This window comes from Cyprinus carpio, chromosome A18 (assembly GCF_018340385.1).
Source record: "Cyprinus carpio isolate SPL01 chromosome A18, ASM1834038v1, whole genome shotgun sequence".
NCBI classification, from domain to species: Eukaryota; Metazoa; Chordata; class Actinopteri; order Cypriniformes; family Cyprinidae; genus Cyprinus; species Cyprinus carpio.
Window position 1 is genome coordinate 8,905,644 of NC_056589.1, and position 288,358 is coordinate 9,194,001.

The 288,358-nt window shown below is 36.6% G+C and overlaps 7 protein-coding genes across 11 annotated transcripts; 1 reads left to right on the top strand and 6 right to left on the bottom strand.

Moving 5' to 3' along the window:
- Window positions 1-31,034: 31,034 nt before the first annotated feature.
- LOC109102359 (mitogen-activated protein kinase 6) lies at window positions 31,035-51,207 on the top strand. 3 transcript variants are annotated; one of them, XM_042774969.1, is made up of 6 exons: window positions 31,035-31,189; window positions 37,522-38,712; window positions 47,343-47,487; window positions 47,897-48,061; window positions 48,283-48,484; window positions 48,647-51,207. In XM_042774969.1, the coding sequence occupies exons 2-6, from the start codon at window positions 38,158-38,160 to the stop codon at window positions 49,764-49,766; spliced, it is 2,187 nt and encodes a 728-aa protein (XP_042630903.1). In that variant the 5' UTR covers window positions 31,035-31,189; window positions 37,522-38,157; the 3' UTR covers window positions 49,767-51,207. The 3 variants fall into 3 exon arrangements, with proteins under 3 accessions (XP_042630903.1, XP_042630902.1, XP_042630901.1); XM_042774968.1 differs by lacking the exon at window positions 31,035-31,189 and adding an exon at window positions 34,574-34,933; XM_042774967.1 differs by lacking the exon at window positions 31,035-31,189 and adding an exon at window positions 35,879-36,041.
- A 21,075-nt stretch (window positions 51,208-72,282) lies between these two features.
- On the bottom strand, window positions 72,283-77,710 carry LOC109102357 (anti-apoptotic protein NR13-like). The gene is made up of 3 exons (XM_042774970.1): window positions 77,599-77,710; window positions 76,086-76,496; window positions 72,283-73,126 (listed from the first exon to the last, which is right to left on the bottom strand). The coding sequence occupies exons 1-3, from the start codon at window positions 77,659-77,661 to the stop codon at window positions 73,004-73,006; spliced, it is 597 nt and encodes a 198-aa protein (XP_042630904.1). The 5' UTR covers window positions 77,662-77,710; the 3' UTR covers window positions 72,283-73,003.
- Window positions 77,711-78,123: 413 nt separating this feature from the next.
- LOC109106329 (guanine nucleotide-binding protein subunit beta-5b) lies at window positions 78,124-93,947 on the bottom strand. 2 transcript variants are annotated; one of them, XM_042774971.1, is made up of 13 exons: window positions 93,834-93,947; window positions 93,179-93,328; window positions 91,752-91,863; window positions 90,673-90,809; window positions 90,177-90,218; window positions 89,424-89,500; window positions 89,038-89,170; window positions 86,864-87,007; window positions 86,423-86,514; window positions 83,111-83,159; window positions 82,518-82,614; window positions 79,065-79,231; window positions 78,124-78,698 (listed from the first exon to the last, which is right to left on the bottom strand). In XM_042774971.1, the coding sequence occupies exons 2-13, from the start codon at window positions 93,302-93,304 to the stop codon at window positions 78,687-78,689; spliced, it is 1,188 nt and encodes a 395-aa protein (XP_042630905.1). In that variant the 5' UTR covers window positions 93,305-93,328; window positions 93,834-93,947; the 3' UTR covers window positions 78,124-78,686. The 2 variants fall into 2 exon arrangements, with proteins under 2 accessions (XP_042630905.1, XP_042630906.1); XM_042774972.1 differs by lacking the exons at window positions 93,179-93,328; window positions 93,834-93,947 and adding an exon at window positions 93,145-93,163.
- A 3,396-nt stretch (window positions 93,948-97,343) lies between these two features.
- On the bottom strand, window positions 97,344-158,133 carry LOC109109539 (unconventional myosin-Va-like). Its single transcript, XM_042774975.1, is given in 42 exon segments — window positions 97,344-98,603; window positions 98,711-98,791; window positions 99,570-99,744; window positions 102,932-103,214; window positions 103,290-103,440; window positions 103,589-103,678; window positions 103,782-103,936; window positions 104,105-104,248; window positions 104,339-104,432; window positions 104,974-105,054; window positions 105,534-105,732; window positions 106,769-106,849; window positions 110,084-110,184; window positions 110,583-110,591; window positions 110,733-110,960; window positions 111,217-111,273; window positions 111,944-112,036; window positions 112,192-112,350; window positions 112,520-112,668; window positions 113,207-113,300; window positions 114,025-114,273; window positions 116,153-116,392; window positions 117,624-117,780; window positions 118,192-118,403; window positions 118,628-118,736; window positions 118,834-118,920; window positions 120,565-120,662; window positions 121,879-122,037; window positions 129,740-129,823; window positions 133,489-133,614; window positions 134,570-134,710; window positions 134,832-134,913; window positions 135,026-135,291; window positions 135,425-135,531; window positions 136,457-136,564; window positions 138,182-138,263; window positions 142,126-142,269; window positions 144,033-144,189; window positions 145,705-145,849; window positions 145,949-146,120; window positions 148,281-148,391; window positions 157,898-158,133. Coding segments are annotated over 42 exon segments (5,646 nt in total). The 5' UTR covers window positions 157,931-158,133; the 3' UTR covers window positions 97,344-98,450.
- LOC109110285 (protein FAM214A-like) lies at window positions 157,529-214,409 on the bottom strand. The gene is made up of 14 exons (XM_042774973.1): window positions 213,573-214,409; window positions 188,819-189,003; window positions 186,193-186,395; window positions 185,983-186,108; window positions 182,440-184,018; window positions 182,193-182,315; window positions 180,756-180,844; window positions 180,458-180,554; window positions 180,021-180,179; window positions 179,732-179,800; window positions 178,934-179,133; window positions 177,564-177,821; window positions 175,484-175,487; window positions 157,529-157,548 (listed from the first exon to the last, which is right to left on the bottom strand). Exons 1-12 carry the CDS (start codon window positions 213,682-213,684, stop codon window positions 177,668-177,670), a joined length of 3,096 nt encoding a protein of 1,031 aa, XP_042630907.1. The 5' UTR covers window positions 213,685-214,409; the 3' UTR covers window positions 157,529-157,548; window positions 175,484-175,487; window positions 177,564-177,667.
- Window positions 166,268-173,122, bottom strand: LOC109110291 (cAMP-regulated phosphoprotein 19-like). Its single transcript, XM_042774974.1, has 3 exons — window positions 172,961-173,122; window positions 171,838-171,957; window positions 166,268-168,157 (listed from the first exon to the last, which is right to left on the bottom strand). The coding sequence occupies exons 1-3, from the start codon at window positions 173,003-173,005 to the stop codon at window positions 167,987-167,989; spliced, it is 336 nt and encodes a 111-aa protein (XP_042630908.1). The 5' UTR covers window positions 173,006-173,122; the 3' UTR covers window positions 166,268-167,986.
- Window positions 214,410-219,802: 5,393 nt separating the features above from the next.
- On the bottom strand, window positions 219,803-230,597 carry LOC109078549 (hepatocyte nuclear factor 6-like). Of its 2 annotated transcripts, none has more exons than XM_042774977.1 (2): window positions 229,200-230,597; window positions 219,803-225,184 (listed from the first exon to the last, which is right to left on the bottom strand). In XM_042774977.1, the coding sequence occupies exons 1-2, from the start codon at window positions 230,266-230,268 to the stop codon at window positions 224,892-224,894; spliced, it is 1,362 nt and encodes a 453-aa protein (XP_042630911.1). In that variant the 5' UTR covers window positions 230,269-230,597; the 3' UTR covers window positions 219,803-224,891. The 2 variants fall into 2 exon arrangements, with proteins under 2 accessions (XP_042630911.1, XP_042630910.1); XM_042774976.1 differs by having other exon boundaries at window positions 229,185-230,597.
- Window positions 230,598-288,358: the final 57,761 nt, after the last annotated feature.

Consider the following 288,358-nt stretch of genomic DNA (forward strand, 5'->3'; position numbering starts at 1 on the left):
CATCTTGTGCAGCTATGCAGGACAAACAGTTTAGTGATCTTTATAAAAAACATTTGACCACAGAAATGACACCATTGACCAATCAGAATTAAGTATTCCAGAGGATGATATTTATTTTCTACATCATCATACAAAGAATTAAATTCTTCTTAAATTAAATTGACTATTATTAAACTGACTATTATTAGTTTCTCAAAGGCCTCAGTAAACTTCACACATAAAGATGAAAAAGAAACGACAGTCTGTATGGGATGACACCCTTTCCAAATATTCAAAACATCTGATGTAAACAGAACATTACGGAAATATTTTCACATTGAAAATATATATTTGAAAATATGTAACCTGAAAATGTATTTTGTTTAAAACTTCAAATGCCAAAATGTATTTTTTAATATATCTTAGACAATAAAAATATATTTAGATAGAAAATATATTTTAAAATGGCCAAACAATAAAATAAAAAAAAAATTATTATATAAATTATATAATTAAATATAATTATCTAAAATGAATTAAAAGTATATGTATGTAAATATTTGTACACTCTATAATAATACAAGGCCAAAATAAACAGTTCCACTTTCTGATTATTTTGAGTTCTCCACTCCTCAAGGCTTGCTGGTATTGTTCAAATTATTATATATATTTTTTTCCTTCCATGCACCTTTGTGATTTTGTGAAGTTGCACCAGAACAACCATATTTATAATGGAAAGATATTTTTGACCATTTGTTTTTAACTGTATAATTTTTAACTGTATCAGTGGCATTGTGCTTTAAACTAACATGTTTAATTAAACAAGCATATTTACTATGTTTTAAACAGCATACTTGTTAAACACTATCTAGTAAATTATTTATTATTGTACTTTGCAGGATGTGTTGAATGCACAGTAAATAACTGGAACATTTATGAGGACAGGGCACCAAAAATGGAGACTGGCCCAGAAGAACAGGGACATCTGGTCACCCTAGAAAAGGATGTTAAAAAACAAAGAGCTCTATAAAAACTGGAGACAGCTAACCATTAGTGTTCTCATTTATATAAACATTTGATACAAAACAAAACAAACAAAAAAAATGAATAATTTGAAATGACCATTTTTGCCTATGGGTCCTCAATAAACCAACCATCTGAACTGAATACCTTGTGACTAAAAACTGAAGAGCTGCAGGAAAACAAGTGGCTGATGGCATACAAGAACAAATGCAAACCTTCACTTGTGGCTATCCTGAGCTGTGGCATCAAAGACAACAGACAAGGGAAATATAAATCCATGTCACACTTAAGAGCACAAAAACAAACGAAGGCTGGCCCGTGTGGTCCAATCCAATAGACAAGCTACTGTAGGTCAAATTGCTCTTTAAGTTAATGCTGGTTCTGATGGAAAGGTGTCAGAATACACAGTGCATCACAGTTTGTTACATATGGGGCTGCAGATCAGTCAGGTTGTGATGGAAAGGTGTCAGAATACACAGTGCATCACAGTTTGTTACATATGGGGCTGCAGATCAGTCATGTTCTGAATGGAAGATGGTAGCCTGGTCTGATGGTCACATTTTCTTTTACAGCATGTGGATGGCCGGGTACATGGGAAGAAGGCAGGCTTTGGGCAATGATCTGCCAATGTACATGTACATGTACCACCCACCTAAGCATTGTTGCAGACCACGTACACCCTTTCATGGAAACGGTATTCCCTGGTGGCTGTGGCCTCTTTCAGCAGGATAATGCGCCCTGCCACAAAGCAAAAAAAGGTCAGGAATGGTTTGAGAAGCACAACAACGAGTTTGAGGTGTTGACATGGCCTCCAAATTCTCCAGATCTCAATCCAATCGAGCATCTGTGGGATGTGCTGATCCATGGAGGCCCCACCTCACAACTTACAGGATTTAAAGGATCTGCTGCTAACATCTTGGTGCCAGATACCACAGCACACCTTCGGGGGTCTAGTGGAGTCCATGCCTCGACGGGTCAGAACTGTTTTGGCAGAAAAGGGGGGACCAACACAATATTAGGTAGGTGGTCATAATGTTATGCCTGATAGAATATATATATATATATATATATATATATATATATATATATATATATATTCTATCAGAATATATGGCTGCTTTTGGAGTCTCCAAAATCTTATGCACCATGGCATCATTAGAGGCTCTATGTCCCGAAATGAATGGCTTGATTCAGAATAGCATTCCGGATAGCATTAGCATACTACACTAGCCATTACTGCCATATAAAGATGACATACTGGAGTAGTAAGCTAGTATGCTATTCTGAATTCAGCGAATGACTGCAAAGACTGGGAGACTTCTGGATCACTCATTTGCTAAATTTGACTCAAGGCTAATGCACGATATACACGTGACCTCAATCCATTGTGAATTTTTGAAAGATTAACAGGATTATTTCAGGGTTATTATTTTAACTAAAACCACAAAAATATTTTAATATTTCACCTAACTTTTCAACTAAAAACTTTTTAATTTTAACTTTTGAAAATGAGTTTCAAAATGCACGTTTTTGAAAACAGTACCATTACCATCTCCGTGTAAACTGCAAATAAGTGAATATGTGAAAATGACATCATGTGCATGCGTATTACGTGTTCAACCTATAAGTAAGTGTGTAGACAGGCAATGTTTCCTTACAAAGTGGCATCACCAACTACTGGCCTGGCATGCATAATACTGTGTTTTAGTAATTTTAGTGGATCAGTGTGAATGGGGATCATTTTGACAACATTGTTTTAGTATGTTGTTTTCATGTAAACATACCCTTAATCTTGTTTTATTTCAGCTAGTTGTCAAGGCAGCATTTCTCATTTTCGTTTAGTTTAAGTTGAAATACTCAAATTACTAAAACTTAATAAAACATCTCAGGTTACGCATTTAACCATGGTTCCCTGCGAGGGAACGAGATGCTACGTCCTCCAGCGTACACTATGGGGAATGCTGCCAGCATGACTGAAGCATGTATGAAAAAAACAGCAATCCCATTGGTCCACATGGCCTGTGATGTCATTATTTGTATTAATCAAATTTCTGTCTGTACCTGTGTCACTAGAAATGTTTACTTTAACTAAATCAAATTAATCAACAATCCACTTGGAATGGAACTGGGAGCAATTTAAGGTACTTTAATCAACTCTTTAAAATGTGGGCTTGCTTATGTGTCTGGATATATGCCTTGATTAAGATTTAATGAATTACTGCTGCCACAGTCACTAGTAAATGTACACAAACATCACTTAATTAAAATTATATTTACTGCCTGCTTTCTGTGGGTGGTAATAAAAGTTATTTGAGGCAGGCCAATTGTATTGACTTTCCTGAATAAGGTACAATCTATATTAAGTCTATAATTTGAATCCTATAAAAAGGATGACTTAATATGCCCAGTGTAGTGCTATGACTTGGTTAAGTTGTGCTGTGGGTGGTTTGTGAATTAGACAGAGGTTTCTAGTTAAAATACAGAGTAAAGTGTCTCAATTCTGTAATGATTTCAGCCCTGAATGTATTCTCAGGCCTATAATTTGGCCCACACACTAATTAGTGCTTGAACTTAATGAACTCAGACTGTACTGTACGTATATTAATTTTATAGTTCCCCAGCTGATTCTCTAAGCCACAGATCTTGCCATTTTTGATTGTAAATTTATTGGACAAACTCATTTCAAGAGATAAAAGGCCATTACATTGCTTTTCAGTATACAGTTTGATGTATTTATGTACAGTTATGTATTTTTTTTTTTTTTTCAAATGAAAATAAATGGACCCGGTCTCTTGTATAATGGTGGCTATTAGAGCTACCCATACCAGTAATTTGCAGTAGTTCTCTGCTGCCAGGATTTCTTGGAAAGTCATATGAGCTCTTTATAGACGCACAAGTGTTCCTCATCTGTCTTGTTTTCCCTGTTCACCCTGAAGCTTCTGTAGAAAGTATAATCATGCAGAACCCGACAGATGCTGGAAACATCTCACTGTCATGGGTTTTCTGCTGCATTCTATTCAAAGTTGGATATGGAATATTCTTACTTCATATCTCCTTCTGACCATAAAAGCGTTCCATTAACTGAGACGATGAAACAAAATCACTATTCTGCTGTTAGCTTTGTAGCCATCAAACTACAGTAATATACTGATATATTATTCTAATGAATTAAATCATTATGTTAAATAACATTTTGTTGAGCCTTGTCGTGCTTTATTTGGAAGTGTTGACAAAGTATTTGATTTAAATTTTAACTGTATTGTTTTTTTATTACAGTACATTTGAAGTTTTAAATGTAGCAAATTGTAACTATGACAAATGTGTAATTAAAAATATATTTAAATACATGACAAAGCAAGTTTCAGTAGAAGTGACATTAAAGTATATTTTAGCTTACAATACCCTCTACCCATTTAGGACAAAAGTTATGAAACTACATATAAAGATGCACTTAAGTTCTACTTAAGTCATTAAAAAAACACTCTTAAGTAACTACTAATTACATTTAATATAAATTGAAACTATAATTCATTTTCATGTAATTGTAAATAATATGCAATAAAGTGTCTGAAGACATTACATTCATAATAAGTACCCTTTTAAAATTATGCCTAATTCAAAAGGGAAACTATTGCCTGTTGATGTATTTTGGATACAAAATTTGATATCGGGATCTTTAATTACTGTTGATAAGTGTGTATTCCAGACAAGTGCAAGATAAGAGACTGTGATGCTTTTGTTTGATTGCACTTTCTCCGCTCTTAAAACTCTGTGCAGCATCTAACCTTATTAAAATAACTATTATCTTATCAATTTCAACCCCTCTTTATGCATTTCGGGTCTGGCTGTAAAAGGTCTACTAATCCCAGCAATAAAGCCATTATCATAAGGTCCCACACCATATGGCTTAAGCTTGCTGCCTCTAAAGTCGCTGGTTGATAACAAGGTAATTTGGCAGAGTTCAGAGGCTTACTATCCAAGGACAGAATCATCTAATGTGCGTCAGAGCCTGCACAGAGCCAAATAAGACTGACTTATCAGACGATAGCTTTACCTGGTGGTTACATGTGTACTGCGTCCCAATTCGCCTTCTTATACTATGCCCTAAAAGTATGTACTCTTTTTGTGAAGAAAAAGTACTTAATTTTGAGAATGTAGCTGAATAGTATGCAAGCTTTGGGACATACTACAACGACATAACTGTGTCTTTAAAGAACACTCTGTTGCTTAGTTACGTGCATCCTCTCACAATTTAAACTGCACTGTCAATCATCTTGTCAAAGTTGACATTATCCATATTTCATTTAATTACATTTTCTACCCTATTGGTCTTTCATATCCGCCATGTTTGTAGTATTTTTTACACTTTTCATGCGTGTTTGTAGTTCTAATCAAATCCTCATCCACCTCGCAATGTATTGTGGGCAATATTAAGACATAAGACAGACATAAGAAGATACACAAGTTGCAACAGATTGTAACAAAAGTCCACTGAAGGCGAGCTAATGTGAGGCCAAGTGCCATTTATTAAATCAAAAAGTGAGCAGAAAAACAATAAACAAAGGCTTGAGTGAGATTTTTTAAATAGTAAAGTGAGGGGGAGATAATTTGACAAAGGCTCTTGTTATTAAATCAAAAAGTGAGCAGAAAAACAATAAACAAAGGCTCTTGCACAGTGTGATATATTTCATGCAGTTGTGCACTTAAATTATCCCAAATAATGGCTCATCCTAAATTGTCGCCTATCAATGATGTAATATCCACACTATCAGTATCCGCTTGTAGAAACTATGGCAACACACATGGGCCCTGTCCCAAAAGGCACACTTCATGTACACTTGCGCTCTTGTGGACTTACAATGGCCGCTGCATGTGCATGTCCGTTAAATCCACGAGATTGCAGGGTGTCACATTCATCATTTTAGCTTTCAGATGGGTGCTCGCGAGAATGATGTCATTTTTGCAAGATGACAGTGCCCATACTGAGAATATTTTGGCTTCACTTTTCTAAAGTGAAAGGAAGTGGAGACGTGTTGTCCATCTTTTTTACAGTCTATGGTTTTTACAGTGATTGCACATTATAACCAGTCATACACAAATCTGTTGAGCTTATAAATGCAATGGCCGAAAACTCCGCTGAAACACCGGAGTTTTGATAAGTGTGCGCGCTCGCTGACAAAATTCTGCTCTCTCACAAATTCTTTCATCATAAATAAAGTGCAGATGTATGTATGATGTAAGAAGGAGCAGGGCCGTAGCCAGGGTTTTAAAATTACAGAGGTCAGTACCAGCTCTCTGCTTTGATTGATAGTTATTTCATTTTCATCTTTGTCAGTGAACAAAGCAAACAAATGGTCGACTGATATTAATATGATTTATGACTCATTTTATTAAACAAGTTACTTTACTGAAGGCTACCAGGAAAGCTAAATAATTAAGTTTCATAAATTCACAGTATGTGCCCATTCATTATTAATCATATGCCTAATATGAAAACGGCTTTGTTTCTTTCAAAAATCATGTCAATTCAAAGTTGTGAAATTAGACAAGTTGCATTCCTGATTATTTTTGTGAGTCGTTAAACATTTCTATCGTAAAACAGCTGTCAGATATTAAATATTTGGCTACTTACATTCCGCACTTTATAGCCGCTAACTGAAGCATCGCATTGACAAAGCCACTAGAAGGCAAGCCTGCAACCATTAGCCGAAAAAGAGTAACGGGGCCAGGGAAGTGAGTGGGTTTTTTTTTTTAGTGGATGTTTTTTGTTGAATGGATGTCAATGGAGGAGAGGCTTCACAACGCTGAATAAACAGCTTTTCAGAGGAAACGGCTTATCATGTCTGTTAGTGTTAAAGATGTTTTAAACTAAACAATACTTTTGGATTAAACTATTTTTAGAGTTTACCACAAAAAAAAAAATAATAATTGCAATTTTATAAGAGAAGCCACTGACTTTTTGCGACAGGTGGAATTCAGCTTATGGCATTTCTCATTCATTCCTATGGTATCCATAAACAACAACTGAGTGTTGCACAACTTCAAATGAAATTGAAATTCAATGACATCAAGGCTGTAATGTGATTGGTTATTAAGGCACACGTGATCCAAGTTAGTCGTTATGCTTTCTTCAATAGTAAGCAATACAGACCCTCTCATCTCCTTATAGTAAGACAATCTCTGGCATTGAAATTCATGCTATGCAGCTTCTGTGAACATAAAGCCTGCCAACTTTGATTTGATTGGTCATCTCAAATATTTTTTGACATTGACAAGTGGTGACACCGTGGCAGAAGGCTGAGGCAGCTCAGATGAGGAGGCTTAAGTTTAATCTTGGTGCTGTGCAATATCTTTGCAGCACGAAGCAAGAGTTGATAGCTTACTATAGGCAATTATTTCACAAAGTACAACGGAAAAATACAGAGATCCGGACCTCGGTGACCTCATAGCTGGAAACGGGCATGAGTAGGAGATTCATTCATCAAACATTGTATAGACAGCTTTACTGATTATAAGGGGAGGTTTTTTGAAAGTGCTTAAACTCGCTCTAGATTTAAGTCAGTTAAACATTTACATTCCTTGACATGTAAATGTTCTTTGCTAGCTTTCTCTGTATAATCCATTCGCTGTTTGAATAACTTTGGAAGGTACAGGTAATAAAATGAATTCATTACATCTTTGAACGTGATTCTGACATCTCTGCATGGTGAAAACCACATCTCCCATCCTTCCATTCTCCTTCATAGCATCATCACGCTTCGCCTTTGTTATCATTTTGAAAATGCAACCTCTTGTGGCGAAAACTTATATTATATCTTAAATCATATTGTGCCTTTAACATAAACTAGCACAACCAATCAAAACACACAGACTGACAAGGGAAGCACATGCCAAAGAACATGAAACACTGGATAAATATCAAAATAAAAGACATGAAAACAAACGCATGAGATTAAACCAAAAACAGACGATGTTTTGATTCACACACATCACTTACATTAGGATCAGACTGTCAGTCTTACAATTGCATTTAAGCCATTTTATATTGATCTACTTGAAATTAACTCATCCCTTTAAGCCACCTCTCAAAATATCTTCTTTTGTATTTCAAGGCAAAAGGTCAAGCCAGGGGTGAATCATGAAAATTATTTATGGGGTGCCACAAGGGCAATGAGAAGTGGCAACACCAAAGCAACTGTCCATGCATAGAACTTGTGAAATCATGGCCTGACTTACTCATTCATGTTCATAAACCTGTGATACAGCTGCATTTACACAGATGAACCAGTGTAATCATCTTAAAGTTAACATTAAAAATAAATTTTGGAAATTTGGGCTTTTTGGCTTTTCATAACATGTTGTTTAAGACTAGTAGAAACAAAACATTCAAAATATACTCAATAGTTCACTCAAAAATGAAAATTATCCCATGATTTACTCACCCTCAAGTAAATTACTCTCTTCTTTCAGACAAATGCAATCAGAGTTATATTAAAAAAAAGGTCCTGGCTCTTCCAAGCTTCATGGCAGTGTACAAAATAAGGATTTCAACATAAGCCAAGAGGAGACTGGTTTTCCTTCGCTGTAAACAAAACTTGGTTCTCGCGTGTACGACAGTTAGCGGAAGCTAGAGATTGCAGTTTATAAAGTTTTAAATATGGAAATATATTTTTTAAATATATGGATATCTTACACAAATGCATCTCTTCGCTTCAGAGAGACCTTCATTACCCCCCAGGAGCTGTGTGGACTACTTTTTATGATGGATGGATGCACTTTTTTGGGCTTTAAAATCTCAACCAAAATCTCACCATTATAAAGCTTGAAAGAGCCAGGACATTTTTAAATATAACTCCAATTGTATTCGTCTAAAATAAGAAAGTCGTATTGCTTGATTGTGACTAAATCATGGGGTAATTTTCATTTTTGGGTGAACTATCCCTTTAAGTAGCAAATACACAAAACTACATACATTTTCTTTAACTAAAAATATATTTGAGGTAAGACTTGCTTTAATAGATCTTATTTATGTTTTTGCTCTCTTAAGTGAAATTTTTTTTTCAGAATATGCTGACAAACATTTGCAGGGTAGTTCATGACCAGATCTGAGGAATCTGGGACTTATCTGCGATCAGCACCCTGACAGAATCATTCATTTGAATCAAACAGCAAGAGACAAATATCAGCACTCTTTCCCTGTATCCCTTGCTCTTTTTCTCTCAAATTCATGTCCGACTGGGAGATTAAGTAACAGTAGAAACATAGAGAGAAAATTACACAAGAATCAGGTTGTGAAGCATCTCTGTTTGTGTTCACAGGGAAAAAAATGTACTATTTTCCCATGCAGTGAGATCAGCACAACATCCATCCGTTCAGTCAGATATCAGAATCAAACCATCTCCAAAGAAGAACATAACAATGGTATAGATGTGTGTGATGAGCCTTCATAATGTGTTTTTATACCCACATCTCAATCAATCTGCATCATAATCATGCATGATAATTAAAATGAAACAGGGTCATTTATGACGCATTTAGTAGCTGTGTGTGTCCTTGTAGAAGCTGCAGTTTCTGATTTTCTCAGATGTGGTAGCAGCTCTCTTTTGTATAAAGAGCACGAGTCAGGCGTATCTCTGCTAATGCCAACCAAGGACTAGAGAATTTGACAGCTGTAAATGACTGATGCACAAAGCTCTGGCCTTTTCTGTTTCCCCTTCATTTTACTTAATTCATGTTTTTATCATTTTAGTTGCTTTTCTCTTCTGCTTTCTTTGACTGTTTGTGTTAATAGCTGGTTAGTGTTAAAATTATAATCTCAGAGTTGTTTTCTGTCTCCTTGGAATATATGTCCCAACCAGCTTTCAAATAAAACCTACTCCTTCGGGACAGCATACCTCAGATAATTAAATCTTGGGAAAATATGATGAGAAATATATGAAATATATGAGATATATTGAAATGACTGCAGACTTTGGAACCTTGGTAAATTTGAACACAGTTTAAGACGTTGATATTGTTTAAAAATTTTCATAGGATTGTGTACAACGAATCTAGTCACACAGTTAAAGTGTTTTGCCAGAGTAAACAAAAGTTATGCATTATGCTTTAGTTACTCATTTAGAGTTATATAATACAAGACTGAGATTCACAAACACCTGAAATTTTAATCAATTCTTACAAAACCCTTCCAAAACTATTGCTTTGGTTGTTACTCACTTAAAATTTTGTTTTGAAAGGTACATAAACTTGAAAAGTTGTTTTCCATGCCCCAAAAATTTCAGTGAACCATTCTGCAGAACACTTTAGAGACCTGGATGGGGTCTGTCATTTATCAGGACCGTCAAGGAAAAATACATTTTGTAGTCTTCATCAGGCAAAAGCATAAATTGTAGCCACTGAGAAGGAGATACCAGCAATGAAGCAGGTGGTCCTGGATCGATCCACAGCAGTATCAGTTGGGTTGCAGTTTCATGCTGGTGAGAGACCATGTGCTCCTACAATAGAAAACCAAAGCCAAAGTTAGCTCATACATTGTTGTTTCAAGGACTACTTGTTTTCTGTTTGGAGGTGATGAGAGAATGTGGATGAGTTTATGTATTTTATTTAATTTTTAGCGTTGTGGTTTGCATAAGACCTCTGCTAAAACAAACTATTGTAGAATCAACTGTGAGTGAACCATTTATTTGCCTGTGGTCCCCCTTAACTGTCACCTACTGGGACGCTTGGCGCTCTTTTTTTTGTTGTCCTTTTTCTCTTAAAATCTTTAAGTAATTATCATAAATGATATATCATTTGAAAGCTTAGAAGCCCAAGATTCATCATGTGAAAACCATTTTGAAATCGGACATTGGTTACCATGGAAATGGTTTAAAATCTTATGGCGGTCTCCTCCCCAAGTGTTTAGCGGTGAGGACAGCCTAAGACAAAGTGGATGAATTTAACTCAGGTCTTATAATCTTGGCAACAAACATATCATTGGAAAGGTCTGAGTCTCAGGATTCCATATTTGGTGGTTATTTTGAGTATTGAAGTAAAATTGACAGAGAAATCTAGGGAAAATTTTTGAGTTTTGATGGCTCCCAGTGGCTTTTTGTGGTATGACGCCCTAAATAAAATCTCACAGGACGCTGATTTTTTTTCATATCAACTTCAAATTTGGAACATAACTTATTTAGACACAAGGCTTTAATTTTATACCAATTTTAGAGTAAAACCTGTTATGTAAAATATTTATAATAAATAAAATAAAATAAAATTAATATAGCGCATTTTATTTACAGTACATTTAAACTTTTTGATACTTTAATTTTTTTTAAAAATTCCACTTTTGCCAAGAGACCAACCTTAGGTCTATATTCCAAAGTGTTCATAAAATACAACAATTTAAGTTTGGATAGTGCACTTTAATGCCTATTTTAAAAAATGGGGGGTGACAGTTAAGGGTTAAAAGTAAGTTAGGTTTGCATTTAAATGCAGCTCTTGAAGAAAAGACATTCTACAACAGGCAAATGTTTGACTTATATCAGATACAAGTTTAACTGTGTGTTCATTAAAAATATTATGAAGTTAGATTTAATCTGAAATGTTGGATGTGCTAACATGCCAAATGCTGTTACCTGAATTAACCCTTTATCCTCAATGCTCTTTAACTCTTGTCATTTCAGTTTTACACCATCTGCCATTTAGCCACCCCCTCATTATCTCTCTCTCTCTCTCTCTGTCTGTCTGTCTGTCCTTATGGAGTACCCTTCCAAGCAAACACCAGAGCAGCTATAAATAGAAGCAGGCTTTTAAAGGCCTCATTTTCTATCTATGTCTCTCTGCTTTCCTTTCTCTCTTTAATGTTGCTTCATAGATATCAGGTGGAATAAATAGCTTTCCACCCCAAATGGATCACACTGCTCCTAAATGATACAATATCAGTCTGTGACCTCATAACTCATGCATTTCAGAGGAAGTATTAACATCTATGCCTGTTTCAGAGTGAGGCACAGCCAGTGTAGAATATTTTCAATAGAAACTCTTATGATTGATTAAGTGATACCACTTTTTGTATGTGTATTCTGCATTGTATCCAGTAAGCTAATATTCCATTCTGAATATCCATAACATCTACTTGGATTCAGTAGATTTTTCAACACCAATATTGTGTAATTTTGAAGACAGGTCTCAGTGGGTGTGTTGCGTGACTGGGTGTCCAAGCGATTGTGTTCTACTGGTGTTATTTTTGATTTCTATCAAACTCCTTTAAATATCAGTTCCTTCTTTTATGATTTATGTAATACTTACATTTGCTTGATTAATCATCATGTTAAAATGCAAGTATCAAATATGATACAACAGACTTTTGAAGAATGATTATTTGTACATTTCATTTTGCAATGCTTCCACTTAAAATACTGTATGTAACGTTACTGAAGTAGAATGGGTTGTGCATGCCATTTCATGTTGGCTTTGAAGAACCACTCCAAACATCATGCAACAACATCCTGCATGCAGCTGAAGTGTGCATGGGTTTCATTTGTTGTGTAAAAAATTGGAGTGTTTCTCAAGTTGATGAGAAAAATCTTGCATTGCTGCCCATAGATATATCAGAGACAGAGACAGACAAAGACAGAAGCAGACAGATAAACATAGAGTGTGGGAAGATTGTCTCAGGGTACGGAGGCGGCCCCTGTGTACAGAACACCTGATCACACACACACACATGCGCGCACACACACACACACACACACACACACACACACACACACACACACACACACACACACACACACACATACATATACATACAAACTTCATCCCAGCAGACTCCACACAGAAAATTCAACAGAAACACACAACAAAACAGGCCTTACGAAGAACATATGTATAAAAACACATGGGACACACACACACCCAAAAGCCCAATCCGGCTGACCTCGAGAGTAAGTAAAGTGGCGTCTTATGCTCAGGGGGGTAAAGTGAGAGAAAAAGTAAGGTCTGTTTGTTTGTTCTTATGAGTTAACAGGGGATGGTTGTTAAGCCCTATTCGGATGGGACTAGTTTTACCTGACGAGGGCAGATACATTTGTGTTTCACAGATGTACTTTGTTATTTTAATCCCATCTGTATTTTTATGACCATGGATGCTCAATGATTGCAATCACATCCAGATTCTATACATGAAGTTCTCTGTTAATTAAATAATTGTTTACAAAGTTAAACCAAATGATTTAGTGTTTTTTTTTTGTTGTTTGTTTGTTTTTTATCTCTATAACCTCAAATAAACTCCCAACCTGTGATTTCTATGATTACTATGTCTTAAAGTTACTTCTGTACACCCTCAGCAACTCATTGAGCCATATAAACAACTTTTCGTAACCACACAAGAAAAGGAGGATCCCGATGTTGGAAACAAAAGACTGAAGGATTGTTTATAAGTTTGTCCCAATTTAATTCAGGCTTTACAAAGACAAGAGACTGAATGATGGAAAACTTAAAAACTGTATTTGAAACAACAGCAAACCCACAGCTCACAAACAGATGCAGCAAAGCAGCAAAGTTACTCATTTCACGTGAGCAGTATGTTTACATAGCTTTACAGGCACAGTTAAATTGCAAGGGTCATAGAGAGGGCAGAAAATGATCATGAATAAGTCAATTATTACTGTTTTGGGCACAATAATCTTTAATAGCAATAAATCTAAATCTCTATTAGCAATAAATGTATTTATTTATAATTTTGCTGGCATGTAGTGACACTTCCTATGGCTAAAATCAGCAAAGAAAACGTCTTTCAAAGTCACTGACATACACAACACTTGTCCTTATGTCTGACTGTCACAGTCTTTCGTTTGAGCTCATGCTTTTCTGCCTCTGATGTTTAAGCTCCATTACTGAGGTTATGTTAGTAACCAGAGCATTCCCTTTTGAACGGTCTCTTCCATTGCGTTGCAAGCCCAGCCCCGGAAGGCCTGAGGTATCCTGTAAGTGTGAACTATTAATGAGACCCAAACCGCTTAGGCTCAGGACTACAACACATAACCTTCTCCACTTATAGAGGGGATTAGGTAAACTTAAGCAGACAAAATCTGTGCCTGCAAGGCAGGGACGTACAAATGATAAAACCTGGTGAAGGTAGACAATGATGACCCAGCTGGTGGCTGTACAGATATCAATAGATAGAAATCCCTCTGGACCAAGCCCAGGAGAGGGCTATTCCTCTGGTGGAGTGGGCCCTCACTCCTATAGGACACTGTATGCCTACTGAGGCATTTGCCAGGGCTATAGCATCCACTTTCCAGAGAGATAGTCTCTGCTTCGTAACCAGCAGCTCTTTACAGCAGCCTCTGTAGCACACAAAGTGTGCCAAAACGGGCCAGAGTGCTAAGGGGCTAAGAACCCAAACCTGTTAGAATGGATTTGGACCCTGCTCTTTTTCTGAATTAGGAAGAGCTAGAAGGATGATGACTTCTGCTCTGAATGGTGTGGAGAGCACTTTAGGCACATTGCCATGTCTTGATTTGAGGATGACTCTACAGTCGTTAGTCCCAAACTCAAGGCATGAAGCACTGACTGAAAGTGCTTGCAGGTCACCCACTAACACGACTGATGCTAAAGCCAAAAGTAGGCTGGTCTTAAGCAATGGGGCCATAAATTGCCTGACTGGAGCTGCTCAAAGGGAGGGCCCCCGTAGAGCCCTGAGGACTATAGATAAGTCCCAGGTTGGCACAGTCCGAGCTCCCCTCAGAAACTTAACGACAAGGTTCTTTCTGCCAACTGACAGGCCAGCCATGTGAGCATGATTTGGCGCGATGGCTGGCACATACTTTAAGCATGGAAGGGGTGCGCCCTTTGTCCAGCAGCTCTTGTAGAAAGGTTAGCACGTAGGACATGTCACAAGAGGATGGGTCCTCGTTTTGTGCTGCACACAAGTCAGAAAAGACTCACCATTTAAGAGCATAGAGGCATCACGTAGATGGGGCTCTAGACTCCAAAATGGAATTACGCATTTTTCCATTTCCAGAACTGAGTATCCATTCTTTGAATTTTACATTGTGACTATCACTAACCCCGTTAGACTGGATCTTGTTATCTATGGCCTACTTGGCCTTCTATTTGGATGAAATGGACACTCTTCCAAGCCTCTTCTGAGAAGCCAGACACATTCCGTCACTGCAACAATTTTACTTGGCTATTTTAATAATCAGTGTGGTGGTACCAAATAAAACATCCAAACCATCTTGTGATATTTTCCAGACCTCATAGCTTACAACACTTTTCCAGTGTTCCTTATTTGTCATCTTGAGAATAAACTTCAAATGCTTAAAAAGCAACCTGCAAACACCAAGTGATATCCTTTGATTTTCTGCCTCTCTTTTCCTCTAGTATCATACATCCAAATCTACAAGAGTGATCCCATGAGATTTTAATATAGGCCACATAACCAAACAGTCTCCTTTGATGAAAAAAAAAAAAAACAGTCTTGCTGCACTCTTTTGTGACCAGAGCTTTGCAATATTCTTGTCAACAAATGTCAGCCTTTCTTACGGGTAACAATATGTGTGTATTGCAAAATCAGAAGGTTATTATGCCCATAATACCATTTTAGACGTCATGCTGTACAACAATATAAAACCATCAGTCAAACAATAGAGCAACAGCCTTCAAAGATTCCTAGAAGTGTGCTTCAGATGACGCCATCACACCCAGATGTCTAAAGTTTAGTGATGATTAACAAGAGTTATGCAACTTTTTCAAAGGGTGTTGTTGCTGAAAGCAACCTCTGATAGAGGTCACCTAACAACCCAGTCCTGGTTGTTTCTTGTGTGTGATTACAATCTGTTTGAATCGAGAAATTTCATTCCAGGTTATTACATAAACACTTATGAGAGAACAATCTGACATACACTGTTACATCACATATAAAACAATCGACCTCAGATCATCCGGAATGACACAACCAGCTTATATCTGCATTTTCATGTTAAACACACAGGAAAACAATTTCATTTGTCTTCAGTTCCATTCAAACATTATATTATATACAACTGTTTGGGTGTAGTAAGATTAAAAAAAAAAAAAAAAAAGAAATTAACACTTTTATTTAGCAAGGATGAATAAGATTAATCAAATGTGACAATATAGACTTTTACACTAGTACAATAAATTACATTTTGAAATATTTTAAAATAGAAAACAGTTCTTTTAAATTGTAATAATATTTCATTATATTGAAAAGTAAAGTATGAAAGCATGAAAATACAATTTTATGGCCAATAAGATATATTTATGAACATTTCAACCCATTATTGCAAGGTTAGTATCTTGGTTACATGGGTTCAGGTTTCTGTAGATCAGTTGATGGACGTGACAGGACCAGGATGAAGTCTAATTCATGAACAGAAATAGATTACCTTCCATGTCCTGTTTACCCATTATTGGTCAGTTCATTTATGACAGTAATGGCACAGGCCCCATAGCCGAGAGGAAGAGAGAGAGGCAGTTTATGTCAGGAGTGGATGTTATTGTGTAATCTAGCACAGTAGTCAGGATTATTGTAACTTTGAGCTAGTCATGAATATATATTGCGAATGATTGAGGGGCACAAGGAAAGACTTTCTCGCTTCTCAAGAAGGCCACCGTCAATCACATAATCGTAGTTTAATAATAAGCACATAATCTTTAATTGTGCTCTAGCCTCTGGTCAAAAATGTTCAAACCACTGTAGCCTAATGTAATCTATTAACTACACACATCATAATGTTTTAGGCAAGTAGGCAACCATATTATGAGATAAAATTTTTAATAAGACTGAATTTGTATTTACTGTAGCTTGATCACGTTAAATAAAAAAATACATTTTAAGGTTAAATATAACGCCGCATGTCCACGATTATTTGAACAAGGAACAAATTATGCCAGCAAAGAAAATAAATTATCAAAGAATATCACTGAATTCAGTCTAGAGAGTGTAAACACTCTAAAAAAACTATAATCAGAAATGTTGTCTGCAGTGTATGATGAATTAATCTCTTACATCGCATGTACATCGGCACTTTGTTGTTTCTGATGAGAGAATTTACCAAAGTGCACTGACCAAAACTTTCGCATATCAGCTATGTTAATATTTAGTAAAATCCCTTTAAATAATATAAATATTAAAATTCTTGAACTAAAATCACAAAAGCACAAATAAATATTGGTTCGCATATAACTTTGTTATGTTTGTCCATACTTCTACTCTGAGATAGCATCATTCAAACACTTAATAACAAAATTATTTTATTTGGCCTAGACATGTCAGTGCTTCTAGGAAAACATCTTAACAGATGTTAAAATGTGAACTTGCAATGTTTCTTGAATGTTTTTCTCATTACAGTCAAAGAGCAAAAGCTCAGATCACTACATGAAGTAAAATGAAAAAGCAGAAAACAAAACAAAGCAATTGACCTACTAAACCTGTTTGTTATTTTTAAAAGAACTTCCAGTAGGACCTTCAGGAGAACATAACAGTGTACTAAAGTCACAAAGAAGAAGAAGAAATAAAGGAAAAATGAAAAAGCAAGAGCGAGAGAGAGATGAACTCTGCACCCCAAAAGGCTTAAACTGAGAAAATAGCCAAGCACAGCAGGTACATGTTACTGACACACACATATTCAGACACATGCTGTGAAATCTCAGCTCACTTCATTTCCAAAACTGGTCAAAGTTCATTCGTTCCAGTGAATGAAGCTTTCTTTCTTTTACAATTTCCTGTCTAAGTGCTTTTTTTTTTTTACTATTTATTGCAGGTGACGTAAATGGCAAATACCGGGATAGGTACACTCAGCAAGTAGGTGAGATTACGCAATATATGCCAAACTAAATTTCAAAAGCTGAGGGGAAACACCAAGAAAACATTACTGAAGTACTAGATCAAGTCACTACTAAAACAAGGCCTTTTGCATAATCATTAGAAGTGGTGAGTCGAGAAAGCCATTTACACCTGATATTAACATGCATGTTAGAGAGTTTTTGCACATATTGTCTTTTCTCAATTTTACATTTAGACAAAGCTGACAATTTTAAAGTCTTGTTTTTATATAATATTGTGTTAGCAAACTGGTTGTTGCTGTGACTTTATGTGCATTGGGATACAATTGTTCTTGTGTGAGTCAGTGTGAGTGAGACCTGGAGGTGAGATGAGTGAATCTGACTCGGGGCTTAAGTCATGTAGTATAATCTAGTCAAAACAATAAGTGAAGATTTGATTTATATAAGGCAAGTCTTCATGAAGAGCCATATCTTGAGGATTCATCTGACTTGTTCAGACAGTTTTTTGTTCTTTTTGGAAGTTTGTTCCAGCAGTGACAATGTGTTTAATTCTAACAGACACTTGGAAAAACCTGGAGTAGATGCATGACATCAAAGAACTTCTACAGGTTAAATACAAGTGAAACTGCCGCATCTGGGATGTACTCTGGAGTACGCCAGCAGTGAAACAAGCCAAGACAAAAAATTATATTCTTTATACTGTGGAGATGATGGCACTTGGTTTAATGTGGTTCATAAAGGAGGATACCTTTATCTGAAGGGAATATTCATATTAATTCATCGTTTCTTAGACTAGATCTGCTATTGCTGCTGCTCAATGGCAAGTATGGACTTGGTATTGCAAATAGATACACAGAAACTTTGCTGTGAGCATGTAAGATATGCTGCTGCTGCTGCTGCATGAATATGTCAGGGTTCTGCCCTGACAGCCCTGTCTGTGTTGTTTGTGTTCCATGTATCTATGCTTGTTTTGTGTCTCAGCATATGGCTATGTCTGTTTGTGTTGGCCATGTGCTCCCTGGCCCTGCCTCCTTGTTTTCCTTTACCATGTGCCCTTGTTTAGTCCTTGTTCTGTTAATTTGTCTCGCCTGTTTGCAATGTGTTTTCCTCCCTATATATTGTGCTTCTTCCTCTAATGTATGCCAGTTTAATTTGTGCCTGTTTCCTATGGCTGGATTTCTTCTGAGCTGCTTACTAGTGCTTTGTCAGGTATTTATATTAATGATGGTGAAGTGAAGCGTTCTGAACCAGCAAAGCTTTCAATACAATTGTATCGGGAAAAGGTTTATTACACAAAGCTTTTTAAAATGGTTTATGCGGTGGCCATCTAGTGGTCGTAAAAAAAAAAATAACACCTTCCAAAGTATTGTTTGTTTTATTATATTTTATATAAATAATAAGTCATTTTAAAGCCATTCATTTGTGTCGGTATACTGGCACTAAATGAAGTAAAATGAAACAAATTCATAAATTAAATCCAATATGGTTTTTTTTTTTTTTTTTCTGCCTCGGCCCTTAGACTGTTATTTCTTGGCCAAAGTTAATTTTTGAGCTCAATATATAAATTGCGATTTAAAAAACAAAACAAAAAACAATGCTAACACATCATAATGCAATATAATGTAAAGGTGTTTGTTTTGGGGTTGGTTTTGTTTTTAGCTTATTATGAAGCAGTTACTGAAGCAGTCACTTGGTGAAGCTTCAGTCATAGATCACATGTTTTTCTCAAAACTAATCATGCTCTGATACAGTGCTTCAATGTGAAATGTGTTGTTTTTTTTATACAAGCTTCGAAGCTTCAGTGTTAAACGTAAAACGTAAAACGTGTTAAACCTAACCACTAATTTATATATATCTCTCTGTGTATGTGTTTGTTCTGTTGTGTGTTCTAGCATTCCCATGTGTCCTGTCCGGTTCTGGCAAATTGTCTTGTTGGTCCAACTCTCGTCAAGTCATCTTATATGGTCTTTCCTTCGTAAAGTCTTCCCCTAGTTCTGTCCTCGTCTTGCCAGTCTGCCTGGTCCTTGCAGACCCTGACTCAACCACAGAATAGGTGTACATATATCCCGGAGCACATCTAGACAGGTGGAGCTGGGGAGGTGGAAGTTTTCATGCTCTGATAGCACACTGCAGGACAGACATACAATGAACCCTGAAGTAGGCTATTGAAATTGAGCATGCAATCTAACTGGTTGCAGAATCAGCAGAGACCAGTCAGATTGTGCTGGGTAGTAAATTGTGTGATAGCTGGAAGATTTCATGTAAAGTACCTATCAGCCTGCTCCATCTATAGTTTCATGAATGAACTAGATTAATCTAGTCTAATCTAGTGCTGTACTTCATTAATCAAGGAAGGCCATATCCAGTAGTTCTTAAATATGTTTAACTGTTAGAAGAAGAAGAAAAAAAAACACACAGAGTACATTTTGATTGGAGCAGTTTGGAGTAGAGAGCATGGAAATGAATGAGTTTTGTAAAGCTCAGTGCAGGATTTGGAACAGGATATAGTGTTTGAAATTTAATCTTCAACATATGTATAGACTACATGAAACAAAACTAACCCTGACCATAACCTAGCTCTCACTGACCTAAATGTTTAGAGACATTCCATAAGTCTAAAATATTAAATAGCTGCCAAATTCACTAGATTCAACCTGCTCCTCCCAACCCCAGCAACTCTGAACATATTTACATGCATTTAAGCTTTGGTCTATCAGCTTTGTTTTGTATTAAAGCATAAAAGACCATTACAAAAACATGACAAAACAGAACACACTGTTCTAGGCCCATTTCTACATGCCACTTATTGGTTTAATCTATTACTACCTTGCTTGTTCCCATCTGTCCTGGGTAATGTGGCGTAAAGAATCCAAATCCATACAACATATTGGCACTCCAGAGATGGCTCTAAATACCAGGCTATGACCCAGTCACATATTGTTCAGGGCAGTAAAACATTCCTTTAATGGATGGCAGGCCGACGTGATGGCAGTGTTTACTGCACACCCCACTAGGTTCATTCCAATCTGTGCTGTTCTGAAAGCACCTAAGTCAATGTTACGCATTAGCTAAATTAAAAGTTTTGTTCATGGATAACTAATGGACATGTTAAGAATAGACTAGGTTAAACTAAAATAAGATTACCAATTAGGTTTTTTTCCAGAGGACATTTTTCTTATTCAGCTGTTCTTTCTCATAGTAAGCATAAACAACAATAAAATGAATATGGATATCAGAGGTTTAGGTCATTTGGTCATAGACAAATTTGACGAGGAACGTTTGACTTCATATTAAGATCTCTGACTGCTGATGGCAAGCTTTTGTATTTTAGCAACTCTGGGCATAGTTCGAGACATTGAGATCTCTTTTCAAACTCTAAAGGAGACATATGTGATTACTGGGGCCTTTTTCTCAGAAAAAAACATTTGAGAAGCCAACGACTTCATTAAAAGCCTCGATTTGCTCTTCATTTGACCTCCTTGCTGTCTAGAAGAAACGAGTTAGATACTAAAATATGAAATTTCTGAGAGAGCGAGAGAGAGAGAAATTACATAGAAATCTTGGTTTTAGAAATAGATGAGCAATATTCATTCAAGCCCTCAGCCAGCAAACCACTCAGTATCAGGTAATCAGTATTATTTAAGTTTGTTTCCCTACAGTATCTGATTGTATTGGAAGTAAAATTGGTCTAAAAAGATGAAGGATGTACCATGGAAGCTGGGTAAAAGAGCAGTGATGTTCTGCCAGTGATAAAGAGAGAGAATTATGTAACCAGCCCACCAGCAGGCGCTTTGGTGCGGTTACCACAGCAATGCTGCAAGCATCAGCCACATTTATATGCAGATACACTTATGTAGAGGTTTCAAGCTCATATAGCGAGGCTGCTCTTGAAGTTCAAACACTATAAAACAACACACAAAACCTTCCATTTATATCTTACAGACTTTAAGACAAAATGCATATACAAAGTTAATCATGTGATCTGTTTCACACCATTAACACATTTGGGAGTACTGGTGTACAAAACGATTTCTAGCACTCTGCAGTCAGGTAAAGCCGTTTTATGAGGAGGTAATAATTATCTAGATGTGTGTGTTGACAGAAGGCAATAGAGTTGCATGTTCAGAGGTCTTCTTCTCTTCTCAGAGCATCATGTGTCCTTTATATACGCATGAAGAAGTTTTATCAGTCCTCATCCTATGAGGAAGTGACTGTCATACCACTTTGACGAACATCACTCAACTTAAAAACTCTTCCACAGTTCCTCTTTTTCTGTTTTATAGCCTTGAAAATATCTAAAATCATTCAAATTCATAAATGATGTGTGATTTAATTGTAATTAATGATGTCAAATTTAACACTTTTAGCAAATAATTAATGACTTTTGTTAGGGTTTTGTTATTTTATACCAATTAGTCTCTTAATTATTATGGAAATGGTTTTCTATAAAATTGCCAGAATGAGGCATAACAATAAACATTTCCAATTGCTGGTATAGCGCTATTGCTAGATTTGGCAGAAAGAGTGCCGCACAAAAGACATATTTTTAGAGACTGTGCAGAGAATGATGACTGGATGATTAACAGATGAAACTGCATTAACAGCATCTGTAATGTTCTGCTGAGTTTCCTTTTTTAAGGACATGATACTCCATGTACGCTTGAAAATGAAATGCTGAATGCATTTCCGACAATAAAACTTAAATTTCTGGGCCTGAGAAATTTTTCTTTTTCATTCACTACTTTCGTTTCATAATTATGCCCATATATAGTTGTCAGTTGGAATTCATGGGTGGGGATTACGCTAATTGTGAATGAGCACGCACACTCGCCTAATTCACAAATGATTGGAATTCATTAACATGCACATGTTTAACTGTCAAATCTGATGTTTACGAAGCATTTGTGAATCCGGAGGAGAGTTTTCGAGAAGGTCTGTTTTATGCGCAAATTACTCTGAAATTACTCATATATTTACATAAATTTCATGAATGAGGCTTAATGCCTGCAGAATAGAATTAGTACTGTACCCACCGATTATTAAAAATGAAAAATAAGAGTCATTAAATTTTCTGCCAACCTTAAAGGGTACTAAGACCCTACGACCTTCCATCACAAAGCCCTAGAGCTGACCCCAGGGAGAAGCCTCTTCAGCTAGCAGTCTTTGTTATCGAGATTACAAGTTGTTTGGAATCTGGCTGCAAGACTTCTGACTGGGTCTGAAAAGAGGGACCATATTTTGCCTGTTTTATCGAGTTTGATGTGTAAAGTTATTTAGATCAATTTAGAAATTTAGAGGAGACAAATGTGAGAAATCCAGAGTCTCTAGCTAAGGAGAAAAATCTGAGGACAGTGTGTAAAGTTGTAGAGATCTATTCTAAACTTTTGAGGAGACAAATGTTAGGTATCCTGTGACGGTCAACAGGAAGGGACCCATATGCAGAGTGAGTGAAACAAGATTTATTGAAAACTGAAGTTCACAGCACAGGGATGGACAATCTTGGGACAGCTCCAACCAGCAGGGAGAGATCAATACCCTGAGAGGTAGACAGTCTGGGGTACAGTCTCAGTCGTTGGTCAAATCTGGGCGGAAGGATGGGGAGAAAACCAGAGCAGAGAACAACGGAGCATGCAAGCAGAGTGAAGGTGCTCAAAGCAGCCAGGGTCAGAGATTCGGTTCTCAGTTGGCAGGCCGCCTTGGGGAACCAACAGGCAGGGAGTCTCAGGTTGGTAGAGCAGGACTGGAGGGAACACACAGCACACACATGAATACACAAGGCACCACACAACAACACTACTCAACAACAATGAAAGGGGGGGGGGGGGGGGTAAATAAAACGTAAAGCAAAACTAAACAAAAACAAACGTAGTGGAAATAGAGCAAAAACTACAACAAAGGATACACAATAACAGGGAAAGACTGGAATATAGAGCAGCAAATCAGTAACTGTCTCTAGAGCACAAGACAGATCAGCCAACACAAGAGGAAGAAACAGAACAATATAAAGGGAGGAAAGTAAACGGGGGCCAGGTGAGCACAATTAAAGAAATGAGGACAAGACAAGGCCTAAACAAGATGGCATGAACACATGGCAGGCATAAACAAAGACAAAGCAATGTGTGAAGACACAAGACAAACAAAGAAACATTAAACAAAGACGCCACAGACAAAGCTGCCAGGGCAGAGCCCTGACAGTACCCCCCTCCCAATGGATGCCTCCTGGCAGAGTGGAAGGCTGCCGGTGGGGTGGGTGAACCGTAAGTGTTTGGTTGTTTATAAAGGCGGAGCTGGAGAAATAAAAGTAGTGGATCTGGGGGTATTGACTGGCTTGACCAATGATGGCTTAAAAATCGTGTAGTAGGGCCGGGTGCTTTCCACTACTTGGGGAGCAGGAATGGCCTTAGCATTGGAAGTAGGCTTTTGGCTGAGAATAGGTTTAGAGGTTAACTCTGAGGCCATGACACCACTGATAGGGAAAGTGGGTAGTTCTGATGACTTTGGAGCAAGGCAGGGGACAGCCTCCCTGCCTATGACAAGACTGACCGAGAGAGTGGAGGATTCTGGCAGGTCTTGGATTGGCTCTGGAACAGATTCCGGATCTAGGATTGGCTCTGGAACAAACTCTGAGACTGGCATTGGCTCTGGAACAGACCCTGGGACTGGTACTGGAATGACCTCTGTCTGTTCCTGGACTAGGACTTGCTCTGAGATGATCTCTGGGTATTCCTGGACTGAGAATTGCTCTGAAGTCGACTCTGGGATGGACCTTGGTGACTCCAGGACTGGGACTAGCTCTGGAGTAAACTCAGGGAGTGGAGCAATGTCTGCAACTAAAGCATACTCTAGGGCAGACTCCAGGGACTCTGGGGCTGGAGCAGAGTTTGAGACTGGAGACGATTTTGGGGTGGATTTTGAGGCTAGAGTTGGGTCTGGGACTGCCCTGGACTCCAAGTCTAATTCTAAAGACTGGAGGACTGGAGCAGATTCTGAGCCTGTGGAAGTCAGACCTGGCCACTCTGGAATGGCATCTGTGTCAGAGACAGAAACAGTGGGCTGCTTCAAACTGGCATCCATGACCTGGCCAGTGACAGCAGGCTGCTGGAGGATGGCCTCACTGGCCATAACAGGAAGGACAAGCACCTCTGGGATGATGTCCATAGGCATGGCATGACTTGCAGGAACAGCTTCTCTGGGCAAAACAGGAGGTTCAGACACTGCCACCTTAGTCACATGACAATATGACTGCTCCAAGATGGTTTCTGTGGTCTTGACAGATGGTGCAGACGACTCTGGGATAGCCTCTGTGGTTGTCACAATACTAACAGGGACAGCATTTTGGCCTGGATCTGAGTCTAGTACAGGCTCCATGGCTGAAACAGGAATGCCTTTTTGGTCTGCTGGAACAGATTGAGGAGTGCCCTCAGGGGCATTTCAGGAACTGACTCTGGGGTGCCCTCGGGGGCGGCTGAAATGCCTTCTGGGGCTGCAGGCGTAACAGTGGACTGTAAAACAAATCTTCTTCCTCCTCTGCTTACGATGTTGGTTGAGCACTGGGCCTGAAGCAGACACTGGAGTGGACTCAGAGGCTGGAACAGACTTGACTGGTTCTAGAAGAACTGGAGCAGACTTCGACTCTGGAGTGACTGGGCTTGACTTAACAGACTCTGGAATGACTGCAGTTCACTCTACTAGTTCTAGGAGAGCTGGAGCAGACTTGACAGCCTCTAGGTTGACAGGCTTTGGAATGACTGGGACAGACTCAACTGATTTATGGGTGATTTGAACTGTTTTGGCTGGCACTTGAACAACCAGAACCATCTTGGCCAGTTCTGGGATGAATGGGATAGTCTCCGCTGACTCTGGGTTTACTGGTGCTGATTTGGAGGCAGGTGCAACGTTCTGGGCCACCCTCCTCCTTCTCAACCTATGTTTCAAAGTAGGAGTCAGAAGAAGATCAGGGACTTGACCCGATGAGGGGGGGTGGGCAGGGTGCTGGCTGCAGACAGATTCAGGAGGTGAAAGGGGCTGCCAATCCTTGCGGTGGTGCAAATAATTCTGAGCCTGTGGCAGTGAGACCTGGCCACTCTGGAATTGCCACTGTGTCAGAGACAGAAACAGTGGGCTGCTTCAAACTGGCATCCATGGCCTGGCCAGTGACAGCAGGCTGCTTGAGGATGGCCTCACTGGCCATAACAGGAAGGACAAGCACCTCAGGGATGATGTCCATAAGCATGGCATGACTTGGCTCTGTGGGCATGACATGACTTGCAGGAACAGCTTCTCTGGTCAAAACAGAAGGTTCAGACACTGCCACCTTAGTCACATGACAAAATGACTGCTCCAAGATGGTCTCTGTGGTCTTGACAGATGGTGCAGACGACTCTGGGATAGCCTCTGTGGTTGTGACAATACTAACAGGGACAGCATTTTTTTTTAGTACAGGCTCCATGGCTGAAACAGGAATGCCTTTTTGGTCTGCTGGAACAGATTGAGGAGTGCCCTCAGGGGCATTTCAGGAACTGACTCTGGGGTGCCCTCGGGGCAGCTGAAATGACTTTATTAATAAAATATTCCTATAATTGAGTCTTGATAGAGATTGCAGCAAGACAATAAAGAGATATTCTATGTTTCTTCCACCACATTCTCTGTTTTGACTCTTTTTTCCTTGAATATTTCTCATGTCTCATTTTTGTCTACTTCCATTTCTCCTAAGGAATTTTAGTAGAAACATCTGAAATGCTGTTGATACTAAAATGAGAGATATATAAGAATCTCATTTAAGTATCCAGAGCTTAGGAAAAGCAACCACTGAGCAATAAATTTTTTCCTATGGGTGGGCCCAAACTTTGGAATAGTCTCCACTGTGAGGTCTGGATGTGAGGTCATGTGAGGTATGCTCCTTTACTGGATATTTTTAAGTCTACTTTAAATCATATTTTTATTCTTTAGCTTTTGGATGTCTGTACATGTTGTTTTTATTGTGTAGACCTGCTTGTGCACACTTTGGATCAACCTATGTTGTGTTTTAATGTGCTTTATAAATAAATGTTGTTGTCGACACACCAAACTGATATCATAGAACTAGCGGCGACAAAGGATGACTCTGTTCTTCGCCTCATGTTGCCTAATTGCATCTGGGCCAAAAAGCTGCATTTGAACACACCACAAAGACTACAGCCAATGACAAATAGCATACATTCTGTGTCTTTGGAGTCTATACTACTGTCTATACCAGCTGGTGGTAGTAGTATTCTAATTACGTCATTCAAAAAGGGAAATTTAAACTACAAATGCAAATATACAAACCATAAACAAAGCAGCGCTTGCCTACATTTTAAATCATGCTGATCAGTTGGTGTTCTGTTTCTTCATTCCAGATGGCCATGGAATTCTCAGGTAACTGATTTGCTTAGCTAAACCTTAACAGCCCATTGCCTGATGGCGATTCAACATGCTTAATCGCCCAAAGAGCCGCCAATGGGGTTCGACTAGTGCGGAACACACCTGAAAAACTTGGCAGAAAGATGCTCAATGATGGCCTAACTTTAGCCACAATCACAATTTTTAGAGTCAATTTTACAATCCAAAACATGTAAAGTGTTTTACCATGCCATAACAGTTACTTGAATCCTGAATATAGCTTAGGACAAAAAAAATAATAATAATAAAAAAAAATCATGTAATGTTATTTATTATATTTTTCTCATCAGTCATATTGAAAGCAGTGAGGTTAAATTAAAATGATTACAGCAATAAAGCAGATTTGGTTCATAAGTGTATGTGCTGTAGAGGCTAAGCTAGCTTATGGTGTGTCAGCATCACATGGCAGTGCTGTCTGGAAGGGTGAACACTCACAACAAACAACCAAATCAGGCGTCCAAAGGGAACAGTAGGAGATAAAGCCTCCCTGGGCATAACTGCCAAGCATTCTCTCTCTCAGTCTCTGAAAGGGGATTGTCCAAAGTCTAAACGAGCCGGACTGGCTACCTTTATTGGCCCCCTTGCTTAATTCCTGTTTATAAATTGCATGGTTAGTGAGTGCAAATCCTGTTACATCACAGAAAACCCAGATTCTGCTGTATCCCAAACTGCACTCGACTGCAATCAAACGCACGCAAGGACATGTTGTGACAGTGATGTCTGTCCCCAGGCAAGACAGACAGTAGAACAGTGTTACATCACATAACCCAGAATGCAGCCAACAACTCTTTCACACAATTCACTGTCCCCAGTTCTTGTCCAAATTCAAAGAGACATCTATCTCTGACCCCAGACCTGACCTTCCGTCTCACCATCAATATTGTAGGCCCAGACCGCTGTTTATTATTCTGTTTAAAAGCACTGTTGGTGAGAAAGCACAACGCTAGCCTGCTACATCATGCAAATCTCAGCATATTGATAAATGAAGTGAACTTTGTGTGTGTGTAACCTTTGCTCTATAGATGGGAAGAAAAACACTAGAGCTGGTAATCCTTCACTCATCCTTTGACCTCCTTAAAAAGTATGCCAAAACACTTACATTCGAAGAAGTTCTTTCTTATTCTTGGGGACCTATCAATCAGTCAAAGTCTGTGTTCATCCAAACCTGTGATGTGTCATTCATTATCAGCAGCGGCATGCTTTGAAAGATAGGCACAAACACTTTAAACACTTGAAACATTGACTCTAATCCCAATGACCTTGAGACTATCAGCATATTCGAATATGGGATGTGATTATGACCTTTTGCTTTTCTGAGAAGGCGAGAAACTCATAAACTTCTTCCACATGTTTGCAGTTAAAGATTCATGCACTGCTGAAATCTTTGTGCTCACTGATCTCTAATTATCTTAAACAAGGTTTTGAATCACTGACAGCAGTCTGAATTGTGATGAGGGACTGGTGCAGGCCGGTACAGACCAAACTGATGCAGCCTCTGCAAATAAATGATTCACAGATGTCATCAGGGTCCTGAAAGGGCAACCTATTTCTGATGTCAGTGCATAGCACAGCCATATGAAGTGCTTACTCACCCACATGTTGCTCCAAACCACTAATAATTTATTTCTAAACAAAAGGGGAAATGTTGAAGAACTCTTTTTTTTGGGGGGGTGGGGGGGAGGTGGGGGGGTTGTTGTTACTTTAGCATAATAAATGAGATCTATATGAGATCTGCATGCAAACAGAGTAAGAAGCTTTCAGAATATGTCATTTTGATTCATTTCTATTTTTGATCACAGTAAATACCTCAGTTTTAATAATCTACTTATACTGAGTCACCCCAGTTTTTGTAAGGTTGTCACTGTTTTGGTAGGCCTATATGTAAATATATAATGTTGGAATTCTGCTAATATTTTGCTAAATCCTCTTGCATTAGCAAATGGAATTGCAAATGTAATGATTTTTTTTTTCAAACAGGTTTCTTGTTAAACATTTATTCAAAACATCCTCCTTGTTTTAGTTTTAAATTATGATTTATATATATATATATATATATATATATATATATATATATATATATATATATATATATATATATATATATATATATATATATATAAAACTGGCTATATATCTTAAGTGTTGCTATTTTTTTGTTATAAGCTTGTAGCATAGTTATCTACATACTTCAGTAGCTTTAGTTAAGTTCAATCACTGCACTTTAAATTATGCCTAGCTTGTAGCCGTTTCCCCAATACCAAAAAGTGGGTCACGCTAACCTTAGGAGCCAATGTTACTTGTTTTTATTCGTCATCTGGGCATGTAAACAGGTTGACAGTGCCTGGATCTTCAGTGCCCCTTGAAACAGAATACAGAAATCCAGACGGTAATAAGACTAATAATCACACAAGTTACAGGCCCAATGCCAACTATTTAGAGTCTTTAAATTTGATAACATTACACCCTTGATGCAAGCATCTGTTGGTGGAAATGTTGACCTCATGGACACACAAAACATATGCATGCAGAGCTCACAGCCTGACAGACAGATGATTAGCGAGGGGTAGAGAGAGGAAAAGAGATGGATTTCTGCAACATGACACAATGACACACAACCTCCCCACATATAACTTGTAACTTTATCACACCCAAGTATTTCACTCCTGTAAACATCCAAAGTGTGGCTGACGTTCAGAGTCCCCTCTGTGGACGTGCTCAACAAAATAACAGCACCATTCTCAGGGCTAGAACCTCACAAAAACATATTGTGGTGTACATTGATGTTTATATGGTACTGAATGATTATCACATGGACTACCATTGGATATGGTAGTCCAATAAATTACTAAAGTTACTACCACAAAGTTTCTTTGAACTCTTTTTGACCAATGGATTTCCTTTGGTAAATTTCCCTTTGTATGTCATGGGCCAGTCTTTGGAATTAACAGATTGAATTGTTGCTTGAAATTGCTAAAAATGCTAAATAATGAAAAACAATTACATTTTAACAGCCTAATAATGCATGTATATATTTATATATTTTATCAAGAGAATTAATATAATCCTTCAGGTCTCTACACTGCATAGTGTATCATAGACGTGCATGTGCATACTTAAAGTCAACAGGGACTAAATTTGCAACTCAAGCATAAAGTCCAACAGTATTGGAATGGGAAACCTCAGGAGCTGATTGAATCATGGAAATTGGTTTTCTTATGACAGGTTTTTGGAATGAAGTGGTTAAAAAATATATGGGGACTTAGTTACCAAAGCCAAAATCCTCATTGGAATAATGAACTGAACACTATAAGATCACGTGCACTGTGTCAGACTAATTTATTATGTGCACTAATCATAATGCGATATGAAAAGGTATGTCTGTAAATTAATAGTTTGTCTGAACCTTGCTACCTCAGAACTGCACAGTCAGCTGAAGTAATGTTTTGCATATGGTCAAGCTGTACTAAAGCAGAAATGTAATTTTCCCTTTTGTTTGATTCACCTCTAACTCAAACAGCAGTCAGCCTGCTGCTGTCTATAAAAAAGGAAATCATAATGATCTTAGTTTGTGTATGTGCACCGAATGACAGAAAGAAAAATGGGTAAAAAGTGTGAGAAATAAGAAGAGATTGAAGGAGCAGGAGAGACAGTTGAGCATGAGAGATAGTGACCTGTTATAGGACTATAGAGTTGGTGCTGACTAACAGAACCATACACAGACGAAACTCCACCCCTTCTCTCTCAGCCTATAACAGCCCACTATGGAGCCCGAGTCCAGAAACAGCTGAGTGTTCTTCCACACCACTACCGCTCTGGACACCCTCTGGTTGTCTCTGTAGACCTGCTTTTAACCTCTCCGTACTGGATACTGCTTTTTTGGAGAGTTTCTCTCACTTCTTTGACACTTTTGTATGGATTACTGACTTAAAAAAAATGCATTCCCAACTGTTGTTGGATGAATTCAGCCATGGTAAGTTACCTGTTTCGCTTGTTTGAACCTTGCTACTTAATTTGTAACACTTACTTATAAGGTGAATCTTATAAGACCGCTGACTATGTTTCAGAGACCTTTCTCCTGGTGTCCTTCTCTCTTTGAGGACATGTAATATAGAGACTGAATGTTTTGGCTGATTTATGATGAAAGGTTGGGAAGGATCCCAGAAACAGGGACATCTTCAGAATTTAGGGGTGACAGGAACGTCCTGGCATGGCTCACTTGTGCATAGCGAAACTTCAAAACTGTCATAACCAGGAGTGCATCAGTGACCCCTAAACCAGCACAGTTACAATTTACAGCACAGCTTCATCCGAACATAATTAGGTGAATAGCTGTGGCCATGTGTACATTGTAATGTCATAATAGGGCACAAAAATCAACTATTTGGTATGAAGAGCACTGATTCCTCAATAAAACTCTAGACAGCATGTGCTCACATGCAGTAAATAGAGTATGGTACACAAGCGTCCAGCAAGTAGAGTCATGAGAGGGTGTAGGAGGCTCACTGGACCGTAATGACTGTCTCACTGGATTATGTAAACTATAGATCATAGAACATTCCTCAACGGCTTTATTGTTTTGATCAGTGGTTTCTCAGTGATGTCTGTGACAACTAAGGTAAATCTCTCTGAAGGATAGAGGTGTCAATCATCAGAACGTTATGTAATTAACTGTGATGGTTGATGTAGTGGTAGTCTACTGGTTAATGATATGGGCTTGTGACCCAGGAACTATAGAATGACTGGCCATAGTGCCCTTGATCAGCAACCCCTGATTTCCCCCAAGGGAATTCCTGTACTGGAAGTTGTTTTGCATAAAAAAAGCATGTTAAATGGTTTGTAAATGTTTAGAACAGTGGTGTCAAACTCAATTCCAGGAGGGCCGGAGACCTGCAGAGTTTTGTTCCAACTCTGCTCCAACACACACGTACCATGTAGTTTTCAAGTAAGCCTGAAGGACTTGATTGTGTTTAGATTCAATTAGGGTTGAATGTAAACTCTGCAGGGCTCCGGTCTTCCAGGAATTGAGTTTGAGACCCCTGGTTTTAAACATTACACATTTATTTTGGTGTTGTGTTCATATTGTAGATAGATAATCTTGGCTGCATGATTTGTCTAAATCATCACAAAATGTAAACTCTATTATCGCATATCTCTCTATATAAAGTTGGATACATGTTAAATTGAACTTAACCCACATACATGCAATACATTCATGTATACTAAATGGCAAATATCAACTGCCTGAGCTTTTATTCCCTCGCAAAATGTAACACCCAGCTATTATACAACATATCTCAACTGCTTGATTGCTTGTATCATTATAAAGTATATTATGGCCAAGCTCGAATCTGCAAATGTGACAATAAAGCATGAAGATATTAAGATATTATAAACCTCGACATTATGATATTATGAAACGATATGTTTTATGAAATGCTCTATACTGAGTTGACTTGAGATAACTGGGTTAGTGCATTAACTGGTCATAAAATGTAGAATTTCAAAGTAGACAATTGCATTGTCTATGAAAGGTGCTTGAAAAACTCACCATTATGATGTTACCATGCTAAATGGTTACTAAGGTGCTTTGAATAGTTGCTAGGTGTCTTTAACATGGCTGTCAATGTTTTTCAGTATAAGTACAGAGGATCAGACACATATTATAAAAAGTCAAACCAATTGGAAAATTAATTGCACACTTCTGTTCAAAAAGCAAAAAACAATTTGAGATATTATTTATGTCCATGGTGCAAATGGTATTTAATACTTTGTGTTAAGGTAATTTAATCAAGAATGAACAACAATATTTCTGTTTGTTTATTAAATAAAATGTTCATAAAATAGAAGTCTATTATAAGAATAAGTTCACGTTTTGTCTGGTTGATCCAAAGGTGAAAGGGAAAACCCCACATGTGATTTCTATGAAATGTCGTAATTTTTATAAATGTTAGGTTGTGAAAGAGGGTTATGAGCATTTGTTTGTTAAAGACAGTCTGGTGACAGAGAGGGTAATAGACCTCAGTGTTTGACATGTGAGGGAATGACACAATACTTAATTTGTAACACTTACTAATAAGGTGACTCTTATAAGACTCTAACTTAGTTTCAGAGACCTTTCTCCTGGTGTCCTTCTCTCTTTGAGTACATGTAATATAGAGACTGAATGTCTCTCAGACTGTTACCCAACACCTGTCCTCCTTCCACATGCTGCAGGTAGACACAAAGTCCACATTATCACACCACTAGCTTGTGTTTATATTTATCTTTATTCAAATGTATCCCTCTACAATCAGAAATGTTTGCATGGGTCACGCATGTGTTGTGTGGGTTGATTTGGACTCCTAGTGACTGACCTATAAGAAAGTTAAGTGTGAAACAGGACTATGTGAAACTCTTCCATCATAAAATTTTAATAAGCTGTAATACTATACGTCTCCATGTTACACAACATTACTACCGAGATGGGTAACCTCTTAATATTTCTACATATGAATAGTTTGCACCTTATATTAGACTTTAGCCAAGATTGAGCAACCTTAGAGTCACATAATATAATTATTATAATATGGAACATCACATCACAAAATCAGACAGCAATGTGAGTAGAATGTGTGGCACAGACACACCAACAGTTAGATTTCCATAGGACCAAATGCCAGATGTTATTATATATAAAAAATATCTCTTGGACCATATGGCAATATATATATATATATATATATATATATATATATATATATATATATATATATATATATATATATATATCCTCTTGGACCCACAAAAAATGTATGTCTTGCAGAATTTCCATGTTGCTCTTTTCCATAAAGTGTCTGGAGTGCTCAAGCAGTGTTATTTTATTAGCATTGACACACTATTGTATTTTTTGGTAATATTTTTGAATGTGACATTTTCTGTTTTTTACTTAAATTTTCATTAGTGTATATATATATATATATATATATATATATATATATATATATATATATATATATATAGTTATATATATATAGTTATAGTATATTTTTAAATAATATTTTTTATTATTTATTTAGTTAGTTATTTTAGTGCTTCAAATAAAACTAAACTAATATATTGCCTTTGTAACTAGCTGAAATAAAATAAGTTTAAGTTTTTTTTATGTTTTATTTCACTTAACGTTTATTTTGTCTCCGGTTAAACAAAAATAAATAAATAAAATAATACTTCATATTACATAATTAATACAGTAATAACGGTAATCTATAAAATGGTTTCTGCTGGGATTTAGGAGTATGTAAAACGTGTGATATGATGAATAGGGTTCACACATGGCAGTGATTTGGTGCTACTGATATAGCGCAGTCGTAGTGCGGCATAGGCGCGAGCACATGGGGATTCACATGCGCGCCTCTGCTGAAGCTGCTGATGATGCGCCGCGTCCATCCATCCATTCATTCAGCACTGGCGCAGGACATGCAGTCCTGATTATTCCGCAGCGTGGCTGAGCTACGTTTAGTGTGTTAAGACCGTGTTCGTTGCCGTATCAGTCTGAAGGCTTGTGAACACCATGGGTTTTAAACAGCTCGCCTGCGGCGATGTTACAGCATCATCATGCGTCCTGCGGTCAGACCTTTGCTGATAGCCATGAAGACACTCGGATAATAACCATAACGTGCTTTCTGGAAATAAAGGAAACGGAACAGGGAGGGAGCGACTAATTGAACCACATGCAGTGAGTAGAGCTGGATCAGAACATGCTGTCTGTATAGCCTACATCAGATAAGAACATTATAGGATGATGTTGTTAAGATAATCTTAAAATGGTCAAGGGTAACCTATTTTAGGCCATGCTATTGTGAAAAGATAAGTAAAAATGGATAAACTGCGCATATACATTGGATAAACAGAGAACTAAATTAATTAATTAACAAAAACCGTAAGTAAAACATGTAAATTCAAGATACCAATCTAACTACATCACCACAGACCCTGAACTATTAGCCTATAATGGGAACACATCTTGAATGATGGGAACATTGAGATCTGAAGCAGTCTGCCCCTACCGGCAGATCAACTGTACCGACCTGGACAGAACAGAACGATCCTGCTCCATCAGCATCTGGAGTTAAACTGCCCTGAAACGACAGCTAAAGCAGATAGGTTTAGCTAACAAGCAAGATATATGACACCCTGCAGCAGGTTCTGCATTCACTCCTAATTTAACTGGAATATCACGAACAAAATGTGTAGGCTACAGATTATTGTTTATTAAAGAGCGAAATAAATTGCCCAATATAAATCAAGCTTATTATTCTAAAATACATAATGCTTTTAAAATATTTACGCTTAAAATGTGTTTAAAATGTTTAGTTATACACTAGTTTTGTGATATGGAAAATTGCAATATTTTTAAAACATAAATTGTTGTATTTTATGTGCTGTTAAATTTAAAAATTGTATTTACATAGGCTAATTATTTATTGATTTCACAGTTTCGTGTGCTTTGATGTAATTTCAAGTACACTGGGCCTTCATAGATTTTGTGGTTATTGCAGTGAATTTCAAATTAATGAGTTTGAATCAGGTTTGAATGCGGCGCGGTTTCCATATCAATAAAAGAAGCGAGAGGAGTGCACGAGCTTTCAATCAATGCCCATGCGCAGTAACGCTTCAAAGAGCAGCGCTTAGAAGCGCAAAATGCGCATGCGTAGCCGCGCTTACTCACAATGCTTCAACAGCAGAGCTTCATTCGGCAGTTTGTGAGGGGAGTACGCTGGTAGCGCATACAAACCTGACCAAGAACGGTTAGGAATAAAATATACATGACACCCGTGAGAACAGTAAGTACACGTTTTACGTCTTTGCTTTATATATGAGCGCGTCTGGGGCGTAAATATGGCTATTTGTGTTGGTTAAAGGTTTTATTTTATCGGCAGAAGGCGGCGCGATGATTAGCCGTGGCACAATAAACCTTCTTTGTTCAGGTAACGCGTTGAAGCGCCTTAAAACATCAAGATTTAACACATAAATCATTAGAAAACACTCTTTACTCATATGTAGGACATTAGTCTGGTATATTAAAGTTATATTCACAATTACCTGGGTTATATATGTTTTTTAAAACATGATTTTAAGGTGACTCGCTCTTTATGTGAATCGCGCCGTTATTTATAGTTCGTTTTATTTTACCGCCAGTTTTATAGTGTTTATATATTTGGGGTTCTTACTGTTATTACTGGGTTATTGATTCTGTTTTACAGTTTTTGTGAAAGTAAGCAGTGTTTAGACTCCGAGCCGGTTCATTTTTAGCTTTAGCATGTAGCTTGTCAGCAAAATGGAGGACCGAAAGTGACCAATAAAACCATAAAACACTTCCCGATTAACTATAAATTTTACAGGACCGCAATAAAAATAACCAGTGTATGTACAACACGATAGTTTATTAGTATGCCTCGTTATTGTATTTTGTTTTTCAATTTCTCGCACTATTCACTTTAACATTGAATGATCAGTTTCTGTAGTTATTTCTGGAAAATCCTAATATTTTTACTTTTTGAGTGTTTAATGTAGCAGTAAACATTGTCGCTCTTGTGTTCAATGGAGTTTAAGTGGTAGATCCATAACAAAAGCATCTAATGGGTTTATGTTTATTAGTTAACTCACTTTATCATTGTTTAAATATGACTTATAGGTGTTGGTATAATGCCAGTTCAGAACTGATTCAGTGTTTGTTGGCTCCCTCCTTCAGTTAACAAAATGGTTGGCAGCCAGTCGGCCATCGTCTCTCTCACACACTACTGCAACGTGGCTGAATCACCCCCAACCTTTGTGTCTTCACACACAGGCTGGGAGCCGGGTTAATCCATTACATGTGTGTTACGATCATTGTGGTGTCTTTTACAGTCAGAGGAGGGGAAACAGGAACCCATGACATAAGATAGTGTAGAGACGTCATAGATGGGGGTACATGAACACACACAGGAAACATTGCCCAAGAGGGCTCTCACAACTGTGTAAGCGCTTTACCAGAGCAATTTCATTCAGAAATTTAAGATATGAATAAGCGGTGCTGTATATTCTTATGTCTACTTGTGGTCTTGCCTTTTTAAATGAGTATGTTCAGGCTAGATTTTTACATTCTCTTCTGTATCCTTTGTATGGTCTCATTTGAGCTGAACGCTGCTCAAACGCCTTCTCCATAGAAACGAGAAAGCATATTTATAAAGTGCTCATAGCGAACGAATTGTAAACAGATTTGTGTTTTGGTCTTCCGACATATGGTTCATTGCTAATCTGTTGTTTTTCTGCTCTGTTTTGCAGGGTATCCCAGTGTAAAATGGAGGATAGTTTTGATTGCGACTGCGGTGAGCTGGAGCCACCTGATCATTGAGAAGGAATTGTCTCACTAAGATCATCAACCCTTTCGGTTTCCCGAACATCAGGTGTTTTAAACAGGAAAAGGAAAAAAAAAAGTAGATTTATCACCATTTACTTGGACCGTTAGTAATGCTGCTGCTCAGAGCCAGTCATACACTGAAAATTTCTGCACTGTGATGATGGTTTAATAGGTAGTGACTTTAATTTTTTCAGTTACGTTCAGAGATATTTGATTGGCTTCCAAATTCATTCCGTTAAGCCCTAATAAACATTGGAATAAAAAGAAAACGCTCCCACAAACTACATAAAAAGCTGCTAAAAAGTGCTGTGGATGATGATAACATATCTTGGCAACATATCCGAATGAGTTCCAACCATCTCTCAGAAATACGCTGTAACGGTCGTTCAGGGAAAACGCTCAAGTCTTTATAGGCTTGAGTGTTTGTCTTGTTTTTTTTGTTGTTAAGTTAGGATTGTCTTTCTCAAATTAGCTCTAGTAGTTGCAACTCAAGATCGGCTGCATATCAGAAATCCTTCCTGCTATAATATCTGCACAGAGGTGCTCTTGTAGGCCGCAAAATGGCAGAGAAATTTGAAAGCCTTATGAACATTCACGGCTTCGATCTTGGCCCTCGCTACATGGACCTAAAGCCTCTGGGCTATGGGGGCAATGGACTGGTCTTTTCCGCTGTCGACACCGATTGTGACAAGAGGGTTGCTGTGAAAAAGATTGTCTTAACCGACCCCCAGAGCGTTAAACACGCATTGCGCGAAATCAAGATCATCCGCAGGCTCGATCACGACAACATAGTGAAGGTGTTTGAAACGCTAGGGCCCAGTGGCCGGAGGCTCATGGAGGATGTGAGCTCTCTGACGGAGGTCAACTCTGTGTACATTGTACAGGAGTACATGGAAACCGACCTCTGTAAAGTACTGGAACAGGGCTTGTTGTCCGAGGATCACGCACGGCTGTTCATGTACCAACTGCTGCGAGGACTCAAATACATCCACTCTGCAAACGTGCTTCACCGTGACCTGAAGCCTGCCAACCTCTTCGTCAACACTGAAGACTTGGTACTGAAAATCGGGGACTTTGGACTTGCCCGTATAATGGACCCCCACTATTCCCATAAGGTATTTATTTTTTTTCATATTCATCTCTTTTAGTGTTTGAAGTCCGTTTCATCTCATTGACAACCAGCCAGATGGCGTCTTATTTGGCTGAGCTATGAATGAGCTTTTATTCCATTCACTGATGGATGTATCACAGGATGTAAACAGTATTGCCATAGTCCTTGAAATGACACCTCTGACTCCCTGTCACCCTTTCCTGTATATGTTAACATCCAGTACAGTTTCTGCATATCCGGTTGTATGTGTTATGAAAGGAAGTTGACAGGGACATTCCAGAAATAGTATGAAAGAACGACCCAGCTGTTCCTTAATGAATCAAGAGTTGAATATCCAGTGTTTCTTCATATGCTGAAAGGGGAATCTGAATAAGTCTGCTTTTGACTTTGCTGTTAATGTTGGTGTGTTGTTGTTTAAAGTCTCTCTTTAGTTCCTTTGCTTAAACTGTTCAGTTTTTGTGTGGTTTTGCAAGTTTGTTGTGGAGAGGTGATTTCACTGGTTGATGTTGAGGGATGTGGCTGGATCCAAGCGTACACATGTCTCATTTGTAATTGTTTCTTTTCTATGGGCTCACATGATCCATATGCCAGCCAGATCTTCTCTCACTCAGACGCCTCCTTCAGAGCCTTTTAGAGAGAGAGCTGTTCCTGCTTCGTCTATGAATAGCTGCTGTCGCTCCCCCGCACATACTTTTCTGGTCTGGGTTTTTTTCCTCAAGGAACAAGAAAATTGAGAGACGATATCAGGATCTGGTCCTGTAATTACTGAGTCAACCGCTTTACTGACGTGTGACAAATTGCTTAAAGTCCCCATGAAATCAAAATGAAAGTTTTTTTTTTTTTTTTTTTTTTTTTTGGGGTGTTAGTATTAGAGATCGACTGATGTATCGGTTTTGCTGATTAATCGGCACCGATAGTTGATTGCTGGAACAATCGGCTATCAGCAAAAATCCATGGCAATAGTTTCCCGGGTTGCGTCCGTTGCTGGAGCGGCTGAGAAGGGTCTGTTTTCATTATACAGTGCGAGAGTGGCCTCTAGTGGTTGAAATCACAGACAGCATGTGCTATTTGTTTAGACATGTGACGCTGCACCCTGAAAAGAGCAAGAAACTTAAGACCCAGATTTAAATGCAGCTGACAGAAAATCCTGTTGTGCCGCAGAGCGCCATTCACATAGTTTTCCATTAAATTACATTAACAACAATTCGGGGTGAATATAATGTACATAATGAATTGTATATTAAGCATTTTCATTGAAACTTTCTTTCTGTGGCTCTAATAAACTCTGTATGCTTCATTTATAGAGCTATAATATAGATCGCTCTTTCCGTTTGCTCCTTTTTTTTAAACACTGAACTTAAACTTATCTATGTCTCTTTGTTCGTTCTTGAAGTAAACTTGTGTCCATTTGGTGATTAAATAAACCGTTTTAGACCGCTGCTCGAGTTGAACACGATGCGTCAGGAGTGGGTGTGATACCGGTGAGTTCTCCTAGACTCAGCGTTGCCCTTTTATTTTGATTAGATAATCATTAAGTGTTCAAGAATAGAAGCAGTTAAAGTGTGAGTATACATTGTGCTGGTATAATTGTAGTGCCCTGTGATTTGCGTGATGCGGACAACGCGGATGGAATCCAGCCATAAAAACAGAATTCACAGTTTAACGCGGAATGTCACGGAATTGGCCAAATTTTGAATGAATTAATCAAAAGTAGTTCATTACATTTAAATCAAATCACTATATGGACTAGTATTTGTTACTATTAGGCCTTAAAAGTTGATTTATATATGAATCCTGCATGTTCTGCGTGACTCTAATGAATGGCGCAGAAGCGAGGTTTCATTTACACTAAAGTGCGTGTGACGCTGCTGACGTGTTTTCTGGTGTGCCCAATAACAAAGATAACACGTCAGCAGCGTCGTACGTCAGCAGCATCACTGCAGTGTTTTGAACGCACTCACAACAGACCCGGAAGAGAAGACAATGCTGAATAAAGTCGTAATTTTTGTTATTTTTGGACCAAAATGTATTTCGATGCTTCATCAAATTCTAACTGACCCACTGATGTCACGTGGACTACTTTGATGTTTTTATTACCTTTCTGGACATGGACAGTATCCCATACATACATTTTCAATGGAGGGTCAGAAAGCTCTTGGACTTAATCTAAAATATCTTAAACTGTGTTCCGAAGATGAACGGAGGTCTTACAGGTTTGGAACGACATGAGGGTGAGTCATTAATGTCAGAATTTACATTTTTGGGTGAACTAACCTTTTAAGGTTATCTATAAAGCCTGTGTAATCATTTTTCACATGAGTAATCCGGACGCATACATGGACAGTGTGGACACAGACTACTTGTATTTAAACTACCGAAAGCATACGCTGATGGTCCGCTCCGCAACAAACATGTGAACAAACAGTTGCCCAGAATTATTGCCCATCTGGCTGTCTTTATATTGTTTTATCGATGGATTGTACAGGTTTGAGTAGCAACGGGCTTCTTCACACAGCCTGCGCATGTGCAATTGGTGCTTTTGGAGACTACTGACCGTGCGGACACAAAAAATGGGAGGCACGCGGATGTCCGCTCAGAGCCTCCATGCACACTCTCCGATGACAATTTTTACATCACGCATACCATAGCGGACTCATGGACGTGGAAAGTATAACACAGGCTTGAGGCAATGTGCTCCAAAACGGTGATTTGTATTTAGAAGATATATGCATTCAAAGCTTGCAGTTCATCACTTCCTTCAAAACGGCTCAATTTTTTTGACGTCACATTGTACTTCATCTTCTCATCAAATCTTCTGACCAATCAAATGCTCTCTAGAATCTGAAGCGCCCGCCCCTGCACTAAAAATAGACACTGAAGTGCCGTCTGAGATCGTTCACTTGTCCCAGTGTAGTATTTCCTGTACACTGAATGGTTTGATGTGCACCACTGTAGGTGATAGGGAACGATTCAGACAGTGTAAATATCGATTGGTGCAAATGAGGTCTGTTTTCACATTGTTTCGCGCAAACCGCAGCAGCATACACAGTCTGATCAGGATTTTGGCTCCGGTCCAGAGACGCAATCGCACGGAGCAGATCATATGTGCGGCATATATTAAAAACTTTTACAACTACACAGCCTCAGCATGATTATGACCACTATTTTGTTTTACTAAGAGTTTCATATTGAATCTAGGGGGTAATCTATTAGACTGTGGCTGTCAAATGTGGCTTTACCGAGCTCACCAGCTCTGGCCCGAGCAAAACGCTATTGGCTATTTTAAAAAGGGGGCGGGGCTGCTTTATGTCCCGCCCTCTCTTTCTGTTTCAGTTGAAATTACATCACCACATAGAATAATGCTGCGTGTTTCGAGGGGACCTTTAAGTTTGAGTATGGAAGGTTTGAGAAATCAGACTCGTGTTTACGTGGGTATAAAAAAAAATTAAAAAGTGGAAAATTATTCAGAATAAGACTTGAATTGCATCACGTGTCATAAATCTGTTATGAAAACAGTTTATTACAGTCACTGTTTAATGTTTTTCATCAATGAATTTGAGTAGAAACATAATTATTCACAATTGTCGTTAAAAATGTTGTATAAAAACTGGATTTTATGCAGTTTAAATGGTTATGTACAAAGGTTTTTTTTTTTTTTTTTTTTTTTTTTTAACGATTTCAACTGAAAACATGTTTCCCCACTGTTTTCTTGTGGAAGCATGCTAACTCTTGCCATTTGTTTTGAGTAAACTTGCACAGTAATGTATCCAGCTCATTAATTTTCATTCACAAAAGCACAGTGAATTTCAGAATGTAGGTCATGAAACTCTTATGATGATATTACCCATCTGTGAATGATTTATGTTCGTTGTGTTGTAAACTTGTATGGAGTCTGTCTCCTTTTCACTCCAGAAATGCAGCTATCTTTAATAGCTTAACTTTTCTGTCTGTTTCTCAGTGCTGCTCATAAATAATTTTTAGACACATAAGGGAACTGTAGATATTCGATTAAGATGTTGAAATGATATTGAATTCTGATCAAAAGGGGCACATGTAACACATTTACATGGCGCACGCGGTCAGAATACAACTAAATTTACATATTATTAAGAAAGTTTGTTTATGCATGATTGACAGTGCGATGGTGAGAAGTCAGCAGAACTTTGCTTCTATCCATTCCTTTTCTTTCACTTTTTTTCCCTCTCTCTCTCCCTCTTTGCTGCAGACTACTGACAAACTGCTGTGTGCTCACTTTTGCTGACCTGTTTAAGCAGTTTTGTGCATTGATAGATGGAGAATGGGACCAACTGTCCCAACTGTCATTGACGTCAGATGTGGCAGGATGCAAAAAAATAGGGGAACCTTTTCAGTGAATTAAGTGCAAGTGAAGGCAATCCAGTAAAATCAGTCTTTAAAATGGCTTGCATCCACTGGGACAGGGCTACTGTCCATGCAAGTGGGGTCAGTTTTGAAGGGCTAAATATGATCTAGCTTCAAGCTATAATTCAGACAGGCTGTTTAAGCACTAAACATAAGCCAAGGCTCTGTGGCTGAAAAAGCATTGTTTGGAACACTAGTCAGGGCTGGAGAAAGTGTAATTATGGATTGTTTGAACAAGGTTTTTCAGACCTGGAGAAATAATGATTCTCCTGTGACTTGAAGCTCTAACCTTCGAGTAGAAGGTAACAACCTTCTAAGGCAGCATCTTAACTATAATGGAACATCATAATTAACTAGTTTGGAGCTCTCTAAATGAGCAGGAATTCTATCTGTCATACAAATAGTATTCATTATGTGAAGAATGCAGGAGACTCAGTTTTGATAGAGTTTGGCTTGAGCTTTTAAGGTACCAACAGTAAGAACACCTACCACTCAGGGATGCACTGATACCTTTCCATTTTTTCCAGATACCCGATACCAAAAATTCTGAGAATCGGTCGATACGAATACTGATCCGATACCAGCACAGTTTTTTTTTTTTTTTTTTCTAATCAGTGTAGAATTTCTATACCTTTTGTGTGTTGACCTGATCATCACTTTTTTATATATTAAAGTAAATATAGACAAATTCATTATACAGAAAAATAATACATGAAAAATATTTAATCATAATCTGAAAAAATACTATTGTAAACTAGGTTAGTGGATAATTCTGCAGCAAAATTACTCTAGAAAAATGAGTACTCAATTTTATAAAAATCTAAACATTAAGTGAAAAAACATTTAGTCGAGATCAAATAAAAGTGAATAAATGTAGGGCTAAATCTGGTAAAATGTTACACAATGCTCTTTGTGTTGTTGTAAAATACATTCATGAAAAACAAGTATACTATAACACTAAAATACATTTCTTTTAAATGTATAGCACAGTAATGAGGCAGCAACATATAATAGATAGGACGGTACAAGAAAGGCTATTAACAACAAAATTATTATAAAATGAAAGACTCCAGCACAGAGAAGCACAAAACGCTTATGTGCATTCAGTGCACAGAATAATGCGCTTGAAGAAACGCTTGAATTGCGCAGCGCTCCGCATAGAATATTTCAAAGCACAAAGGAAAAATATATTGATGCGTTGTATATTATATCTGTGCAATAGTCTTTTCCTTTAACACTTTTAAATCTCAGTAATTCTGTGTGTGTGTGAAGAACAATTCATAGTGTGCTCTACTCCAGTATTGTGATCTTAACTGACATCCGGTAGAAAGTAACATGATTTAGAAACAGCACTAAACTCCAGCAAGATAAAGTCTTTTTATGCAAAACCACTGATCTTTATCTACAGATCAAGTATAATTATAGGGACGCTGAATCATCTTGGAGAGAGTTTCATCGTCTTGACTGGCTTAACCGAACACGACACGCAATTTGAATGCTGAATGGAGGATGACAGACAGCTACAGTGGAGAGAAGAGTTTACATGAACCTAATTTTAATGACTTAAATATGCATCTGTACTTTACATTACAACTCTTGGAATATAGTGCACTGATACTTTTATGGTGCTGTATAATGTTTTTGTGTCTTTCATGGGGCTTAACAATTACACAGAATAGTATACGCAGAATATCGGATTTGTATCGGTCTCGACCGATAACTGATGTGGCAGAAAATGGCAATATCGGATACTGAGTATTGGATCGGTGCATCCCAAAGAACACTGCTTCCATATGTAGTTATTTAACTTATTTTAACCCCATATACTTTACATATCAAGTATTACATACTGATTATTCAACAAGTGTTCATTTACATGTTCTACATGTCTTTAAAGGTACAGTTGCAAAAATGGCCAGTTCAATGCTAAGGGCAAAACAGATGAAAAGTATATTGAAGGGCAGCAGCTTGTTTTTAGAGGTGTTTTTATTTATTTTTTTTTATCTTGAGCTGCTCTGCTCTAGAAATCTGACCCAGTCTGAGGAATGTTTGGAATTCACGTGCAGAGTGGATCAACCCCCGTCTTCCCTTCCCCCTCTCCTCTCTTCTCTTTGTCTGTGTTTGGCTGAGCTCTCTGGTTTCTGGTCTTCCTCCAAGTCCTCTTTATGATGTTTGCTTGTGTCATTGGGTTCAAACTTGTTCTGCCTCGTCTTTGCAGCCGTTTGAGGTTTTAGAGTTTGTCAAGTCACCAGAGGCTGTTTTTCCCCCTGCTGAGCTGCAAAGGGGCTCCTCTGTGCGCATATGCGTATGTTAAATGTGGTGTGAGAAGAGACTGTGTTTCTAGCACACAGGGGACTGTTAGAGGCATAAATTGGGCCTGGAGTGTTTCTCACTCCTCTCAGCTGTCTTTCTCACATTGACTCATTTTACAGAGAAGCTCTGAAACCAGTCTGAACTGACTCCTTCACCAGACTTGAACCGCTTTGTGGCCTCTGATGACCTTAGAAGAATTTTTTTTTTTCAAATATACACACTGCTTCCTCATATGAAACATCAAAGCAAGGATATGCTAATTCCTTTTGTGAAAACATTTCCTTTGCTACTTTTTTCCGTCAAGTTGGATGACGTATCATGTCCATATTTTAAATAGTGCAGGATGAGTTAAGTCCTGTAATTGTGAGCAGTAATAATGCTTGCCTTAGGAAGCACTGATAAATATGTAGAGTGATAGAGTCTGTGAGATCTGTCTGACATTTAAACTTCCTCTCATGGTCTGCATGAGTCATCTGCCACATCACGCCACCAGCGATGGTGGATTTATTTCAAATGAGTTGCCTAAAATGTGTCATGACAGGTTGGGTTTGACTCCTCTTCAAGAATCATTTACGCAGACTTTTGTATTTCACTGACCCTATATGACTCTTTCTGAATTGAGCACATGCTGTTTTCTGATTGATCTGTAATGGGAATAGCAATTAGAACTGCAGACAGAACTATCAGAAAATCCTCATAATTTAGAATTATATTAGCACGTTAACACAGGCAATTAATTTTTTCAGATTAATGCGTTAACAATATTTAACACAGGGATGGAGCTTGGGTTGGCCACCCCACTCACAACTGCTGTTTCTGTCACTTTATCTCGACAAGAAGTGCATTTATTCAGTCACAGAACATCATCTTAACAACCACATTAAATGGGAGACATTTAAGGTGCAAACTCCAACTTCACTTCAGCAGTAGGAGCGAGACAAACAGCGCGGAAACGGTCCTGTGCTCACAGTGCTTGCTCTTCAAAGGTGCTGGCACGCTGTATGGGCAGTGCATTTATTAAAATCGCATCCTTTTGCGATTTGATAATCACTCTAAGCCATAATTGGATTTATGTTTGATTAATCATGTGGTCCTTTGATGCATCAAATCCTGCAGCATTTTGAGAGTTGTGCTTTTCCTTGCGTTGACGGAAGGACCCCGATGCCATATTTACAGACCTGTGTTTATGGTCTTTTGACCTAGGCCAATAGCGAGTGACTTCTTGAAAGCACAGATCACATTTTATTTAGACAAGTCAAAAATCTAAAGACTAAGCTTGTCATTACAGGTGTTTGGCTTTTGGTTTTCTTTTCTGATTGGGTTTAGGTCTGGTGTTTTTAGCATGCTGAGGTTTAAATTTAATCCTTTAGCAGGATCTTTTTTTTCACAGTCTTTGAGTAGAATGTGATCTGATGTTGGTAATCTACTTCCAGGTAATCTGCTCTTATTGCATTATGTAACCCTGCACAAGACCTTTTACGCAGAAACTTTGACTATGACGATTGTTTTGTAATCCTTTAAGTTGGTGGTGTTCTTAGCATCTGTGCTGTTTTAAGAGGGAATGAAAGGACACTGAGATCAGGTTGTGATGGTGTGAAATGTTTTCTTAGTCTATCAAGCTCTGATGATATTTGTTGGTCCAGAGAAGTTATTTTATTTATTTTTTTTATTTTTTTTAATGGCCAGTTGAACATATGGTCTGCTTTGGTTTTAACAGCTTGACACATACCCCTAAAATAACACAACCACGGAGTCAAAAATAGCCCTCACACTGAACTGTGGGAAAAATTCCAGCCTCGAGAATTACAAAAAAAAAAATCCACTGGACTTTGTATATAAAAAAATAAATAGAAATGTTTGCCTTTGAAGCAGTGTTATTTCCAAGGATCCTTGTCTGACACTGTGACATTGGTCGTAAGAAATGTTCTCTCTCTCCCATAGGGGCATCTGTCTGAGGGACTGGTCACTAAATGGTATCGTTCTCCTCGTCTGCTCCTTTCCCCAAATAACTACACCAAAGCCATTGATATGTGGGCTGCTGGGTGCATCTTTGCTGAAATGCTGACTGGAAAAACACTCTTTGCAGGTACTAAAAAGTGTGTGTTTGTCTAAATAAATCCTATGATCTTGTATTATATCAGTTTGTCTTCCTTTTATTCTGACATTTTAGTTGTTCATTTCTTTGTGACACTATCTTATCTTGCACACACAATGATCAGGTAGCTGAAGGTCATTTCCTGTGTTCTTAATATTTTATAATAAATTAGGAAGAGGTGTTTTTTTTTTTTTTTTTTTTCCTTTTTTAATAGTTAAAGAGCGAAGCTCTTAATGTGAACTCAAACCCTGAGACTAATATTAACCGTCAGTCTTGCCAAACTCAAACATGCACACTAACTAGACTGGTTTCTTTAAGTATGCAAATGTCTCTTGTGCCAAATATTGACTGCAGTTCCCTTGACAGTTTGTCTGAATCAAACATTTGTATGTGTGCACAGGTGCTCACGAGCTGGAACAGATGCAGCTGATTCTGGAATCCATTCCGGTAGTCCATGAAGAAGACAGACTGGAGCTCCAAAGTGTAATACCTGTCTTTATCAAGAACGACATGTCAGAACCACACACGCCGCTTGCCAAGTTACTGCCTGGTGTCAGCCCTGAGGGTTAGTTGCACAAGCATTTTTTATGGAATTCATGGAAATTTGCATACCATTTCTCTCTTGAACGCTCCCTCCGTTCCATTTACTCAGCAGCAAGTCATAGGATTCTGTGATTTTAGAAAATTCTCCATTCTGCTACTTTTTGTACTAAACCAAAGCTGGTAAAGGAAACATAAATGGCTAAATCAAAATCTCATGTATTATTGTTAATTTGTTCACTGTAGCCTTGGATTTCCTGGAGAAGATCTTGACATTTAACCCCATGGACCGGCTCACTGCGGAAGAGGCTCTTGCACACCCATACATGAGCGATTACTCCTTCCCTCTAGATGAACCAGTGTCCTTGCACCCCTTCCACATCGAGGATGAGGTGGATGACATCTTGCTCATGGATGAGAGTCACAGTCACATCTACAACTGGGACAGGTGAGCTTCACCTAATGGAAAATACCTGTATTGGCTCATCATTCTATGAGGTCATGAGTTTTAGAGCATAGAGGGTGTAAGGAAAGCCCCTTTTAGGAAAGTAAGTTTTCCTGGCTGCCATCTTGCCAGTGGCATAATAATTTATTTTCCTTCACACTATAGGTACCATGAAAGTCAGTTCTCTGATCAAGACTGGCACCTGCACAGCACCCATGAACTGGAAGACGTGCAGCGTGATCCTCGTGCTATGTCAGATGTCACGGACGAGGAGGAGGTCCAGATCGATCCACGGAAATACATGGATGGGGAGTGTGAGAAGTTCTTAGAAGATCCATCGTTCGACCTGCCCCTAGAGCACTCGTGGCAACAGGAAGATCACCATGAGAACAAATACTGCGACCAGGAGTGCAGTTACACTTGCAACTACAAAGCTGTGTCTCCATCCTACCTGGACAATTTGATCTGGAGAGACAGTGAGGTGAACCACTACTATGAGCCCAAACTCATCATTGACCTCTCCAACTGGAAAGAGCAGCAAAGCAAAGAGAAGAATGACAAAAAAGGCAAGACCAAGTGTGAGAAGAACGGACTGGTCAAGGCCCAGATCGCCCTGCAAGAGGCATCTCAGAACCACTGCGTGGCCGAGAAGGATCGCGAACAGGAAAAACACCGGAACCACAGCCAGGGCTTCGACTTTGACTCGTTTATCGCCAGCACCATCAAAATGAGCCTTCAGCCAGAATCTGGCGAAGTTGACCTCCTGAATGAGTTGAACACCTCCGTTTCCCAGCTGGACTCCCATTCTCCTTGCGGCTTCATGTCCAAGTCCATCAGTCAGGAAAAAGAAGAGAAGTGTCTAGTGAACCTGGCACAGCTCGGCGTCCGAGCACCCTGTCCTTGGGAGAGTTTCACAGACAGCGACGTTACCGAGAGCAGCCTAATCTACGAGGCTTGCTGGGACGTCCGCAAAGACGAGCAGCTCCAGAAGGAGAACAACAGCTGCCAGAGCAGTTACTTAGACCGCCTCTTCAACAAGCGTGAGGAGGTAGAGTCTGAGATCCCCGAACCTGTCGAGGAGTCCACACCGGACGATGACTTCATATCCTGCGGTGGTGAGATTGTCATTAACATGCAGCTGGAGTCTCTGGCCATTCCAGGGTTCGAGGGAGCGGGTGACATTCCTCTGAAGTCCATCCAGGCCACGTTAACGCCCTCTGCTGTTAAACTCTCCCCACAAATCGCCCATAAAACCTACAGCAGCATTTTTAAGCATTTAAATTAAAAAATCCACCCTGTTCAAGCAGAGTCCATCTTATTTTTTATAGAGTTATGTATTTCTGTACTTGAATCTTTTTTTTTTTTTTTTTTTTATCTTTTTACATATGGTTACTTTTAAGGAAACTTGTTTAATTTTCTCTTTTTTTTTTAATCTGTCGATTAAATGTAAATTAATTTCGTAAATTCATCCAAAGTGCTGGACTGTGTTCCTACACATGACATATGTTTTTGCCCTCTGATTTTCAGTTTCAACTCTGATATTATATATATATATAAAGAAACTAACGCCATGACATTTGCACAGAGTGTACTGTAGATTCAGAAACATATTAGGGAAAGACAGAGGAACGACTGTTAAGTACAAAAGCAAAGGAATAGAGATAAAGAGGGCGGAATAATGCACTAACCATGTGGGAGACGCCGCCACTGACATCATAATGGGACCTTCTGACTGACAGCCAATAGGACTGACACAAGCAGTGCGTCTTGGCCTTTCTCTTCCTGTTGTTTTTAATTGAGGCTAATGTATTTATTTGACTTTTTCCACCTCATTTCCATTTAAAAGCGAAGCCTTTTGTCATTTTGTTCATACTGTAAACTTCCTCAAACGTGATGCCAGCCCAGCAAGCATTAACTGTTGGTTTGCGATGCGTTAACTGTAGGTTCGTAAAGGCGTTATCTACCTCAAGGTAACAGCAGAAGGTTCTGTCTCCCAACTGTAGTGCTTTAAAGAAACACTTGCCCTTTCAACGATGTAGTGCACAGCGATTTCTATTTTTCATTTTGCATTTGCCATAGTGAAGTGTTAAGATCATTATTTATTTTTAGCAGATGTGAGATATTTATTTTAAGAAACGTTGTAATTTTTTCAATGTAAGGCATTGGACTTCCATTCTGGTCTGTTTTGGCGCTCTGTGTTTAGCTGTGGATGATCGCTTATCCGTTTGAGTTGTACAGAAATTCATGATGTTCTCCCAAGTTCAGCCTTTTGTTTTCATAAAGATTCATCCATAAGGATTTTCTTTGTTTTCCTCCTCTTTTTTTTGTTTTTTGTTTTGTTTTTTAATACTTATAGGTGCTTTGTATGAGAGGAATACTGCTTTATGCCATTTTATGCGCCTAAAAGTCTTAATTTTTTTTCTTTCATATACGTGTGTATGTGTGTGTGTGTGTATATATATATATGGAAGGTACATTTAAAATGAAGTTAATGGTGAAGTATATTGTAAGTCATTAATTTTATTTTAATTGTATGTTTTTATGAAAAAGTTATTTTTTCCAAGCGAGCATGATTGAATTAGTTTCAGATATAGCATGTAGAACACTTAAAATTTTTTATTTTTATTTTATTTTTTTGTTGTTAATTTTGCCTTTAAATGCTGGTTTCATTCTGTTATCATTGGTTCCACTGTAAAATAATATCAATAAAATGGCCAGCAAGTGTATCATTGTGACCTGTCTTTTTTGAGTGGGAAAATACACATGGGCAAAATCATGTAAATGTCTTGAAGTTCAGAAAATGGGGTTTACCTCTGTTAGTGTTTGTTGACAGTAACACGGAATACAACAAAATTATCTTATGGTTTTTAAAACCTGTTTACTTAAAACATAAAACTAGAAGTGCATATGACAGTATCAATGAAAAACATCAAACAATAGCAACATTACCAAAAAAAAAAAAAAACCGCTGAATATACATTTAAACAGCTGAATATTCAGAGTTCCATCAAGTCACAGAAGGATCAACAAGTTTCATGTTTGCAATGGACTCGACTGCATCAACAGTGACAGTAGAGTGATGGGCCCTACGCATTTCTTATGGGAGAGTGTCTAGAATTATGGACAGCTGCTTGGGTGGGTTTAGCCATACTCAAGCAATTTTGCCATTACTGTCCCCTTCCCTGTGTGTTAATAGATGAGACCAGTTATATATGTCAATCAATGCCACAAATACAGTCTTAAAAAAAGTACAGTGCATTCATGAACATGTTTGAAGTGAAGCACAAAACCAATTTACAAATGAACTATAACTTTAGCACACACAATGAATCGGTTTGACGTAGGCCTATGTGTGAATTAAATTGTGAATACAAAAAGAGTTTGAAGAAACGAAGTCCACCAAAGAAGTGGTGACAGTTATGACATACCAACCTGCAATTCAAGTAATAATCATGTATTTGTCAAGAGTTGATTAGATATGTAATATTAATTTGAGAAAAAGCAGCTTACCTGCAAAAGCTTCTTTAGATTCCACGTGGAATCCGATGCAGTGGACAGCAAATTAATCTTTGAAAGGCAGAGTTTACATTGAACCGTGATGTTTTTCCCATGTCGTTCTTTAAAAATGAAATGATGCATGAAAAGTTCACAGTCATACCATCTGAGAATGTGACAAGCTAATAGGCTTTCTAATATCAAATAAAATCAATATGCACAGATAAAATTTGAGCTGCTTATAAGATCTTAATGGAGACTATTCCCACCAGACCCCAGAGCTAAAAAGCAGCCCAGCTGTGAGTTTGAGGATAATAGGCCTCCTTGCATCCTTTTGCCCAGTTCCTTAGGAACATCAGCCACAACATGCGTGTGGTTACCATGTCCACACAGCCTGGAGGGAGTTAAGATCCTCTAGACATCAGCTGGTTTCTTCAACCTGGATCCTTTAGAGATGTTGACCTGATTTCCAGTCCGTGGAGAGACCGGTTTCCATGCCCTCAGAACATACTACTCTAAGCCCAGGTGTATAAGGAAAATTGTTTACATTTACACAGTAGATTTTTACATTTCTTAAAGATGGTATGAGTTGCAATAACATTTTAGTGCCACTTTAAAATAAAAAGTAAAACCAAAATGTTGAGAATGTCTTCAGCAGCTTTTCATATTTATGGTGTGGTCTGCGTGCAAAGTAATGTTGAGAATGTCTTCAGCAGTACTTCTCAAACCTGGACCCACAGGATAGGTCTGAGGAGTACTGTATACAGCAGGGGTAGTAAGCCCTGCTCTTGAAAGCCTACCGTTCTGTATTTTGATTTTTTGAAGATTTGAAGGTTGGGTATTTGTGGAAGTAGCTTTCAAATTGAGTCTGGTTGAAAGTATTTGTAAAGGTGAGTTAGGTTAGTTTGAACAGTTTAAATATTTTAGTTTTAAAGTTGCAAAAGTAACCTCGAAGGCAGCATTCGTCTAAAATGCTTAACATTGTAGTGTTAATTATAAATGCATATAAACAAACATGCAGCAATTTATTTCCTCTCAAGTAACACGTATAATGTATATTGTTTACAGCTTTTAAATTTTACTCTGAAAACCTTCCGTTAATTCTTGTAGGAGGCTGTTTTTAGCATGGCACCAGTCCAAGTCAGGACCAAGACCAGAAGAGGGTTGGGTCAGTCTCAAGACCAAGTCCACATACTCCAACATCCATGACAAACATGCTCAGTTTTGAGTCTGGGTTTTGGACTTGTTAAGCATGTAGACTCTAATTTTCAACCCTCTTCTAGTCTTAGTATTGACTCACACTTAAAGGGATACTCAACCCCAAAATTAAAATTTTGTTATTAATCACTTACCCCCATATTGTTCCAAACCAGTAAAAGGTTCGTTCGTCTTCAGAACACAATTTAAGATATTTTGGATCCTGTGACTGTCCCATAGACTATCCAAACAAAAGGTTCTGTGTCTCTCCATATCACCGCTCTTCTGTTCATCCGTGCCACAAGAATGCGCTGTTTCTCTAAGATTTAGCTTTTTTGGATGAAAACAGCGCATCCTTGTGGTGCGGGAGAAGCCATACGGTGATATGGAGAGACACAGAGGAGACTGTGACATAGAAATTGTTGGATAAAGTCATTATTTTTGTTTTTCGCTTACAAAAAGTGTTCCAGCTGCTTTATAACCTGATTGCACGTCTGATCCATAGTATTCTGACGGATGCTGTTCATACCTTTGTATGGACCTTGACAGTGCTATTTACTTGGCAGTCTATGAGACGTGTATTTAGCTCCCGATTTTCATCCAAAATATCTTATCCTTGTGTTGTGGAAGATGAACGAAGCTTTTAAGGTGATTGGAAGAGACATGGGGGTAAGTGACTAATGACAAATTTTCCTTATGGGGTGGAGTATCCCTTTAAAACTGTTTTCAGAATTTGACAAAGGAATTATTGAATAAACAGTTACAGAATAAACAGAGCCTCAACTACAACACTGCATGCTGTTAAAACACTGCAGTAGTAAGTGGTGCTTGGCTGTGCATTTGTTATGATTCTTAGCATGAATCAAACATGTTCTGGGTGGTTGGTGACAAGTGGCAAAAAACTCTGGTCGCTTAGAAGAGCAATTAATGTGCATTATCATTCATGTGCATTACACAAACTATGCTGGACAAGTTACATACCAAAGTTTAATATTCATGGTTAAGGGTTTAATCAGATCCTTAACTCCAATAATAATAGTGATGTTTGCCTTAATTGGCAAACACTGCTAATTCTTTCCTATTACTGAATTTCCCCCACCACATTTTTCAAGACTCTATTCATTAGTATTTCCACTGCTTTGCTAAAGTCATCAACAACAACAGGTTATGAATAGCGACAGAAGCGTCTTCTATTTCCCATGACTGAATGAGATCCATTACAGCAATCCATTACAGTGAACTGAGCATGTCATATGCAAACCAGGTTTGTGTCATTCACACACAAGCAGAGTGACCCTCACTGTCAGATGACGTTAGGATCAAAACAATGGCTGTTGAGTCGAGGGAACAAAAGCATAAGCTGCTTTTGAAGGTAGTCAGCTGACAACAGATAAATGGAGCACTTGTTTAACTCAAGGTCACAGATGTTCATTTTCACAGTGTGCCAGTTACAGCAGTGTGTGAGGGAGGAAGCCATTACACACCCCAAAGTACTCACAAAACCCAGGAAACACAAGAACTTCTAGCAGACTAGCATGGCCCTAAAGTAGCGTCTGGAGAGTGTCACTGTGGTTTACTAGTGTCATATAAATTATTTTTAGATTCTCAGCTGCCTTTGATAAAGATTGACTTTAAATCACACTATCCCAAAATGTGCTATTAATAAACCTGCTTTTTCAAAGTATGTGAACACTGTGTACAGAGGAGATGTTCTGATTTATTCTGCTAGATAACAAAGTGTTCCTAGTTTTTGGTAAAGGGTGTTGCTTTCTAGTCTGATTTGATCACCTGATTACAAAAATCAGTGATGATCCTGTCAGCAAATGACGTCATAAATGAGGGTCCATGCTGATTGCCCATCCCAGATAACATCTGATATTTTATACTGCTTTTGAATGTTCTGTCTTTTCGGTTCTTGAATTTTAGTGGCTGAGCGGCAATCCAAGAGTGCTAGCAGTCCAATCTTACTGGGACTTTTCACTGTTTGTATCACTCCACTTGTCTGTGTTTAAACATTTTGACAAACTATAGCTGTGTCTGATTCCAGAGGTTGCATTTGTCAGCCACATACGTCATTGAGGATGTCTCATTTCAGAAAAATAACTATTATAAACTTGACTGTTATTATGATGCGTAAATTATTGTAATTTCTTTCTTTGTGATGTAATGGTTACTTTTAAGTCTTAAAGGGATAGTTCACTCAAAATTGAAAATTTGATGTTCATCTGCTAACCCTCAGGGCATCCAAGGTGTAGGTGACTGTGTTTCTTCAGTAGAAAACAAAGATTTTTAACTCAAACTGTTGCAGTCTGTCAGTCATATAATGGAAGTGAATGGGAATCACGGCTTTGAGAGTCAAAAAACAAACAAACACAAACAAAACCAAATTAAACCCTGCAGCTCATGATGATACATTGAGGTGTAAAGACAAAACGATTGGTCTGTGCAAGAAGTGGAACAGTATTTATATCGTTTTTTTACCTCTGATTTTTTTTTATAATAAACAAAGAGATGAAGCAGAGTGAAGCTGAAAGCAGAAGTTTTTAGGGTATTTTAATAAAGAAAATCTTACATATTGTACCTTTAATAGACAAGATAAACAAGCTTTCTCCCTCCATGACTCTTTTCTATCGTGTTGTTAAAAAAAAGTATTTTAAAGTAAAATGAACTCTGAATTTAGTGTGGCCCTGTTGCTCTAAATAGACAGATTTTCCAGAAAGCTCTATAAACCCTTGGATTGGACTCAGTTTCCATCCACTCGTAGGAACATAATGAGGAAAGACTTTACGGTTGGCTATGAAACAGTCTCTGAGTAACCTCAAGAGGTTGACAGGGCTTGTTAAACAGGTAATTCACCATTTGGAGCACTCGTTAGCTGTGGAGTTAAGAAGATCATTCTCAAGAATCATTCTCAGGAATCAAAGAACATCCAGACCCACCAAAGCCTTACACATACAGAGACTCTCCCTCCCACACCTCACATTCGTCTGTCACTCTTGCACTATGAGGAACACTGAATGTGAATATAACAAAATATAACAATCAAGCGCCTGTATAGAACTCCTGAAGAGAACCATCTGACCGCACACATGGAGATTTGCCTAAAAGCACAGAAGTGACCTACTTACAATGTGGGACACTAGTTTGTGGTCTGAGGATTGTACTGTTTATCCAGGACTCAAAAGTAATTGGTTGTGGAATCGTGCTGTGAATCCTTTCATCAAGAGTGACTGGGCAGCTTGTTAAAATAGATGAACGGATGGAGCTCAGGGAAAGTTTTAGAAGAATTCTAATCACAAGATGTGGAATAGTTGGTAAATCTAGGAAAATTTAGGTGGTCTATAAATGAAGATTGTATGTGTATTAAGTGTAGGCTATTACACTTAGGTAGTCATTTGCTAAATGACTACTTACTAATGGACAAATAAACACAGGCTCAAAATATAACTTGATTAAAATATAATTTATATTAATATTTATTAACTGAGAAGACACTATACATGTAAATATATAGTATTATATGAAAATGTTATATTTCTGTGGAAACCATGAAACTTTTTTCAAACACACAATAGCACACGACAAGTAAATAATCCAAACCTTGAAGTCAAACATAATCTAAAGACATTGAAGCCCAGTAAGGACAACAAACGAGGAAACATTCAGAGAAGCAGTACAGTAGGTGCTGGCAACACTTCACAAGAGCATGAGATTAGTGAGACAGTAAATAAACAGTCAACAGAAACCAGGTGAAAATAATCAGAGTTTCTCCATAGAATTCTAGTGATGGTGTCCTCTGCTGGTGAGGCAGTATAACTGCAGATATTATAGAGGCAGCTGACATCAACTGACTAGAATAGCAGCAGACAAGAATAGTCCACTACTGTACACACTTCCCCTTGACATAGCATGAGAATATTTAATATGCACTCAGTACCTCAAAGGCCTAAACATTAGTAGATCTACTAAAATGCATGAGATTAGGTTCATAATGCAATACTAGCGTTCTACGCTGAAAACTAGTTATAATCTCAAAAGCAAAACTGGTTGTTTTCTTTAAAGTTATTTTTGGGCTTTTTACTTTTCTTGAGTATACAGTTGAGGAGAGATTGGAAGTGAGATGGATTGGGAAAGAACAATGAACCAGGAAAATGAACTCACTGCACTGCACCCTCAATGCAATGCACTTCACTTGACCTTTCATTTTTTGTGTGTGAGTACACCTTACAAGTACATACTATAGTAATAACAGTAAATTACATTATTATTATTTAATTACACTAAAACAAGAACACCTTAACATAAAGTGTAACTACAGATTCTTAATCTTGATTGGTTATTTTAAGGTCTCCTTGTTACAGCTTAAAGGGATACTCCACCCCAAAATGAAAATATTGTCATTAATCACTTACCCCCATGTCGTTCCAAACCTGTAAAAGCTTAGTTCGTCTTCAGAACACAATTTAAGATATTTTAGATGAAAACTGGGAGGCCTGTGACTGTCTCATAGACTGCCAAGTAAATAAAAGTGTCAAGGTCCATAAAAGGTATGAAAGTCATTGTCAGAATACTCCATCTGCCATCAGACATGCAATCTGGGTTATATGAAGCGACAAGAACACTTTTTGTAAGCAAAGAAAACAAAAATAACGACTTTATTCAACAATTCCTTTGACAACTGTCTCCTCTGTGTCTCTCCACATCACCGTATGCTCTTCTGTGTCATCCGCGCCACAAGGATGCTGTTTCTACGTGTATTTAGCTTTGATTTGAAAGAAAACAGCGCATCCTTGTGGCGCGGATGATAAAGAAGGGCTTACGCAGCATTCGGTAATACAGTGAGTATTACCATACTAAGTACAATTAACAAGTGCACTGGAAAATTAAGTGTTACCCCTTGATTTTTGACTCAACTTGACAAAAGTTAAGCCTTTTTTTTTACAGAAAATTTGTTAAAATGTAATTAAAAGCACAAACTTCAGTATGTGATGATTTCACGGGATGCAATGCAGCATCACTGGTTGAAACATTTATTGTGTAAAAATTGTTACCGTCTCACTATTTTTAAGTAAGCCGTATACAGTGTATATAGTACTTAGTAACTAGAAGGCCAGTATTTCATTCCACGCATACTGCTCTGCTTGTATCCTGCACATTTCGGCAATTGTATTTGTTTATTCCATTCATAGAGTTTGCATACTGTGCATTTTATATATATATATATATATATATATATATATATATATCTAGTCTTAGCAGAAATGCTAAGACTAGAATGGAGCATGCTATTTTGAACATAACCAGTGAAATACATGGAGAGGTGATAAACTCATATTCCTTCCACTCAGCTGCTGTGAAAAGTCCCCACACAGGAAGCACAGCTTCCATTATTCAGTATGCTAACTTCACTCAACGAATTATATGTCAGATGAGGTTCGCCTTTGTTCAATTATGTGATTGGTCAATAGTTGCATTTTGTGGTCAGATATAAATAACCACTAAACTGTAACTGAATGTTGACAGATTTTCCACATAGCTGCGTTAGTTTCTTTTTCTTAATATCCTTTATATTTCATATACATTTATTATTTGTTTATTCATTTATTATACAGTAAGCAGGCATGTAAGAAGCAGGATAATGTAACAATAAATATTATATATATCAGGATATATATTGTTTGGCACTATATCTTAAAAAAAACATCCTCTGTCCAGTACTTCATCATGATTATTCTTTGTACTCAATTTTAATCAGAAGAAAGCTCCTGCAGTGCTGATCCATGTGTGAATATTAATATCAGTATGAGCTGGCAGATAGAAATGTGTCATGCTCTCACTCATTCACTATCAGTTACCAGTACGAGTAAATCGTCTCACTTTCCTAAACATGTAAGGGCAGGAGCTATGTTTAGTACATCAGCATTCTCAAACGCATGGGAACAGCTCTTCCACAGAGTCAGTGAGTGTTAAACGTGTCTAAAACAGAGGCTCTCAGCTTAGGCACAGGCAGTGACAGAAACCCTTACACAAATCACGCACCACACACACACACACAGCTCCTGTACATGCTAAATACTGTGTGTATGTGTCTAAATACATGGTTTATGCCGTATACCACATTCACACACTGAGTTCACTAGTCTGGGTTTTTCCTAGATAAAGAGCATTATATCACTGCATACAAAGACAAGTGAAAGCAAAGTGAGTTTTACATCTGTGTAGTAGCCTTGTTATAAATAAAGGTTTTGTGCCCTCTAGTGAGGAACCCATAGCATGACAGAGGCTGCCCTTAGCCAATAGGAACTGCTTGGTCTGAAGATGTCAGCAAAACACAATGAATTCTGGGATGTAACAGACATTGCAAGTAGTCCTCACTCCTCAGTTTCATTCATCTAATGCAGGGGTGCCCAATCCTGTTCCTGGAGATCTGTCTTCCTGCAAAGTTGTCATCGGGACACTGAAAGGGTGCCAGAAGCGTGTGTGAACACGTGTGTAAACTTGAGGGGAACAAATCCAATCTCATGAGGAAAAATAGCTGTTTTACATTATGGCAATTTCTTATATACAGTTTATACTATAATAAATCAATGCAAAGCACACCATTTTAGAGAAAAAGTAAGCATAAAGGTATAGCCCTAACAGATCCATCATGAAAACATTACTGAGGATACAAATTTATATGAATTAGCCACCGGTTTGTAAAATGTAAAACAGTTGTGAATTATAATGATACTGTGTTGCGGGAAAATGACCAAAAATTCATTCAATTTAATTCATGTTTATTTGTATAGTGCTTTTCACAATACAAATCATTGCAAAGCAGCTTCACAGAAAATTTAAGTTTATACATTATATTTAGGAGTAGCTTATCAGTGGTGACTATGTCATAGTGATCCATTGGGCAGATATGTACAGAAAAACAACAACAACAACAACAACACAACCCTTCCAGTTAGTTAATGACATGTTTTCAAACCAACTGTGACCACTATTAACAGCAATGATTATATGTTGCGATCAAACTTATAGCAAAATCTGGTAGTTTTGTATGTTGGTTCAGGGCTGGCATCATCTGAGGTCCTCTGAGGGGTTGGCATCTTCTCTTCTCAGGTGTTCGGTCATCTCAGGTCTTTGTAAGGGTTGAATCCAGATTGAAGCTTGTGCAATTCCTAGTAACCTCGGGACGCCCGAGATGCAAACAGAGAAAAATTTGTGTAACTGCTGTTCAAACGTAGCAAAAAATGATAATGTGTTCAAAACAAGCAAAGAATGACAATATGCATTTGATAAGATATAACTGAAGTACAAGATTATGAGATACACTATGTGAATGCTTGGCTAAAGAGATGTGTCTTTGATCTAAACAGAGAGAGTGTGTCTGAACCCCGAACATTATCAGGAAGGCTATTCCAGAGTTTGGGAGCCAAATTTAAAAAAACTCTACCTCCTTTAGTGGACTGTCCTACAAAAAGTCCAGAGTTTTGCGACCTTAGGGTGCATGATGGATTGCAGCGTGATAGATGACTAGTTAGGAACACAGGAACTAAACCATTTAGGTCCTTATAATATTTTGAAACTGATATGGATATTTATAGGTAGCCAGTGTAGAGATAGTAAAATTGAGGTAATATGATCATATTTTCTTGACATAGTAAGGACTCTAGCATTACAATAGTCCAGTTTAACCATGCATGCATGAACTAGCTTTTCTGCATCAGAAACAGGTAACATGTTCAGTAGCTTGGCAATGTTTCTAAGATGGAAGAATGCTGTTTTTGTAGCATGTGAAATATGATTTTCAAGACATATTGCTGTGTAATATAACACCCAGATTTTTGACTGTAGAGAAAGTAACACATTTGTCTAGATGCAATTTATAATCTAAGAGATTCTGTGTACTGTTTTTTGGTCCAATAAGTAATATCTCTGTCTTATCCGAATTCAATAGGAGACAATTATTGGTCATCCAATCTTTTACAATTTTTAACACATTATGTTAGCTTAGATAATTTAGAAGTTTCATCTGGTCTTGTTGAGATATAGTTGAGTATCATCAGCATAACAATGGAAACTAATCCCATATTTTCAAATAATATTACCAAGGGGTAACGTATATTGAAAATAGCAGAGGACCTAGGACAGATCCTTGTGGCACTCCATACTTTACTGGCATTAATTGAGAGGATTCCCCGTTTAAATAAACAAAGTGTTAATGGTCAGACAGGTAGGATCTAAACAATCTTCCTGCCCTTTAATACCCATATTTTTTTTGTAATCGATCTGTGAGTATGTCATGATCTATGGTGTTGAACACAAAACTAAGATCAAGTAAAACTAGTAATGAGATGCAGCCTTGGTCTGACACAAGAAGCAAATCATTTATCATTTTAACAAGTGCAGTTTCTTTACTTTGATGGGGCCTGAAACCTGACTGAAATTCTTCATAGATATCATTTTTTTGCAGGAAGGAGCACAATTGAGCAGAAAAAATAGGATCTAGTTGTGGTTTCTTAATAAGAGGCTTATTAAGCACCAGCTTGAAGGGTTTTTGGACATGATCTAGAGATAATGAGGAGTTTATTATATTGAGAAGCGGTTCTGCTACAGGTAACAACTCTTTCATTCAACAACTCTTTCAACTCTTTAATTTAGTGGGTACAGGATCTAATAAACATGTTGTTGGTTTAGATGCAGTGAAGTTTATTTAGCTCTTTCTGTCCTATAGTTGTAAAGCACTGCAATCTTTCTTTCTAATGCTATTTTTTCAGTGAAGAAAATCATAAAGTCATTACTACTAAACTGGTAAAAAAAACAAGGTAGTGGTCAGTAACATCATCACTTTGAGGTATGATATCTATATCAGTAAGATAAATTCCATGCAAAATAATTAAATCTAGAGTACGATTAAAATGATGAGTGTGTCCAGTGATGTTTTGCTTGACTTCAAAAGAGTTTATTAAGTCCTAATGCATCATTTGTATTATCAACGTGCATGTTAAAGTCTCCGACAATTAGCGCTTTATCAACATCCTGTCCTGGTACGGTAATGCGACCAGTCAGGATAAGCAACAGCTAGATATAGAATGCTCATATTAAACTAAGCTCATGAACTAGTTGGATGTTTTCCACCCCACCAGTCACTTTTACTTACCCCAACCTCAACTTGTCTTTTGCACCAAGCACTTGTGGACTGGTTCAGAAAAGACTTAATGTGTAATATGTGTTGTTGTTCATGTCCGTGTATTGGTTGTCTGGGGGGGGGGGGGGGGGGGGGGTATATGTGAGGTATATGTTTTGGAAATGTGTTGTTGTATTAAGTTGTATGTCTGAGCATACAGTACCAAGACAAATTTCTATCAACTGTAATGTTAAAATGGCTAAATAAATGTTGAACTTGAACTTGAACTTGATTAACCAATAGGTTTGAGAGGAAATCTGCAAACTCTTTTAGGAAATCTGCACACGGCCCTGACCGAATACAGAGTAGCCAGTGCAAAAAGTATCTGCATATCTGACAGTGTGACATTAAGCAGAAGTTTTTCAAATGAGTTAAAATTGTATCCTGTTTTCTGAGTAACATTGAGAATATCTCTGTATATTGTTGCAACATTGTTGCACAACCAATCTATCGGGGCTCATGCTTATAAGAGTAGCTTGGTGGAGAAGACTTATTTAGAACAAAATAGTCTTTTGGTTTGAGCCAGGTTTCAGTCAAGCATCAAAACTATTATCTTTGATCATTTTCTTTACAATAACTGCTTTGGGGGCGAGTGATCTAATGTTTAGGAGCCCAAGCTTTAAAAATATTTTTTTGTTCATTTATTTAGCATTTTTCTGGTTTAATCACAATCAGATTTTTTTCTAGATCCTGCATTAAGTTTATATTTTGACCTCACTCTTCGGGGAACAGACAGTCTTTATAGATTGGACAACATAAGTACTTCTATCATTTAAGTGGGTAGAACAAAAGCCATCATACTGTAGCTGTACCTTGTGTGTTTTTGATGCCCTTAGTGGTGTTGTATGTAAAACTGTGTTTTCTTTGTTTGTGTTTAGTTTTCATGGTGTTCCATATAAATAAATAAAATGTATGGACACCAGTACTTTGGGAGCGTGGATTGTTTAATGACCAGCAAGTAGTTACAATAGCAGTTATTTGAGAATTGGAGCGTAGCGTCCTGGAGATGTTGTCCAACAGGAGTTCTGCTCTGACTCTGCTGGGGTGCAGACATGTAATCTAAAATACCTCTGAAAAGTGACATTAGTTCTGAGAAATATTTCAATGTTCCAATGACACTTGATAGTGTGACTGTATATTTCATAAGTATCCAAATATTTTCTGAGATGACAAGACAAGAACTTTTTTGGCGCTGTTCTCATTTTGTGGAAAGCAACACATGGCAAAAAAAAAAAGTAAAATGATTTAGAAAATATGTCTACAATTGATGTTACAGAATTCACATGCATCACAAATACCACAGTGATGTTCTTGAGGAAATATAAGAATGAATAGAACAGAAACAGAGAGAAAGAGATGAACAAAGGTAGCACAGGGAAAAAGAGCGTGCTGAAGCATGGTTGGCCTACATACCATCTGTATTGTGAGGATCAGACAGATCAGATCTTGCTCTCTGAAGCGTCCATCAGTCATACAGAAGTTCCTCCAACGATTTTCATCTCCTCCTACTGGCTCGTCTCTTAACATCAATGGGCCATCATGGAAATAACCCTCAGATAGGAAAACACCTGTCTTCACGCCCAATCAAACATGACATGAACTCATTCTGGATTCTAGCAGCACTACACACCCATGGCCAAACTGAAAACAAATTAATAATTGAAGGTTATAACATGTATGATTAGTAAGGGTGTGGACATTTAGGCTGGTCTTTGAACATTGTGATCTGTTTAACTGCATGTAAAATTTAAAATAGCTACTTCATAACGTCAATATCTATTCCATTGTTTTAATGTGCAGTGACAGTCTTCATTTCATTTGAAATCTTAAATTTAAAGGAATAATTCATGCATAAATTAAAATTCATCACGTCATCATTCACAGCTGCTCTGTTCCATATAATGAGAGTGAATATGGCTGTCAGATTCCAAAAAGTACATAAAGCGCTATAAATGCATCATGAAAGTGTTGTAAAAGTTACCCATTCAACTTCTCTATATTTGAAGTCTTCAGAAGTCATATGATATTTTTGTGTGAAGAACATGGCAAAATTTTTATAATATTTTCTCAAAAACCATATAATAAAATATAAACATAAATTTAATTTTGGGCAAATTTATCCTCACACAAAGCATTTCTATGACTTTAGAAGACTAAGAATACAATGCACGACTCATATAGACTACTGCTAAGTTTTAAGGGTTTCACTTATTCTACATATTATGCTTTTATTATGCTAATAGAGCCATTATTCAGCTCAGTTTCATTTATTGTTTATTCAGTTTAGTTCAATAAGAGTGTCAATATTGCAAAGTTAATTAAGTTTTGTTCTTTTATTGTGTTAATATTGCAATTATTCAGATAGTTGTTCAGTGACAGTTTTGGTTGTGAGAAAACAACAGAATTTTTTACTTCTGGTGGCTATTTACATTCCCAGACTTATTCCTCACTCATGTCATTTGTTATGTGAGAGGAGGGTTGTTCCATTTATAACATATTCTGAGAATCACTCTTGCAGATGTTGTTTCTACAGTTTCTTATGTTGTTCACAGCTGGAAAACATGATCAGCTGGCCCAGTGAGCTCAGTGGGCGGAACACAAGTGATGTCATAAAGGATCGTCCTGCCAGGACTCGTTGTAATATCAGGGTTTGATGTCTGTCTGGACCCTCCCTTTCCCAGCACCAAAGACGACTGCCTCCCAGTAACCCCAGTTACCTGTAAGACAGCTGACTACACTTCTCTTAAAACATGCTTTTGGTTTTCAGCCACTAGAGAAACTGCTGATATAGTCTAGATTTTAACCTCCAGCCACTCACTGATGCTGTGAAGGAAGGCTTTATGGAAATCTGGGAATTTCCCCATTTTTATAATCTCTTTAATCCCGAAGACAAACAACTTCATAAACAGGGCTGCAAATTATGAAGGCCAGATGTTTAGATGTACATCTTCATGAAACAGACATAAACAGGAACACTTTGTGACGCTACTGGGCTAAATGAAGGCTTGATGTCCTTAATTTTCTTAGCTACAATAGGCTACTCAGTGTCAACCATGCCATTATCAACAACTCTCTCTTTTAATATTTCACAATATTGAGGTTTTTACTGTATTTTTGAACAAATCAATGCAGCGTTGAGAAGCATATGAGGAACATTAAAGACCTTACTGATCCCAAACTTTTGAAAGGTAATGTAGGTAAATTACTCTTTCTTTCTTTTTTGTCTTCTTGTATTGTTTTCAATTTTTTTTATTTTATGTATTTTTTTTTTATTCATTTTAAGAAGATACAAGACATTCTATGTTGGAGTTGAAAGAGTGTTGGTCATTTGAGCAGCTTTCAACTTTAGCATCAGCACTAATAACCTCAGGATCAGTGTCCTCAACAGCCCAACCTACAAAAACAAGGAAAGTTCAGCATCCCCCCACCTATTTGATAATCCAGCATCTGTTGTTTGTAATAACGTGAATGAGGTCAATGAATGTTTAACCATCCTCCAATGAATCACTCGGTGTATGAAATAAACAGAAGTACTCTATTCCAAAACACAGGCAGCATTTTCACACCGAAAGGTTAGCTTGCTTTCAAAGGCACCTTATTTTGGCCACATTCAATGCAATATTGTGGAGAAATTGTATTTATTTTGTGGAGAAAGTGATCCAAGAAATTAATTGTAACAGACTTGGTGATCTAAAATAATAGATGAAGTAAAAGAAATGTTGAGTACAGCTTACATTATTACAGCTTAGTAACATGCTTAGTCCTAATGATGTTTTGCTGCACATTAACAAGAATACTGCCAAGTCTACTCAGAAAATGTCCTACTATGGTCTCAAGCTTTTATAGTTTGACCACTAAGAACAGATTCCCATGCTGCCCCTGAGTCCACATGACTTCTGTTCTCTCTCATGTCTCCAGCTTCTTGACCTCACAAGTCCAAACTGGAGATCTTTAAGATTGTTCTTCTCACAGAAATACAACAGGAATGTCGGTCAGGATAAGGGCCCACCCAGCGTTCCATAAAAAGAGCTGATAAGACCACCAGCCTGTCTGGATGATAAAAAGTCCCAGGATCACAGGGATAGGCCAAGTTCATATTGTTCCAGCTCATTTTCAGTACTTCTAGTTCTTTCCTGACGTCCTATAATGAAACACCCTTTAAAGAGAGGAGAGCCACATATACATGCTGCTGCACGTTGCCTTAACACTTACAACTGAAAATCACATAGGAAGAACTAGCAAAACCATTATTAATTATGTTTTAAAACCTCTTATTTCAAAGCCTTTATCAAAGTCTGAGGTATACTTTTTGTTAGTGTTAAGTGTTATGTGTTCTAAGTGTTAGTGTGGACTTATCTTTGAGGAAAGGTTGAGACAAGCCACATCTGTGATGTCAGAAGCAGCACAGGAACAGGATACAGCTCAGCACTTTAATTGATAGAACTTCTCAGAATTGTAACAGGAAAAAGCTCTCTGGCTTTTTGAGTCACATGATGCTAGACCAAAACTGTCACATTCAGCTCAGATGCTCTGCAACTGTCGGCAACATTTTCTTGTTTTAAAAAAAAATCAATTAATTAAACATTTTAAATGGATTTAAGGAAAGAAGGAAACAGTAACAGCACTACAATTTATTGCAAGGCAATCGACCTGAACTTTTTGCCAATAATGTTTTTATTTCAAAAGATTCACACTCTTAATAATATGCCAAAAAATGTATCGATGGATGTGTCTTGTCACGCAATATTAAGTTATGAATTACACAAATCACATTGCCTATCATTAATGATAGCCTACTCTAGAATTTAAAAAGGGTACTCCACCCCAAAATGAAAATTTTGTCATTAATCACTTACCCTCATGTCGTTCCAAACTCGTAAAAGCTCAGTTTGTCTTCGGAACACAATTTAAGATATTTTGGATGAAAACCGGGAGGCCTGTGACTGTCCCATAGCCTGCCAAGTAAATAACAGTGTCAAGGTCCATAAAAGGTATGAAAGTCATTGTCAGAATGCTCCATCTGCCATCAGACGTGCAATCTAGTTTTATGAAGCGACAGGAACACTTACCCCCATGTCATTCCAAACCCGTAAAAGCTGAGTAGTCTGCATAACTGGATATTACTGTAGGTCGTTTAACATTTCTATTGTAACAGTTGTCAAATATTAAGTGTTTAGCTACTTATTTTATTTTGCACTCTTTCACTATTAAAACTGAAGCATCACATTGCATTAAGTGCTGCAAGGATGAAGAATTTTCGCAGGCCAAAACTAAAAAAGTAGTTTGCATCAATTTTTTATATATATATTTTTTTTAGTTAAATGTCTGAAATAAGGTCTGTGGTCAACACAAGCTTAAGATATTTTCATATTTTACTCTTCCCTTGCAGTTTTTTTTTTTTTTTTTTTTTTTTACAGCTTCTCATTGTCTTGAAAAATGCGGATGCTACACGAGACTATACTGCTGTCTGGGAAATTAAACATTATCACACCAAACAGACAAACCCATCTAATCACTGGTCCGTTTTCACAACCTTGTTGTGTTTATCATGCCCTTGCAAACTATTCTAAATTTCAGGGAATTTTTTTTTATTTTTTCTAAATTAAGACTGATGGAAACTTAATAGTGGTGACGGTGAAGTCATTCAACCATGGTGTAGTTCGTTTCTAAACTATGTTTAACTTTTAACTTGTACTGATTATATTTAGGCTTCAAATTTGTGAATATTATCATAATGAACAAAGCATGTAAGAATCAGAAACTTTTGCTGGTTACAGAGATTACTTTAATAATCCCAAAGCCAATGGAAAAATCCTACTGTGTTTTTGCTGAGGGAATCAGCACTCTATTCATATCCGGCTTCTTACAACAGTATTGCCCACTTTCTTTGATTTGACTGGCCATCTCAGTCATTGTGACATTGATGAGTGCTGTTAAATCACTGAAGCAGACCTTCCTAAAAATGTAAATTTGAAAGTATTTATCATCCTAATGACAAACAAAGCTGTAGTGTGTAATGGAGTGCAGCAGAGCAGCATCAAGTTTGACAATTTGGGCATATTTGATTATTGGAGGGAACTTGCTCCCCTTAATGTCTATGGTGGTTATGGCACTGTACTAAATGAGAACTGAGAGTTATTACTGCAAGCAAACCTTTTTAACTACTGAATCATGAACACAGATCCTCAGATTTGCCAATCACTATATCAGTGCAAACTCAAATATTTCTCTTCAAATTCTTCCAATACCAAGTGATCTGAGCTGCTATCCATATTTATTGTACTTATTCTATTTTGGAGAAATTCATTCATGTCTGTTTTTATTTCTCTTAAGTATTCTTCGATTGCATGCTCTGAGCAATATAACTTTCCCCTGAGTGAAGTGAGTGTTGGATTGAATTACCAATAGAACCAGAATGCTGGGAAACAATAGCAATTCCACCTTCTCTTTGTGTTTCATACCGTACACAGAAACTAGCATGTTTTCAGGACCAACATGTCTGCAGAACCAGTTACTTACAATACTATCAAAGACAACACAACTCAAAGAGAACTTTGATGCAGGTATCTGGAGAATGACTTCAAAGAGAAAACTTATGTTACGATTTTAAGAATGATTAAAAAAGATGAAAAAGAAACTGAATAAAGACAAGTGCTATGATGAGGATGTAAGCGTGTGCAGACTATGCAAAAATATATTCATACTTAAAAAAAAAAATATTTCTTTGTTGTTTGTGTATTGTAATTTTATTTTATTATGGTGTTATTATATTAATTTAGTGTATAGTGTATTGATTGATTTACTGTTCTGTCTTGGATTCCAGTTGAAGATCAGTGCATTAGCTTAGATGAAACTTTAAGCAAATGCAGACATGAATCAACAGAGACAAAGACAAAGTCTAGACCAGCTGTGAATGAAGAAAATACATCCTTGTTCTGGTTCCCACATCAGATCTGTGAACGGAGGATAAAGGCTAAATCGGAAGAGCACATGCAAAGCACTGACAAATTCAGTCCATCAATGCAAACTATGAGATATTGTTAAGCTGTGTAAATACAGACACAGACAGTCATTCAGTTATCATACATGACAGGACAGTGTCTTATTTAGAAATGAATTGAGAAGACCTTTTACAATTCCTGAATTTGAACTGAGTGGGCAAGCAGAATGTAATTAGAAATTAACAAAATAGAAATTTTAGAAGTGATTTGTTTATTTTTTTTGTATTTTTTGAATTTGAACTGGGTTGTACACATAAAATCTGAGGAATTTATAGAAACATGTTTCCATACCACATACCACAAATTTGAGTTAATTTGAATATATTAAAATGTATGTTTGTTGCAAAATGACTAAGATCAAAGATTCCTTTGCATTGCAGTTCACACAATTCCTTTTCTTGCCATTCCATTTCTGTGCGACGTGGCCACATCCATCACATTAATAAAATGAAAGGAAGCCAACTCTATAGGGCCACATTTATAAATGAGTGTATGCACATATCTGATCTTAGAGTATGCTGAAATCCACGCCAACGGTCAGATTTATAAAAATGTTTTTTTGTTTTTTTTTTGACGTGGAGTGCTTACAGGGCTACAGTATGTCAGGTTCTATGTAGGTGTACATGCATTTCCTTGTGGCAGAGTCAGAGTACTGCAGGTGTTTGGAAATATGCACATTTGAGAAATGATCTTAGATCACACGTAGGACAGTTTCTATGCAACATTTTATAAATGAGGCTCTTTGTCTTGGGTAAAACAGTCTTTAACTGTTCATAGCAGAGAACATTTGTTTCTGCATTTCTATTTTGTAATGTCAGCATTTGGTAAATGGAAGAGTTGGAATGCTCTGAGTCAGCTGTGCTGGAAACCAACACAGAGGGGTTTAAAAGAGCAGACAGAGAAAACATGTAATCTTGACTGTAACAATGGCACTGCATGATTGAAGTCAGTTTGTTGCTCTGTTGGCAGATACATTTTTTGCACACAATGAGCTCTCAACATTCGTTGAACAGTCCTATATGAAATAATGTTTCCCCTTACATAGACAGTGGTGAGATCATACGGAGAGCAAAAGGGGAAGCGAGTGTGAGTCACCTGTTTCCCAGATGCTCCTTCTGAAGAACAAGAACTCAAGTAATCTCACATGAGTCTCTTTCAATAGAAATCTAAGATAGGTTTCATCTCTCCATAGGCATGCCAAGATATCAAAGTCTACAATTCAAAACAATTTAGATCTCAGTATGAACTCAAACATTTCTTTTCAAATGTTTGGTTCTTCCAAAGACCAAATCATCTGACATCCACATTCATTTTATCGCTGTATAATGTGAATGAATTGTAGGAGAAACATCTAAGTAAAGTTGATACGAACATAACTGAGAAATCTTTTAAGACTCCCAAGCAAGCTGAGAAATAACTTTTTCCACTGGAATGCTGCATTCTTCCAGACTGTCTCACATCTGCTACCAGCACTGGCTTCTCTTTCAGAACATTTTGTGTATGATTGCAGCTGGTATACTAAAGATGCTAAACCCAGGATTTGACTCTGTCAGCTTGTGTGCTACAGATGGGTTCACAACATATTTGGATGTTTGGAAATATGATAATCAGCGAAATGGTATCCAGTTTCTCTTCAGTGGAATAGATTTGTTTGTGTTTAAGAGGGGATTTTTATTTTTTTCCAAGTCCAAAGTATGCACAAAACACACTCAAGTATGCAAAGGCAGACACGAATGCTTGACCAACGCATTATGCAAGTGGACATTCTTTCAATATACACACACACACACACACACACACACACACACACACACACACACACACACACACACACACATATATATATATATATATATATATATATATATATATATATATATTTGTTTCTGACGCAATAACCTAACTTATTACTCAAAATAAACAACAAATTACAAATTAACTTAAAGGATAAATTAACTTAAAATGTGTGTGTCACTATTCAGGTATACCATTATTCAGATCGCAAGCTTTAAACAATGTAAACAAGTGAATGTAAACAAGTGTAGACCTGGGGGGAATTCGATTATGGATAGGTAAGGTGATAAAACTCTTCTTTCGCTTCCAAAAACTGAGGTAACTTTCAGGGTATGCAATTAGCCATAAGAAACATATGCTCTGAACATAACCTGCTCCAGAGTTTCAGGGTTAGTTTACTTCAGAGATATTCAGCCATTTCTGTTTCTATAGTGATTCCTCAGCTGGGTCTCTCAAGATGTGTGCCAATTCAAGGGCTGCATCTTTCGAATTGGGACACTACTAACAGCTTTTCACACTTGATACAGTTAACCATGCGTCATTCTAAACCTCGAGTAAATGGTATCCTAGGTTATCTTGCTTCATGTTTTACACTTCTCATACTTTACCTGGCGGTAGCAATTACTCCTGGGTATTTACACTTTGTCGTTTCACCCTCTACATTCCCAAGCCCCAGGTTAATACTCTTATTTGCATATTAGCGCTGTCGGTGTCATTAACTAAATGAATGCAGCATGACTTATATACATGAATGCTCTAGCATTGCATAGCATCCCTATATATATAGTTTGAGGTTTATATGACAATAAGATAACCCTGCTTTCTGGAATACCCCAAAGAAAGAGAAAACTTACATGTTGCATGTTTGTAAAATCTTAACTTCATTTATCATTTTAGGTTTCAGAAGGCCCCAATTTAGCCGCTAAATGCACCCTTCATATATAAGTGGACTACTACCTGAGTCTATGCACCAAAGTAAAATAAATGAATTGCAAACTGCGTTTCAATATGAATTGTGCTCTGAAATTTCAGGACACAACAAAATATGTGGGTACATTCATTAGAGAAGAAATCAGACACAAACATGATCTTATTTACATCTTACAACACACAATCTTAAATACATAACAAAATTGTTTTCACAGTAAAAATCTTTTATTAAGAAGTTAATAAATAAAACAATGCAAAAATATAATGTTTTGTCAATTGTTGGGAATTGCCTAAATAGTAATAATTTGTTCTTAAGAGTAAATAAATACATTTACAACGTAAACTTACAATGGGCGAATATCACAGGCATGCTTGAAATAAACAAGCGAGCACCTTTAAAACAAATGACTTCCAGGATGAAACCGAGACATCCCAAAGGTGTAAATGATCATATGTAAACCACTAGTCAAGGAAAACAGTGGTCTAACAAAAAGAACTGCTCTGTCCTATAACAAAATATATGCACTTTATCTCTAATGTATTACAATAGTTTCTGACACAACTGCGATCGGTGGGCCTATTGTTTTCAGACTGAAAGAAACATACAAACAATAAACTGAATGTAGTTTTCACAAACTGTAAATACTATCTAAACTAACAAGATTTATACAGGGAAAAGTGACAAACATTAATTATAAAATAAAAAAGCACCATGTTAGATATGCAAAGAATTAGAAATTCCATTCTTTTCTCCTGAAGGCCATGTGAAGAGTGTACAATCAACATGAATGACTGTTTGCTGTAATTACAGGCGTGGACATGGAAAAAAATGTGCAAAAAAAAACTGAAGACCAGAACTGTTTAGCCGTATGACAGAAAGCAGGTGTGTTGTGTGTGAAAGAGAGAGTGAGAGGAAACCTAAAATCATCAACGTACTAAGAGAAAGGTTAGACCTGCTAAACCCACTCCTGCTGCTGCAAACAGTGCTGTCTTCATCGAGGACTCTTGGTTCAGCTGTTTTGCTTTGTGGAAAAACCTGCAGAAACCCTCCTAGAAAAGACAGGACAGATCAGGATAAGATTCACATTTTGCTTCCCACACCAATATGACACAGTTAGAGCAGTATTTTGAACCTCATCACACAAAGAAGCTAAAATTTCAACAATGTGCAGAGATATTACCTAATAGCACAGCCTACTTACTCATCCTGAACATATGAGAGAATTACATAACCCTGCTCTCATACATCTTTAATATTATTTAGCAGCTATATTCCTTTGGCCAGGTTTATTTCTAAATTCCGAATATTTTTGATAAGCTGTTCTATCTAACTACATATATAGTAAATATAATTAGAATTGTTTTATCCAATATAATGTGTGTTTTTTTTTTGGATTTTTGGATTGAACTTATAATCACAGAGGCAGAGTTGCCTATTCAGTTTCTGACATACTCCATGCACTGTAGTTACTCCCGACAACAGGACAAATGGAAGAGTAAAGGAACGCTCACTTTGACGTGTCGTATTAAATCTGTTTGTTTGTCTCTCTGTACAGCATTCAGAAGGATCCCAGCATCAGAAACAAGTGGATCATTTTTTTTTTAAATGGCATCGTGGATCACATCTAAGGATTTTAGGTTTGTTCAGAGCATTTGACTGCAGATTGTTTTGTAATGGTGAGTTTCGCAAAGAAACTACTGTTGAAAGAAGCAGCAGCTAACTGTATTAGATCTGACAGCAGCTGCATCGCAAACTGTAAGTAAACAATTTCATAATGCTTCATCTGTAAATAGGCGTTGATAATTTTCCTATGCAAGGATGTTAACCAATCATTTACTGATAAGCCTTAAAGAAGCATCCTCCTTAAAAGAGATAATTATTTTTTTTTTATATTTTTTTTTTATGTGTATATATTGTAAGTTTTTTAAGTAATAAAAATAATCCATGTCATTGGCCAATTAAGTTTTAGTGCTCATGTGAAAGGAGCAGGTTCGAATCTAGCCTGCAACACTCCTCAGTGTTCACCCCAGGGCTCTACTCAGGGCTCTACTCTGGTCTTTCTGTGACACAGTGTGCCAGTTTCAGAAGCTAACTGATATTTCAAGGGTTAAATGTAGAAATGACAGTTTCAGAGGCAGAAGGCAGAAAAGCACAGGCGGGCATAACTGCTGTTTGTGCCTGAGGACCCGAACAAACGAAGTCGGGCAGAGCAGCTGTCACCTGCTGTACTGGTCAGAGTGAGTCCAGGTGCACTAGCTCACAATCATATGCTGCACAAACTCTGAGTGAAGCATGGAGATCAAATGTATGGTAAACACAATAGACTAAATGGCTGAGTGGCCTTTGGCTCTGCTTTCAACAGCTGCCAAATAAAAGAGAAAGAGAAAATAGGGAAGAGAGACAGAAAAGGCCGCACCAAGCCTCTCAAACTCTTCATTCATGCAAATACAAGCTGCCATTTGCCTTAAGCCAGCAGTTGCAAGATTTACAATTTTAAGACTTCGCTATGACCTCACTACTGATGTTTAAAAAGAGTAGATTAGACCAACATGCAATTGGTTTCGAGGCTGGTTCATCATTTATGTCATTATTTACTCGCCCTCATGACGTTCCAAATCTGTGTGACTTTCCATCACGAAACACAAAAGAAGAAGTGCAGTAGGTACTCTTTTCCACAGAACAAAAGTGCAAGAGAGTGGACAATGTACTCCATATGACTTGTGCATGATTTTCCAAGTCTTCTGAAGTCATACAAAAGATTTCTGTGAGGAACAGACTGAAATTTAAGTCATTGTTTACTAACAATCTTCCTCTTTCCCAAAGCTCTCATTCACGCATGTTCAAATATGGCACGTCTGATGCCAAACACTATTCGTTCGGTAACACTTTAGTATAGGGACCAATTCTTACTATTAACTAGTTGCTTATAAGCATGCCTATTAGTAACATATTGGCTGTTTATTAGTACTTATAAAGCATTTATTCTACATCCCAATACCTAAGCTTAACAACTACCTAACTATTAATAGTTTATTGAGGCAAAAGTCATAGTTAATGGTTTGTTAATAGCGAGAATTGAACTCTAAAATAAAGTGTGACCATTACTTCTTATACATTATTAACTTTATATGACTACGGTTTTGAAATATGACAAGCAAAAGTTGCATAGACTACTTTTATAATGCTGTTTTAAAGCTTGACAGTTTGGTCCCTATATAACTCTATGGAAAAGATAAGTAGGTTTGTGAAAATGAGGATTTTGAAGACATTAACTTTTTTTTTTAAACAGAAGCATTTCTGTGGGAGTTAAGTGTAAATCATTTGTATTTGACTGTGTTGACTAACTGGTTCCTCTGAATCATATGTTTAATTACAGCATATTTCAGTCTTCATCAGTAAACAACATCTCCTGGTGTTATTGATGTTATTAGAGTTGAAACAAGTATTGCTTTCATATGTCACTGCCTGGGAGTCTAAAGAACTGGACGCCCACGCAGAAAAAGCCCTCGGTGAGACATTTGAGAGCCTGTTTAAAAGTGTTTTAAAGAGCAGTTCTGCTTCCCCACAAGCATTCTCAGGATTCTTTGGCTTGTGTCAGTCTCTAATTGACAAAAACAGGGCAGCCACAAGGCATACGCTGCACTACTCCTAAAACTAGACCGGCATATCACTGCAGTACCTTCCAATTACAGTTTAAAATGTGCACATTGAAGACTCAAAGAGATTGTGGTATCAAACACTGTACAAAACAGGCTGGGTTTATGAGAGCACACATGAAAGATCAAACACAATGCCCTTTGAGCACCTACGCAGTTTCACATGAAGCAGAACTGATTTAGAAAAAAAAAAAACCTTGCTAAATGCCTAAGTTGAAACTTGACAATTATACAAGATCCTCCTACTATCTACACGTCAAGGCTCTGCTGCACAAACCAAAATATAATGGCTTTAAAACCATAATTTTCCAACATAAAGATCTCTGTCCCAGTCTACACTGCTAATGCTTACCCAGCCTCCGTTTTCCACCAGCCAATCCTGTTTTTCCCCTCCAAGGTAGTCAGCAATGGTCTCGGCCAATCTCCGGGAGCAGTCGGAATTCTCTTCCCTGGACAGTAGCTCACTGGCCAGCACTCCAGTGAAAGTAAAGATGGAGACCACCCTCCCCCAGTTCAGTTTCCCATCTCCCACCATTTCCCTCATGACGCTCTGCAGACACTTGCAGGGATCTGATCCGCAGGTGTCCAGGAACTCCTGGGTGAGGGATCTGAATTTGGTTCTGTACTGCTGCTCCATCTCTTTGGCCAGGTATCTCATGGCCTCTGCTGACTCGCTGGGAGGCGTCTGTTGGATCCCACTGCAGAAGCTGATGTAATCTTCTGCCAGCAACAAAGTCTGTTCCCTCAACCAACAGGACATTTTCAGTTAAAAATAATTTAAAAAAAATGTAAATAAAATAAAAAGTCAGGGTCATAACATATTAAAAAAGGTTTATATATATAAAAAAAAATTGTTTATCAGATGTCCACCACATGGACACGAACATCAAACGTTGCATTTATGGATGGCAATGTCTTGCAGTGTGACCTATAATTCATCTACTTCCTGTGGCTCAGTGGTAGAGCATTGCGTTAGCAGCGCAAAAGGTTGTGGGTTCGATTCCCAGGGAACACATATTAGGTAAAAAGTGTTAGCCTAAAATGCACTGTAAGTCGCTTTGGATAAAAGTGTCTGCTAAATGCATGAATGTAAATCTACTATCATTTGAAACAACCTTTATCCAATCCTCCTTCAATTCTCATTAATGCAGCCTATATTAGTTGAGAGACTAAGGAATATGTGAATGTTTAACATTAACTTGTCACTCTACAGTACTTATAGAAATTATTATATGAAATGACATCTAAAATATTCATTAATATTTAGTATTTAAATAATTTAATTTAATATTTAGTATTTAATAATTAGTTATTATTTTACATTTTTTGCCATGTTATTTGTCAACTACCGTTAAAAGGTAAAAAATTACAATGGTAAACACAATTTTCACAAGAATATTATAGTTACTGTAGTTATTGTCACTTCATATATCTATGTATATCTATTAACAGAACGCAGATCAGTTCATAAATGGTAAATGAATCATAACGGCTGTGATGTCAGCGGCTGTTCAGGCCTTACATGAAAAAAAATAAAAAAATAAATACATTCAGATTCAACCATGTCCACCGTAAACCTGCTTACGTCACTTAAGCCGCTAGTATTAACATAGAATCCATCTGAATGAGCTCAATCTGATCAAAACACAGCATTGAGAAATGAAAGACAGCGCACGAAACATTGTGAAACACAAAGCCGGCTGCGCCATTGCGCGTGAGAACACAAAGAAGCGAGCCAACAGAACGGGGTTTAAATATACGGTTTTATCTAAAAAAATAAAAATAAAAGGTCTGAATTCTAAAGGTATTTTATAATGTAATGTAGCATTTCTCGCTATAAAAGTGAAAATAATAAGGCAGCTCACCCTCCCAGCGATGTCAGACTGCGCTCTCCACCGACAGTTGCGCAAACAGCAGTCAAACCTCATGAGAAGCTCCGTCGCTCCACCCTATTGCACACGGTTTATCAATGTAAAAACACGCCCCTTCCTCTACGCAACCACTCCGCTTGCGTCATGACGCTTTCCTTTCGCATTGTACTTTCCATTCAGTATGATCCACTTTGGTTTTCTGTTGTGGGTATTCCGTTGTGAGTATTCCTCTGTACCTCCGAGAAGCTCTGTAAAACTTATATTATAATGGTTTTCCACTATATTTTGACGTGCTGAATTCTGCAAATCTTTTTTTTTTTTTTTTTTTAATTAAAATGTATAATGGCTCATATATTTAAGTATTTAACTCTTTTTTTTTTTTTGATTATCAAAATACTTTCTGTATGATTTATAAGCTTGTTTCCCCATGCGGAACAAATAAAAAATTCCCAACAAGATAAAAAATAATAATAAAAAAAAAAGACTGCTATTACTATCACCACCAGGCACACACACACATACAGGAAATTACCTTTAATTCTCCTGAATACAGTGAAACATTTTACAACTAGAGAGCGTAAACAAAAGTAAACATATAGGGTATTTTTTCAGGAAACTGGTAACAATACTGATGTGAACAGACAAAGCAATCAGCTAACTGTGATTACTTACTGCTGATTTTGATGAACTGTATTACACTTGATATGAAAAAACAAAACACATTAAACATTTATCTATATTTATGACATTCTAGTGCAGGCAAAACTCATTTATTAAAGTACATTTCAGATTTCTAGATATATGTGCTTGAGCTAGACCAAATTTCCAAGTACTAAAATTAACTCTCTTCAAATCATTACCATAAAATATACCTACAAAAGTAGATTATATTAAAACATTTAGGTTTTTAATTAAAAAAATATTATCTATTGGTGAGAAGCCAAGGAAAAGAGACATCTAATTGTGCCAAGATAATAAAAAATTCAGCATCTCTAAATAAGAATCCCTACAGTCCCACTGTGTGTTGTGATATTGAGAAGCCGAAGTACAAATATCTTGTTACACTGGTGCAGAACAACCCCTCAAGCCCAGATCTGCAACAAAGAAATTAGATAAAATTAGGATATACACTATTAAATAGTTCTAACTAACCATAGTACAATACTACAAACCAAGATGATCAACACAGCATTTGCTAATTCAGAAAAGAGGAACAAAGAAGTTTCTTTTTATTACTCCTTATGAAGGTTAAAAAGACCACGGGGAATCTATGACCTATGTTACGTAATTCCCCTACAGCTCTCAAGTGACAGACATCGAAGGAAGGTGTAAAAAACACCTATAACGGCTGCCAGTCCCTATCATCTATATTAGTCCTTGATGTCAGTAAAGAGCTAAACTGTGTTATACAGTATATTACGTAATTCACTTTCCCCAGAGGACCTTAAGTAGGCACTCACCCGCAAAGTGTTGTCCCATGATCCCGAGCAGAACGCGGTACCATCAGGTGAAACTCTGACAGTGCTCACCCGATTTTCGTGGCCAAAGAGAATTGCCACTCTGGTACCTTTCAGGACATCCCAGACGTTAATTGTATAGTCATTATATCCTGCAAACAGCAATCGGCCTGTGGAAAAACATTATGGGAAACAAGGGAAAAAGGTTATTGTTTAGTATAATATTAAGTCAAGTCACATTTATTTATATAGCACTTCATACAATACAGATGTTCAAAGCAGCTCACGAAATGAGTTCAAGTCAGCTATAAAGCAGCTCTACAGAAGGCAAAAGAGTCATTATTCAGCTCAGTTCAATGTTGATTCAGTTCAGTTCAATAACAGTGTCTCAAAGTTCATCAATTATGCAACAAATTGCATTCAGCTATAAAGCAGCTGTATAGGAAAAACTAATGTCATTATCCAGCTTAATTCAGTTCAAGTTTTGTTCTATAGTGTCAGTGAAAAATTACAGAATATAAATGGTCTTTTTTTGTCTTGTCTTTTGTGTATTTAATTTAAGTTTAGTAATACTGTTCAGTATAAATGCACAGACATTTTTAATCTTCTTTTAATTACTCCTTTTCATCATTTGAAAGCTACACCTGAGAGGAAGATTATCAGTAAATTATCAGTAAATGGATCCTCTGTGAAATTTGGGTTTCACATAAGTCATACAGGTTTGGAACAACATATGATGACAGAATTGTCATATTAAAACCTTCTATTTTCACTCTCTGGATATGTCTTCATGATAAGTGTTTCTAAAGACTACAGTACATCATAATACTCTTCTTGAGCAATATAACTGTCATAAGTCTACACTCCCTAATGAGACACATGTTAGACACATGCTATCCTGGCAAGTGTGGCCATCACAGCTGAGACACTTGCCTGTTCTCTAATTTGAATGTGTTATATTCCTTGGAATCCTTGGGCTTCATTACAGCAGATATCTCTATGTCAGTAATAACCTTGTGTCCTGTGTACCAAAATAAGGTTAAGCACACTTTTTAGTCAGTGCTTATAAAACGTGTATGGGAGTCAGTGTATCACATGTAAGTGAGATGTCAGAGCAACATGCTGACCGATGATCCGTTCAACAAATAATTAACCAAACAATGAAAATTCTGTCATCACTTACTCACCCTCATGCTGTTTAAAACCGGTATGACTTTATTCTGTTAATCATAAACAGAGAAATGTAACTCTTTATAATGCAATGAAAAGAAACTGGATTTCAAGCTTCAAAATTCAAGTTTAAAAATGATTTTGGTTTAATGATTTATGTTTTATGTAAGTTTTCTGAATCTAGAGCAACATTATTGCTTTTGTGTGAGAAATAGATACAAGTTAAAAACACAGTCCACACATGTCATTCTTTTGAACCCCTGATGAAAAAGAAGTTTATTCAAGTGTACAATTAGTTTACTTCTTTTAAACTAAAAATAGTAACATATATTCTTTTAGTCTACTTTTTCTGTACTTTTCAGAAATATACTTAAAATGACATTTAAGTATACTTGACTTATACTTAGAAAAAGTCAAAAGAGCCATACTAGTGCTCAAAGAAACCATGTTTTCATTGTTATCCGGTAGGGGGCGCTATTACACATCTTCTGTACAGAATTTCCAAAACACAAGCGAAGAAGAAACCGAAACAACAGATGCTTCCACATGTAATCTAACCCAATCATCAGACATAAAACAGCATCAAAACTGTAACGTTACGGAATAAAATGTCGACCCATGAAGAGCTTTGGGGTGTTGATCAACTCCATCTACGTTTTGATTATCATTCTGAATCCAATTCATAGTCTTCTCAGCTTTTTGTTCAAAATGTTTTTTATTTTTTATTCGTTTTATTTATGAAACTTACTCGCATTCATGTGTTTATAAAAAGAATGCATGAAGCTAGAATAAAATATTTTTGTTTACAGGCAGATACCCTGTTCTTTCTTTTGATGATTGTATGTTCAGAACTTCATATATCAAAATATGTACAAATTAATACCTAAATAGGGACAGTATACATAAAGTATGGTGTAAAGTTCACAAAAAAAAAAAAAAAAAAATTACGAGTATACTTGCAGTATAAAACTACTATACTAGTAGTTTGCTGAGACTATACTTCAAAGTGTACCAAAAATGCTACAAGTATTTAATTAGTAAAATATCCGTATACTTATGTTTAATTTTAATATAATTGCAGTACAAACTAAAAACATAGATGTAAACTAGTTGTGTACTCAAAGTTTACCACGGTTATACTTAAAGTATACTTTATATAATAGAAAGTGGGCCAATTTAGTCCCAAGGAGTACTGAAATAGTACACTTACAAGTATACTAGTAGTACACTGATATGTGTATACTTACTACATAAAGTATCCTTAACACTATACTTGAACTTTAATTAAGTATACTTAATAAAATAAACTTGAAGTATACTTCTTTTTGGCAACGTATGTCATACATTTAAATATGACGCCCACAACGTGTCACATCATGTTTGAAATTAACAAAGCACTCAAAAAAGATGGATGTTTGATATCAAATCTGGCATGACAGATTTTTTATGGGATTACCATGTATATCTTCCTGTATGACTTTCTTTTTCTGTAGAACGCAAATATTTTGATCCATTTTTGCTTATCCAATAAAAATCGGTGAGGTGCAATACAATAAGAGACCCCATTAACTTTCATTGAATTTTCATATTATTTTGTGTTTCACAGGAAAGAAATACAGGTTTGGAACAACATGGGGGTGAGTAAATTTGGATTTTTGCTGAAATATCCCTAAAATGCATCATATTTAATAGTAAAAATGCTCAATTGACACTTGAGAATTGCAGCTGATGTAAAGATTTTCAGTGAATAAACGAGTAAATTTGGTAACACTTTATTTTGATGGTTCCCTTTATACATCCTGTCGACTATAAGTAACTTTGCAAGTACATGTCAGCTTATTCTACTCACCTTAACCCTTAACTAAGAGTTTAATACCCTAATAATGCTATAATGCAAGTTAATTGACATGTAATTTAAAAAGTACTTACAGTCAACAAAATGTCTAAAAGGGGACCATCAAAATAAAGTGTTAGCTTAAATTTTGGTCTATTGTCACACAAAGATGTCATATGGGCTCAAAATATATTTGAAAATATATATGAATATATTTATGATACGTTTGTGGCTGGTGCTTTAATGGTGCAGTCCCCATTAAGTTTCAAAGTATGGAAATGAACACTTGGGACATTCTCCTTTTGTGTTCAGTGAAAATAAAAACAGAACAAAGAAAAGTGGAATGGTATGAAGATGAATTTGTGATTTTTGATAAATTATTATTTTTATTCGTATACATTTTCATTTTTAGCTGAACACTCTGCTTTAAGGGCCTGTGTCCGCTTTCTTACCACTGAGGGAGAAGTCCACACTAGAGGCTCCAAATATGATACTGTCTTTGGAGTAGATGGCAACCTCACGGTCAGCTCGCAGGTCATACAGACGACACTGAAACAACATGAAAGTTCACAGTGAGATCAGTATGAACTAACAGAGTCTGACTCATCGAGTGTCAGTGATCACTGACTGACTAACAGGTGACGTGATTTGATTTGAAAACAAGGACACAGGCTTGCTAAATACTAAATACACAAACATCTATTCTAATACACTCTCACATATAATCAGTCAACTGAGTATCTCTAAACCTAATTTGATCAACATTATTAAAAGATCATCAAGTCATCAAAAGATCATTGTGTACTGTATAAACCAGTTATCAAGCCATTCATTTCAGTATGGCTCAAGAGGGTGTGTGTGTGTGTGTGTGTGTGTGTGTGTGTGTGTTTTGGAGGGGGAGTATTAATCAGTGGACACAGGGCAACAGGTTTTACATGATTGATTCTGAATCTATCTGGCAATCCTTTGTAATCTTTGTGAAGCCTATTGATTGTTTTGAAATCTATATGGGGTAACTGGTGTGTTCTAATGTAGAAACACTTACAGTAGCATCATCAGATCCAGTCGCAAAAGCATCTCCGCTAGGGTAATACCTGCATTCATATAGAAGGTTACAATTTCCACAGACAATTAAAATACTTAGAATACAAAACCTTGATCTTCGCTCACAAAGTGTCTCCTTTTAGCATTTAATTTACATTAAACACCAGCAGGACAAAACACAAATGTTTTGGCTCAAGGCCTTCTTCAGTGTGTTGAACAATGCAATCCCTCCACCCACTTTGAAAGCTATAAGATGGAAATTAAATACAAATTTGATAAGAGACAACTAGATGATCTTCAGAGAAAAACAGAAGAAAAACCTGATAAATTCAGAATGGAATTACTTAATGTCAAGATTCACCAGTTCAAAAGAGACACCATGGACTATAAAGACCTCAAAGTCTACACTTGGATGTCGGATAAACCAAAAACCTCAGCAAAAACAAGGGTGATACAAGGGGGATAGAAGCACTCACAAGTGCTTCTAAATCAATAATACTTATGCTGTACGTCATCTACTCAAACTACATCTTGACAAAGAAAACATTATTATTATTATTGAACCAGCCCCGCCATTCCAAATGCAATCAACATGGAAGAAGCCAACTAGAAGAGGGCACTGGGGAAAAGAGGACTTCGGGTGGTAACTTCTCCCAAATGTGCTATTTTAACTCAACAAGATAAGAAGTTTACAGATTAGTCAATAGAGTACGTAATTGTAGTACTACATATGAATTTGATGAATAGGTAAAATTTCTTTTTCTGTTATTTCGATCTAAATGGTATCCAGATATTTGGTTAAATAATGCATTAGATAAGGTTAATCAACTGAATAGAAATTACCTTTAGAAATTAGAAAATCCCAAAAATAAAAATAAAACTCAAATTTCTCGGTAAATTACCTTCTCAACTCGTAACGTGATCTATATGTTAAAATGTCCTTGTCAAAAGAGATATATATATAGGAAAATCATTGCGTCAGTTGAAATGACGAATTAATAAACCTAAATCAAGTATTAGATGACAAGACATAACTTCTCCTGTAGCTAGACATATCAACGAGCTGGGACATGATTTGGGGGGGTTGGGGGGGATCACGATGCCGGCACAACATCGTGATGTCTATCAGCCATTGGGTGGTAGATGTTGGGTGATTGTTTATTTACTGAACTATTTATTAAACTATTTAATTGTGAAATTGTTATAAATAATGTGTCCTCAGTAATTCATGTTATAGCCATGGGTATATTATGCAAAGTATTAGTAAATGTAAAAATTTGTGTTATATACAAATGGAAAATATCAAGCATTTAATTGGAATATGTGTGTTTGTGGAGACTCAGCATTGGCTAACGAATGATGACGTCAATATAATTAATGATTTAAAAGTGGGTGGAGGGACTAAATTGTTCAACGCACCAAAGAAGGCCTTGAGCCAAAAAGTTTGTGTTTTGTCCTGCTGGTGATTAATGTAAAATAAAATGTTAAAAGACTAGTGCAGATCATGGTTTTATATACCAAGTAATTTAATAGATTGACACACCAAAATAAAATATTAAGTGACAAAATAGCACGGTGCAAACGGCTTCATAGACAATTAAAACACATAGCACTATGTTTACACCACAAATTCCCAATTCTAACTCTTTCCTAAAAGTTTTTGTTTTGTGAGGTTGGTCAGTATTTGGTCAGTTGGTCAAGTATTTGCTGTGCATACATGGCCAAAATTATGTGGACACCCTTTTCCAATAAACAGGTTTGGCTATTTCGGCTTTGGACATTGGCAAAAGTATCAAATCTAGCATACAGGCATACAATCTCCCAATACAAGCAATTTAAGTATAATTGGGACATTTTGTGTTTTAGCATGACACTGATTGCGCCCGTGTACAAAGAGAGGCCCATTTAGAAATGCTTTACTGAATCTGATGTGGAAAAGAACAGGTTTGCATAAAACCCAGACATGAACCCAAATGAACACTGTTGGTGTGAATTGAAATGGTAACTGCAAGTCAAAACTCATCTTCCAACATCAGTGCCTGACCTTGCTGATGCTCTGCATCAAAGTGAATCCCCACAGGCATGATGCAACATCTAGTGAAGATTATTTACAGACGAGTGGAAGATGTTATAGCAACAAAGGCCAACAAGTGCTGATGGTTTTAAATTTAAACATTTAATACACATATGGGTCACGGGTGCATTTTCTGGATGTCCAAATACTGTATCTAAAAACACTGTACTATGGTAGAGTTATGCAGCCAACACTGAAAACATTCCAAATCTAAATAGTCCAATAATAACTTTCCTTCACAATCTTACATTTATAAATAAATACATGTGTTTACCGCTTATATGCAGTATAATCGATCTTTTCACTCACATTTGTTTTATTATTATTGTTGTTATTGCTTTTGCTGTTGTTTTTTGTTCAACAAACAGCATTTATTTTGGAAAAGAAATCTTTTGTAACATTTTTAACATATTTTCTTTACTGTCACTTGTTACGGTACATAAATTTGGTCAATTTCAGTTCTGAATAGAATTATTAATTTCTTCTTCTTTTTAATGTTTTACTTACCCTAAATATTTGAATGATAACGTATCACATTTTCCACGAAAATATTAGGCAGCACAATCATTTTCAATGATAATAATAAGAAATTCTTTAACACCAAATTAGCATTTTAGTATGATTTCTGAAGGATCATGTGATACTGAAGAGTAATGACTGCCTAAAATTCAGCTATGCCATTACAGGAATAAATGACATTTTACAATATATTGATAAAAAATCTGTTATTTTAAATTGCAATATAATTGAATTTTGATCAAATATATGTAGCCTTGGTGAGCATAGGAGACTTCTTTCAAAAACGTAAAAAAATAGTAATTATTCAAAACTTTTACTAGTAGTGTATATATACAGTATATACTGTAACTATATATTAATATGTATATAAATGTTATAAAACTACTACTGTACCATATAAAAACTCAACATCAATGGCTGCTTTTGATGTTTTTCAGATTTTGAATAACAAAAATAACAAATAAGCAATTATGATGAATGTCAGTAGATTGGCATAAAAACATTTCCAACCCAACTATTTACACTGAAGTCAGATTGTGAAGAAAATCTGATATTTATCAGTTTTATTTCCACATAATAGAGTGGCCCATATCAGAATTGAAAATTTCAGATTCAATGCGATGTTTGCTGTTCACAATGTCATGCAGTGAGGGAAAAAAAATGAAGTGTAAACGTAGCTTAAGAGCATTATCAGAAAGTGCCAGGCAGCGGGACACTCACTTCACATTGTTGATGTCAGACTCATGCGTTTCAAAGGACTGAACATTCTGTCCCGAGCGCATGTCCCACACATTAGCCTTCTTATCACAGCCCTGAAACACACACACAGCACTTTAGAGACTGGCAGAACAACACTCACGTAAAACAGCGTGAATCTCAGGAGAATGATGTCTCCTAAAAATAGCTACACATTACCCAAACTGACATTGTGACTAAACATCATCCTAACATGAAAAATCAATCCACGACTTACAATGTTAATGATGGCCGTTTAGAAATGATCATTTACATCCAGTGCTTTCATTCACCTTTATAAACTGAAATGAATATTTTGCTAATTCAGCTGTAATGATAGTAACCACATGTGTTATTTGAGTGGGGGTTGGGATGTATGTGTAAAACACATGAGTATATGTGTAGATGGTGTTTTGAGGATCTGACCCCTGATACAAAGGTGTTTCCTGTTTCAGAGGGTGCGAGGTCCAATGAAAGAACATCAGCTGAGTGACCATGGAAACTCTGCAGCAGCTGCCCACTCTCAACATCCCATAATGCACACGTCCCATCACCACTTGATGTCAGAATCTGCAACACACACACATGCACACACACTTTTGTGTCTGTCTTGAACAAATGGATAAGTAAGTTCAGATCACTTTAAATTCTTCCTGACATTTTGCAATGACCTGAAATACATATGACACCTGTATCACCCTCTAGTGGAGATACTGATCATTACCATTACCTCAGGACTACAAAATACATGCTCCAATCAAGCCCAACCTTCCAGTCTCTCTCTTGCAACCAACATGGAAGTGACTTAAACTGCAATTCATCGACTGGCCGCTAGAGACTGGCTCCAAAAGGGAGTCAACCCCATAGACTTCCCATGTTAAAATGCCCAAATTTACAGCAGAAAAAAATATGTTTACAGCCTGGTACAAAAACTGGTTTTGGTCTATACAGCTAATTTTGCCCTTCATGACTACTGTGAGGGGGTGATTTTTTTTTTTTATAATTCATCCGTTTAAATTATATTAAACCTTAAAGTTCTGCATAATTAAGGGTGTGGCCACTTGAGTGACAGGTGGATTACCGCTAGGTGGGTGTGGTTTCAGCAACCAGCTCCCGCCTCTTTGCCTATTTTCGATTATCCAGGAATGACGCGCTGCCAAGATGTCGATGGCCAACTTTGAGCTTCAAAAACACTCTTCAGAATCCTATAGGTGACGTCACGGACACTACGTCCATGTTTTTATACAGTCTATGGCTCCAATACACCCTTTGTTGTTTCCTACTCTGACCGGAAGAATCTAGATTAAAAATAACCAGCAACAGGTTGAGTAGATGATGACAAAGTGTTCAATTTTGTGTGAACTAGCCCTTTAAATCAGTTTGGGAGGTTAAACCCTACAAAAATCATAATCACTGGAAGCTCTGGAATTTTCACCTTCATATTTTCACTTTCCTTGACGAAAACAAAATAATTCACTTTGTCTTTTTTTATATATCTTTGTTGTTACTGACAGGAAATTAATCACAAAAGTGGAACAATCCGTGATGTGTGACAGTGCAGAGAGAGAGAACACCAACCTTTTTTTTTTTAAAACACTCATGACAAACACAAACCCAACAGAAGGCTGTAGTGATTATTTTTAGAATTAATTATTCAAAATGACTGTTACACTCACAGAATGGACCAAATCACAGACCTCATGCTGAAAAAGTGATAAAAAAGCTTTTCTCACTGATCCATGACAAGGTTATTTTTAAAAGCAGAAATCACATCAGGGGAACTTCAGGGGATTGCTGTGATATTTGCAATTCGAAATGTGTTTATGTTCTATAAATATCAGCTAAATCATTACAGAACCATCACAGACACACTTATTAGCCTACAGCTGAATTATTAAACTATGAATTAATATAATTTGACCATCTGTACACATAGTGATCTGCAACTTAACTGATCCCTGCAGATAAAAATAAATAGATAAATAAAATAAATAAATAATAATAAAATAATTAATTAATTAAAAATTACTCTCCATTTTTAGAGCTGTGAATGCAATGTGTTGGTGTGATTTAAAATAAAAATAGTCTGTTTAGCACTCAATTTATTACACAACCAAAAAATAAAACAAAACTGAATCATTCTAAACACATTTTTCTAAAGCACTGTAAACTGATTAACATGTAAAACTTTTACAGTACCAACAATTACTACCTTACTAAATTATGGTGGAAAATTAATGTAGTAATAATGAATATAGAAATATAAATGAATAGAAATAAATAGAGATTAATTTGTGTTGTATAAATTGTAGATAGCTTCAACCACTCAGTAAATAAAAGAAAATTAAAATGAGAGACACACACAAACAAAATATCTTGCATGAAAACATCTTATAATTGCAAAACTATTATAAAACTCTAATCCTGACTCTCACATAAACATTTATGATATTATTAATATGTTTTTGAAAGTGTTTTTAAAATGAAGGCCTTCACAACCAGCCCTGTACACAAACACAAACACACACACACACACACACACACACACACACACACACACACACACACACACACACACACACACACACACATACACTCACCTGCATGTCAGAGTTGGTGAAGCTGCAGGAAGAAAGATAGTTGGTGTGCATGGCCACAGATTTCTTCTTAGCTGCCAAGTTCTCATTTTTATCCAAAGAAAGAGGATAGACCGAGCATTTATTATCCAAACCACTGAATGAAAGACAAAGAGAAATGTTAATATTTTGCAGAAATGCAGGCAAATAATATATTTTTATTTTGACTGATATATGGATTTCATCTCAAAGCTGCACTTTAGGTGTTTTTAATTATGACCGGAAGACATAGTTCATAAATAATATAACAGCTCATATTCTCAGAAGTAAAAATCAGCATTAACCTATGAAATTATGAAACTTACTACTACTACTACTACTAATGCTTATGACGCTCTCATGATACTTACCCACAAGCCACAGCACAGCCAGAAGGGGCATAAGCACATGCCATGACCCAGGTGCAGGGCATAGTGACCGCATGCTCCTGTACAACACACATCACAAAAAATCATTTACATTTTGATCAAGAGGAAGGATCTGGATGCATTTTGCAGATATTTATTAACAAATCAAAGTAATTCAGCACGGAACAACTTACATCATAAATTTATTTCAACTTAATTTATTTATTTATTTTTGTAAGTTACCATGTAATAAGCAGTATAATAATGTACATAATATACAAGAAAATGAGGAATGGGTGACTGATCAAGATCTGGATTCTTGAGAACTTTAACTGCATTGTAGGTGCAAACATGCCTAAATAATGTCTAAAATTACATTTCTGTTCTTTTTCATTTCAACAAACCACATACACAAATAGAAAAACTGGTTATTTAAACTGCTTTTCTCCGTACGTGTTATTTAACACATGCATCAAAAACATGTAATGAGAATGCAGGTTATATAAAAAACAAACACTAACAAATACTATGTACACATACTGTATGTCTGTATTTAAATGGTCCTGTATACACATGAAAAAGATTCTGCATGCCTGATGTGAGCATGTGTGTGTTTATATGGCTGCCAGATTAATCCCCTGGGTTTCCATTAGAGTGCATAACAACTATAAAACATGCAGATTATTATTCCGAATAGCTCCAGCACTGCAAAACATCACCCTAGAGTAATGTGTGACACAGATAAGAAAAATGTACCTTATTGGTTGTATATGCATCCCACACAATGACTTTTCCATCCTATAGGAGAGATTCAACATTTCAGTAAATACTTTTTTTTTTTAAAGAAAGTCATTTAGCAGATATTTTTATCCAAAGTGACTTACAAAAGACGAGGAACAAAGCATTTTTTTTTGGCGGTGGGGGGGGGTGCATTGGTTGAAGAATGTGTGTTGTTAAGTACTCGTGGAATATGTGTGTTTTCAATTGAAAGATGTGATTGTCTCTGCAGTTTGGAAAGAGATTGGCAGCACATTCCACCAGAGAGAAGAAGAGTGGGTGAAGTTTTTGTTGAGGTACTTTTTGCCTCGTTGTGAAGGAACAAGAAGGCGTTGCTCATTAAATATAATAAAGAATGTGAATAACTAATATACTGCAGCTTTTAACTCTTTTGGACAACACATCACATTTCCTAAAAAAACATCTGTCTCTATATATGGCAACAGTGGTTAGTTATGACAATATATTCTGTTACCTGCGAGGAGCTGACGATTCTTCTCTTGTCCCGGCACCAGTCCATGCACAGCACTTTATTCCCATGTCCTTTTAAGGTTCTCCTGGTCTTCATGACAAACTGACCCAGAGCATCTATCTTCTCCGCCACTTGATGCACTTAAGTCAGAAAAACAAATCTCCATTAACCACATCACATTTCCTAAAAACTCATCTCAGCATCAGCATAGTACTTCAGCACACTGTTACAGTGAGCGTGTATAAATACAACTCATTTCTTTAATGCAGACTTAGTGTAATTGTATGGCATTCTAAAAGACATCATGTATGTTTTTTCATGCACTAAATTCTGCCACAATCTTAAAAGACACGGCAGCAGTTCAAAAAAAAAAAAAAAGTTACATTTCAAATGTTTAATTTATCAAAAGAGTCAACTGTTTTAGTGGAGTCCTGGGTCATGCACCCTCATAAGGTTTATTATTTGTTTGCTTGTATGTTTATTTTTGTAAAATGGTCCACACATGCAAAGTTGGTTGATAACATAACTGCAATAAAATAATATTATTTTATATTTTTATATTTTTATATTTTATATTATTTGGGCACTTATAGGCTACAGTTTGACAGAATGTTCTAATTCAGCATGCCATGGGAAGTCAATCTAACATTTTCTTATATTGATATTGTTTATTTCTTACTCCTTAACAGTTAATCATGCTTTCTGGCTTGTACTTGCTCTTATGAAAAATGTACCATAGTTCTTAAATGTAACATTTGTTGTAATAAGCCTAGCCTATTAATCATTATCATATCAATAATGACTTATTGGATCTATATAGCATTTGTTACAAAAAACAAGAGCCTGCACATTTAGAAACAATAGCTACAACAAGCCACAGTTATATGGAAAAATCTATTGCCATAACTGATTATCTATCATAAATTCTACAAGCTATTTGAAATTTACCACAATAAATAAGCCTATACGGATTTTAATTTAGGGCTGGTGCAAGATTATGTTTTAGCTGTGATGTCCATGAATGCAGTCTAGCTAGGCAGCTCGCTGGGTATTGACACACAGCCGCTGAGTGTTTTACTCACGCTCGACGTCGTGCAGTTTGGCTCTCTCCTCTTCTAATTTGGCTTTCAGAGACTCGGACTCCGCTTTCAGCGTGTTGGTGGTTTCGCCCTTCGCCAGTCCCTGACAGGCCATCTTTAAGAAAGCACAGATGGATGACGGATGTGTCAATAAATATGCTCTTTATTATGAGGCGAGACTGATGGCCTACTGCACAGTCTGCACACAGCTGATGCTCTGACGTTAGCGCAAGCGTCACGTGACACATCACCACCATCAGCATCACATTTATTTCTGGAGCTCACTGACTAAAGCCCAAAATCACGTTTATATCTGATTTATATATTATATTATTTCATTCAGTCTTTCAAATCAATGTTTCGAATTGGTTTAGCTTGATTTTTCTTGCACAACATTTTAACAGTTCTAAATTTAATGAAACTTCTGATTAATTTATTGCGTTCGTATATGCTGTTTGTAAATTGATTGGTATGTCATTGGTTACTCTTGTGACTACAGCACAATTACATGTGGTCTAACTAAATAACAGAGCTAAAATCTGTTTTCAGAAAGCTCTTAGATAAAGCACTTTACACACGTGTTCTGTGTAAGTGATGACATAGTGTGTTTCTGCAGTATCTGACACCTCCGAGACAAAAACTCTGAGCCATTAAATCAACAGGACAAAGGTATCCTAGCGTTAGTCAGTGTGACACTTTTTTAAAATGTCCACGTGACAGCTGAACGCTATAAAATTCTCAAGGATCAAATAAATAATGAAGAAACAATAAACAAACATTTGCTTCAAGATTTACTTTTAAAATAAAAACAACGTGTCTATAAAATTTTGAAATAACTAGTATCCACAAATCATTAGCAAAAAAAAAAAAAACTTATTAAATTCACAGATCAGTATTAACAAATGACGAGAGAGAGAGAGAGAGAGAGAGAGAGAGAGAGAGAGAGAGAGAGAGAGAGAGAGAGAGAGAGAGAGAGAGAGAGAGATTTTGGTATCAGGTTTAGTAACTTACTCTCTTGTGATGTCAGGATGTGTTTGGTCCTAGACTTAAAATGATCAGTGATAGTTTATTTGGCTGTGTTTCATGTACTGTACAAACTGTTGAGGCATTAAGTGGCATAAAGTGATATTGTGGCATAACCTTTTACAAACTGGTTTTTTTTTTCTGTACTTTGTGGCATAACCTTTTTTTTTCTTTTTTTTTTTTTTTCTCTCATTAGAATTTATGTTATGCTTCAGTTTGAATACAGCTATCTTCTTAAAAAAAATTTAAGCCTGTAATTGTTACAGTGTACTTCGTGGATTCAGTCAAGGTGGTTTTTTTTTTTTTTTTTTTTAACAGTGAAAGTAGCAGACAGAAATCAGGTTCTGAGAGATTAAAGTCTTAAAATACACACTGTGTTGTTGAACTCATCCTGTGTGATAACATACCAGCTCCACACACAGTGAGCAGTAGTTGATGGGCTCATTCTTCAGATATATATTCATCAGAGGTTTGTTTTGACTGCAGTTATCACACGGTCCAAACGTGATGGCCAAAAACGTTTGGTCACACATCTTCGCGTCTGGTTGAGGCTGGACCTGAACACATGAGGGAAGAAAATGTATTCACAACAACCATATTTGTTAGGAAATGGAGTTTAAGAAAAATATTGGGTGTTATTCATTATAAATAATAACATAATAAATAAAATGTTATTTATGTATACTATTTTTAAAAAGACACACTCTCCGAAATTTCCTGACCAAACTTCCCATTTCAGTAGAAAATGCATCAAACACCAGGAAGAAAACTTGTATATAATAAATATATAATAAAAATTATATTATAAATATTATCACTCATCAATTAAACTTTCAATTACAATTGTAACCAATAACTAAAATTTCAGTGTTAGCAGAGTTACAGTAATGTTCAATATTTGACTGCATTCAAACTCGCTATCTATTTACCTAAACAGAGCAGTAAACTGTGCTGTGATTAAAAGAAGGACTTGCTTTTTTTATAGACTGCATCAGAAACCTGTAAATAACATTTTCCAGATTCAATTTGCACATTAAGCAAAATGAATTTATTTCAACTTACCTTTTAAAAGATGTATGTATCAGGTGTGTGCTTGCAGGCTGCACTCTTAAGAGGGAGGAGAAAGGATTGAGCCTGAGAAAGAGGCAAGCAATAAGCTCCTTACAGTAACATAAGGGTTTTAACCCTGGAGGAGTTTTACCAGCAGAAATAGTAGCCAGTCAGAGACAGACGTGGGGCAGAGACTCACACATAGTACTGCTTAAGCTGGTTAAAGCAGCTCATAAGTGAAACAGCAGAGAATATGTTTATGCGGTCTTCAAATTTCCATTTAGATCTTAAGTTTGGCCTTTTATTAAATCGAGTGACAGAGGAATCAACGCAGGCTGTGAAAAGTAAACTGTGAAAAGTGCTAAATTAAAAGTCCACACAGTCATAAAAAATATTTTGAGCCAAATCATGCAGGTTGATGTCCACACTATCTGACCTGCTACATTTTGCAGAGATTTAAAAGAGAAAGGCAGAGTAGAGGAGAAATGTCATGGGTTGACATTTCCTTTTAAGTCACTAGAGGGAGCTGTTAAGATCTCTCAAACCTAAACCTTGATCTGCTCAAAGTTTCCCTCTACTGTTTTCTAGGTGGAATATTATATAAACACAGTGGATGTGTAGTGTTACCATTTAATACCACTAAAAGGAGCTACAATTGTTTTTTTTTTTCAGATATTTTAAAGTATTGGTTGGCTGTATTAACTATTATGATATGGTTGTATCTGGCAACAGAAGTATGTCTTGGAACTTATTAAGTGTGTTGACTGATACATGAACATTACATGTCTTTCCCTGTTATTCTCCAGAAGTATCCAGGTTTGCCATTTTAAAATAGAAATATGTTACATGGTTTTGTAATATAATTAAAAAGAAAACATTCACATTGTGCTGAATTGATTTATTTGACTTGAACAGCTTTTGACATAAGTGTATCACTCCATGAAATTGCACCGATGAACACATGAAATAATTACAGCTACAGGAACTACAAACTCTCTGAACAACCAGTCTGAACAAGTTGAAGGAGAAGCAAACATATGAGATGTTCAACTGATCTGCATTACTACAGCATCTATTAATGTCTGCATAAGCTGTCTTTATACAAGCATGAGAGCAGGCTGATCTTGATACAGTGAGCGTCAGACTCTGATTTAATATGGATGTCCTTTTTTACAAACCACTTCAGAACTTAGAGCTGAGGAAAGTCTAAAACAGGGCTGCTGGATCGGTGGGACAAGTCTGAGATTTTTTACAAATGTGCAAATCATTTTTTTTAAAGAGGAAAATGATACCAATTTTAACAGGAATGTTATAGGTTAAGCTTCACAAATGTAAATAAAGCAAACTAATAGAATATGAAACACCACAGAGAAACAAATGTGTTACATTGACATGTCGTCCATTCAGAGGTAAGGCTTTATCTAAAATATTACAATGTAAATAAAACCATGTACAAACACGTCAACATTCAATGATTTTTTTTTTTTTGTTCCAGTACAACTTCATTATTTTCCATTTGAAGTGATATGCATTTTTTTTTATCAAACTGCATTTGTAAATCTTCCAACCGATTTTATTTGTATTCCATAAGAACTGAACTAATAACACAATAAAACAAAAGCAAAGGTCACATTCACACAATGGTCCCATGATCATAAACTCCTGAATGATTCTGTACACTGATGACAAATGAGATGCTGAATGCTGAACTTGATTTCAGCTGTGCTCATCTGAACTTAATATTAATACTGATCACTATTTTTGTCTTGTTTTCCAGTAAAAATATTTAAATGACAAAAAAATCTGAAATGATGTAAACAAAATAAATTTAACTGAAAAGAAAAATAAGACATTTTCAGAGAATATGTTAAATAAACTTTTTTCCCTTACCCCATTAGGTATTTGTGACATTTTATTTATTTTTATTTTTTTTGCAAATGCTTTAAATTTGAAACAATTTGCCAATGAGGTATGAAAAAATGAATGTAATTCAAAATATGCAAAATAATAATAATGATAATAAAATCTCACTGGAAAACAATACAAAATTGATTAGAAAACCAGTTTGAACTGTCATGTATGCACACACACACACACAATTTTTTTTCTAATGACAATGCATCACAAACATTGATCTCCTACAGAAAGCAGTCGAGACTGATAGAATGATACAGAAGCACTGTGTGATACAAGAAGGACTGTAACTATAGTAAGGCATGATAAAATCCCAGCACACTATAGTGATATATTAGATCCAAAGCTGTGTGTTAATGGCCAATAACACACTGAACTAATGTGAAAGATTTTAAAGCTAAAACCCATGCAGTAGACAGTAGAAACAAAGTATCAACATGCATCATTTGACCCTTAAACGTTAATAATATAATATAATATAATATAATATAATATAATATAATATAATATAATATAATATAATATAATATAATATAATAATAGGGTGTGCAAATGTCTATGTGTGTGATGGAAAAAATGGCTGCACTATGGTGACTGCTTTACTTTCAGGAGTTCAATCAAAACAAACAGCTTTCCAATAAAAGCTGACTGACACATTCAAGATAATACTGATATCTGGCCAGACGTGAACACAAAAGACAAAAAAAGCAAAACAAGTGACAAAAAGAAATTTGTCCATATATATTAACTCATCCAACAGCACATGCCATAAAAACAATAGCCGTTTCTAACCTTTAAAAACATATAATACTGAAATAAATAACAGCAGGCTTTCGTTAAACATCTTGTAAAGTTGTCTGTTGTTGTAAAACATCTCATGTTTTGAGAGAGTCAGGGGTTTCTTTTAGTTCTGTATCGGATATCCAGTGTGCTTTTGTGCATACGAGACACCTCTTATTACTGTACTTATGTATATATACTGTAATGTACTTACTGTATATATACTGACCAATTTTTGCAAATTTTTGGAAATTTATGGATATTTTTTCATTAATTTTATTTACTGTAATTAATAAATTTTGTTAATTATGATAATTAAATTGTAAAGTACACATGTAAGGTATTGGAAATATATATCACTGCATTACAATAGTGAGAATTTGGGATTTAAATATGCTTATTTGTGATGAAAATAATGCAACATTGCACTCATAATCTTCATAAAATAGGCTTAATGTTCTTAGTGCAAAAACCGTTTTGTTATTTTTTTCTTTTGATATTTCCCTGGGACATTTCTTCATGAGATTCACTAACCAATTAAATGTTGGAAGCTTCATTAAACCTCATTCAGGAGTCTAGATCCCACCTGAACCAGCTCTAGCTCTGCTGAAAGCTGTGAACACGGATCTCATGTTCTTGATATGTTCGATGCCGACAGAGCTGGTCAGTATTATGCAAACCCAAACAATCCCATCATGCACTGGGTCTGGACTGTGCCATCTCTTTGGAAATGATTCCTGAAGATCAGAGATGTAAACTTGAGGAAGCTCTTGAGGAAGAGATAAGCTCTGGGACAGTGCATGGATGCTAAGTTTTCTTTCCGCCAGAGTTGCACCAGACATGACTACTTATTACCTAATCAACATCACCACACGCTACTAACAAATAAACACCTACGTTAATGAAGTCAGCTGAGCTCCAAGGTCTTTTTTTTTTTTTAATGATTCTAAGTTATAAATCTGATATGGATGAGTGCAGAGGACTAAATTATGTTCTACAACTGGATATCCATGTTAGCTAGCATCTGAGAGAAAAAAAATAAAATCTGACAGGGTAAAGCAATAAATAAAATATCCTAGCATCATACATATTTATAGGTATTTATATATGTGTACGATTATACAGCCCCGTGAACTTATTCTGGTTGTGATCTGAAAAGGCATTAGTGTTAGAATGAGTTAATTTGACCTTTATCGTTCCTTTCGTAACATTCAAAAAGTGAAACATCTTCCAGAAATATTCCAGTTTAAGAGGTGAATCTCACAAAAAATATCCAGGTCCCGCAATCAAAAGAAAATATTATAAGAATATATTTTCCATGAAGCAAATGAAGAACAAGTCTTTTCAGAGTTTTGAGCATTTCTGTTATTGACTATTCTCAGTGTTAATTCTCATTAATAATATCTTAATTTTTATTCATAAAAAAAAGCATGGTATTAATTAAAAATTAATTACTGAACTCAAGTGAATTTCAATTACTATTTTAATCAGCATATGTTAGTAAATACTTTACAATGTATATAATATTTTGTTTACACATTACAATAATAAGATTTATTTATTTATTTATCTATTTTTTTGTATTTCAGTAATAAGAATTTTTGGGGAAAGTGCTTAATTGCTATTAAAATAACATATTGTCAAAATAATAATGATCCTAAAGATGAGCTTCATTTTCTTTAAACAAAATATAGTTTCTTATGTGTTTCTTTTGATTTTAGGGTCAATTGTGATCTGAAAACTTGCTTGACAGGTTTTGTGAGATTCACTCTTTTATTAAATAAATAAATGTGATGAAGAAGTGAAAAAAGATCTAAATTGCATTCTCTTTAAGTGCGTGGCTTATTTACCTATAATCATCATTTTTTATTTATTTATATATTTTGGCTCCCTGTTGCTGCCGTGTGATTGGTTGAGATGAGGTGATTGACGGGTCTACACACGAGTGAGGAAGCCCACATTGAGGCTGCTGGGTATCTGAATGGTTTCCAGGGCCAGGGAGGAGGGGTTAAAGGGGAAGGTCACGGGGTAGATGACTTTGGTGTCCATCAGCAGCTGAGGCGACTCCTTTCGATCCCGTAAACGTGTCTGGCAGAGCAAAGACTCAAATTGAAGCATTCGCACATGGACAAACATACAGTATAATGACTTAAAAAGCATAAGAACTATACTAAGGTTGAGTTTTTGAAACATACCTGTATTGTTCTTATGAACAGTACTGACACACGCTCTTCAAACGCGTTGACAGGCGTATACAAGTTCAGCACCTTCACAATCTGGACAGAAAATAAGAAATTATGAGGGAGTGTGTGTGTGTGTGTGTGTGTGTGTGTGTGTGTGTGTGTGTGTGTGTGTCTCAAGGGTATTATAATTAGCGAAAACTAAAACTGAAAACAAAAAAAAAAAAAATCATTACTTCAAATAAAATAAACGATATAGACAAAAATATAAAAACTAGTAAAAATGAAAAAAACAACTAAACCATAACTATTATAATATTATAAAAACATTCAGTATACTTTGTTATTCTGACAAAATCCCTTATCTGGTGTGTTTTTGCCATTATTTTGGAAATATTGCCACAGTAAAACATGAAGAAAAAAAAAATATTGAATTCAGTTTTGGTTGATAATGTAACCGTGATTAAAAGAGTACTTTTGATCATATTGGTTTCAATTTAAAAAAGTTATGAACACTGCACTGAAACAGCTAAATATGTAAATAAACACTGTTTTATCTATTTTTAATACAAAATATTGCCTCATGGGATATTACAAAATTTTGTATATTGTGAACTGCTGTTTAAAATGTGATTCTTAAATTTATTGTAATGTGTATTCTTTTTTTAAAAAGTAGTGAGCGACAACTGTCAGCAGGTCATTATGTTTGGTCACTAGTGAGTGATATTAGTAGGCCTGAAATGGTATAAATTGTCTTTTTCAAATAATGAATGCTGGATGATATGAAATCAACTTGAAATGACATGGTAAACCTTTATAAAATGAATCAAGTGCTCTATAACAGATTTGAAGTGCAGTCTGGGATGTATGTTACCTGTGCTGTAGAGAGACTGTTACACATGGAGCAGATGGCCTCAGCATCCTCATCAGTTTTCTTCTTGACCTGCAGTAGTTGTGCGGCCTGAATCAATGGCTCCAGCGTCTCTTTCGCACCGCATGTCATGAGGTTCTTATCTCTCAGCCACTCCTCCAGCTGACTCACGTTATACCTGAACACACACACATATAAACCCTTACACTGGAGATAAGATGACAGGAATTAAACGATGACCGACAAATGTATCCTGAGCTAACTGTACATACAATGTAAACTAACAAAAAAATGGGGTCGGTAAAATTTTTGATGTTTTGAAAGGGCTGCATTTATTTGATCCAAATACAGTAAAACGGCAATATTGCTAAATATTATTATAATTTAAAATAACTGTTTTGCATTTTCATATATTTCAAAATTTCAAAACTTATTCCTGTGATGGCAAATTTGAATTTTCAGCATCTTTACTCCATTTTCAGTGTCATATTCTCCTTCTGTCATTCTAATATGCTGATTTGCTACTCAAGAAACAATGTAAAAAGTCTTCACTGTGACTGGTGATTGATTTAATGCATCCTCGCTACACCTCATTTGAATCTTCAGACACTGGTCAATAATAATATTGTCTGCCTTTACACAATTTCTAGGAACCAGCATGCACAGATTTTTATTGTTCATATTAACAAAGTACTAGGTTACTAAAATGAGCGTTTCTGAGAAAGAACTAGTGGCTCTGCCAAAGTTAACAGGACAGGAATTATTATGTAATATTTAGCAATGACTTTTCTGTACGATTTATAAAAAAAAAAAAATCAGTATCCAGTGGAGATGAAAATTAGAGAACCTACAATTTTCTATATTTCAAGGTCACTGCTTGGTCCTATTTGAAGTTATCCTAACAAGAGTAGAAGGGCAGTGTTTTAGGCATATTCCATAAATTAACTGTATTCCGAAGCACAGTATAGAAAACATGAGATATTTGAAAAAGAACACTTACAAATACCTCCAAGTTATTGCTGTAAATCTGGCACCTGGTTCTAATTTCCTTAATTAAATGACAAACCCTATTTAACTGGCACCATTCCTCCAGTTTTCACTGAGATTGCAAGATGGCAGGTAACTAAAAGCTTGTGACTGGATCCAAAAGGCAACAGGATGACCCTTTCAGCCACTGCAAGAGAAGTTGGTTGTTCCAAATCTGTTATTTCTTGAATATTGCAGCTTTACAATGACACTAATTCATTTCCCCCAAAAATGCTGGTCAGTCAACGTTAGACAAATGCACGAGAGGACAGGATAATGCAGAGACTCTCATTGGGCAATCGGTTCAACACTGCAGCTGGAATTGCTCTCGGGAATCGGCACGTTTAAGAGAAGTCAGACTGAAAGCACACTCTGCAGTGATGAAGCCTCTCATCAGCAGACATAATCAAAAGGCTAGGCTTACATTTGCTGAGGAGCATGTTGTGAGGAGAAAGAAGAACTTGTCCAAAGTTCACTTTAGTGATGAGAGCAAGTTTAATTTATTTGGGTCTGATGGGAAACATTTTGTTTGGCATCAAACTGGAGAAACACTGAACCCCAAGTACATAAAAAAGGCATTGAAAGGTGGAATAGGAAGTGTCATGGTTTGAGGATGTCTTCTGCAACAGGAGTTGGGCCTCTTATACAGCTACATGGCAGGGTGAATGCAAATGTTTATCAGAACCTCCTTCAGCTACATGCAGTTCCTTCCCTGCAAGCATCTCACAATCAGCCTGCAGACAATGCCCCCGTCACACTGCAAAACAGGTAAAGCAGTTCACTGAAGCTGAGAACACTGAAATTATGAAATGGCCGGCCCAGAGTCTTAAACTTAACCTGATTGAAAATCTCTGGAAAATCCTTGGCGACAAAGTTATGGCTAACAAACCCACTACAGTTACCGAACTATGGAAGAGACTGGAAGAAGAGTTTTTGGCTTTCTCCCAACTTGGCCAAATACAAACGAGACGGGACACCGCTGCATCGCAACAGGTTGAATCTGTCTAGTGTCTACACAGGACATTTGAACTCTGTGTCAGTAACTCATAAATAGGACGAGGCAGTTTACTGTCGGGGATTTGTCATGTGGTGTCATGCCGCATCCAATGTAGCATCACTGATTATAATAAGTTCTATAGTATTTTGTCGCACCGCGCCACTTGCGTCCGGTAGACAAGGGTGTATTTAACTTTGTTATTTAGGCTACTTTCTTGTTTAACTATATTGTTTCTTTTATATTTATTTTAGTGTTTTGCAGGCTGCGTATTCACTGACGGGAGTGCTGAAATAAACATGAGCTGTCATGCATGTACAGATTCAAGTCAGCTTTAATGGCCTTTTGGTAACTTCATGACTTAACTGACCACGACATTGCATGCATGCATGTAGTTTATTTCACGCTTTGATATGAAAGAATACAGGCTACAGCATGCACCAGCACCTTTGTGTGTGCGTTTCCACACTCGTTTCTGTGACTGAATAAATGCACTTCTTGTAAAGAGAAAAAGTGACAGAAGCAGCAGTTGTGCAGACGATAAATTTTTCAGTTTAACATTTAAATTGATATATAATTTAATATGAATTATATATATATATATCTCAACACTGCATCACCGCGGTGTTAAAAATCTGCCACCGTCACAGCCCTACAGAAACTAGTGATGTCCTGTGGCCATAGATGTGCTGAAGTCATTCAAAGCAAGCTCCACACTTCCTCCTAATTTCTGACAGCTGTAACCCTACAAAACTTTAGTTGTCATTTTCTTTCGTGCTACAGTGGTTACTGTTCTCTAATGATCAAAATAAAGTTTTTTGTTGAAATGCCTTGGTTATTTTGTCAAACATGCTAGTATAACAGTGGTATACCTACAGCTAATATTCCTTCAAATTTTGTGCGATGATGATTATTTATTTATTTTAATTAATTAATTATCTTTTTATTTATAAAGCACATTTCCATACAACCAAGGTTGCCCAAAGTGCAGTACATCAAAAGAAAACAAAACAATGAGGAGGGTTCTTTTTTTCAGATGAAGTCAGAAATATTTTTGTCCCTTACCGTTTTAACCAATTTCTGGTAATCAAATAACAGCCCCTTAAAGATCTCGAATGACACTTGAAGCTTATCCTTCTTCCATTTCCGGGTGGAATCATTTAACCAAAGTTCAGATTTACATTATTTCAGAAAAAAAAAAAATCAAGTATTTATAAATTGTTCTTTAATTTTGATCTCCACTGTATAGTTTAGATTCATATCAATGTTTATATTTAATTTGTAATTTCTGCAAAATAAAAACGTCGCACTGCTTTGCAAACATGTAAAACGTATCTGCACACACCTGATCTGCATGCCCTTGCTCCAGGAGCACATGTCTTTACGCAGCAGCAGGTTGTTAAGGGTGACAGCGCCGATGATGTAGAACTGCTGCTTGACCACCTGTTTGATGAGCTCTGGGTCGGTTCCGTGCTGACACATGATGGAGTGGAAGGAGTTGAGCTGCCGGATGATGGAGTCCAATGTGTATGTCCCCTCATCAGCGATACTGGACGTCCTCTTACGCAGACCTGTTGGCTTCACCCCAGACACGCCCTGGATGGTTTCATGTTCCAGCATGCCAGAGACTGCCGAGAGCAACAGACAGAGGGATAAATATACAGGGAGAGAGAAACAGTGTCACCCAGAGGTCACATGCTCACCGATCATGGGCTGCAGGATGTTCTCCATACACTTGATGAGCTGCTGGTAGATCTGAATGGCCAGATCACTCAGAACCTGCCGGTACTCGGCCAGGTCAAAGTTGGAGAGACAGTGATCGTTCTGTTTAGAAGTGTTATGCTTCATGAATTGCTGGAAAGAGAAAGGGGGAGAAAGTGTTGATTCTGCTTGAGGAACACTGGAGACTGAGAATCCAACTTATAGAATCTTCTAAGCTTTGCAGGGTACATGGCCAGAATGAGAAAGACAGGACATGTATGTCTAAGCTGTGATATCTCACCTCGTCGCCACTGTACTGTTTCAGGCAGTGCAGGAAACGACATGTGTTGGACAACCAGAAGGAAACAGTCTCAAAGTCGTCACCTCTTTTCTGTAGAAAAAGTAAAACAGAAAGTAAAAAGATATTTTGCCTTTTTAAAACTATTCTAAAAAGACAGTTGTGTTATGAATGGTCTGCGCGAGAGTATTAAGACCTTGAGGATCTTCTTGATGCTGTTGATGATGGAGGTGAGTAGAGATCGGACTTTCTGGTCATCATTAATATAGTCGGCATGACGCAGACACTTTTGGTGGTGTTGTTGATGGAGGTGTGTTGTTATATTAATTTCTGGTCATCGTTGATTTAGTTCTGACAAAAACCACACATGCACAAGGGTCACAGTCTGTTGTTTTTTTTTACTTTATTATTATTAAGGTCTTTTGCAATTTAAATTAAAAAGATAGTTGAATGGAATGGAACTAGAAATTGGTCATTTAATAGATTCATTATTTTTAGTTATTGGTCTGTGTGTCTTACCAAGTATGAGGTTTTTGACCAGTTTGAGTTCATCCTCCTTCTTGTATTCCAGCATTCCCTGGAAATCTTTCTCCCTGCGTGGAATGTTCACTGGATGAACAGGCTCGTCGGTCGTCTGTCCTGGAGACACGTCCATCTGGCCACCTACAGTACACAGACAAACATCAACACACGTAAATTAAAGAAGTTCACCAGATTTGACAAGTCTCTCTAAACACAGTCTGTGACACGTACCTTCCAGGTCATTGATCTTCTTTGCGAAGACTTTGAGCTGTTTCTTCAGTTTGCGGACGGTCTTGTCCTGTTTCTCCAGTTGCTCCATAAGATCCTGTCACCACAGAGACAGACATCATCATCAGACAATCACAGCAACACTACGCCAAATGAGTCTCTTTAGCAGGAGGGTGAAAAATATTTTAATAGAGTTTATTTTAGAAAATTGGGACAAAGCAGGTCAACCGAGCATCTTTAAGTTCTGCAACAGTCTGAAGATATCAGCTCTGTCTTTCATCTGTCCATGCAACTCATTAAACAGAGAGAAAAAATAGAGAAATAGTAACAAACACGGGTGAGTCTCGCAAAGAAAAGTCACATTCCACCTCATCAAAAAAAAAAAAAAAAATTGCTTAATGAAAATAAAGCATATTTTACACAATATTTCTTTTTTTTTATGTTGGCGTGGCAGTTTTTGTGAGATTCACCCAGTAATCAAGAGAGAAACATATTAAAAAGTGTGTTGATTCACATTGCTGTGGGTTAAATACACAGTTAGAGTTCAACGCAGCTCAGATTCTGTGCAGCACACACTAGTGCCAGTTAGTGTTCTGATACATGCGCAAACACACTCGTACACACACAATCCTACATACAACCATCCTGCGTAACATGCTGATTCTGTAGGCTTTATACTCCTTTGGATCATCAGAGTGAAGCTCCTGTGAATGAAACATCTCCACATCAGATGAGCCCTCAAACACTGGCGCAGGTGCACAGTACGGCACTCAGACCAAAAGTAAATCTGAAATCATTTATTTGGAATCACACGAAACAAAAGGTTAAGCAGCAGGATTTCTGAACTGTCTTTCCAATGCAAATACCACTTTTGATTGATTTTTTAATATTAAATTACTAATCGGAAAGTGATTACCATGATATCATTCCTCTATGCCGTTATCATTATAGTGTGGACTTTTCTATTCTCATTGAATTAGTATGATTATGGACTAAAGACCACAATACGATAGGGTCTTGAACTGTCATCAGATTCAGAAATGAAGAAAATAAATGTTTTAGACTGTGAAGAGCTTTCTGCTGAGGGCCAACACTCAACAACAGGGGAGTTGTTGAGAGGAAAAAAAAGGATGGAGTGGCCAGCTGTGGGTTGACAACCACTGGTATAGAGAAGTGTTAGAAAAGTGTTTAGACTGACCAGGTTCTCGTTGGTGAGGCGCGTGATCTCGTGCTGTAGACTGGCCTCGATTCGAGCCTCTGGAGGAAGCTGCAGGTTCTGAGCTAACAGCTGCTGCTGACGGTTATTCTCCTCTTTGACACTCTGCAATTCTCCACGCAAAACCTCCACCTCGTTCTCATGAGACCGACGCTGAGCCTGCAACTGAGACTCCAACAACCTACACAGACAGAGACAGCAAATAACCAGAAATACAGTTCTTCATTAGAACAGCATTTGATTCCGTTTTGAGTTTTTGTTTGAGTTCGAAGCGTTAAAGGAACAGTTCATCCAAAGATGAAAAACTTGTCATTATTTACTAACACTCATCATTTTAAACCTAAATTTCTAAAGAGTTTTATACAGCTTTTATGCAGTATTTCCACACAATGATATTTTACCATAAAAATAGAACATGCAATCTGTGTGCTACATTCCAGAAATGATGTTCACTGTTAATCTTCATTTTTGATTTCTAAAATATTGTGCTGGTCAGTGTAATTTTAGTATCTTTAAGGCACTATTAAAACTTTTAATATTTGTATATTTATATTTTGTTTTAGTTAAGTACATCAAGTTAAACTAAATTAAAATGAGTAATATTGAGCAATCTGAAAAAAAATATTATTTCCAAAAACTATTTCCATCTGGTTCTCACACAAAGCTGCTATATGACTTCAGGTGGTTTGGAATATCACACAGTTGCACAGACTAGTTTCATGGTACTTTTGTGGTGATTGATTTTGTCACAATGGTGTGGACGAATGTGATGTTCTTGACATTCAGATGTTAGACATAAATAATGGCCAACTTTTTATTTTTGAGTGAACCATTCCCAACAAAGGCTGAGAAACCTGCCTATTGTTTCTTGCAGTGCAGCAGTACTGACCTTTATTTATAGCCTCTTTATGGCAGCCGTAACTACACGGTGTTTTAAAATAAGAGTTTTCCAATCTAATTTATGTTAGTCCAGTATTAACACTACAAAGAGTTCTTTCTTGCAGGTTTTATTGCATGAAGCACTAGCCATATGTTAAGGAGATCATTCTGCAGGCACTAGTGTTTAGGTAAGTATAAACAGCACAATGCTAAATGATTATGTCTTTAGAAAGCTCAAGGACCAAAATCAGTCTAAAAACGGAGGATAGAGAGATGAGAAAGCTGAAAGCTCAGACTCTCACACATTTCTACATGCTCTCATCTCTGTGTTCTTTAACCTGTTTGTTTCCTTTAACCCTTCATAAACCAGCCACAGTTCTCCATCCTCATTCAGCTTATGGTAGTCAGGGAATGGGGATCTGATGGGGTGGAACAAAGAAAGAAATGGTAAGAATGAAAAAACAAACAAAAAAAAAAAAAAAGGACAAGGAGAAAAGAAAAAGTGGAGTGGTTTGATTTGATTAGAGTGTAGTGGATACGTTTTACAGGTTTGTTAAAAGGATTGTTCACACAATATTGAATATATGTGAAAGTATGTGAACACAATATAAGAAATGCGATTTGAAAATGAAAATAAGATTTGAGAGCTACTGTATGGAGAAGGGACATATTTACAATAGATAATTAACAGCTTAAATCTGTTAGTTACATAGAACAATTTTAGGGCTACAATAAACTTAGTTTATACTTTTTATACCATTAAAAATAATCACTTTGACCAGATTCTATTATTATTTGTACAGAATAAAACACTTACATGTAAATTACTGTTTGTTTGGATGTAAGCTTAAATGTACAAAAAGGATGCACTGACAGCATCTAAAACAAGTTTTTTTTGTATGCACAGCTTTAAAAACATCAAAGTCTTTACAATTACTTTCATTTTTAAATAAATATTTTCGTATAGTTATGCTTCTTCTATGATTGGAATGGCATTAATGTGAGTAAATGATGACAGAATTTTTTTTTTTTTGGGAACTATTCATTTAAGGGTGTCTGGTTTGGATGATTATTACACTGAAAAAAATGTTTCATTCATCCAATTAAAAAAATGTAGGGTAATGATTCACATCTATATTTTTTAACTTGAGCCAAAGAAAAATAAATAACTTGCCCTAAGGTTAAGTTATTTATTTTTCATTGGCTCAAGTTAAAAAATATAGATGTGAATCATTACCCTATTTTTTTTCTTAATTGGATGAATGAAACAAGAATAATTTTAAGTGTTTTTTTGATTGTTATTTTGATTTTTATTATGTAGTAAAGGTTAAATGAGGTGAGATTAGATGATGATAGTTGATTAATGTAAAATAATGATGACAAAGAAGACTGTAAATGTAGCATACATTAAAAAATGAGAATTAGTTTGTCATCTGTTAATTTACTTTAATTAACTATTGATTATTAGTAATAAATGGCATCTAAAGTAGTCAGCCAGAAGCCACGTGTAGGTTCATTCATCCATCACACTGAGTCACATGACCAAGCGTGGTTGTCGCAGCCTGTTAAAAACTGCAAAGCCATCACCTTAAGTAATCTAGTATGCTGAATTTGTTGTTCTGCATCTATTTGGGAGGATCAATAAAGCCAAACTCTCATTACTCTCGCTCAATTTTTTTGTGAAGGCGGCTTGGTGTAATCTCAGCCTCAGACACTTGCCTACAGACCACAGCATAACTGACAATCTGATGCATAATGGAAAACCTGTGAAACTGCAGCAGAACTGTAATCTATTTCACATAAACCCTCCTCTAAACCGCTTTCCTGACAAAGAGCGTGGTGCCTTGCAATAATATGCTGCAAAGCAGAGGAGACTTTATGCTGATAGACAAGGAGACAATCTATCTGAGACAATCTGTTTCGTGAGTCAAGGGTCATGCCTGTTAATGGACAGTCAAAGCTTTTTCTGTATGTTTTCTCATCTATGTATGGGCTCTGAAATGAGGCTGATTCGCTGCTCTGCTCTGCTCTGAGCTGCATACGCATGCAGTGAGAGCGGCCCATCATGCCCGTCCATCTGTTACCTCAACCTGCTCACAAGCTCGTTCACTTCAGTCGGTCTGCGTGTAAACCTGGGGGATCTGTGCAGGACAGAGATGAGCCATCAACAGACAGAAAGACACAGACAGACAGAGGGCTGATCCAAACAGGTAGGTAGGGTAGAGTAAACACACAGGCTTGTGAATGAGATTGTGGGAATGATAAATCATCATTTCCTTGGTTGGAGATAGATGTGACACTACTGGGTCTGTGTGAGAAACTGCAAAGAAGTTAACCAGCAGCAAATAACAAAAACAAAGTTCCACTGCAGAACAGAGGTTCTCAAACTGAGAGGCCTGGATAGATTGGGGTGGTACAATATCAAGCGACTGGTAGAGATTCAGCTTTATTGTGCCACGATTTAAAAAAAGATGACACCAAGCAGAAAACTATTTTTCACTTAGAAAACTGTGTCAGAGACAGGTACATTTTTTTCTTTAATGGTAATGATTTAATTTGACATTTCATGCCGTGCGGTCTGGTTTAAACGTAGTGTGACTGTATGTTGTTTATGGGTAATAAGACACTTGCCACATTAACATACAGAATTCATCTTATGCGCCATTACATCACAACTGTGCTTTTTATAGTCTATTGTACAATAGCTTAAAAATGGCATTACTGTAGAAACTATTACTGTTTTGAATTTCCTACATTTTTAAATCTTATCTAAAGTCACTTTTTGCTTCACATACAGTTAACTTTTGCTAATACTTTAGATTAGGGAACACTATTTACTATTAACTAGTTGCTTATTAGCATGCATATTACTAACATACTGGCTGTTTATTAGTACTTATAAAGCACATATTAATGCCTTATTCTGCATGAAATATTCTAGACCCCTCAACCCTACCCATTACCTAAACATAACTACCACAAGAAACTTACCTTCAATAAAGCAGTAATTAGGAGTGTTTTGAGGGAAAACTCTTAGTTAATAGTGAATATGTGTTACCTATGTGTTCCCAAATTTCTTAATTTTTTTTTTTATAAACATAACTACCACTAGATTAACATTTTTTGGGGTCAGTAAAAGTTTTCTCTCTCTCTCTCTCTCTCTAATCATAATAATAATAATAATACTTTAAGCAGTCCAACTGTTTTCATCATTAATAATAATAATGTTTCTTGAGCAAATCAGCATATTAGAATTATTTCTGAATTCATATGTCACTGAAGACTGGAGTAATGGCTGCTGATTTTTTTTTTCCCATCACATGTGAGCATTTTAACCCCTATTTTCAATTGTTACAATCTTTCACAATATTACTGTTTTTACTGTTTTTGATTAAAAAAAGCAACCTCTGTGAGCATAACTTTTGTTTTATTGTTTCATAATAGTAGTGTTTTTGCTCTTTTTGATTAAAGTTTGAGAACTTTTTTTGTAAAACATGAAGACAGGGGACAGAGGACATCACAACATATATACATATATGAATGGATCCCAGATGTGGGACACATTCAGTAAATTCTGCAATGGATTTCATGGTTTTGTGATTCAGCATGTGATTGACTGACAGTGAAAAAAAAAGTAAATATTAGTAATGTACCTGTTGGTCTCTTTAAGGCCCATGTAGGCCTGGGAGATTTCCTTGGCATCAGTAAGCTTCTGCACATCCTCAATGTACGGCAAAGGTTCAGTCATGGTCTCCTAAACACATACAGCAGGTTCACATCCACATAGAAGTTTTAAATTCACAGCACTGATCAACTAACTTTGACTTTTATCAGACATTTAAGCATCAGACACATCACAATAACAGGCTCTAGTGGAGCACTTCACTTCATTATCAGTTAAAATAAGTGATATTTCAACTTTGTTTAAAAAAGGGGTCCTGAAATTAAAACTGTAAAGTTAGCATTAGCACAGTGTTTGTGCTTTTCAGAAGAATTAACCAACAAATGCTTTAAACAACTTTAAATTAAGAGCATCTTAGCAAGCACATTTCAAAGTAACGTCCTCAGCACAGAACAACATTACGATGTACAATTTTAGAGACCAGAAAAGAGGTGAAGTGAAATGATTGTTCTGCTGTCTGACCAACATACCTTCTCATCCTGATATGAGTGCACCATAGGACAAAAGGAGAAATGAAGTTAGAGAGGTTAACAAGACTTATGAAGAGAAAAATGTTAGTGATAGTGTTTAGAAACATCTGGAATGTATTTTATGTAAGAATGAGAGGTTTTGTTTCTGACCTTATGTTGCATGGCCTCTCTCTGACTGACGAGTTGAGAGCGCAGGATGAGCACCTCCTCCTTCCGCACCTCCAGCTCCTCGTTGGAGGCGTTCAGCTGATCCAGCAGGACCGTGTACGCTGGAGAACCCGGAGCGGCAGAACCGGCCTCAGCACTGCCTCTCAGAGACTGACGCATCTCATTCAAATCATGTTTGAGCTTCTTATTCTCTGACTCCAACTCCTGTCGCTAAATACACAAGAAAGAGAGATTTATATTCTGCTTTATTTTCCTCATCATTTACTGGCTTTATGGTAGCAAGCAAACCTCTAGCTGTTTCAACACCTGTGTGCTTGGAGAGATTTCAGTGAGTTTCAGGAGGAATTTTGCAACCACTGCTTTTCAAATAACTCACTCAATTCTAAAGACTGCACATGGAAGAGGTTTGCCACAATGAAAAAAAAAAACAAAAAAAAAAACAGAAGAAGACTGTGTGTGTGTTTACCTTGAGAGATTCATATTCCTGTTTGTGTGTTTGTGCTTTCTTATGTTCCTCATCGTCCTGTCAAGAAGAAAACACATTATCAATTACACAGTGTGTGTGTGTGTGTGTGTGTGTAAAACACATTATCAATTACACAGTGTGTGTGTGTGTGTGTGTATATATATATATATAAACTGTAAACATTATTTGAGTTTATGAAATATGTTTTTTAAACTATAAATTTAAAGTCCATCTGTAAAACGTAAAATATTACTTCCTTACTTTTTATGGTACATTTCTGGCACAGTTGCTGTTTTATTATTTATTTTTTATTTATTACCATTATTATTTTTTTTTTACAGTTATAATTACTTTTTACAGTAAATTCAACATAAATAATATAAAAATCGTTTGTACGTAAGAGACAAAATGTCTCTAAAATTTTAGGAAATATGACAAAATCTCTTTTTGGGGAGTCCTCAAATGTAAAAAATAAAATAAAATAAATAAACAAGACAACAAAAAGCCAACAACAACAGCAACAACCTGAAACAACTAAAAGAATCAATCTTTTAGTATTTGGGTTAGAGAGAGTCATTAACTTTAAATAAGAACAGAGAGTACATCCTCATTTAAAAAGTATGTACTGTAAAGTAAATGTGTATGTGTGTGTGTGTGTTTTAGGAGTGTTTGTGTGTACCCTGTGTGTGTTAGTACCCCGCTCTAATGTGTGTGTGTGTTTTTGTACCCTAGCTCTAGCCCGCTGAAACTGCTCTTCCCTCCGATCGAGTTCGTTCTGCAGTGATTGTTTTTCTTGCTCTAGTTCGGATACTCTCTTCTGCTTGGAAACATCCTGGAGAGAGATTGAAACATCCCATAATTACACATGCAATATATACCATTTTATGATACTTGTATGCATATGACCTTCAAAGAACTCAAAGAAGTGGAATGTCAGAATTGGACTAAAGTGGAATTTAAATTCTATCATAAGACACTGAGTATTGTGAATGATCTTGATATTCCACATTCTGCTCTCACCTCCCCTCCGCGGGTGCCTTCCTCTGACTCTGCAAACTCTGAATTGTAGGTGTATTCTGATTCGTTGCTGCTGTGCGTGGAGTCTGTGCGCCTGTGACCAGGTTTTGGAACATTCTAGAAAAAAAGGACTCGTCAGAAGACTGGAGTGTGCAGGATCTGACCCTAAACCAGTTTAGTTATACAGGGCTTTCATTAGACCCACTAGTTGAGCAGTCATTAAGACAACCCACCAATTAGGTGAAAGCACTGAAGTTTTGTAATCCTTGAATGACTGTTTACTCACTACAGCAAATGTGATCTCCTCTTTCAAATCGTCGTATTTCTCCTCTAGTCGGAGGTGTTCGGTAAGAAGATTCTGGTAGCGAGACCGTTCCTCGTTTAAATCGTATTCTAACTGCTGGGTTTCCTCCTTTAGGGCCCTCTGCATTTTCTCTATAAAACACAAAATACATGTAACACGAACACATTCCCACAGAACAGTCAATTACACAAAATGTCAAATTTAAAAATTATTCAAAAGTATGTTTTTTATTACATCACTACTGCATACATTATATTCACTTAATAATAGTAGAAACTGTACATGTAGTAGTAGCAGTAATGCGATGTGATAAAAATGACAATTAAGTTGACTTTGATTGAACCTCAATTTGGCACAATAATGATTTCTACAGAGATTTAATTTGCAACATGAATCAAAAATGTTCAGTGATTTCTCAAGTTACGTTTTTTAGTTTTAGTGCAATTTTTCATATTTAATTTGCTGTTTATTAATATACATTGCAATATTGGTGCATTTAAATGATGAATAACATAATTAAATATTCTTTCAAAAAAACAAATGACAGTCATAACTAATTTTACATTAAAAGGTAAAACGCACACACAAAAAAAAAAGAAGAAAAAAAGGAGGCCTACATTGCCTAACCCTAACAGAGTGACAGATTATAGTTGCACAGTTCTGCTTTACCTGTCCACTGCTGGCCCTGTTCCTGGATCAGTCGGTTCAGGTCGTTTTTCTCGTTCTTCAGCAGGTGGTTTTGCTCCTTTAGTTCTGAGATCATCTGTTACAAACATTACACAAACACAATCAGCTTGAAATCTTAGTCTTTAAGACAGTCTTTCAGGAACACTGGTTTAAGTGCTGAGAAATATTAATTTACTCAATACACACCCAGTACTGTGATTATTGTGGCTTTGCCAATCGTTCTAGTCTTCTACTACCCTAAAACTACAACTACTACTTCTGACATTTGTGCTGAGCTCTAGTCTCTATCCCTCTCACCTGTATGAATGAACAGATCTCTTCTTTTCCCAGGTTTAAAGCAGTGTGCAGGTTTCTCTAATCCCTGAATATGGAGACACAGAGTATATCTGTGTCTTTAGAGGGCTTTACAGTATAGAAGGACTGTCTAAAAGCAGGGAAGTGAAGCTAACCTATGGGTCTAAATTAACTTTTTTGGGGGATCTGTTGTGGAGCTGGAATTTGCTAATGTAATGCCACACCATCAATGAGGTTTTGTATAAAAACTCAACACACATTTCAGCTCACACTTTATGAATCAGTTCACTGAAATGACCCATTCAGATGAACCCTCTTTAAAGGAACACCACTGGGAGATGAATGAGTTTTGTCAATTCTTAGGAACATAGTTTCTTTTTCAAATGACACAAACAAACTGATTAGTGAATCGCCCTCAGATTTGTGTAAAGTGCTTTGTGAAGTCTGCACCAGTGCAGGCACATCACCCACAGCAGCACACAACTACATATCTGAACTAACAGCACCTTTTCCATCTCCTCCTGGTAGGTTTTTGCCCAGTCCTCAATGGCTTTCTTCTCCTTCTGTGTGTTCTGCAGGTCTTTGCGGAGTCGCTCCAGCTCCTCCAGAAGAGATGTAACTTTGTTGGCGTTGTTTTTGGCGTCCTCTTCTGCCCCTCGCAGACGCGTCAATTCCACGCGCAGACGCTCGGACTCCGCAGCATGGCTGTTCTCTAGACTGTTCAAACGCTCGCTGAGAGCACGGTTATCCTTGTTCTAGAGTGAAACCAAAACAGAACATCAATTAATTGTTCTTAACCCTATAAAGCCTAGAATATCATATTTGATATATGAATTTATAAGGCATCTAAATTACCAACATGATCAAAACTTTGCTGAAAAACACTCTCTGCACTCTGATTGATAGTTAATTTGTTTTTTAGTATGTAAAATACCTTTTAGTATATTTCACCCTCAGGTCATGGTACACTTTTTTTTTGCTGTGAATTTTTTAAAATGATTTTTATGAAGTAAACAACAATAACTTTCATATATTTAGTAATATTTCAAGATTAACATTTTCTAGACCTGAGCAACTTAGGTTTACTTGATTATCCATAAGAAATCATGTTTAAATGTCTCAAATATGATATAACAGGCCTTTGTGTAACATTTATTTTTAAATTTCTCAATCATCACTGTATTGTGTTTCATTATATGCTTTGCTCCCACAACTAAAAATACAGAGCTTTGTTCAAAAAACTAAGCAAATATCATCATACTGAGACATATTGTTGGAAAATACAGACTTCCAACTGATGTTCACGTGGATTTAATATATGTAGCCTGCTATACTGTTATAAAAATCCCATTGATTTAAATAACATGCTATCAGAAATTCATCATACTTTTTGGCCATATACATAAAACCTTCATGCATTACACTGACAGATACATATATACACACTTAAACAAAGATTCTGCAAATGGGAAGCCCAGATCTAGATGATGTGATTGTGACGACTGGGGTGGGACCGAGAGCCGTGGGAACGGAGCGACAGTGCAAGACAAGAGAGGACCAGGCCTGGAGTATTTATGTTGTTGTGTCATTATGTTTTATGCGCCAGTCGTCTAAGAGGGGCTGACGCTTTTACTTTCATTTTGTGTTTGTTAATTTGTTTATTAAAGTTTTATGTTTAAATGTTCACCGGTTCCCACCTCCTTTTTCCCTTAGCTACGAACGTTGTTACAGTGATCATGCCCAGCTAACAGACTCTGACTCATTCTGAAGGAACTAAAACAAGTTAACACTGACATCTCAGCAAGAAAGGGTGCTTGCAACCTGTTTCTCTTCCATAAGCTGATGTCTTTTTGACTGAATAAAGTTCTATCATGAAACTCTCTGAAGATTTTAGCATGGTAATGAATATGACAATGTTAATGTGTTTGGTCTTGGTGGAATAGATCTGCTATGCTGCTGTTGGTTATTGCTGTTGTTATAGATTATTGCTGCTGCTGCTGCAAAGCAAGTACAGGAACTTGCATTTGCCAATACATATGACGATATGGTGCTGTGTGTATTTAAGACATACCGCTACTGCACAAATAGCATATAATATAACCCGTAGCAGCATGATAAGGTGGAGCTGGGGAAGGTGGAGGGTTTCAGAGGAACTCTGAAGGCATGCTGCAAATTGCTCTAGTGAATGTTAACCAGCAATTTAAATGTAAAGCTGCAAGCTAATTGGCTGCATTTGCAACATGAAATAATCAACTTGTGCCAACTAGTGAATATCATCAGTTTGCATTAAGGACCCATCAGCCTGCGCCATCTAGGGTTTCATGACAGAATTTGGCATATATTCAATAAAAAAAAAAAAAAAAGGTGGGATTTGTTTGTTTGTGGTAGTTTGTATATGAATGATGGCTGGATGGATGGAGTGAGTGTGTGATTTTGTATGAGGAGTATAGAAATTTTATTTTATGGGCAGAGCACGCTATCACATTTTATTTACGATACGAATACAATTATAATAATAACATGCACTGATGTATTGTGCACAAGAACACCAGGAATGACAATTATGATTTCATTCTGACTAAGCTTTTTAAAGAGGCACAATAAGCCAAAGCATCTTAGTGTGAGGTGTGGTACCTGGTCGTCTATCCTGCGCTGCAGTTGCATGATCTTGTTCTCCATGCCAATGTTGAGTTTCTTGAAGTGTTCCACCGAACGTGCCTCGATCTTGAGTTTCTTGAGTTCTCGCTTGGCTCGCATGCGGCGGATGCAGCACTGCAGGTAAACGATGGCTTTGAGTGTCCGCTTGTACCACTGCCGGGCCAACCAGCCACGTACCATCTTCTGAATGATGATGGTCTTGTGCTCACGCAGAAGCTAAACAAACACACAATCACAAATGATGAACAGGGAAAAAAAAACACAAATACACACAAGAGTTAAGAAGAATGTAATGCAAAGTAGAAATGAGTCCAGTGAAAGCGCAGTGAAATGTTCTCAAATCACTTTTTTCTCTCACACCTTCTGCCTTTTTAATTTGCAGATATTACACATCCTGCCTCAATAATCCACTGCTGATCAACAGAGCTCAGACGGCAAGAAAAGAGAGGGGAGAGAGACAGTAAGAGTAATAATACAGCCACAGCTGCTGTGGTCCATCAGTGGGACAGTCCCTACACTAGAACAACCTGCTTCCTGTGAGATCACATGGCTAAACACACTGGGAAGGAGACATGAGGTCATCACAACACTGTGTTATTTTCTTCCAGAGACTTTAAAAATTCTAACCAGTGACTAGGAAGCTAGTAAAATACTAGAATGAACAGAAAAAATCTGAAGGAAACAGAATTGCTATTTTCGTGGTTTACTTCGTACTATCTAATGGCAGATTCTCTTCACATGGCATTAGTCTAGGGTGTAAATTTCAGTGGTTTTATAGATTTGGCAGCCAACAATTAACAATGATAATAATAAAAAAAACCTCAAAAAACAGTTTATCGCTGTTCATTTCTTTACTGATTTTTAAGAGACCACAACAGTACATTGTAAAGATAAATAGTCACTCTATATTATATTTTATATGTATCATATTATTGATATTTCACATTAATATTTTATAGTATTTGTTTAATGTGATAATTCTAGATTTATTTAGAATTATTCATCTATTAGAAATACAAATTTTGCAACAATGTAAAAGTCTTTACTGTCACTTTCTAAACAACTGAATGCAGCCTTGCTGAATTAAATCCTTAACTTTTATAAAAAATACTTGCTGACCCCAAACTATTGAAAGGTAGTGTAAATTACAATCAGTCACTTAGAAACACTCTGCGTTTAAACCACTCACTTGTTAATTCACTTGTTTTCAGTGTGTTAATTATAAACCAGCATCATATTTTACCCCGATGTATATCAATTTATAACATGTGTCAGTGTTTATTTAAAGGTTAAGGTCATAACAGAACTAAACTGGAAATGCAAAAAAGATGCATGTAAAAAGGCAGTAGTGAGACCAGTAGTGTTTGTGAGCCGTGTGTTTGTGACTGGGACAAATATATTTATAAATGTAAGAAGAGTGTATTTGTATGTCTGGTTTCCTCCTCACCGCTTTGTACAGCTGTCTGGCCATGTATGCCCTGAGGATGCACTGCATGACCAGAGCGGCAGCCTGCTTGCGTTTGTAGCATGTTCTCTGGACATACATGCGCTGGTACTTCTGAATGACGATCGCAGCACGTGTGCGTCGCAGGAACTTTGCAAGACTGTGGGGAAGAAAGAACAACACAGAGGTTACTACTTGTGCACCAGCACCTTCTCACTTAAAAACAGTATAGAGTGTAATAACTGGGTTCCAGAAATAAAAAAGATCCCTTTCATTTTCTCAGCAGGGAAATTGATTTTTTAACGATAACTTATAAACCCTCAAAAGGCAGATATACTTTGAGCTCCGGGGCTGTTAATTGATAGTATATGCTTTTGCTGAAGCCATCAATTCACATTATTTCAACCAGTTTTTTAAAGAATCATGTCTAACAGTGTAACTCCCAGTGTACTGTTGCTCACTATAAGCTTACTGGGTACTGTTGCTCACTATAAGCTTATTTTGAATGATTCTGTTTTTCATAACATTAGTCAGGCCCCACCCACTATGGGATTAGTCCCCTCCCCCTCACCAGCGGGCCTGGTATCCACGGACGTATCTCTGGATGGTTGTGGCAGCATGTTTCATGCGCAGGTACTTCTTGCGCGCCAGCCAGCAGCGTATGGTCTTCTGTATGCGGATGCAGGCAGCACGCAGCTTATCTGCACGCAGTTTCTCCAGATACGCAACCTGCCCTGCGCGGAAAAAGATCTTGGTCTTGCCGAACTGGTACTTATCTTGGTCCTATTAGGAGGATAAAAAAAGTGGAGAGAGAATTAATTTACCATTATTTATCAATCAAACTTTCTACAGAAAATATGAGTAGTGACAAATTCTGGCATTCTGCTGCTTGCTATGATTCGGAGTAGTTTTTTTTTAAGAGCCCACTGTATTATATTATGGCCTTTGCAACAAGTCTATACAGAGTATCGGTAGTTTTATGAGATGACTGAATTGGCTTCTTGTACCTGCACCAGTTTCTCCAGAACATTCTTACAGGTCATCTTCCTGTCTGTCAAAACATCTTTTTGTTTCATCAGGACACGATACCTGCTAAAGAACTCTTGATACGTCCATCTGACAAGCAAAAGCAGTCACAAAAACACAAATATACAGTCAGGTAGTGTTTGACAAAAGGGAGCGCAGTATGGTAATGTATAGATCTTCACAGTACCTAGATGGGAAACCAGCTGCAGAGATGCGGATTGTTTCCAAAACTCCACATGCACGCAGTTGCTGCACTGCCCTCTTAGGGTCAAACCTGGTAATTACAAAAATCAGATATTAGCCTAGCAACACTGCGTTTCTATAGCTCACCATTAATTCTGCTAAATTTACTGTTATAAAATAGTTCAAAACAGAGTCAACTATGACAATTGAAAGTATAACAACAGAGACAACTGCAAGTATGAAATCAGCAGATTCAATTTGAATCAGAAAAGAGAACTTGCACACTTTGGTGCTGTCATATTGCTCTTTTGAACGTTCTACCATGATTTAACCAATGGTGTGTGTTTGGGGCACATCAACAGTACTTGTTTGCTACATTCTAACACAATGTATTTATCAAAGTTACTCTCATTAATTAAAAATAAATAAATAAATAAATAAATAAATAAATAAATAATTCATTACTTGAAAACTAAAATAATCCGATTACTACTACTAACCTAAGTACTAAAATAATTCTTATGCAACATGAACAATACTATTGCTAGTGATGCAGGTGTCACAGAAATTTCTCACTGCAGCTTTAATTACTCACTTTACAGCTTTATATGTAAAACGACTGTCATGTAAAATGCCAGATGGATTTGATAGAAATCTATTTTTATTTAGTGCTGCAAAGTGTGGTAATGGGTAAACAATGGGTAATATTGTTTCTGTAATGAATGTGCTAAATATTTTTATGACTTATTAGCTAAGTTACATGATGATGTTAGATTCAACTGAGAATTAATCAAGTTTTTCACGTGCTGCATTTGAAGTACTGCTTATGCTGGTGCATGCTTAAAATTGTCTATTAAAGTACCAATATTCTGGGGTCTGCTGGAAGGCCTTCACGTGATTAAAAAAAAATATAAAAAAAACCACTAGTTTTTTCTCATAACTTGCATAGCTGCAGCACCTCATTTTGCCCTCTGCCTGAAACACTCTGTTTAAGTACCTATTTCTTTAAAGCCCGCCTTTCTGAAAAGCCCAGTGTGCTTTGATTGGTCAGCTGGCCCAATCTGTTAACTGCATCTGTAACTGTGTTGGTATTGGAAGGTCATATAATTTTTTTTTTTTTTTTTTTTTTTTGCTACATCTCCACGACTTAGCGAAATCATTTATCCAACTATTCTTTGAGGGTGGGCCTAAGTAGCTAGTAGGCGGACATTATGCAAATGCATAACATGGTAATGTAGCTAAGTGATTCTGCTGTTGATCACCAGTAGGCTAGCAGGGCTACATTTCAATATCTGATCACAGCTAACACATATTGATATTGAAAATATGATTTTGTCATTCTATTGTCATTCTAATTTTCATTCTATTATGCTGTTAAAAATTTATTTTACACATGTGACTTCACCCACTGACTTCACTGGTACTCTCTGCCTTGAATTGCTCCGTTGCATAAAGTTAAATCTGTCATGTTGCTGAAAGATTTAGCAAATTGTGTCACCAGTGGTCACTGTCGCTGGAATATCATATCGCCATCTCTCACTGAAAATTAATGACTTGCAGCCTTTGGTTTAAACTGCAAATCCCTGTCGTTGTGAACACTTCTTTAGTCAACATATTAGAAAACTGACAATTAAAAAAGATCACAGAATCTCATTTTATGATCACAGCATGTCTATTCAGAGAGAAAAAACAAAACAAAACAGATAGTTCAATTAAAAACAGAAGAAGGACTTACGTGAAGCCATATTTATAATCGTTGGGTTTGATGCAGCGAACGTAATGTGGTGTAGTCGCATTCAGTGTCTCCATCAGCAGCTGCAGAGAGTTACGGAACTACAGAAAGAGAGAAACGTAAACATTCAGTTAAATTAGACTCTTTTTAATCTCATCGATTGTCAGTGCTCATCAATTTACTTAAAGGGGTCATATGATGTTGCTAAAAAGAACATTATTTGGTGTATTTGGTGTAATGCAATGTGTTTATGGTGTTTAAGGTTAAAAAAACACATTATTTGCCACATACTGTACATTATTGCTGCTCCTCTAAGCTCCTCCTCTCTGAAACACGTTGATTTTTACAATGCTCATTGGTCTGCAAAGCGAGTCGTGCTCTGATTGGCCAGCTATCCAGTGCATTGTGATTGGCCGAATGCCTCAAGCGTGTGACCGAAATGTTACGCCCCTTACCATACTATGATGCCGTGTGTCCCAGAGCACCGAAACAAAACCAATGAAACTCATTACAAACGAGGCATTTGTTTGGGACATAATTACTGATTATAATGACTTATACTTTTTTTTTTTTTTACGCATTGCGTTGTATATCGTGCGGCGTAAACATAAAACCATGTCTGCATTTGTGGACAAACAACAAGCGTACTCTACACTGCTCAAAACTTGCATTTGAATCATCAGTGGCAAATTCTTTAAATATGAAAATGTACTTACAGGCTGTGAGTCAGAAGTGCCAGTCTGTCCTTGCAAAGTTGTAATTGCCCCACTTTATAGAAACTGTTACTCTCACAGGAAACAGTCCTCCGTAAAATGCGCTGCACACACTTGAATATTTGGGTTGAACTGTTCTAGAACAGTGTTGTAAATACAACTTAACCACTGATTTCTAGTTGTGTCCTATTTTTGAAGGCCAAACAAAGTAGTTTCGCTTTCACAATGAAAGACACAGCATCTCCACGACATGGCGGCTGCAGCAACAATACAACAGCGAGAATATAAGTTACGCCTTCTTTCTTTGCTTGAACATTTGGAGCGGTGTTATCCAAATCTTCCCAAACAGTGATGTAGACATGTGGGGGCGTGTTTAAATGAGGTGTTTTAGGAGGGCATGGATGAGTCTTAACTTTTATAAAGAATATCTCTTTGGGTTTAAGACTTTAGTCTTTGCAACTTTAGGGAACCTTATCTATGCGCGAACAGCTTGTAACACTCCAAAGAGTAAGGAAAACTTGAAATCGCATCATATGACCCCTTTAACTCAAAAATACAATTCATAAATGTATTCAGTAAAAGCAAGACGAGGGTAGTCTTTCACCTGCAGTCCAACTGTCTTCTTGTGTTCCTTGCTGGCTTGGCCTCCTTTGTTCTTGTCTGGTTTGACGCTGAGGCGAGTGCGTCCTCCAGTAGCAGGAACAGCACCAGTCGGACTTCTAGCTTTCTCCTCATCCTGGAACAGCTCCACCAGCAGGTCAAACTGGGAATTACAGCCAAGGCTGACTTAACATACAAGCCATGGTAGGTGTTCAGATAATTAACCAGAGGCACTTTTTGACTTAGAAATGAAGCAAGGATCTTACTAAAAAAACTGTCATTAGCTATTCAAAAACATAAATAAACTCAATGTTATTTTGCTGAAGCTACAATTAAATCCAACTGTCACTGCTGTTCTGAGTTCTTAACCCTGTTCTATACACCATTTAGTTATTTACGGGAATGACAACCGCATTTTACTAAAGCTACAAGCCCAAGAAGCCATGGTTTACAGTGGAAACTTTTTCGCTCACATGCAAAACTCCTGATCATGCAAATTCCTGTTAGAATAATTGGATTTCATCCATGAAATTTCACAAAGCAACGATAAATGTGACTGTTACTGAAATACCCTTAGCTTTCTAAAATCACTGTTAACTATAGCTTCACAGGACTGCTTTTATAAAATGGCCGGTTAGTACATTTACCTGGCAAAGTTTATTTAAATAAATGCACAGAAACAGTAACACTAATGTAATGATGTCACAGGTATGTGTTTATAGAGTATTTTACAACAGCTTTAAATGCAGCTGAGTTAATCATAATGAAGGACCAGAATTATCCATTTTATAAAAGAAAATTTACTTCTGAAAAATCCAAGTAGTTACAGTCGAATTCTCAACTGAACTGTGTTAAACGGTTAGCATTCATGCCCTCATACAGGCATGAGACACTGGATTGTTTATCACTCCCAAAACTTAGCAATGTTTTATGGCCTTTGTTACCTGAACTAAATGTTTACACTCAAAGTACCACTTTTAATCCACAGAAACAACATAGTAAATAACATTAAGCAAATTTATTCATTATTAACAATTAAGCACATCAAGGCAAGAAAACTTTAATAAAGTGGAATAGTAGTGAACAGAAAAGGCCATGTACTTAGATACTGTCCCTGGGCTCTTGTTTACATTGATCGCTAAGAGTTTGAGTACTGAGGAATGCTAGTGCTGGTACTAAGCAGCATGCAGCCTAAGCAAGTGTCCTTATGAGACCAACAATTTAAACATCGAGCCCCAACACATAGCATACAAACAAACTCCATCACTATGTTATGCCTGCACTTTTTAGGTCTTGTATAGTACATATGGATGTCTTTGGCTGTTGCATTGTTAAAGGAACAGTTCACCCAAAAATGAAAATTCTGTCATTATTTTTACACTGCATTAAATTGTTCAAAACTTGTGTGCTGTTATTTTTATTGTTTCCCAGTAATTACCTAGATTTCATCCGAAAATATTTTTACACTTCTCATGATGTAAAAGATGTCTACCATTTTGCTTTGTGCCATTTCTTTCTCCAAAAAGCATCTGCCAATCAAAATAAAAGCCAATTATTTAATTAAATAAGTGTTGCATGGCTTGTCTCAGGGCACTGTGTTCAAGTTTAACTTGCATTTGGGAATACAACGTGCGACTGTTACACTTTATTTTTAGATTTGCATAATTTTAGCATTTCTGTGGACAAATGATTACAGCATTTTACTAGATTTGTTATGAGATGTGTTTGTAAACCTGTTTTACAGAAACGTCTCAGGTTACGCATGTAACCATGGTCCCCTGAAAGGGAACAAGATGCTGCGTTCCCTAGTGGACACTATAGGGACTGCCAGCAGTAAGACCGATATCTGAAGCATGTGTAAAACAACTCCAATCCCATTGGCCCACGTAGCCTGTGACATCACAGGCAGGCCTGCTAATACGTCACCAACAATGTCTGAAGGAGACATGAGAACAGGCCCTAGGCATGGCGAGGGGACGCAGCGTCTTGTTTCCTCTCAGGGAAGAATGGTTACATGCATAACCAGAGACATTGCCTTTATATGAAACTCACACTGCTTCCTCTGTGGTTCTCAACTGGTGTGGCCATGGAACCCACATTTTCCCATGGTCATCAAGCCGCAACCCATTTTGTTAGAAGATTATATATATATATATATATCTATATATATATATATATATATATATATATTATATATATAATATATATATATATATATATATATATATATATATCTATTACACACACACACACACACACACACAGACACCACACACACACATAAATAACCCATATACAAGCAAAATATACAAAACAAAATAAATAAAAAGCAAATGTAAGAATATGACTAATACCGATTAATAAACAGCCTATAAGGTAAGGCTAGTCCCAAACTGGCTTTTGTTAAGTCAGTTAGGTTGGTATGAGCCACCAGTCATTTAATCGTGTACAAAATAACAAAAAGTGAAAATAACTTTGCTTTTTTGGTTTATGGAAACAACAGTTACCATGGTGAATAATAATAACATGAACTGTTAATGTAACATGGAAACTGCTCCTGAATAGAATGAATATCATTCCTTCATGCAAATCCTTCCCAGCTAACAAAGTACCAGTTATGTGATTTATTGGTGTTTTACTTTTATTTCACACGTTGCATGCTCTTGCAAGTTCTTTTGCACTTTAGTGAAGTGATATACAGCGTGCACCGAACTTGCTACAAGCACATAATGTCTGACAGGACAGGTGAGAGACTTTTTATTTCGTAACAAAAGACATTTTATTTTGAAACAAGTTACGAAAGACTTTTTATATCTCATCTGACTGCAGATACTGAATCAGTACAGCGCGTTTTTCTCAGGCGCTCTTTACTTAATGGTGGAGTAAGGGATTTCTGGTAGCCAATGTTGACATTTGAAATCACCAAAACAAACACGCCCCTACCCCAAAAGGGTCCCGCCCCTATTTTGATAGCTCCGCCCCACATATACATACGCAACCCAGGCAACGATTAGTTTTGTGAAACAAAGCAAAACCAATGTTACCCCAATGTTATATATATATATATATATATTAGGGGTGTGACGAGATCTCATGAGATCCGATGTGTCTCGCGAGAAAGTGACGATATCCTCACGTAGACCTTTCATATATATTTGTATTACACTGGCCCTTTCAACAGTGGTATGTAATGTAAGGTATGTAAGATATTATGTTCACATCAGGCAAGTGGCCGCATGATAAGTGGGAAAATTATGCAGTGAAGTCTTTATCCCGTCATAAACGCAGAATTCACAGTTTAACGTGGATTTTTGATTTTTTTTTTTATTAATTAACCAAAAGTAGGTATGTACACTTAAATCAAATCATGATATGGACTAGTATCTGTAAATATAAAGCTGCAAAAGTCGATTAAAATATGAATTCTGCATGTTCTGCCTGTCTCTGTTTATGAATTGCGCAGATGCGCGGTTTACACACACACACTGAAGCGCACGTGACACTTGTGGTGATTTCAGCGTCTGCCGTCTCACTAAATGAGGACGTAAACACATGAACAACATCTCCAGAACTGCTCTGAGAGTCACTTCATGAGCATTTAACGGTTTGATTTGAGTAAAACTAGCGTCATATCACATACACAGAACTGGAAAGGTATTCACGGCAACCCGTCAAAATAAAAGTCCGGTTTGAAATAATGACAATAGAACAATAGAATGTACACAGCCTACTTCTACTGCTACTACTACTACTAAAATGAAACAAACATTATTTTAAAGGAATAATCACACAACATTTCTTCCATGTTTTAATTTTAATATTAAATCCCCTTTGTTTGCCAAAAAATAAAGTTTGCTTAATTTTCAATAATAAAATGATAAATGATGAAATTAATGTGAAAAAAACAAAAAAAAAAAAAAAAAAAAAAAAAGGGGGGAAATTTATATGCCTTCATTTGATAACCAGAAAAATGTAAATATTCAACACAGAATTTCTGAGGGAAATAAATTCATAAGGTTACTTTAAGAAAAAAATTAAATGAATAAATTAAGTTGTTTCATGCATTCAAATAGTTAGACATGCTAAAGCACATAATTTGGTAACAATAAAAAATATAAATAATATGGTGAGAAAAAATAAAACATTTCATAGGGCCCTAAACATGTAATTTTTGTTAAACCTTTAATAAATTGATGTGAAAATGTATACAGCAGTCAACATTTGAAGTGGATCAAAACCTTTCATCAAAGTTGTCCTAAAACCTAAAACCAAAATGTGTTCTTGTCTTAGGACAACTTTGATTAACTGTTTTGATCCACTTCAAATGTTGATGTATACTATTAGGATTACTGTATACTATTAAAAAGGAGTTGAGAAATTTTTTTTTTTTGAAATTTGACATTTTGTGCAATTACTTGCCTGTCAGTTGAGTTTGTGGCAAAAACTTTAACAGTGTTTACATGTTGTTTATACCTGCATAAAATTTATTAAAATGATTAATTTCATAAAGTACAATTTGATTTCAAAATTAACCTACAGTTTTATTTTTTTTTTCAGTTGAATAAAAGAAAAATTTTCCCTATATATTTCATCGAGAATTTCTTTTAAAGAGTCATAAAATCTCATCTAGTCTCGTTCTCGTGAACCCAATCTCGTGTCTAGTCTCGTGGGATAAGTGTCTTATCACACCCCTACTGTCAAGGTCCAGAAAAGTATGAAAAGCATCATCAGAATAGTCCATCTGCCATCAGTGGTTCAACCGTAACATTTTGAAGCGACGAGAATACTTTTTATACGCGAAGAAAACAAAAATGATGACTTTATTCAACAATTTGTCTCCTCTGTGTCTCTCCACATCACCGTAGCACCATTTTTCTCCAAAATGGCTCTACGGTGATGTGGATGTCTGCAGATGGCCTCGTATACTACCGAGCACCCGCCTGTGATGTCACGAGTTACATGGGTCAGTGGGATTGAAGCTGTTTCACACATGCTTCAGACACTGGTCCTGCTGGCGATAGTCCCCATAGTGTCCGCTAGAGGACACAGTGTGAGTTCCCTATAAGGGAACTCTACAAGCTCTTAATTTTGCTCTCAAAGTGTACCATTTAACCTTTTCTACCAGGGTGGAATGAGATGATAATGCAGAATAATATTGACAGAATCTTTATTTCTTTGTGAACTGTCCCTTTAAGAGTATAAAATAAGTACTTAAAGGACAAACAGTCCAGCTGAAGTCAAAACATTTAAACTCCGAACAGATGTTTCATGCCGTTGGGGTGGTTGAGTTTGTTTGGATGGTGTTAGAAGGTTCTAGAGCTGAAGCAGGATTTATTTTCCTATAGAATCAATGCAGTACTGAGATTTTGTCCTGCACAGCAGAAAGCAATAGACTGAACATGCTGGCACACACACACACCTCTCATACGCACATACATCCAACATGCATCCAATCTTAATTTTTGTATAGCAGGACAGCAGCGATATTAGAGAAAGAGAGAGAGAGCTAAAGATACTTAAATGCTAAATTTTACCTTCTGCAGGGGTACAGGTTGTCATGTTCACAAACAACACATATAAAACATGGCACAACGATGAGAAAATAGAAACAGAATTAACAAATACAGAAAATACAGATACATCAGACAGATGTATATAATGTACTGGCTGAACAGCAAAGCAGCTCAGACACCAGCTCTGAACCATATTGCTATGTTGGCTGTTATTGGATAAACTAGATTTAGCTTGTTTTCTAAATTCCTAACCTGAGACTTAACTGTCTAAACAGAATTCCTCTCAGACTATGGCCACATTAATCTACATATATATTTAAAAATGGCAAATTTGTTTTAAACCGCTCACAAAACATCATAAGAGCTCATTGAGATGATAAGAATAGATGAGCAAAATATCCCACAATGCATTTTAGGCAGAAGTGTTCTCTGTTAAGAGCTTTATAACTCTGCAGATTTTATACTGTATATGCACAAAGAGATATACTGCACACTAAAAGACAAGGAAAACATTAAAAAGCATCATATGGCCTTTTTTAAGTTAACAGCAGGCACAATGCCATTACAAAGTGTTTTCAAATATATCTGAATTTATGTGGACAAAGCCTTACAGTGAAGCTTGAAAAGCTCTAGTCTTATTCATAGTAACTATATAGAAACAAATGCAGAATATTTTTCTAAATTTCCCCTTTCATGATCCATGTAAGAAAAATGTCATTCTATTAGGTTTGGACTCACTTGAGAAAACATAACTTTTCCAGATTTTGTCAGGCTAATGTCAAATTTCACCTTGATGAATAAATTAACTGAAATGATAAAGGCACAATAAAAGATGAGGAAACATTGAAAAGCTTTAGAATTTTTAAAGATTGTTAGCTGGTGTCTGGCTTTATTTCTAATGCATAAGAACATATACATGTGCACATGATAGATGGTAAGGAAACACACACATGATGATATGAACAGATGATCAATGATATGAATGCGAAGCAAAATGAATATGATAAAACCAGCTGACCTGTGGAACAAGTGAAGTGAAGGATTTGGATTAACCACTAACAGACTGATCTGGATAAGGCCTATTACTGGTATTAATTGTTAATATCTTTTGAAATAATTCTTGACTTGACTCAGTTTGAGGCATTATTATTATTCCCAGGCAGTTTGGATTAGTACAGCATGTGTTTGCTCTTACCACACACATTTACTGCCTCACGCTGAGGAGACAAAACGTTAGAGAGCATTCAGAAACCTCTAAATACAGAATAAAATGATTTTTACAAAGAACCAAAATGCACTTAAAGTTCACTTACATTTTCTGAATCATTTTGTAAGTATTACAGTAAATATTAAATTATCCATCCTGATAATTTGAGTTAATTAATTTCCAAGTCTTTGTATTTAATTATGAGCTATTTTTATTATTATTTATTATGTATTTTATTTGACCGTGGAAACCCCTGCATTTTTTTTTTCAGTCTGCCTGCATTGCCTATGTCTTAATTTCCACATGTGTTTGAATACCTTCATGAAAAATCCACAGAACACACCCATACCCCTGAAGGCACAGCTGACGGAATGAGAATCGACTTCATAACACGAGCAGGTGTGCAGTGGCGTTCTGTCTGAACCTGCCTCATTAAAGAGCAGTCAGAGCGCAGAGCCATGCTAATGCTCTGTGTTAGAGCTTCAGAACAGCTCTGATCTGTAGATCCTGCGACTCAAGACTGTAGTGAACTAAGACAAGGATATCCAAACAACTAGAAATATGAACATATACTCCCTGAGCTGTGTACATATGTTGTAACTGTGGCAATGGACTGCACTATTGCTCCTTGACCAGCAGATGGCACCCTTCCATTGACCTTCTCAGCTTTTAAGCCTCATTTAAGGACAAAAATCTTGGAAGAAAACACCCTGGCTACAGGTAACACTGTAGGTTGGTTTTGTTTCACTATACAGGCAATACTTCACTAAAACCTCCTGATGTCGGGTTTATAAACGGTTACATTACAAAGACAATTTGACCCTTCCTGTGCATTTTCCACTTTATCATTGCATCACTAGTTCATAAGCTTATAGATTCAGTTTATACATTATATTTGTAATAAAAAGAAGAAAATCAAGTAGCTGCAGTAGCTACACAATGTGACAAACATACAGTAGGAACAGGATACTAGTCAACTAAATTGCACTGCATTGGCCCCTTCCAGTGCACACAGCTTCATTAAGAATAATGGGAATTGTCTAGTTTTGTTTTGTTCCAGTTTAGACTTATTCAAGGTGTTGAGGGCATTATCTTTCTGCGAAAATTAACCAGTGGCAACATCAGACTGACAGATATTCACTCACCTTACTGGCCTTCAGAACATGTATCTGCTCCTCATTCACTGTGTCTTTATTCTTCTCCAGAAAACCATCACACTGATACTCCACCTGACAGACACACACAGACACGTCAGGTTATCCTATAAGAAAGAGAGTCCATGAACAAGCATCCGAATAGTATTTTTCCCCCAAGTCAGCAGTGAGATTACATGGAAAGCAAAAATAAAAATAAAATTGAATTTTGAAGTCTTCATATTGTAAAATTTTAGTAAAACTTTACAATAATTACAATAAGGTTTTAAACATATTGTTATTTTAGTATTTTTGAGATACCATTTAGTTATTCAACACTATAGCTGACATGAAATAAAAAATTCTGACTGCAGTTTACACCATTTGTTAACCTAGGTTAATGTTAACTTCTACATACATTAGTATTAGGGTTTGCACGACTACTGATTTCTGCTAGTCGATTTATTATTTAGAAAATACTTGAGTTACTCGACTACTCGTGGTTCATGCTACTGTAAATGAAAAGACATGAAATAGTTCTTATCAATAAGCGCCTATTAATTCATAGCCTAATGCAACAATCAGATACATATGTAAATTGTGAAAAACTATATAATTATAACATAACCTATTTAAATTTTCATGTAACGGCCGGTATTTGTATCTGTAACAATCACAAAATTATTCGTATCTACATTCGGATAAAACCAGGTGGAACGTCGTACAGTTACTTGATAAGACCGTTATGACTCTTTTTTCATAGTTATCACTGAACAAGTATGCCGTGTTAAACTAAAATAATTATTAATTTCTAAAAATATATTTATCATGCAAGCAGAGAGATGTCATAACAAACCTTCAGTAATCATTTAAACATGACTGAATTAATTCAATTCGCACATTTTCATTATGCAGAACTCTTTAAGTGAGTCTTTTTTTTGAATTTCACTAAACCAATGTGTGTGTGCCACACAAACCAAATGGTTTTTGAGAGACTGAGATGCACAACGCGGCTGTTTGATTGGTGAGCGCACTGTGCTTATTCCATTCATTCATATCATATCATAGCCTAAGGTTTAAATCATCACCTTTTAAATATATACAAATAATAGAATGTGTATGATGTAATATTATAGGTGATATTACTCTTGTCAAGCTCTGATTTCTGAGAGATGCATGGAGAGGCAACAGCAATGCAGTGGTGTTTGATTTGCACTCTTTTCATTCATAAAGTTTATATTCATTCACTTCACACTCTACTGCGTGACTTTAGAGGTCTGTGTATAATATTGCGCTGATCCCCTGGCTCAACTGTTATCTAGCAAACACCAGCCTGTGCCAGCCTCAGCCGAATATTCAGGCAGAATTATTCCTGGTCCGTTATTCATTTTTGAAGCCATTATCCGTGCCATTCTGAATAAGGTATTCTGCTTCGGGCACACCCCTAATTATTACATTACATATTTTAATTTTACATGCAACATAGCAAAAGTCATAGAAATTAACAGCTACATGCAAAATAGTAATGCTAAAATTCACGTTGTACTTGCAGACTCTGTGCATGCATTATGGTTAATGCATGGTCGAGTAGTCGATTTTTTCTGACAGCGCCGACTAGTGGTTGAAGTAGTCGATCACTCGGCTACTCGACTAGTCTATGCAAGCCCTAATTAGTATAAACATGAATTAAAGGGGTCATATGATGCGATTTCAAATTTTCCTTTCTCTTTGGAGTGTTACAAGCTCTTGGTGAATAAAAAAGATCTGTAAAGTTGCGAAGACTAAAGTCTCAAATCCAAAGAATATGTGGTTGCCGCAAGCACAAGGTACGCTCCTTCATAGAATCCGCCTCAAGCTGGCTGCGGCTCACTCTAGGCCTCCAGCCTCTGCTCACTCAAGGCTGCGGTGTGTGACGCTGTTTCGTTGAGAAAGCGAGAATACTTTTTTTTTTTTTTCTTAAAGAAGAAAACACGACTAGAAATCATGTTTATATCACGTTTATAATGGGTTTTATGTTAATGTCTTGTCACTCCGGCCGGACAAGGCATCACAATATGTTAAGAGGCATAACATTTCCGTCACACGCTTGAGGCATTCGGCCAATCACAACGCACTGGATAGCTGGCCAATCACAGCACTCCTCGCTTTTCAGAGTGATGAGCCTTGTGAAAATCGATGCGTTTCACAAGGTGGGGCATAGAGGAGAAACAATAATGTACAGTATGTGTTTTTTTTTTAACCTTAAACCGCATAAACACATTTCATTACACCAAATACACAAAATAATGTTCTTTTTAACAGCATCATATGACCCCTTTAAACATTAACATTATTAAATCACCACAATATTCTTATTTCTAATGGAATATTGTAGTGTATTTATAAATGATTAATTTGTGCACATCATTATATATATTTTAAACATACATTATATGAAAAAAAGATAATCTCAACTTAAATTTCATGCTGACTTAATTGCTGCAAAAAATATTAATTGGAAATTCATGATGTTGTACCTGATTAACTAATCTTAACCAATTGACTTCTATTATAAAGTGTTACCAAGATTATAAATAAATTAATTCATTCATTCAACTTACTTTTGTTACCCATCTCATTTTTATTTCAGAACAAACATCTGGGATCAGTTAGTTATTGTACTTAAATAAATCATAACTAAGAGCTCTATTAACCTCCCTGTTTTCCACTGGGCATAAATGGCATGTTATACTGTATTATGTAACCTATTCAATTTATAGGATTTCGAGTTGCATTTATATTAGCAATGCTGATAAGAGAACGAAGTGGTGTCTGATTTAACCCTGAGAATGTTTGAGAAAGCCCCTGCTAATGTTCAAACCCTGACTCGACTCTGTGTGTCTGTGAATGTCTGTCACACACTCTAAATGTGTCTTATTACCCCACCCCCTTCTCCATAAGTGCTTCCTCACAGATATTGAACACCCTTTCTAAAAACAGATCTGTAGCCATCATGAACTCATGTGAGGACATTTGCAGCAACTCTGTGTCATAAAAATAGCACACACAGGAGAGTCTTGTGTTAGCATGTTGCTAAGCTAACAAAATGATACTCATACGTTTTTTAGAACTATTTCACAATGTCTTAAAATGCTAGGTCTGTTTCACATATAATACATCTTTGACCCATCTGACAGAGCTTTTGCAGTTATACAAAATTAAATATTGTGATCTATTTTATATGAAGTAGATAACATGTACATCCAAATGGTAATTAATCTCCAGGTAAACTGCATAAATCGCCTGGATTCAGTCAGATTTATTGAACAGGAAGCATTTGTCTGCCTGTTACTGTGCATGAATCTTGACAACACAACTAAATTGTTCCATAATCGTATAATGCTTTATAAAAGTCTATATTACAAAAAAGATTGTGTTGATAAAGTGAAACATTGTCAGTGTTTTCTGTTGAGTTCCGCATGTGTCACAGCAAAAATAGGCTCAACACCAAAAAATTACTTTCAGTATCACGTCTAGGACGCTTCTGGGACACAGTGACACAGTGACACTTGGGTTATGCAAGCAGTCTGAATGCCGTCAATCTGTTAATATGTTGAAATGATTATGCACTGTTTAGATGCAGTATGAATGAGGCAGCTCATTAGGTTTTAGAGAACGGAAATACAATTTGTCTGTTTAGACATTGGTATATGAAATGGCACACACTGTGAATATCACAGTTGATCAGAAATGAGGTGTGTGAGGTGTGTGTGTGTGTTCACCTTATCTGCAAAGTGCTGAATAATGAAAGCTTTATTGGACATCCGTGGTTTTTCAAAAAGTGCACACGTCTTCAAATGAGTGTTATACAGTTTTTGAGCCCAGGAGTCATCAGAACCCTTCGGCATCTGAGAGAAAGCGAGAAACAGAGAGGTTGTAAAGTATATTAAGAATGAACAGTAGTCTCAAACAGGATAATGCAATTACAATTACACAACACAGTATTTGTTTGTTTGTTTGTTTTTACAGTAGCGCTGTCAAAATTAACGCATTAATGCATGGAATTAATTTTTTCAGTTTAACGCATACAAATATTTAACGTAGTTAACACAGGCGTAGAGCTAGGGTTGGCCATCCCACTCACAACTACTGCTTCTGACTCTTTTTTCTTGACAAGAATTGCATTTATTTAGACGCAGAACATCTTTACGGCCACATCAAATGGGAGACTTTTCAGAGGCGCACTCCAACTTCAAACGAGCATGGAAAAGTTACAGGTGACTTCAGTAGAACAACATTGAACTGCGGTCAGATGAGATGCTGTCAGGCCATATGTCAGTAAAAATTTTCCTGTCCTGTCAGCCATTATGCTGTGCTCGCAGCACATGCTCTTCTACTGCATGCACAAATGTGGTGGCATGCACTGTAGCCTGTATTATTTCATATTAAAGCGCAAAAGAAACTACAAGAATGGAATGTCATAGTTATGTCATGAGTTAAGTAGGAAATTAAAACCATGTGCCAGGATCATGTGCCACTGAAGACTAATTACATTTAAATTACATTTGAAAATACATTAAAATAGAAAACATATTTTAAATTGTAGTAGTATTTCACAAAATGACTGGTTCTACTGAATTTGTATTATTATGTTTAAATAGCTAAAACCTTTTAGTTTATATCACAACTTGACCAGAGACGTGTGTTGAGTGGGTTAAATACGCATTTGACAGTTTATGACAGCCACAGTCTAATAGATTACCCATAAAAAATAAAAATAAAAAAAAATTAAACAAATATGTGAATGTAAAATCTTTTATATAATTTTATATTAAACATTCTGTGAATTCCGTCAAGATATACCTTGCACTCTTCATCCAGCAGGTCCAGGATGCCCATCTTGGCCTCGATGAGGTTGATACATGGCTGATTATCATAGAAATCAATGAGAGTCCAGGGGATCTGCTCTCTCATATACTCTTCCTGCTCCAACTTAAACACATGCTGCACACGACGAGACAGAAGAGGAGACACATCACAAGTTACTACCAGAATTCATAATTATCAACATCAGACATGAACTGACGCGATCTGGTGTCATGTGGAGTGGGTCAGATGGTCTCACCATGTTGAACTGTTGCTGTAGTTTCTCATTGGCATAATTAATACAGAACTGTTCAAAACTGTTGATTTCAAAAGTCTCAAACCTGGAATAATAAAACAAAACATCACAATTGACTTCTGTAAATCTAAATGGAAGATCTTTCAGAGCAAATGTAGTCTGTTCTCAAAGGTGTGTATATGTGCATATGAACACACCCGTAAATGTCTAGGACTCCAATGAATGAGTGCTGTTTGACCGAAGAATGCAGCGCTTTGTTCACATGGTCCACGATCCAGTTGAAGAGTTTGGCGTAGATATGTTTGGCGAGAGCATCACGGGCGTTTATGGCCTGTAGTTTGGGGATGGGCTTTATGTACGTCTCAGTTGCCGTCTTCAGCTTCTTATGACACAGCCAATGAGACATATCTTGATATGTCACGCCCATCAATTCACAAAACACACTCAGATGACCGTTATTCGGCTGGAGGGAAAAGAGAGCGAGAATTGCATCATTACTACACAAGGAAACTTTCTTACAGGTAAAACATGAGGCTCTGGGGTATTTGGGTATAAATTATGCTGTATGTGTAAAAATTTTATAAACCAGAACTCACTGGAATAATACTGCTGTCCGAGTCTCTATCCTTCACTTCAACGTTCCCCAGGTGCAAAATTGAAGCCAGAATCTGAAACAAGCCCAACTGATAGGACTCATTTACACCTGAAAAGAGACAGCAACAAATTAACAATATGGAAAACCAAGAAATCAGTTCAATTTTTGTTTGTCTATAATCAACATTATTCTGAGTTCGACTGCAGTGCATTGTGGACTATCCAATCTTTTATCAGGGGCGACATGCACCTAGTTTTTGTGAGGGGGCACCAGTGACAGTTCTAGCACTTCTTCCTGAGACTCTGAGTCATGATAGTCTAGTAGTAACACTGTTTGTGTTTCATGGGATGAACCCAACCCCAAATAAAAATAACTGTTTTGTTATTGTTTAGAATAAAACTTTACTTAAGTTTTCCCTGTAATAATTACTACAATGTCTTCCGACCCAATTATGTACTTTTGAAACATGAACATACATTATTGATTTATATTTACTGTCGCTATTCCAGAATATGAAGAATTTTAGGTCTGTATCAATTCAGTCTGCCATACATTTTGTAGCTTATAGAAACATATGAATTTAAACCATCAGCACTGGACAATGCAAGGGTAAAACAACACCTTATTTCTGCATTTGGAAGGGCATTTTGCCACACAAATTCCCTAGCACATGTCATTTTCACATTGATGTTCTGTAAAATTTCTTGTAAAATTTTGGTTTGATTCTTCCAACCACCCACATGCAAAAACTTCTTAGTTTTGCATATTTTTCGCCCCTATAGTAATCTTGGAAATTGATTATCAAGTGTAATATATATGTATTTTGTAAATTTCATTCAAAATCCATGTGCAGATAATAAAAAAAAAACATTTTAAAATTAAAATAAACAGATTTAAGACAGCATTCACTAGAAATTAATCCAAGTCTGATACTAGATACTGTAATTTAATCTCTATCTCATCTGAGCTGGTTATTTTGAGCATTAACCTCTCAACTACTGTACATGAGAAATCGTTGAACTTTAAGTCTGACCTAGCAGTGTGAAGGCGTTTCTGGTGGTCGACATCTCCTTGGCATCATCTATTCCATCTATCACTGGGTTCCTGCCCTGTTTGGTATAGTGAAAATCATCAGCCTTTCCTGTGGGGAAACACACACACAGATTAATTCCACCACACAAATACACAAACAGCAGACCTTCTGTATGATCTATTCCAAGGAAATATGTTCATCAATAAAGCTATAATTGTGCAAGAAACTCCCCAACCATTAAAGGGATAGTTCACCCAAAAATGCTAACCGTTAGAGGCTCTCTATTCATTCACATGACATCACAAAAAATGTACACAAACATGTCTCTGCTTTTGATATACAATCACTGATGAACACATTATCATTAGTACACAGATCTGCATTAATAAAAACATCTTATTCACAGACTAACCATAAAACACAAAGCCCTGTTCACAGATTAAACAAATGATGCACTGTTGCTTGGCAACAGAGTCCTTATTGAGATACACACTCACACATAAACCCTCACATTAATGGGGCGTCAGCTGAGCAGGAAGTCAGCTGAGTAGGCAAACAGCAGGAGAGAGCACAGAGCCAGCAGTGTGTGTTTCAGAGCAAGTGGGTGAAGCAAAAAGAGAAGAGATGATAAGGAGAGGTGTGTGTGGAACTGAACCACAGTAGCTACAGTATTCATATGTGGTTGCGTGTGTGTGTGTTTGCAAAGCATGTGTGTGTATTTAGACCTGCACAGCCCGCCTCTCAGTAGGACAGTTCTGATATCCTCTCTCCATGCTGAGCACACTCTAATCAAACACGTTACCCACAAACACACACGTTTACTAGGCATCTATGCAAATCTGTTTTACTTTTTTCAAAATTCAGATTTTAATTTTTCTGGATTCTATTAAACTACATTTTGGTAATCAAAAACCATGTCTAATTAATGAAACCTATACTATTTAACAATTATTCATTGTAAATTAAACAAAAATTTCCTTTTTAGAGCCCTTTGAAATAATACTTTTTTTTTTCTACAATTCGGTTTAATTTTTTCCAATTTCCAAATTGTTCTGTTTTAACTGTTTAATTAAATTTTTATTTCAGAAAAAGAATGTCTAACAAATTGAACAATTGGATAGGTAAAAATGGTGGCAATCAAATAAAGCATAAAACATACACAATTTAATCTGTAAGCAAATGATAATTAACATTTCCTTTTTTTTATGACAAAGTGCTGCACACATTAAAAAAATAATGAATTTTTAATAATTGCATGATTATTATATTATAATCATTAGTAATGTTTATTAATAATAGAAATATTATAGTATTTCCTTCACAATTTCTTCAAGTTAAACCAAACATTAATTTTGATGGGCTGTCATGACCTTTTAATTTATGTGTTTATTTAAAAAGAAGATATTTTAATACTACGGAATTATTTAAATTGTACAACTATACTTTTGATATATTCATCCAATATTTGCCAAATATATTGTATTTTAATGGGGACATACCATAGACTTTATTTTTAGTAGTTTTTATATAAAACTAATTATAATTAGTATATACTAACCTTACTACATTATATATATATATATATATATATATATATATTATATATATATATATATTATATATATATATATATTATTATTATTTTTTTTTTTTTTTTTATTTTATTTTAAATATGCAATTTTTCCTATATACTTTTATGAAAACTGCATTGTGTGTCTGGCTCACCGAGTTTCAGGGCTTTGAACTCCGGGAGGTGACCAGATGCACAGAGCTGATAGAAGATATGATAATTCCTCTCCTCATCTGCCTGAAAAAGAAAGGATGCAAGAAAAACAAACTAGTATATAAGATCAAAAAAACTTACCAGGTTTACTAAATATCCATCACAGTACAACCATCCAGCATCATATTCTACTTTGAGTTATATATGATAAATGGACAGAATTTGGATGAAAGAAATATGGATTGGATAGAAATTCTGGACAGCCTACAAACTATCATGCTAAAATTTATATTAATGTTACCAAACATTGTTAAGAATAATATTAATAATATATTCTTTTCTGCTATTTTCTTTAAAGAATTTAGTATTTCCAGTTTTTTTATTAAGATTAATTAATTTAATTAAGATGTATTTTATTAATGAATTGTTCTAAAGTTCTAAAAACTTTTCAGGAATTAAAAGAATTTAATAAATAACCTCTTAAAGTTATGATACCTCTGATTTAAATACACAAAGATAAAATGTTTAATGTATTGGTTTGTTTAAAATCTTAAGCATTACAATATACAGTAACTTCAGCTACATGTAACACATATTACTTTTACTAGGGATGTCCTTGATTACTCTGAAGTGACCAATCAATAATGAAAACAATGATTATGTGAAATGTAATTTTTGATTACTCTGAAGTGACCAATCAATAATGAAAACAATGATTATGTGAAATGTAATTTTTCACTGAATTTGAAAATAGAAAATTACTAATTTTTTTCTTAATGTTATGAAGAAAAAAAATAAATTTAAACTTCTTGAGATTTTTTCCAAGAACTGCACTTATTGTAGAATTGTTACATAAAAATAAATTTAAATTTGTTGATATTTTTTTAATGAAATTTATTTATTTTTTTATTGTTATGTGCTTTTTATGAATTTATTATCAGAACCAGAAATTTTCCATAATATAAATCAAAACTTTAGGAGGAAAATACAAGAGGTGAATTCATTAAGAATGAATTGTACCCTCTGTCCGTGTAATTTTGTTTTCATAAGATTTTCATTTGATGCTTAAGAGTAAAACTGTACACAAACATCCCTTTTTAATAATGAGACAACATTACCTGTGCCAGACAAATAACACTGACTTCTGTGAACAATATATCTAAAATAAACCTACTTTATATAGAAACGAGCATTCACACTACCGACATCATTTGAATATATGGCACATACCAGTGCAGATTGTAGGTGATTAGTGAATAAGATGTAGGTTTTTGTGATGAAACACCACACTCAAAAGTGGTGAAAAATCTTACACAATCACACACGTAACTCATTTGGAATTCCCCTAAGCACAACAGCAGTCTGTAAGAGTATGTTACATAACACTGAACAGACATGTTTAACTCCATTATCCTCATTCCTGTCCTGTTTTAATCTTTCTAAAGCTTCCCAGAAGGAGAAAAACCCTCTGAATTCCAGCCGTTTCTCACACCATGGGCCAAATACTGTAAGATAGTTTATGTAGGGCTGATCAGTTTAGGGGCCAATAATAGAGGTGCAACCCTGGCTAACAATCTTAAACTATATCTTTAAGTGAAGGGCTTAAAACTGTGTCAGTGTCTAAAATCGTTCCCTATACCCTTATATAGTGCACTATTTGATAGTGATGCACCGAAAACTTTTTACTGAACACCAAAACCGAAAAAGTTTTAATCAGAAAATAGTTAAAATAAAATTTAGTCAGTAAACAATTAATTAATCAAATGTATTTAATAATCAACACTCAAAAAACTGTTTTATATACAGTATATATATATATATATATATATATATATATATAAATGCACATTAGTTAATTTTTATATCAGCGATTATTAATGATATATTAATTCATTGCTGAAATATAAACATTGAAATAGTGGCTGTAATTAAAACTTGATTTTCATTCAATTGATTTTCATTTATTTTAAATTTGATTTATCTCTATATTTTTCAGTATTAGATGAGATATATTTTTAATCAACATTTTTTTCTAGCTTCATCCAGAATCTTTCTGAGCTTATTTCTGAACTTCTCACAGTGCATTCTGAAAGGCAGAATAATATTAGATGATAGCTTACTATGGAGTCTTGGAAGTGCAGAAGGACACAGGAGCCTTCAATGAATGAAAATAGCACTGTGAATTAAATCCCTGAGGTATCTGAGAGGAGCTAAAATTAGAGCTGACGTAAGCAGGAAGTGTGGTGTGCTTCAGAGGGTGCGGCGGGCTGGCTGCTCCTGTATGTGTACACTGTCCTATGCCATTCCTTAAAGCAGTTTCAATTTCTAGTCCGAATTCATATTGCAGGATTGGTTTTTCAGTTTTAATTAATTCAGATTTTGATCCGATATTGATCATGACTTCCATCCAATAAATTGCAATAAGCTTTGTTCTTTGTTACTTTTGATATGAAACAAACTCTCAGCTTTCAAACTGTCAATTTAATAATTCAATAGGGGCAGTTGTGGCACAAACCTTACACTGGGTGGTGATGGTCTAATAAATTTCAATTCAATAACAAAACTCAAGCAATAAAAACCTTCAAACAATAAATACCACAGACAGATCACTGTAGCCATCTCAGTGCACAGAACGTGCATGAACCATTCATCTCTTCCATTTTACTACTAGTTATAGCACAAAATAAACTAGAAAGAACCAGTGTTAATTTCGTTAACGAAGACGACGACGAAAAATATTCGTTAACGAACATTTTTTCTGTGACGAAGACGAGACGTTGACGAGCTAAAAATAATATCTGATGACGAAATTATGACGAAATTTATGCCGCGTTTTCGTTAACTAGACGAGACTGGACTATAATGTTATTTGAGGACTACCAGACATTCAAGGCTTTTGTCTTTTAAAAATGTGCGTCCCTGTCATTGGATTGCGATCAGATAAGGGGCGTTTGCATATCTAGTCAGTATAGCAGCCGCAGTGGATGGATAGACTACAAAGACGCGAACTAGCGATCTGAAACAATGGCCTCAGCACCCGAAGGGGTATGGATAAGGTAACCAGACGTGGTTGACTCATCCAGTTACTTGATATCAAATAAGTTAATTTGTTTTGTATAAAATAATTTGTTGTCACGTGTATTGATGAAAATGTTTAGGCCTATTCAGTGTCTGAAAGGCATATCCAAATAGATCAACACTGAATCGTATCCAGATTTGAATCTAAATCGAATCGTGAAATTTGTAAATACACAGTCACTAGCACATGCCATTTGTTCATGCATGTCGCATAACTAATCATTAATGATGTCAAACCTAGTGTGGTATTTCTTGGGACCAGCTATGGTGTGATGATTTATTCCTCACACAGAGCTATTGCATGACATTCAAAGCCATGTCCCTAATCCAGTGTGTTCTGGATACAAAACCTTTTTGAACATATTAAAAACCATTAGAAAGCTTCAAAAGTGCACACAGAGTTAATCTCTGGATCATTAGTTTTTGATAACATCTGGTGGTAATTCTGAAACACAGCAGGCTTTTAGTTTAAGACTCAACAGAAGAAACCACACATTCATTCAATATTCCAGAGGAAGGGGAAAAAATGGCATGGAAAGTCACATATGAGGCCAAAGAGAGAAATCAACATTTCCATCTGAAAGGCACATAGATTTCCATGGTCCTTCTGCTAACATTTTCTGGACTGATTTTTAAACATTCATGTATGTGTATCTTTGTTAAATGGATTTGCCTTGCTTTTTTTAAAAAAAAAATTGACACTTATGACTGGTTTTGTGGTCCAGGGTCACATTTCATCAAAAAGGGCAGGCAATCCGGACATAAGTCAGGTTTTAAAGGTACAGTAGCAAACAGCCTGTTTAATTTTAAATGCCAGAGAGAGAGAGTGGAAAATGAGCTTGATATGTCATGCATGCTTGTATCTTACCTGAAATACAACACGTGATTTCTCCAAGAGATATGTCCTCATGTTCGCACCGATAATGTGATACTTCTTATCAAAGCCTATCTCAATGTATTTCCCAAAACGACTGCTATTGTCATTCCTGGTGGTCTTGGCATTACCGATGGACTAGAAATGAGAGGAGAAAAACATCAGCTTGAGTGAACGTACTGGACTGACCTATGGGTTCTTTATTGTTTTAGTTAGAACAGGACAGGGTTAAAGGTTTAAGAAGCATACAGAAAGGTTATTGATTTAAAAAACACAGGGACAGGAAGATCATGTGTGTGGGAAATGACACAGTGTTGCATCTCTGGGTCTCTACAGCAGGTCAGGAAGTTGATCCTGTCTCCCCCACAGAGCAGAAACCTGCTGAGGAACACTTTAGGAATCAGCAAGCAGCGAGCTTCTGAATGAACAGCATCCTTTATAAGTTATAAAGCACAAATTCATTAAAGCTGGCTGAACAAGCTCAGATCATTTGTGTTTTTTAAGGTGGTTTTCACACTGGGTTTCACCTGTTTGTACCTACTGTAGGTATGGACTAGAGCCTAATTTGACCCTCAAAAGGTCTCTTTCAGATTGCATTATTAAGCTCTGAACAACAGTATAAAAGTGCATTTGGTTTTATTTTCTTATGAAAATCTGACTGATCCTTGATGTGCCTGCAGATAGCAAAGAATTGCAAATTTGATCTAATATTTAAAGTTTTTTTGTTTTGTTTTGTTTTTTTGTTAAATGTTATAGATTTAAGTACCCAATAATAATTGTTAAAACATTCATCTATCATTTATCATTTATCATATAATTTATTAATCATTTATCTATAATGAAACCATAGTATTTAAATAAATCATATTGAACACATCATAAAATGAAATACCCTAAATTTATAAACAGCATATTTACTGAACAAAATTAAATTACACAATAAGGTACAAATTTTGCTGAAGTGATTGTTTTGATATTATGAAAATTTATATATATATATATATATATATATATATATATATATATATATATATATAATATTGTAGCTTAAGTATTTGGATTAATACTGGGGGCTACCTCATACCTCATACATTTATATGATTTGTAAAAAAAATTAAAAATAAACCACTTTTAGGATTTATTTTACCACAAAATGTGTTACTCCATCAATGATCAATAGGAGGATACACATTTATAGTGAAAAAGTAGTGAAAACCAATTATTATTATTTTTAAGTGTGCCTTTAGCCCATTTGTAACCTATTCTAATAATATGAAACTTGCATAGCACAAATAAATAAGAGGTAAAACTAATATTTAATATTATGAAATTATTTTTATTGGTACTTTTCAGTACAGAATTAATTATTTGATTGTTTAATCAAGACTTTTCCTGCTTTTGTTAATCATTTTGTGTCGAATGCTGCCTTAAAATTTGGCCAAAACAAGGATATCATGTAATTATGTGCATTCAAGCTTTAACATGCTAACATTTATATGAGATATATAGTTTCTGAAACAGTGATTGTGATGTTTTTAAGTATGCTGAAAAAAATATAAGTTGAGGACAGCAGAGAAGGTCATACGAGCATTCATGGTAATGCTAAACTTAAATTAATACACATGTGAGCACTCAAACACACACATACACACTCTCTGTGCTGCTGTTTAGAGGGAAATGAGCCCTTGGGAGGTGAAGGCCATGCAATGAAGGGCAAATATAACGCTCTGAACAACCCACTCATGTTTAGCCAGTGAGCTTTTAGTCTCTCAGCCCAAGGGGTTTGGCTTTCTGAGATATGAATGTCTGTATTATTAAAGCCCTTCATGAAAACAAACAGCCCAAGTCTCAGTACTGAATCCAGAACCACACACGGATCAAATAATGCAGGAAAAACTCACCTCCATGATAGGGTTGGATGCCAGAACTTTTTCTTCCACATTTGCTTCGCTGGCAGAGCCGCTGACTGTGGCAAAGTAACGCATGGCATATTTGGCTGAAACAGTTTTCCCTGCTCCAGATTCTCCACTCACAATGATGGACTGATTCCTCTCATCCCTGAATGATGTGAAAGAATACAAGATAAATTCAAGGGAAAAAATAAAATGGTTTTTTTTTTTATTTTTTTTTTTAGAAAATATCAGTGGTGTTTGCCCATTTAAAACTTTAATTGTTTTTAAGCTGTTTCTACACAATTCTAAGGCATTGCTGGGGGTTACTAGGATTTCAAATGGTTGTTATGGAGTTGCTAGGTGTTGTGGGTGGTTCCTTGGGTGTTCTGGGTAGTTGTTAGGTGGTTACTAGGGTGTTCTGGAGGTGAACAGCAAGGACTATAGAGGAAAAACACAATGCTTTGAGGAAATGATGTTCCACCAAAATTTGCTGCAATACAGGCATCCATTGATCAATGAAAATTTCAGACTGACAGGTCCAGTTGTGTAAACCACTGCAGCTGAGAGAAACATTACCGTGGCTGGTCTATTTTTGGCTGGGCTGCAGTGAGCAACATCCTGACCTACAAACCTTCTCTTTTGATTGAGCAGTATAGCTCATACTCACTCGCTCACCAGCTGACAGTAAAACCAGAGACATATGCCAGTGTACATAAAGTGCTTAACAAATTTATTAGACCATCACCACCCAATGTAAGGTTTGTGCCACAACTGCCCCTAAACTAACATTATTGGTGATTACCAAAATTATTTAAATTAAGTCCACCAGTATGTGTAAACTATAGTAGTATTTAGTAGTATTTGTAATGCTAAAATATAAGTATTTTTGTTATCCATGAATTTTCAAATTTAGTGTTCTACGAGAAAGGCAGAACAAATAGTAAAGCACTTTATTGTATTATTATTATTATTATTATTATATCATTATTACTTTTATTCAGATGCCCAATTACAGTCAAATACATGTGTTAAGTACTGTATATTTATTAGACCACCTGTCATAATAAAACACAAATATTTTAGGAATCTGTCAAAAACTTGTTTAAAACTGAAAATGTTATTGTTATTTATTAGGCAAATCACAAACTGAAACAACTACTGTAAATAATCTTTATTCACGCATAATAACCAAAAACAGTACATTCTAAAATTCTAATAAATTCGTTAAGCACTGTAACTGTACCTAAACAGGTAGTTCACCCAAAATTGAAAACGATTCATTTAACCACTCTTGTGTCATTCAAAAACCCATATGACTTTTCTGGGGTCTACTCCAAAATTCTTCAAAATACAGTATCATCTTTTGTTTCCCAAAGCCCAGAGCAAATCACACTGATTTGGAACTTGACAGTGAGTAAATGATGACAGTTTCATTTTGGGTGAACTATTCCTTTAACATGCTTTTGCATTTCTACGGCAGTAACAAGCCACAGCAGTGAAGGGGGCAATAGACTGACCTTCAAACATCTGTGCATTATTTGAAGGTAATGCGTATCTAAGACCCTGACATACTTGAAACCAAATTGAAGAATGATCAGGTGTGATGCCATTTCAAACTAAATCTAACATATTTATCTTAACATCTTATTCATTTAACCAACTTCATCTTGCTCAACCCCACCTGGCCATCTGTTTGTAAGCTTCTTCTGCCACTGCGAAGATGTGAGGGTCCATGTCACCCATATTCTGCCCACTGTATGCGTTAATGATGTCCGTTCCATAGATGGGCAGCGTCTCATATGGGTTTATAGCGACTAGAACAATACCTGGGTCAAACAATAAAAAACACTGAGCTCAATAATTCTAGATACATTGTGTGTCTAGTGTGTGTGTGTGTGTGTGTGTGTGTATATATGAGTGGTTACCACAGTATGTGTAGATGAGTTTGGAATCCATGAAGCGCACTTTCAGATTGTGTAACACAGCGGGCTCGTGAAGGTAACTGAGAGCAGTCAGGTCATTTTCTCCCACCAGGATATCTGGGTTACGGAGATGTGGTAAGTTGTTTGTCTTGGGGTCCAATTTGTACTCCAGTTCCTGAACAGCACAATTCATGGCACAAAAAAATAAAATAAAATAAATAATTACCAATTATATGTGTGATTATACATCTTCTGAAGTAATGGTCGACTGATATGTGTTTTTTTTTTGACAGCCGATGCCGATATCTTGGAAAGCAGGAGGGCCGATAGCCGATATAAAGCAAATATATATTTTTTTATTATTATTATTATTTAAGAAATTTGAAATCATTTGACAATTGATTAAAAAATAAATGTGTAAAATAAACATATATTTTAGATGTACTATAGTTGTTAAGTATTTTTTAGATATTTATTAATATTTTATTTAAATATGATTTAAATGGTGTTAATAACTGTGAATTAAGTGTTATTGGGTGTTTTTGTGAGTTTGTGTTCATATTTTTTCAAATAAAGCTAAGGTAACGCTCATTTTACATACAGCACACAGTGAAAATTACATGAATATGACAGTGGGCAAATGCATAAAGCGCAGCATAATTTGAAATCACGAGTTTAAAGTTTAAAGCATTCAATTCACACGGACCGACCGTCACGCAGAGATCACACGATCATGCTGGATAAAAATGCACACTTCACAAGATCTCACAGATGGATTCGAAGTTTGCAAGGTTTGCTAAATTAAACGTTCATTAGCCATTCAAATATTTGTTTAAATTATATAAATGTATATTTGCTTAATGCTGATGGCAAACGAGAAAATATTATAATGCTTGCCTATTACTAATAATATAAAAGCAATCGTTACAATACTTTATGTATACATTAATTCCTTTGTTTAACCGTTCTATCGGATTATTGGACAGACTTCTATCCATATTAGACAGAACTGTTTACAACAGTGGCGAATAAGAGGGAGAATGTGAGTACTGTGTGCTCTGATGCTGCCATTCTCAGCGCCGTCAAAATAAAAGTCCTGCCTCTAACACATCGGCCAAGCAGAAAAACTTATGGGCCGATACCGATATTTGAAAAATGCCATATATCGGCCGATATTTCAGCCTTTGCGATATATCGGTCGACCACTATTCTGAAGTCAGATGATAGGTTTCTGTAAGGAACAGACTGAAAAAACGACTCATTCACGCTTCAGCATATTCAAACCTGAATCGGTCACAAGCCACAGGAGAACCAATGGCATTCGATATCATTGACTTCTGTGCTATGAAACTGATCTCTGTGTCAAAAATTCACAAATCATCTCCTTTTGTTTTCCATTGAAATATCTAAATCAAATGAATTTGGAACAATATGATTGCCATTCTTTTAAATAACACAAATTAATTCCTATTTCTCATAAAAATCTAAATATTACTATCATAAAAATATTACCACTGCCACTTTTACTGTCATTACCCCCTACAGAGATCACTGATTTAAAGATTCCTTCTGTCTGAAGGAATGTTCAAAGGTGTTTTGGGCATAATTATTAGGCAGTTTTTTTTTTTAGAATTGGTGAAATGTGCTTGTAAAAAATATGCTCAGAATATTGACTTACCCAATAATTATGCATGAAGTTCATTCTTTCATTCATTGGATAGCTGTACATTTGTACAGTGGAACTACTTATCCAATGTGGGGGAATTTTTGCATTATTACTGACATACAGTAATCGCTGTAGGTTTCATGTAAACAGTGCTTTTATACTTTTTTGCAGTGTTTTATACCCCTTTTTGGTACAATCTGAGCCTTGATTTAAAGCAAAATTAACTAGTTTTACTTTTTACATTATCATTGAGCTGAAAGTTTAAAGGTTAGCTACAGTATATCTCTGCACTGCCAGGGTTGGTTGGTTATTGTAATATCATTCTATAACAGTCTCATATTAACAAGTATAATGTTTTAATATTGTTGTTGTTATAATTCCATGTGGTTCATTTACAAATTATGTATGCTTGACTGCTGGGGGTTCTATTAAAGCATTTACTGTAACATGTTGAAATGATTGTTGATAATACTCAGTGTGACTGACAGTGGTACATTTAAGCTAATGGTTAATGATCTGGACTGTTAACACAAAGGCTGTAGGATAAATCCCCTGGACCAGTCCCAATAAAATTGAAGTGCTCCGGTAAATCTATACTGTGAGCAGTGCTAATGAAAAGAGTCTGATGAGGCTTATAAACACTCATTACTCTATTACACACACGCTGACCTTTCCATCCTCCAGTTGTAGCTGCAGTACTCCATCTCCATGTCTGTAGTCCTTGGTGAGCTCTGCTGACTTCCACACTTCTTCTACATCTGGGATCCAGACCCGTGCATACTGTAAAGACAGAATGATCAGTTAATATCACTCGCTCACACAATGTTCATTGAATATTCCTATTTAACACAGATTTGAGGCATTGTAATTCATCATATGGGAATGTGAGTGAGATTGGAAAAGAAGGCATTCTGCTGCTAAACATGTTAGCTGTTGCAGACAAACTGGGGAAAAAAATTAGCTAAAACATTTCATCACATGACACAGGAACTCAAAAACTGGCAAAAGATATTCAGAGGGGTGTGCAAGTTAATATAGATTCAAAAATATTTTCATGAATTCAAATCAAAAGAATCATGTTATTCCATACAACTGTTATTTAGTTGAACATGCGCCACTTTATGCTGATTAAATGTGGTGTGAATGTCATTTTAAATAATATTTACTATTTTTCTGTAATAAAGTATCAAGAGAAAAGTATCAAACAAAGAAATAGCAGAAAAAAAAGTATAGTCACAATTAAAAAAGTATAGCTGCACACTTCAGGGCTCTAGGATGTGGTCCATAATATTGTGCGCACACACACACACACACACACACACACACACACACACACACACACACACACACACAAAATATTTATTTAAAAGAGAAAAACTTAGGAACACTTTTGAGAGATGACACAAAAATATGAAGAGAATAAAGCAGCATGGATGGGCTATAGCAATCAATTCTGTCAACTTGCTCCAACATATTTCATGAGTCAGTGAGGTCCATTTTTCACTCTGTGTGTGTTTTAAGCATTTCTGAATGCTGCCTGACTGTGTCAACAGTGATTACGTCAGAGTTAGTCACATGGGCCAGATGGGATATAGCCCAGCTTTCCACACCATCATTATAACTCATTCGTGTATGAGGCTCACACAGACACACTGGCACACACACCCTCCACCTCAAAAAACTGCTCATGCATTTTTAACATTGAGTCATATTAAAGTCAAAGGTACCAATACCAGTGAAATTTCACAATACCACAGCAAAAAAGTAAAACATCCTTCATTTAAATTGTCCAATATGGTGCAGTCGTCCTGCATCTTTATGTTCACAAATCAACTGTGTTTACTTTATTACCTCACCAGTGGGAATTCAAGAATTAATTTGAGGGCTTACACATAGCCGCATTACCACAAGCACTATGCATATGCTCACAAATACATAAGCACATTTTCGACAGCAGCAGTCTGACTGCACTGGTACAGCATTAGGTTCCTACTTACATCACAATGCACTGGAGTAGGAGGAAAAAAAAAGTTCTATCTGCCAATGAAATTACTTTGGGATGACTAAAATAACTTTAAGCAGATACATACATTCCAGAAAAAGATATTAATGGCTTGACAAAATTAATGGCTCAACATGCAGATACAACTCTTTGACCATTGAAATGTTGCGGTTATGATGTAATCTAAAGGCTACTGGTTATTTAACCCTTTGAAATGTCCCTAAGACATTTGATGGGGTCTTTAAGGTCCTTTAGATCATCACATCCAGTTTTTCAAACCCATGTTTAACTGAAGTTCTTTGTCGACCGGTCCACTGATCGTGCAACAACTTATTTTCAATGTTTCAACAGTTGAATGATTGTCACACAGACACACAACACAGCTCTCAAAGCCCTGTTTTCATTTTGCGTAACATGTAGCCTAACTAATTAATATACCGTTGAGAATAGAGAGATAATGCCTTACTGAACTTTTTATATAGTAATATTTAAAAAGTTAATTGGTGTAGATACTAAACTAATTGTTTAACAATGTTTAACAGTGCCCAAATGATTTAAATCATGCTAGATTCACAAGGTCACTATTATGCCATTTCCAATACTGCCTTTCATGTAGTGTGTAATGTAGCTGTATGTGTATGTGTATTTTTGACCTTGCATGCATGTAAACCTATAGGAGACTCCCAAAACAATATTAGGAACCTTAAAGGTCACATATTATACACCTTTCTGGAGCTTTATTTTAGATTTTGATGTCCGTAAGAATATATATTTGCAGTATAAGTATTAAAAACCTGGGAGGATCATGATGCCAGCTCAACATCGTGAAGTCTATCAGCCATTGACGATGGACGATGGCATCGTCTATTGGCCCAACCCTAGTTTCGGAAGCCTGTGCAATGATGTAGTTTCTTGACATCCATCAACTGAACAGCATTTTCTTGACATGTTTCCATGTTGTTGTTGCTCAACAATGGCATGGACACAATGCTGTCTGGGGGTTTGGCAAAAGGAGGGTGGAATGATGGACAGTGCTTGGGGTGGCTGAAAGGCAGCGACTGTGTAGTTCTGACGTCACCTTTTTACGGAAGTTACAACGGCTCATAAAAAGGCACAGCTACTTTATGCTTTATACTTTATGCATTTGTCTGTGGATTGACTGTTTTGAAACTTATATGGTAGTTGCATAGCCCTTAGACCTCAGTTATCATGAAAAAAGCCAGTTTTCAGTTTTGACATTTCAGTTTTGACAATATGGGACCTTTAAAAATGGCATAACGGGGCACTTTAGATGTAAGAGAAGGTAATAAACATATTTAGCCTGATTGGTTGGAATAAATGAGCATGTTCCTCCCAAACTTTAGTTAGGAACTCCATATTGGTCTACCCAGTAAGAAAACATGCATCTAAAAGATGTCTATTAAAGAATGAAAGCATCGGTTCCAGATGAAAACCTGCACCATTTACATGTCCTATCTGTATGAACTCTTTAGTAAACATTAGAGAAGCACATGATGATGCACAATAAATCAGTCATTTGGGCATCACCATAGTGATCGTTTCCCCTCGTGGGTGATGGGGGTCAGGTTTGAATGAGCATATGAGTTACAGGAGGAGGCTGGGTTTACCCAATCAATTTAAAAAACAAACAGTCAAAATCTATTTTTATCTGTACAGTGTACATGTATTCATCTCTGTCTGCCTCTTTTAATTATTCCTTCATTTCCTTGTTTGTCGACACACTGATTAACAAAATCATTTTGCAGAGATGTTGACACATCAGTATAACTGAGAGAAAACAAACAGACTTCCATGCTATCTCCATAGCGACGCACTGTCCCACTCACGGAACCAATCAGCTTGTTGTAAAGTTATTGGGGTGGGGTTATGCTACGTTCATGTCATGCATTTTTTAATACTTTATATCTATCCATTAAATCATTCTTTTGGAAAATTATAAGAAATATCAAATAGTAATATGAAGAGATTTTTATCAAAATTGTCCAGTTAGGACCTTGTAATAATTATACCAACCCTCTACATTGCGAGTAAATCTTTTGCATGTGACTAAATTTCACATTTGTGGCTAAATATTGTATGCTGTTAGCCACTGGCTAATGCATTGGTAGATTTCACTAGCCAGTGATTGAATTAGAGGCTAAGAATAAGTTCAGCACATATACATTATATATAAAAAAAAAAATCATCATAAGAGCTAAAAAAAACACAGCACGAGAGGTGCACATTAAACTCTCTCTCAGTTGCATTACCATCAACATACAGCAAATGACTTATTACAACTAACAGTAAACAAATATATACAGATCTCATGCCTTTTCGGGGGGTGCTTAATAAACTGACAATGCAAAGAACTGCATGCTTCCATATAGCTCCATAAACTAGAAACCCCGTTAAAATAAGAGTCCCACCTGAATAAAGGAGATCTCATACATATTTAAACTTACAAAAAATATTAAAATGGATACAAAAACAAATTAGAAGATTAATCATAATAAAGTCTGTTACAATAAAGAATGATTAATATGTATTTAATTTATACAGTGAAGTGTTATTTTACATTTTTACTTTACTGTTTATTTCTGTTGTTTACTTTATTTCTGTACCTGAAAACTGTTAATCTTTGTTCTGTTGTATTTATTTAGGCCTGCTGAATATTAAATGAATCCAATCCATGTTCATTAGAAATTATTTAATGATGCAGCAATAAAACTGCTAGTATAATTTAATGCAGGTGTTTTTGAACTTTGCTGATTTATAACATGTTCAAAATAATATCTATTTTATTGCCAAAATTTCAAGTAAAAGAGGAAGTGACAAATATCGGTATCGGTATCAGAATCGGCCAATAAGTGTTGTTAAAATCGGTATCGGCCCCACAAAATCCTATCGGTGCATCCCTACAATAAATATAACAAAAAACAATAGGATAAAAATGACAAACTATTACCATGATTTTCCCATGCAATTACATTTTATTATAGACAAAAAGCACACTTTCTATTTCCTGTTTTCTCTCCCATACAAACACACACACATACAGTACAGACACACACTTGCACACACACAGAAACATACACACGCACAGAAGCTTTTTGTTAGTGATGCCCCATGACTTTCTCACTAAACTAGTTTTGCAGCTGAAAACTACATGACATTTCTCAGTAACAAGGTTGTAAGGTCGCTGTTCTTGAAGCAGTTAAACTTACAGTTTCGCTATAAGTAGAGATGTTGCTGCTGTACACTGTTGAGTGACACACAAACTCAGGTAATTTACACATGCTTCACACAGCTACAATTAATCTCTCTCTGTCTCTCGATTTCTAATAGCTGCAAAGTCTGCAAATCAATGGCTCAAGCCTCCATTACTAGCTCTAAAATGTTTTGTAATTAGCAATAGAGGTGTGGGATGAGATGAGAAATTTGCATTTTAAGGAAACAAAACTGACAAATATCTTGAAATATCTCTTCTGAACAATGTCTTGAGGTAACCAACCATAGCATGAGCAGAATAATTGACTCTAGGGCATTCATGCATCATGGCTGCATTACCACCTCAGGTGTGCATTATTTTTTCGAATAATTCAACAACCCATCATCAGTTGTTCTTTATAGTGTCTTTATGTCAAGTAAACTAAATATTTTACTAGTCAATGACCATTTTTTGCCAGTGTGTGCATACAAGGTTGTATCCATACTAACCATAAATAATTAACAAGCGGTTCAGAAACAAACCACACATAAACACAGATATATGCTCTGAAACAGACAACCATCCACAGAAGCAGTGACATATTCGTTTGTCTAACCTGAGTCTCTGGAGGAGACAATCCCAGAACTGAGCTCCTAGCAACAGATATACAAGAACAGGAAGAGAGAGGGTAAAAATAGCATCTCAACACAATCTATCTCTCTCTCTCTCTCTCTCTCTCTCACACACACACACACACACACACACACAGTCAAAAACACGGTCACTACTGCAGACACAACTTGCGCCTACATCTCTCCCACTTGGCCACATTCACACTTAGTGATGATCACCCATAATGCCAGAAAATTGAGGATTACAGGATGGTGTGAAAACAGCAAATGTGTGGTTTCAATACAGCTGAAAAAAAAAAAACATGAGATAATCCTCATGTGACACAACCACATGATTCAGCAGACAGAGACAGACAAACATGCACACACATGACCCACAACCAATAAAAGGGCATCTGTAATGTGACATAATACATGAGCATGTGGCATGTTCAGCACAAACACACAGACTCACATGAACTGATGCATCTAGAAGGTTTCATTATAAAAATACACAATGCCCATACACACTACTAAGTTTTTGAACTGCCATCTCTAAATTATAGTTCTGAGTGTATACAGACCAAATTACAGACAAAATTATAATGTCAGACATAGTTATGGCTATAGTGATGTCTCTGTGTCTCATGGTTGTAAGAAGCATGAATGCTTAAGCCTAGAGTATATTCCAGATTTTACGCAAATGCTTAGCATATATGTACAGCCAAATGGATAGCCTTTATACTCCAGTTGATAGTAAGTCCATGTGTGAATCCATGTCAAACGCATTGAGTCCAATCGTGTGAAAAAGTTTACCAGGGATCGGATTTAACCAAGGTTTAGATGAGGTTAATCCCAACTAGGTGAACTACACCTCTGATTTATCGTCATTAACCTAATCTTCACCTGATGTTACATCTCAATCCCATTCACTTGTAGTGTTTCAATGAAACCCCACTGTGATCTCACTGTGAGCCACGTGAAAGCTCAGTTCCTGACCATGTCATTCAATTTGGATGACATTACACAAGTATTTTGGTCATGAAGTTAAGTTTATGTGGTGGTTCAGACATACCTACCACGTATGCATCCTTGCACACATCAGTAACAATCCTATAATGATCTGTAGTAGAGCTATACTTTACCCAAAAATGAAAATTCTTTTATAGAATTTAAAAGTTACATGCCCTCATGTTGTTCCAAACCCATATGCAATATCTTAAAGGAACACTCCACTTTTTTTGTAAATAGGCTCATTTTCCAAATCCCCTAGAATTAAACAGTTGAGTTTAACCATTTTCTAATCCATTCAGCTGGCAGTAGCACTTTTAGCTTAGCTTAGCATAGATCATTGAATCTGATTAGACCATTAGCATCTCACTCAAAAATCGCCAAAGGGTTTTTTTTTTAAAACTTGACTCTTCTGTAGTTACATTGTGTACTAAGACCGACGGAAAATGAAAAGTTGTGATTTTCTAGGCTGATATGGCTAGGAACTATACTCTCAATCCGGCGTAATAATCAAGGAACTTTGCTGCAGTACAAGCTACGCTATATCGAGTTCATTATCAAAGGCGATTCATCTTCAATAATGAACTCGATATAGCGTAGCTTCTCAGTGAACTACGGCTCTGTGTATTAACTGCAGCTCCATTTGAAAGCAGGTGATGGGGATTTACCGCTAATCATGGAACCGGCTTTACTGACGAGATGCGCATGGTCATATCGTTCGATATATTGTCCAGCCCTATCGGTAATCATATGTTGATGGCCAGTAATACAGATGGTAATCATACAGATGTGCCATATATTCAGTAATCACACTCTATTCATATAGACTGCATTCACACTGATAGCTGTCTATCACACGCTGATTATCAGTCATAGAGATGGTAATTATGCAGATACATCCACACACATATATGAAAATGTTGAAGAACAAAAAAAGAAAAAAATATTTGTGCAAAAAGCAGATTGCTAAGTTACGCCCCATCAGATGACAGGTGTGTCACAGAGCGCTGTGACGACTGGGTGAAGGAGAAGCTGGAAACAAGTGCGAGTATGAAACAGTTTAATGAAAACCAAACAACACAAACAAAATACAAACAACGCTGGGAAGACGACAATCCAAGATGGTGGGAGACAGTGAGTAATCCAGATGGTGATGGTGAGTTGGCAGCAGGAGAGGATGGCACAGGAACTGCGGGGAATCGAGCCGAAGGTAAGTGGTGATGCTTGTGAAGGTGCGATGAGTGGATGAGGTTCCGGGGGAAGACACGGACATCCAACGCAGAACAACATAGAAGCAAAGAACCGTTACCAAACATGAAACAACGCTCTCACAAACACAAGACGTGAGACAAGCCATATATATAGGGAGAGGGTAATGAGTGACAGCTGCTGCTGATGACAATTAACGGAGACGCCCACTAGCTAATCAGTGCAGACACGAAACACACAGATTTCACCACAAAGTGCAAAACCCAGAGATCACAGTTTACCAACCGTGACAAGCGCGTCACGAGCCGTCATGAGAAAGCGCCAGAATTCAAATAAACAAAATCGCTTATCTTTGACTTTTTTTTTTAGTGGATGGACTCATTCTGTTTGTGACACTGTATGCTACAAAACTATGCAGAAAAAAAAAAAAAAACTAAAAATTCTCTCGTGTCATGGGGTCATCATGAGACCAATATGTAAACGTGACGTGAGGTTTGAAGTGGGACATTTCAACAATTTCCGAACTCATCTGGAACGCATAATTGTACTAAACATACTGCTGCGATTGTCATTAAAAGGATAGTTCTTTAGATAGTAATTTTATAGAAAAATAAAATTCTGTCATTATTTACTCATTCTCATGTTGTCCCAAACGTGTATTAATATCTTTCTTGTGCTGTAGAAGATATTTTGAAGAATGTGGGAATAACCAAACTGTTGCTGGTGCCCATTGACTTTGATAGTAGGAGAAAAAAAATACTATGGAAGTCACTGGGGACCAGCAACTGTTTGGCTACCCACACTCTTCAAAATAACTTTTAAGTTTTTGTAATGTGTATCTTTGTTCTTATTTTTTAATAACAAAGATAAAATAATGACAACGATTTTTATCTTCACCAACTATTGCTAAATGACACCAACATGACAAAGAATCATGATAAAATTGTGAATCGTGATTTTCCTGAAAAAAAATCATGATATATTATTGCCATATCGCCCACCCCTATACTGTAACTATATTTATAACTATATTTAAGATGTTTTTTATGGTGTTTTTGTCCTTTAACTTTCATAGAGAAAAGTAGTTTGAACATTGTGCTAAACATCTTTGTTTTGGGTGAACTATCCCTTTAAATGTTACATGATGCTCTGGGCTTTGACCTCACAGTTTAAAGGAGAAAACAAGGAAAAAGGGAGAGGGAAAGATCTGAACAGACCATCACATGATACACGCTCATGTGAAAATCTGCTGCCTGCTGTTTCCCAGAGTCTCCCTTCACCAGCAAACCCTTCACCCACCAGACTGTTACTACTGACCAGCTCTCAACCTACGCTTGCCAAAAATGTCTGAAATCCCACAAAATCTGTTTGCTGCAAAAATAACTATGTTGCACTTGTTTACAGTCACTCTAAGAATTCCAAAGCCAGGTTACCCAGGATTCTCTGGGGCATAGAACAGTGCTAACACACATCCTGATGAATTACCATAGCCAAGACAGGCTCTCATCCAAACGTAATGATGCAAGATTAAATTTAGTCAAATTAAATGGAGATGTGATGTTCACACAGACAATAAAATCCCATGATATGAGATTCCATCGTTCCATTTCCGTCATGTTGCATGATTCAGTTTTTATCAGTTCACCCTGATTCATGCTTATGGATACTGCATGAGCACTACAGAAAAGTACAGAAAATTTAATCCTCATGATAATTGACAAAACAACAATTACAATTGTACAACAAATGTATTCCAAATATTTTTTTTAAAAATGTAAGCTCTCTCTCTCTCTCTCTCTCTCTATATGTGTGTGTTTGTGTGTGTGTGCGTGCACATATATATATATATATATATATATATATATCTATCTATATGTGTGTGTTTGTGTGTGTGTGCGTGCACATATTAAGCATACTATTAGACAATAATAATATGCACGTTTAAATGTAATATGCAAACAAATGTTTACATTATTGTTATTATTATTATTATCTAATTGATTATTATAATCTGTACATCTTTAATAAAACCATTCAAAGTATTTACTACACTGAAGCAGCTACATCAAATACAGGCGAGATGAAAGAATTAGCTTGATTTGTGTCAGTTCGAACCCACACTGATGTAAGGGTTACAACCAGCATTTCAGTAACCAATTTAGCTTGTGTCTCCAAAATCTCCTGATCATCAACTAAGCAAGTACCACAATGTATACTGAAAGACAAAAGGCTTAGTACTTACTTTAACAAACATAAAATCCAATTCCTGGTTCATGTTTAAAGCACAACCTGCTCTATTTCATACTGAAGAAAATAAAAATAACGTCTGTCCTATTTCTGCCAGTGCTGGGAAACACATTAGGGATCGCTCAATGCATCTGATTGGAACCCTGATCCCAGGCAGATATATTGATAATTGCGTCTGGGAGATGGTCTTCTGAGTGGCTGATGTGCGAGTCAGCTGAGAGAACTGTTTGTCTGTATCCTCAGCTGTTCTCAGAACAGCCAAACCCTCTAGTGTCACATGAGCAAGAACTTTTTTTTTTAATTGCATCTTTCTGCAAAACTTTGGGACAATCAGTAGACAGAGAGATCAGTTTCAAACTCGCATGCAAACATGACAACAGATGCCACATGTAAATGGCTATGCTTATTTAAATTAACCATATATAGAACTTATTTACTTCCTAGTAATGCAACACATGTTGGCAATTAATGGATTGCCATTTAAGAAAGAACAAAGTCATTCACATATATGCTTATCACACAAAGGGCCGATAACATTGTTACAACAAAATGCCCATGATAATAAAAAGATAAACATTCATGTTGGCTTTATTTGGTTTTAAAAACCATTTTAGATCAAGTTTAAATTTGAGTCTAATAATAACATGTGGTGTAACAAATACAAAATAATTTATTTTCCTTATTTATTTTCCACATCCTAATCATTCTTTTTTTACTGAATTTTTTTTTTTTTAGAAATATCTTTATTTGTTAATTCAGAAATATTGTATCATTTTAGGCAGGTTGTAACATATGGCACTGATTATGGCACATATGGCACATAAATTACCAGATACAGATAAACTGATCACCTTGTCACTGACTCACAAGCTCAGCAGTAATCTGGATATTGAGAAGTTTATATGAGTACCTGACACCACATTTATACATCAAAGACACCTATTGCTATTGTTGCTACAGCTGACAAGCTATGATGCTCTCACACCACATGTTCTCACGCAGTGAAAAATACATTGTGGAGGAAAGAGGACACTGACAATGTGCCCACAGACAAGACAGAGCAGGTTACTTTTGGTATGAAACAACGTCTCAGCTTTCAAATTTTGTAATTTTGTAAGAAATTCAAACAATAAATACTGTTTTGTGGCTCTTTAATGTGTCATGAAAGATCACTGTAGCGCCTCAGTTCAAGCGGCATGTAAACTGATCATCTCTTGCTCTTTACTAGTTATAGCATGAAATAAACATGAATGAACATCAAACTCCCTGTGAAGGGTCAATTAGCTGTTCTTAGTCATAATGAGGTTATAAGGACAAAGCAGGAGAAATACTATTATTCCTAAATATCATAAAAGTAAAATGTGGTAAAAAAAAAAAAAAAAAAAAAACATTTGTCAAACCTTGCACTATTTCTGGCTTTGTGTAGCACCTACTGCTCTGCAGTCCCTTCTAAAAAAATCCCACCATTAGGAACAAGCAGCTGATGTGTATTTTTGTGCCAAGTATATTGGATCTGACAGAAAACCTGCAGCTTGTGTGTGAGTGCATCTCTATAAACTGCCATCATGGAAAGAAAGTAAATAATAAAAGGGATGATACAACCTTTTAATATATTATCTTTCTGTTTACACAAAGATCAGTAGAGTCTATTAGCACAGCTTTGTGCATGTGGAAGTGTGATTTCATCCTCTGTTATAAGGATCTGGTGGTTCTGCAAAAAGTTGGTTCCATAAGATCTGTAAGCAGCAGCCTGCAGCAGAATTCCATGATACTAGCAAAAAGAACAGGCCATTCCCTGCATCAGTGTGCGTTTTATCCAGAGAACATTATCATACACAAAGACCTGCGTGTTCTCAGGGTTGCCTACAAACCAGAGGAAATCGTGAATATGACTTCTTGGATTTGGGGACCTTTGAGAGAGGATAGGAAAATCTCATGCTGACTGCAGACTGGCAAATAAAACATTTAGACATGTCATCATAGCAGTTAAAATTACTATAATAATGCTTTGATTGTGCATCGCAATTACCAAGTGAGACACTACAAGGCTAGACTGCATTAAAGGAACAGTTCATCCAAAAAAAAGAAAATTCTGTCACAACTTTCTAATTGTCATGTTTAACATGCAAAATAATATTAATAAAGTCAAATTATAAATAAAGTCTAGTCAGAAACTCCAAAAAGGATATAAAAGTAGTGTGAAATTAATACACATGAGGTTTGATGTTAGTTGAGGTTTGAAGTCTTTGTGGTCTTTGTATACGTTGAATGAATGTCTTTATCTGACTTGATCTCTTCATCATACAGAGTGACTGTGGTGCTCCGGAAGACTCATTTCATGCTAATTGTCCTTTTTGGAGCTTGAAAGTTTTGGATCCCATTGACATTCACGGTATGTACAGATAAACAGATGAACAGTTAAAACATTTCAAAATTTGTGTTCCACAGAAGAAAGTCAATCATACAGGTTTAAAACGACATTAGCATGAATGAATATGACTGAATTCTCATTTTTCCATTTTGAGAATTTACATCACAGTGAGTTTCATGGCTGATGTTCAAATCCACTATAATTTTATAAAATATATGGTTTTTGTGTCACGGAATGTAATTTTGAGAGTTTTTTTTCTAGGTGAGAATGTACTTGTTTATACTTCAAATAAAACTCTTTAGTGGTTAAACATGAGATATAATTAATTTTGGGTAAATCTAATGGGCAGTCTTTGGTCTCTTTAATCTATTATTTGTTCCAGAACAAATAGTTTTGGCTGAGGGCGAAATCGCATCAAGTTATATTTTATATAACTAATGCTGTATATCAGAGTGCTGCCTTTGTGCTTTTGAATGAACTGCCTAGCAACTTTTATGGTTGTTGTTGTTGTTTATTAAATATTATTATTCAGTAAATATTATTTTATATAAATTATAGTAGTATTTAATAATAGTATTTAGTATTGAGAAATGCTGTGTGTGTTCATGATGGTGATTAGTTACATTGTACCGCAATAAGATGGCAACAAGATACTATTTTTATGAGTGAGTCAGCTATAAAGACTTTTATATTGAAAGCGACTGAAACAGGGTTGTAAACAAGGAAGTTATTTTTACTTTCAACAACACCTTGTAAGACACAGCCAACAAATGCAGTGAGCAACACTGTCATCGGAAATCACACTTAACAGATGAAAGAATAGTACGACAAAAGATATCGCTTTCCTCAGCGGACTTTTAAAACTATTGTTTTATTGTGAATATGAGATTGAGTTTAAGAATGAATGTTGTATCAGATGCAGGTAATCACACTCACTCAGACCATCTCTCTCTCATAATACTCTACATAATACAGTAAGCTTTTAATACAGTAATACAAAAACATTTTAATGAAGCAACTCAACGTTCCTTTTGGTACTAGTTCGTAATTGACGTTTTCGAATTAGTAACAGAGACTGGGGCTCAGCTGTTAAACTGTCAATTTGAGATTTGAATAAATGGCGGAATGAAGTAGTTGTGCAGAAAAGAGGATTTTTAAAGACTCCCTGTTGTTGTTTCTTACATATTTACATACTGGTGCTGTCAAACTGTTGTAAAAAACGCTTGCATAAACTCGTAGACGTGTGATATGGCTTTATATTAGCACGGCTGTGATTCGGCTGTAGGCACAAGGCCGCAGGACGATTGCCGTAGGTTAGGGTTGTGCGGTATACTGGTACTGCTAAAATACCGGTATATATTATATTTCAAATGGTGCGATATCATCATTTTGCTCAGTTCAGTATTTCATTCGCTGCTGTTCCAAAGTTCACCACTATGCAGAAATGTTAACCAAACTGACGCGAAACCGGCAAGCATGACAACGGAGAAACGACAATGGTTAAAACAGATGAAACTCACCCTACATGTACGAAATGAATAAATAAAGAAAGTGGTAGAAGTGAAATATGGTATTACTTTGCCTACAAAAGTGATGAAAAAGGTGAACCAACCAACCTTAATTCACCAGTCTGCAAGCGCTGCTATAAAGCATGTGCTGCCATGGGAGGCAACACATAAAATCTTAGCAAACATTTGACACTCGCTCGTCCTGATTTGTTCAAGGAGTTAAAAGATCGACAGTATAAATATTACTAATGTGCACATTAGAATAACACTACAATAAAGCTACATATGTCAGTTTTAATAGCATTTATGTTTCTAGATCAATCAATAATTCTTCAAAAATACACTAATACATGTTTACCGGGTTAACACTGTGCATTAAACTAATATGAACCCAAACACTAAAAATAACCAATATTAATGCTAATGTGGATGCATAACAGCTGATGTTTTACATGTAAATTTAATTATTCCTTCTTTTGAAACCCACAGGGAACAAAAAAAAAACATCTTCAAGCTAGCATTCTATTTCAGGGGTACTATCATGACAAGAAAATATGAAAGAAGCTACAAAGAAGCAAAAAGACTTAACAGGGCTGTAGCAGAGTTTATTTGCATGGACCAAATTCCCATTTCAGTTGTTGATAAAAGAAGTTTCAGAAACCTTGTAGAACAGCCTGACAAAAGATATGAGATCCCAAGAAGAAAATACTTTTCTGAGAGAGAGATTCCCACTTTGCACAATGAAACGAGGTCAGCTTTACTTTGCTTGTACAACAGAACTTTGGGCGAGTCGAACAGTGGACTCATATATGGCTGTTACAATTCACTTCATAAGTGACTAGTGCAGTCCTGGTGTCTTGGATGTGCAGCAATGCATTCAGATCACACAGGAGAGAACATTAGAGAGGTCCTTGAAGAAACAGTAATTCAAACATGAAAACTGGATATGACACATCTGAGTGGAATCACAACAGATAATGCATCCTCAAACATCAAAGCATTTAAGGAGAAGTCTTATCACTGGGTTCCGTGGTTCAGTCACAACCTACATCTGGCAGTGAACAAGGCTACAAGCCTGGACTGTGTGGCATCATGTCTGTCCAGGCTTAGAAAGACTATATGTGCATTTTCTAGATCAAACAAAATGTCAAGGCTTTAAAAGAAAAGCAACAGCTCCTTCACTTCAGAGAGCACAAGCTGGTCCACGATGAACCGACCCACTGGGGTTCTACATTTGATATGGTGGACCATTTCTGTGAACAGCAGCAAGCCGTCTGTGCTGCTTTAGCAGAAAACAAGAATAAGTGGTGCCTAAAGGGTGATTTTCACAAATCTGAATTTTCTGCAAGCTTTTTTCAGGATAAATTTAAATGTCTTTCCAAAAAAATGGACACATTTGTAGACTCCAAAAGTACACCAAAGAACCAATTGATATAAGGAGTCCATATTATTGACAAATTTATGTACACCAAAACCCTAGAAAAAAGAAAAAAAAAAATTAAGAACTGTATAGTACATGTATAGTGCTGTACAACAGCAAAGAGCTTGTTCCCTTTTAGACAGGTCAAGTTGGAACACTGAACAGGACCACATGGAGATGCCAACATAAGCTGACTGCATAAATCTACATGGATCCATTCAGAATAATTAAACACAGCAAACATACACATAACAAATCACAACATTTCCCCGAATGTGTGTGGAAACAATGCGAACGAACGGAAATGTCACAGTGTGCGATCAGTGTGTCATGAGCGTTATATAATGTGTGTTTACTGTACGACTTCTGTTCGCTAAAATATTATGCTAAAATATGCAGCTAAAATAACTGTATTGTTCATGTGGTTCCAAACCCATAAGTCTTTGGTTAATCTTTGAAACACAAATTATTATAATAAATATATTTTTAATTAAAACTGAGAAGTTTGAGATGTTTGTCCCTCCTTTTAAAGTCCAGTTAACCAAACAAAGAAGATCATTCAGGCATGAAATGAATCTATATGAGTTGAGCGGTTTAATCAAAGTCTTGTCAAGAGATACAATTGCTTTACCTCACTGGTTCTCTTTTATCACACATGCACATTTGAGCTGTGTTTATCAAATGTGACATGTTATGTGTCTATCTTTGTTTACATGTAAATAAAATCCTAGATTAAATCTGATCATCATATAAAATGATATTTTCAAAAGATGTTAAACCACTCAATTCACATAGATTCATTTTATAATGCTTTTATGACCTTTTTTGGATCTTCTAAGTTTTATGGGTTTGGAACAACGTGAGGCAGAGTAAATGATCTCAGAATTTTCATTTTTGGGTGAACTATCCCTTTAACCATTAAATGAGATCCACAACTTGCCTGGAAATAAACATCGTATACGCTGACTACTAAACAAACATGCTACCTATATAAAATGCAAATGCCTTTTAAAAATAACCCTCGTCAAGCTTGTTGTACATGTAAGCTTGGATCAAAATAAATGTGCTGTGCTCTAGCAGCTCTTAAAAGGATCCGTCAATGCATTTACAATAAGATGGCTGCATCATGGGGGATGGGTGGGCCTCTCCTCTTCTTTCCCTCTCTTTTTAGTAAAAGCATCCAACCATTCCTCATCTGAGAAATCATTATGACTACATATGTGATGATGTCATGTTTTGGCTGCTACACAACAATATTGGATTTTTTCCCCATGGAGACATCTTGATGTGTGCAGACGGGCCTACAGGCCGCAGCAACGGATTGAAAACAACTATGCCGGAAGATGCGTGGATGCAGGCTGCGATGTTAGAGATGCTCGCATCAGCAACAGACACGGTTAGAGATGCTTGCATCAGCACCGCCCGCATCCCACTGGCTCTCTGCAGTCAGCCATCAACTACAATTGTGACCCATATCAATACATCCCAGTCAGGCCTTTGAAAACCTCTGCTTCTATGTCCAATACTATGAATCTCTGCTGTTTCCAAGGGTGATGAAGGTGTTTGCTTAACAACAGTCTACCTAATACTGTCCAGATCTTTGCATGTAACGTATCATCTTCAATAAAAATTAAAAAAAAACAATGCGGGGGTTTCTTGTACATTTCATTGTATTTATATAAATACTATGTTTTTATACTGCAAGATGTTGCAATCCAAGGTTGTCAATATAAAGGACAAATCGCATGGTAATGCAGACAAAATAAAAACTCTAAAACACAACATATGACTGCAATATAAAACACATTCTCGTATAAAATTAAACAATAGGTTGTTCATCGGCATAATGCATGCATGATTAATTACTTCATTCGAATAATCAGAAGGCAAACACAACATTTTCCCTACGCCTCCCAGCATAAGCATCAACAATAGCCCCACTTTCGCACGCATGTACGCGCTGACATTGCGTTAACACTTCGGCATTGCACTGACATTCGCATTTGATGTTCACACTATCAGATGCGGAGTGTGTTTACCTTTGTATATAATTCAGACGCAGCCATGATGATGCTCGCACAATGTTCCTGCAATCACAGTCAGCTGAACATCCGATCAGTCCCGAACATTCAAAGCTCTCCTGTAGATCTCACTCAAGTGAAAAGCCTTTAGAAGGATGTCATGAATCCAAAGGCACCGGCTCATTCCTCGTGAATCTGCCCGTGTTTCTGACGTGTCTCTGTTCGTTCTGGGTGCGATCTATGCAGAGAATGAGTCAATGAAAACGCGGTTGCCATGACCAAAAATAATGACGCAAGAGTGCGCTCTGGTGGACAATTCTGGACCACCACACACTGGCATCCCCCAGTTTTTTCTTTCTTTCTTTCTATCTATCTATCTTTACTTGAGCAACAACAAAGCTAATCAGGCCAATTAGAGTCTATTACTAATCAACTCTCATTTTTTATTAAATCATTCTTTCATTTCACTCATCAGTCTTTTTTTTTTTTTTTAATTATTAAACAAACAGGGCCATTAATGATGCTTACATTATAAGCATTGCAGGGTGCCTGTTTTGATATCTAAGAAGGTTTAGAGAAAATATGAAATAATTGTAATGTTATTATAAATTATAAAGGGTTTTATCATTAAATGCCTACTTCCAAAGCCAGAGTCCCCTCAGTGAATATTGGCCATTTCCACTACTGACTATAACATTTTAATTACTCTTAAATCATATGTCATTGGTATTTTAAAATTTAATAAATTATTCAAATTCTAATTTAATATGCTACTGCATTACTGAATACTGCATTGCACGCTATGATTAACCGAGTGTCCTTCACTTAAAGCTGAAACATGACAAAATATTCCAAACTTTTACCTGTAGGGTACATTATACATAAATGTACAGTATATCAATGAATCATTAGTGTCCACGCTGCCCTCTGTTGGTGCATTTCTCATTCTTAGACACAATAGTTTATTTTTTGGAATCTGAGAAATGGAAATATCAAACCCAATAGATAATTTCACTTATAAAAATAGACTCAAAAGCACAGAAGGTTTGCAAAACTATTTTATTTACAAGTCAAAATGTTTCAAAAGCGGCCACAGTTTATGCTCATGCAAACCGTGGAGTTTACTGTAGTGTGACGATGTGGTGTGAGGAGCCGACAGGCAACCGTCTCCCTCCTCTGCATAGAAGACAATGTACAGGAGATTGATGAGAGAAGCATCCTCACTGCCTGGACTCTACAACCAGACACAAGTGACGTATGAAAGAAACATGTGGCGTCACAGAACTGCTTGCCAATCTGTGCACTGGCACTACATCATCATAAGGCTTTAAGCTCTATGGTACAAGGCAAGGTGACAGCAGCCTCAGAGATCTGCATCACATGCCATCAATCATGACTAACCAAGTGTCCTCCACTTAAAGCTGAAACATGACAAAAAGAAACAAGCATTCTCATGAAAGATACAGGGTGCAGATCAACCACATTATTAGATATTACCTTCAATTCATTATCAATTCAAGCACTTAACTCCATGATTAATGGAAAAGCTCACCCCGAAAAGAAAATTCTAGCACAATTTCCTCTTTACTCTTATGTCATTCCAACCGCACGTGACTTTCTTTAGATCTTATATTAGGTCTTCTGAAGCTATGTGAAAACTTAAGCTGTAATTTGCTAAAAAATGCTTTCAATCTCATTCACGCTCATGCATATTCAAACATTCTTTTGTATGGTGCTTTTGCATCAGCATCAAATAGCCATTGGTTGTGCAATTTCTAGTGACTAATTGTAATGGGTCATTTGAATGTTTTGAATTGAGCGCAAGCACTTATTTGATATGAAAACTATAGAGGGGAAAAATGAAAAAATTCAGTCTCCCACACACAGTTATTGTATGGCTTCAGAAGACACAAGATAAAAGCGTGGCAACACAGTTGCCAAATATCAAATGCTGACCTAGTTACACCTGACTTTTAGTCCGTAACAACTGAAGCTCCATGCTGGAATTCACATTTGGCTTCTGTAAACAGTAACAGTAAAGAGCTTCTCTGATTTGATTGGAACTCTTAAGTCATTTTGATACTGATGAGCGCTGTTCAGCTCAGATAAGCAAGTCCATTATCTTCGCATTGTACAACATCTTTGCAACAAAGTACAGTTATTATTAGGTAATTATTTAACAACTTTTATGATACACCTAGAAAAAATGCAGAGGTCCATGGTTGTCCAAGTTGTGTGGAATACTTCCAGTACAATTTTTTTGTAATTCCCGGAGCTCTACAACCCTTTCCCTCTATAGACTTTCTTTGTATGAAAAAGACTTTGAATTTCCACTAAACATTTCCTTTTGTGTTCACTGGAGGAAATAGTGTCAAACACAATGAGTGAATGACAGAATCTTCATTTTTGGGTGACCTTGTCCTCTAAGCAGTGGGTAATTCAGGAATGGTTATAATTAAAATGCAAAACATCTTCTAAAATGCAGTTTGCCCTCACTTACTAGCAAATATGTACACTTTCAACTACATACTACGATACATTAAAAATATCAGAAGACTTTTGAGAACTTCACCCCCTTTGGGGCCACGACGCAACCCATCTCACAGTGCAACAGGACAGCTCTGTTACATCTGCAACCCTTGAATATTCAGTGTATTTTCAGAGGACAGGAAACAAGAGAGGATGAGGGCAGGAATGCAGGATCAGAGAGAAATGGATGAAGAGACAGGATTTGGGAGTGTGGAGTGAAGGACAGGAGCAGGTATCAGACAGCAAGTTTGCTGGCCACCAGAGAGGGTTTCCTCTGTGGCAGGTCCTGAGGGGTGGGGATGTGGTCTCCAGTGATCTCAGTCTTCTCTGTCTGCGCCGCTGGAAGCTGCTTGTTCTTGATCTTGGCCTTCGCCATGTTGTAGTCACCTGAGTCAAAGTACTTTGGCTGGGGAAGAAAGCAGTTGAGGAGAACTTGTTGGCATGAGTGAATTATGGCACAGTAAATGTGTTAATTCTGTTCCAAATATGTTGTTACACTGTAAATATACCGTAGTTTTCGTACTTTGAGTCGCACTTTTTTTCATAGTTTGGCTGGTCCTGCGACTTATAGTCAGGTGCGACTTATTTATCAATTTATTTGACATGAACTGAGAGAAATGAACCGAGAGAAATGAACCAATAGAAAACATTACCGTCTCCAGCCGCGAGAGGGCGCTCTATGCTGCTCAGTGCTCCTGTAGTCTACCACTGAAAACAACTGAAAACTGTTAACTGAAATATTAACTTAAAGACAACTGAGAAAGACTGAATGCAAATAAAATGCCCCCAAAAAGAAAATCCTATTCTGGCAGATTACAAACTGCAGATAGTAAAATATGCAGCCGAAAACGGTAATCGGGCAGCAGAAAGAAAGTTTGGAGTGAGTGAGAAACTTCTGAGGGACTGGCGTAAAACAGAGGTTACTCTAACTCAAATGAAGAAAACAAAAAAAGCTAACCGCGGGCTGAAAGCAAGATGGCCAGAGCTGGAGGAACGAGTCCACAGATGGGTTCTTGAACAACGCGCTGCTGGGAGAGGCTTGTCAACAGTGCACTGAGCAGCATAGAGCGCCCTCTTGTGGCTGTAGACGGTAATGTTTTCTCTTGTTTCTTGGTTCTAAATAAATGCGACTTATAGTCCGGTGCGACTTATATATGTTTTTTTCCTCGTCATGACGTATTTTTGGACTGATGCGACTTATACTCAGGTGCGACTTATAGTCCGAAAAATACGGTTGTTTTTTTTCTGTTCATGATATGTTGTTACACTGTAAATATACATGAATTGAAAAAATGTTCAACAAAAACAAGACCGCAGAATATTAAATAGTATGCAATGCTTCTTACTGTAATGTCACGATCAACACAGAAGATGCCATTTTTCTCCTGCAACAGGCTTGCCACATACCAGGCCTGTCTACACTACCAGTCAAATCTTTGGAATAATTAATAATGTTAAATGTGTTTGAAAGAAGTCTCTCATGCTCACCAAGTAAAAACATAGTGAAATAAGTAATATTGAGAAATATTATTACTAATTACTATTACTATAATATTTAATTACTTATTAAAATAACTTTTCTATTAAAATATATTGTAAAATAAAATGACGATGTAAGTGCCGTTGCATTATAATGTTTTTGTTATCTTGTCTAGTTGAAGCTACTAGATGCGGCGCTGCTGCGTTGTTGATTACATATGTTGCAGGGAAAGAGAACATCAATGCGGAGAGGATTTTGTTTACGTCAAAACTGAAACCAAGCCGTTCAGACAGAATAAATATTTCGTGCATTTTCTAGAGGGTCATCTACCATTACACTCACGTCTCGCACAAGAGAACCGCATGCTTAGCAAGTTCAACTTTGAAAAAACATACCTCGAGACTTAATGGCGGCCCCCTCCCCATCCCACTGCAATTCGTGTTTTAAAATTAAAAATGTACTCTGTGTGATGGGCTTTCAGCCCTTTGTATTAAACTATGAATACATACATGATGCTGTTTTGTTTATAGTTGTTTAAGCAACTTAATTATAATTGGTTTCTAAACATTATGCATTTTTTCACAGATAGTCATGTTATCTTATGCTCGATTCGCCCACTTGTGGCCTCAGGAGAAAAGCCAAAAGCTTTTCTTTACCCTAACTGAAATTATGCATTTTAAATTTGAATATAATTCGAATTTTGATAATATTGAAGCACAAAAATCAAATTTAGTTTTTCAGCCATTTTGACAGCCCTTAAAGCCTGTAGACTGATTTTTATTTGAAGGACTTGGGACATTTTTGCCAGGAAAATCAGAAGGATGTAACGTTTATGTCTGCTCCTGAGAGCCTCTCTTCTGTTTTGACACATGAAACAAATGCATATACAATAATCAGGGTAATGACAAAAAAGCTCCTCTGTACCGTAATGTCAACATGTCATGCAAAACATAGGGATCAATTCAAATTAAAGTCTCACATAGCCAGATCTATAGAGTCTATAGTCTCAAATATACCTTATAATCAAACTATCATAAGTGTGATTTTTATTATCTCATTTGTCAACATGATGCCAGTCAATTGCAGAGCTGGTGCAAACATATCCACATTGCTATGATTAGATGCTTTCTTAACTGCTGCTTTCTCACCGCTGTCATTTTTATTGTGTTTATTTTGTTAAAGGAAATCAATATTGACATATTTGTTACTGAATATTGACATATTCATCTAAGTGTCAGTCTCACCAGCGTGGATGGCATCTTGATGTTCGTTACATTATATCGGTCCAAAGGTATTTACAACTTCTTTTTACTTCTAAGCATGACGTGTGCATGAGCAAATAAGTTACTGTCTGCACTCTGCAGTTCACTTAACAGCCACTAGTGTCGCTTAATATAGTGCCTTTAAGGAGCAAAAACTGTTTTAATTAATAATAATAATAATAATAATAATAACAGAGCACAAATAATTAAAGGGTCATCGGATGCTACATGCACTTTTACAAGTTGTTTGAACTGAAATGTGTGTTGGCAGTGTGTGTACACAACTACCCTTTAATGATAAAAATAATAATAACAGAGCACAAATAATTAAAATCTTGTTAAATCATTCCCCCTTTCTCAAATCTAGGCAAAAAATTATGCGTGTCTGTGTGACATCACACAGACAAGTCCCTCCCATGATAGTCTGATTGACAGTGGCATTTCAGCACAGACTGGACTGGCGTCTTACCTTAGACTCGTCCTGAGTGAGCTGTCATCAGTCTGCCATTGTTTCACCGCTGGAGCAGATGTTGACAAGAATGATACCTAAGCGATTGAGGTGTTCTGTTGTTGGATGTAATAGTGAACATAGAAGTCATCATTTCCTCCCGTCATCTGAGCCGCTGAACTCACAGTGGATTATGTTTGTTTTTGAAGGGAATGCGCCCCAGATCTGCCTAAATGCATCTATGTTCGCGCAAATTATTCATGATCCAGCTTTTGCTTATCAGCAAGTTTCACAATGAATGCGGCTAAAGTAAACAGTCCCTCAGAGAGTCGCTCTGAAGAGAGGGGCGGGGTCAGCAGAGCTCATTTGCATTTAAAGGAAAATGCTACAAAATGCTCTGAAAAGAGCTGTTTTTGACAGGGTAAAAAGGTTGTTGTTTTACACTACTACGGAGAAATTTTAACCAAACTATGTTAAAGACTTTTCATTAAGACCCTAAAGAATCATATCAACTTGTGGAAAATGGGCATCCAATGACCCCTCTAACGAACAAAACTGAGGACCAAATCAGCATATTACAATAATTTCTGAAGGACCATTTGAACACTAAAGACTGAAGTATCCACAGCCTTGGTGAGCATAAGAGACTTCTTTCCAAAAAACTTTTGACCATTAGTGCACATCCACGACCAAGGTTAATGTTCTCAAACTGACCAGAACTTGTGTCTGTAACACATCTCGCAGTGCACATGCCATCTGTGGCTCATGACTCACATGTCACATGTTGCTGTGATGTTCTTAAAACCTCCAAAGCTCTGTGATTTTTATCTCCTCTTATAACACAGTTTTTCACCCTACCAATGTGGGTAGAAAGAGAGCATGTGAATGAATCTCACCCCCTTCTGCAGTCTTTTTCTGAGCAAATCGGATCCTCCAGGCTTATTACCCAAGTGAGGGTATTTGGCCTTCAGTTTGGCTTCCTCTAGTTTCTCTGGACAGATCTTATTCTCCTCATCCTGAGAGAAAACACACATCACTCACATAAATTAATGCGACAATTTTGAGCCATTAATTTCAGCCTCTATTTAATTTACAAATATCTCAGAGACTAACGAAGGAAGATTTTCCATTTTTAATTTGAAGGGCAAGTTAGGGTATTTTTTTAGACACTTTAAAACTGCAATCATCCAACCTAAATGTATTTAAGTGTTTGAGTTTTATAAGTTATAATGTTGTTGATTCATAATTATACTGTGAGGAGGTTACATTTTGAATTTATCACTGTCTACAAGGCAAAATCATCAGTGCTAAAACATTTCTCAATTTCACTTCATTTCAATTTTAGGGCAGCATTAACTGGGATTTTGTTAAACACTTAGGAATGTAAAGTTATTCATAATTATCAATGGAATCATGGTGCAGTTTTGTTTGTTGTGTGGTGCTTCAGAATTGCGTCACTCTAAGCCCTATGTAAATCAATACGGATCTCCCTCAGCTGATGTACACACACTGTGACGAGAAGTAACGTTAGGTTATAAAACACATTTAAGTTCGATATATTGAATGCTGTTCAACAGTAAACTTAGCTTCACATGCTAACTGCTAACTGACACCATCACAACCCAATACAAAACAAAACAAACCAACTCTAGCATTATTATTAATCACATCTCAACAAATATATATGTCTATTTATCTGTCAGGTGATTTAATAAGCTGGACGTTTCTAAGATTCAATTAAAATATTGGTATTTGATGGTTGAAGGCCTTTATACATCTGTGGAGTGCAGCAGAGCTTTGAACAATATACAAATACACTAACCAGACAGAGCATAAAGCAGTAGTCACATGTATTAGGGATAACAGCAGGTTTTATGTGAAAGTCGCTTTTTATTCGATGTTGTCTTTGATTCGATCGGACGTTACTCGAGTATGTATATAACGTACTGGTAAATAGCGGAAAAGCTCAAATCTGACTGACTGCAGCTGTTTGATTTCAAAATCTTCAAATATACTTACTTTCTGCTCCTCCACATTCGTCTCCTCAGGCTTTGTGTCCTCCATTTCTTCTAATATAGTGGGTCTGTCTTGATTTAGTTTAGAAATCACCTAAGATACTGTTCTGCAGACTATTCTAGTATAAACCGCCCACGAATGTTTCAATCCTACTATTGTGAAGGCGGGATCATAAATATTAATCACGTTACGGGACGTTCACCCAATCTTATTAAAGGTGCAGGCTGTGCTTATGAATAATAATTACGTAACTTACAGTTCATTGGGCGAACGTACACACGTGATTTAATGGCGTCCGCACGCTGAAAGACGAAGGCTGCATCATTGGCTGCTTCCTTGCTAGACCAGACCAGTACTTTCAAGGCTTCTAGGCTAGAGCTCTCTTGACTTTTCAGCACTGAACGATAGAATGAGGATGTCTGTCTACCAGGCAGTGTTATGAAGGGTTTTCTTCCCCACGGTGACGACATGAAAATAATATTTAAAAAAAATAATTTTATAAAAATACTATATATTTAATATATTCATGTCTCACTTTGTTTTGTACAATTCATGGAAGGACAATCATCTATGGCCTCCCAGTGGCTTACATCAAGGACAGTTGTGATTAATTTATAACAAAAAAAAATGCTTTCATCAATCTATCTATCTATCTATCTATCTATTTGTTTTGTACAATTTAAATCTATCTATCTATCTATCTATCTACACTGCAAAAACCGCTCGATCTTGCAGGTTTGCATTGCACAACATCAGAAAGATCAAGCCTGTCTTAACAGAGCATGCTGCACAACTTCTTGTCAAGGCCCTTGTCATTTCCAGGCTGGACTACTGCAATGCTCTTCTGGTTGGACTTCCATCAAACCTCTTTAAATGATTCCGAATGCAGCAGCATGGCTGATCTTCAACAAGCCCTAAAGGGCCCGCATCACACCTCTCTTTATCTCCCTGCACCTGCTACCGGTTGCGGCTCGCATTAAGTTCAAGGCATTGATGCTTGCATATAGAACAGCCACAGGCTCAGCACCCTCCTACTTCCTCTCACGAATCTATATACCATTCTGAAGCCTGAGATCTACAAGTGAGCGATGATCACTTTCCAGAACATTTTCATTCACTGTTCCTGGCTGATGGAATGATCTTCCCACCCACATCCATAATGCTGAATCAAGTGACAGCTAAAAAATATATTTTCTCAACATTTGATTGCATCCTAAAAAAAAGGCTTTCTCTTTCCTTAATCTCCACCTAGTACTTGTACAAATCTGAACAATGTCTGAAACTTTGTACTACGAGCACTTCCTGATGAGTCACTTGTTGTATTCCTGTAAGTCACTTTGGATAAAAGCATCTTTTAAATGAACAATGTCTGAAACTTTGTACTACGAGCACTTCCTGATGAGTCACTTGTTGTAACACTTCTGGGAAAGGAGACCAGAGACTGTTTTTTTTTTTTTTGTTTGTGCTATTGACTGTGCAAGGCCATAAACAGGTCAGGACAGACACTTACAGGACATGTCTGTGGTCAAATGAAGAGCATACTAATGCTATTAACAAAAACACAACAGTGTGCTAAAGCCCAATACTTTTGGATTGAACTATTTTTTAGAGTTTACACCGAAAAAAATGCCGTTTTAAAAGAGAAGTTACCAACTTTTTGCGACAGGTGGGATTCAGTTTACGGCATTTCTCAATCATTCCTATGGTATCCGTAAACGGCAAAAACTGAGTGTTGCACAACTCTGACTGAAATTCAATTACGTCAAGGCTGTGACTGGTTAAGGTACACATGATCAAGTTGACCGTTACGCTTTCTCCAATAGTAATACAGACCCTCTCATCTCCCTATAGTAAGACAATCTCTGTTTATAGTAATCTTGAAGACTTTGATTATCTTCTTCAAGTGTGTTTTGATTAGGGTTGGAGCTCAACTCTGCAGGAAAGTGGATCTTGAGGTCCAGAGCTGAGGACCCCTAGATTCATGGATGTCACCCTGCAATGTCCCACTGTGCCTTGCCTTACCCTGCTCTACATTGCCTTGCAGTTTCCGTAGACTGTTTGTTTTTTGTTTGGGGATTTAAATAAAGGCCCATTCTTGCTGCATTTGTATCCTCACCACAACACCATGCCTGATACCAAGCATCACATACCTACTATAAAATATTCAATAATAAGTAACAATGGCATGAATAATAACTGTTTCAAGTATAATAGTCAAATACGGGTTAGAAACATGATACAGAATCATGGTGTTTGATTTCAAGCACTAATTTTGGAATTATCAGATTTTTTTTTGTTACGTAAAGGTAGTTGATGTGAAAATTAGAGGGTGGTTTGAAAGAGGATTTTATTCTGGGACTCAAGGAAGCGGTCTACATATTTTAGTATATTTTAGCTCTCTGTCTTAAGGCTCTATCCCAGGTTTCTGAGTTTCCCTGTGATAGGTAGGATGTACCCATCTTTGGACCTGTGCCTAAGTTGACAACTTTGGAGGGTAGTTTTCTACAGTTGGTAAAAATCCACAATTAATCTTTGTCCTTACAGCAGTTTTGGAATTAGGCAGAGTTGGAGGAGTTAGCTCAGACTTAATGGCGGTCAACATTTTCCATGAATTTATTTATACCAGAGATGCCAGAGACCACTGATTGCCTTTGATTTGGCCTACCATGCCATATCACAAGAAGGTGAAAAAAAAATGCTTGAAGCTTATCTTCATGTCTCATCTATCTTTTTATTTGAAGGTGTTTAATTGGTGCTTGAAGCTTATTAAATCAAATTTGATTTCTGGCCCTTTGTAGTAAGTATTTTTGTAAAATTTGATATATATGTGTGTATATATATATATATATAAATATATATATATATATATATATATATATATATAAGTATATATGTAAAATTAGCTATATATGTGTTAATAGTTAGTAAGGTAGCGGTTAAGTTTAGGTATGGGGTAGGATTTAGGGATCTAAAATATGGCCATGCACAATAAGACATTAATATGTGCTTTACAACTACTAATAAACAGCCAATATGCTCGTAACATGCATGCTAATAAGCAACTAGTTAATAGTGAGAATTGGTCCTTAAAATATAGTGTTACCATATATATATATATATAGGCCTATACACATATATACAGTATATACATATGGGTGATGTTTCACTTCCTTCATTTTCACTTCAATGCACTTTTTGACTTTTTCATCCTCCTGCAGTTTCCTATAGGTCATGTGATTTACTGAAAAGCAGCAACTTACAGATACAGATTGTGCAGCGTTCTTTCATCAGTCGGGTGATTCAAGAATCCAAGACAAATCTGTTGTATGATATTCAGCAGCAGATATTTAATTTGCTCTTCGGGATCTAGATTCCAATTTTTATATTTATTACACATAATTATATAATGTCCAGCACATGTAGAATATTAGTTCATGTTAGGTCATTATGCATCAATTAAATAATGTTAACATTTACTAACCGTGTTAGTATTTGTTGAAATTAACATTCATTAACCTTAAAAAAATGCTGTATTTTAATGTAGTACTTGGGGTTGCTGAGATGTTGCTGCACACATTATTTTAAGATATTTACTTTAAGATATTTTAAGGTTTTAAAATTTCTCATTGTTTAAATGATCAGCCCTTTGTGGTCCCCTTAAATAGTGGAATTCCCTGCCTCCCTGTAGCAGCGCTTGGTGAGCTGTATGGTTTTAAACTGTAAGATTAGTGTGGTTTTTTATATGATCAGCCCTTTGTTTTATATGCAAACCCACATCCTTACAGAAATCCTTTTGCATTTTTAGCATTTCCGCCACCTACTGGGATGGGGTGTGAGGCCTCAATGAAAGAATACTGTATATTACATAGGCCCAAAATATGGTTCAGAAGGTACACACACACACACACACACACACACACACACACACACACACACACACACACACACACACACACACACACACAAGCATGAATGGTTGTTTGTATTTTGTAAGTTGTTAGTAGATAAAAACAGAGCACAAACATATGCATGTTTAAAGGTAATTTTATAGATATAATATATAATTCTTTTATTTAAGATCTGAATTTGAAAGACAAAAATACATGGTATGATTGAAACATATCTTGCACTACATCATAATGTTTTGCACAACAGGCATCACATGTGCAGTAAATTGAAAGTTCAATTTAAATATTAAATAAATGATGACAAAGAAAAGTAAATATGTAAACACTAAGCTAGTAAGATATTTGTTTTTCTATTGCAACACTTCCGATTAAAGTGGTTTGGTAACAGTACAAAGAAAGAAGTAATTGAACAAAACTCTTTTTCTTCCAGTTGTGGTGGAAAAAACACAGTGCTCTTCAAACATCCTTGTAGTTATTTACTTGAATTTTGTATAAAAAAAAAAAAAAAAACACGTTTGCTCACACCATGCCGAATGTCTGGAAATAAGCCTAAATGAAAACCCTACAATCTGTTGTTTTAAACCTAATGATGTTGAAGTACTGACGATTCATTGGTGTGTATTTTTAGGAATGGGGCATTAATGTGAACAGTCCTTCTGTGCATGTTTTTTTTTTTTTTTTTTTGTGTGTGATGGGGCGGGCCTCTCTATTTTTAATTCCCATACAAGAATGACAGATTTTGATTTAGTAAGGCCCCTATGCTGGATTAAAATCAGTATAGACTTGACTACACTAGATTAAATTAGCATCTGGGAGAGAAAGGGGGGTCGGCAGGTGACTCTGTGAATGACTTGAGCTCATATGCAGCACCACTGTCCACTTCCATGGATTTACGGGAGAAAAGGAGCCGAATGTCCCGATGGAGGTAGATCTTTCCAGATTTGGAGCTCTGGAACCTGAGAGAGAGAAAAGAGAGAAAGTGCAGTTAATAAACAGTTAATAAGAGTAACTAATAAGACTCACTAAAACAACTGATCAGACATATTTTGTGGCAAATACAGCTAGTTAGCAACAGTTTCCTTGTTTTCCTCAAGGGGGCGTATGATGGCTCCGAAAGTTTAATCCTTTGTAGCTCCTTCATTTCAAAAGGGGCACAAAAGGGGTCTTTGTGTCTTATTTCTGATTGACAGTATTTTATGCTATTTATGCAGCAGTGGCCAAAATAATTTCATTAATTATATTATGCTATTCTACTCACTTCTAGTATGATGGCTCCGAAAGTTTAATCCTTTGTAGATGATTGATTTAATGAAAATGTATGACCCCCTATTGCACTAAAATTATAAACCCAAAAATGCTAATTTTAGTATGGAATGAGTACTAATTAAATAGCTATATAGTTACAATATTAATTATGAATACATAAACATTAATACATTTATACATGTATGCTTCAACATTTTTTATATTGTTTAAATGAAATGAATCTGTATCCATTCATTACCTTCTAAAGGTATTACCTTCTAAAAAAAACCCAAAAGCTCTTATTTCACATGTACTGTAAATTCAAGATCTTTTTGACTAAATATCTCCATCAGATGACATTTAATTCAAATATAATTATGCTTACTTCATGTGTTGTTGTTTTTCTACATGTAAACATTTTTGTTTTTCTAAGTTGTTCAGATTTTTGGACAATTTTCCCTTTATTGGTTTTCAGTGGCGCAAATATCGGTGCGTTGATTTGATAAAAAATAAACCTGACAGCTTTCCTCATTCAAGTAGATAAAAGCCACACATTTATGACTAGAAAATAGCTGCCTGGAGGAGATTTCAAAATGCCAAATGAGAAGACTTGTTTTAATAAGGACTTCAAAAGAGCACTGCATTTTCACACACCCTTTCAGGCAACTTCTGGCGGCTTATTTAAATACGTATACATATTCATGAATAGGCATGTCGGGGCTGCAAACTACCAAAGCAAACAATGAGCATTTAAGCCCTGTATGCCTGAATGAAATCGTCGAGTGAGCACTCATGGTGATCAGCTTCATGCCACGGTACTGACCTCAGATGGACGAGGTAGCGGAGAGTTCGTCCTTGACTCAGTGGGGACGGCTTTTTGTTGTTATGTCCGTTGAACTCGCGTTTGACTGGGACTGAGAAGGTTCTCTGCCGCAGGAATGTCTGATGGCTAGCGGGCATTTCTCTCAGATCATACATCACCACAAACATCTTCACCACGGTCTTATTGGGGTTAAATAAGGTCTAACACACAGAGACAGAAGACAAAACATCCGCTAAGCGTCAGAGCTACAAAATCCAAAACAGAGAACACAAGCGCAAATCCACATTTAAAGTTACAGGCAGTGAGCATTTCATCAGAAAATTATGCTAATAATCTAAGTGGGAGGAAAACCATTAAAAACTTTATTGAAATAACAATTTTATTTTACTTTCCTCCAAAATCATTCATTAAAAACAGTAAATCAGAGTTATTTGTTCATGAATAATGCAAATCAAAGACTTTGAAGGAAGCACATGTACTGACACCATATATATGGTATAATGTATAAAGATTAGTGTTATAATGTATAAAGATTTACACAGGTTTTGAAAGGACTACACTGAAAAGGTTAGTAAGTGATTCATTTCTTACGATTCTTCTATAATGTAATTCCAAAGCATTCACCAGTAGATGGCGCATCTGTAAACTATTTTAATGGTCGACATTCTCCTTTGTTCATACAGTGCAGTCTGGTTATTACACACACTTGTGAGTAGCTATTACTCATTTGCAAAAGTGTGTTATGACCATAATTATGTGTGTGCGTGTTTTTTTTTTATATAATTTGTTTAATCGTACCACTTGAATGGTTCCTGAAGGAGGTACTCGATATCCCCTTTTACCGAGAGACTCCAAGTTTATGACGCCCTGAAGAAAAGCAGGAGAATTCGATCAAGATGAAGCCTTTTAAATAATGTAACAATTGATAATAACATTATAGACTCCTTAAAAAAATTTGTATCACGTTTCTGTATTTACACAACTGTACTAACCACAGAAAGGAGAAAAGAATTATTGAAACATCACAAATCTAACATACACGTGACAAGTACACAAAATATGTAAGTAACTCAGCTTGGGTGGTTACCATGTAGGGGGAAGGTGCGTTATCGTCAGAGACGCTGTAAAACGACACGTCGACAGGTAAGGTCATGTGACTGGGGCAGAACGTTCCGCTGGCGCCGACCTCTGCTGTGAAACCCTCGACTGTACCCAAGGGCTCCAAACGATAATTCAGAACACACTCCTACACAAACACACACAAATAAACACATCAACACAACAAAACATTGGGCATCTATCCATCCATCAATCTAGTCAGATTGAAATTATGACCAGATCTATGAACAAGTCTAGTTTTTACATTCATTCATTCATGACATGGAAATTTTATACATTTTAGAGGCATATGGTAAATGTGTGGGCAGAACAAAAGACAAAACCATAAGGCCAAATTAATAAAGAGGGTGTTGACATAAAGGATTGTTCACAATTGTGTGTGCATGAAATTATTTGTTCATCTACCTCAAAGTTTCCCAACAGGCTGAGGCTGGCTGGTGGAGCGCTGGCACTGAGGATCTGATGCGGAGACTCATCACAGTCTTGTAATCTTTTCAAAATCCTGCAAACACACACACACACAAACACACACACAAAGTTCAGTCAGCCATTTTGGGTAGTGTGTAGCTTTAGGGATAACTCTAGTGTGTGTGCACAGCAGATGGCAGTGTATGTAGGAAAGCCTCAGTAAAGGAAATGGCACAGTGAAATATGGAACAATGGCAATACAGCAGGAAATAAAGTGAGGAAAGAAAAGTCATACCTCTTATTGGGAGCCCATGGCAAACCTCTGCAATGAATCAGAGACGCATCTAAATCAAAATATCCTGTCTGGCTTTTTCTTTGAGGAACCTGAGGGGGAAGCAGTTGAACAAATTTACATCTTTGTTTTGCAAGCTTCTGACCAATTGCACAATGTATATAAACACGTACACTACTGTGCAAAAGTCTTAGGCACATTAGTATTTTCACCCCAAAGAACGGTGTTTGGCCAGTTATTTATATCTTTTGCTGTAGTGTGTCAGTAGAAAATATCAGTTTACATGTCCAAACATTCATTTTGCCATTAATTTTAATAATAATCTAGTGAGATTTTTGAATGCACAAGCACTCTGACAACAGCCGGTGCTCCACACAAAGATCTGATCTCACCATCATCGAATCTGTCTGTGATTATATGAAGAAACAGATGAAACTGAGACAATCTAAATCCAGGAGATTTAGAGACAATCAAAAATCTCAGTAGATTATTATTAAAATTAATGGCAAAATGAATGTTTAAAAAAAATGTAAACTGATATTTCCTACTGACACACTACAGCAAAACATATAAATAAATGGCTTAAAACTCTTTTTTGGGGTGAAAATACTAATGTGCCTAAGACTTTTGCACAGTACTTTCTATTTATAATCTATATAAAAATAAATCTATTTATACTGTTATAACATACTGTACCCAATTTACAATTGCATATAAGTTTCTTTTAATGTTTATCTCTTATTCTCCCTCTTTATTTTTTAAATGTACCTTGTATATTTAATATACGCAAGAACTTTAAGCTCCTGTAAACCAGAAAATATTGTGTGTATGTTTGTGTGCGCGCGCGTGCTGTAATTCCTTAATAATAAAACCTAACCCAATCTGAATGGAGACAGGAATCTTGTACATAATAAACGAAACAAACAAACAAAAAACAGTAAATAGTACCTTTGTTTTAGTCTGGTCATGTCTCGCAGAAAATGCTGATCAAAACAGTTGTTTGTAACATTTAATGAAAGAGTGAGAATTACATTTGAGTGGATCTCTAGAGAACAAGAGCACCACTCATGTGGAGTAACAGCACCAAACTCCCACACAGTGAAGTGCCTGAGTCATACGGTACGAATCTGAACTCCACAGTCCACAGGGCTGCCATCGGTATGATTTGAAAACACTCATGGCTCAATTTACTAAGAATATTAATGGAAAGTATTAATAAAAAGTTGGGAGATATTATTACAGTAAGTCTGTGGCCCATAAGACTTCATTAGAATGTCATCTAGGAGGCATAGAAACTCTATGGACAGCATTTGAGACAAACAATAAGCGATTCAGATGTAAGAGTAGATGAGTCACAGACAAAGCCTCTGGGGTCCTTTCAGAAAGATGCTATGCTATAATCTCTGTGTTGAAGAGAGACAGAGGGATCTATACTCTTACTGGGCTGGAGAGGAGAGGTAGGCCTGTGCAGGGGTGGAAGGCTTTTGTTGTGGTTCCATCTATGGAGTGGCGATTCTGTTTCTTCCAGTTACTGCATGGCTTCAGAGAGGAGGGGTGGCGTTTCTGTTAATAAAAAGACGGAGAGGAGAAATTCAGTAGTGAACAAAACAAATGTAATCCTATAAACCCCCTTGAAAGTTCAATAACACATAAAAAAATGCACTGAAAGAGAGGCATATCAACTCACAGTATGATTGTTCTGGGCAGGGGCAGGACTGGAGGTGTTGCAAGTAATGTTGGCTGGTGTGCTAGAGGAAGAAGCCCAGGGCTCCTGGTTCTTATCCTTCTCAGGACAAGTGGACCCATCCCAGAAATCCTTTTCTGCTCCTTTTTCATGGTTTGCTTCTTGGGTCTTGAAGGGCTGGAGGTATCCAGTCAGGTTGAGGCCATTCTCCTGAGGAGAGCTTGCATGGCTAGAGTTGTTTTTCAAGGAGGTCCAGGACTCTCTACTGGCGTACTGTTGGTTATTACTTGCCGTTAAAGGCTGTGATTTTGTAACACTGTGGTCTTCAAGTTTTAAACTGGCCACATTTTGTGGTCTAGGGGAACAGTCTCGATTAATGCGACTAGAGTCAGGAGATCTACAAAATTTTGTTGCTTGAGATATATGAGGATCTGTGCTTGCCTCACCATTGGGTTCACTTGAAGTCTTCTCATGGCTTGATGATACAAAGCCATTCATCTGCGCGCTGTTATTTTTGTCAACCTGTTCGGTTTGAGAGGTCTTTAATTTATAGGTGCCATTCAGGAGACTGTAGGAATGTTGCAGTCGCTCCTGAATCAACCTTGAGATGTCCTGAACTGCATCTGCAATGAGAGAACCCTCAGCGGACTGGTCACTAAGTACCAGGCGCCTACACGTCGAGAGTTTTGGGGAAGTTTTTGACTCATGGTCAACTCTATCCAGCCGTGTTCTGCTTCTAGGGCTCAAGGGGGTATCGAAGAGAGAAGACCGGCTCCTCTCAGGGATTTCTGGACCAGTTCCATTGTGGTTTTGAGGCTGTGGGGTAGGGAAGAGGGGCTCTTTGGATTTCTTCAAGCGCTCCTTATCCTGTGATGAGTTCCACGTTGTTTTGTGTCCAGGCGGTTCTTGAGAAGTGAAGAGAGCTTCAGGGAGATGGGGAGCTGTGGGGTCACATAAATTCAATCGCTGAGCAATGCGGGCGATGACTTCCTGTCTCTCCTGAAGTAGGGAGCCAATGAGGGGGTTGGTTTCACCTGAGATGAAGCTGGGACTTGGACCGGGGGTAACTAAAGGGTCGGTAATGGAGAGTGATTTAAAACCACGAATTGGTGACTCCACACTTGAAGCCTTTGGGCTCTCTGCCCCATCATTACAAGAGTTATACGCCTCTGTAGGGGGGGCGTCCACACTGCCATTCAGCCGAGAGTACAGCCACTTGACGGCTTTGCCTGGTGGGAGAGGTGACTCAGGGTGAGGGGGGCATTTACGGGTGTTCAGAGGGCTGTGGGGAGGTGGAGAAGGGCGAAGAGGCCTGGAGAAGAGTGGAGATCCTGGCAAACGGAGGGAACTGCGATTCTCTCCAGGATGGTTCCTACCCTCTCCATGCTCCAGACTTTTCTTGCCCAAAAAAGCAATACCTGAGTGGATGCTACATTTGAGTATGGGGTATTTGGGCTGGCGAGGCAAAGACTGAACCCGCACTTTAAGAGCGACACTATGGGACATGTTCGGGACAGGGAAAGCATGTTCAGAGGGTGTTTGTGAGAAGTTCCATATCAGTTCTTCATCCGCTGCACTTATTCTGCAAAATACAGCAAATGCGATTGTTAATAAATCCATTTTTATGTAAACTGCTGCAATGAATCAAATGATACAATGCATGTAAGATATGACTTTCTGTCTTTCTTCCTTTCCCTCTTCATTCCCTTGTAGTGTTGTCACGGTACCAAAATTTCAGTATTCGGTACCAATACCAGTTAAAATCCACAATTCTCTGTACCAATTTCGGTACCAAAGCAAAACACAAAAACATGCTAATTAAAAAATGTGACTATACTTTCATTTAATCCAAACTGTGTACATATTTAATTTTAAATGATTTTTAATTTTAACCCTTTCGCACGTGAGTTTAAAATATTCAAGCTGAGACTCCGGCGTGAGTTCTTTTTCAGGCGACCGTTATTTAGAGTGTACCGCCTTATTGTTTCCATGGCGACGCATCATGCTTGTCATGTGACACACCAAAGCCAAAATAGATCTGTATGACACATGGATCGCTTTTATTTCGTTTTCCCTGTTTTATTCAAAATATTCACAAACATGCTCATTATATTATGGTATATCTGATATTCCGATTCTGAAATATGTGCAAGTAAATATATTTGGTAGTTTAAACACTTTTATATCGACCGTGTTAGTTAATCTATACCGGGTGATGGGCGCCGCCATGTTAGTTCACGCTGAATCCGAGCTGTGGGATTTACAGCATGCAAATTCATCCTTTCCTCCCGAAACACGTTAAAGTAGGTCTCTGCTAAACTGGGAGAAAGGCAGAGTAAACTTTATAGTTACCTACACAATCTCTATATGATATCAATAAAAACGTAGTCAGATTATATTTGTAAGGGTCATTATTGCCTTTTCCATAGACATCAGCGTGTATTTTACAAACTGCAAATGTATTTTTTTCCTAGTACTTATGTGTTTTTAAATATCTGAAACCTAAAATAAGCATTATATGGTTGAAAACACTGAATATTTGTGATAATATGTCCAGCGCTCAGCGCGTCTGATCTGGCTCTGAGCCAGCCAAAGAGCGAAAGCGGATTTTAAATTCAGCAGTTGATGACGTGACACACTGAAAGTTCTAATCACACCGGTGTGATCGTACGCTTCAGGGACCAGCCAAAACTGATCACACCAGTGTGATCGTACGCGCTAAAGGGTTAAAGCCAAGAATAACAACTAGGGCCTTACAGGCAAGATTAAATGAAAATGACATCCATAATTTTCTGAAGACAATCGGTTTTCTTCAGAAATACAGTGATGTAAAAACACCTGCACCGGGTTTAGACTTTGACACGTGCAGTGCTCATGTTTATTCAACGAAGTCAACGCCTTTTGGAAAATCTGTTTGTTGCGGTCAGTTTTGATATTTTCCAATGTATGGGAAACACTGCGAATCTTACCTGCTTGAACTCTTTCATTTGATCTGGGCATCTGTCTTTGAAGCGTTTTTTTTAGTTTGGTGCGTTTCCTTCTTTTTGAGGTCACCTCATCTCATTGCTTTTATGAAGAGAGCGCATCTGTGCACCTTTCGAATAGCGTACCAAGAACCGGGTTGACCGGGTACTCGGTACTGCCGGTACTTAAAAAAACTGGTACCGTAACATTTTCATTTTTTTAGTATCGATTTGGTACCGAAGTCTTTTGACAACACTATTCCCTTGACTTCCTGTCTCTTCTGACTGAAACATTCCTACAGTCTCCCGAAAGGCATATATAAAATCTTCTGGAAGGTTTTACAAAACATTTCCATAGCATTTTTACATAATTTTTTGGTTTACATTTCATTAACAAATTCCATGGACTCATCAACATATACATTGCTGTGTTATAAAACACTCCTCGTGAGAATCCTACCTAGGATCCTTCCAAAATGTAATATAGCTTCACATTTATCCTTCACAAAGATGCCAAGCTTTGTAAAGGATAAATGTCATAATTTCTTCCTACCCTTGAAAGTGTTTGTGTAGATTATGTTACCTGTATAGGATGTTTCTAGGTACAAGTCCGTGAGAGGCACTGAGCCATGCACTGAGCTGCGAGAAAAACACGTAGGAACGCACAGCCAACAGCAAGGTTTTCTCCTCAATAAATCGATCTCCACTCCTGCAACAAACACCAAGTTTGTTAAATCTCCCTAGACCTGTGGGAAAGAATGTGTATTGGAAGTACTGTGAAGAGAAGTCTTACTGTCTGGGCACTGGCTGTAAAGTCCATCTCTCTAGTAAGAGTGCATCTTGCTTTATTGCTGGATCATTTAGGTCTGTGCAGTCTGTGGTCAGGCCTTCATCGCTATAGCAACAGTCAGGAAGCAGCATCACCTCAATCATGATGGGGATGTGATTGCGCCATAGTAACATGACCTCTGACCTTGTTCTTCTTGCCTGACGACACTGCATTGGGGAAAACGTTTTTTGTTTACTACATTACACTGTCCGAACTGTAACTGGTTTTGACAGAGTGCTAGTGACTTTAAGATGCAAAATAATATAACTATCATGCACAACAATCTGTGAGTCATTAACTTAAAGGTGAAGGGAACAGTTTCTTTGTCATGAGCAAACATTCTGTTTTCAAACAGGTTTCCAAATAGAAACTCCTGTCTGTCCTTGTTAATAAAGAACAGCAAGTTAAAAGAATAATGTTTTCTCAGAGGTATACAGCTGTTGATAACAACATAAAGACATAATTTACTGCTTGTTAACACTGAATTTTACTCTTACAAATTGTTATATGTAACTAGGTGCCCCTCCTTGGCTTAAAGGGGTGGTTGGTTATGATTACACGTTTTTAACTTTAAGTTGCTGTTAGAGCATAAACAACATCTGCAAAGTTACAATGCTCAAAGTTCAATGCAAAGGGAGATATTTTATTTTACAGAAATCACTGTTTAAGGACTACAAAAAAAAGGCTTGTAGGGACAACAGTGATCTTTTTTTTGGGTTTGGGACATCACTAACCCCCACGTTTACATAAACCCTGCCCCTGGGAACATACAACTACCTGTAATGGTAAGGGGGCATGGCATTTCCTGACAATGCACACTAGGCGATTAGCTAAGCACAACACACTGGGCCAGCTAACCAATCTGAGCCCGGCTGCATATTTCTGAGGGAGGGGCTTCATAGAACCAGGAACTCAACAGACCATTTTGACAAGAATGGAAACAGTGGTGTAGAATAAAGGTAAAATACATAAAAATAATATATATGAAGGTGCATCTCAGTAAATTAGAATGTCGTGGAAAAGGTAATTTATTTCTGTATTTCAACTCAAATTGTGAAACTTGTGTATTAAATAAATTCAGTAAACACAGACTGAAGTAGTTTAAGTCTTTGGTTCTTTTAATTGTTATGATTTTGGCTCACATTTAACAAAAAACCGACCAATCTCAACAAATAAGAATATGGTGACATGCAAATCAGCTAATCAACTCAAAACACCTGCAAAAGTTTGCTAAGACTTCAAATGGTCTTTCAGTTTGGTTCACTAGGATACACAATCATGGGGAAGACTGCTGATCTGACAATTGTGCAGTAGACAATCATTGACACCCTTCACAAGAAGGGTAAGCCACAAACATTCATTGCAAAAGAAGCTGGCTGTTCATAGAGTGCTGTATCCAAGCATGTTAACAGAAAGCTGAGTGGAAGAAAAAGTGTGGAAGAAAAAGATGCACAACCAACCGAGAGAACAGCAGCCTTATGAAGATTGTCAAGCAAAATCGATTCAAGAATTTGAGTGAACCTCATAAGGAATGGACTGAGGCTGGGGTCAAGGCATCAAGAGCCACCACACACAGATGTGTCAAGAAATTTGGCTACATTTGTCGTATTCCTCTTGTTAAGGCACTCCTGAACCACAGAAAATGTCAGAGGCATCTTACCTGGGCTAAGGAGAAGAAGAACTAGACTGTTGCCCAGTAGTCCAAAGTCCTCTTTTCAGATGAGAGCAAGTTTTAAATTTCATTTAGAAACCAAGGACCTAGAGTCTTGGGGAAGGGTGGAGAAGCTCATAGCCCAAGTTGCTTGAAGTCCAGTGTTAAGTTTCCACAGTCTGTGATGATTTGGGGTGCAATGTCATCTGCTGGTGTTGGTCCACTGTGTTTTTTGAAAACCAAAGTCACTGCACCCGTTTACCAATAAATTTTGAAGCACTTTTGGCTTCCTTCTGCTGACCAGCTTTTTGAAGATGCTGATTTCATTTTACAGCAGGATTTGGCACCTGCCCACACTGCCAAAAGCACCAAAAGTTGGTTAAATGACCATGGTGTTGGAGTGCTTGACAGGCCAGCAAACTCACCAGACCTGAACCCCATAGAGAATATATGGGGTATTGTCAAAAGGACAATGAGAAAGAAGAGACCAAAAAATGCAGATGAGCTGATGGTCACTGTCAAAGAAACCTGGGCTTCCATACCACCTCAGCAGTGCCACAAACTGATCACCTCCATGCCACGCCGAATTGAGGCAGTAATTAAAGCAAAAGGAGCCCCTACCAAGTATTGAGTGCATGTACAGTAAAATGAACATACTTTCCAGAAGGCCAACAATTCACTAAAATGTTTTTTTTATTATTGGTCTTATGAAGTATTCTAATTTGTTGAGATGTGTGCATTGAATTTATTTAATACACGAGTTTCACAATTTGAATTACTGAAATAAATGAACTTTTCCACGACATTCTAATTTATTGAGATGGACCTGTATATTTTTAAATTAGACATAAACACAAGTTACACTGGACCCCATAAACACAATCGAGCCTTCGAAAAAAGCTGATCAACCACCCCTTTAATAAAAAAGGTGTAACCCACCTGTGGTATTTTGTCACTGCATTCATGTTTGGTAAGGACAGGCATAGCAGACTGGGCAGGTGGGCAGTGAACACCCTCTGTCCGCCCCTTTACGGAACATTCTGGTGTCCGTCCTTCTGTGATCAGGAGTGTGAGGAAAACCAGGAACTCCTCAGCATCATACTCAAAGAATTCCTCTGCTGCTTCTAAAAAGACAGAGGTGAGACATCAGTTGAGTTTAGGGATATGCCAGTATCAAATTTTCATGTTGCGATTAATTGCTAATTCTTTAATTGCTAATGCTGCTAAATATTGGAATACCTAAGATTAATGAATGTTCAGAATAATTTTTCATTGCCAGTTTGTAAACTAATAAATTAACTAATTTTAACTAATGAAGTCCTAATGTAAAGTGTGAACAAACAATAAAGAATCAAAACACTTTTAAACAATATCTAGGGAAAGTTGCAGTCCAGATTAAACTGTAAAAAAAAGTTTGAAAATGAATAGCCTATTAAGTCTAAATATTTAAGTATTTGGCGCTGTGATGAACACCATAGCAAATCCACAAATCTGAATGGGTATTTAAATCTATTTAAATACATTTTAGAAAGTAGTGCAGCTGCTTTATTTATGGGGATCCAGGGTAACGGCTGCATTTTCTGCAGTTTAGCGCCATCTGCTGTCAGAGAGTGAATGTGCTTTCATTCAGCGCATCTCTCACTGTTCCCCCATGGGGTTCTCATTTGACCAGTTGATGGGAAAAATATTTTATAATGTATAATTATTCACAGTATTTAGAAGTGCCCACAATATGAATATTTTGCATATTCATTACCGTAATATATCGCATTACCAAATACCGGCAGATGTCTAATTTAGTTACTGACATGTTGCCATTTATTCATTCAAAAACCTCAGAACAGCATTACTAAGATTACTGCTGGTATATCCTCTCGGAGTAACACATTCTCACATCGGGATTATTGGATTATCCTAAAAATCGCTTTTTGTTCCTTATAAGACACACTTTAAGACTTTTTTATTTCCTTGGGTTGGGACATACTGAGTGGTTTGTCAGTAGTTTACATCACAGGCGGCAAAAACATGTACTACTTGCTAATGCTAGTCAATTGATGGAGAGACCAAGCTATTCTAAATATCATTTAACTAGATAAAAATATGTATGTGTCTCTGTGAACAAAATTATATATTTTTTGTAACACTTTTTTAAAGTCCATTAGCATATAGATCCTGAATGCTATTGATTAGCCTCAAAGCTAATAAACATGGACTAGAAACTCACTAAACTCCCATTTCATAACCAATGGTTACTGAAACATTAGGAAGAGATTTAACTTCTGTTTTCATACAACCAGAAACATATAGCCAGTTTCACAGTTCCAGAGAAGATAACACTGTTTATCCATAGCAAACAATCTTTACTCTGTTTACCAGCTGTGAAAACTGAGCTATGCAAACACGCATTCACCAGCAGCAAAACATACCTGATCAACAGCTTAATAAGAAACCAGCTGTCTGGATTTAAATGTAATGTAAAAACACTTGTTAAGGGTTACTCCATCCCAAAATGAAAATACTTTCCTGGACCTTGACACTATTATTTATTTGGCAGTCTATGTGACAGTCTCAAGTCTCCCTGTTTTCATCCAAAATATCTTAAATTGTGTTCCGAAGACGAGATTTATGGGTTTGGAATGACGTGGGGGTAAGTGATTAATGACTAAATATTCATTTTGGGATGGAGTATCCCTTTAAATTCGACAACAGATTCTGAGTCAGAAATTTCAAAACACAGCTGGATTTGACACCCATAACCTGTTTGAATACCAACCTTATTGTCTATATGTATAAACCGTAAAGATGACAATTCATAATAGGTAAAACATTTAATAATTAATTTAATAATTCCAATTAGAAGTAATCATTCCATCCACCTTGAGGTGCAGGTGAGCCCAAATAATTTGATATTACACATACGGAGCAGTTTAGAGCATAAGCTGTGTTGGTAATTATACCATATTTTTGTGGAGAACCAGACAAAACTGAGATTCATTTCCCCACAGCTTTGAGCTGCAAACAAAAATGTCTACATGGCAGTTGAAGTCCGTTACAGCCAGCCAATGAGCCTATTGTTCTGACAGTGTCAAGACTCCCAGGACAACAGAAAGTATCCCATCCCTGACTGCACAGCCTTCTCTCTCTCTCTCTATTACCATCTAAAGGTGCATGTTCTCATTGTTTGTGAACCAAAACAGTATTCCACTGAAATGACATCAAATAATATCACATACTCACACAACTCTTTTTTTTTTTTGTTTTTTTTTTGTACTGTCTTCGCAAGCAGACAGTACATAAAACAAAACTGCTACAGGTGACATTTTAATTTGGCTACTTCAGCCACATTCCATTATAATTAATCTTATTTCATATATTAACCAGTGAAGTTTAAATGTCTAAATGATACTAGGAATATCCTTTTACAATGAAGTGTGTTAAATATCAGTAAATATCATGTATGTACTAATAAAATATCTTCTTGAATTCATTCATTTTAAAAAATGTTGTTATGCCACATACAAATATACTTTGTCAATCTAGCTGTTGAAATCACGTGTTGTTAAATATCCTTCTCATGATGCAATGTTAAAAGTTTTGATCCTTTTTTTTTTTAACATGTCATGAGGCTTGAAAAGGCACAGAATGATCCATGGGGTTGAGTACACGCAATAAAGCTCTGCAAAGAGAAAGAGTCTACTGATTCTCTTTTTGGTAGGGTTGTGTCAAAACAATACTGACACATTCAAGTCTATTTCAGGAATCATTTCCTTACTACAATCTCTCAGTGGCTTGGAAACCACATTTTACAACAGGGCTCTTATGGTGACTTGCTGAGCGTGCATGAATGAACCTTTTTTTCCAGCTCCATATTGATGATACTTTTAGACTGAACATGTCAGCTGGTGTTCACAATGTGAATACACACACTTTGGTTTAATTGTGGAAAAAAAACAATACTATGTAAACCAGTTACCATCCTGAAAAACCAATGGGTGGAGACACCAAATAGCTGATGGACTGTTAGTCCCGGAAAACAACAACAACATACTGTGAAGAACTGTTCTATGACCCACTTTTGTGAAACTAATATATTATCTTTTCTTCTTTTGCAAAAAGACAAAATAAACATTTGCTTCTATATATTGGAATTGACTGGCATTTATTCATGAAATTAAAAGCAGAGTTTACCAAAAGCTTCACAAACGGTCCAGATGACTTGGGCCAGTTTTATACTCGCTCTGACAAAATCTTATTTTAGTGAAATAAAATAAAATCACAGTATGATTACAAGTAGGAAGGAACTTCTATTTTTCATCTGTTAAAATACTAATCACTTATAAAATACTTAGTTAAATGTGCATCAAAGGGAAAAAAAAAGGCTCTAAGGCTTTAAGGCTCTAAGATCTAAAGCAAGGGAAGGAACATTATGTTTATCTTTATTAAGTACCCTGATAACATCATCCTTCTCTTGGTGTTCTATCCACCTTTTTCATCCCGTAAATCTTTCCTGCCAATCACCAAGCAGCAAAGAAGGTGGAGAAAAGCCACGTGCAGGGCTAGCGTCACCACCACAAAACAGCTGATGGTTAATCTCGCGTGACTTTGTGAAACAAAGAGCCAGATCTCTGCACAGAGACTATGCTGGCAATACCATGACAGCAGATAATGATGTTTGTTCCTGTTTATTCCTGCCATGTTTACATATAAGCTCATCAGCATTACATAAACACAATCTTATAAGGGCCTGATTTATCGCAAGGCTTTTTATGTTGTTTAGTGGGAGGTGTATTTGTCAGGCCTGTTTTTTACTGCACTGGCTGGCTGTTGCAGTATGCATTTCCATATGTGTGTGTGTACACACATTCTTACAGGGAACTCCTCCCACGTGCTAACTGCAAGAGGAGAAACCACAGACAACAGAGCGAAAAAGCAGGGGGTTGAAACTGCCAGCTGAACCGGAGGAGTAAAAAGGAGAGAGAAAAACAGAAACACAGTATTTCCCTCATGTAGGTTAAAGGTAAAGTTTCAGCAGGGGAGGAGTGACAGAACACTGGGTTCAGACAGGGAGGAGGAGCAAACGAGAGGCAGAAAAATACAACACAAAGGAAGAATAAAATACCAGCACCCCATAGATTTCTTTCTTGTTATGAACTGCCTGAGCTTATTCTCTCTCATGCAATCATACAAAACAGTCTAAAATCAGTCAGACTGATGTGACTGGAAAACATCAAACAAACAAAAAAGAAAAAAACAAAACAAAACAAATAAATCACATAAAACCACAAACAAAATAACACAAAACAAAACATAAAACAAAAAACATAAACTATTTAAAGGGATAGTTCACCCAAAAATGAAAATTTGATGTTTATCTGCTTACCCCCAGGGCATCCAAAATGTAGGTGACTTTGTTTCTTCAGTAGAACACAAACAAAGATTTTAACTCAGACCTTTGCAGTCTGTCAGTCATATAATGGAAGTGAATGGCAATCACAGCTTTGAGAGTCAAAAGACGATCATGATGATACATTGATGTGTAAAGACACGAAACGATCAGTCTGTGCTAGAAACTGAACAGTATTTATATCGTTTGTTACCTCTGATTCACCGCAATGTCCGAACTGTCCTGAGTGCGTTCTCAACAGCCAGCATGTGACGCGTCTTGTTCTTCTTCTTGCTTTATAGCTGATTGCAGACTTATAAGTGCGTCACCTATCTCTCAAATGGACCATGACACTCCTAACTGAGATTGTAGATAGAGTGTCAATGGTCCATTTGAGAGATAGGTGAGGATAATGCATTTATAAGTCTGCGATCCGCCGTAAAGCAAGAAGAAGATGCATCACGCGCTGGCTGATGAGAATGCGCTTTTTGTTTGTGTATGTTTTTTTGACTCTCAAAGCCGTGATTGCCATTCATTTCCATTATATGACTGACAGACTGCAACTGTTTGAGTTAAAAATCTTTGTTTGTGTTCTACTGAAGAAACAAAGTCACCTACATCTTGGATGCCCTGGGGGTAAGCAGATAAACATCAAATTTTCATTTTTGGGTGAACTATCCCTTTATACCACGCCCATTCCGCCCCGCCCCTGCCGGAGACAACATAGGTGACACGCACCATAAACACACATCAGTTTGGTTACGCTTTATCTCAAACAGCATGTTTCAGGCCTTATTCACAACAATTAACAATTATTTATAAATTGACCTAATAGCTTTTCTCTGTCTTAGAGAGTATAGGTCACTTCGGAGTACTTCAGTGATCCGGCCAGTTTTAGACCTGTCTTACCATAGACACATGTTCTTGACCTGGAGGTTTTCTCACGTGTGCTTGTTGCATTTAAGCATTTTTTCCCTCACATGCCACAGAGTTTGAGTGAGCAGCAGCATGCGTGTTGGGTCTAGGACAAGTTAGACTAGTGTTTCTTATATAATACAGGGATATTTCAGGCGCTGGTGCACTAGCATTATTAAAGTGTGTGTACAAGTGCAAATATGAGAGAATGCAACTGGACTAGGGATGTTCATTTTAACCAGTAAACCGTTAACTGACCATTAAGAATTTTGACCGATTAATACAATCAGTGAAACAGTTTAAAAAGTCATTTATTTATTTTCTGTAATTTATCAAAATATTTAAAAAGGTTTGCTGCATGATCAAAATTTGCTCTGCATATAAATTTGTTAGTTTTTTAGAGAGAGAGAGAGAAAAAAAAGTCGCGTATAATAAGTCACATTTTATTATTTCATTCAGAAATGGGCCTAATGCCGACTGTTAGTTTTGTTTACGTATTCGCAATGTATTTGAATGCCAAAGTATTATTTATGTACTTCACTCGCGTTCCAATATCTACGTAAAACAATATGTTTTGCATAACATCAGGGCGGTACGGTGATAACACTTAACAGCACAGATTTCCCTACATATACTGAGCAGTGTGTTTTTTTCCATATGTTTGACTGACTGTATTTCATTATGATAATGAACCGGCTGCATTGTCAAGGTAGCAAAACTACAATAACTTTAATTTTTTCCTTCTAACAGTGGAAGCAGATATTCCTTTTAGTCAAAGATAGTCGGAATTGTAAACAGTTTGCCTTTATTTGTGTACATTCACAATAAAAACAAATATTTGTGCGTAAAATAAGCCTAAAGAAAAATAGGTTGCCACTTTCTGCCGTCTGGTTTCCTTTATTTGTGTACATTAATAAAACCGAAACCAAAAATGAATAATTTATTATTTAAAGTAAAAATATATTTCTCGTATAGGCCTCTTTTTTCATTTTATATATATATATATATATATATATATATATATATATATATATATATATATATATATATATATATATATATACATACATACACACACACATACATATACATATACATATACACACAGATGTATATAGACTAGCTTTATTATGTTTTACTCTGCTAGCAAAAGCGCTGCAGTTGCGTGATATGAAGACCATGTGAATCGGCATTACGGCATTCACTTTTTAGCACCACTCACTAAACATTTAATTTCCTTTTAAACTTTTTTGCTTAACTCTCTGGGGGTTACACTTTGAAAGTGTCGTGAAATGTGCAAGAAGCAACGTAACAGGCACATTTTGCACTGATATGTAACTATGGGTGGTTATACGTTAAAGAACTTGTGGTGATGTCAAAACACTGAGTTTCTAAGGAGACATTTTTGCGGTTTAATTTTAATAACTGGGGATGAATTTTTGAATTGTGAATTATACAGTACTTCCACCTAGTACATCAAACTCTTTCTTTTCAACAGAGCTAGAGCAATACTGTTTTCCATGATATGAGATAAAAGAGGCAAACCAACAGAACTACAAACTGCACACCACTAATAAGTGAGCACAGAACACAGTAACGCTGATATATTCAGCTCTTCATATCTTATAGAAACACCAGTCTTGATCCACATTTACAGCAAACTCTTCTCTTTCTCTGCGTAATCAGACGACATTGTGAGTGCTTGCCTAGTTTCTCATGCTGTAGATTAACCTGGCACTGTAGGAAAGAGTTAAGTTGTACATTTATATAACCAGTGGCAGCATAGGAGAAAAAAGATTTCTGGGAATTTTCTGCTGTACTGAAATTTCTCTTAATGGCAGCTGGGTTCAGAGTGATTATAAGGACGATTTCATGTCCCATCACCCCACACTGCAATCATGATTACTGACAAGAGTCCAAGAGCGAGACAGAAAGAGACTATCTTTCTGTCATAAAGAAATTATTAGCTTACATGTGAAATGTGTCCATTACAGGTGACTAAAATCTTTTCATTCACCTTTTAAGTTGTATTTGCTATATACAGTCCATAAAGTTAAGAAACAGCAGGATTGTTTGTTTTTTTTATTTGGTCCATAAAGTTAAGAACCCTCCAAAATGTGTTTGCGAGATGTAAACTCTGAATTCTGAAAAAAAGGTCCTTTTAAGTTGTATTTGCTATATACAGTCCATAAAGTTAAGAAACAGCAGGATTGAAGAATAGAATTGCAAGAAAAAAAAGGCAGAATTTTTGATTTATATATTTGAAGTTACCTTTTACATTTATTTTATTTTTTAGTCTGGCAAAAATTATTTAAGTATAAAAAGTATTAACTATTTCTAATTATTCACAAAAAAAACTTTAAATGTAGCGAGTTGAATACAAGAAGTTAAATGTACCTAGAAGAACATGTTTTTAATCTCTAAATACAAATTTTATAATTTTTGGGGCACAAAGACAAAAATGTCAGGTTGGTACAATTGTCATGATATCATTATTATCATCAAAATTTTGTTTCATTTACCTTACTCTGGCACATCTTTTTAAATTATTTCTTAGAAGAAAAAATAGCATTGAAAACCTTTTTGTTAAAATATGAATGCATACCCATCTATAATGTATAATATAATTTCTAAATATAAATATTTGAAAAACTTCTGTCATAACACAGGAAATGGCATTATAAAGAGGACCCCTGAAAGTAAGGTTAGTTCAGGTCGTAAAATGTGGCTCTTAATATTTATACAAAAATACTCTTTAATTATATACATACTGTATAATCTTTTTTTAAATGACTTGCATGTACATGAATGAATGAATAAATGAATTAATTATTTTTTTAATGACTTGCACAAGAGAAATATGTTTATTTGATGGTTACATCACATGGTATATTTTGAGGTGACTTTTGTCCAAAAAAAAAAACAAAAAAACAAAGGATTTCCAAATTTCCAAACCTACATAAATACAATTACTAGTCTAAAAACTCAGCACATTTTAAACTAGATTTTTCCTTTGATTTACCCATGTGTTCTGAATGGACGGGGAGGAAGCTTTGAGTTGTGATTATTGTACATCTACATAATAGGGCTGGGCGGTATATTGAGTTTGTATGATATATCTATATATTTTTAATAGGCAATATGGTATGAGGCATTCCGGCTATATCGATATGCAGTATTGATGTGAGCACATCTGAATAATAGCAGAGGACATAGAGTGAGCTGCTGCAGAGATAGTGCATAATACAATTTGTGCTAAACATGATGCATGCTTTATATCAAGGGCTTAAAAATAACTGCCATATTATTCTAATAATAATATTCTAAAGATTTCTTATTATTATCAGTGTTGAAAACAGGCTTCACTGCTTTAACATATTTCCTCTCTTCTGACACTTATATATATATATATATATATATATATATATATATATATATATATATATATATATATATATATAAATATATAAACACGTGATTTAAACTAGGATCCATACAGAGCCGACACACATGTCCCAGTGACCTAAAAACAACACTCACTTTGCCTAATTAATATAATTGCACCATTTATTGGTTTCATCCAGTTTTGCCTGCAGCAAATCTAATCTCTCTCAGCTGTGAGAGGCTTTACTTTGGTACTGTAGTACTCAAAAACACACAACAGAACAAGTACACAGCACATTTTCTGCTGCCAGAGACAGATTCACAGACAGCAGGTCACGATGCTCGCTGCAGGTCTCTGTGACATCCACAGCCAAGGTCTTTCATACACAAGTAGGGCGTTCTAAATCGGGGTGACATCACTCATCAATGGGCTGTCATGTGGACACAGGGATCATGACCTTTGCTCTATCCTGTGTTGGGGGATGGTGTGTCACAAGTAACATGCTAAAGTAATTAAATTTTAAAAAACATTTAATTATTTTTATTTGGATACACTACTGGTCAAAAGTTTGGAATATATATATATTTTTTAAGAAGTGTCTCATGCTCATCAGGGCTGCATTTATTTGATGAAAAATACAGTAAAAACTGTATTATTTTGAAATATTATTACAATTAAAATAACTATTTTCTATTGTAATATATTTTAAAATGTAATTTATTCCTGTGGTGTCACATGATCCTTCAGCAGTCATTCTGATTTAGTTCTCCATAATTGTTTTTATTAATTGTTGTTATTATTATTATTATTATTATTATTATTATTATTATTATTATTATTATTAAATCAATGCAACATTTTTGCTGCTTAACATTTTTGTGGAACATTGAAAATATATAATTTAAGTATATTATTATCATCATCTAAAAAAATAAATGACAATTTAAAACATACTTAAATTGAAAGCGGTTATTTTAAATAATATTTCACAATATTATGGTTTTTACAGTATTTTTGATTAAATAAATGCAGCCTTTGTGAGCATAAGAGACTTATTTTGATTACTTTGCCCAATTCTGGTCCTGGTCCTTTTTTTTCTTTCAAAGAAGAAAAAAAAAGTGCACAAATATATACATAAATTCACAAAGATGCATAAATAAAAACAAAAACACACATGCACCCAAACATTGCCACATAAACACACAGAGAGGTGAAAGGTGTTGGCTCACACAGCTGGGTTTTGGGGGGTTAAGAGTCTAAATTTATCTGGTCAGGACACATTTGTGGGGGTGAAGTGGAGTTCACTGCCTGATTTGGTAACACACATGATCACACACATTCTAAAACACCTCTTTATGGAAAGTCAAGAGTCAAATAACTACACACATATAGAACAGAAATGGATCTAGAGAGGGTACTGTGATTTTCTTACTCTGCTTTTCTCAAAGGCAGTACCTTTGAAAGAACATGAAATAGAATTGGCAATCTATTTGGCTTCCATAAAGTGATGTATTTTAGAAGGTAGGAAAGTCATTTCAGAGAAGTAATTTCAATAAAATAAGTGTAAATGCCTCATTTACATCCTGGAACATTTAGGTCCATTCGTCTGGGAATTATAAATCTTTGGTCTAGAACACAGTATCACATCAGACTCTGAGATTTGAGCATTTGGTCTTTGCAGCTCTGAGGGATGTTGTTCTTAAAAAGCAGAACAGACCCATCATATAGATTTGTCTTTCTAAATGTCTCAGTGATAGAAGTGACTTTAGCCAATAATGGATCTCTTGGCCAGAAGAAGAGTGGATGTGTTTGCATGAGCAGAGGGGAATCCATCATGTAGAGGGGAGGGAGGAGGGGATGGTGTAGGTTTAGTGTGTGTTGTGAGTTTATGAGCAGTACTGCAGTGTGTCACCCATGGGAGAGGTTAAAGGACGCTGGCACTGATCTGACTGGCACAGAGTGGCATTGCTTTAGACTTCACTGACCTTTAGACATAAAAGAACAGTTTAAATGAAGTAATTTGTCTGAAGTCCATTGCTAATCAATGCTCTCAATGTACTCAGACGGGTAGTGGGCCAGCGGGGGCCTTTTATGAGTCTGGATGCCAGGGTCTGAAGGGCAATCAGGTTACACAAAAATCCTTTCTTAAAAACCCACAGTGATGATGGAAAACTATGGCTGTACTTTTCAGTCTTACATAGCCATTTTTACTGTAACAGTACCATGAACAATGATGGTATGAAATAATGAACATATTGATGTGGAATTTACATTGTTGGGGCTGAATTGTCCATAGAAAGACTGTACAAAAACATACGATTGAGACTGTACTAACTGATATGAATTAGTCATCAATTTGCCAAAACGTAAAATAGTTAAAAATCAAGGCTTTAATTTTAAAACAATCCTATTTTGATTTTGGGTAACATGTTTTAGTGAGATATTGTGCTACATGTACAAAAAAAATAAAAATAATAAAAAATGTGGTGGCATCATAGTACATTTTGGCTGATCCAGTAGGCAAATGACCAGACAGAAATGGAAAGACAAGATGGTAGACGGCAGGCAGACAGGTCAACTTCACTGGCTGATCTAAATGCATCCCTATAATTACCTCCTATAACAGGCCACGAATAGAAGCCGACCACACCATGATGTACTTCACAGCAGAGAGACAGAGCAGCCTTTTTTATAAACCCTAGTGAGCTGCCTTCCTGTCTACTGCCTACACACACAGCTACCTTCAAAGGCAGCATGCACCTCGTGACAGATTTGTAATTCTTTACTCTGTGTGCCACACAAATAGCACTCCTCACTTAAAACACACAGAAAACTTGACTCCTCACTGACACCAAAATAAATTTAGCATGTTGCTAAGCTAACAGCATGATACACTTGATCTTGATACACCAAAAATTACAATTCTGTCGCCATTTACTCACCCTTTCCACTGTTTTCTTCTGTAGAAAACGCAAAAGAAGTTGGTAACCAAACTGTTTTGGTGGCCATTGACTTCCATTTTATGGACAAAAATGCTTCAGACATTTCTCAAAATATCTTCTCATGTGTTCCACAAAGTAAAGAAAGTCATACAGTTCTGAAACAACATGAGTGTGAGTAAATAATAACCGAAATTCCATTTTTGAATGATCCCTTTAATATTTGTATGCTCAGTGTTTTTAAAATAAGAGTATCTTACTGTTAGCTTTGCAACATGCTAGCATAAAACTCCAACATGAAACTATCCCTTTAACTTAAACAGCACATTTTGACTTAGAACAATTTTGCATCAAATGAAATATATTTATAATCAATATTTGTCTGTCAACTATTTTAGATGGATTTTTTTGTACTGCACTCTGGCATTAGGGGACGGCTGCTTTAGAATTTGTTCAAAATCTTAGAAGCTAAAATATATTCTATAGATGATCCTAAATTACTGTAGGTAGACAGTTCAATAGATTTTGGGACCGAGCTAGTGTGTGTGTGTTGTAATTGTCAGCGCAGTTTTTTTTTCATGGGCTGCCATGGCATCTTTGTTCTCTGTGGTAAATACAAAGAGACTTTATCCATTCAGCCTTCTGCACTCTCTCCATGCCTTCTTTTCACCAATTCACCCTGTAAGCCAAATCCTACACCAAATCAGATGCCTGACAACTATTTACTTGGCTTTATTTCTCATGGGAGGTGAAATGTTGTCTTTACTTCTGTTTTCGTCCTTTGAACGGTTGCTGTTTGCAACAAAGTTCCCGCCTTGTCCCACTTCTCTGTTGAGAAATCTGCAGTTAAGTCTTGTTTTTTCTAGCAAACACTAAAAATCACTTCGACACATGCATGAGGAATCTTTACCCCTTAGATTCATCTCACTAAACTTTCCTCTCAGTTCAGCGGGGGCAGACTCCAAACTCACATAGCAACAAGCCCTGCGCTGTGATTGGACGGTGGCTTCCTGCCAAGCTGTGAATACAGTTTCCTGTCTGTGGGCCAGAGAGTGTGAGAAACCAAACACACACTCTGTTTTGGGAAGATGCAGAGGCTTTGTGTAGATGATTGCAACCCAACGGTTTCTGAATGTATACTTTGAGCACAATATGTTAAACTCTTGGGTGTGGGCTTGAGTGAACCGATGAAAAAGCCCCATAAACTCATACAAAAACATCAAAACTCATGACTGCAAACACATTAAGACTCATTGTGTACTTACAGTGAGCTGAAAACAATTTGTTCTCTAGCATAGCTATTTAACCTGAACTTTTAATCATGTCTGCAAACAGTCATTGGGGGTGTTACGTAAAGGGTTCTGCGGACCACATAATTGAATTTACATAATTGATTAATTTTGTGGATTAGAGAACAGCCGGGACACAAAGAACCCGAAGACTTCCACTAAGAGGTGATACAGAGGAATTCTTAAGAATATTACAGGAATAGCTTAACAGATGCCAATTCTGTCATCAGTTACTCACCCTTGGGTTATTCTACACTCATATGATTTTTTTCTTTTCTTTTTTGGAATACAAAAAGAAGTGTTTAACAAAATGTTTGTACTATTCTCTTTAATATAAATTGAAAAGTATTCACTTTGAAACAATTTTCACTCAGTAAATTAAAAAAAAATAATAATTAGAAAGAAATGGCAAGCAACACACTGAATTAAACATGAAAAAGTTAAGTAGAAACAATAGTATTTTTTGTAAAACATACTTAATCTTAATTTTAAATTTGCAACTTTGAATTTTAATTGTACCGTCACGGTAGAAAGAGATTCATTCCTTGAAGGTAAACAAAGGATGACAATTTCTTTTTTGGGTGAACCATCCTTTTAAGGGACAGAAAAATGTAAGCACATGTAATGGCCTTTTGCCAGGGCTATAACTGTCTCCACAAAGGCAGGAATCTGAAAAACAATCCTCGACCACAAATTGTGATGGGTTACATGCACATTTAAATTTAGTCATTTTGCAGATGCTTTTATCCAAAGCGACTTACAATTGGGGGATACATAAAGCGATTCTTCTTAAAAGAGGCAAACAGACACAGGAAGTGCTTGTAATACCATGTTTTAGACATTGATCAAATAAGTACAAGCTAGAAAGAGAAGGAATAAATAAAGATATTTATTTTTTTTTATAATATTTTTTTTATGATGAATTCAAGTAGCTTCGAAAAAGATGAGTTTTCAGCTGTCGCTTGAAAATTGACAGGGATTCCGCATTCTGTATAGGGGTGGGAAGATCATTCCACCAGCCAGGAATGGTGAAAGAGAATGTTCTGGAAAGTGATTGACATGTAAAACATCATCTGACTACATTTTAACTATATTATATATTACACTGCTTTTATCTGTTTTCAGAAATTAACCTTGAGTCAATGATGCCAGCTGTGGTGTTCGCTGACACTTTCGTGAGAACTTGTTCATTCATTGAAAGTTTGAGTGGATGCGTGACCCTGTCATGTGAAAAAGAATGAAGGATAGAGCAAAAACGTTAGGTGAGAAAAAGACCCTGGAGACAGTCTGAGAGGGCTTGTGTGAGATACTACAATGAATCACGTCTTTCATGCACTGGGTATGTAACAGGATCAATCAACAACACACTTACTGGCGACAACAAAACCCAGACAAAAGAAAACACACAAAAGGCTGTGGGTATGAGGCAAAGAGTGCCTGGGGAGAATGACATAGACATCATTGTGTGACTGATAAATGCATGGTGAGTGATGAAACTGCTGAATTCAGTTGAGTCATTGGGATTAAGTAACCTAAACCCAACACTAGATTTAAAAAAATTCTAAAGATAAGGTAAGTGGTGGTAGCCTGTGACAGCCAGGATGATCCTAAGCAGTTGCTAAGGTGCTCTAGGTGGTTGCTAGGTGGCTGCGTCAGTCAAAAAAAAAAAAAAAAAAAAAAACACAAATCACATTCTGTTCCTTAAATATGGTTTGGAACTCTGCTTCATAGATAGAAGAATAGAGCACCAAAAATGAAAATTCTGTAATGGTGAAAGTCACCATCATGTAATTCCAAAACCCATGACTTCATTCATTTTCAGAATACAAATGAAGAGATTTCTGTCTCTCCACTGGGCGTCGATTCACCCCAAATTCAAAAGATTGCAAAAACCATTGTAAAAATAATCTATATGAATGTAATTAGTAATCTATAAACTGTTTAATCCAAGTCTTCTGAAGGGAAATGATCCCTTCACATGATGAAATGACAGGCTTTAATTCACATATAGTATAAAGCACATCAAATATGGTAAACAGAAGCTCAACTTTGTCAATTGTATCAGGTCAATTGTATTGGCTATATAATTGGTTATTACTATTACTTTCCCCACCCTAGAAAACATATGGAACCTCTTTAGAGGGCTGAAAGATCCTGTTTAATGACTATCAGCAGTACCAGCATTAGAAAACCTGAACTGTACAGCAAGGACCCTACAACATAGATGAAGCCCTGGAGTTTTGCAGGTCAAACATGCCCCAAATCAGACTGGGCTCAAAAAAGCACCAAGTTCCTGAACTCAACCCTCAAACTGCCTGCAGGACCCATAAGCCACCTGTCTGCTTATACTGAGCTTTACAGCAGATCACACACCTGTCCTCAGACACACATATGCTTCCTGCAGCTCTGAAAAACAGAAGCCTGTTTCACCAACATAGTGACAACTGAACTACAGTGGGGAAAATATTTATTTGATCCCCTGCTGATTTTGCAAGTTTGCCCACTTACAAAGAAATGAAGGGTCTGTAATTTTTATGGTAGGTGTATTTTAACAGTCAGAGACAGAATATTAACCAAAAGATCCAGAACAAACACATTATATAAAGGTTAGAAATTTATTTGCATTTCAGTGAGTGAAATAAGCATTTGATCCCCTACCAACCCAGAATTCTGGCTTCCACAGATTGGTTATGTGCCCATGTGGAACCATCAAGAAGGTGTATAATGACAGCTCTAGGTCTGTCGAAGAAGGTGTATAAGACACCTGTCCACACAATCTGTATCTTCCATTCCAACCTCTCCCACCACCATGGGCAAGACCAAACAGCTGTCAAAGATGTCAGAGACAAGATTGTGGTTACGATAATTAGACAATGTTTTGGAACGAAACACATGTTGCTCAGACGCAAAACAGCTTTGTGGTTTTGTTTGGAATTATTTTTGTTGTCGAAATAGTGCAAAAACGGGCAATATGGTATCAAAAACGTAAGTCTCTTAATTAACTTCTTGTTTATTGAACTGTTGTAAAAATTCAATCAATCAATATGACAATTTTAATCATGGTAATATTTGAAGAAAAACAGCACTCTTCATGTGAAATTTATTATTAACTATATGAAATGGTATAAATATATACATGTTTTGCCATCATATGTTGAATTTGTGATCATTCTAAATGCATTTTATTAGACTGAATCATGCGGTGAAAGAATGCACACTTGTCTAGACTTCACAATGTATGCATGCACTCAGTAGGGGTGTTTTGAATGGTTTTAGCAAAATATTTGAGAATGTCAAATCGCACATCATTAAAACAAAATGGACAAATGGGCAAATGGACGGGGCCATGTACTATAAAATTATGGACGAGAACCTCCTTCCCTCAGCCAGAACACTGAAGATGGGTCATGGATGGGTCTTCCAGCTTGACAATGACCTGAAACATACCGCCAAGGCAACAAAGGAGTGGCTCAAGAAGAAGCACATTAAGGTCATGGAGTGGCCTAGCCAGTCTCCAGACCTCAATCCTATAGAAAATCTGTGGAGGGAGCTGAAACTTAGAGTCACCAAACGACAGCCAAGGAATCTTAAAGATTTATAGAGGATCTGTAAAGAGGGGTGGATCAAAATCCCTCCTGAGATGTGTGCAAACCTGGTGACCAACTCCAAAAAACGTCTTACCTCTGTGCTTGCCAACAAGGGTTTCTGCACCAAGTATTAAGTAACATTTTGCTTGGGGATCAAATACTTATTTCACTCACCGAAATGCAAATCAATTTCTAACCTTTACATAATGTGTTTTTTTTCTGGATTTTCTGGTTGGTATTCTGTCAAATAAACCTATCATAAAAATTACAGACCATTAATTTCATTGGGCAAACTTACAAAATCAGCAGAGGATCAAATAAATATTTCCCCCACTGTATGACACTATTAAATCTGCCCTTAAAACAACATTAATAGGAAATCAAAACAAACTGGTAAAGATCGGTTTTGAAACTTGGTCAAAACTGGACCTTAAAAGATCTTGGCTTTAAAGTCAACACAAAATGGCATTTGACCTATTTTACTTGGGTAACATAATAGAAACAGTATATTCAAATGCAAAAAAGTGCAGGGTGGGGGTTTGTTTTATCTATTGGGAACTGACTGGATCATGGAAAGTTTCTACTTTTGAGAAAACTTTTTGTCAAAGCATCTCAAAATATCCTAATGGCAGTGTTGTTTTTTATGTTTTTGTTTTTTTTTAAATCTAGTGTTATTTGCTATTATAGGAATTCTTTGGAAATGCACAAAAGAATCATTCACAATACTTTAAACATCTATCAAGGAAGTAAACATATTCAATTCGTATTTCATGTTGACTTAAGCTGAGTAGTGAAGGACTTACCAGTACATCAAATAATTAACAACCTATCTAATATTAAAGCCACAAAGCGCTGGGTTGAACATCTTATTTGTGCCAAAACCAGAAACTACAATAAAAAACTATTGGTTAAAACATGTCTACATTTATGCTTTGTGTTGAAGCAATAACTTGGCATGCTTAAAGCAACCCATTGTCACAAGGGAGCATGTGTTTATATTTTCCACAGCACTTGATCAGCTGATTGGAGTGAGTTTGTGTGTCACTGAGTATTTGAGATGCGGACAAACTAGGCCACCAGTGCAACTGATCCTTGTCGTCAATAGCAACAGACGAAATGTAAACACTGTGACTGTGAACAGAGCTGTGCAGATCTGCTTTTACAGTGTTTTGCAGTACTGACTTGCAGAGGATGATAATTTGTTGGTAATTTGAGAAGGAGGGGACAGATATACCCTCAGGCCCACAGTATGAGAGGAAAACAGCCAAGACAGTAAAGTGTCTGACAGCAAATGTGTGACAGGGATACTGAGGGATCACAACCTGTGTTCAGTGACAGGACAGATTTAGAGGGTTATATTTACAACAAAAAACTCAGCATAATCCTTCACTGAATATCAGGACGGGATAAGGTTCATCATGATAATATGAAAATATACTGTAACTTCAACACCTCAAAACATCCTTCCATAAAACATAGCTCATTTCAAACTTTTGATGACAGGCCCATTTAAATAAGATGCAGATTATTGGTGTCAGATGCTAATATCATAACACTTTGTCCAAACATCATAGCAATAACATGGTACTGCTTTGTTCTTTTCTAAAGAGGAATTGAGATTTTTGCTGTAAACATTTCTGCTGGAATTTAGATTTTTGCTGCAACACTCAACCACATGCATTCTCCTAAATGATCCAAGTCTTCATCTGTGATAAAAGCTTATTGATTGATGAAACCAGATATTAATGTTACCACAAAGAAATAGATTTCTGCAGTAGAGTAGGAGCCAATTAATTGTAACAGCACTTATGTAATGTATTCCAATATGGGTCACCAATCATCAGAGAAATCGAGTGTGAAAAAAACAATATGATACAGGGTGTTACACAACTTGCCTTCTCATGCATCTGTCCTCGTCGTCATTCAAAGATAACCCATAACTCCACCTCTGCATGCATCCAAGAATTCCCAGCCCATGAGAAAAAAAAAAAAAAAAAAAAACTGTCCCATCTAGTTCAGTTGTCCAGAGTAGCTTTACGCTTAGAGACATCATAATTAATACTGTAGTAGTAAAGTATGAGCGTGTTATTATCTAATCCAGCAGGTCTAAGCCAATATTTTAAATTCACAAGATCTCATCACAGATGAATTTCAGGATGCCTCAAAGACAACCTCACACTTTCTCTTAATATGCTCCCCCCGTCTGTTTCACGCCAGCTTATTTCAAATGACAGCACCAGAGGCGCAGCAGACGGTGGAAAATCTCATCGTAAACCAAAGATGTTTACCAAAAAGCGCTCACTGAGCTGAAAAATGAACATTAAACTGATTCTCTGCACAGCTTTTCAAAATGCTGCTTTATTTAAATGCAGATGACATGTTCAGATGATAATGAAGGGTTTGCCATGTTTTTCAGGTTAGTAAAAGGTCGAGAGCTTTTAAGGACCCCTGAAAGCAAATTTGAAAAGTAAGGTAGTGAGGTTTTTGGGATGTTTTTAAGGTTATTTGAAGGTTGTTTTGTTTTGTTGACCCTAGCAGTCTTTTCCCAAAATATCATGATTATCTTGTTATGCTTGGTTGTAGTCCTAAAAGTTGACCAACCAAAACTTTAGAATACATTTTTAGAAGAGCAAGGATAATAGTTGCATGACAGTATATAATGTGCCATTTCTTTTTTTATTTGGAAATACCCAAAATGGAAAAACAATAGAAAAGAAAGAAAGATGAATTTGTTTGTAAATTTATTTGTTTCTTTTGTCTTTGTATTTATTTATTTTCTTTGTTTTAATGTTTAATGTAAATCAGTTTTTTTTACTTTCTTAGTTAAATACTAAATCTATCATTTAAAAGTTATCATTTAAAAACAAAATCAATCATTTAAAAGCTACGTGTGATTTTAACCATCACAAGTTTATAATCTACAGCATGAAAATGTGTGAGCATTAGATGACGACAAATGCCATTTAAAATTAAAAATAGAAGAAAATAGCAAGCTTAATTATATATACACATGACTGGCCGATGATCAATAATTTCTCATGCATGCATCCCTATTTAAAAAAAGTGGATGACAAAGAATAGGGCTGGGTTTTGCAAACCACCTTAAAGTATTTTACTCATCATGTCTCATGTTATGATTCATATTGTGATGCATCATGATATCATACCTGGACTGCAACTGAAACTGCAGTCCATCAGTCATTCTATATTTTTTAGATTTTATGTTTGTTTGTTTTTTTGAAAACCTGCTTCTTCGCTATGTACACTGTGAATGTAGACATAAATAATAATAATAAAAAAAGGAAATTCTGGGATCTAAAATACAGGTTAAATATTGCATGGAAAAGAATCACAGTATATGATCATTTTAGCACTGCTAAACAGTTATTAGGAAGTGCGACAGGCCCAACATTCTATGTTCTCAAAATCTATGTAATTCATGACAGAACTCAAAAAAATGCAAACAAGATGCCAATGCAAATGCAAATGAGACACCTTTTCTTTTATTTGCATAGCTGCTCTTCTGTCTATACAGGTCCTACGAGCTCAGTCGAGGTGCTCAGGTGTGGTCGGGTTGTGTTTACGTATACAGCTTGTACACATTCCAATAATAGAAATGCTCACAGTGAGTGTTTACACGAACAGAGAGAAACGCTACAGGTCCAGATGGCCCCCTCACTTCATGCTGGGTCTTCTGTGTGTGCAGCTATTTGAGTGAGAATGCTGGTCTAGAAACAGTTTTGCCTTTCCTGAACCTGCCCTTCAAGCAGTCAGAGTGAGCTGAACCGGGCCACTGTGGTCATCACTAAAGATCACAGCCACACAGGAACTGATGTCATCACGCTTGCCTTTCCCCCAGCTGAAAGAGCAAATGGTCATATGAGAGAGAGGTTACGCAAGTAACTGACTGCTTCCACATTTCAAGGACTGATACTGTGGAGAACAGTACAATATGCCTTGCTTTGGTGAATCTCACAAAAACTTGGATGTTCGTATCATATTCGAACCTCAGATATTCAAATCATGTAAGCTGCAATATTTCTATTTTGCTAAAAGAAAAAGCTTCTTTAGGAGCTTTTTTTTTAGCAAAATAGAAATTTCAGCAATATTGCTGATATTTATTTATTGCTGTAACGGTATTTAATTACAATTACAAAATTAATTTACTGCAATGCAAAATAAACGAACAAACAAACTAATAAATAAATAGTCAAGTCATTATACATCATAGAACCATTTACTGTACTGCCTTTAATTGATGCTAATTTAGATTTTTTGAATATTGCATAGTGTGCAAAAAAAAAATCTATTCATTTTCTCCAGGGTAATTTAACAATAACTTTACATTAAAGACTTGACTGTTGTGAGCTCCAGGTTTGTTAACTGATGGTATATGCTTTTGTCTATGCTTTTAGTCATCAACTTATTTTTTAAAGAACTGTGTTTAACGGCAGAATTTTTGGTGTAAAACTACATTACCCATGATGCTGTGTAGAAAATTCCATCAATCAGAGAGTCAAGGCCAGCAAATTCTAAGAGCTTCGCAGGGAACTCCTACTCTTATGAAGCATCGCAAATGAAGTAAATCGAGTTGCCCTTGATATGCTCCCAAAATAACTAAATGTATACACTGTGCAGGTTTCTCTTTGTGAGGTTTGGTTAGCAGTGACTGAAACGCAGCTTTACACACAACTGTCAGTCTGCATGGAGAGGATATTGAGACTCAGTAGCTTCAAACACCTGTCTGCTGCTCAGCAGTGGCTTTTTTACACCTGCCATTACAGTTCATTTGTTTGACAGAAACTTTCCTTGATAAATCTTTATCTGACCAAGATCTTCTGTGCTCTAAGTCACTCACAAATCTTTTGACAGTTCAATCATTTCTATTTGCTATTCGCGAAATATTGTTTGTTTTGATGCCTTTTGCAAGACATTGTATTGTTTCATACTTTTCATCTTCAGAACGATCTTTCTTCCTTACCATATTTCATGAGAACTGTGACTTGCTTAATAATGTGGAACAACCTCTTTAAGTAGAGTTTCCATTTACCTAAGAAGATCTGGCAAACTATTGAACAAATCTGTCTGAGACTTTATACCAGTTATCTAAAAAGATTCGAAAAACAACACAAACAAAAATCTGACTCTTTATTGTACTGAAATCCTATTGATATGTCACTTGCATTATAATTTGGAACGCGGTGTATGTCCCCATTGGATGCAACAAATACCTCGTTTGTAATGGGTTTTATTGTTTTTTTTTCTCATCGCGCCGGTGTCCTGACATTTTATCCTACCCGTCAGGCACACGCATCAACACAGTGTTTAGGGGCGTAACATTTCAGTCACACGCTTGAGGCCAATCACAATGCACTGGATAGCTGGCCAATCAGAGCACACTTCGCTTTTCAGAACGATGAGCTTTGTAAAAATTGGCACGTTTTTAGAAAGGTGGGGCATAGAGAAGAAACAATAATGTACATTATGTGGAAAATAATGTTTTTTTTTTTTTTTTACCTTAAACCACATAAACACATTGCATTACACCAAATACACAAAATAATGTTCTTAAAAATTTATGTGGAAAAATACTTCTGGAAACAATGCCATGGAAAAAGTGGGCAGGCCCTGTTGCACTAATTGTAGCCCAGCCCCAAACTTATGCCATTAGTTGAGCTAATGCTGCTATGTCGTGCTGCTCAAATCAACAGATTACAATTTTGTTTGGTGCATCTAGTGGTGCAAAAATTATATTTTCAAAATCAAATAAAGTCACAATTTATAACATATAATGGTTCTTCCTTTGTTACACAATATTATGTCTTTTTTTTTGTATAATGTCTTTTGATTTTTGGTTAGAGTGTGACTTGGACAAGTTTTCTAAATGTAGATTTGTCGTGTATCCCTTGGCTTCAAGTGAACTCTGCCTATAAGCATTTCAAACAGCCTGCTGCTCTAACAAAGGATTTTAAACCTGGGGTGCATTTCCCAAAAGCATCATTATCTAACTATGGATGCAAGTTCCACTGAACGTCTATTGGTAACGACCGAACTCGCAACCATATTTGCTTTCGGGAAACAGACCCCTGGCTGGTGCTAATCTAAGTCCTGGTAAGGCAAAACAAAGATACAAACAATGTGCAAACTAGCAACCATTAACACACCTAATTTCCCACTTCATGGGGTTTATACATACATCCCGAAACGCCCAGCTCTGGGGAAACTGTGTCATAACCAACAGCTGTTCGACTTCAAGGCAAAACACTTCGAATTCTCCCAGCTGACTGCAGCAGGCCTGCTCCAACTGGTTATTCCAGAACTCTGACAAAAATGTGACATAATTTCTCCACAGAACATATTTCCACACGGCCTTCACAACTCAAAGTTCCTGGATCTACAAGCAGCTTTCCACCTCATGATATCTCGGATAAAACACTTTTATATCACACAAACACAGAAGAAAAAAGAAATCTCAGGATGCGCAACTGTATAATTTTATGGGTGTACTGAATAAAGCTGCATACCATTAAGCTCTTATATGAGATGGAATGTATTTTAATAAATAATAACCCATCCAAGAAATTCTGCCACTCAGTTTCATGTTTTCCGAAATCTGCACAACTTTCTCAGAAAATAAATAATAATAATAAATAAAAATATCTCAAGATCAATAATGTTGAGTAAAGATAAATAAAAAACGTGTTTGTTTACATGTCAAACAAGAGATGTTTATTGGTGTCAGCTCCAGACAAATTGATTTTCTGCTGCGATAGAGTCCAAAGGAAGCCACATGATCCTGTTAAACATCTGAGTTTATTGCGAGTGCCACCCTAATGCCAGAAACAAGAGAGAATCTCAGAATCCCTGCTCAAAACAGCACTTTTAAAAAGGAAGCTCTTTAAAGAGATATTCCCAGTGATATATAGATCTAGTTTGGTGCATTGTTTTAAGTTCCAGTTTAAAGTTGAAAGAAAGCACGAGAGCATGCTGGTGGAAGTGAACAACCTGCTATTTCCATCAGTGGAACAGTATGTTCCAAATAACAATAGCACAGAAGGGATGTCATATGTCCACAACAGTATTTTGACGGTAATCAACTCTCACTCTAAGAACCAGACAGACAAGAAGTCTCTAATCCATGAGGAGAAATCCAATAGAGGAAAATGACTCTGAAGACACCTATGGAAAGCAGTTCTAACAGTTGTTCCAACAAAAATATATCTGGCTAGTCAGGCCTGTTTGTTTGCTTTTGTAAATTGGCAGCTTTGGCTGTGGCACTAGGGGCAAACCACAGTCACAGGGGCCAAATTACATCCAAACATGTCTTCAGCATGTCCAAACATGGTAGCTGAGAACCAAATGTACAGCAATTAAACGGTCTATCATCTAAACATAACAACCATCTTAAAATGTGCAGTTATATTTCACAAATTTGGTCACTAGTTTAACTTTTTCAGCTGTTCATTCCTGAGTTATTTCTTTCTGAAGAATGAATAAATCAGAAGAATAACTGGCATAATATTTTTGCTCTAAACCAATACCCCCCCCCCCCCCCCAAAAAAAAAAAAAAAACAGACCTAAACCCCAAAAAACAAGCCTGTACCCAACAAATACAAGCCCATTTCCAAATAAAACATATAGCCAAAACACACATGTACACAAATACAAATCTGTAATCAACATAAACCCAAAAACAAATATGTACCTAAAAAAAAACATACCAAAACAAACCAATACCCAACAAAAACAAACTGTTCTTACCAAAAACAAACCTATGTGCAACAAAAATAAATCTTTTCCTACCAAAAACATCAGCATGTAACAAAGTAACGTTACATCGAGTGCATTGCGTTACAATAACTGTAGTGAGTATAGGGCACGGTTTTTTTTTAAATAGAGTGGGCAATTCTGAACAGTGTTAAGGGCAGTGTGTGTTAGCGAGAAGAGAAAAAAACACAACATACAGCGCACACACAGCTGATCTAGGACGCGTTCTTCCGTTCAGAGAGCGACGGCCAAAGCTTGAAAAGCGACAAAAGACAGTGTTGCAATGTATCATCTGAATATTAAAACAGCACATGCATGAAACAATGAAACAAACACACTGCAGCGCCGTGACGTCACGAGCCACAGACCGAGGACATTCAAACATTCATGTAATCACCCATTTATTTATTATTATTATTTTATTTTACCTCTGTCAGGTTTCATGTTGGTCACAGACACCGTGATCCCCTCCAGGATGTCTGCGGTCCCTCTTCCGTCTTCAGATCTTGGTTTAGACTTTAAAACTCGTCCCTTAGACATCGGTTATCTATCGATCTGGCATTCAGCCATTCGGATATTAATGATCTGAGCTGTTAGATCAATCGTAGATCTATACGCCACTGTATGTTAAAGTCCAGCGGTCTGATGAACTAATCCATCAAAACACCAGCGTTCTACCTAAATAAACATGCAACGATCATCTCTCGTCTCGATCTAGCTAAATATCCCAAACCTCCGCTGCATGTCGACTCATTGCCGATGCCAAACGAGCTCTAGTGCCAACACACCAGTCTCTCAAGTGCCACTGATCTGCTCAAATTAAAGCCACATGAGACGCATCGGTATCCCAAGGATCATCATCACAAACCTTACGCACAGACAGATCAGACACTAACAAAGATCCACTAACATCATCTCCTCCAGACTGGAGAAATGTTATGTGGCTGTGATGAGTCTGACTTCAGCCAACAAAAAGTGGCTCATAGCTCTAACCCCCCTTCTCGACCACTTGAACATAAACCCTCCCCATAAAAACAACGCTGGTGACGGAAGGACTAAATGCACTAGTTCAGCAAACTAGCTACATGAAGCGACTGCCAAAACCCAGCGATGACAAACCCCAAACCGAGGTTTTCGAGCTGTCTAAACGATATATCGGAGATTAAATGATCAGCAGGGACAAAGCTCATATTCTCTCTCTCTCTCTCTCCCTCTCTAGCTCTCTCTTTCTGCTTGTCAAAACAAATGCAGGAGGACAGCGTCATGTGTCCCAACAACAGCTCGTCCCGCCCCTAGACTTTACGTCACTTCCGCCCCGCGGCACTGGCTTGAACTCGTTACCGCGGCAACGCGTGAACGTAACCAATTATCTTAAAGGGATAGTTCACCCAAAAATGAAAATTTGATGTTTATCTGCTTACCCCCAGGACATCCAAGATGTAGGTGACTTTGTTTCTTTAGTATAACACAAGCCAAGAGTAGTGCTTAGTTAGCTCAAACCGTTGCAGTCTATCAGTCTTATAGTGTAAGTGGATGGGAATCATGGCTAAATCATACAAAAAAAAAAAAAAAAAAAACTTCCACAAACAAAATCAAATTTAACCCTGCGGTTGCTGACGATACATTGATGTGTGAAGACACAAAACGATCGGTCTGGGCAAAGAAACTGAACAGTATTTATATCGTTTTTACCTCTGATTCACGCAATGTCCGAACTGTTAGGCTAGGGTGGCCATATACGCCGTTCATACGGGACATGTCCTGGCCAGGATTTTAATATTGCCTAAAACATCCAAAGCAGTTTGACCAATAACATGCAGGTATTGTACATAATCGACCAATCGTGGGGCTGTGCGTGAGAAGGTGAGCTCTACAGGGAACGATCAAAGCGATGAAAATATGCGCACATGTTTGTTATTTAGTTTGACTTGAAGCGTCGCTGCGCAAAAAGTAGGTGCGAAAGAAATTTGAAAGCAGAGCCGTCTTCTACTCTGCTCTCTATAGCTCTTGTGAATGTCACACAACGATCGACCTGCACAGTGCAAACAGCCAAAATATTTTAGGCAATATTAAAATCCTATTCGGGATTTGTCCCGTATGAGTGGCACATATGGCCACCCTATGTTAGGCCCCGTCCCAAATGGCACTCTATACCCTTGCGGTCTTCCTCTGAGTCCGCACTTTCATGACGTAATGCCAATTTGACTGTCGGGTAGAAGTCTGCTGCGGAGCTCGCCCCAGTGTGGGCTCGGCAGAAGTGCAGATCGAGGGCGCATAACGGCTGCAAAGGAGGCGCTCGCGAGCACCCTTCTGAACGCAAAAAAGACAAATGGGACACCCTACGGTCTCGTGGACTTAATGGAGTTGCGCACGCTGCAGCCATTGTAAGTCCGTAAGACCGCAAGTGCACATGAAGTGTTCCATTTGGGACAGGGCCTTAGAACTCTCTTGAGCGTGTTCTCAGCAGCAGGCAGCCAGGTGCATTGGGGCATCTTCCTCTTCTTCTTGCTTTATGGCGGATCGCAGAATTATAATTGCATTACTGCCACCTATCTCTCAAGTGGACCATTGACACTCCTAATTGAGACTGTAGATAGAGTGTCAGTGGTCCATTTGAGAAGTAGGTGCCGGAAATGCACTTATAAGTCTGTGAGTAAGTAGTAAGTAGGCTACTTACTTCGTTCTTCTAAGTAATATCTTTGTGCTAGAAGTATACTTGTATACACTTGCTTGGGACTAAATTGTTTAGAAAACAAAGTGTACCAATAGTAAATTTTGAGCACACACCTAGGATAGGCCTTCATCTTTAGAGCTTCTTTAGTATTGCAACTATAATTCTAGTGAACGTTAATTTACTAGTTATACACTGTTGGCCGACTGTTTAGTTTTTAACACTGCAAGTAGGCTATAGGCTAATTGCAAGATTTTTTTTCCCTTTTTTTTTCTTTTTTTAATTTTTAGTATGTGTTCAATAAAAATACCCTTAAGCTGATACAGACATTTGTTTTAGTGCATACTTAAAGTCCTTAATAGAAAACTTACAAATATAGTTGCAGTATAAAAACTATACTAATAGTTTACTGACAGTATCTGTCAAAGTGTGCTAGTATATAACTAGTAAACTAACTACATGCATGCTGTATAAGTTTACTTGTATAGTTGCAAACATCTAAAACTAGAATTAAATTAGTGAACTCAAAGTTTACTACTTTTACACTTGAAGTGCACATTAACTAAAAAGCAGGCCAATTAACTTAGGCTTTACTCAGTATTGAAATAGTACACATATGTACCTTGAATGCTGCCTTGAAATTAGTACACTTACTACAGAAAGTACACTTGGAAAACATAGTTGAACTTAATGCAATGAATTTGAAGTTTTTGTAAGGAAAGATATTGCACCATCTTCATAATCTTAAACAGCAAATTAGTTGTATAACGTTATCAGTTAGATGGCTCCTTTTTTGTCTTTTTTGTTACTAAATTACTTAATGAGATTGAATATTCCTATAGAATTAATATTATATAAATTGATATACATGTATATCATATGCAGAGACCACTTTGAGAATGGGATTCAGAATCTAAATTATATAAAAAAATGTTGATTTTTGAAACCAAGAATAGAAATAAAATGGTGAAAAGACTATGACATATAAGCAAATGTTAGCCATTGATCATGTGATTTTCTTGCTTCCACTGAAGAACAAGATGGTCTTTAGAACTCAGATCTTGGTAAACAACATGATCAGCAAGGTTTGCCCACGAACACACCAAATTCTCAAATGTATGCTAATTTTTCGTTAGTAGTAATTTGTACAAGTGGAGTTAGATTCAAATGAAAGTCAGCTGAATGTTACCATACGTAATCTCTATTAAGTTTCATCTGTCCCAGGGGTTCAGGCCTCATTACAAAACTCTCCACTGTCTTTTCCCGTTATTAGATAGTCTATTAGCACACAGGTCATGGGTGATTAGTGGAATAGAGTTTTCTTGCATAAAAGAACAAATGGATGCTCAGAGGATCGAACTGACCTTCTTTTTCTTTTCTTTCTTTCTTTTTTTTTTGAAGCACAAAATATATGTGTGCTTATGATTCACACACACTCTCGTATGATTTAACACACTTTCTCATGTTTTAAAAATATTACCTTAGTAAGAGCCCATCAAATATTGACATTTATCATAATATGTCTTTTGAATTTCTATAGTCATAAATAACTATGTACGACAACAAACAGGAAGAAGACCAAGTGCATTCCAGCCAAAACATGTTGAGATCCAACCTGCTTAGCCAAATAAGGTCAGATTTACAAGACCTCTTGTGATTCAAGTGTCTTTGGTTGACACACGGGGCACAGGTTCAATATTAAGGGTTGTGTTGTGCCACCTAGTGGTCTTTTTTTAGAATCACAGATTGGAGTGATAGACTAAATGAATAACAAACCACTTAACAGTGTACGCAATTTTCTATGTAATTCAGAAAATGCATATAATTGCTTCAGAGAATATAAAACATTGTTTTCAGTGTTAATTGCCCATGTAATCAGTTGTGAATGTTTTGTACCTTTTTTCTGAGAGTGTATGGCAGCAAAAATGCAGATGGTGACATACAAAACAATGTCAAACCAACAGTGGTTTTAACTTTAACATCTACTAGCCAATAATTTGTTTTACATAAAAATGTTGTTTACACAAATATTATAAAGTATAAGCTTTTTTTTTTTTTAAGTATTTGTCTTGTTCACCAGTAGCCTACAATATCTAAACATCTTATTAAAACAAGATACAGTTATTTAGGGTGTATATATATATATATATATATATATATATATATATATATATATATATATAGATATATATCTATATATATATATATATATATATATATATATATATGATAATACGATTTCAACTGTGAGTTGTCTCTACTATCTTCTTTGTGTATTTGTACAATTTACATCTCTGGTAACACAATTATAAATCATTAACAAACATTATATATAATATATTAATTATTTGTTCATGTTTTTGCAGTACCCAATCTAAAGTGGAAACTATTAATCATTTGTAAATGTTTAGAAATGTTTACTAATCATTAATACCTTTATGAGCAGTCATCTCAATGGCAAAAATTGTCCAGAAAGACCTGAATTTACCATATTTACACATCTTTACTGATCATTTATTAATCATTTGGTCATGTTTTTGCAGTAGCCAATCTAAAATTGAAACTATTTATCATTTGTAAATGTTTATACACAATTACTAATCATTTAGTATCTTTATTGGCTTTGGACTTTTAGCTAATGTAACAAGGTTTGTATAAAGTGTGGCTGGTTATACGTTTAACTAAATGCTTGCTAAAGAGATTGTAATTTTGGTGAAAAAAAAAAGTTTATTGCCTCAAAACTCACATTAGTATACTACTCTTCAGTATATCATTAAACAGGATATTCCTTCAATCATAAATAAATAGGGGAAAACAAGTATTTATAATAATCAAATTGACCCCTGTACACAATTGACCCTTTAACCAACCCTTAAACCTACCCATACCACCAAACCTGTCCCTAACTTTACCCGTATCACACCTCAATAGCAGCTAAAGTGTTGTGCATTAACACAAGCTTTTAATCATTTTATAGCATTTTAAATTTGTAGATTTTCAATAAATGCTTGATCAGATATGCAACTGAAAGTTTAATGATATTTGTAAGCATTTTAACTAAATAATGATTTGTTTGATCATTATCTAATGTTTATTAGCAAACATTAAAAAGCACATTATCTCAGGTTTCTAACTCTTTGAATATATATTAACTTATAATCTGAGTATTATATAATGTCTGTTAATGATTTATTAATAAAAGTTATAATAAATTGTTACCATATCTCTTTTTGTTCAGAACGTAGTTCTTTAGTTTTACAATTACATTATGTTTAATGATTTACTCACTCCGATTTATTTTCTAATTTGAAGTGAAGTAAAATCTCACATTGCTGGGATGATGCCACCAAGTGGCTCTTACAAGCAAAGGATTTTAAACTTTCCATATTCGTTGTATTATTTCTGCAGTGCCCAGTATAAATTTTGTCTGCAGAATGTTTCACATTTTAAAATTAATAATCATTACGGTATATTTACTTTCTAGATTAAATGGCACAACATGTTAGATAGGTCATGTGATAGTGTAACATTACTGTTTGAAATATGTTTGAAATATAAATGTTACTGCACTGTTTATAAAGTATGTACTGTGTAGCATTTAGGTTGATATAAGATAGTATATCAAGTCAGGTGCAGTATTGTGTGTAGTGTAAGATATATATATATATATATATATATATATATATATATATATAATATATATATATATATATATATATATATATATATAGTGCACATTTTGGTAAATGTTAAAGGTCATTTTGGGCATTTCATGCATACCAATGAGGTGTATAATACCTGGGGAAAACTATCCATTACAATTCACATTCATCTGGCAGTTGCTTGGTTGGCACATGAGCACCCATTCAGAAAAAAATAAAATAAAAATTGATTTCCTGTTGATGTAAAGATATAACGGCCACATATGTTACAACATTGTTTTGAATATCATAGAAATGTTGAATAAAAGACAAGAAAGTCAAGAAGTCTGGTTGTGATGTGCTGGAAAACCCAACCTTTTTATTTTCTACATTTTTGTGACTACAGAAATGCTGAAACATTTTAACACTGAAAAAAGCATGGTGACATCATTACTTGCATCTTTTTTTTTCGTTTTCTTTTTTTCTTGCTTAGCAAACACAGAAGATGATATTGCACGGCATAGAGAACAGTAGCTAACAGGAAAGAAGAAAGAAAGAAAAAAAAAAACAAAGAAAAAAAACCTTTTTGATAGATGAGAATTGAAAATGAAAAGCATGGTGCATTACAACCTGAGAGTAATACCTACTGCATTCCTCCACTGAAACAGCCACAACATACAGAGAAAACAGGCCAAGAGAAAAACAGAAGAAAAAGAAAAGTGTAAAAACAGAACTAGCTTGATACAAGATGCACTGTTCGAAATGGAAACAAGCACTACTTTTGAGAAAGAAAATGTCAGCAAGTTTATTTTTCAGTTTATCAAAACCTTCCTCCTTCTTTAATTAAAATAATCATCGCTGGAAGTAGTCCTACTTGGACCTACAAAAAATAAATAAATATAAAAAAATGAAAAACATGATTTTGTTTTCCAGCTGATTGTCTTAGGCGCTCTCAGTATTATACGGCACACAGAGCCAAGCCTTTCTATCAAATAGGAACTCCTTTTCCACGACAACCAACTGGGATAGGAATTAATGATTAGAGCAATCCCAACATTCACATACATCGAGCTATCTAAGCTAGACACTACAGTAGAGGGGTGGGTCGGGACGGAGCATAGGGTTTGGAAAGAGAAGGGGTGAGAATTCTGAAGCAGAGAGCTACTGTGACGCTGTGGGCGAACACTTCTGGGTCTTTCACTGTGGTTTAGAAGGGATTCTGGGCAGAAAGGCTCTTGGCTCACAGTAGGGCTTGATTTATGCCAGTCTTTGCCTCTATACAAAACAAATCCTAAATGTTGACAACCCTTAAAGCGACATAGGAAACCCACTGACAGCAAACCCAATACAACAAATGAAACAACTCTGATTGTACAGCATAACGAGACGAAAAGCTCTGCTATCATGGGCTTTCTCTTCAATCCTTTTCGGGGTCATCATTCTGCATCATTTTTTTTCATGATGTTTCCAAGCCGTCCATCCTAAGCAGACACACAAAACGCCCAGTCGTTAGGTGAACAGTCAAATAGGCCTATAATGTCCGAGCCATTAGCAACATCAAGCAGAAAGGGAATCTGTTTGCTGAAATAATACAGGTTCAAATAATGCTGTGTATTTTGAGGCAGGACAGTAAATCCGATTCTAGGGGTCCAGATTCAACACTTTGGCATTATCCATGCACCAAGCATTTGTCTGTTTAAAAGTAGCTGCACATTCTAATAAATCAAAAGTTTCGCAAACAGCATATAAATGGCAAAATCATCATGATATGATACCACATGTTTTGCCAATAACCAATTTTTGGAGTTACCTTAACATTAAAAAGTAATACACACAGTTCTATCCCAGTAATTTAGTTAATCGTTAATCTTGTTTGAAAACACTTCTGTAATTCTGTTTGGTGCAGCTAATTGACCAGAAATTAAACTGTCACCATTAGACTCAAACTTCCGCCCTCCCCATACATGCACACACCAATTTCTGTTTTCTTTGGAGATTTATTAGACTTTGCTCATTGTCAGTACACACGTTCAAACCAAAATTGACATATCAGATGGATCTGGGCAGGAGTGCCACATCAATTAAAAAACAACCCAGTGACGTGGCCCCGCCCACGGCAGACCTGCTGCCCCGCCCATGCTCCACCCACTCAGTGTCCGACACAACAAAGTGAGCAGGACTTGTAGCCCTCTGTCCCAAAAGCCACAGATTGTACTGTTTAGCAGTATATGCCCCCCAATAAGTTGAACTAAGTATGTCTACATTGTCCCACTATGCCCTATACTGGTTCATATCCGTGCAGACAGCAGTTGACCTCACAAACGCTAGTGCTTATGCAAAAATCACACTACTTTCTTTCGCCCCCTCCCCCTCCCCCCTTCCCACTTTTTGGTTTTGGTTAGAAAATCTTTGGATGTGCAGCAATACCCATAAATCAATGATTTGAAATACAAAGGACAAAATCATTCTGGACATTTAAATAACATAAAAAAAACAAACAAAAAAAAAAAACATCATACACTGCTTTTTTCCACCCCACAGGTCTCTGTGAGCGGACCGTTCGGATCTCTAGCAGTGTACATGGGCCAAAGTGCCATCTATCATACAAACACAGAGGAATGGAAATTCATCAATATATCTACACTTCAGACATAAGGCTGTAAAATAAAAGAAATGTCCATTTTTGTTTTGTTTTTTGTTTGTTTTGTTTTTCCCAAAAAACCTACTATGTACAAATCTATATTTTCTACAAATACATAAATTAAAACATAGGTTAAGTGATACAAAAATGCAATTAAATTAATGGAAACCACAAACACAGTAGTAGAAGAAAGTGAACGAATAGACACAGAATCACAGCAGTTGGTTTTACCCTGTAAAAAAGAATATTCAAACATCCTTAGAGTATCGGAATAACACAAGGCTTTAATAAAAAATACGCTTCTTTTCCTTCCTGCAAGTTTCAGTCTGCTATCACAGAAACTCGCCTTTGGGGACCAAAACAGAGCACTTTAGCCAAAACCATCAAAATAAATACTCATAAAGCTTTTTTTTCCCGAAGTCACATCAATGATTACCAAACTAGTTCAGTTCTGCCTTAATCACATAAACTCTCTATACAACAGAACTGTGAAAATTTATTACTATGAGGTATTCAGATATTGGTAAAGACGTGCACGGCCTAATCGGTGGACACACCCACGGGTGACGTGGTGAGGGGGCGGGGCAAGTGGCAGATTTGGCAGGGCATTTAAAAGGGAGGTGGCAGGAGCTTTGGTTTGTCAGCAAGAGTTGGAGAAAGCAAGAGAAATTCCTTTGGTATGTTTTCATTGCATGGTTGCACTGGCAAAAGCACCACGGTGAGAGAGAAGAAATATTCCATTTTTTTTTCTTCATCAGTGGCCCTTCCACAGGCTGAGGTATTCCGAGAGTTAAAAGGTGGGTGTAGAGAGGTCAACGGCGGTTTAACACTTTGGTTCAAGCAAGGCACTCGTCCTGTGAGTTTAACACATGTCTGCCGAGGGCGCTGTTACATGAGCACGGATGAGTGGTAGAGAGCATTAGAGCGAAGGAGAGGAGGAAAAAGGGGGGAAGGAGTGGAAACACACCATCTATCCATCCACCTTATCATTCATTTAGGCCGTGCAAAGAGAACAAATCTTTGGTATTCTTTGGTATCATTACATTGATAAAAATTACGAATGGAAACGGACTGAGGTAGCATCTTTGGTTCACACTATAAATATCAGCAGGTCTTAACATGTTTTTTTTTTTTTGTCATTTTTTTCTACACGAGGAAGCAGCGCTCTTTTATATATGCTTCGATGTTGTAATAGTTGTAAATACCAAATATATTTTTAAAGCTAAAACACACCACAAGAGACAACAAGGCCAGATATCTTGTGAGTTTGAGTGAGTTTATGATATGAAGCAAACGCATCACCCTGCTTCAGTCTCCATAATGCTTTCTTCCTAGTTGTGAAATGCATAGAATGCGCTCACTCTCTCCTACTGGAGTATTGGGTTCGGGCTCGGATGGGGACACTGCGGTAGTGTTGATGGCTGATGAAATGATGCATTAGACAATGAAATAGCCTTCTATCATGAGCTAAATGGAAAATGAACCCAATGAATCTAATACGGCGGCACATGGCATATGGGTTTGTGAAAGCATGCTGACAGCCACCAGTCAATCAAATATTTTTTCTGCACATTAACATTGTAAGGATGAGGAATTTGAAATGAAGTGTAACATGAAACAACCTGGATTTCCTCCTGCTTCCTCTAATGACAATTAACATCCAGACGAAGCTTATTATGACAAACGATGAAAACCCTGTGTTGAGTTTTTTTTTCACCCAGACGTCTCTTCAGGCTCATTAAATGAGAGTCTGCAAAACTCATACAAATGATTTCTATTTAAAAGCTGTGTTTGACTGATGGATATGGGTGTGAAACGGTGACAGGTGCTGGTTAGTGTAAGTTTATCTTTGGTTTTTTAGCAACTGGCATTGAAATATTTAAAATTCAGTTAAAAGGCAGGTTAAAGCTAGCAAAAATCTCCCTGAAATAATCACAAGAAAGGACTGAGGCAGGAATGGGGCATAGGTGTGTCCTCACAGAGACACGTTTGGCTACTGATTGAGTTTGTTTTAGGACAAACAGGAGAACGAATTATACGTTAAATGGCTACGGAATCCACAGTCCATGTTACATTTACTGAGTTAGAAAGGTCACAGGGGGGTTTGTTAAGAGGAATAAATAAAGTCTGGCCTGATTTAAAAAATCAAAACAAAACAAAATACATGTGTTTCTTTGGTTCTACCATCTGTGATTGATAAGTAGTGAAGATGGCAAGTTCACATGTATTTTTAGGTTCCTATGTAACTTTTCCAACAATTAGGAAGAAAGCACTATCCTGAGGGTGACATTCAGGCAACCTTTGTCAAGATTCTACACCACCTGATTATCTTTGGCATCCCTGGCTAGTTCTGGGATGCCAATAGAGGTGAATGTGTGACGTAAGGCATTACACCCTCAATAACGCCGCAAAATCTGGAATCTGACATCAGAGTGAATAACAATCACTCTACGTTCAAGATAATGACCAAACACTGATGAGAAAAAGTCTTTGAAAGCAACTGATCACAGGAGAAAGAAAGACGCAGGTTTGGGGAGTGTGTTGAGATGTGGAACGACCAGTGATTGGTGTGTAACTTCTTCTTTTTTTTGCAGAATGTCAGACATAAACGAAGAAAGTCCTAAATGGGAGTCAAAGCAGTCTTTGGTGTTTTTCTTTGGATATTATAAATATCAGTACTGTACAAGTTTTAAGGGCAAACGCTGTCTAAAATTGTCTCGTTTTCTTTGTTTAAAGCTTTTCCACCGAAGATTTTTTTCTTTTTTTTTTTTCCCATAATGCAGCCACTACTCCATCATGCTTTGGTACAAGTGCTGGAGGAGGAGGAGTTGGCCGAGTTTGAGCTGCAGTCATCCAGCCACTTATCGAGGCTCCGTCGACGTGCGTTCATGAAGAAGTTGCTGACGGTGGTGAGCTCCAGGCCCAGCTGCTGAGAGATGGTGATTTGTAACTCTTTGGATGGGCGCTTGTTCTCTTTGAATATTGCATGTAAAGTCCGACGCTGGACATCAGTGAAGACCAGCCGGGGCTTCTTGGAGATGCTCCCTCGCTCGCTTTTACCATGCTCCTGCTCCTTTCTCTTGCATGCTGAAAGAACAAAAGGTTGATATAAAAAAGTCAGACATAATTGCCTAACAATGTAAAAGACACAGACTCATAAGCCATGACATGGTGTGAGTTTTTGGTAACACTTTATTTTACAGTGTCCTTGTAACATATTGCATGCACTTACTACAGTATTAAAAGGTAAATTATGCATAATTACGTGCAACTAACCCTAAAACAAATCCTATTCCTATCCCTAATGTTAGAGTAAGTAGTACGTATTGTCAGTTAATATTAATCTGTACTTAAACATATAATTACAATGCAACAAGGACATCTGAAAATAAAGTGTAACTGATTTTCTGAAATGGCTCTTAAAGTAAATCAGTCAAAAACATGGAATAGACAAAACAAAACAGAAACACTGATGCTTTTTGGAGGGTTTTGTATTATAATTTTCATGTTTACTACATGAATAGAGTCTCTGGAACTGTCCATGGTGCTTAAATCCAACCACATGCATTGCAGATACACTATCACACAACCAATATGGTCACTTACTGCAAATGAATAAAAAAATTAAAATAAAAATCGCTAAGCGGTCATTTTGAATAAAAAGGCCTACTGATGTTTTCTGTCTTTGTGCGTGTAAAATCCTAGTGGGCGGCAAAACTGTTATTTAGAAAACCACAAGGGGGCGCTAAAAGACGGTGCGAAACCGCTTAAATTAAAGCATGTAGGGCCTATTTACTTGCACCGTCACACGCACACACGCGCGAACGACCATTTGGTCTACAGGCAATATTTCTTATATTAATTTGTCATTAAAATGTAAATCACAGTTCTGCCTCTCAGTTCTATATCGTTCATTCACATTGACTTTTTACATGCAGTAGCTTAGACAAGAAAAACTCATTTAAATATTTAATATTCACATGTATCAAGAGTATTTTTTTTTTTACAAATATTATTTAAATATTTATATTATTCAAATCAATTTTTAAATATTTAATTACATTATAAATATCCTAACAGTTTGTAATAGCCTATAGTGTCTTTTTTTATGATACAAAGAGGTATAAAGTGAATAAACCTAAAGTCGTGTAAAAGAAGAACAAAACTATGCATGGGGTTTGAAACTTTGGGTAAATATTAACAAAAAGCAAATGAGCTTGCTATCATGTGTCATAAATCAAAACTGTGTCCATGCACAAGGCCACTTTGACGAGACCCACGCAGTTTCCCAGGGAAATAACTGAGAACCTCTTTATCCTTCAGCACATTTGATCATCACATATAGGTTCTGTTTGTCTGCAAATCATTAGACAGGCGCCAGATAAGCGCGCACACGAGGGCGAGGGCGCGCCCACGGTCACTCATTTCACAGTGGCTCCAGCAACAAAACAGAACCCTACACGCTCAGACGTTACTAAACATTATTTAGGCTAACATATAATTATAGCATATATTATGTTGCATAGCATATGCAATTATAATAAAAGATAAGAAGTTCGGATTACGTATGCTATATATGGTATATGAATAGATATGAAAATATATTCAGTTTCGCTATATGCCTATTTAGATGTACATTAGCTACTGGTCTGATACGCATTTTATGATTTAATGATAATGTAATATTATTATAGTTATTGATTTAAAGTTAGTTATGATGTTTAGCGAAGCCGCATGCACATTTGGGCTCAGATATAGTTTGAAAAGACTATATTATACATGAATAAAATGCTCTTGGATTTTAGATGACAGTTTAGATCGTAAAATTAGACACTTTGTAATATATTATTTGAAATACTTCCATATTGCCAACTATTATATATATATATATAATATATATATATATATATATATATATATATATAATATATATAATATTTTTTTTTAATAAAAGCTTTTATAAAATTCTTTAAGACAGAAATTATTACAGCAATTCAGTTTAGGTAAAGTTATTCCAAAAATAATGTCGATCGCTAAATTATTAATGATTGTCGACAAAAAGCTTAAAGAATGTCATTTTGTTGAAATCAATGTTATTTTCATTTGTTACCTTATTACAAAATTACGCAAATACAAATTATTTAGGTATGATAAAATATTGCATATCAGTTTTCTGTTTCTTTTTCTAATAAAACTAGACTAGGATCACTTTTTAAAACACAAAACATTAAGTCCTCATCACAAGCAAACATATGCTAAAATATAAATATAAAGAGTTTAAAGAGCAAAATACAGTTGAATATGAATGACAAATTCACGGCATAAAAATCACAAGTGTGTAAAAGGTGTAAAAGAGCTGTGACGTGAAAGACTGCTGAATGGTCTACTGTCTTACATTACTAAGGAAAAGGAGAAGGGAACTGAATTTGAATAATCAATATACCAATTCTATATTTACCTCTCAGTAGGCCGATCACATACTCTCAACCATGTGTACTCAATCAATAATATACATAACTGTGTCTGGAACCTTCACTAATTTATATTAAATTTAACGGAATAAGAAAATAATCGCACCAAACCAAAATAAACTAAATCTAACTGTAATGTAATTAGAATTCAGGTAGTTTAATAATAATAATAATAATAATAATAATAATAATAATAATAATAATAATAATAATAATAATAATGCAAGAACAGAGGAAACAGTTTTTTAAGCTTATTTCGTCCAAAAGAAAAACGAATATAGGCTACAATATATTCAAATAGCCTACATCATGTGAGTGTAAACATGTAAATAGAAACGTGTGGAAATAAAATATTATGATGCAAATTCATATTTTGATCTTTACTATGAATAATACAAAAACGTGGAGCAAAAATAAACAATAAAACCAAACAAACACCAGCTCAGCATCAGTATACATATCGCATATGACTGCATAATACCCTGACATTGATATTAATAATAAAAACGATACAGAAAAAAGAAATAGAGCGTAAGAGAGTAAAACAAAGAGTAAACTACTGAGTACGTACAGGACCTAAGATAATGACATAAAGAGAGAGCATATGTACAATCGACACAATTTTTTATTTTTATTTTTTGCCATGAAAAGTATTTTCAAGTAAGAACAAAGCTTGCCCATTATGTGCATAAATTAATTACTCTGCATAAATGAATTACTCTGATATTTGCAATGACATTTATGATGAAGTGTTGCAAGAAAAAAAGAGAGAGAAAGACAAAAAGAGAGCTCTCTCTCTTTTTTTTTCACTGCTGACTTTGAACGGATCAGTGGCCCCCAAAGCCGCACGCCAATTGATTCTAATTCTCGTGAGGCAAATTAATGGAGCCCCAATCAGTTAATTAAGAAAACCTATACAGAGAACACGTCACTGGAGCTGGACAATAGATAAAGAGATCCAACAATAAGAAGACTGAAGAAATAAAACATGCCCCTTTCTTACAAACCCAAACACACACTGCGACATGTATTCAGAGTCCATTTCAGCAGTGCGCACACATCGAACACGGTAACATATTTACGCACACTAGTTCAAAAACAAAATATATCCACGAGACATGTGACTGGGTTTTACCAAAACATGCAGTAATGTTCTAAAATAAAAAAAGTGGATCAGTGGTCACAAACGTATTGCAAAGACAAGTGGACACTGGGACACTGCATCAATTTTCACATAGATACAAAGGGACTTTGGCCACCGAGGCTTCGAGACATTTCTGATCAAACTATTTCTGTTTGCCCCTAAGGCTGCATGTAAAATCATCATCAAATAGCCCAAAACAAACTAGCAAAACAAAACAAATCCATTGCGCTGGATCACTTTACCTAGGCGGTCCATATTATACATAGAGAAAGCAACCTCAAGTTTGAAGGTATCAGTATAAATTAAAGTAGCACAACAAGCAGGGAATAAAATCACACAACCGAGAAAGTAAGCTAAATAGGAAACCTCCAAAAAGCGTCGCAGAACTGAAAAATTCTGGTCACTCGTGAACTGCTTTTGAAGGAAATGAAATGAGAGTGATTTACTGGGGATAAGAGAAGAAGTGTATTACCTATTGTTCTCTCACCTGCGAGCCTGAGCGCGGACATTCTCTGGAACTCAGGCTCCTGCAACCATTTCCACATCCTGCGGAAGGTTTCCCGGCCAGACTTAAGTTTGCTCCAGGGCTTAGGGTTCCGGAGCAGGTCCGAAAGCGTCCCTTGCGAGCGGCACAGTACCCTCTGTGCGAAGATGGCCTGCGGGATGCTGTATCTTTTCAGTTCCGTGGTGATCCTCTGTGCCACTTCTTTGGTATTGACCTCTTCCATCTGTCCCGAACTGCTGCCGTTGTTGAGCTGCGATCCGGGCGCGGATGAGTGGTTCAGCTCCCGAGTGGAGCCCAGCACCTGCCCGTGACCCTGGGCGTTGAGATGGGTGTGCGGATGATGGTGGATGCCGTTGATCTGCACCATACTCGCCGAAGACGCGCTCATGTGCTGCTCCCCGTGTCGAGCCAACATCGCGGGGTGGTGTGCCTCGAATCCGTTGGGTGTGAGCATCTTCTCGGCGGGCATGGTGGCCCCGGGGTGCGCGTAGGGCGGCAGCCCCTGCTGGGAGTTGTGAATGCCGCTCAGTCCGGATCCAGACAGGGGTGATAGGCTCTGTCCCATGCTGGCCACATCCTTGTGGTAGGGAGAGTAGAGGTTGTTCATCGGGGCCAGACCCCTATCGTCCCTCATCAAGGTGAAGCTCCCGCTGACGTTCCCCGGGATCCTTTGGTGCGGGTGATGATGGTGGTGGTGGTGGTGATGATGGTGGTGCGGGAATTTGTCGGAGACGGTGGAGATGGGCGGTAAGGACTGCAGCGGGGTGAGGGTGGTGTAAGTGCTGCTCATGCTCATCCCGGGGGGAGCCTCGCACGCCATGCTCATGGCCGGGTGCAGGTGCGTGGCGAGCCCGGGGTGCTCCGGGGGCCGGTGGTGATGATAGTCGCCGCTGTCCAGGATTGATGCCATGCCCATGGAGCGCGCATGGGCTGACAGACTGCTCCGATGGCTCCTGTGATGAGCGCTGTCTCCGGTCATGAGATCCGCCGCGCTTTCATGGCTCACTCCGTGCAGATCGCCAATGTTCTCCATCGACAGCTGGGCGTTCATTATACGTGCAAGCGTGTGGACAAATCATCTATCTGATATAGCGGAGCAGTGTACACAGAAGTGCTCTCATTGGAAAAGTTCTGTTATTATCTTGAGTATTTTTCTTTGCGTTCTTTTCTGATTTTTTTTCTTTCCTTTTTCGGTTTTATAAAGTTTTGTAATTTTTTTGAAATGTTATGGCCCCCGTCCCTTCAGTACTGCATGGTGTCGGTGTGCTCGCGTCCCTCGCCATCTCTTGCCATGTCTGCTGTTGTTTCGCACACCGCTCCGTGCTGCGGCTGCCGCTCCGCTTTGCCGCGCATGCGCGCTGATCGCGGCTCCTTTGACGTCACTTATTAAGGAAGTTGCACCCCATTGCTATTAGATAGGAATACCTCCTCCTGGATGCATAGCATAACCAACCTCACACAACTGTTATACCGAGAAAATAATAATAATAATAATAATAATAATAATAATAATAATAAAATAAATGGAATGGATAATAATTCAGGAAAATTGATTTGTATGAAGTGTAATGTTAACATTAAGTCTCATTATCGGCGTGAATAATTCATGAATAAATTCAATTAGTTTGTCAGAACCTCCTCCATGGGTGTAAAAACAAACTTCCGGGTTCATCTGGGGGCCTTGCTTGCATTAATATGCATATACATTAGTTCCTGCTCCAAACTTAAGATACATTTTTACATACATGCACATATGACTGCAGATATTATACTTTATACAATATACTGTATAAACTCGTCATGACATTCAGATGAAATAAGAAAGGTCTGGCAGATAGAATAAATAAATATTTTTTAATATAAAAAAAATGACTGAAGTATATAGATTGCTGAATGTAAGTCATTCTGTACCATGTAGAGATGGAGTGTTTTTTTTTTTTTTGAATCAAGGACAGACGGATTGGTAATAGGCAGAGAAAGGCTGGACAGATGTTTCTATTGTTGTGTTATTAAGAGTAACGAACCAAGCCATCAGGAGTGTGTCCCGCTACCGCGGCCTGGCATTATAATGACACAGCACATTACGTTTCATGGGTGAACTTCATTCTGCACACAAATGAATAGGCAAAACCCATTTATATATCAAATCAATGTTACCAACACACGTTTGTTTATACAGTTATGGATTTTATTGAATGCATATCGAACACACACAACGTGTCAATCCGACTTTAGAAAACAGTAAAAAATTAATATATATATATATATATATATATATATAATTATATATGATTTAATATTATATATATATATATATATATAATTAACTCAATTTTATTGATAGGAGACAGATCAAAATCCGTTAATATAAATCGTCCATGCTGAATACACAAGTTTTTAAAATAACAAAAAGAACCAATACTATTTTTGTATGCAGGACAACAATTAACAAGACAGTTACAAGATCCCCTACCACTCCCCCACGCATACATTAAAGAGATATCACTTTGCACGACTTCACATTGTTTATAGTTAAAAATCGACTCCAAAAAGTCAGTTTCATGTCCAGTCAAGCGAGAGAACGGGATAACTGGACAGCTAGGAGCCCGGCGAAAGCGTCCATGCCCGGGTGGGGTGACAGCTTGCAGTGGTCAGTCCTGGGGCCCCCAGCCCTGGGCCCCCGCTCGTGCGCATAGGGGACATGTCAAAGGTGACGCTTCAAGACTCCTGAAGCTAACAGCTGCGGGGGAGGGAGAGAGATTAACTTTTTCAGACTTTTCCTTGTTTCTTAGGGACCTGCTTAGTGACAAAACACAAATACATCTGTCAGGGTCAAGAACAATGCCATCCGGATTAACGAGTTAAGAAGAACAGAAAAAAAAAGAGAACAAGTTAAATTATGACAAATTAGAAGTCAACTCGGATCACTTCTGAGGATTTGACAAGTGATTAACGTAACACGAGGTGAATAATAATAATATTAATGATAATAATAATAATACCAACAATAATAGTGTTATTGTTGTTGTTAACTGCTGAAGGCAATCGCAATTCAAATCTTCAGAAGTGAAACAACATTGTCAGCTGAAATATAACTAGAAATAAACTCATATTTTACATATTACATACAAATACATATTATAAATTCAAGAATTTACAGTTGTAAAACTCTTTGGCTCACGATATCATTTATTTTTTACATAATGGCAAGCCATACAGTGCAGGTCACAGACTTTGCATTATCACCATCGACCATTAATTTGATGAAAAAGATCGTATTCAAGTACGAAATTTAGCAGCTAGCCACATCTGCGCACATTCTCATAGTGGTCGATATTTTTCATTCGCACTCGTGTCTCCGTGACGTGCGCAGCGGTGTGTGTGTGTGTGTGTGATGGAGGGTTATTCTGTTGAGGCCTAGGCGTCTCTCCTTGCCTATGAAACCAGAGTTTGTATTATATTTTAACTGTATACAGCAAATTAGATAGAAACATTAGTAAAGTAACGCGTATCTTAGAAATCAATGTCACAAAAAGGTGATTGTAAAAAATGTAAACTACAGTAATCTAAATTTACACATATCAAATTGTATTTTCTCATAATTGTATTATCTAGAATTATATGTGAAACTGATTAATATACAGTTAAAGTGTACTGATCAAACGCATAAAAGTTACATTATAGGCTATTCATACAAAATAGCCTATTTTCATGGCAGTCTGACAAAAAGAAAAAAAAAAAAAAAGGTAACGAAAGAGACTGAAAATGCAGTGCCAATGAAGCAAATATTGATTATAAAAAAATATCCTCCGTTTAACATTTCTTAATGGGGTATGAGCACTCACTCACAAAGAATATTCAATTATTTAAAGACTTTTGCCCCTGAACTTTCCCTTGAATCGTTAATTGGGCGCCTGTGTTTTTATATGTGGAGAACAGTTTTAGAGCCCCTTTTTGTGAATCAAAGGCAAACCTCAGCACTAATGCCACTATATGAAACAAACAGAAGCACCGATCAATACAGTGTCAAATATTAACACGACGGGCTGATGGTAATTTATGAATAAACAGAACTTCAGTTTGTTTTCAACGACATTTCAACAATAAACCTGCGATTTAAATGTTTACACAAATAACATCGTTAAAAAAAAAAGAAAAAAAAGTAGATGTAGGCTAAGGTTTTAAAATATCCAATACTGTAAAATGTGAAGAAATTAAACATAAATTATGATTCTCTCTATTATTTTAAAATATTGTTTTAAAATAGGCTATCTCCTACATTTTTGTTAGCCTATCTAATAATAATAATCTAATAATAAGTCCAGTTGTTGTTGTTGTTTACGAGTAATAATATCCAGAATTCTGGATCTTTAACGTTTATGAAAGGATATATTACTGTACTATACAGATCGAATTAAAAGGAAACTAATTGTAATTTATGATTTCTGAGGCAAACCTCAGAAAACGGCCTCTTAAATTGTCTAAGAAATAGATTATTGTTATCTGTAAGACTCGCCGATCTCAGAGCGTTTTGCACAGGGAATGATTGAAATATGCTACAGTCGATTCTGGATTACATTAACGGATCAGTTTCTTTCAATTGAAATAGTGAAAAGATACAATTACAGAAACACTTAGGATGGAACAAGTTACTGAAAGTGTTAATTGTTTTAAGAGAATAAACTGAATGTCATTTAAAACTAGTGTGTCCACCAAAGCAGTAACAAATTCAGCATGCCGATTTAAATTTTTTTAAAGACCCCCCCCTCCACATTTTATGCGTGGAATCAATAAATCGATTGAAAAAATGTTTATCCTGTTTTATAATTGTCAAGCCCAGTACAATTTGAAGTCTACCAATTTCTCACGTTTTACAGAATGCGATGAATAACAACAACAACAATAATAATAAATCTATAAGTAGGCCTATAGATTTATGCCTATAAATATGTATAGCAGCTATGAAAGTCTGTTTGCTTTTAAAAAGCCAAATAATCTAATAAAATGTAACGTTATCATTGCCCTGTCTTAAGGACTACATTTGGGCAGATTATTTTTTTTTATTGACCCGAAAATAACAGAAAAACGTAGATTAAATTATTGTAAAGATGACTGACTGCTGTAATCCTGTTAAAATTATTAACCGAATAATTCAAAACAGACAAAACGGCTCTCTGCACTTGTTTGAGCATTTGTACAGTCAATTAATAATTCCTTTCAACAACTAGTTTTTGTTCACGATTAAAAAAGAAGTGAATCTGAATCCACTTCCCAGTTTATGCAACAAGTTTCTATTTGTGCATCTATATCTTTACTTGGAGAAAAATTGGGGAAAACAAAACTTTCCGTTGGAGATGTCTTTAAGATAAAATGATTCACAAATAATGTGTTCAAATGGCTTAATGTTTAAAAGTCTAAAGATGCAAAAACTTTGATTTAAATTAATAAAATATAGATTAAATAGGCCTACGCGTGTTTACGTGTTTTAAAGAGCGAGAGAGAGAGAACAAGTGTGATAACAGTTGCCATTATGATAACTTCAAGTGCATATTTACAAAAGAGGACGGAGCTAAAGCTCGCCTTGCAAACTCGTAATATATTTTGTTCAAAAATATGTGGCGATGACACTGTTAAATCAGCTTATTAGATTTGGGAAGCATATAACAGAGAGTGAAGATCAGCACTCTGATGGGCATCTTGTTTGAGACAAACAGTCTTCAAGATACTTACATTTGTCTTTACATTCCTCATTCTTTCTCTCTCTTCCTCTCTTTTTTACTAATAGGTTCAAGTATAGGCTATTCTCTAAATTACTTTCTGAAACCTACAGTAAGGTCAGGAGTACCATGAGAGTTTAAATTGGCTGGGCAAAGGCAGCCCTGAATCCCATCAGCCTACATAAACACACGAACCTTCACTTGATAATTAATTATCATAATTAATAAGTATAACAGCTGACCTTCAGTGCGTCAGATAGTTTGAGGGCAGCAGCATCATGCTGTTTTCGATCTAATTATAATGGGGTAGTGAAACATAAACCTCTTAAAGTGCCCCATATTAAAGCACATATATATCTGCCACATTGCGTACACACCCCACTACAGTAACACAATTCAGTGCATGAACTCAGTACTAAATAGATGCTAACATGATTATACTGCGATTATTTTGAATTTATGGGAATATTTTGAGTTTATGGGAATCATGGCATGGCATATGATTTACAGCACTGGGACAATTTGACAGTGCATAAAACTGACCCCTGACTTTAACCTCATTTTCAAGTTCAGTAAACTCGCATGTCACTGCATCCAGTAAAACAACATATACACTCATCATGCAGCGGTACTTTCCTCTCTCTCTCTCTCTCTCTCTCTCTCTCTCTCTCTCACACACACACACACACACACACCACATACACACACCTTCCCATTCTAACCGACACGATGAGCTCTTTACAGTACAATAGGATTTCAGTCCCATCCTTAAATATATCATCATTGCCAAACCATGCACATACATGTACCTGTAAATTCTGTGTGTTATCCACAGTTTGTCATTGAAAGCAATCATTTGTTTTAGTGCATAATATGCTCAGTGTACTCCGTGGGCACGGCGCTTCCTGCATCCATCAGGCGGGTCTCGTCCAGCAGCATAATCGCTTTTCCACCATTTCCATGATCGAACCTCAGCATCCACGGGCAAAAACTCCGTTTCGGACGGTGCTGTTTGCTTGTCTCTCGGCTCTTGATTCTGCCTTATCCGTGCATTTAAAGATGCGCGTGCATTTGAATAGCCGCGCGAGCAGTTATGGATCCGGCGCGGACTGCAAGGGAATCAGTATGCAAATTATTTCAGTAACAATCGAAATGTTCGATCCGTGATCTGCGCACTCGCCTCTCACTCGCTCTCTCTCTCTCTTTCACATTCATAGCCCTCTTAAAGCACATTTCTCTAAACATAACAGTGTTTTTTTATTTATTTTTTATTTTTTATTTTAAATAATAGCTGTATATTAAAAACAAAAACTCTGTCAACATACTACTGATTATTTCAAATAAAATGCTGGTTAAAATTACTCGATCTGCTTTGGAATGTGTTAACAAAGCAGAATGTGTTTAAAATGTATTTAGATATTTTAAAACATTATTCAATCATACATTTGTTATAAAGAGAATAGTACAGCAAAGACTCAAGAATATGCAAATAGATTATTGTAAAACAGTGCACGTACACGTACAATAACAGCAAAACAATTTAGCCTTGTTCACAATTATACAATATCCCGTATTCATAATACCATAATTCTATTCCTGGTATTTTCTGTTAAAATCCACCCATTTGTTAAAAAAGACATTAAACAAATAAGTAATAAAATGCATTTATAACTATACATCATATATTATTATCTGCCCAAACCATAACGGGATTTGCGGATTATTTCTAATGTCCTTAAAAATAAATAAATAAATAAATAAATAAATAAATAAATAAATCATTTAAAATTGAATTTGAATTACATATAACCCCTATATTTCTGAAGCAGTCATCTGCCCTTTAAAATCAATACTGTATGATTAATGTCTATCTGTTTATCTAGTTTCTTTATTAACAAAAATGCGTTTGACATATCACAATAAATATGAATGCATTGAAAACAGGCAGCAATCTAAATCTAGCAGAGCCCCTAGCCATAACCCATAATATGTATCATATATATAATTCTGTAATAAATTATACATTTTTTTCTTCTTTTTATGTTTTTTTTTTTGGTGTGACTGGTGGCATTTGAGGACCGATATGGCTACAGTACACCCAACATAACAAACACACAGAGAGACAAAGGCAACATTGAACTATTACATGCATTTGAGCTTCATCTTGGAGTTGCAGGCCATCTGCCATTGAGAAGGTTTTGGGGATGATGTGTCAAGGGTCACAAGCAGGGTTCAAATGGCAACCAATGGTCACTCCATTGGACCTAAATCCTTGGTTCTGCTTAATTTAATGCTGATGATCATCTTGAAAAACACATTTTACTAAATCATTTATATGAATACACTATAACACCATAGCTTAACCAATAACAAAACAATTTTCCCAATTTTACTGCATGCAAGGATTAAGAATTGCTTAGGTAGCATCCAAATTTGGCTTTAGGGTAAATTTATAGCCCACACACACTGAGCAATGTCTGAATTATTCAGATTTGGTCACAGAGCTGATACCGGTGCTGTTTCTGAACCACAGTGCGGTTTCCGAGCAGACCAGAGCTTGTTGATAAATCAGGCTTTGGCCATGATAATCTTTCATCATTAATATTTAATTAACAGGAGGCAGCTTGGTGCCTGAGCTGTACAGAGACTTAATTTAGCAGCTCTGTCCAGCCTTACACGCAATGGCACTGTTCAAAAGCATTTACATAAATTCCTGAAGTATATTAATAATTGTGTTAACTGATAGATGGATGAATAGATAGATAGATAGAGAGATAGATAGAGAGATAGATAGATACTCATTGATCTGTTGACTGAGGGTCACTCTAGTGTCGACAATATTTTCAGTAACATTGAGAGGGTTATTTTGAAAAGCATGGCCTTAGGTGAGTGAATATGGTGTTCAGATGCACACAGTGTCTGTTGGAAAGAGATTAAAGAGGTTTCAAAGCCACCTGACTACCATTTATAGACATATTGACACACACGGAGTATAGATCTGTTTAGTATAACCTTCATTAGTGAAGACACTATCTCAGCCACTGCTGTGAGCTATGCATAATGTGTCAGATGTATAGCACACACACATACTTACTCATGCGCACATACCTAAATGGACAAATCTGTTTGATTTCCCGCATCTCCTGCGAATCTAAGTAATTTCCTGGATTAATTACAACAGTTAATATTGTAATAATAATGTGACAAAAAATGAAATCTTGCTTAGATTTCCTAGTTCTTCGATTTTTACTCAAGAAAAAGACTCCATCTCACATGACGTCTCTAGAAATCTTATTAAAATTAATCTGTGCTCAAATTTGTCAGGATACCCAAGTATGCAATTAGAAGTCAAATGATGGGACAAGAGGAAGAATTTATTGTGAATAAGGATGTTTTTTTTTTCTTTTTCATCCCCTCTCACGGCAGAGCACTCGAAAACCACAGAGCATTTCTGTGTGCCGAAAGTGTTTAGAAAATCAGTTTTCCCAAACAATTACCTACAAAGCCCTGGAGATAAATTATCACTCCGTCACTCGCCTGCATGCAGAAACTTTACTGCTGAGAAAACGAGACTCTGATGGCTCTGTCATCGGTAGCACACATCCTCAAATTTATGTGAGTGTTCTGCCCACAGGTGTCTCTGAGCAAACCCTGTTAAATGCAGCTATCACAGCACTCATTGTTCTCCATTGTTCAGCTAATCTGCGTGGTGGTTAAAGCATTACTAAAACAACTAGTGGCAGGTAAACACTGAAGACTGCAAGAAGTAAAAGTTTCTCACTCTCAGGGGGGCAACCGCTTTTGTGAGCTGCCAAGTCTGAGAAATATTTCAGTCAAAGAAATAATAAAAGGCATAGGTTTGATATGGGAATTTCTGTCATGATTTGGAACCAATCCTAATGGGACTACATAAGAATCTATTTGAAAAATAAGTGTTTTTTTTTTTTTTTTTTTTTTTGGTGTGTGTGTGTTAGATTCCAAATTATGTTAAATGATTCCATTATCAATCCTACATACATTCTATTATGACTATATACATACAATAGTTATAGCAAAAAGCACTCATTTCTTAATAACTCACATGAAGAATGAATGAATAAAAAATATATATTATACTAAAATACTAAAACTATTTAATATATGTGTGTATTACATGATGACAGATTTGCCTGAGGAATAGACTGAAAGGTTGGAAATTTAAGTCATCATTCTTTGAAAATCCTCCTCTCAGCCAAAGTTCTCATATTAAATATGGCACTTATCGAGACTGGTTCTTGTGTACCTTGTAACCAAAAAGTCATAAATGTCAAAATTGATGTCTAACTACACCATACTTCATCTTAGAGTTGCATTAAAGATGAGGACATTATATAAACAACAAAGGAAATCAGTATTGGCATGTGTTGCCACCTTGTGGACAACCGATTAGTGCAAAACGGAAATAAGATAAAGGCGCATGTGCATGAAGAGAGTACAGAGTAAGCTGTTAGAAAAATCATGTTTGAAGAAACACTGTGCCCCAATTCAAAGGCTACATCCTTCGAAGGCTGCATTCGAAGATCGAATGTGTCACAGAGGCACAACAAAGGCTGTCCCTTTTTAAAGGTTGCTTCAAATACGGCCTTGAAATGCACCCTTTATTTCTCGGGCACAAAGGATACAACTATTAGAATCTTCACAGCCCAGATGATTCCAAGTCTCATTGTGCGCCAATGATGACAGAAGATGCTGCGTTACACTTACAGTATATACACTTTAAAGTGGTTCAAATGTTGACATAGTTAATACTTTTTATCATGTATATTAAATGGCCCAAAGTGAAGATTTTATACATACGGTGAACCTTGTTCTGTTTTCAGACAGTTGTAACGTTTCATAACATATCGTCCATCCCATTTAACGATGCTTGGTTGGACCTTCGCAGACTTTCGTAGTCCACATCCTTCAAAAGATGCAGCCTCAGAATTGACACAGGTAAAGACTTTCAAAGTACTAAGACGAGACACTCATATTACCATGGATGGGAGAAAATGCAATGTGAAATATGGAGGAATAAGCACTGCCTTCTTAAAGAAAACAGCCAGTCTCCAATTGGTAAAGTCATTGCATCACCAAAAATGAAGGTAGATGTTCTGGTTGCCATAGAAACATCCAATGTCCTCAGCTGTGCGCTTAGGACTGAACATGGGCATTGGCTGAAATATACCTTTTTATAGACACTATTTAGGCATAAGAAAGAATGGGTCAGATTCTGTAGTTGATATGAAATATGTTATTTCAATGTGAGTGTGGCATACTCTAAAAATATGAAATACACTTTTGGTATTTACAATGCTTCAGTATTTGTGTTGTTTAAATGTTGATTTAGAATGCCATGTTGTGGAGAAATTTGGGAGATTAAAAGAAACCCATCATGATTCTCAAAATGAATATTAAACAAACACACGTTCAAACTAAAGGATTAATACTTAAAAAATTTTGGTTCACAACTACACACATCCCCCTGCCTCATAAATATGAACAGAATGTTTGTGTTCCATCAAAAAATAGCATCATAAAGATTTGCAATGACATGAGGGTAAGAAAGACAGATTTCTTTTTTTTTTTTTACATTTTTGGGTGTACTTTTGTGTTACTCTTTGTTAATTTTAGCCTCTGCATTCAATTTTTAACAAACAATTATGATGTAATGTATTCTCAGATCTAAAATCATTATTACAGATTAGATGTTACGTTTCATTTTATTATAAACTATAAAATAGTGTGTAGAGAGTTAAATGATACTGCAAGTTGTGCATTCCTGTGAGACAGAGAGATGTATGTCGCTCTCTGAGACTGAGGCACACATGCACAGCTTGTGTGTCTTTGTGCCACAGAGATGTTATTTTTCCCAGAAGGGATGATAAAGACGATCAATACACGCATACCAGCCTGCAGGCATTCGGTCTAGAGTCCACTGAAATATCAGCATTGTGACAGAATCAGCTCTGTAAAACATTCCAATGAAGAAACATCACAGAATCTTTACATTCTAGAAACAGCTGCATGAAGAAGAAATCATTTTTTATTAATTTTTTTATTGTGTTTTAAAAATATGTGTAAATGTGTGCAAGATGGTTTGTTGACTTGTAGTTATGATTGAATTAAAGTGACTGTTGCAGGTCTGTGTTGTTTTTTTATGTTGAAGGATTCTGATTCAAGCTGTCTGATTTTAGCTTTTGTTCTTAATCTTTAATATGGTCAGACTGCAACATTTCAGTTCAGCTAATTGATTTTTATTTTTTATTTTTTTTTAAATATGCTTGGTTCTCATAAGCTGACTAGACTGGCAAGTGAAAAAGCATAGTTGGCTGTTTATGAGTGAGTGTCTTTGGGTTGTTATTTTGAAGAAAGTATTCCATTAAATTGGTATGAATGGATCTATTTTGGTTAGAACTGTGAATTCAGTATTTCTGGTGAGAAGTCTGGGATGAGTGAGTTTTGGATAGCTTTGGGATGAGTGAGTTTTGGACAGCTTTTGTTTTTGGATAGTTTCAAGGCAAGTTTGAGATGAGTCTGGAATAAGGTTGGGACAAGTTGGAGGGTATATTAGGATGATTTTTGTTTTGGAGATTAATTTTAATATTGAGGTCAAACTGTACAGAGTTTGGGGAATGAATGGAGTTTGAGGTTTGTTTTAGAAATGTTTGAGCCATTTGAGATGGAATTTTTGGAAATTTTTGGGCTAAGTTTTAGCTGACCTGGAGATGAGTGTGGGTTGGGTTTGGCCTTATACTTTAACAATATTGTTTGTAAATGAAGTTCAAAATTGGATGTGAAAAGATATCTGTCTGCAGAGAAACTGTATTCATCACCAGAACGACCAACCTGCGGCATTGCTTTACCAGCCCATTTGTTTGTTTGTTAGTGCAGCATCATTTATTGTGGCCTTGATGCAACTACACCAGAAACAACAAATAAATCTCTCACAAAAAGTCCATGTAACCTCCTTTGTGATTATCTATCATGATGCCATGGCCAATAAAAAGGCAAAACCCACACTGAAATGCTGAGCGGGTGGAAGTGGCCCATCTATTTCCTGCTGTCCCTGTGGTGCTCTGTCTTCCTGCCAGCAGAGTGCTTCCTTCCGATTACACAATTACACATCTAACAGCACTCAAGAACCGCATCTCCAGAAATGCTTATCTCTGAAAGTTCTAGAGCAATTCAGATCTTCACAGCAAGTCTTCACATCCCAAGTCTAGAGATGGCCTATTACATCCATGATAGGAAAAAGTTGTAATTACAAATGGTCATGTTTAAACACAACCCAAATACAAAAGCCTACCTCAGGGGTGTCCAAACCTGTTCCTGGAAGGCCACTGTATTGTAGAGCTTAGCTCTGATCCTAAACCAGCTAATCGAGGTCTTCAGACTTCTAAATGTGTTGGCGCTGGTTGGAGCTAAGACCTGCAGGATGTTGGCCCTCCAGGAGCAGGATTGGACAGCTCTGGCCTACCTCAATGCAACAAGTATTTGTTATACATCAGCAATTTGTTCCAGATTACCAAACTCAACAAATAATTCTGCTTTTAATATTTTGATTATGAAATCAAAATAAAATCAAAATTTTAATTGCATTTATCAACACTTGAATGTGGGTAATTTCCATGAAAACAACAACGTTTTGAACAAAAAGCAGAGAAAATTGCATTTTTGTCAAAGACCTTGTCTGGATAGGATTCATAATGATGATTAAAACATAAATGGAGTACATCACTTCCATCAACACCCCCAAAGCTTACACAGTCCTATACCACCACTTCCTGGGTCATCATTTTGTTAGGTAAAATTAGCCAGTTTTGATTTATATGCTGTAAAATGTTTGATGATCATGTTATTTTACATATGCATCTGCTTACAAGTTCGCTCGTTCCTGCTTCTTCTTCACCTGTGTTTGATCCAGAGATTTAGTGCCTCCCACCTGTTATGTGAATATGGGAATAACAATGAAAACATGAAAAGCTGGAAAATTCCGTCAGTGTTGGGGAAGTGTGTTCTTCACCTGTTATGGAATTATGGGTTTAGGCTTTCATAGTATTACAGAATCAGAGTGATTAGATTCTTCTGGAAGAAGCTTATATATGTCTTACTGAAGACCATCACCCTGCACACAGTGATCAACTTGTTTTTCAGTCGTGTTGGTGTGCACACTACACAGCTGCAGAATGGGTGAGTCAATCCTGGACCTGTCATACTATTCAACAACTCAAAACATCAAAAGGTGACATGTTTGAGTCATAGTAGTGTGTGGTTGGATTTAGTTGCCTTCACATTAAACAGAGAAAGTACTAACAATAGATACAGCTTTTTTATATATATATATATATATATATATATATATATATATATATATATATATATGTATTTATATGTTTTACAGTACGTGGTTGTAGAGAACGCGCTCGACACGGAGTAGAAGAAAATGAGGCATTTAATTAGCTTCAACACACATAGACCATTAAACTAACATTAATCCAAGACAAAGATGAACAGAAACAGAGGGCTTACAAAGGAAGGCAAACTAAGGAGCAAACAAGATGATTAATACAACACAGGTAAACAGAATGGACGATGAACTAATAATGATAACGGAAAAGAACCAAATAAGGACAGACAGGAACTAAACAGAAACTGACATGTGACAGGGACTATCCAATTAAAGGCAAATGTGTGTTTGTGTGCTGAGGAGCAGGTTCCCATCTCCTCTCTTCTCCTCTACCACCTCTGTAGTGATAAGCTCTTATCACTGTAGTGTGACTTTGAAATCAGGGTTGTGACCTCTTTGCTCCACCTCCAACAGAGCGAGCTGAGAGTGTTAACATGTCCAGAGTGTTTTCATGTATCCTTATCTCCAACTGTGGGGAAATTCTTGACTCAGCTCAATTCAAGTACATATATCAAGTACATTTTTTCTTTAAAATTGATTTATCTAGTTTATTTTTTATTTATAAATTATATTTTTTCTTTTAGAGTTATAGTTAGAATTTTAGATTTTGTCATCCTTTGCTAACAAATGTTCAAAAATGTCCTAAAAATCATTTTTTTCAGAAACAGGAAATTAACATGACTACATATAAACAAATAACAAAATAAAAAATAAAATAAAATCCCTGAGCCATGAACTCAAATAGTGAGTGAATGAAAAGAGGGCGAAGGTATATAAGGACAGCATTAGATAACAAGCTTGCATGAAAAGAATCAGGCCTATATGACTGACTCTTTCTGGTCCTCACACAGTGAAATTAAATCATTGCTGTGCTCAGAGATGCTCAAGGGCCGTGCTACAGTAATCTGCTGCATTTACAGCGACCCAGAGAGAAATGAAAAGACATTATTTGCAATCAGAGAGCGATAAAAAGACAGGGGGAAACAGAGTGCACACACATGAGAGAGAGATACATACCTGCTCAAGAGATACAAGTCTTTTACTAAATCTCTCTACAAAAAATCTATTTTTTATTAAACTTTACAATTTTATAATAACCATTATAACACACACCACAGTATTAGAAAAGTCCTTAAAATTAAGCAAAATGAAAGATAAATAAATAAACAGAATTGTATGTGTTTGTGAATGCTATTAGTGCATTTTTATGTATACTTTTGCCTATATGTGTGTAAGTGTGTGTGTAGAGATAAAATGACTTTAGCCCATATGATAGCATCTTTAAAATGGACAGCTGGTCACCCTGCTGCCCAATGACCTCTGGAATCAAGGTCACTGACCAGACCATAAGACCAGAATGGACACACACACACACACACACACACACACACACACTGATACACACTGACAATAAGACCAGAATGGACACACACACACACTGACCAATGGCAGTGCGATCATGAACAAATGCAGTGTACTGCTAAATTTTAGCTGAAATTGTCAGTAAATTGTAATTGTAAATTTGTGAAACAAAACAAAACAAAACAAAATCTATTAAATAGAAAAGTTATTTTTAAATTGTAATAATATTTCACAATATTACTGTTTTTACTCTGTTTTTGAGCAAATAAATGCAGCCTTGGTGAGCATAAGAGACTTATTTAAAAAAAACAATTAAAAACTTAATTACTTAATTAACTTAATAACATATTTAAAAAATACATAAATATACCATATATTATTGTCTATCATACACTATATTAAATTCAAATTCTGATTGCTGTAATGCAAAAAAATAATAAAAGACATAAATAAATAAAATAAAAATACGTTTTATGAAAACGATAATATCTTTTTTATTTTTCTGTTGATTTTAAGTTGAAATTTGACATTTGCATGTTTTCATAGGATTAGACTACAGTTTTTCCAATGTATAAGTGCTGTTACAAGCATCCCAGGTACTGAAAGGTGTTTATGCCTGATGTTTTGGCTCTGATGCTGTGCTGATTTCAGTGGTACAGTCTGTGAAGGCTGATTTGAACATTACGCTGGTGAGTTGTGGGGCTTCATCAGCGTAATGGAGTGTGTGAGGGGAGTGTGCACTGCAGAGAGAAAGAAAGCATGCTGGCAGCAATCCTTGCCATGTTGAGAGCTGCGAGCAGTGCTTCTTAGAACATTATCATTCCATCGTATAGCAATCTTACGCCAGTGAGTAATCAACACTAATCACAAACGATATACACTTATATCTTGAACACAATGCTGCAAAGAGCATTATGAAAAATAACACACACACACACACACACACACACACACACACACACACACACACACACACACACACACACACACACACACACACACACACACACAGCATCCTCCAGCAATAGATCCGTGCTTGACAGTGTAATACACAATGGCTTTTTAACTCAGCTGATTGATTACAGTAGCGATAGGGGATAGATTGATTGATTGTCTGTTCCAGAAACAGTGGCAGTGGAACCGCTGATCAATATGGTTCTTCCTTCAACATTCAACACCACAAAACAATTAACATGTGGCCCAGGAGAGGGGATGATGGGATACATGCAGTGCAAAATGGCAGCCTGCCATTTGGAAGATGCAGACTTAAGATTCTATCTCCAAAACTGTGCTGGAGCATTTGTGAAGAGTCCAGGACAAGAGAATAAAGGACAAAAATAAATAAATAAATAAATAAATAAATAAAAAATAAGCACAGCCTCTGTCACCTGCAAAAAGATACACATTTTAAAGGTATGCTACACCCCAAAATTAAAATGTTGTTATATATTGCTATACAAGCTATTTAATTCTGATTATTAACTCTATTGATAAATATAAAACATGAAGAGAAATGTGAACAAAGAGGAGGAAGATGGAGGATAATGCACGTCATGCGTGTACGCTTGCCATGAAGCACGTATGTGTGTATGTGTGTGTGTGTGTGTGTGTGTGTGTGTGTGTGTGTGTGTAAGAGAGACCTTAGAAATTATTACTATTGATTTCTATCCTTGAGATGTGGAAATGTTACCAGATGGCTGCAGGATGATTGTGGCACAAACCTACTGTTTGTTCACTGGCTAAAGGAGGTGAACTCCTGTAAATTCATCCATATTCCTTTTAATATGACAGGAAGTATACATCTGTGCTTCAGAAAGCTCACACATTTAGCAATTATTTGCTATTATAAAACAATGTTTATTGTGATTTTTTCATTTTTATTTGCTCCTCATCAGAGAATATTATCAGAACTTTTGCTCCGTGAGATGCCACTCAGATGTCTTGTTCCAGAAGTTCCCGCGCTGCTCTGCCATGTGCCGAGTCCCCCACTCACAGTATTCATATTACAGCAACAATTCAATAAAAATTAAGCCTGCAAACTGGCTCTTGGTATGAATTACACAGAGGCACAATCTGGCAACTTCAAAACTCTCCCACGTGGTTGGAGATGCTATTGATTTCAATTCTTACATGATTTCAATATTGATAAGAAGATACTAAACTCAGCTGAGGGATATAAAGTATTGGATGAGGAATTTATTATTTATGGGTGATATTTTTGAAATGTGTGAAATTCTCACTAAATATTTGATGTGTTTAAACATATGTAAATGGATTTTTAATTTTTGGATAGAGTTCAATAAAGTTCAATACAAGGCCACTCCTGAGTCTTTTTTTTTTTGGTAATACAACAACAACAACAACAACAACAACAATCTATCTGTGTTGCAATATAAAGTGCTTGAGCTGAAACAGGCACAGAGAGAGAGACTACAGCTACTGTAGATAAAAACAACATTAACAACTGTCAGGTTAATAAAAATACCACAGGGAAAACAATATTTTATAATTTTATTGTAAAATGCAAGGGACACACTTCTTGTTATGTAATCTTAGTTTTTTTTAGACAATGAGATTGCAGAAGGGGAAAAAACTCAGCTCAATAAAAAACATATAAAATATAATAAATAATAAATAATAAATAAATAATAATATATTTTTACATTATTATTTTTAATGCATTACTGTAACAATATCAGTTGTTTAGTAAGGTAAGATAGCCAGGATAGTTGACAGGTGTAGAGGTTGAAAACAAAACAAAACAAAATAATGTATCTCACAGGGACCAAAATATTTCACACATCTTATTGTAAAAATGCAAACAAACACAAAGTTTGGTTTAATTAATTTAGACAGGTCAGAAGCTGAAGTAAAATTTTTAGTCCTAATTTGTAACCAACTGCAACATAACAGGACATTCAGAGAGACCAAAATATTCTATACATTTTATTGTCCCATTGCTTGCAAACACAATTTGCTAGCAATTGTCCCATTGCTATAAACTATAGTTTATATGTATAGGTAGTGTTTAGGTTAGTTAAGTTAGATCCTGTGTATTTCTTGACATTCTCTGAGATATGAAGTGCTCTAACCAACTGAGTCGATTGTGGTGTGACTTAGTCCTGCATGGCTGGACCTTGATCTGTGAGACTGTGATTATGAATTCTATTGTAGCTTCTCCACCAGCGTTTGCCACAACATATATGAAAGATTCTGCTCTCCCTCCCCCTCTGTTGTCAAAGAGCAGTTTTCTTTGTTTCCGTAGAGCCATGATTCTGTCAAAATCCCAGCGAGAGAAGGAAAGGGAGGAAAAATCAATCGCTCTCCATACAACACTGTGCGCCTCTGGCCAGAGAGACAGAAAGGAGAAAGAGAGGAACGCAAGAAGAATAAAAGAAATATACAGCAAAAAGTGAAGAGAAAGGCAGATAGATGTAGAAACATGTTACTTTTCACTCTGACAAAATGACATGCATGCCCTGTGTGTGTGCGTGCGTGTTTCTGTGTGTGTTTGTGTGTATGTTTGGCATTGACAGGGAGAATGATCCTGATCCATCTTCCGAGGCATCACCTGTCTAAATCATTGTGTCTGCCCAAGAGCCAGTATCACACACACAAAATCTGTCTTTTCATTTTATGCACACGTTTAGCTAGCAAATACTTCTGTATCTCCCCTTAACTCTAGAAGAATACTTTTTGCATTTTTATTAAAAAAATAAAAATTAAATAAAATACAGAGATTCTAAAGTTTTAAAAGAACAATGTTATGAGTGGCACAGGGGTCATTTACCTGTGGTTTCGAATGACTTAAGGTTAACGATTTCAAGTGTGAAAAGCCCTTATGTGTCGTAACATTCGCCCAGTGGTAATAACTGAATTGCTGAAAGTAAAGGATTACCAGTTGGAGATTTGTTCAATTCACTGTCAGTCTGACCAGTTCTGCTTCTGCTTGGCTTCACAATTGCATTAGAAAGTCTATGAATGCATAAGTGTTCTGTATTTCTCAAACTCTGCAATTTAATAAACAGTACCAAAATTAACATCCTTTTTGTTATCCTGCTATGCACATCATTCTTGTTCAGTGTTTGTCTGATGGTGGACTCGTGGAAACCTGCAAATGAAAGAAATGACTTTAGATTCTTAGATGTCAGATTTTTTGTGACCTCCTGGAATATTATGTGACTTCCTTTTTTTTGGACACTTCCACAGTGGTGTAGTATTTCTTGTATCGTCTCTACTTAATGGTATGTTTGTGGACCCCAAAAAGTACTTTATAGGTATAACTACTGTTATATTAAAAAGTTAAGAATCTGATACAATACTTATTTTGTACAAACATGTTGTTTTGCAGAACTCTGAAGTAAAAGCCCTAGTATTCTCACAGCAAAGGGCCTTATTCATTCTTTGCACATGGATAAAAAAGAAGTTTGAAATACCTGAGCAGTGGTATACAGTAAGCGAACATCCCAGTGTTTATCCATGATGACTGTGGTTTAGATGACTATGTAAATATATGCTGCACACTTTCCTCTCAATGAGAAAATAAACACAGCTGTGAGAAACAGCAGACCATTTACTAGATTTTATATGGTTATATTTCTAGTAATATGACTACAAAATGAAGATCTAATCACCATGTATGTCAAATTTATAAAAAAATAAAATAAAAAATAAAAAAATTACAGCAAGTATGTAATGGTTCTTAAGGTTTTTTTTCCTCCCTCAAACCAAGAAACACTGCATGGAAACACTGGAAATTAATTACATTTCTTTTGGTTTAGTAGCAATATTCCACACTGACTCAATCGAGTCAGGAAACGTAAAAAAAAAAAAAAGTCTTTCACAACTTGATGTTGATGTTGGTGAACAAATTCACACATTCAATAAAACTTTGCCAAGAGCTCTAATGATAAAAGCAAACAGGTACGCGAGGGCCTTAAAGGCATGTGAAGAGCACTCTTCTGTTCAGGACTCTTCATCTCAGGCAGCTAAGAGCCATTAGGTCTCTTATCTCGGCTCTTCGCTTCTCAAAACACTCGTCTGTCTTTCTCACTGTCTCTTTCAGTCCCTCTCCACATGTCTTTCTATCCTCTTCCCCTCTCCAAATGCTCCTTCAGGCTTTTAAGACGAGTCTTCACCCTTCTCCAAGGCCTCAGAGTCAACGCAGCAGAGATGCAGCGGTACAAAAAAGAAGAAACCCGAAGACACCATTCATCCGCCCCTTTCTCCACATCCTTCTGAAGAGCCCTTCAGCTCACGATACAGACATAATGTGAGACTAGAGCATTAAGAAACTCTCTTTCATGAAAGAAGGAAGATTTGGATGGAGGGATGAGAGGGAAACCGCCTTTTATGTTTCCGAATGTCTCTGTTCTTCCTGATGAAAAAGTTTCTGCACAAAGAACAGGAAGACTCTGTAAATGTTCTTAGAAAGAATGGTTGCTCAGGTCATTTCTATGTAAGATCTCTGAACTCTTGACGATCAGGAACGGGCAACAAAATGGACTGTGAATCTTTAGATAAAGATATGAAGAATCAATATTTATTTCAGTTTTTCCCTGTAAAGAAATTGAATCCATTTTATGGCTCAGTATAGCTAGAGCAAAAATTTAACTGCTCTTTCATAGCTCTGAGTTCATGAACAGGAATCTCTGCTTTCGCTAAGACTCATGGGAAGTCAGAAGGAAGGGTAAGGAATTCATACATAAGGAGAGTCAGCATGTTCTTCATTCAACATAAAAGCCTCTGACTCCAGACACAAAGCACATGTTCAGAATGAGATTTCAGGATTATATATAGTAAGTCATGTTTTTGTTTATTTAACTTAATATACATTCATCTGTATATATATATATATATATATATATTATGTTTAAAAGATTTTACAACAGTGAAGCAAGATCCATGAGATAAATGAGTATTGAAAACAAATTTACTATATATATATATATATATTATATATCGGATATATGCTATTTATATATATTTTATGAGCTATATATATCATCATATATATATATAATATATAACAGCAGTTACGAAAGGATCTGATCATAGCAATGTGGACATGCTTCCATGAGCTCACCAAGGATTTCAATTCAAAAGTGTTTACCACTGTTTCAAACTCCAGAAACAAACTCCTGAAACAAGCTTCATTTTGGCCTGATTTTGTTTGAAATGATGTAAAGAGTACAATTACAGATGTATGCACAACAGGCACTTTAAATGTAAGTACAATGTAATAGCATGCATGTACACAGGAATGTATTTTTATTCATTTTGTATTTTGTATCTTTATTTTTATGTAAGTAAAAGTTAAAGTTAAAGTTAAAGACATCTAATATTAAGCATGTAAAAAAAAAAAAAAAAATTTAATTTAATGTTGTAATTCTAACAACATTTAACATCATTTGGTATTTAACAATATTTTTGAAAATATAATTTGATGTGAATAGTTTATAAGCTAGGCCTTATTCAAAAATCCAAAAATGGAAAATGTCATAAAAGTCCAATATTAGATTTTGATGAAATTGAAAAAACATTTATTTTAAAACATAGAACAGGCAATTATTTTATAGATAAAAACAAAATGTACATTTTTCTTGGTATCAAATGCTGCAGTCTCTTTCTCTGACCCCCCACCCCCCACCCCCATCTCCCTCTGTCTCTCTCTGTGTCTCTCTCTCTCCATCTCTTTCGATCATAGCGGTTGGCTCTTATTGCATCAGTGTTATAAATTCGGGTTTTGCTCATTGATCAGAAATGGCCCCGGCAAATAAAATTTCAAACATAAAAGCTAATGCACAAAAAGCTTAAAAATCAATTTTTATCCCACTAAAGCATCCCATATTGCAAGAAAACAGACAGAATCAAAGGTAATATATACATTTTCCTGTGGAATCATTACTTTTTCCTTTCCTGTAACTGAGTTCAAAAGAACATAAAACACGTACTTTTTGGTAAGATTGCGATTAGACTTTGTTTGAAGTTGGTGTTGTGGAGAGAATATTAGATTTGCGATGCTGGAACCATTAAGGTAAAAGTCTACAGGGAGCAAAAAATATCACATTAAAAAGCAATTATAGTTGAATGAACACATTACAGCATGATGTCATCTCAAAAACTCTGGAAATGCTGGAGTTTTTTTGGAGAAGAGACGGAATAAATTGTGGGGTCTGAACTTTCACCGAACACCTCACACCTCTGAATGGCGCTTGGTCTCTGTGGACAGGGTTGGGCTTCATGTCTGCGTACATGCTTTACTGTGAGAAAGCTGTGAATCTGAAGGGAACTGGAGCAAAACTGTGCCACCCCACGCTTGAGTGATCCATACAAACCTCTGTGTACTTGAGAGAAAGGTGTGCTCTCCCTGTAGACTGCAACACTTTAACCAAGCCACCACAGTGCTGAGACTGGAGGCTTTTCTAAAACTCACATTAACACTGTGCTGAAAAGATGTTCACCGCATAATTTAAAGCAAATGTTTTTGCTGGTGTTTTATTTTAGTCATTATTCACATGTACCAGCTCAAACAAAGTTACTGTGTAACTTTATAAACTTTATCATTCGGTTTCAAATTTAAGGTTGAAATAAAACACATGTTTTATTGCCACACAGTTGATTGCAGAAATGTGACATATTTGCAAGTGAAACAATATTGAGTGTGAAATAATGTAGAGGCTGGACTTTATCGGCAGGACGTTATCCATTGGGATTCAACTGTAAAAGGTGTTATTTTTAGGTAATCCTGTTGTAAAGAAATTAATCACAAATGAAATCTCTTTGCGGACATGGTGATGGAAAAAAAATTAAATAAAAATGAGATGGGAAGAAAAAATGTAATTAAATACTTTTGCATTCCCCTGAGTAACTTTATGTGCTTTCATACTTTTGTGTATCTCCACTAGAGTTTCAGAAGAGATCCCAAGAATGTCTCAACAAGTCTTCAATCAAAGTAGATTTCAATATGAGCTATTTCTTTTCAATTCTTCCAAGAGCAAATGGTCTGAGCTGTGATATCCACATTCATTTTATGGCTGCTACTCACAATGTATAGCTCTTTTGTGTCTTTTTAAGTTCAGAGAAACATCTAACACAAAGTTGATACATCAATGAAACATGACTGAGATCTCAATTGTGTCTCCTGAGCTATAAAGATAAAATGAGCAATACAACATTCCTCTAGGTTTTTCTACATTCTGCATGGCTTTGGTTTAACATAAAGTCATTTCACTGGTGGAGAAAGGTGTACATTGATGAAAGATTTTGAAATAACATCCACAGTACATCCAAAGATCAGGAACATTTGTAAAGAAAGTAAAGTGAATTTTGATTGCACATTGACTTTCACAAGTCCTTTGTCTTTGTCCTGCCGGCTCCTTTGATAGGACTGTCAGCCAGATGGTCTGGTCAGTAGAGTTGAGGCAGTGGTAAATTACATATAGTTCTCTTTGGGTGAATATGAGGAGTGGAGTAAAGTTCTTAAGCAAAAGACAGTGTATGAGGGAGTGTAGAGGCGTCACTCTGAGAGAGAATCGTTTTACTAGAACCCTGTGTGTGTCGTGTTTTTTATTGATCCATCACTCTTGCCATCAACAAGACCAGAGGTGGCCACAGATCCATCCTCCTGATCCAATTTTCTAGACCTGCAGATGCCTTCTTTGCAATGTGAGTGTGTGAATATATCAACAACCGTCAGCATAAAGGAGTTCAAACCAGAATTCCAACATGTAGGAGTAACTTTGTTATGGGAGGGTTCTCACTTATGTTTTATTTGAACTTTCTCTGATGTTTCTCCCAAAATTTCTTAGAAAAATTAAAATAGACATACAGTAAATGAATCAGCGACATAAAGAGAGTAAGAACACAGAGCTAAAAACTAATGTGATAGATTAATTCAAATGAATTCGATTGGAAAGAATTAGATGAGAAATGTTGATGAGAATTTGATGAGAGTTTAGCATGCAGATCAGTGCGCAAATATTACATTTTATATGATGAAAATTCAGTGTGAGGAAATGTAGATTTTATTTATTTACATTATTCAAAAATAAAAACAAATACACAATTATGAATTGAACATTAAGCAGGTGAATTAATTAAGACATCCAAATCTGTGAATAAAAGTAATCCTATTTAAAATTTATTATTAACAGTTAATTAATTTAACTGTCAATAAAATGCTTTTAAAATATTTCATAATTAAATAATATTACATTTGTGTGAAGAAAAAGAGGAAAACAAATCATAACGGTAACATTAAGAGAGCAATGTTATTTTAGCATCAACTATAGTTTGTATTATTAGCTTGAACCACTTTTTATTTTTACGTTATGCTGTTATTTAAATTTTTGATAAGATTGAGTTTTTGTATGTGTGTGTCATTTTTATTTTTTTAAAAATATGTATTATTATTATCATTATTATATATTTATTTATTTATAATTATTTTAGTACATCAAGTTCAACTAAATCAATCATAATGAATTCAACATTAAAACTCAGTGAAGAAGAACAGAAGGAGATGTGGACAGAGAGTGAACAACAGAGAGAGAAAGGGAGGGAGGAGTGGCGCGAGAGGTGGTGATCTTCTCCTGGCAAATTGGGCTCCCGCTTGGTCTAATTCCAGTCCAGGCCTGTTCTGCTCCCTCAGCTTGAGATGAGAGGAGAAAAATCTATGCAGCCGAGCAGCCGGAGCACATCGAGTCTGCACTGGTTGGCTTCCATGGGCCGACAGCAATCAATAAATCAATAGGAAATGTTGGTTGGTTGCAGCGAGAGCAGGGAGGCGGGCTGCAGATGTACGGATGGAGGGATGGCAGTCAGACAAGAGGTCAGAGGTCAGCCTCACCTTCAGTACACAGTGAGAGTACACTTTATGATGAAGTGAGCATAGACCAAGAGATTCCACTTTGAAGCCTGCCTTTATTTCTCTCCGTTCTCTGTCAGTCCATCTTTTCTCTGGAAGAGAGAATATCTCTTTCCTAAACTGCTACTCATCATAGTCCCACATTTTTTGAACAGGAGTAAACTGTCTCCTACAATCATTTGTATGTCTTTTTAAAATCAGGTAGAAAAGAATGGAATATGAGATAACAGCAAATGATGCACTGACTGTTACAAGGTTCCTTTTAGAGAACCTTTTAGAGTCATTCAGACAATGTTGAACTTTTAATGATGGCACATCAATGGGTCAATATTGAAGTGTTGAGCTTATGACATCAATAGACAAATTAAGTCAGTCATTCAAAAATCTATAGCACTTCAATTAACATTGGACTGAAAATTTTGAGCTTGTCATATAACAAAATACTTGTCCAAATGATATTAAAAATCATGTTTCTAAGACTGCAAAGTATGTGCATATTATGCATGCTTAATGTTTCTCCTGGTAACAGTCTGTGAAAACAAATATCCTCAATTCCTCTGAACCTCTGAATCTGAATCATTTAAGGAACAAAAAATGTATTGACTATTATTTCATGTGTCAGACTATAAGGGGTTAAAAGAGCTGATTTAAGTGTCTAGACTTTAGTGATGAATGCAGTACAGTTCCAGTACAGTATGCCAGATTGCAATATTGTTTGAAATATGTTAAATGTGACCTTTTGCTTTCACAGTTCCCACATGTGAACATAAATAAGCAGAGTTCTCTAACCTAATGAAATGACATTTGATGCATGTTCTGTCAGCGCATGTGCTGCTACTCCATGGTTGCATCGTTCTTCAAGAATTTGGAAGAAATGTTTCATCGGAATCAAATGTACGCCACTGCTCCTATCTGTACTTAATCTCTCCAAATCTCTCCCTCCATCTCTTTCCTTCTGACCCATACATTCCTAATTCCACAATTTCCTTTCATGCTGTTTTCACCCTCCCAGTCTCTTTTCCTCATTTCTTTTCCTCTTTCTCAATAATTCCCTTCCCTCATTGAAGTCGAATCGAACCCATCATTGAAGTTGAAATTTTTTCCTCCAAATTTTACTGTCTTTCTCTCTCTGCATGTCTGTCTCTCTCAGTGGCTGTAGGGCTGGTAGTGGTGTGTTCTACCCCTGCTGCGCTCTGCAGCTGACCCATTGAGGCAGGGGCTCGGTGGGGCAGCTCAGGCTGTGTCCAGGCTTCTGAACGCCTCCCCCTGTGGCCACATCGATTCTTTCACTCTAGGCTCCTCAGCCTGCCACTGGGCCCTCTGTCTCTGTCTCTCCTTCTGCTGAGGAGGCAGATAAATTAGCACAGGGGTCTGATGTTTCTCAAGGCCTTCCCTTTGTTACAGCAAAGTTCTTTACTTGTGAAATCTTATTATGTGTTACAATTACTTTCTTTGTACACTGACATTCCACATTGTTACTAACTAACTAACTAACTAACTAACTAAATAAAGAAATAAATAAAGAAAAAATAAGGGTAAAATTTATAGACTGTAAATGGTATTTTAAATATTAAATTGCTCCTTTAATTTTAATATTTAAATATTAAAATGTAATATTTTGTTATTTTTGCCATCATTTTGTTTAACATGCAAGAATCCAGTCTGTCTATAAAAAATGTGTGTGTGTGTGTGTTTTAGCATTTTAAAGTAAAATTTGAAAATTGTGGTGTGAATATATTCATCATGAGCTGTGAAATACATAAAATGCATGTACATAAATTACTTAAAATATATTACCCCCCCCCCCCAAAAAAAACAAAAAACAAAAAAAACATACAAACAAACAAACAACAACCACAAAACATATACTGAGTATTGTTGATTTTGTTTTCTGAGGAACATCTTTTTTCTGAGGAGCATTTTTAAATTTCATTTTATTGCAAGAATTTAAGTTAGAAAGAGGGAGAGCTTTACTTTTTATGGTTACTTCTTGTCTGTTTGGAGCAACTTGCACACATTTGATATTTTAACAATATTGTAGCATTTAATCCATAACACATTATGAATCTGGGTTTTGATCATACGTTTCTCACTAATTGTACCATACAACACATTTCAGACTGGTAATTCAGAGGATTTACATAGTCATGAAAAAAGACACGCACAATTCACCTTAAAAAAGGAAATAATTCAGTGCGATCAGTAAAGTGAATCAGTTATCAGTAAAGTGCACCACAGTGAATGTACAGCTAAACAAATGTGTTTCAGTCTGGATTTAAATGAGGCATATGGATTCAATATGGATTTTGAACGAACTCTAGATATAACTAACCAACACTATCCTAATGATTTGAGAGGTCTTTATAGAGTTTTATATTCTACATATCTGCATGTATTTAGGCAGTTTAAAATCTAGTAATAGTTTTTCATTTAATTGTAAATGTGGCTGGTAACTGTACAGACCTGAAAATATATGCAAACATATCACTGATTACAAATAGATTTTTATCAGATGAAGTAAGTAGCATCTTTCTTTAAGAGGTACAGCATATGAACATTTCTTCATGGTGTTTTTTATAGACCATGTACAGACCTTTGATTAACGTAGAATACACTTGTGTAGTGTTTTCAGACGTGACGGCTGCTCTGTCGATCTGTTGTTATAAAAAAGGACATGAGAAATCTCACTGAGGATTTCATTTTCACCGAATTTATTTCAGTCCAAATTAATGCCGCTCTCAGAGTCAAATCCGCAGCAAACGGAAACCCTATAGTTTGAGTAAAAACAGAGAGATGTCCGTGTGAATGTGCGGATGAGAGAAGGGCCCTGGAGTGTGTTCATTAGATCAGCGAGAGCGAGATAAGAGGACTGGTGGTCCACACGGGGCCGACCCCTGCATCCTCATAATTAAGATGCATGACATCAGAGCAGAGGAGAGATGCACTTTTCAATCGAATTTAAACACACATTCGTTTCACTCTCTTTTGCACAGAGCAAATCGCTTTCATCCTGTGCCGAGGTTGCAGGCTGTCTGCTCTGTTTTTAGAAACGACTACACATCTCTAGTTTATTATTTTAAATAAATGTATTTTTTTCTTCTGGAAATATTATAGCATCAATTAAGATTAATTTAGTTCCTCCCAAAAAGAATATCATCTGCTCACCCTAATTTCCTGTGTGATTTTCTTTTCTCTGTGGAACACAAAAGATTTCTTGAAAATTTTTATTTTTATTTTTATTTTTTTTAATAACATAATTCTATTTGTGTTATTTCACAGATTTTATGTACAAATAATTAATAACATAGTAATAACATGATGTAGTATTAAAATAGTAAGAAAATAGTAATACAGTAGTAATAATAATAAAATAATCATTTGGTGTGTCAGTTTCTTTTGGATGGTGTATTTTAGCAAATGTATTCTAATACGAAATGTCAGATAACTGATATTACAACATAATCTAATAAAGTGAGTCACTTGTGTACATCATGTAATGTATACAGTAATACAAATCCTTTTCTTTGATTACACAAATAAGAAATATATATATATGTTCTTGAAATATAGCAAATATTACAGCTTCAATTATGAAGAATTTAAAGGAACAGTCTCCTCCTTAAAAAAATTAAAAATAAAAGTCATTTACTTACCTTATTGTCGATTCAAACTGGTGTGACTTTCTTTTCTCTGTGAAACACAAAAGAAATATATTTTAAAATATCTTAATATCTTCTTTCATAAAATATCTTCTTTTATGCTCCTCAAAAAAAAAAAAAAAAAAAAAAAAGTTTATAACAACATGAAGGTAAGTAATGGCATAATGCTAATATCTGGGTGAACTTTATACCTTAAGTAAATACCATAAAATATTACTCACAATATGATTTTGATAATGTACATTATGAACATATTTTTATCAAATTATCAGTAGATCAGCATATGGAAGGCATGTAACTGCGATTTTACATTAAAATCATCCACCCTCCCTGATTGAGTCCAAATGTGATAAAAACATTTGACAGTGTCTCGACTGTACTGTCTGAGCCATTCTTCATCATCAGGAAGCCTTTAGTCTGGGTTCAGTGTCTAGTACAATCATTAGTCTTGATTATCTTTAAGAACATGACTAACTAGCCAAGACGAGCTAAAGAGAGGAGTGACCTTTACGCCCCTTACAGACCTTTCCTTGCTTGCTTCTTTACTGTATTTCTGCAGGTAATTGAAAAATGATTTAATATTTTTTGTCTGGGCTTTGAACACATTGTCTGTCAGAGGACACATAGAGTTAATGAATAATCTACATGCCAATGAACCGAGAAATACAACACCATGAATATATATTGTCCGTCCACTGCTTGCCTTATTTAGGGTCGTGGGATAGATATATCAATAAAAATAATTTAAAAATAAAGACCAAAACGAAAATGCTCCAACGAAAGAAATTAAAATGTAAAATTAATAACACAAAAAATATGAATAAACATGGAAACCATTTTTTGTAATGTTTATAAAAGGTCTTAATAGTCAGAATTTAGCAGAATATACTAATAGAGCTCAGAACAAACCTCTGCACTATGAATCAGGCTCCATTTTGTATTGTATAGTACAGCAGAAACCTCCTCAAAATGGTCTCCTCACCCGAGCGTGATGCGTTATGCCAAAGCTGGACGCAGTAAATGATGATTAACATTTGCACAGAGGACCAATAAAGCAAATTTAATTTTCACTCTTTGCAATAAATATTTTTTTCAATTGGTCTTTTGTGTGGCCAGTGTTCAGGCCGTCTTACAGCAGATTACCCATTTAGAGACTAAAAAAATTCTCCTATTGATTGGACACATTGATTTTTCACAATCTGTTCATTGGTTCAGCCAGTGGAGGGGTGAAAGGTGAAAGTTCATGAGCTTAGTCTGAGATTTTTTTCCTTCCTCTCATGTGTGGAATTCTGTGAGAAGTGCTTTGCATCAAATCTCATTTACGGGCTGATTGTGTCCCATCATCTCAGAGCAGATTCCCTCAATTGCTCTCCTCTCGCTCCCCTTCTTCTCCCTCAAGCAGAATCCTACATCCGGCTGTTTGCCATTTATATTAGGACTTCCTTGTTTAATTTTACATTGATAAAAGCTACTTGACACACTCTTCTCATGATCTTAAAAACCGTTTAAGATCTAAATATTTCTGCTTAAATGCTTGAAATTGGTTCTGTAGAGAAATATGAATCACGCCTATGCATTTATTTAGAAAACTGAAACTTTCATTTAAAACAAAAATTGATGTGAAAAAAAAATAAAAAAAACATAATAATAATAAATAAGAAGCAAGCCTAGCTTATATAAATACTTTAGCTCAATACAATTTAAAAAGTATCCCAGAGAGCACCTCAAGTTTGATGGTCACTCAACATTCCTACTGAAATTTCCTATAATTCCATTTGTGTTATTTCACAGATTTTATGTGATAGTAATAATATAGTATTAGAGAATAACACAGTGTAATAAAGTAGTAATAAAGCAGTAATAGAGCGGTAATAACAAATAATGGGTTGTGTTCTATCGGCTGGTGTATTCTAATAGGTCAAATAACTAACATTGCAACATAATCATCTGATAAAGGGATCAATAGAGTCACTTGTGTACATCATGTAATGTATACAGCAATAAAAATAATTTTCATTGATTACTCAAATCAGAAGCAGCACCAGTTAGAACTTTCTCTATTCCCTCTTAATAAGGCAAGTTGTGTTATTTACATGACATCAATGTTATTGACACACCAGGGTAACATCATTCAGTATTTATGAAACACCAAAAGGGAAACGGAAATATAAATGTTACTTAATATTTACAACAAGCTTGCAGTGATCGACTATAGATGCCATGTGAGATAAAGAAAGCTGAACTGTCTGTCTGCTAGTGGCTGTCTGCATGCAGACAGTACAGAAATGTTCTATCGACTCCACTCAAAGACCCCCAAGTGGCAACATGAGGGCGACAGCCCCCTAGCCCCACTGACTCGGGCAGAAGGGGTAATGGCGACACAGACAACCAGAAAGGCCCAGGACACATTTACACACACACATTAACACACAGGGTGTCACTCAGATGGAGAAAATTGTGAAACTGTCCGGAAAGATGATCATTTAAGGTCTGTATGTTTAGGCAGGGGTTGTTGACCAATGCTGGCAGCTGTCACTCAAAACTCATCCTCCAATGACAATCAAGGTCAAGTACAACTACTGGGATATTGTGTGTGAAGCATGAAGAAAAAACCCAAAAGGGAATTTTTGTTTTTCAAGAAAGAATGTGTAACGTGGGGGGAGGGCTGGCTTGAATGAAATAGAATCAAGCAATGAAATGCAATTAAATCGAATTGAGCAATGGAATTCATAAACATGTACTTAAGTTGATCCTTCTCTGATTTGTTGTTAAATTAAATAACTTATGCAATAAAGTCTGTAACAAAGCATTTTCATTTATTTATTTTATTTTATTTTTATTTGTTAATTTTTTTTGTATTAGTGCTGGCCTTGTGCCATGGAATTTTTAACATTGTGGAATTTTTACCAGGAACGATAAAACACGTCTGTGGCCAGATTACTCTGCAATTATCTTTCCTTTGAAGATCCTTAAATAATCACAACATTGTTGACAGATTCCCATGAGAACAACCAACATAAAGTCATCATGGAGATAAACAGGAAAAACAAACAAACCAGACGTGTGAAAAAATAAACACACAATTGCTTCACAGATAAGCAGCTAATCTTTTTGTGATTTACACATGCTGAAAATGATTCAGTTTGTAAAAGTGTATGTGTAAAACACTTTAAAAAATGTAAAAACATTATGGTAATAATATTACACAGAATATTTTGGAGTAGTTTTTAAGGCTTGATTACTTTAATGGAATCTACCTGAATAAATCATGAAAATAATTTACTCTATGAAACAATGAATTTAATATTATTAGTGAAATTAGTAATTTACACTCCATATCTAGCCATATGCAAAGCATGCAGGGAACTAACAATCACAGGTAAAGTAAAACTGCACAATTGAGCTAATTCTCTTAAAATTCTATACAACACTGATCCTCAATTTCTTTAATTATATATACGCATACTATTTTTAAATATCACCTTAATTTTTTAAATGAAAATTACAAGAAACGTAATTCATTTTTACAATGTAGGAATGTGTTAAAAGCAAAAGGTAAAAGACAATAATAACAACAACAACAACGACAACAACAACAATAATATATATATATATATATATATATATATATATATATATATATATATATATATATATATATATATATATATATATATATATATATATATAATTATTATTATTTATTTTTTTATTTTTTTTGAGAATGTAAAAATGCCAAAAGTTTTCTTTTGAAGGTTTACAATATATAAAAATCATTATAGAAAGTCACCATAAAACACAGAAACCCAACACACCATGGCAGTGACAAGTGTGGTTGTTTCAGTCTTTTTAAACTGATGAGATTCCATCCTGATCTGTGTTCTTAAGAAGCTGCTATAGCACACACACACTTTTAGCCACATACTTCTTCACAACCATGACTAATGATTCATCTCAATAGGCCAGTTGTTTTCCAGGAGGCAATCAATTAAACCTTTTATGCTGTTAACTGTTTTTATTTGTGTTAAATTCATTGTCCCTGCAGAGCATTAAACATTCACATAATTCAAGATTGAACAGGCTAAAGATAAAAAGCACAACCAATGAAATGTACAACCACACATAGATGAAGAATGCAGCTTTTATTAATGGCAGAAAAAATGTGGTGTTTGCTAAGGCATAGTTGCTTTTAGCAATTTGAGCAAACTCGAGTACTGAACTTCAAAACGCAACTTTTTCCATTCCTTTTGTGCCACCCTTGTGAAAAAGAAGTATACGTTAACATAATTAAACTTACTAAAGTAAAAAGAGCATGGAAAAATATACTTTAAAAGAATAAACTTATAAGTGCAATTATATATATATATACACATACTTTATATATATTGTAGTGGAATATGCACGCAATTATTCTATATTCAATCCTACACTCTGGACACCCTGTTGGATCAATGCATTATTGACTGTTTCAGTATTCTGCTCTTTGTGGTTGGTTTGTTGACCCCTGGCCAGGAATGAGTCTTTAGTATCATTCTGGAACATACAGCAGCTCCTCAAAGGCTGGTATGGATTTCAGATTCCCTATAACTGACTATTGTGACTTGGTGCTTCACCTCCACTCACTGAGATTGGTTCAGCTGTGGTTGCTATTGTTATCTGTATAACAGACCTGAGAAAAAGAATGGCACATTAACAAACCTCCATTTAAGAACATTTAAAATGCTTTAGGTTCAGATGTGCTGTTAGTTTTTGCAGGAAGGTTCAACATATAAATGTTACATTCTCAGTCACCAGCCCTCTCACCAGCTCAGTCACCTCTCCTTAATTAAATTTATTTCCCAGTAGTCTGTTTGGTTCATGCACCCTGTCCCCAAACAGATCACCTGTTACTGATCACCTCATTCCTTCACGCTTATTGGTTTAAATAATTTGTAAATTTTAAAATTTTCACTTTAAATAAACTGTCACCAGTCACATGGTATTTTTGAGGTGTTTTTGGTGTTTCTACAGTTGCGTTTGTTCACTTGGATGCATTTTGTATGGATGATAACGTTTGATATCTTCTGGAGCTTAGGTGAACATCAACCAGTCTACTCATTTGAAGTACTTACCTGGATTCCCCAACCTGCCCTTCTGCCATCTGCTGTTCATCTGTCTTATATCCTTACACCTGCAAGGGGAGAAGAAAACAATTAACATGATTCCCCAAAGTCATTTGAACTATCTGCTGTTCATCTGTACTTACCTGAGTTGCTGTTTGGAATTCCCCATTGGATCTTTGACTACATGCTAAAGCAGAAAGGACTGCTTAAGCTATATTCCTTGATGTTATGATTAATGTCCAATCTGAACGTACCTGCTTCAGTTTGCTTCTGCTGTATAAATAAACATATCCCAGTTGACTTACCTGTACTTCTCCCGGTCTGTTTAATGACAATATTAGGGCTGATTTTCCCCGATTTTATCAATTAATTCAAATTTATTGTTTTGCCACAATTTTATTTTTTAGAAATCGAGGAATCACAATTTTGTATAGAAATATTACCAAATGCTAGAATTAGACACTTTGACAAGATGCAGGTGATAACAGTACAGAGAAAAGAACGATCCAACCGCATGTTGGCGCATGTGATTAACCGCTCACGAGGTGTCATTCACATAGCTCTTTTGTTTTGACAAAAATGTGACGCGGGCAGTGGAATAGATAAAAGATGAAAGAAGATGGTAGGGAACTTCTTTTAATTTGAGCAAAGTGTTTTTAGAATGTTGTTTCATTCATGAGACACTGAAAGAGACTGGAATAGAATTTTCTTTAACTAGAGGGTTAATAAAGAAAAAATAACTTTTCAAGTTGACTAGTTAAAAATCTTTAAAAAATCGAGAATCAAGAATCGCCCAGCCTTAATAAGGGTATATATAAATATATACATATATATATATATATATATATACAGTGGGTAAGGAAAATATTCAGACCCCCTTAAATTTTTCACTCTTTGTTATATTGCATCCATTTGCTAAAATCATTTAAGTTATTTTTTTTCTCATTAATGTACACACAGCACCCCATATTGACAGAAAAACACAGAATTGTGAGCCTGCCTGTGAGCTTCCAGAATCGAACTAGATGGCGGATTCACCGGCTTGCTTTTCTACTCGCCGACGTAGGTAAGTGTGATTTTTTATTTATTATTATTATTATTTTTTTTTATCAAAGTCAGTGTTAGCCTGTGATATTATTTACACACTGTTATATCTTTTTATTGCATGAAGTTACCAATGACAATTCTATTTTTTTTATATCCAGTGAATAGTAACAACAGCAAACTAAGTTAGCTTGTTATTTCGAATTTACCTTTTGTTATTTAGCATTCTAATCAAATGTCTGTGGTATATGTGATCATCCGTTTAATTTTTATTTTTCATTTGTTTTGTAAAATATTTGTGTTAGACTGGGCTTTATTTTACCAATTTATGTGGGGTTTATTGAAATGTGCGCTAAAGTTATGTTAACAGTTATAATTATACTATAATTATTTTATTATTCTGTCAGAGAGAACCTTAAAGATTGTCTGTGTTGGTCTAGTAAGATTATTTTGGTGTTACGGTGCGTATAGGCTGATACCTATATTTCATACTGTTTCTGAACATTAATTTTGTTGTCTGCATCAGCTGCTGGTGACAAAGTCACAATTGGAGATTTGATGATCAGTATTGAAAGCCACATCATGTGATGGCATCCCAGAACTTTCTGCAGCTTTCACCAGCTAATGTCTTCAACTTACAAAAACAAGAGAAAGGTACAAGGACACTGGAGTTTGTTCAAAGGTAAATATTGTTAGATTTTTATTTTTTTTGCATTGTTCTCTCTTTTTACTTCCCACACCACCTCTCTCCTTCTTTATTTCTCTCAAACACATTAGGACCCCAATTAATCTTTACTTGCCACACCTAACATCCTATAATGGATTTTTTATTTAGATTTTTATATTATATATTTTTCTTATTATATTTATATTTTATTGTTTTGCCATGCAATAATGCTAAGTTCAAAGGCCAATTTAAAATACTAGTACAGTAAAAAGTTCACAAAATCAGTATTTTGTTTAGGCAGTATTTGTGGCAGTTGAGAAATCATGTTATGAAATAGGTCCAAAAGGTGTAAGTTTTTATGCCAATGCTTTGTTAAAGGATCAGTGTGTCGTGTAATATTCCCAAATAAAACTTTAACAGCCAATTTAAAAATATTGGTGTAGTAAAATGAGCTAATTCACAAGACACATACATCCTTCATTAAACCACTTTTTCGGGTAATCCCGTCTTTACACTATCAGAAAAAACGTCAACCGGGGTGGTACCTTTTCAAAAGGCACAACTAAAGAGTCCATGTTGGTACCTTAAAGGTTCATATTAGTACCTAAAGTGTACATCTTAGTACCTAGAAGGTACAAAATAGTATATTTTGAAAAGGTACCGCCCCAGTGACAGCTTTTGCACCTTTTTTTATTTTTTTCAGAGAGTGTACGGAAGTGTAGAAATGCTGAATCAATTAATTTGCTTCCAACACAGCTAATTGGGAGCAGCGTTCATACACATAAGGCCTTATTATACACCCAGTACAAAGTGGCGCCCATGGACGTGCTGGTCTGAAAACAAGGTGTGTTCAGGCACATTGCAGAATTAGCCTACATATTTGCTTGTGCAGGAGCAGCTCCGTTTCCTCTCTGGAGATGCGTTCAGTCTTTGCGTTTGCGAATTCCATAAATGTAAATAGCGAATCTGCAATGGCACGAGCGCAATCTTCAAGGGAATGGGAGACGAGTGGAAACGCACCATTAGACCATGTGCCGAGCACGCCGACCATTTTTCCTGTCGTTAAACTAGCTAAAATGGATTTGGTCACACCCTAAGTGCACCTGCGCCTTGCGCTTTAGACCATGCACTTAGATGGTTTTCGTTAAAATAGGGCCCATAAGAGGGCAAATCGTCACGTTATTTAAAGGGGAAGTTCACGCGTTAATGAGTAACAAAGGAACAAGGAGCTGCATTCTGATTACTTTTATGTCACTGATCAGGCTTTTATGTGTAGTTTGGGATAACAAAGGGTTTTATAGTTTTGACTGAAATAATGCAATAACTGACACAGCAACAACAAAACAATTGAACAAAAAAAAAAAAAACAGATAAAGACAAAAAGTATCCATTGATAATATCTAAACATATATCCAAATCCAAATGTAATGCAATTCATTTATGTGTGATAACAATTTCTTAGCAACTAGGGATTGTTACATAGAGCTATACAGGCATCCAGTGGCTATAATGGTATTGCAGATAATAAATTGTGCAAACTTTTTATCTTAACAGTCCATTTAAAAATAATGCGTCCAGATTTGTGCTCAATCTCCACAAATTAGTGTTGTTACTATGACAACCAATTTGAATTTGACAAGAAACTGATGTCTGAAAAGACATTTATATATATAATCTATATAGTACAAATATCATTTGGAAATGTATCAATGTTGTTATTTAAGATTTGAGTGTTTACATAATCAGTTTTCTGTAATTTTGTATGTAATCTTAAATTATCTTGTTTGGGAGTGGGAGTAAGGTGGGGTGGGGGATTGTTAATAGGGATTTCGCCTACGGCGTCAAAATGGCTAGAAACGGCCCTGGGGCAAGGTTTTACAAAAACCTTATGAACTTTGAGTGGGACAGTATTTGTAAGTAAGCTGAAGTCATATGTTCTGCAACTAGATGTTCATGTCAAGTCATAGCATTTTGTTCCGTTCAGTCCAGTCTCACTGAAGAAGAGGAAACAGTGTCATTAATAATGCTTTAATAAAAGCCTAATGTTTTAAAGCCAGCTCTTGTCCGAGCAATTTGTGTTCAGGTAATTTTAAGTGTTATATAAATTTAGAATGCAAATTAAATCATTAGCTACTAGCAGTTACATTGTTAAGAACACATTATACAATATTTTAATAAATTTTACTGTAATAAAGGGCTTATTAAATTACAGTTGGAATACTAAAATAACAGTGTAATTACAGTATTATACTGTAAAGCTTATATTTTTTACGACATGTTACTGTGATATCTTTACAGTAATAAACTGTTGTTGCAGATTACAGTAGGTACACTGCAGAATAGCAGCTTTATCCTGGCAAATGCAGCTGCCAGTAGTTTACTGTAATTTAACAGTGGATTATTTTTACAGTGTACATTTAAATATGACAGTTCAAAATGTGTCATTCCATGGTCAATAATATCAAACATCATTGGTTCTCATCTGACATGAAACCTGATGGCGGTGAGTAAATAATGCCAAAATGTTATTTTTTTTTTCTTTCCAAATTTTTGGGAACTATTCCATAAATTAATATAAAATGATAACGTAAAATAGCCCTTTCTTTCATAATTTTATGACCCTTGGATACATGTCCACATTATCCCTTTCTAAAGTTTCCAAAACTGAATACATTAAATGTATGCTACAAAAACAATTCTACAACTTATTTAGTTTTAATCAGAAGCATTATGATTAAAAATACATCACCAGAGCGTGTAAACCACACGTGGTTGAAAATACCCTCTGTTCTGTGTTCGGAGAGATGAGCTGTCAATTGCAGACACAATTTATACTCTGAAAAGTGGCAAGTTGGCCAATCCAATCTCCATTAGGTAATTCGGCAGTACGCAGGGCTGTTTAAATGCGATGTCAATAGTGATTGCGCAATTAAGTGCTTTTATTGATGCCCCATTAAATTACCCTTTAGAGGGACATGTTATAAACTCCAGTCCTTCCAGCTTGTAGTGGCACACGGCTCTTCCAAAACATCAACCACATGGCTAAATGGACTGAATAAGCTGGAATAATGAGCCAAAGATTTTACAGCTCATTTTGTGGAACTCAAGAAAGTAATTTCTGTCACTCACTTGTTAGCTTGGTTCCAGCTACTTTCTTTGCAGTAAATTTTGGTTCAAATAGGCAGCTACCCTCTAATCCAGCTTCCTGACCGCAATATAACCTTATAAGTGACTGATTTGGAATGCTCTACATAGACAGCTAGTATGTAAAGTATGCCATACAAAAACTCTACTCACAATTGATTTTAAGTTTGACATTAGCATGCTGATAAGATAACAACATGATAATGCAAAAACATGCAAAGCAGACAACATTTTGTGATACAGTAAATAGAGTGTTACTTGTCCTCAGTCAAAATATTTTATTTATTTTCATTATAAATTTTATTTGTTATTGATTAACATATTTTAATAGTACAGTACCTTAACAAAACATTTCTTAAAGCAATAGATCACTCTCCATTTTTGTTATTTTCTCAACATCAACTTTTTCTACACCCATATGACTTTTGATTAACTATAGTACACAGAAGGATTTATTTCGAAGTGTTACTTCCTGCTCTTTTTTTATTCAATTATTATGAACAGACAGAAACACCAGACAGTATCAAAAACTGGTACATATGGCTCCAAGTTTTACTTAAATTATTTTGCAAGGAGCAGAATGAAATTTGTCATTACATAATACAAACATTTTCTATGTTGAATACGAGGAAAGATAACTCATAAGCAGTTGTTGATCAGGAGTTTTCATGGTAACATCTTAGTTTGGTGACCGATTGTCAGTATTAACTAGCTGCTTATTAGCATGCATATTACAAGCATATTGACTGTTTATTAGTACTTATAAAGCACATATTAATTCCTTATTCTGCAGGAACATATACTAGATCCCATGTATGTACATACATGCTGATAACATATTATTGTAGCACAGTTTGTGCTGAATACAGTGTAATCAGACTTTAGCCATTACTATGTTTTTAAGCAGCTGAAAAAAGCACAAATGTCAGGGCATGTCAAAATTTATCCAGGGCTCCAAAACTCCTACCCTAATACCTAAATTTAACAATTACCTTACTAACTATTAATAAGCAGTAATTTGAAGATTATTGATGCAAATGTCATAGTTAATAGTCAGTTAATAGTGAAAAGTGGTCGCCAAACTAAAGTGTGACCATTTTCATTTAGCTTGTCAGTGTTATTGATAGTTTTGTTTTATTAGTACAATTTTATACTTTACTCAACACTGAGATTGTACTGGTGAATCCTATCACACTTAAACTATAATCAAAATATGCACACACTCGCGTACATACACACACTCCAAATGAAAAGCTGTTGCATAAATGAATAGCAAGGTGGATAATGGATGAATCACACAGATAAGAACAGACACAAAGCTTGTGACTCTTCGGTGTATGTGTGTGTGTGTGTGAGCAGGTCTTCGGTTTCATCCCAAGGAGTGGCATCCCTCCACATCCCAGTCTGCCCATCGACCAGTGTGCATAGGGGTCGCCGTGACGACCAGGCTCCAGTCGCCACGGAGACGGACAGACGACCCCACCCCAGCCCCTGCGCTTTCTCGTGTTACAGCGAGGCACGACCCTGCGCCTGCCATAAGGTCACGGCCCGCATAGTCCCTCTGGTACCCCGGGAGCGGCCAAATATCTTGCACTCTGTCCGCCTGCCAATCTCCTCTGCCCCACAGATGGCTCCATATTTCAGATTTATCACCGAAAAGCAAAGCCCTTCTTTAAAGGTCAGCCCTTTAAAAGCCGTCCGATCAATGGGACTATTCCTGCAGGTGTGGTCATGTAGAGTATGTGTGTGAGTATGTGTGGGTGCTGTGTGTTTAGTACTACAGTAGTCAGATTTTTTTTATGGTGGATAAATGTTGTTGTCTCACTAATGTGTCTTGAGGTGCTGTATCTTCATAATCTGCCTAACCCCTTTGCCCTCCATCTGACCATCTCTATGGCCTCACGCTGGACCCGGCTACTAATAATATAATAAATATTTTAGAACGTCATTAGCTCATCAAATTTATGTATATTATCTCAAATCCTCTGGGTTTGTTCGGTGGGTCCAGCAAGAGTTATTTTTCAGATGATCAATAACTGAACTGCTTTTAGTTTGGTGCAGTCATGGGTGACATCTGTTCGCAAAAACCAAACACACATCATGTCACTGACACAAAACCGTTTGAATTTCATCAACTACCGTCATCATTAACGGAATAGTTCACCCAAAAATGAAAATTCTGTCAACATTTACTCTCCCTCAAGTCGATCCATAAAGAACACAACATAAGGATTTATGAACAAAGTAAGGCTTTGTCTGTGCTCTTTTTTTCATTTAAAATTAGAGGCAACAACTGGATTTTAATCATGATCCAAACAAAGATGATGCAGCATACATGCAGCATGAGTAGTTTTTAATCTAAATTAGACTGTATAATTTCGAAATCTGAAGCAAAAACATAATGGTCTGACTTTAGTTTTGTGAAACTATACTACATAAAACATATCTTAACGAAACAGCAGACAAGCTTATTGATGAGAAGATTATTTATTTTATGGCAGCAGGCACTTATGAACAGCAATGATACAGTGTTTCCTTGGTTACTGCTGTAAACAAAGCAGCTCTGCTATGATCACTACTTTAATATGCATTATTTATACTCCTATTCCAATTGTATTGCGATTTTTTTTGGCATCTCAACCGATTTGAATTGTCACATATTTGAATAAATTTTTGACTGGCTTGCGGTTAATCATTACATCCCTAATAAAGATCGAATCTTTCAAGCTTCAAAACACTCACAAAGCATTATAAAATATAATAAAATTATCTCAAATGTGCTCTATATGACTTCTGAAATTATGCAGTGGCTTTGCATAAACAGAGTGAAATTTAAGTCAATCATCACTGAAAAACTTAATCAAAATTAATAATTCTTTTGAATACAATATTTTTTGCTTAACCTTAATTTAATTCATAAAATCTGTCTGAAAGATTTGTTCCATAAATTGAACTGAACCGGTTCTTAAATTTAACTCACTGGCTCAATAAGCATTTTAACATACACACCAATACGCTAATACCTACCAAAAATCATTTTATTGAAATAACCTGGTTTAAATGCAAACCAATAAACTTTATATGACTTAAAAAAATAAAAATAAAAAATGAAGTTACGTGGCATGCGAAAGTTTGGGAAACCCGAAAAAACAAACAAACAAACAAACAAAAAAAAACAACAACAAAAAACAAACAAACAAACAAACAAACAAACAAAAAACAGCATATGCTGGTTAGGTATGTTTTAAAGCATGACTGCTGGTTTGAGTTGGTTTAAGCTGGTCATGTGCTGGTCTTAAAGGGATAATCCACCCCAAAAAGAAAATTTTGTCATTTATCACTTACTCCCATGTCGTTCCATACCCGTAAAAGCTTCGTTCGTCTTTGGAACACAATTTAAGATATTTTGGATGAAAACTGGGAGGCTTGAGACTGTCCCACAGACTGCCAAGTAAAATACACTGTCAAGGTCCAGTAAAGTATGAAAAGCATTGTCAGAATAGTCCATCTGCCATCAGTGGTTCAACAGTAGCATTATGAAGCTACGAGAATACTTTTTGTACACAAATTCCTCTCCTCTGTCTCTCTCCACATCACCGTAGCGCCATTTTTTGGAGTGTCAGCCACATCAAGGAGATGTATAGTTTTATGCAGGCGCAGCGCGGCAGACACAGAAAAGCGTATACACTCTTCTGTGTCAGCCCAGAGACCACAAGGATAACGTTTCTATATGTTTTCTATTTATGCTTTGGTTGAACCACTGAAAGAAAACAGAGCATCAGTGCAGCGCGGCAGACTCGTTTTTCAACCAAAATATCTTAAATTGTGTTCCGAAGACAAACAATGCATTTACGGGTTTGGAATGACATGGGGGTAAGTGATTAATGACAAATTTTCATTTTGGGGTGGAGTATCCCTTTAAGCTGGTCATATGCTGGTCCTAAGCAGCTAGCTCCAGCTCAGGACCAGCATATGACCAGCTTAAACCAGCTCATGAACAGCTAAGGACCAGCTTAAAATAGCTTAAACCAACAGTCGTGCTTCAAAATATACTGTACCTAACCAGCATATGCTGTTTTTTTTTTTTTTTTTTTTTTTTTGTGAAAATGTGAATTAATCTTAACAAAATGAGAGAGATCATATATAATGCATGTTATTTTTTATTTAGTACTGTCTTGAGTAAGATATTTCACATAAAAGATGTTTACATATAGTCCAAAGAAAAAAAAAAGTTGAGTATGTTATTATAACCTCATTTAAAAGTTTGTGAACCCTTGATTCTTAATACTGTGTGTTATACCTGGATGATCCATGACTGTTTTTTTTTGTTTTGTGATGATTGTTCATGAGTCCCTTGTTTGTCCTGAACAGTTAAACCGAGCACTGTTCTTCAGAAAAATCCTCCAGGTCCTGCAGATTCTTCAGTTTTCCAGCACCTTTTGCATATTTGAACCTTTCCAGCAGTGACTGTATGATTTTGAGATCCATATTTTCACACTGAGGACAACTGAGGGACTCAAACAACTATTAAAAAAAGGTTCAAACATTCATTGATGCTCCAGAAGGAAACACGATGCATTAAGAGCATTACAGGATGAAGATGTCCAAATTTTTCTTATTTTGTTGAAATATTTTTTTCCATTTAGTACTGGCCTTCGGAAGCAACAGAAGATACTTCCATGTTTCCATGAAGACAAATTAAGTACAATTTACCTTGATCTTTAAATTCAAAAAGTTTTCACCCCCTGCTCTTAATGCATCGTGTTGCCTTCTGGAGAATCACTCAATGTTTGAACCTTTTTTAATAGTTGTGGTTGAGTCCCCTCAATTGTCCTCAGTGTGAAAAGATGGATCTCAAAATCATATAGTCATATTAAACCTTTATGCTGTTTTGTGTCCTTTTTGGAGCTTGAAATACTTACGTATCCCTGTCATTTGTATGTATATGACAGGGATATTAGTGTTTTGATTTTCTTAAACACACAAAAGGTGAAGAAGACCATTCAGCGGTTCAGTTGTTTGTTCTGGTGATTCGCAAAGATGCTGTTTGTCAAAATTATGTTAGACCTGCACGTCCAAACATTCCCGTAACGTTTCGCTAACCCTCCTAGACAGGGGCACAAAGGACATAAAGAGTACTACTGAGTGGGAATTTGGATTCAAAAGCTTTTCTAATTGAATTTCCTGTCCGAACATTCAGGGAGCTTCTCTCTCTTTCTCTCTATCTATCTTTCTAGACGTCTCTGACATGGTCACAATGTCATGGTAGTGCACCTTCACCATGGGGTTAATTTAATTGGTTTCGTAAATGGCGTAATGGATTTGTTCAGATTCTTTAAGCATTATTCTTCCTACAAGTATTAAATATGAACTCCCCAATAGGTTAATACAATATTACAAACATACATAGTTGTTTTAGGGAATATACACAAAAGACACTGTCAAACTAACCCATTGAATTAATGCAAATGTTGTGTTTATACTGTAGATTTCCAGTGACTCACAATATGTCTTACATAGATTTCATTATACAATAAGAGAAAAGAACTGTAAACAGTTCCCTCGACCAACATATACTGTATCTCAATAAAGCAACTGTTTATTGAATAATGTTTTAATTAGACCTTTTTCATTATAATTCTAGGCTTCTACCTGTCAGTGTTTAAGACTACAGGCCCTGTTGATATAGAGTTCAGCTAGAGTTTAAAGAGAAACAGCGCATACTACACTAACACAATAACACACATTTACAGCGAAATTACATCATACACAAGGGTTGAGTGGATGCTGACTGAAATCATGTTGTTTAAGGTCAGACAGTGAGAAAACCCAACGTGTCTGTCTGTGAGAAGCTACTCCCAATCGTTAGATGTAAATAGAGAGAAACTAAAGACTCATGATGTAACTCTCGATGGAATTAAAGTGGAGATATTCAGTTAGAATATAATTTTACAATGCTCTGGTTAATTAAAAGGAGATGTGTCCAATTCTTTGGATATTAAAATACTTTCTAAAACCCCATTTTGAGGTAAAAGGTTAAACTGTGGAGGCTCGACAAATCTTTCTACTCCCTTTTTATTCAGAACATATGAACACATTAGAAGACCACAACAAAAACAGAACTGTCAATGTAATCAGTTAATTTAGTTATTTCGAACTGCTGAAATCTGAAGCGGATTCATTTTAATGAACCTGGTGAACCTAACCCTGTATCCAACTGGTAATTTGAACTGAACCTGTTGCAGCTGCTCTCAAGCCAACAACTCACTGATTTTAATACTTATCAATGCAAATGAAAATCATATTTGGGTCTTAACTGTAAGTTATTTATAAATTACATTTGTGGGAAAGGTTGAGCCGTTTAAGCCCATTCTATGAAATGCTTGAACGTGTACATTTGCGATGGTAGCCGATTGTATGGGATAGCCTACTTTAGGTAATAACACGAGGGTAATTTTCACGATTTTTTTTTTTAGAGATCTAGAGACCCGTAGAGATTTCCCCTTTGTCGTGTATGCAAGGGAGTTCTGCAGGTTCGCTGTGGTGATGGCTTTAGATGACGCCACCATCGAGTCTCTGTTCTGGCATGGCCGTTCCTCAGTCAAGCTTGCCGGCCGCGGCATTCTCAAGCCCCCCAACCACTCTGCAGACAAGCCTGCCGGCCGCTCCAGTCTCAAGCCCACCGACCATGCCTTTTACTCCTAACCAAATGAGGAATTTAAGGAGGAAAAGGCTGTTGGCTGAAGACCCTAAGTCCACTCCAGTGTTGGCTCTAGCCCCAGAGCTCACTCCAGTGTCAGCTCCAGCCCCAGAGCTCACTCCAGTGTCAGCTCTAGCCCCAGAACTCGCTCCAGTGTCACCTCCAGCACCAGACCCCATTCCAGTGTGGGTTCCAGCCCCCGAATCCAGCCCTAAGAGGGCTTCAGTTCCTAAGTTTAGCCCAGAGAGGGTGCCAGTCCCCAAGTTTAGCCCAGCGAGGGCTCCAGTCCCCGAGTTTAGACCAGAGAGGGCTCATATCCCCGAGTTTAGCCCAGAGAGGGCTCCAGTCCCTGAGTTTAGCCCAGAGAGGGCTCCAGTTCCCAAGTTTAGCCCAGAGAGGGTTATGATCCCTGAATTTAGCCCAGAGAGGTTTCCAGTCCCCTAGTCTAGCACAGAAAGGGCTCCAGTCCACATGTCAAGCCCAGGTAGGGCCACAGTTCCCGAGTTAGGCCTACGGAGGGTCTCTGAAACCGTCATTATCCCCAAGGATTTTTTTTTTTTGGGTAGTATTTTTTTTTTTTGTGTAGTAGTGGTTAATTTCTGAACTGTCTGCTCTGCCATGGCTCCCCAAGCTCCCTGTTCTGCCATGGCCCCCTGAGCTCCCTACTCCGCCATGGCCTCCTGAACTGTCTGCTTCACCATGGCCTCCTGAACTTCCTACTCTGCCATGGTCCCCTGAGCTCCATACTCTGCCATTGCCCCCTGAACTCCCTACTCCGCCATGGCTTCCCAGTCTGACTGATCCGCTATGGCGCCCGAAACGGCCTGCTGTCCAGTGGAAGCCTGTCCTGAGAGGCCTCCAGAGCAACCACTCCCCCTCCCCATAGGTTGTTATGAGGCACGTGGACACACCTTCCAGGAGAGGGGAGTAATGTCAGACTCTATTTCTGTCTCTTGTGTTTTGTTCCCCACGTGCTCCATGTCCTGGTTTCCCCCCCATGTTCCTCCTACGCTCTTATTTGGTCCTTCCCGTTTCTGTCCTTTTTATTATCATTTGTTCCAGGTGTTCCCCGTTTAGTTCCATTGATCCCAGGTGTGTCCAATTAGTTTTTTATGTGTATTTAAGCCCTGTGTTTCCTGAGTCCTGTGTGCTGTTTTAAATGTTGATCCCCAATCCTACATGTGTGTTCCTTGTTCCTAATTGTAAATAAAGACTGTTCATGGTGAATTCTCCTACATCTCATTCACTCCTCGCTCCGACACAGTAGGCAACATTGTGACATTGACATTATAATAACATGCACTTTTTAAAAGTAGTCATGAACATGTACTCTTATATGTAACAAGTCATTGTATTGTAACTTATTCTATTTTATTCCAAGCACCATTTTAGCCCTGTGAACTTTTTCGTTTTGACAATAGTTTTTAACACACATTTATGTGTGGCAAAATTGTTTGTTTTATTAAGATTTTATTTTATTATTATTTTTTAAGGCTAAAAATTGTATGCCTCATTCGCACAATACAGTAGTGCTTGCAATGGAATTGTCCATCCCCCTGCTTTATGAGAGGTCCAGCTGCATTATCTCACTTGTTTAAGTTTCAAAGTTCACAATTTTAAAAAAGATCTTGTAAAAATCAACAATTAATGACCAACACAATGCATCAAACTTTATGACTGCTGACTGGTTAAAACTGGATGTGGTTAGGGGCAAGTAATATGTTTGTGGGTCCTTTTGAAGTTCTTATGAAAATATAGAAGTGTGAGAATCAAGTAATTAGACTAAAATTAAAAAAAAAAAAAAAGATTCTGAGCTACCGTCACACTGCTAAAAAAAGTCTTCAAGTCTTCTAATTTTGCTATAAAAAATAAATAAAATAACATTCTGCTTTCTATCATGAGAAAGCAATTCACTCACACAGAAGTCTGCAGAATACACCATGGGCAGCAGGGCTGTAGCTTCATCAGATCTCCATTACAGCATTGCACTGCTTATTCGTTAGGACACATTCAAAGCAGCCAATAAAATAACAACTAATTGGCAATTTGCTTAATTAAAAGCAGCCTTTGTTGTCACTGTTACTAAGATAAATGAAATAATCAGCTTAACACTAATGAGAGATTAGCCGATTATGGGCTGCTATATATAACACACTGGCTAATGTTAGAAGAGAGAGACAAAACCACATGTGTGAGTGAGACACAAACACACACACACACACACACACACACACACACACACACACACACACAGAGAGAGAAAGAGAAACACTTTTACAGATTCAGACTAGAAATGAGAACAAATGCAATCGAGAATAACTGGTTTTAAAGGTTTTGTTCACAAAATTACGGTTGAAACACTGATGTTACATGGACTATTTTAATGATGTCTTTACTACCTTTCTGGGCCTTGAACCTGATAGTTCCATTGCTGCCTATGCAGGGTTAGAAAGATCTCGGATTTCATCAAAAATATCTTAATTTGTATTCCAAAGATGATCAAAGGTCTTACGGGTTTGGAATGACATGAGGGTGAGTAATTAATTAATGAAAGAATTTTCATTTTTGGGTGAACTAACCCTTTAGGTAATTATAGTTGGATATTGATATCAATCTTTAATGAATTTGATAAGCATTAAGCACTTACATTTCATTCAATTTATGAAACATTTCCTGTGGCCCCAGTAGTAAACAGACAGAACAGTCTGCACTTTTGCATGACAATATTTGCATCATATCTTAAGCCGTTATAATTAGTGTTTGGAGTGAGAATCTCCATGCAGTGAACGTGGCCTTTAATATTTCATGTATGTGTAGACGTGTGTGTGCAGTACAGATTGACTGGCATAACGCTCTGCTCTGATACACTGAGCTGTTGCTTTGATCAAACTTTCATCAAAAAGCTTTAAACCCTTCTAACAATCAGAGCTGCTAAATATGGACCCCAGTCATGTAGTTTAAAAGGGCAGACACATACGCATATGAACGCACAAACACACAACCTGTGCTATTACAACACACCAGAGTTGGTTAGACCCTCATCACTTAAACAGCCAAATGTTTAGAACATCTCAGCATTTCAAGTATTCCTTATGCTCTTGAGCTCATGTTAACAGTTTAAGATGACATGCAGATCTCATCCTGTGCTTTGTTAAGAACAGATCTTTAAACCTTAAAGAAATAAGATAAATCTAATCCTACAGCCTGGCTCCAGCATACATTGGCAACTAGTGAATTGAGGCTGGAATCACAGTGAGACTAATGCATGGACTGTGTACAGAATACAGAAACACTTTTATAGAGTTTGGATTAACATGATTTGCCTGTTATTTAGCAGGTCTACTTCTGAAGAAAAAAAATACTGTATATAACACCAACTCTTTTACGAAACCTGCCTAAGACAGCATTAACTATATTTTGTGCTGTGTAGGTAATACTATAATACACTGCACAAGGTAAAAAAAACAAAAAAAAAAACAAGACAAAATTCACTAAAATGGTGTATATAAATACACATATATTTATTTTGTCGTCATTTGCTATATCCAGAGCAAATAACCAAAGTAAACCAAAAGATTGAAGGGTGATTCTCAAAAATCTAGATTTTCTGCAAGCTTTTTTCAAGATCAATTTAGATGTCTTTCTAAAAAAAGCACACTTAGAAACTCCAAAAGGACACCAAAGAACCAAATGATATAAGGAGCCCATATAAGCACATATGAAAGAAAAAAAAATCTGAAATTTATAGTATGTGTACAGTGCAACAGCAAAGAGCTTTTTTACATTTTATAGAAGCCAAGTTGCGATACCGAACAGGACAACATGGAGATGCCAAAATAAAATAAAATAATATAAAATAAAATAATAATAATGATAAAGAAAAGATAAACATGTAGATTTGTGAAAAAAAAAACTCTAAACCAACCGCCTGCTGACTGCATATAACTAAACACAGCAACATAAACATGACAAATCAAAACATTATCGTGAATGTGTGTGGAAACAATATGAATGTAAGGAAATGTCAGTGCCTGTGCATAAATACAATGTGTGATAAGTGCGTCAAGAGCACTCATACATGCGTTATAACGGACTCACATGTGCTTAGTGTATGACTCCTGTACGCCACCACAATTGTTTTTTCCCCTGATTGCATTCTTCATCCATCAAAACTTTACCAGTGCGACTGGTTATCCAGTTGAGGAAACATAATTTGCGTCTCATCTGGCCATACAGCGGTGGGATGTTGACAATCCATTCAGTATGTAGACTACTTCACACAGTGTGACATGTGAGGGCTCGCGCTCTTCAGAGTCAATCACAGAATATGACAGAGCTCGTGTTTTAAGGCGAAACACAATGGAATGAATAATTCACTTAAAACACAATTCGAGTCTCTGTTCTCTCTGCGATCTCTGATGTAATCAGCCTGGTTTTCCATTGTTAACGCATGTGTTAATGCGTTAACAATGACAGCCCTAATAAAAACCAATTTAATTTAATTAATTAACTATTTTAAAATTTTAAATTATATATATGTACGTGTTGCATTAGGCCAATAGTAAAGTAATACTCAGTATAGTATTGCGTCCTTAGCTTTGCAAATTATATTCTATTGGAGTCGGTTGTGAGTGGAGTCTTCTGTTTTTCGGGTGTTATTTGTGTGGCTGTTTATACAGAGTACTCCATATCAGTCACTTATGATTAGGCTGCAGCCTATGTAGACAGCATGGCAACTCTACTCACTAGTGTTTGAATCTATTGAATCTACTCACTAGTGTTTGAGACAAACAAAGACAGATTTTATGAAGAGCAAACAACTTAAGCAGCTTAACAGTATTACATGTGAATCTGTAAAAATATTGCAGTATTTTATTATAGACTTTGTCAATGAATTAAACTATCTTTATGTGTAATGCCAGTGCCTTTTTCTCATAGGCTGTACCTACTTTTCTAGGTAGGGCGCCACATCCAACCATTTTAGCATACATACCTGTATGATTTATCCCAGTATAACATAAGGTAAAATATTAAGACTTGAAACATTTTAAATAAAGATAACTGTTTTACCGAGTTCAAGATTAAGTTTGAGGATGATTCTCATAAAACTATATTGTCTGCAAGAATTTTTAAACATAAATTTTTAAAGAATAGTTTTCATAATTCACAATTTATGTATATAGTGCAACAGCAAAAACTTTGTGAAAAAAAATTGTTTAGAGCATTTTCTTTAACTACAATTCAAGCTGCAATACCAAACAGGACCACAGAGATGCCAACACACCTCTAGTTGGATCCATACAGAATTATTAAACACAGCAAAACACAAATTAAAAATAAATAAATTATAAATAAATAAAAACATTCTGAATTTACTGAATGGGATCCACTGTATCCACTGTATAGAGCAGGGCTATTCAATTGGCAGCCCGCCAATCATCTTCATCCGGCTCGCGAGAACATGTAGTGCAGATCGCACATATGCCTTGAATTGTGTTTGCCCAGGCCAGTCTATAAAAGAAAAGGAAGAGACGCAGTGTTGCCAAGTCCGCGCTTTTCCCGTGGAATTGGATTACTTTAACACTGTTGCTGCATGTTGTTTTTCATGTTCGCAGGTTGAAGCGACTCCAATAAAATGATATTTATCCCCTGGAATGCAAATTTAAGTAGGGGAACCCCACCAAAAAACGTGATTTTTAACTGGGGTCCCCCTCGAAATGCAATTGAGCTAGTTTTGGACTTGTCTTGAGTAGTGATTGGGCAGGTTTTGTTGTGAAAACCTGGCAACCCTGAAGAGACGCAACAACAACGATCTACCGGAGACACAACATCAATAGACAGCAGCGTTGACAAGCGCTTGTGGGAGGGAGTTAAAGGAGTTAACTCTAGTTAAAATTAATATAAAGAAAGTGTTATCAGTCATAACATCTGTCGAGAAATAGCGCAGACTGGATGAAGGTGTTTATCAAATGCAGTAGAGTTTTAAAATCTGCGCGTTTGACTGAGCGTATGTGCTGGTTAGCCGCTTCGGACAAGCGAGCCAGTAGCACTTCAAACTACAAAAACACACGCAATTATGTCAAAATGCATGGTTTTGGTGAGTGATTTTGAGAAGCAAAGGGAGAGGGGGTTCCTCTGTCCATTCAGGCTCTGTGGAGACAGGAGAGTGAAAAGGTTTAAGCAGTGAAACATGGAATGTGGGGTGTATTCTGTACTGTGGAGGGAGTTGGAGCTTGTAGGTGACGGGATTGATCTGTTCCTGGATGGTAAAAGGGCCGACGAATCTGGGACTTAATTTCGTACAGGGCAGGCACAGCCTGATGTCTCGGGTGGACAGCCAGACCTTCTGCCTGGGTTGGTAGGTGGGGGTTGGTGCTCGGTGAAGGTCAGCTGTCATCTTCTGTCTGAGCACTGCCCGCTGGAGGTGATGGTGAGTCTCGTCCCAGACTCTCTCGCTCTCCCGGAACCAGTAATTGACAGTGGGAACATCAGAGGGATGGCTGGCAGCCCAGGAACTGGTTCAAGGAGTCCTGGTGGCCATGGTAGAAGGTTCGGAGGAAACGACTTACTTTCTGTATCTTACGTTCAGTTTGACCGTTGGACTGGGGGTGATATCCAGAGGAGAGGCTTATGGTCACACCTAGGAGCTTAAAAAATGACTTCCACAACCTGGATATGAATTGAGGTCCACGGTCCGACACAATGTCTTCGGGGAGGCCAAATTGTTGAAAGACCCAATTGAACATTAGCTCAGCTGTTTTTAGGGTGGTGGGTAAACCCTTGAGGGGAATGAGGCGGCAGAATTTGGAGAATCTATCGACTATGACCAGGATACAGGTGTTACCATCAGAGGGAGGTAGGTCCATTATAAAATCTACTCCTAGGTGTGACCAGGGACGGTTGGGAATGGGTAATGGATACAACTTGCCAGCTGGAAGATGACTGGGACTCTTAGAAATGGCACACTCGGGGCAACCTTGTTTGAACCTTCTGACGTGTCTTCTCAGTGGTGACTGGCGGAGATGTCCACTGGATGGGACTGGATATGAGGTGAGGGGGTATGATCGTTTCTGGCTCTTCCATATTTTCCTCAGATGCATAGATACGGGACAAGGCATCAGCTTTGACGTTTCGGGTACCGGGTCTATAGAAGATGGTGAATTCAAACCTGGTGTAGAATAACGCCCATCTAGCTTGGCGAGGATTTAGGCATTTTGCTTCTCTGAGGTACTGCAAGTTCTTGTGTTCGGTCAGTACAAGGAATGGATGAGCCGCTGCCGCTGTAATAAGACTGCTCCCACTCCGGTTGTTGAGGCATCCTCTTTGACTATGAAAAGGGAGCTCCGGGTCAGGGTGAACTAAGAGGGGAGCGCTAGTGAATGCTTTCTTAAGGGTGGCGAAGGCTTCAGTGGCAGCTGGGGTTCTGGACAGAGACTTGGGTTTGCATTATAGGAGATAGGTAATGGGACTGGTGATAGTACTGTAGTTTCTTATAAACCGGCGGTAGAAATTGGCGAAACCCAGAAAGCGTTGGAGTCCCTTTATGGTGGTGGGTACTGGCCAGGAAGTGATTGCCTCAATCTTTCCCTCGTCCATGTGGATACTGGCTGTTGTTATCTGTTGTGTTCAATGGTATGTGCAAGGGATTGATGGTGTGAGTTGTGGTATGTCTGACATGCCATCGATTTAATGGTTTTCCTGTGATTGTCACTACTTGGTAGACAGTTTCGGTGGCGGTGGTCGGTAGCTGGAGCTGTCGGCAGAGGTTGCCTGATATGAAGTTCATGGCTGACCCAGAGTCGAGGAGGGCAGTAACTGGAAGAGTGATGTGGGCAGCAGTAAGTTGAACAATAGTAGTGAGTGGATTCATTTTTATGGAGGATGGTTTAATGTAACTCACCACCGGGCATGGAGGATGAAGAGGGCAGACCAAGATTTGATGTCCACTCGCGCCGCAGTGTAGGCATAGGCCCTGGGTCAGCCTCCTCTGCCGCTCAGCTGGCGTCAGACGATAGGTGTCGGTCTGCATGGGTTCTTGGTCTGTTTCAGGAGGATTCTGGGTTTCGACCCGACGGTAACGTGGGGTAGAGCTGGCTGGTGAGCGCTCCTGGAGGCAGGAATGTAGGTGGTTTGAACATCTAATGGCGAGCTGAATAAATCTCTCCCGGCCATGGGAGTCATCATATGCGGCCAGCTGGAGGCAGAGCTTAGGTTCAAGGGCTTGACGGAATGCGGTAAGGAGTGACTCCTCATTCCAACCATTGGCCGCAGCTAGGGTTCTGAACTGTAGGGAATACTGATGTATGGTCTTTCTGCCCTGTTTGAGGTTATAGAGTTGCACACCAATGGAAGAATCGCCCTCAGTGGTCCCAAATACCTCCCGGAAGTGTGCAATGGAGTTCTCCAAGGATTGCGTTGCAGGACCGGCTTGCGACCAGATCGTCTCTGCCCACCGGAGTGCGGGACCTGTGAGGGATGATATAGTAAATGCGATCTTAGAGTGTTCCGTTGGATATAGTTGGGATTGTGTCTCAATCGTGAGAGAGCATTGAAGCAGAAACCCGTTGCATTCCTCCACCGCGCCTGAGTAGGGTGCTGGTCTGACAACCGGGCTCGAGTTCACGATCTGAGAAGGAGAGCCCTGAATGGTGGTGGTTGGTTGTGGTGGATGAGCTCATGCCAGAGAGACTGGTGAAGCTGTTGGATGAGGCAAAACTCTCCGGAGAGATTCCACGAGCTCCTGAAATGGATCCGGCTTGCTAATCCTCTGCTTAGGTCTGATCTTCTGTAACAGGTGGACTCAGAAACAAAAGGTTAGTATATTACAGAAGTTTATTGAAACAGGTAATGAACTTGGCAGTGGGAGAGATGTAAGGTGAGCTGATCCTTAGTAGAGATAGATACTTGTAATGGAGCAATTTACAGACGATCGTAATCTTCTTACAGGGAATGGAATAGGTTGGAAGGCTGAACCGTTGCACACACACCTCAGTGGAGCCATTGGGGAGGAGAGCTTGGATGGAGAGATCACAGGAGACATGCTGGAGTCACAAGGAGGAGAGGAGATTCTTGCTAGAGAAGAGGTAAGTCGAGAGGTAAGTTTGAAGGAGTTAATGCAGGTAACTAAGACAGAGGACATTCCGCTGTGTAGTCACGAGATCAGACAATGGTTAAGACTGAGGTGTGTGCTTAAATGTGCTTAAAAAAATTGCAATTTTATTTGTAGTGGATTAGTTTTTTGAGTAATTTACCCAACACTGCCCACAAGACAATCCCACAGGGGGAAAAGTTATAAATAGCTCAATTGATTCTTCTAGTAGCAATAATGAGTAAATGCTTGCTTGTTTGTATAGGTCTCCTGCTTCTAATATGTTTTTCCCCAGATTTGCCAAAGTCTGAATCAAACTCTACTCAAGACCAAATTATCTGAGCTTTGAAATCTATATATCCATGTAAATCCATGTAATTCTAGGAGAATGATACAGTACATAACAAAGAACTATTCTCTTGAGCTAAGAAACATTTTTTATTATTATTAATTCTACAGAATAGCTTAAATAGCTTATTCTGACTTCAGATTCATTAATATAATATACATAAGTCTAATATTATTGCAAGCTAGCTCTCAGTAATAATAATAAAATAAATAAATAAATAAAAAGTTTCCAGAGTTTAGTTGGGCAGATTTTGTTTTGTCAAATTTTCCTACAGTAAATCAAATTCAGTTTGGTCCTGCACTACCTCCGTCAAGATTGCATATTACTGAAAACCATTCATCACAGTGCTGTCTTGTGTTTCTGAGCTGAAGAGACATAGATGGGAGGGGAAAGCTGTAATCAGCTAAAAGTTTCAAAATTTTTCTGGGAAACAGAAATGGAATTGCTCATCCTCATTTCATACATCTTCATTTATCTTTTTGGTCTTGTGATTTATCATATCTGTAAAAAAAATATGCATGACAGAACAAAAATAAAGTAGCCACTGAAAATACAATCCAAACCATGAAAAACATCATCTTCCTAACAAAATGGAGCAGATTTTTAACCCTTTTTTAACATTTACCATGATAAATTTTAATTTAATTTTATTATAAATAATTTATTAATTATTTGTTGTTGCTAGGGTGATCTAGGTGGTTGCTAGGTGGTTGTTTACTGACAAATATGTAAAATGTGGCCACCTCCAAGTCTCTGTGGTCTATGGTCTCCATAGATATGGCTCAGGTCCCACCTTCAGTGTATGAGATTCTTTGGAATTTTTTTTGTGTGCATTTTATTGACTGTAAATATTAATCTGATCATTTCAAAACAGTAGGATTTTGCAGGATTTGAGGTATAATGCAATAGTAATGCTGATTCTTGCCTTGACTAATAAAAAGTGTGAGAATAAATTCTGTTACTATCACAAACATGCTGACAGGAAATATTATTTGACACATTGTCATGCTGACATTCGTCCTTTTAAACACACTGATGATTACTTTAATATCACAAGCTATTCAGAAAACAGTCTCCCTGCTTCCATATACTTTTTCAAAGCTAAGCAATGTTAGACAAAAGCAGGTGGAATTTTTGATACAAAAGATTTATTTTGCTCTGGAAGTCACGTGGTCTAAATATTGTAATTGACCCCTGGTGTATTGATTTTCCAGGGTGCCTTGGAGCACGTCAGGCTGCTTCCTGCGATATAATAGCCTTAAGGACTCAGAGCCGGAGCAATACATCATCATCTGGGGGGAGGATGATGAGGACCAGAGGGGTTTTTCCTAAACAAGGGGAAGAAGACTTGTCATTTTAGTAATATAATGTAATTATTTCAGTTTGTAAGGAATCAAATCTTTTTTTTTTTCTTTTTTTTTTTTTGATGAGTAAGAAAGACAAACAATATACAGTAATGACCAGCACTGAGTAAATTATTTTATTAATCTGTGTAAAAATCTTTTTTTGTCATGTGAAAATATTTAAACATCCCTAAAACATCAGAAAGTAGCAAAATTACACAATTGCATATATATATATATATAATATTATATATATATATATATATATATATATATATATATATATATATATATATATATATATATATATATATAATTTTATATCAAAGAATAATTTTCAAATACCATACATATAACCATGTCAACCAGCACAATATCTCTCCATAATTACAGTTATGACCACCCAAACGATCACACACATCCACAGCTTTATGTTTCCCTAAGGGGTTTGGTGTTAATTGTATTTATTGGCCTTCTCATTTTCAGAGCGTCTAATTCAGCAGTGTGAGATATATCTACAGGCTCACTAATACTTCAGGATGCTAGGATGTGTCTCTGGCTTTTTTATGGTGAAAACACAACTGCTTTGTGCAGGAAGACGCTAGAAACGCACACATGCACACGCTCGCGCACAGCCTCCTTGGAACCAGCTGAGGCTAGTTCAAGATCAATATTCCCCTCCCAGCACAGCACCATTTAAAGAACCTAATTCAGAAATCCACCTTTCAGCACATACAAGCACCATTCCCCCATCTCTGTCCTGCTCTTGTTCATGGGAAGTGTATTTTGAGTTGTGTTGGGCTGTGCACTTACAGACAGCTTAGCTTTTAAAAACACACTGCTCATGCAAACCAAAGACATATTTTTGAGGTGATCCTGAGCACAGACGCTGTATTGTTTTGGTTCATCATTGATAGAAAAACAATGTTGACTGGATGTTTGAAAGCCTGTAAGAGGAAAAAATCATGAATGGGATCTTTTAATATCTCTTTTTTTTTTCTTTCTTCTAGCAATGCCATTAAATGAAGGCATTTTATATCTGTATATTTTCCAGAGATAAAGACCAGCTGATTTAACATGTTACAATTTTAATTTATCTCAACTCAAGATAATTCCAAAGTCAAGTCATATTTATTTATTTAGCGCACTTTTTATACATTACAGGCCAAAGCAGCTTTACAGTAATAAACAGGAAAAATAAAAAATCTTTAATTTTGAAACAAATACAATTTAATCTGTAAAGCATCTCTAAAAAGACTACACACAATTATAAGCATTTCTCATCAAATTCTTTAAAGACCAAATGATGATGTTCATTTGATAGCTGTATTGTCTCATTTATGTATATTTTTAATATTATTATTTTATTTATTTGTTTATTAATTATTGGAGAACAGTCTTACCTAAATTAGAGAAAATTGAAAACTAAGTCATGAGATATGAAAGAGCAAAATCTGATTTACCTGACTAATGACAAATGAATGAGACTTGTCAAGAGGCACTCACAAAACATATTTGACTGTAAAAATTAAAAGGAAGTGATTTAAACAACCACCCTAATACTTTGAACCCTGAAGCACAGAATCAAAGCCCCCCCTGGCGACACACACACACACATACTAATTAGCCTCGTAATACACACACACACACACACACCTTCCTTTGTTTTTCTGGATAAATCTTTGTATTCGGAGGCCACCTGCGATCCCCAAGAACAGCAGTTCTTGAAGGCCACGGAGTGTCCAACTGACAGCACCATGACACTGTGTCCTATGTCTCTCTCTCTCTCCCTCTATCTCACACACACACACACACACACACTCAAACAACATCCGTTACAAATGATAACAGACACACACACACACACACACACACACACACACACACACACACACACACACACACACACACACACACACACACACAGAGAGAGAGTTAAGGATGTGTGGAAGATGCTCTGTTCATCCTTTTGTTTCCTTTAGCTACACCCCCCAAAGCCCCACCACTCCTTCTCTCCTGTCTTTTCTGCAGTGCCTCATGGGACCAGTCTCTATCGCTGATGACCGCCATGGGCTGGAAGGGGCCTTGCCCCATTGGCCCCATCTCTCTCTCTCACCCTTTCATATATACTCTATGTTTTACTGTTATTCGTTAAGGCACGGTTTAGACTTACATTCAAGGAGGTAAGCAACATATCTAAAAACAGAATATAATAGATACTTGAGAGTGAGTGTTTTTGGCCTTGGTTTTGGAATTGGTCCTGTAAGTAACCACACAGAATAGCCTAGTGAATATAGAGAAACACCTTATCAACCACCCACAACAACCTAGCAATCACCAGGAAAAGTTTGAGAATGCTTGTATCAGTTTTTTATTGGGTTTGAGTGAGTGTGTGTGTGTATGAAGCTGTATGTCTGGTTCTGAGATTAAGAGGAGAGCTCCCTCTAGCTATAGTACACATACACAGCAGGTGTCTCATATTAACACTGCAAAATCAATACACTACACACACACACACACACACACACACACACACACACCATGGATATTTCTCACATTTACTCTTTACAGTAACACATATCTTCAGAACAGGACACTCATTTTGTCACAAATGTGGCAATGGACAGATCAATACACACAAACACACACATACACTTATTATCTACAAAG

Excerpts from the sequence above, each read along its gene's own strand:
- LOC109110285 (XM_042774973.1), bottom strand. The coding sequence starts at position 213,684 with ATGTCTAAGGGACGAGTTTTAAAGTCTAAACCAAGATCTGAAGACGGA. Across the intron at positions 189,004-213,572 it reads CAACATGAAACCTGACAGAG|AAGCAGCAGAGGAATTCTTT; the intron begins GTAAAATAAAAT and ends CTGTCTTTTTAG. Across the intron at positions 186,396-188,818 it reads GCAGTGACAAAATACCACAG|TGTCGTCAGGCAAGAAGAAC; the intron begins GTGGGTTACACC and ends TCCCCAATGCAG.
- LOC109106329 (XM_042774971.1), bottom strand. The coding sequence starts at position 93,304 with ATGTGTGACCAAACGTTTTTGGCCATCACGTTTGGACCGTGTGATAAC. Across the intron at positions 91,864-93,178 it reads GCTCACTGTGTGTGGAGCTG|ATGGCCTGTCAGGGACTGGC; the intron begins GTATGTTATCAC and ends GCTTTCTTAAAG. Across the intron at positions 89,501-90,176 it reads ATGCATATACAACCAATAAG|GAGCATGCGGTCACTATGCC; the intron begins GTACATTTTTCT and ends TGTGTTGTACAG.
- LOC109102359 (XM_042774969.1), top strand. The coding sequence starts at position 38,158 with ATGGCAGAGAAATTTGAAAGCCTTATGAACATTCACGGCTTCGATCTT. Across the intron at positions 47,488-47,896 it reads TGGAAAAACACTCTTTGCAG|GTGCTCACGAGCTGGAACAG; the intron begins GTACTAAAAAGT and ends ATGTGTGCACAG. Across the intron at positions 48,485-48,646 it reads CACATCTACAACTGGGACAG|GTACCATGAAAGTCAGTTCT; the intron begins GTGAGCTTCACC and ends TTCACACTATAG.
- LOC109078549 (XM_042774976.1), bottom strand. The coding sequence starts at position 230,268 with ATGAACGCCCAGCTGTCGATGGAGAACATTGGCGATCTGCACGGAGTG. Across the intron at positions 225,185-229,184 it reads CGCAGGTGAGAGAACAATAG|CATGCAAGAGAAAGGAGCAG; the intron begins GTAATACACTTC and ends TTGTTCTTTCAG.
- LOC109110291 (XM_042774974.1), bottom strand. The coding sequence starts at position 173,005 with ATGGAGGACACAAAGCCTGAGGAGACGAATGTGGAGGAGCAGAAA. Across the intron at positions 171,958-172,960 it reads CGAATGTGGAGGAGCAGAAA|GATGAGGAGAATAAGATCTG; the intron begins GTAAGTATATTT and ends GTTTTCTCTCAG. Across the intron at positions 168,158-171,837 it reads GAAAAAGACTGCAGAAGGGG|CCAAAGTACTTTGACTCAGG; the intron begins GTGAGATTCATT and ends TTTCTTCCCCAG.
- LOC109102357 (XM_042774970.1), bottom strand. The coding sequence starts at position 77,661 with ATGAGGTTTGACTGCTGTTTGCGCAACTGTCGGTGGAGAGCGCAGTCT. Across the intron at positions 76,497-77,598 it reads AGTCTGACATCGCTGGGAGG|AAAATGTCCTGTTGGTTGAG; the intron begins GTGAGCTGCCTT and ends TATTTTTAACTG. Across the intron at positions 73,127-76,085 it reads TGGTGGAAAACGGAGGCTGG|GAGGGTTTCTGCAGGTTTTT; the intron begins GTAAGCATTAGC and ends TGTCTTTTCTAG.